The sequence below is a fragment of the Psittacula echo genome (assembly GCF_963264785.1).
Source record: "Psittacula echo genome assembly, chromosome: 1".
NCBI classification, from domain to species: Eukaryota; Metazoa; Chordata; class Aves; order Psittaciformes; family Psittacidae; genus Psittacula; species Psittacula echo.
Genome location: NC_137735.1, coordinates 72844916 through 73072974, shown reverse-complemented (window position 1 = coordinate 73072974; position 228059 = coordinate 72844916). Strand labels below are relative to the sequence as shown.

The following is a 228059-nucleotide window of genomic DNA, read 5'->3' as shown; positions in this document are numbered from 1 at the left end:
CTAGCAGGACCATGGGTTTGGGGTGTCAGACTCTGGTGTGAAGCTCACAGCCTGGCCCCGACCAGGCTGGAGTTCTCACTTTTGCTTACAGCACCAAATTGGTTTTGGTCCTGGGTTTGCAAAACGCTTATTTACACTGCCTAGACTCTGGGCACTGGCTGTGGCTGCATCACTTTTTAATCCTAGCAGGTTAAGGATAAGCCCGCTTTTAAAAATGCAGCTGATTGAGGTCCAGCCTCCAGCAAGAATCCTCAGAGAGCACCTGGCCATGGCAGAGGGTGGCAGTTGGGGAGCCCTGAGCAGAGGAGGGTGCAGCACTCCCACCCCGTTTCTCAGCCCACTATACCCACCAGCCCTTGCAGAAAGGAATGCAGGGCACCACCACAGCCCTGCTGCTCCCCATGACTGCCCGGCAGCACCGATACCTGCACCTCCAGTCCTCTTCCTCCCACTGCAGGCCTAGGAAGTGGTACCTGTCTAGTGGCTAGAGCCTATTCCCACGCCTGGGGATGGAAAGTGTTGCTGGAGGAATCTGTGTTGGGCGGAAAAGGAGCTGTGCTCTGGTACAGGTCCCAGGCTTGTAGGGAGAAGGCAGTTTCATAACCAGAGCTGCGTTTCCCCGGAGACCCCAGCCCTTAATTGCCTGTTAGGTGCTTATGTGATGGGAGTGGGTGGGATTGGAATCCAGGTGCAGGGAAGAGATGTCCAGTGCAGTCATTCCTGAGAGTTTACAAATAACAAGCTGGCTTTAGGAATCTCACTGGATTGCGTGGATTCTGTAATGTACTCTGCCTTCTGAATTAGCATAAATGAGCTTTTAAACAGTAAAACAAATACCACAGGTTAATCTTGCACCTAATCTTGCTCTCCAATAGACCCTTTATAGAGGCAGGAAGAGAGCTAAGTACATGAGGCAGGGATGCATCACTGCCTGGGTGACGCTTCTGCTGCTGCGTGACCCCAGCCATAGGACCAGTGGGTGCCAGTGCCTGTTAAACTGGAGCTGCTGGCTCTGCTCCAGCGGGATGCTCTGGGGCACACCAGTGTGGTAGGTGGGACTGCTCATGTATTTGAGGCATGTGCCTGAATGCCTGCAGTTTCGGGGAGGAACGGGAATCAGGGCAGCAGAACCTGACCCTTGCATAACATACTGCTGGGGAATGCCTCGAGTCTTTGATCAGGCACTAATTGAGGTCTCTGCTTTGGCTGGGGTTTGTCTGAGGGAGGAAGTCTTTCCTGCAGAGGGGAAACTACTGTGCCTGACTCTGTGGCCACAACCTTTTCCCAGCCTGGTTCTCTGCTTTCACAGAGGAAAGAGCTTGGTAAACCAGGGCAGTGTCCTATGAATGATCTGAGAGGACAGCACAAGCTTGAACTCATGAGAAATTCAACTCCTATGTAACCTCTGAGCCATTGTCATGGGCACCTGGGGAGCCCTCCAGGATTCCCTCACAGCAGGAGAAATCAATTCTATGTATCTCCCTCCCTCTTAGACCCAGTGACAGGTTATAGCCTAGATCAGCACCAACGTGCAAAGCAGCTGTTGCCTGGTAAAATGCCAAAGTTTTTTCCACCACATTCAGAGCTGTTGCCACAATTCACATCATGCACCAGGCTCCTTTGGGGAAGAGCTCACTACAGCCTTCCTTGAGCCTCGGCTCGGAGCTCTTAAAAGCAACCAGATTACGGGTGTTAGGGATGCCACCAGAGCCTTTGCGAACAGTAAGCTTCAGGGAAGGGACCCCCAATGAAAGAAGTGTGTGAGCTGACTAAAGCTGTCTGATGGGGAACATGCCTTTGCTCCAGAGCTGTCTACAGCTGTCAGGTTTTTCCCTTCCTATCTCTAGCGTTGTTAAGACAAAGACTGAGAAGGACGGTGCTACCTTGTGGGATTCTCATTTTACAGCCTTTCCATGACCTTTCTCCGTGACGCAAATCTAAGTAGTGCTTTTTTCCCTCCCCTTGCATGCTGTTGCAGACCTTGTCTGTCATCTTTTCAGAGCAGTTTTCTCTCCCTTGTAGTCTTCAATTCAGCAGTCTAACAACAAGGTGTGAAAAGATTTTGTTACCACCCTGTGCTCACCTGTTGGGATGACACGGACAAGCTGCTTTCTCCAATTTTTAAATTATAAAGCAGCTCTTAAGAAGTTTGGAACTACAAAAAGACCTTTCCCTACTGGATCCAGCATGCATTCACTCTGGTTTATCACCCTAGGATGACTTAGGAGTTCTTGCACTGCTTGGTAATACTACACAGCTCCTACACCACTCTTTTTAAAAGCAGCCAGTCACTGCTTGTGGGCATAACCACCCTTTTAAGCCACGGAAACCCTCTCTCTCCAAGTTTTCTGCTGAAATAAGCAACGGGCAGGGTGAAACCCATCTCCCAGCCATGGTGGAAGGCAGGGCCAGATCCTTCGTCAGCCATGCCTGGAGGAATCACCCTGCTGTCCTGGAGCATCAGGCAGGCAGAGCAATGCAGGCATTGTAGGTCCAGTCCCCCAGGAATAATCCACCCCTGGATACACACACATGCAGCCTGAGCATCTCTGTTCAAAGCACTCTCTACTTCCTTACTACTTACTCATCAGCCTGCCTGTCCCCATCCACACCCGTGCATGCTGCTGTTTCCTGATTGCAGGTGAACGTGGCTCCTCGCCTCACACCCAGTCCAGGCATCTGATTTAGCACCACCCTGAAACACAGGACGTGCCTTGGATTAACGCACAGCAGGACTCTGGCCTCTCCTGTCATTGCTTGTGAAAACACACCTCCCACCTGATGGCTGCTGATGACAAAAGTCCATCCCCTGCTCTCCAATGCTTATCTCTAACCAACTGCTTTGTGCTCTGAGACACATTCTCCAAAGGGGGTGGGTATTTATTTATGCAGTAGCCTTTGCCCATCTCATAATGTCAAGCTTATGACCTCTGGGCCTTACAAAGCTGTGGTAAAGCTGATCCTGGGAGCACAGTCCTTCTCACCACCTCCCTGCTTCCGGAGCACATCCTTTCCTACCTACTCATTAGATTGCTAAAAGCCGACAGCACAGCAGAGCTGAATGTTGATTCAGATTCATGCAGCTTCGTTAAGGTCTTGATTACATTCCCAAATTGTGTCTCTCATTAGACTCAAGCGACAGCTTTTACTAACAGAAGTTGGTCTGGCACCTGTGGTGATTCCTTAGCTGTTTACCAAGTCTCTTATTAGTCACCAGCTGTCCTTTGACTATAGGGTCCTTTTCACTTAAGCCAAATCAAATGACTTCTTAAACCAAAAGAGTTTGCAAGACCTAGTGCTAAAACCAGCAATCATTTGTGCTGAATAAGGTAAACCCAGCACAGAAGGGGTAGTCCCATTTTCTGACAGAGCTATAGTTTGAGGACATGAAGCTCCTCCCACTCAGCAAATCAAAGCTTTCCATCTGAGAGGAGCTTCCCATATACAAACACACCAGATGTACGCTAAGTATCCCAGTCAGACAGCACCAAGGTGGTAACAAATGGCCATGCCTCAGTTTGGGTTTTTACAAGCCTCTGGGCAAGGACCAGGTGCTAGAGCAACAGTGGGATTCCAGCTTAAACCACCCAAGGGGTTTTCATGCAATTGAAACAGTGCTCTTGGGCAAAGCAGTTGAGCAATACAGAAGAGCATTACTAACATAAGCTAATGGCCAGGACACCCTTTAGATCACAGCACTTTCTGAAGCAGCAAGAACAAGAACTTGTAGAATTAAAAGAACACATCAAAGTCCATCACACAAAATTAACTTTTTCTACAGTGACAGACGCCATTTGGTTTAAACGGTTTATATACAACTCCATAGTGAGAAGAATGTCTTGCACACTTAAGAAGTACTGAGACAATCTCAATTACTACTAACACCTGTTAAAGCTGGAATTTCTCATGACTACATCTTCACCCAGTAGTACTAGATGGCAGGTTAGCAGGGTGCATTTTACAAGAACAAACTCCAATTTACTGTACAATTTTCTCCAGCCCAGGTTTCCCCATTAAAATGAGAATTGCTAGTCCTTCAGGGGAAAAACATAGTCTTTGGGAACTGTGTCACACTGGAAAGCACTAAAAGTTGGATTCTTGGTTTACGTAAATGAACATCCCTAATCCCCAACACGAGGCTATTTAAACAGATGAAACTTGTTTTACTATTAATAAAACAGTGAAAAAGAGACATGAACTTAAAGCTATTCTAGCAAATTCATTTAACGATAATATATCTAAGCAAGCTACTAAACCATTTTTCCCCAACACGTAAAAAAAATTTAAATATTAAATTATCTGCTTTGAAAAAGAAACCAATCAAAATAATTTATTAAAAGAAACTGTAATAGTTGCATCTCAAAGATTTCTAAGAGCACCTAAGAACATTTTTCCTTATCTTCACATCTCCAAACAGATATAACCCCCAAACCTGAAAAAAAATAACAGTACCCATCCCCTTATATAGCCTCAGCACTGGGCAAAACCTGCTTAAAAGGAGCCTGGCAGAGGCTTTATAGTTACCACATGTAGTGGGTCTCTTCTGATGGTAGAGTCTTGTTGGTGTTTCCTTTGAAAGCAGCAGGATGGCAAAATAACAAGTACAAAAACGGAGGTGATTTTGGGGTTTTGTTTTGTGGGTGAGCAGATGCACGGTGTTTCAGTTCTGCTAATTTTGAAGGAAAGAAAAGAAAAAGCTGACAGATTTTTATCTTACTCATAAGGAAAGCTTAAAGCTTAAATGTGAGGGTAGAGAACTTTTAGGACAAAGCATTTAATTGCTGACTTTATGCAATAAAATAGTGGAAAGAAGAGGAAGAATTCAGAAGCCAGAAGGAGAACGAGCCAAGGAAGGTATTATAAAGGACTGAAAAAACCCCAGATGGATAAACCCTAAGTTTTTCTTATGACATGGAGAGAAATTGGTATAGTTCCATATGTAACCTATGGGGTGATTTTGGCTGGCGCTGGGAGAAGTGTCACAGCCTTACACAGGTTAGTCACTTGGTGCACTAAGTACCATGGGTAAGAGGCCTGGTGCTGAGGCATGGCTGTGTGAAATACCTAATCAAGCACAGCACCTTCCAGTGCAAGAGCTTGTCTGTAAAGGCACAGAGGTGTGACCTTGCATGTGTTGTTTCTTTAACTGGAGCAGTTAATTTGACCTAGTAGAGCAAACTTCTCTCTGCATGGTTTAAGTGAGTCTATGGCTCATAGTGTTTCAAATCTGTATTGTACTTTGGCAAAGTCAAAACACTTAAGCTCCTAAGGTCTATCAGGACTTCCCTACTGTACAGCCTGTTAACAAAACCTAAACAAATCAAACTCTGGAATATACTTTCACCCTGCTATTCGTTTTCTTAGCTCTGATGGCACTGAAGGAAAGCACAAAACTGCTTATGGCAGATTGGTCTAAGATTTTCTGATGTGTCTCTATGTGATAGTGTTTCCCAGGCAGAGCTGTTCTATCTGTTTAAAAGCCACAGGCTACTTAAAACGAATTTTTTAAGAAGCCAGTTTCTGTGGGGAAGGAAACACCCATCAAAACTATTCACAAGTTTCTCCATGAGAGCACGTCAGGCTATGGGGACTGGTCTCAGTTTGCATTTCTAATGCTGCCATGGGAAGCAATGACCAAAACCCTTCCAGATGTGTCACAGCAGCTTACTCCTGGCTGCTAGGCCTCCGTCAGAATAGTTACTGGTTTAAACACTTTCTTTCAGCTTTCCTGTGACGCAGCTGTAGACGTGAGGAATGTTCTGATGAATCTGATACCAGAAGAGGTCTTCAGTGTAGCTGAGAATACTCCAGTCAAAGTGGGAATCGAAAGAATTTGCACGAGTGTGTGTCTCAGGCTTGTTGTACTTTAGTAACTCGGGAGGGAACGAACAACTATGCACAGCCAAGCACAGAGCTAGTGTTATCACAGGTTGTCCAAAGTCCAAGCGGGAATTGCATGCCACTGGTAAACAGAAGAGACTGCTTAGGGAAAAGGGAAGATTTTGAGCCTCACTAACATATGACAAGAAATACTGCAAGGCCTTGATGGGGAGTGTTATTGCTACAGGGATACAGAGCTCTGGTCTCTCCAATAACAAGCGTTTCCCCCTCCTTATCTCCCTAGTGTTACTTGAACTGCATGGTGATGGTATCTTAAGTATGAGGATTTGGCCTGTTGTCAAAGGTAAATGAGCGCATGGGGCTTCAGCCATTGTCTAAAGGGCTGACAGCACCCTTGCTGTTTTGGCACCCTAGCCTTGGCTGCCAGGAGCCAGCATTTAGCACTGTGCTTTGTTTCTTCTCTGAGCCCTAGAACAAAATGGGGAGTTCCTAAGGACAAGAGCAGGGATTGTCACTGGAGATAGGCAGTTTGCAAGTGCCTAGGGAAGGCAGCAGGGCTCCAGACCAAAAGCCCAGTGGAAAAGCAAGTGCTCCTGCTCACTTGCAGCCCACAGAGATTTGGTATAGGCTCTGCAGAACTTGGGGGCAGCAACAGTGCCTCTCCGAACCATCACTGGTTCCTGACCTGTGCAACTTCGGTCTCCCTGTGACTTTACCCAAGGGAAAGCCTGTCTGTTTCTGTGGATTGCTTCATTCACCTGTCTGGCTATGCTGGCACCTCTGGTTTAGCCCATACATCCATGTACATAGGCTGGGCAACCAAGATGGGACCCTGTGCTGTGACCCTGACTTGACATCCCAAATTGCGCTACATCCTCTGGTTGAGGCTGTGTCCCTTACCCAGTGCCTGTGGCACCAAATCACCCCAAAGGCTGGAAGACCTCTGCTATGAGCATGCTGAATATTACTGAAGACTTTAAAATACAAATACCGTGAGGGGATTAACTCATATATGAGAAAACATGTATAAAACCGTCCAAATCCATTAACAAATAATCTTGCTCTTTTCCTTCCCAGATTGCTGCTTGTATGAAAACACTTCATCAGCTGAATTTCCAGCTTTGCTTGTGAGTCATGGCATCAGTGACAAAAAAAGTAAAGCCTGAATCTTGCTTTAGCATATTTTGTGCTGGAGGTTTATAAGCCACAAGCCTGTTAACTGGAATTTGTTCTCCCCACATGAGTACTGGTCACCACAGCCCAAGGCAAAGGCAAGGGAAGTACCACAGCATTAGGAGACTGTAGTCCACTGCAAGCACAAGAAGCTGACAAACCCCATCAGAAATCCCTATATGTAAAGCCTCTTTTTCTGGAGATGGGGGGGACACAATGTTGTTTCATGACACATAGGATGTATATATCAAAACACATCTGTTCCCATAAAAAGATGAGCAAAAAGATGGGCACTGTACAAAGCTGAGCATCTCATTGACTAGATATGGATTAAGTGCTTTAGAGTTGGAAAAGAAAGCAGTGAAAATCTCTTGCCACGGCAGGGCAGTGACCAGGGAAGCGGCTTTAATAAATACCAGCTCCAGGAGATCAGTAAGCCTGGCAGTCTTGCCTCCAGGTTAAGACACACAGATGGGCATACTCAAGGGAAGCTGCACATTTTCCTTTGCATAAACAATAAAACTGGTTTAGTCATCCGCTGACTGGTGTGCTCAAGGGAGATGCAGATCTTTGAGTTCAGGAGTTATTTGCATCTGATTTGGATTTTTTTGTCTCTTTGCTTGATAAATACCGAATAAATGATGTAAACAAACATCCATGGTTTCCCATTGCTGCCTCATAACAAGCCCAAGGCTGCTGTTCCTCATAGTGCTTGCCTACTGATTTTGTGTTGGATGGCTGTGTGGTGTGTGCTGGATGGTGTGTGCTAGAGATGACAGCAGTCAGCCATGGATCTGCATGTCCATGCAGACAGACAGAGCATCTGCAAAATCCTGTTCTTCCTGCCTGTGGTTGAAGGGGAGGGCATTTAAGTGGTGCTTCCCTTGGATATTGATCCTTGTGGACTCTGGCAGGTGTGCTGCTTGACAGTCCTTGGGCTGAGATGCCCAAAGGTGTTGGGGGTTATGCGCAGTCAAGCTCTGAGAGGCAGCTGTCTTTTTCCTCTCTGGTGCTGAGCACACCTCACTGTAGACTCTCATTTGCCATGGGAAGGCAATGCCTCAGAGGATGCCTCAGTGGAGTCTGCCACCTTTGGCTGTCTGATGTGGTGGCAGCTGTGTTAAGGTAGCCAGTTGCATTGGCGCTTTCCCATGGGACTTCAGGGCGTGCTGGAGCCCATGTCATGAGTCACGGCTGAGGCCCTTAGCATAAGTCACAGCTCTCCCAGTTTCCGGCTGCTTGTCAGTATGAGAAATCCTATCGGCTTCCTTCTCCCTTCATCCTGCAGTGCCCAGGGCTCCCCAGTGCTGCCTCATTTCTTCATGCTGTGCTCCAATCTTTTCATGGACCCACCCCAGAGCTGCAAGCAAGAGCACCACAGCCTCCGGGGATTTAGGAGCAGGGTTTCTGCTCTGCCCACAGTGCTGCATAATGATGCTCTTGCTTCCAAGCGGAATTTACTACCTGCCACTTGTAAGTGTATTTCTCGGTATCTATATGTGTACTTCTAACTGGCTCTTCTTATTTTATCTGTCAGCTGAGTTGTCACCTTCCAGCCACGTGAGAAACTGCCTGTTGATTGAATGGGAGACAATCAAATGGTGCGCCTGGATTTGACACTATTTTACAGCTGCTGTATTGAAAGGATCCAGTAATGTTAGTGTTAAACCTGAGTGCATTTTATTTTGTTGCACTTTAGCAGCCAGATAGGATCACAGCGTTGTTCCTGAAGCAAGGTAAGCCCTCCTAAACTATTTCAGGTAAACCCTAAATCTGGCTGGTAAGACACAGAGAGAAGGTGGCAGGAAGGGGAAGGAACTTCACCCTTAGAAGCATCATTTTGAAGGCCCTTCCGTATCTTGGGCCTCAGAATGTACAGTGTCGATGTTTATTCAGAGCTAGTTGTTACATATTCCAATTGGCTAGTTCTTTCCAAGGCATTTCTCAAATATTTGCTGACAATTTTCTTTTGCCTAAAATTGAATTTGGGAAATCTGAGCCAGCTTTAATACAATCCCTTCTCACTGTGGGTGGCCCAAAGGAGACAAATTCTGGCACACATATGTTCCTGTGGGAAAGATCTCCAGACAGCTTGAGTCTCTAAACCATCATGGCATGTTATATGTGCTATATGTCAGGTGAGAAGTGAGCTCTGCTAAATCAGTCCAGCTTAAGGTTGCTGGAATGTTTTTGTGGACTCCGGGCTGATGCAGAAGGCTTGGTCCCACCCTATTCAAAGTGATTGTGAGGTGTTTTCTCCCACTGATTTGAGTAAAGATCCAAAACAGGAAACTACAGTCCTTCAGTCTAAGGGAGACCTCTACCTTGCAGGTTTTGTGCAGCGATGTAAGTAAAATCAGGCCTTAAAAAGTCACAAAGAGAAAGCATAAAAGGAGGAACAGATCTTATTTTTGTCAGCTGCTGGGGGGGTACGAATCCACAGCCAGTGCCTTCTCCTGACTTTATCAGGACTAAGTAAGGCATGTCACCCTGGGCAGCACAGTGCTGCCTTTGCCTTCCAGCCCTGCCACTCCTGTGTCAGACAACAGTGGAGGAAGTCATGCTTCCTGATGTGTCTACTGTGACAGTATGGATCCAGGCCCTTGGCCCAGAAAGGGGCACATCTTTCAGAAGAGCATTCTGGCTTTCTTGGTAAAACCTAGGAGCTTTACCTTTATGGATGGCACTAAATGATGAAAGCTGATTTGTGACTATGGCATGAAACAAAGGCTAGACCCCTGACCTGTGTGTTGTCACCATAGTTCAAGACAAAAACTACCCAAAGGCATGCTCTGGTAATGCTCTTTCTCTGTAGACACCACTCCTTTATCTTGAACCAGAACAGGCTCTGTTACTTGCCATCTCTCTCTTCTTGCTCCACTCACCGTAGGGTCCAGATCCAGCTAACCAGCTCCACTGCCTGAGTACCTTGGGAAGGGTAATGCAGATGCATTCTCTTTGAGCTTTCCTCATGTTTTACCATGCAAAGAACTTCAACTCCCACAAGTCCCCATCCAGCTGATCGTACGTTACAAATCAAACCCAGCTTGTCTGGAGATAAACCACAGGAATATAAAAGGCTCGGAAAGTGCTGTTATCCTGTAAGTTTGCAATGTGGTCATAGATGTGAAAGAAACAATGTTGTTAAGAAAAATAAATACTTAGAATTGCCAGAACTGATAGACCTCTGGAAAACATGCACTTGAAGGGTCAGTAACCTGTGATCTCTGCTATGGACTCATACTGTAGTAGTTGCTACAGGTTCCAGCTCCGGACCTTGCTGTTTGGGGCATGGTCTCACAGGAGAACAGGGGTAGGTCTGTCCCAGGTGACACGGGTCTCATACTATGGTAAGATATGGGGAAAGGAGTGGCCTGGCAGTCTAGAGCAGAGGGGCCTCACACTGCTTTTTACTGCACTCTTGCAAGCACGGTGACTTTGGATGAAAGATAAACGTTCCTGCTGTCTGATGAGCTGCACAGAGGAGGAAACAAGGAAAACATGTACCTAAGTTTAGAGAAGTGGGGACCTCCAGTGAGGAACAAATGTGAACAACTCCTTTGAGATGAAGCAATAAACTCAAAGGAGAGGTGTTTGCCACCTGTAAAATTAAAAGGTATGGGGCTGTGTGTGCCAAAGTGAAATGAGTCCAAAATAACAAAGCCCTAGTTCTCCTGGGTAGCTAACAATTTGCTCTAGTTAAACGTAATCCACTGAGAGATGAGAGAAACACAGGGATTGGCAGCTTGGGTCAGTGTTAACGAGGGAAATAAAATGATGAGACATACTTTAAATTCCACTGAGGGCATCAGCAAACTCCTTTCATCACTCTGAGATAGTGCAAGAAGTTCTTTATAATTAACTTAATTGATAATTAACCTGGAATAAAGGTGCTTCCCTTTTAATGTAAGGGAGAGTTGAAATTGGGAAACCCTCTGGGATAAAAATGCTGTGGTAACATGTGGCCACGCAACCCCAGCTGGCATCCGGGGTGGACTGGACTGTCAGCCCTTCTTCCTGGCACAAACCTCCCTCCAAAGCAGTGCTCTGGGAGGCACAGTGCCTGTAGGCTGTGGGAGGGCCTCAGCCTCCTGCCACATTGGACTGTGGCTCCCCAGCCAGCCTTTGTCTTTCAAGTGCAGGGAATCTGGATCTATTCCCATATAGACCAGACCAATTCTAAAGTTTGCCCTGTAGATAGGGCTGGAAGATGCCATGGTGGTAAAAGCATTGTTTTAGAAGGGACCTCTGCAGAGAGGTCCAAGGAAACTGTGCAACAGAAACCTTCAAGGGGCTATGACTGCTCAATCCAAAAGGCAGAAGCTTGCCAGATGAAACAAACTAACATGCTGCACATGAAACAGGAAGAATCAGACACTTCAACAGTGATAGCAGAATATTGTATAAGTTAAAGTCCCCAGATAGTCTAAGAGGTAGAAAACAGTTTTGTGTGTGTATATAGTGTGTATATCTCTTATGCTATAACAGCATAATGTTTAGGTTGCAAGAGTAGCCTGATGCTGAGACCAGGATCCCATCCAGACAGTGCTGACACAAGTATTCCCTAAAGACAGTGCAAGAGAAAGATGCTGTCTTGGCTTGATGAACCGAGAATGGACTTAGAGAGACAAGCCCAAACCTTTCCTAAAGAAAGTGCAAAAATCCCTGAACTTACATCAAACTGCAAGCTTTAGCTCTCACAAAAAAAGAGTGAGGAGTTTTCCTTGTAATTATTTTACCAGTCTGGCTCTTGCATGAGTGTAAATGAATTGGAGAAGTTTTTCTCCTTCCCTCGTCAAAGAGACTGAGGTGCAGTGGTGCCCTCACAGGGAGGCACATGTGCAGCACCGCTGTGCTGGAGCTGGGGCCAGATGCCACCTCCGAAGGAGGAGAAAGTTGCTATCCACTCTTTCAGCCAGAGGTAAGGCCTCTTTCTGAGCTACAGCAACGACTAATGTAGGATATGCAGCACCAACAACTAGCAGTCTGTGTGGGTTTGGTGCAAGACAAACCAGGTGCAGATATTGACAAGCCAGCAGCACTGGCCCCTGCACCCCGTGTCACACAGGCTACAGAATACACCATAGTCCTTGAATTAGCAGAGGTGTGTTCTTAGACCTTCCAAAACCAGGGCTAAGGCATTTCTAATGACAGGAGTGACTAGTCAGGGATATGATTTGCCAAGGGCTAGGGTGTATTTTTATTCACAGACTAAAAAGAGCAACAATCAGCATGCTGCATCCTTTCGGTATTCACATTTTTCTAAAGCAAATTTGGGGCATTTTGAGAGAGTTACAATAAAATCAGACTGGCTGGTTCTCTGTGCAAATCAAGACATGAAATAAGAGTTTGGGCTGCTGGGGCCTGCCCAGTACCAGGTCCCCATGCCCTCAAGCAAGCCTGCAAGGCCAGCAGGTGCTGGCAGGGCACTCCTAATTTTCCCCACAGGGGTGAATTCCTCTGGGCATCACCCTCTGGATGAGTGGGAGATCTCTTCCTGGTTCTGCCAGAGCTGTCTGGTGGGCGCAACGCTTCTCCCCAAAAGTGTGTGAGAGCCATAACTCCTGGAAATGAGAACACATACACTGTGTGCATCCATCTAGTCTCTCTCAGGGCCTGTACATATTGCAGTCCTCACTATAGTCCAGGTGAAACTTGGGCTCTTCTCTGCATTCTGTTTTCTGCCCTAGATTTCTTCTCAGAACATCACCTGCTGGTCCTGGGGTGCAAGAGCAGCTCGCATAGGGCAGCACCTCTCTCTCTTCCCCACCTTTGAAGCACACACTAATCCTCTGCCTGCCTGCTGTGAGCTTTACATTATTCCTTAGGCACAAAACTCCCATCTCAGGAAGCAGAGTGGGGCAGGGCTGAGACCCTTTCCTGTGGGCAGTGCAGGATGTCCTCTCCTTTGTGTCACACAGAGGGGCTGGGGCCACCCTTGATGGGGTGGGGATGGGCAGCATTGCCTCACTTTGTGGCCCATCTCCCTTTACACACCCTCTGAAAGGGAAGGAGACCCTCTAGGGAATTTTAGGATCATAGAACCACAGACTGGTTTGGGTTGGAAGGAACCTTAAAGCTCATCCACTTCCAACCCCCTGCCACAGGCAGGGACACCTTCCACCGGACCAGGTTGCTCCAAGTCCCGTCCAACCTGGCCTTGAACACTGCCAGGGATGGGGCAGCCACAGCTTCTCTGGGCAACCTGTGCCAGGGCCTCAGCACCCTCACAGGGAAGAACTTCTTCCTAATGTCTAATCTAAATCTCCCCTCTGTCAGTTAGATCCATTCCCCCTTGTCCTGTCCCTACAGGCCCTTGTCAAAAGTCCCTCCCCAGATTTCTTGTTGGCCCCCTTTAGGTATTGAAAGACTGTTATAAGGTCTCTCCCTCCAGGAGACTTATTTTCTCCCACTGGAGGCTGAAAAAGGGAAGATCTTTATTCTGCTTTTCCAAAATTGGTATAATCCCAAAGGAAAATGGAGGGAATTGGGCATCTCAGCATTGCAGTTTGAGAGCAAACACTTTACTGATTTCACAGGGCTTAACACCAGGAGTGCTTTAAATCAAAGGCAAGGCCAAAGGCTTTGTTGCTAAACCAACCAGGCTGCCAGTGCAGAGCACTCAAGGAAAACAGTGCAGCCTCCACATATTACTAGAAAGGCATTTCCCTGTCTGAAGGAAAGGGTCAGAGGATGAGACTTCAGGCCAGAAAAGCAGCTCACAAGAAAAGTTCATTTCAGAAGGGGAGTCAGAGTGGCCAACACTGTGGCACTGCACGCTCCAGCAGCACAACTGCCCTCACCAGCAGCTCTTCCACCAGAAACACCACAGCACCGAAAGGCCGAGAGGAGTCTGCAGGGATTTCACAGAGCTCAATGGAAAACAAACACAAAACCCAACCGACCAAACAGAATTTGCTCAACCCCTCACACGTGGCAGTGAACAGGGAACAACTGCATAGAAAGCAAGCGCCCAAAGCCTGCCTAACTCGTGATCCCAGCTAACATCGTGCTAGAGACTGGAGCAAGCTTAAGGTGGAATTATGTGGGCTTTCTCCAAACTATCCGCGGAGAGGGCCTGCTCTCAGTGGCGTTTGCTACTTGCACCAACTCTGCAGTTAACTCCCAACTTCAGTGTGGACCTTGTGTGCGTGCTGGATGGCCAAGGAGTTAGTTGGCGGCAAGAGATACGTGGGATTTCCTCTACTGTACTTTCAGTCAGCATTTTGCCTTCTTTTATACAGCCTAGTCAGAGGGATCCAGTTCAGGCTTGTGACTTTCTAGTTCAAACACAGACTGGCTTTGGCTCACCCAGAGTCATATGGGATGCTGAAATGCCCCATGAATGTTCAGTAATGGGTGTGGGGGATTATCTGGAGCAAGGGATGGTGTCAGGAGTCAGGATGCTGTTGGTGTAAGAACAAACACACTCTAGCGAAGTTCCAGCAGTGTGTCTTCTGCTACCTAGCCATAAATTCCTGCACTGTTTTGCAAGCTGCCCTGTGCAGCCCTTCCAGAAGCTGTCTGCAGATGGGTACCTCCCAGGCTAGGACTGGCTTAACCTCGAGTAGCATCTATATAGCAGCTCTGGCTGAAGTTTTACAAGTGGGATTTTGAAGTTGCACGTTATTAATGTAACTTCACGTATGAGGGAAACCGAGACACGGAGGCCTGAGGACACTGCTAAAGCTGACCCTAAGCTACAAGTGGCATCCAGCTGATTCAGCCACTCAAATCCACAAAGCAGCTGCTCCCACCCTCTTTGCAGGTCTCTTCCCTGCAAAGACCCTCAGGGCAGTCATGCTGTGTGCTTTTAAGGAGCATAGTAAAAGGGGAAAGCAGCCTCCTTTCTTGCTGGCTGCGCTCAGCCCTGCCCGGCGCTTCCTCCGCTAACAAAGCATTTCTCTTTTCTCCTCGGAGTGTTTTGCAGCTGGAATAGAACGAGTGATCACGCTGCTTTTCAAAAGCTGCCGCCTGAATTCTCACGCCTAGCAGTGCCCCACACGAGCACCCTTAACTTACAGGCACTCTTTAAACGCTGGCATAGAAGATAGCAAACCCTTGGGCTTCATTTAACTGCCAGTAGTGATGACTTGTACCCAGGGGCTCCGGTCGATCCAAGCTCCTCACAGGCACGAGGCTGGGTTGGAAGGGTGTGTTTCACATGAATTCTCAGAGGCAGTCACTTTGCAGCAGTAACACGAGGACTCCAACCCCGATTTTAGGCAGGGATCGCTTAACAAAGAGCAGCCACCTCCCCGCAGGCGTGGAGCCACACTCGCGCTCCCGGGATAACGGCCAGCATACGCTGCGCAGCGGCTAGAAGAGCTTACAGTGAGGATTTCTAGGATCACGCAGAAGCAAACAATCCCTAGCTCTTAAAATGACACACATACTGCTTGCAGAGAGCAATATCAAGAGATGTCCCGGCGCTGGGAGCCGGCTGGGAAAGCTCCAGCCCCCCACAGCTGCGATTGATCTCCTTCGTCGCCCCCCCTCCATCATGTGATGGTCCTGCCCCAGTGATTTAAGCCGCGGGAGCTCAACGCTGAGTCACTCCGTTTGTGGAGCGGGGGCGTCCTACTTTGTGGGGCTGGTGTCTGCGGCATGGAGCAAGTGAGTGCCCTCTTCATGCCGGACTCGTGTGCTGAGCAGGGCTAGGGTTTGGCTGCCTGGGGGTTCGGGCTTGGTGCCAGAGGTAGGAGGAGAGAAGGGTTAGCTGAGAGGAAACGCTAGACTGGTACATGGCTGTGGGAGGTATAGGTAGGGCTGATTAGCTGAGTTTTACTCTCCTCCTGTTCTCTAGTGTGTTATCAAAGTGGGGAAGCTGTTCTAGTGCGTGTTTATATCCTTGAGTACTCTAAATGTTTGGGGCCACTTGCAACTCTACAGTTTGAATGCCTTTTTTTTTTTTTTTTTTCCCCCTTGAACTTTCTTTTTATTTCTGGAAAAGTGGCTTTTGGGTAAAGGATGAAGCTACCTCAATGCAACAGCAGAAGAAAACAGTGTATTCTAACCTACCCCTGCCTCCCTAACTTGCCTTTTGCTGTGCCCCTGCACACTGAGGCTGTGTTTCAGGCTGTGCTCCAGTGCTGTGCTAGAAATAGAGCCAGAAGGCAGTGTTGGTGCTGCAATGGTAAGAGGTTTAGTGAGTGGAGGGATTCTGACCCTAGCAGTCTTGTGTGTGTGTAGAGCAGGGAGGAGGCACAAGGACACAGGGCATGGGCCTGCGCAAGTCAGGCAAGAACAACAACATAATTCACTTGAAATTAGTTTCCCTGCCTCATCTGGTATGCAGTTGAGTAGAGCTGAACATTGTGGCACTAGGGCCAAGAGCGCAGGCAGCAAAGCATGATTTGAGTTGCATCTGACCTCCCCAGACAGCATCCCCCATTAGGTGTGGGAGGCTGGCGATGTAAAGTAGTTTTTTGAGGGAGAAGAGGGGATATGTGGCTGGGGGAGTGACTAATCTGGTTCTGAGGCAAGTTTCTCTGCAATTCGGAGATTCCTGGGAGGCTGTTTTAATTTACTGGGCTGCAGCCAGAAGTGGGCTCCACTGACCTCTCTTTCTGTGTGTAGGCTGCTCTAGGTCACAGCAAGAAGCTTTTCTGGTGGCTCCTGTTCCTAGGGAAGGGAGATATCTAGGGTTAAAAAAGCTTCGTAACTAACTTTAATCCTGTGCTAAAGACTCTGGCCCCTGCTGTCTTGAAAGTGCAAGCTTGCTTGCAAGGATATATTCTGTAGCAGCTGGTAAATCAGTGCCTGTACCTTACTCCTGTTACACTGGCTTGAATCACCTCCTTGTCAGCTTGGGTTGCCTAATGGGGTAGGAGATCCCAGTGGGGCGGTGGCTGTGAACTGGGGCTCCTTGGCAGAGGGCTGAGAGGGGCAGCTGACCTGAATCGGCCCCTCTATTCGCGTGAAACCACAAGTATGTCTGGGTCTGCCAGAGCTGGTTGGTGCCATGGCCTGAGCAGGGCTGGTGGGCCTGCCTTAGGACACAGTAATGCCTGAGCTTTGGCCCTGCAGGGACTGGTGGTTACTCAGCTGGACATCCAGCCTGGAGAGTGCATCAAAGTCAAAGGGAAGATCCTGTCTGATGCCAGAGGGTGAGTGAGATGGTGAATGGACTGATATGGCACTGAGGGAAGCCTGAGCTCCTGCAGTGTTCAGCTCATCAGCACTGTGTAGCTGTGCACTACCTCTCTGTTTCCCCAGGTTCGCTGTGAATGTGGGCAAGGACAGCAGCACCCTCCTGCTGCATTTCAACCCTCGCTTTGACTGTCACGGGGATGTCAACACCATTGTGTGCAATTCGAAGCAGGATGGCACGTGGGGTGAGGAGGACAGGAAGGCTGACTTTCCCTTCCAGCATGGGGACAAGACTGAGGTGAGGCCCCAGGGGTGTGTGCAGGGCCCTGGCCCACAGCATTAAAGGGCTAAGGGCACAGTTTTCCAGTGCTGCTTTGTACCTCTGTGGTGGGGAAGGAGCAGGCATGGAAAAGGGAATAAGCAACAGGGGAAGAGTCTCTCAGTAAAACCAACTGTCTAGACCTGCTCTTGTCAAGTCAATGCCCAACAGCTTGGATGTATGTAGTGCTCCACTCTGGCCTTCCTTTGCAAGCCACACAAGTAAGAGCTATTAAGACACAGACCTGAGATTCAGAGTGGGTCTGTCTCATCCCTTTGTTGTAGAAGCTTGGAGCTGACCTTGGGGCAGAGCAAATAAGCCTATGATGGGCAGGCTGGAAGCTGAGCTAGTGGGCATGGCCTTGACACCAGCAGCCACATCTTGTCCTGCACTTGGACTGCAGGTAGTGGGGAATGATGCTTGTGACTGGTGTTGTATTAACCTTCATTCTTGTGGCTCTCTACAGATTTGCATCTCCTTCAACGAAACGGAGGCAACAGTGAAGCTGCCTGATGCTGAGTTCCAGTTTCCTAATCGGCTGGGCATGGAGAAAATCGAATACCTGGCTGTAGAGGGAGACTTTAAAGTCAAAGCCATTAAGTTCAGCGATCAGCTATAGCTTGGTTGGTTTGGTTTTTTTTTTTCTCCCCCGTGCAAAGTGAAATAAACCCAAACTTGCAATGGCTTCTTCCTCTGCTGTTTCTGCTCTAATCTGCTTGCTCCTGTGTGCGCTACAGGGGTGGGCAGTGGGAAGGGGTATGTATCCATCCATGTGCCTACTTATGCTGTGGCCTTGCAGCTGGTGCTGAGGTAGACCACATGCCAGTCAAAGCATGATTTAGTGTGACTAAAGCTACCTTACTAGTAGTTGCTCCCTTGACCCTGTTTGATGCAGTGATGGGTCCCTGGCTGTTTGGTTTCTAAACTCTGACTAGTCCCAAACAGGGGTGGGAAAGCTTGAACAAGTGCATGTTGGACATGCATTGTGCCATGTGTGACCAAGGAGTGCTGCTCACATCCCCTTGCTGGGGTTGGGGGAGTCACAGGGAACAGGGCTTGTGCTCTTGCTAACAGCTTTGCTTTCCAAGAGCATGCCTAGCAGGATGGCACTAGTGTACTTAAGGAGTGGAGAAGAGCAGGCAAGTCAAGCTAACTGCGCTTGCCAGTGGGAAGACGAGAAGTGGAAGGTGAGGCCTCACAGACAGTTTAGGATTAAGGTCTTTAGAGGATCCAGGCTGTCTGTGCTGCCTCATCAAGTGAGGTCTTGACACTGTCAGAGACCCAGTATTGTGTTTTCCCATGAAGTCATTGGCTTAGACCATGTCAGGAGCCTGTGGGACGGTGTCTGTAGCACTTGGCTGCTAAGCTCTAGGTGCAGTTTACTAGAGACACTAAATCCTGAGTGCACCAAGCACAACTAGTTGCAGTTAGGCAGACAAATTAAAAAACTTAGTTGACTGTTTTGTGCTCAAGACCTCTTTGCTGTGTTCATGCAATGCCTTGGAGTGTGTCTGCTGCTGCTATTGCCCAGCTGCCTGCTAGCTGTGTACCCAGGGCTGGAGTTGGGACTGTGTCAGCATTTGAGGACCTGATGAAAGGTAAACTGTGGAGTGCTGGGAGCCTGGGCAGGCTGCCCAGCTCTGGGGCTGGCTCCCTGACCGCTGCAGCTTTGTGGGTGCTGCCCTAGTGCAGCCTGGCTGGTCACTGACTGCTGGTGAGATATTCCATTGCTGAAGAGGTGGAATTTGACTCCTGATTGCTAGTCTGTCTGCAGGGCTGCATTTGCTGCTCCTTTGAACAGCTGAGTGGCAGGGCTGGCTGGCTGGCTTTGTGGGGGCAGTACCAATCTGTAGAGTATTTCAGCCATGTGAAGGCTTTTTATGGAGAGGCTGACAGGCCTGTTGCCTGATTGTCAGCACAACTGCTGCCTGGCAGCAGCACTGCCCTGATCTGTGCTACAGCAGCTGCCCCAGAGTATTGGGGTGGGGGGAAATGGCTTTGGAGGGTGGATTGCCTGCTGATGTACTGATGTCTTATCTCTTCTGCCTGATAACCCTTGTTATGGAGGCCTTCTTGCAGCTCTGCCAGAAGGGCCTGAGTTGTAGCTGTGTCTTGCCAGTCACCCTGTGGGTACAGACATGGTGACTGTGCATAGACAGGGCTTTTCCTCTTTGCTTGCCAGAGCTGATGCAGCTACGGAGAGCAAGGGACTTTGTGCAAATAAGCAGGAGGCTCTGTGGGTAACTGAAGGTAAGCTAAATAATTGTACAAGCATTTAAAAAGTGAAGGCCCTTATGTTGCAGAGGCACAGGGAGAGCTTACAGCTGGGTCTCTGTTCCTAGCTGCCCTGATTAGATGAGGTCTATGTGTCTTTTGGCACTGACAAGAGTAAAGCTGATCTCATTATTTGCCTGTTAAGCTGGTGGCCCTGGTTGCTAGGTAGGTTAGCTACAAGTATTCCTGAATGCTATGCTCAGGATGTGAATCGTGCCTTCATCTGGGGCTGCCCCATCTTGTACTTCACACAAGGGTTAATTAGGCTTATCCTGCTTTCTATCACTGGCAGCAGCCACTAAGGAGACCACAAAACAGGAGAAAGGATAGGAAGGAAGCATGCCTTCGCCAGCACTTCCTGCCTGTTGAGGTTTGTTCTCCCATGTTCCAGTGCTGTAAACAATCCTGTTCCTATAAGTGACACTGCTGAATAGGCAGAGTATGTGCAGAGTGCCCTGGCTGGCTCCTAGGGTAAGGACAAGACTTCACTGCTACAGCCCCAGGAAAGCAAGAATGCTGTGCCCTGCTGCAGGTAGGGAGCTGCAGTAAATGTAAACCTGGGGCTTGTTCCAGCCAAGTGCACTCTCCTTGAAGAGCAGGGTAAACTGAGCTTGTTAAGATCTCTGGGAGAACCTGAGCCTTGCTTGCTTTGGGGAACAGCAGAAGCACCACAGCATGGCCTCAGGGTGGTGGGGTTCTTTTTTTGTGTTTTAACTTAAAACCTGCAGTGTGTAGCAGACTTGCGGTCCAGCAATACATCCCAACAGGAGCCTACAGGAACAATCTGTCGCTTGGTTGCCTGAACACTGAGACTGGGATGTGAGGAAACAACACTGATCCCTGTTAAGAGAGTTGCCTTTGAATCACGCAAGCTTGTACTTGGCCTCCATCCCTGGCTATTCACTGGGAATCAAAGCTGACGTGCTTTATTTCCTTAGACTATAATGGCAATGGAAAACTGGACCTTGAAAACCCTGCGAAATGGCTGTGAGGGTTATAACATGAAGATTTAGATTGGGTATTAGGAATTGGGTCTTCAGGGTTGTCAAACACTGGAACAGGCTGCCCAGGAAAATGGTGGAGTCACTGTCCCTGAAAGTACTGGAAAGATGTGTAGGTGGGACATAGTTTAGTGGTGGACTTGGCAGGATTAGGTTAACTGTTGGACTCTATCTTAAGGATCTTCTCCAACCTAAATAATTCTAGGAATCCAAGTGATATATGATACCACCTCATGTCTAGGAAGAGGATAACAAATACCTAGTGGGAGTAGAGGTTAGATTGGAAACAGATGTGACAGGAATAAAATCTCATGCAAGACTTAAAAAACCAGTGATCGCTAAGATAGACCAGCAGCTTTGTCTTCTTAAAAAGTAATGTGAAGTGCTCAGGGAGAGGTTAACTTCATTTGACAGAAATAGGCCATCCAAGTGACTCTGTCTACACAAGCATACATGTGACACTTCACCGTGGCCTCAAAAAGCAGTCGCAGGACATGGTGCACCCAGAAACTGTGCATGGTATAAGTATGTACTAGGGAAGCTTATGGGCACTCCAGGTTGTAGTGAGATAGGGGAAGTCAGCTGGGTCACTTCCCACTAGAATTTCCAAGCTAGAAAATTTCTTCCAAGCAATAAACATGAGAAATGAACTGACATCTCTTGTACAAAATGAAAAGGTGACCACTGGCCAGCTTTGCAGGAGCATTCAGTGTGCTCACAGTCATGTTCTTTCTTTGACTCTCCTCCTGCTCCCTTGGTCCTAGTTCAAACTGTTACAAACCAGAGAACTTCTGTCACTTAATTTCAGGAAGTCATCCTCAAACCTTAAGCTGCACTACCTCATACCTGGCCCTTGTTCTGGTGTAGAACACAGGAAACATTAACCATGCAATTCCCCTTTCCCATAGTGTGATGGAGGTCTGAGCACAAGGCTGGATGCTGCTGGTGAGGGCTACCAGGCCCTTGGGGTGAGATACGCACAGACGATGCTATGGGGATAGGAGCCAAGGGATCCCACAGGCCATGCTGAGATCCCCTGGATGTGTGCACTATCACCTCCCCACATGCTGAGGCTTTCCTTCTGAGGACACCCCTGTGGAAACTAACTCTCCAATGCACCTACTTTCCAACAAACTGAGATATTTTTCCCCTTAGTCCCAGCCCCTGCTCTGCAGTGAGTGCAAACAGGCACACACAGGCTGCAAAGCCTTCCACAGGAGGAAAAAAATGCGTAAATATATGTAAAAAATATATGTACTCACCTTTTCTTAGCAGGCTTGAGACTGAGGCATGCATCCTACTGCAGTGTCTTGTGTGGGGGCTTGTGGCCAGCTGCCCTCAGCCCTGCTGTCCCTCATTAGCCCTGATTATGCTATGCTAGCTATGGAAACTCATCTAATTTTTAATTGCAATTTTATTTCAGCTCAATAAAACACCTGCGACATGACAAACTGTGCAAAAGCAGGTCCCTAAGTCCTGTCCTCAGTATTTGATCAGGCTTTCTCCAGCCCTTAGTCTCCCCATCTGAATTATGTGGCAATTGGTTGGTTGGTTTTTTGGGGTTTTTTTTTTGCATTTCAGTCCTAAAACTTCATTTAGTGCTAAAATGAAAATTAATTAAAATGCTGCTGGCTTTTCTGGTTTCATTTGAAGGCTATCCTCTCACAGAGCAACCCTAGCAGAAAGCCATGGTCTCGAACTGCAAATCACAGAGGAAAAACCTCCCTGGCTCACATGTACCATATTTTCTTCAAGGTGTATCAGAAAACAAATCCTTTTTCCTAATCCCAAATCCCAACCTGGGCAGAGCCATGCTGACACCCCCCTTCAAGACCAGCTCCCTTCCATTTTACAACAGGCAAGGAGAAAGCAAGTTTTTTGCAAAGACTTTCAGCACCAACATGCAGCAAGCTGCACAAAAGCCAGAGCTGCAGCTGGAAGGGTTGTGTTACTGTACACACACAAGCAACAGTATGAGCAATGTGCGTATAAGTGTCTGGCAAGCACTCTCTGGAGTAATTAACACCCTGAGTTCAGCTTTTTCCACAGTTTATATTGAAAAGGGTCAGCAGAGTCTGGCTAAACCAGGCAGGAGAGGACCATCTCCGAGAGTGAGACCACTCTGGCCACATAAACACATCCAGTTGCATGACACAAACAATGTTTGTTCAGTAACATATGGTTAGAAAACCCCTATAGTATACAAGAGGTTTACAACAGTTTATGTGCAGAAGCATGAGCAAAAGTCCTGCAGGAACACAGCCAAACCATAATGCCATGCCACAGTTAGCATACATCCCCTCTGGAAGGGATATAAGGAAGAAACAGCTCTTAATGTGAATCAAACCCAGATGTAAACACTCCCTTGGTGGATGGTTGAATAACGCATGGAGAAACCATAGAGACTGGGTCTCTAGATATGCCCCTGGTTTGCTCACATGGATTTAAAGCATAGGCTCTCCTAAGGAGAGCTCAGTTTGTTTCCCATTCTGCAAATGACAAATCACTGCTGATGTTAATATTCAGGATTTGTGTGCAGTGACTAAGAAACGCTATCTAGCTTGGTTTGCTTGCTTCTCTTAATTACCAGCCTAAATAATTATGACAGCAGCTGAGTTGTAGAGATGATGGATCAAGCCTGACGCATAAACTGTTTCGGTGCTCTATGTTTAATTGATTTTATAGTTAACCTTCACAATAGATGTTGTGTATAAGCCTACGAGCAGCAGGCCCTAGCATGTAAACACTCTTTACTAGATTTAGTCTTGAGGAAAGAATCTGATGTGAATTCCTTGTTACCATCAACTGCCCAAGGGCTCCAATATAAAACCCCAAATAGTAAGTTGTATCACTAGATTTTCACAGCGCTTGTATCACATGGCGTGGCAGAGCAGACTGTAGGCGCAGCATGTTGCTAAAAGCATGTGAGGACTTACTGAGAGCTAGATATAAAAGACCTGCTTCAAGATCTTGTGCAATACCATCATGGTGCAAGTGCATGCTTTCATCTTTTTCTGTTCCCCTGTGCTAGGTGTGGGTGCTATCACAACAATATAGTTTGATTACTTTCAAAGGCCAGGAAAAGTGCACCCCAGCCCTCTGGTGCTTTAGTGGGAGGCTTTGGAATGATGAGTTATAGCTGCCTTTTTCCTGAGAGTTCCCTCAGACACCGGCTGGAAATCGAAGATAATTGTCTAAAGAATGCCGACTCAGGAAAAATGCTGTGCTCCTAATACACGTGCAAACACAAGGTATTGTAACAGGCAATAAGGAACCCCCTTGCTTTTGTACAACTAGCTTTTACTTTGAACTGGCAATGCATGTCAAAAGTGTAACTACTTTGTTCCTACTAGGAGTTTTCCTCAAGCCAGTGAAGTGAGACTGCACACTTCACCCTGTGCTAGCACTGGACTGTAGCTGGCTGAACGGGCCAGGCAGCTGTCACAGGATCCTTCAACAGCCAATGGACTTCTATGGAGACTGCTCAAGAGAAGGTATTTGATTCAGTTTCTTTGAACTGACTTGGGGAAGAATCTCATCCACTGTCACCTACAGAAGGAAGTAGGCTACACAGGCTGGCCAGCAAACAGCCACTGCTGCTGTCCCTGTGGCAGGGTGGGAGGTTGGGTATGCCATTCCAATATCCCACACACATTTCAATTATAAAAATGAGGCCTGTTTTGGTAAGGGTAGGATGGAAAGGTGGCTGCAAAACAAAAATCTAAATTAAAGCAACTTTTAAATCTAATAAACTAAAGTACTATGTAGGATTTCTTTTTTAGGACAAATGAAATATTTTGATTGGCTTGAAACAGCTCCCCCCACTGTTTTCATGAATCTCCACCCAAACAAATAATTTTTTTTGATTTTCCCTCTAATTTTGTTTTTGATTCAGCTGTTGAGGCCTAAGAATCACTTCTCCTGCATTCTCATGAGATGCTGTATGAGCTCAAACAGCATTCAGTCTCAGAAGTAATGAAAAGGGTATGTCATCACAGGTAATTGCTGCTTCTCAAAGCATTACAAACCCAGGTAAAATTTCTTTTGGGTATTGGAGAGCTGATGCTTGATATGACAGAAGGGCACTTTCTTTAATTTGGCATTTTCTTCAGTTTGCCAAGCTGTCTGTGGAAGAACTATGATATGAGCTATTAAAAAAAATAGAGGGGCTTTAAAACCAGCACTGAAAGCAATGAATGTTGTAATTTTCAGTAACATCCTAAAGTTGACATTCACAGTGACTGGACCTAAAAACTACATAATTAAAATCTCTGCAGTGGTCCTGGTGGCAAGATAGAATAGGATGAAAAATTCAACACCCTGGAGAAAGGAGAAGCCTGAATCGCTTCAAAGTCTCTGCAAGGTTTGGAGCGAGGTGATACATAATCTGGCTCATGAGCCATGGCAATAATCCGTTCATGCAGCTTCTAGGCATTTTGTTTAAATGATGATGTAGCTTGTTAGAGAGGAAAGCACAAAAAGAGGGCCTGCCCCAGTCTACTTTACTGACTGCAAACAGGCAGCAGTCCTCTAGCTGTGATGAAGTTCAGTCAGGCAAATTTGGTTACTCTAGACTGCCCTAACTAGGAAATAATCCAATTATCCTTACAGCAGGCTCTTGCCTATCTAACCAGGGGCACAACATTATCATTACATGTGCATGGCTTCTGTGGGTAGGAAGGGAACATCAGATTTCATGTTAATAAAAAGATTGTGTTCTCCTGGTCAAAAGCTCCTTCACAAGGCCACTTAATTTAGCATGTGTTGAAACAGGTTGAAGCTTCTTCTGGTAGCTCTTTATTACATTAAAAAACAACAACAGCAACAAAACCACAAAGAGATGTTCCAAGCTAATGCATGACTGTCTTTGGGGTTCCCTCTTTTTGTTAAGGTTTTCACAAAATACAAAATTAAATGTCTTTTCTACATACAGAGCAAAGTAGAATCAAGTAACTGATTAGAGTATGTACAAAAACTTACACATTCTGTCTTGTTTTTTTAAAAATATAAATATCAATAATGTTCAGTAGAATGGGTTGGGTGTTATTTTTAAGGCTTCATTCTTTTAGATCCTTCATTGTTTAATGAGGTGCCAGGTAGGCAGGAAAGGAAGAGAGGAGGTCATGTTTTTCATTAATGTATGTCTTCAATTCTCATGAGACTCTTCCCCATCGCTGGCAGGAGGAGAATTCCCTCCACACTGTTTTACGTTTCGAGAAAGCAGAGGTGGAAGAAAAGGAAAATAAAACCTTTATTACTGCTATTTTTTTCCTTCGTTAAAATCTTGTTCTAAACCTGTCTCTGTTCATTGTCCTTGTAGAGAACCATCTGCCAAGTACTTGGATTAAATAGACTTGAGCAGGAGGAGTGTATCCCAGGTCCACCGGGGAAAGGTCAGAATGAGGAGGAGACCGCTGGAGGTGTTTTACCACTGACCCCAGCAGAGGTAGCAAGTGCTGCAGCTAGGGCAGCTGCTGCCTTTGCATCCCTGGGCGTGAAGTCTGTGGGGAGGCTCTCCATCAGGCACTTGAGCTGTTCCTGACCCAGTTTGATTTTATCGTCTAGCTCTCGCTGCTCTATGAGGAGTGCAGACTTCATCTTTACAAAGTGCTGGTAATCCTGGAGCTGTTCCTCAGTGAGATAGTTGCCCAGGATCTCCAAGACCACCCGTTCTCGACGGTCAAGGTTTTCCTTCAGTTCCCGGGCATCTTCATGCTGGCCAGCCAGCAGCTTCCTCTTCTCATTCAGCGAGCTCTGCACATGCCAAAGAAAGCACTTCAGTATCAGCAGCACCAAAATCACTGATCTCCCGTCTCCTTCCTCCCAACACCATATTTGCCACCTCTGGGGAGGTGAGATGGCTGCTAAGCTCCCAGACACTCAGTCAAAAGCCTGGGGGAGGAGGATGATTTCCTCATTACAGATTAAACCTGAATCCCACTGAATCAGGACAATGTTCTAGTCAAACTAGGACAGAAAGTACTCCAAGAAAGTCAATAAAACTTGCTTGAAAGCAACAACTACCAGGAAAACCTGGCTTTGTCTCTCAACCACCCAAAGAATGTTAAAACATAGCTTGAACTGAGGCAGAAGGCAGTGGGTTGTTCCACAATGCACAACACCATACACCCTTTCCTCCAGCCATTGTCACAGACATGCTGTCCCAGCCATGGCCATTCTGTTTTGAGACAAAAGCCACAGGATCTGAGACATTGATACAAACTGGGACCAAGATTCCCAGGGGCAGACCTGCATTTGCTACTGTATCTACATAAGCACTAAGACACCTGTGAGTCTTTGGAGGTCCTCACTTATACAAGCATGTTCTTGTGACTGCTGCTGTCCTGAACCTTGAAAAAGGCCAAGATACATACAAGGCCAAGATGGCTGTGCAGATACATACCCGCTCTTCACTGTTGGTATCTTCCCCCAGACTGCTCAGAACATTCTCTACACGGGCCAGGCGTCCAGAGAGGGAGAGCAAGAGGTTCACCACCTTCTCCAAATCGCCAATGAACATCTTGTACTTGTCAAACTCGTTAGGTTTGCATAGCTCGCTGATCAACAGCTCCACCTCCTCTCCAAGAGCATTATTCATCTTGATGTCTGCAAGCAGGCCCTCCTTGGCTTCCTTCAGGATTTTCAGCTTGTGGGTTAAGCTCCCAATGAGCTCAGCCTGTCAGAAGGGAAACGCATTGCCACATTCATAATTACCATGATCTCCCTGGATCTATGGATGGCGACAACGAAAGGATATGGCTACAGTTCCTGAGGAGCAGGGTCAAGTCAGCAACAGCTGACAAAGAAGACATTAAGGAGGAAACAGAGAAAACTCTGAAATTCCACATCTAGTTGATAACTTGAATACCCGATCAGATTGCATGAAGATATATTTGTTCTGCCATTGAGAGAGACATCTGCTTTGATGCACCCTATTCTGATACCCAGTTTCCTATATGTGAAAGATGTCGGTTCTTTGAAGTCTCCAAGTGAAAAGAGCTACAGCCACATCTCCTGTGTATTCCCCACTCCCTACCCCAGCCTGAAATGTCTTATTTGGATGTTGTATTTTATATGACCCAGAACTGTGCAAAACAACCGGCAAAAAAATGAATTTAAGTTGCATTAATGGCATGACAGGAGGCTGAGCTGACACTTACATATGGCTTAGTAAGAAAAAAGGAACTGCTACATATTTCCTCCTCCTGAAACTACTCACTGTTCCTTACTCAGCTGCCTTAGTGTTGAGGTGTGAGCCTCAAATTCAGCTATGACCAAAGCTTCCTGCTTGTGCAGGCACTGCCTCACAGAAAGAGGAATCAAGCAAGCATTTACACCAAAGATGCTCTGAATTTACTTAGTGACTGAGCAAAGACATGGAGAGCAGACACCCATTTTGTGAAAATGCTGGCAACTGTTTCACTGCCAAAGAAAAGGAGGCCCCCAGAGTTCAGTTACTTCAGAAGCAGGGTGCTGCACATATGCTGGAGATCCTAATTTCTGTCAGGATTTAGGGGAAAGACATATGCAAAAGCAGAAGTGTATGGCCTGGGGCTTGCAATTCTTGCTTCCATTTAACTCAGAACCGAGAGCACAGAGAGCAGGAAAAGCTCTTTGTGCGAGGCTTGGGTATTTTCAGTCTCTTCAGTTTATGCACTGCTGAGACACCATTACACGTATCTTAATTTGCTTTGCATATAAACACTGCAGGATGAAAAAGAAATAAATCACAGGGTTGCCTGAAAATACTCTCGAAGTCTTCTTTCCATCAAAACTGACGGTCATTCCATGTAAGAAGGCAGTCTACTCCAAAGGAGAAAGGATCTTCAAACCCAGGTCAGGCCGGGGTTAGTCTGGATTGGCCCTGATCCCCGGGATGGCCTGTCAAAGCAGGTTTTAACAGGCTGATTTTGCAGCAGGGACATCAGCAGCAGTGCTTAGCCAGACACCACTAGATGGAACACTTGGCGTGCATCCTCTGAGTGCATGGTTTTGCGGCTGCAGTGCAGTCTACTGCCAGCTTCCACATAGATGAAAAGCTGAATAAACCATATTATTCTCTTAAAATAAACATCAGCGACCAAACTTATGCTGGAATGACTGCTAAGTCACACTATTAGTTCAAAGGTAGTTTGGGGAAGAGAATAACAAAGGTGGTACTAAATTCCACCTGCTAGGATAAGGGAAAACAAAACCTTTCCTTGCATTCTCCCTTCAGTAGGACAGGTTGCGACCAACACTTGTCCTTCCCTGTGCCTTTGATCCTAATGCCACCTTCAAAAGAGAGATCCAAGATACTCACCAGTTGATTGCTAGAGCAAAAGAAGTGATCCATTTTCAATGATTACTATATCAGGAGGGAAAACTCCATAGCAGGACTGTATGGGCTGAACAGAGTCCATCATTAACCTCAACAGGTTTTCAGGAGGATGGAGCTGCTCAGATGATAAGTCATTCCTCCCTGCTCCAGGAGCTTTGCTGAAGGTTCAAATCTGCCCTCCAGCCATAGCAGGAGGCTTTAGGACCGCTGGGAGTGACATACCTTTGTTCTAAAGGCATGGGAGCTGTACAGGGCTGTGACACACTTGCTTTGTGTTCATTAATCAGTGACTCTCCTTCGATCCCAAATGCCAACCAATATAGCTCCTTTGCATACTTACAATGGAAATGAGCTTGGTTTATCCAAATGACCTCTGAGAGTATCTGCCTTCTCAGAAAATGCCTATGCAAATGTTCTTTCACACAGACCACGAACAAACATACTAGGCAGATCTTGCTGTCTGGCCTAATCACTCCCATCTATTTCTGTTTCTCCATGCAAATGTAACCTTTGAGCCCTGGGACTCATCCTCCACGGCAGGCTCACATCTACTTGCAAGCCTGTCAGATACTTGCAGCATGTCCACTGACTCCATGGAGTAGCACCTCCTGTTCCACCACTCCCCACCTTTCACGCTGGTTTAAGGAGCCAGCTGGTTTTGAAGCACTCTAAGAGACGATCAGGCTGATTACCTTTGAAGCTGGGTGCTCTACAACCGATGGCTAGGGCCAGATAATTAAAGCAGCATTAATCAGCAACACGTGCATGATCTGTCTGTGTAGACTTGCCACACAGAATCTATGTAGGACCACAGAAGTAAGAGATGGCAGGCACGATGAGTGCCCCTAATCCGTTCCAGTGGCATGGTATGACAGCTCCTGAAGACTTGACTGCACCTCAAATGCTTCACAAAATAGGAAAAGTCTCCTCTCTTAGCACTTCTTATTCATGTTAGCACTTTGATGGAGGTCGCATTCTAGCTGTCACTGTATGAAAGCCTGGTAGGGAGCAGATTGTGCTTAGCAGATAAAAGCTGAGAACAGAAACAGTAAGGCAATATGGAAAAGAGACTAAGCTCCCCAGGTCAGGGCTACAGAGCATCACATCTTCTCTCTGCATTTTTACATGTGGCATGGGGATGAGGACCTGGAGAGAAAATGTGGAGCTGTGCTAGAGATGTGAATTCTCTACACTATGCCAGAGAGGCTGGGTTTGAGAGACTTTCTTTAAATCCATGCCTGATTTCAGTGCAGGGACAATCACAGCATATGGGACTTGCACAGATATATGTATCCTTTAGTATGTTTAAACTTGCTGCTGTACAAATATTGGCTAGACTATGGGCTGCGCCACTCTGTCTGGTGCAATGTAGGATGTTTTAAATTTACAGGCACAGCTGCTTTTGACATGTAGGCATGTGAAAGGAGGAGGCATAGACAGGTAAGTACCTGCCTGTGGCTCTTTGGGACTTGTGGGCTTCACAACACATCTGTAATTACCAGGTAACCAATGTGAGACAACCACAGGTGCAAATTAGAAGGCCCTGCAAAAGCCCTGGAAGACAGAGCACCCAAGTCTGCAGCAAGAACTGCAGGGGCAATTCCTCAGTGAAATGGAGCACAATCAGAGGAAAAGATTTTCTCCTCCCCTGCCCTGCTGTCCTCCCACCCATCATATTTAGGTTGTGCTGACTGAGCTGCTGAGGTGCACATCACTTTCAGCAGGTCAGTGAAACAATAAAGCATGGGGGAAAAGGAGTAGCCAATGTTTCTTTGGAAGCAGTGAGTGCAGATAGCAGCTAAAATGGGTAAATTGGCTTCACCAAAGAAGAAAATCCTAGGGCAAACATCATGCACACAGCGCAGTCACTAGCTGGAATCTGTTCCTGTTTCTAACCTGAGCTGTATGTGCTAAAGTCATTTCACCTCTCCCTTTTCCTTCCTTGCTATGGGACAGGGACTGCCTTTTACAATCTGCACTCAGCATTTGGTACAGTACAGACCTACCTCAGGGTTGTGCAAGATTTGTACTCAAATTTACTATGAGTACTCCGATTATCTCTCTTTGTTCAATTTGGGTCACTGTAACAAAGCTTCACAGGGGGCCTAAACACACCCAGCCCTCATGTAATTTGGGACTGCCAAAACCTGAGCTCAAATAGAAATGCATTTTACTTCAGGGCTTGTTATTGTCTCAGGAAGTTACTAGCAAATGGTGGTGCTGTGCTGAATTTACCTTCTTCTCATTTATGTCCAGCAGCTCCTCTTCCTCACCTACTTCTTCTGGCAAGTCCTTGATTTTATTCAGCAGTTCTGCTTTGGGTGCTGAAACACTGTAATAGGCAGGACAGGTGACCAGGGTTACAGGAGCTTCCTTTTCTTCTCTCCTACACCACAGTGAAGAAAAAGGAGAAGTTCAGTCAGAGCCTGACTTTTTCCCATGCCTAGATAAATGGTTTTCCAGCCTTTCCTCTTTGGTACCTTCCCGGTATTATTATCCACAAAGGAAATGACCGATTCTTGCCATCAGAGGGTGCATGTCAGCTGCTTTCATGCCTATCCTCTCCTTAAAGGTAGACTTGGTTAACAACTCTATACAGGACCAGATCCTTGCTGAAGGTAAATCAGAACACCTCAGCTGGTGATGGCTGCACTGACTATCTCACCTAGCGTGGTGCATTACAACTTATTTCTATATGGTTCTCCAGGTGTCACTTGGGAGTCTCTATCTTACAAAATCCACACTGGAGAACTTGGGCTGAACTTTGCATCTCCCTGTAATAAGCAGGTGCCTCCATCCCTCCTTTCAAAATTTGGCCACTCGTTATCTTTCTGCTTACCACTGTTTTAGTACTGATTTTACTCTCATATCCGTTACTGTGCTTTGGACTGAATTGCTTCAGATTACAAAGGTTAAGAGAGCAAAATCAAGTAACACAAATAACAAGCCCTGTTACCAAGCTCAGCATGGTTTTCCAAAGAGCTCAGAGAGGTGAGCTCAAAGGCCACACGTAGAGCCAAGCTCCTGAGAAAGGGCTTTCAGTCTTCACACCTGGGAACAGAAAAGCTCTCTCTCCACCAGCATGCACCTGAAAAATTCAGCACTGGGTTGTCCTTAAAAGCAGTTAGTGAGTTCTGCAGCAGTGTTAGCCCACCAGGCAAAGAAGCAGTGCTTACGTGTCATCTTCAACCACTGTCCTGTTAGCTTTCTTCTGCGTCATCTTCCTCTTCATGTTGTTCTCCTTCAGCAAGCTGGTTCCACTGGGGAAAAGCCCTTCCATTAAGTCCATGGTTGTTTTCATTTTGGAATCTGGATCCAGGATATCAGCCAGAGACTTGTCTTTATGGACAATTTCTTTTGCTAGAGCTTCTGACTTAATATCCTCTGGGGTTTTTGTCTTCACTGGAGATGCTGCACTGTGTATCCCAGAATCCAGGCTGCCTTTTTCCAGTTCTCTGGTGGTGACTGCTGGCTCACTGTGGTTTCCTTCAGGTTGAGTTATGGGCTGCCTATCAGTACTTTGAGGTGCTTCAGAAGCAGCAGGTAACTGGTGCTGTTTATCCACAGCAGATGGAGAGCTAGTCCTCTTTGATGCAGATGGAGAGACGGGACAGTTATTTTCATGGACACTGGTGCCCCATCCTGTTATCTCCCACTCAGCCAGGGCTTTGGGAAAGCTTTTGAAGCTGCTATGGACAGAAAAATTCTGTGAGATGAACATAAACATACCACACAGGACCATTGTGAACACATGGTGAAGGCCTAAGACAAGTAAGTTTTCCTTCTCTCTCATTTATTTTTGTGTCTTACTCCTCATTTCAACACAAAAGCCCACAGTATGAAACTACTGGCAGCATAAGCATATTGTCCCTTCAACCTGGACACTGCTGTTTTGTCATTACAACACAGAAAGAACTAGTGAATGAGAAGGGCTTTTGACAAGGGCATGTAGGGACAGGACAAGGGGTAATGGCTTTAAACAGAGAGAGGGGAGATTGAGATGAGATCTTAGGAAGGAGTTCTTCCCTATGAGGGTGGTGAGGTGCTGGCACAGGTTGCCCAGAGAAGCTGTGGCTGCCCCATCCCTGGCAGTGCTCAAGACCAGGCTGGATGAGGCTTGGAGCAACCTGGTCTAGTGGAAGATGTTCCTGCCCATGGCAGGGGGTTGGAACTGGGTGAGCTTTAAGGTTCCTTCCAGCCCAAACCAGTCTGGGATTCTATGACAAGTTTGTTTTCTGCTCACAGATTGGGGACATTCCATTTCCCCAGCTGGAGGTACTACCCTGAGCTGTCTATACTCTTTTATCCTTTTCGTGTTGGAAAAGCCAAGCACTATCACACCCCTAGTCAGATTCTTCCCAGATGGAAATCAGAGCAGCTCCTTGGGAGTGAAGGAAGCTGTGCCGATTTAAACCAGCTGGGCACTAAGCCCCAAGTCCTATCCTTCAGGATAAAATCACTATTCAGTGCGACTGTGACGTATTTGTGTTGCTGCTTCTTGGCAGATGGTCACTGTTTCATAACATCATTACTTTGTGCCAGGTCTCAAATGTATTCTGGGAAACTCTAACTGCTTGGAAAAGCCATCATGGATTTTCACAGTTCTCTCTCAAAACCCAGTAACTAGAAGGAGTCAGCAGTCATTTTAACTCTTCATGCTGGAGTAAGAAGCATGAAGGTGCCTGCTCAGCTAGCAGCTGTGGATGGTTCATTGTGGTACACAGATCTCAGTCCCATTTGTCTGGAGCCCCGCATATCATGCTGTATATGGCCCTACAATGCCCAAGATGGTGCGTTCCAGCCCCCCCTGCCCCTACCTCACTTTGACGTCCTCTGTGAGACTGGTGGATTTGTCGCCAGATGCCCCATTCCCCTCAAGGGCCACAGGAGGGGGAGGAGGTGGGAATTCCTCTCTGCTGTTGGCCGAAGTGTAAGAGCTCAGCTCAGGAAGAGGATGGGATGGCAGTGAGGTGGGTGAGAAGGATGGCGCAATGGCCCTGGGCTGGGAAGGCATGACAAACACCTCATCGTCCTCATCATCCTGCAGCAGCGGTGGGGGTGTGAGCTGCAGCCCTGACTCTGAGATCCGGAGATGGGTTGTCCCCTGGGGAGAAGGAGTCTCTGGGTCAGAAGAAGTGCTGCTCTGTGTCGGCAGGGACTGCCACCTCTGGGGGAACTGTGGCCCAGCTGCTGGAGGAGACACCATAGCCCTCAGGTAGCTGTTGTCTTTGACTGAATGAGCCCATACCGTTTTGGGTGGAACAGATCTGTGGAGCAGCCCAGCCTTCCTTCTCCACATCATTTCTTCTGTGGGAGTCTTGGAGGATCTATCCTCGACAGCATCCAAAGACTGTGCCTGAATATTACCGTTGCCTTCAGGGGGAACAGCATCTCGTTTGGTATGGTGCTGTCTCAGAGCCTGGCCATCACCTGCACTTTGGAACTCTGAGGGAGTCGCGGTGGGTGTACTGGGGGAGGACTGGCCAAATCCATGAGTAAGGTTAAGGAACAAGGATTTAAAGCCTTGCTTTTGCTCAGGATAGTGACTCCTTGCCTCTGTTGGGGATGAGACAAATGCAGAAGTCCTGCTATCTGGCCTGGACAGTTCTGAGAGCTTGTGGTTCTCATTCAGTGTGGTGGACCCGGTGACCACCTCACTGCTGTGGTGAGGATGGGGATAATAACTGGTGAACGCCATTTTTTCTGAGTGGCATCTTTCTTTCTTGCTGAAAGACCTAAATGCCAAGAGATATACCATGATAAGATTAATAATTTATCAATGAGCAAGAAAAGCTATTGTGCATCTCCTTAATAAGTAAATTATGCAACCATATAAGAGGTCTAGGCCAATGCCTGCTGATCTAGGTGAAATACAGTTAGGCTTTGAAACTGCTAGTAGAATCCGGTCTACTAATGCTAGGGACACAGAGCTGGATCCAGTCCCACTCTCCATCTTTATTTTCAGTGTATGCCAGATCACACACGTGTGCATACATGTAGCAAGCATCACAGCAATAATTTAATGGAAAGAAAACTAGGGAAACCTAAATGCCTGGCTTCCTTTGCAGCCTTGCTTTGAATTTTGTTCGTTACAGATGGGGCTATTAGTAACTGTAAGATAGATAACTGTAAGCTGTAAGATAGACTGCTTGACATGATCTACCATCAAGCTCTGGTCTCAATTGCTGGTAACTTAAAGAATTTCAGCTTTATGGGCTCTGGCAGTGTTCAAGGCCAGGTTGGACGGGGCTTGGAGCAACCTAGTCTAGTGGAAGGTGTCCATGCCCAAGGCAGGAGGCTGGAACTGGATGAACTTTAAAGGTCCCTTCCAACCCAAACCAGTCTGTGATTCTGTGAGAATTTCTGTAACATTATCTGCTCCTTTTGGAAAGATGCCATCAAAATGATTTGACTGTCTCCGAGAACAAAGTGAGGCTGAAAAATGCACTATTTTGACTGCAGAGAAAAATAAAAAAGCTCCCAACTCTCAAAACCTTGTAATCCTGTTAGGAAAAAGAGCTCTACTCAGGCAGGTGTACAGAACCCAAAGCCAATGCACTTCAACTGCAAATGGATGTTGAGGCTGCAAAGCCAGCAGAGTAAATTATTCCTTCCAGGTCTTTTAAAATGTTTTCATGTGAGTCTGAGAAACAGTGTCTGGCCTTTGAAGTGAGGATCCTGCTCAGAATCCATAGCCAAACCTACTTGCCCGTGTGCCTATTTAGAAACAAAAGAACCAATAATAACAGCGCTAGCAGATGCAAGCGTAGATGGGCTAAAAACATGAGGCCATATCATAAACCGATAAAATAAAATAAAGCTCTACTGCCAGTCTATTTTCTGTTCTTGAGATGCATTGTTCACATAATTCAACACTACCAGTCTGTGATGTTTGAGGCTTGGGCCCCAAATGTGCTCTCAGATGTACTGGTACAAATTAAGAATAACTGCCAAAGACATGGGTTGTTCCGGCTTTATTCCTGTGTAACTGAGAATAGAATTTGGCTGCTTTTGCCTGAGGGTGGGGAAACTTCCCAGACAGACTGCTCTTGGTATTGTTTGTGGTTCCTGGACAGTAGCAATGTGTATTCTTTTCGGATGCTCAGTGTTTGTCAGAAACGCCAGATGGTAATTCTCTAATTGAAAGATCTCTCCTACTGTGGAAGCAATTGTGGATTCTAAAACTGGTGGAACAACAACTGTTCCCAACAGTGCTTATGAGATAGTTATTGTATGACACATGGAGAGGAGCACAGAGTGTAAGTCACAGAGCATGTGTGACCGGAGCAAGTGATGGCTGACCAGGGTTTCCCTAACTTTACCACATGACAGTTTTCCTCCTTGAGCAAGAGAGGTGGTAGGGCTGGTCCCACCTCTTCTCCAGCACATGAAGCAGCTGTGTCCCAAGGAACCCTAAGAGCATAATTTCTACTGCCTGCTATTGTCTTCCCTGAAGAGCCCATGCATGGAGTAGCTGCAGACAGCAACAGGATGATGATGGTTAGATGTGAGAAGGCCAGATAGAAAACAGCAGTTTGGGGCTGACAACCACAGGACAGACAAAGACTGCATCTTGTAAGGGATGGATTGAAGATGCTACAATAATCCCCTAGGAACTAGACTGTGAAATACTCACACTGGGGCAGGGGAACATTCAACAGCATCCTAATAGTTGAACTCCTTCTGTGACACATGGGTAAGGTCTTTGTTTACCTGCCCCTTTCAGTCTGCAGAGGATTCAGGTCTTGTTCTCATTGAGATTTAAGAGTAAAACTTCTACCAGCTTCAGCAGTGCGTGATCAGAGCCCTCTGGCTTCCAAAACTCCCACTCATTCTCTTTCAGGTCATTTCAGTAGCAGTAACATAAGAAAAGTCACTCAGCAGCCAAGGCTCGCAGGGAGTTATTTGCAGCTTGTATAGTGGGACCCTGGGTCCTCAGAGCCAGGGCTTTTTCCTGTCTTCTCCCGTCCTCTCAACCTATCTTTTGGGAAATCCAATACTGATTAGGAAGGGAAAGCAACCTCCCGTCTCCCAGAGGAAATGGGTTTGCAGAGCAAGCAGGATGCCTACGCAGCAGAAACATCATAAAACTGTTAATACAAATAATCTCTGCACAGTGAAGCATGAAAAGGAGAAACCTATGTTTTGTGCCCCATTAAACTTATTTTCAGTTTGGGTGTTCAATCCTGTTACTTGGAAAATAGGTTGGTGGATGGAAAGAAGCCACAAGTAGTTATTGAGAAGCATGATGAAATGCCATCCCTAGAAGAAACTGGGAGGCAGGATGAACTAAAGCAGCGGTATTGTTCTCTTAGGAAAAAAAAAAAAAAGGAAAAAGTTATTCCAAATGAAAGTAAATGGATGTGTTTTAAATAATCATAAAAGGATGAGCCTGAAGGCAGATTGAGTCCCTCTAGAACAACATTTATGTCTTCTTAGCGGTAAAAACAGCCAGCCAGTCAGCAGTAAGATGCAGCTAGACTAGGAGCCTTTCTCTACTTCTTGTGTGGTGAAACCTTTGGAGACAACAGTGTTAACTCCCCCTGTGACAGCCCAGTGGGCTGACATTTACTGAGAGCTTATGAGCAACAGAGCTCCTTTGTGAATAATTCTTTGAGTCCCTCTTGATGGTTTTTACTGTAATATGAGTTAGCTATTTGAGCACTCAGAGCTTAGGGCAAACATCTATTTATTATTTAAATGTAAATACAGCAAGATCAACTTCAGTTCTAGTTAACTTCAAAACAATCCACTGCTAAGTGGATAGTTATGTAAAGTCATCATATTATGAGTTTTATGATTACACTTTTCTATTTTTAAAAACATTTCTCTTTCCCCTCTAGCTGAGCAAAATATCATGCCTGCATAAAAGGAAGCAGCCTAAACACAAGCTCCCAATTCAGTAAGATAAATGAATTCTACTGATTTTAGTCCACGCAAGTGTTCACTGCTTCTGGGGAGGCATCATCCTGGACTGGAGAAAACGAGACAGACTGGGATATTGGGATATTTTTTCCTTTAGAATCCGTCAGTTACGACAGAATCTGAATGCGAGTTCTAACAGCAGATCAAACACATTTTGGAAGTTACACAACTGGAAATTCGTTGTACAAACATGTTCCAAAATGACATGAGGAGGCCATGATAGTGAATTAATGTCTGTAGTGGAAAAACAAAGGCTCTCGGCAACTTACTCCTCCTAACTCTGCTGGATACACAGACCCAGAACTGTGCCTTTGCAGATGTTTTCTCTAGTTTGTTATGACGCATCCATTTACATAGACAACATGTGACAACTGCTGCTGGCAGCAGGATGGCAGGAGCTTATTCTGCACTGAGTGACAAAGGGGACATCAGCATGTACCTACCTGGCTCCTGCGCTGACCACGTAGAATGGATCTTTCACCATGGGCCCAAATTCACTGCTTTCCCTTCTCAGCAGGTCCTGGAGTGCAAAGACAATATTAGCAGTAAGCAGAAGGTGAAACAAAATATGAAAACACTGGTATTTCATAGTAAGAGAACTCTACTCCTGCTTAGAGGACCTGCCTGCCTTTTTCTGAATGGACTGTGGACCAACAGGCAGACTTATTCAGAGACATGTCTTTTTAAAACCCCTCAGCAAGTCCTTGCCTCTTCTAAAAACATGCTCAAGGGTATCAGTGGAACCTGGGTACTCAACTTTGTTCTACATGCAGTCAAGAAGCTGAGACATCACTGAAGCAGCCTTAACTGGAAGGTAAACAGCGAACAATCTGCGCCCAAGCCCAGTGCCAAAACAGAACAGAAACTCTGTAGAGATACCGAATGACACAAAGGCTGGAAACTCCAGCCACATGCAGAGGTGCTGAAAAACTCCACAATGTTCAGCACTTGGTTCTTTGGAAAACCAAAGCACAGGAACTACCTCCTCTTTAGGCATTTGTACCTTCTAAAACCAGATAAATGTTGCAGCTGAAATACCTTTGTGAATCTGACTCTCTCTGCCCTAGAGCTGTCACCAAAGGACATCAGGCTATTATGAGACATGAAAGCAAATGCTAAGCCTGCCTTGGAAGGGGTTGGTATTTTCTCCCATACAATCTTTCCAGCAGAGAGCATTTCAGTGTCTCCTTCCCTGCACCCTCAGTAATTGCTTTTTTTGGTTAGTGTTGCTGCAGAGGGAGGGTAAGTGCAGATCTTGATTTAGGAGTCTGGGAGCTGGGAGATGTACAGGCTGAGACAAACTAAAAAAGCAGAGAGGAAGGAAGGCTGAGAATGTGTTCTGAAGACTGAGAGCTAATAATCCCACATGACTATCAATTTCTTTATATCTTTAAACAAATTCCTACAATGACATTGCAATGTGATTTATATGCAGACTGAAAGGAATGTTAGACATTGTATACTGAAAAATATACAGCAAGGCAGAGGAATCTCCTGCTACACTGGAAATAAGCATTTCCCACCAAAAAATCTGAAAAGACTTCAAAAAAAAAATAATAATAACAAATAAAAAATCACCCTGTTTCTTTGGCTTTGTCCGCCACTTTCATAGCTGTGGTTTTGTATTGGAGACAGATCAGAAGCAAACCTAATGAAATGAGCACTTAAACATATACTTCCCGCTCAAACAGACACTTATGGATTGGTGTGTATATTGGAAGTCAAATATGCTTTCACGAATTAGGATTTAAGAACAGGATTTTCCCAAGTGCCTTGCTGCCTATGAGACTAAATTCTCATTTCAGAAGAGGATACAGCTACATCACTGTCAAACAGCAATAAGGGCTCTCCCCTCCTCCACTCTCCTCCTGTAAGGGGGTCTGCAGGGCTGTTCATCATCTTCCTCAAGTCACCTTCCAACAGGCAGAATCTCTGGTTTGGCTGCAAGGTTAAAAATGAGCCAACAATGGGGAAATAAAGATCTCCAGAACTACCCTGTATGTCCCCTGCCTGAGAGAGTGGGCTGGGTGAAGACAAACTAGGACTGCCTGTCATTCAACCTGTCACTGAAAAGTATGTTTTAGTGATATTTCCCTTTCTGGATGGCTGGTTTTGAGCTGCTCAGGCTGCTTGAGAAGGCAGAGAAAGAGTCATAGCTTGGCCTTCATCCAAACCCTTTCTTAAGGTCTGTCCTCTTACTGAACAAGACTTCATGATTGGCAAGTGTGACAAAATGGCACAGATGAGACTGATGCCTGGCAGGTGCGGAAAAACACTGACAATGGGATAAGACAGGAGTGGTTGTGGAAATGCATTCGGGTCACTTGATATCCACAAGCTGCTTTTTGAATTCTCTCTATTTAAAAATGTAGCGTGGGATCTGAGGTCTGTTGAAGGAGGACATTTAGAATGAAGCACACAGTGAGTTTGGGAGGACGGCTCCTTTGGTTGTTTCCTCCTTCCCTCCATGATGAACCAGCCTGGTGTGGAAACAGGAATGGGGCAGCAGACCTACACTGTTGTAAATCTGTGTGGCTTGACCAGATGCAGCTACCTAAATAGGTCTAAAGAGATTTCAGGCAGTTGAAGAGCTGGCCTGAGCAGTTCTTTAAGAGGTTAGCCTGTTTCTAGTATTTACCATCATCAGAGTCAGTCAAATTCCCTGTTTGTGACATCAGTGCAATGTCTCCAACTGCCAAGCAGGGCACACGGGATGAGCGGCCAGGGTCTCCACTAAGTTTTCTCTGCAATGTTTCCCTCCAGGGCTGGAGGCAAAACATAATGGTTATTGGCAGAGCCTTTGCTGCACATTTCCCAGCACTGTTGGGCACAGTGTGAGCAAGGGAGATTTCAAGCAGTCTTTAGTCCTCTCTACTTTGCACCAGTGAATCTGGATAAGGCAGAAGAGCAGCAGCAGCCTATCACCACCTTAATGGTACAGCCCACCAGAAAGTGCTGAGTGCTTCTTCCGTGATGCTTTTTACCTTGATGATTCCGTAATGTTTTTACCAACAGGTGAAAACAGGACGGGATGGGACATCCAGAGCAGCAAGAAGTGCATCTCAGCATCTCTGAAATCCCTGAAATAGCCCCAGCACTAAGAAAACTGAATAGAAGCAGAACCTCACCAGTGAGCAGTTAAAACAGCACCCTGGTAATTTAAACACAATAAAGTGTCCCTATCTCAGCATGTATTTAACCTCTCTCTAACGAATGGAGTAACAGCCATGACTGAACATCAGCCTGTTAATCCCACATCCTGACATTCCCTGGTTCAGAGCCCTTCTTGTCTGCACGCATGATCCCATTTCCACATACCTGGTGTTTCTTATCTGCTGTGGGAGATGACCTGGAACGTATATGCACAGGGAACGTCTGATTGTCGTACCTATCAAGCAAGTCTTCCACAGACACTGATTTCCCAGATTTCCTGGCAGCAGAGGGTATTTCAAAGACCTGCTCCTGCTTTCTGTAGTGAGGCTGGCCCTGCATGCCCAAAGGGTCTGTCTGCGTGCCTTTGATGAGCTCTGTTTTGGCTCTGTAATCCCAGCACCTCTCTGTTTTCAGTCGGCTTGTGACCGAGCTATCCTGGCACCCTGTCTTCTTCTCATCTCCACTCATGTCAAAGCAGCCCATCAGACCAGGAGGAAGAGTAGAAGATATCTGCCTTGTCCTGGATATCCGCTCTATGGACTCTCTCTGGCGGTAAAGGTTCTGGTCCTGGAGAGAGTTCATGCTGGAGGCAGAGGAAAGACTCTGGCTGTCTGGGCCACATGGCTGTAGATAGGAGCTGTGGGAGTGCTCCCTCAGCAGCCCCACATCTTGTGAGGATGGACGTCTCCCTGTTTTGCGCTCAATGTAGTCAGCAAGGGCATTCTGCTGGAGCTGCTTGAGCTCTGGCTTGGAGAGGCTGGCTGTGGAAGAAGCTTTGCCATCCCCTTCAAAGATCTTACGCCGATCAGCCACCGTATTCTCTGGGAAGACAAAATGTATGCTTTTCTTCTGCAAGGAGAAAGGCGATGGCTCCCCATCAGAGATGCCCACCTCGTTCATCTTCTCTGGCTCCGAGTAAGACCGCTTCTTTTGCTCTGCTGTCAGCCGCTTTCTGCCCCCAATGCGCAAGATGCGCTGTGTCTTGGCGTAGTCCAGGGCAGACAGGCTGCCTTCTGTTGGGGTGATACTGTGCCTCTCCTTCGGGGTGTGTGGAGATGGCACCATGCTCCTCATGCCCACATGGGCTGAAGCAGGCCTCTCTGTCGTCCTCTTGGGTGTGCTCCCAAATGGAGGGCTGATGCGACGGAAGGAAGTTGCCCTCAGGACCCTGGACTGAGCATCTTTAATGCTGTTCCTGTAAGCTCTGTTAAATGGTGTGTCCAGCTGCGATCCATGGGCATCGTGGATGTTATCCTTCCAGAGGACTTCCTTCTCAGGCTCAGCTCCCAGCTGGAATGTGCTTTTACTCCTTGGGAGCTGAGCCACCCTTATTTGTGCTTCATTCTCAGGACACAGGCTGTAGTATTCGCTGGGTCTTGCCTGCTTCACTGAAGTCACCATTTGCAGCTCTACAGGGCGCCAGTCAGCCTCCTCCAGCTTCCCATTCCTGATGGAGGGGCTGGAGACCCTGCCTGGCTCGAAGGGCAGCTGGCTGGACTCACGGAACTTGCTCCGCATGTCCTCCAGGCTGTACAGAGAGCACCTCACGCTGGAGGGCTGGCTGTTCCTGCTCGGCCCGTAGTGCTGGCCAAAGCTGGGAATACCAGCACTCTGAGGCTGGTTAGTGTTTTGCTCTTGCTGCTCAAACTTGCTGACCTTCTCCAGCACTGAGCAGCGGGACTTGCCAGCATCTGGTTTGCCACAGGGAAAGCTTTGGGTGCTGCTAGAGCTGAGCTGGCTTCTCCTGAAATCAGAGGTCTTTGGGTGCTGTGGAGAAGGGGGGTCCTCACACTTTGGCTCAGCAGCATGGAATGGAGTGACACTCCTGCCTCCCTCCTCCTGCCTCACAAAGGTCTGTGGATCCACATCACTCCACTGTTTGTACCCCTGTCCCCTGTGATCCTTCTCTTTGCTGCTGCTGCTCAAGAAGGACAGTTTGGTGTTGGAATAACTCTCACCGGGTTGCACATCTCTGACCTCAGAGTTGCTTTGCCTCCTGGAGCTCTCTGGGATGTTCTGCAGGGAGGAGAAGCCATACTGTTGGGCCTTGCTGTGATACCACTGGTGATGAACAGCAGCGTTTCTCTCATTTATCTGTGCACTGCGATTTTTGTCCTCCTGGGATTCAGCTGTCCAGTCCTCTTTGGGCTGGTAATGGGCTCTTCTCTCACCAGTATCCCTCAGCTGGGGCTGTGGAGCTTGAAAACTGTGTTTGGAGGCCTGTGCAGTACTTGTGCAGGTCTCTCGGTTGCTGTGTACTCCTTTGTAAGGAGGTAACAACTCCTCCCTTCTTGAGGTGGTCAGGCAGACTTCTGTGCCTGCCATGCTAGGAGCTTTTTGCTGAAGAAGTTTTGCTGCAGCATCGTGCTTTGTCTCAGCTGCTAGGGGCTGGTAGAAGACAGTCGATCTGTTTGTAGTGCTTTGGCTTTCATTCTCATCAAGGCCCTGGGTGCTGCTGGCTATGGCCTTGGCATAGGAGGCTGGAATTGGTGGAGAGTACCCACTTTCTTTGGCCAGAGCTGGATAAAGCATCCCATTACTGCTTACAGAAGCCTGGGGCACCTGGGCATAGTGCGGCTCTGGGGAGGGTACTGGGTAGACACCAGTAGGCAGCAGGGGCTGCCCCGGCTGGGAGTAGCTCTGCTTGGGCTTCATGGTGGGGCTGCTCTCTGGGCTCTTCTCCACCACGGTGTGCAGATGTCCTTCTCCAAAGGGGGTTTTCAGCACTGGCCCCTGAGACAGGGTGCTGAGAAGCGGAGGCCAGGTCCCTTTTGGCTGGGTTCGACCAGGCTTGTTCAGATCAAGGCCAGTGCATGAGCTGGACCTCTCGTGCTGTCTGATTGCTGCATAGCTGTCGCTGCGGGTGGGAGGCAAGGGAGGTCCCTTGGGGGGTTGGTTTTCGCTGTCCAAGGAGCCCTGGCTTGGCTTAGCCCAGGAGGGAGCTGTGTTGTGCCGGCTGAAAAGCCTGCTGTGGCCGCAACCGTCCACTGAAGCCTGGGCCTCACAGGTTGGAAGCAAGGCAGAGGACTTCACCTCATATTCCTTGGAGATCCCCTGCTGGGCATCGTAGACTGTCTTGACATACCTGATGTCAGCTTGTTTCATCCTCTCGTGCGGGCCGCCTTGGAGCTGCATGCTGTCTGTGGAGCAGGAGTACTCCTTGCTGAATGGAGGAGCGGGGTACTCGGGGATGCTGGAGTTGGTGGAGAAGGAGCTGTAGGCAGAGTCTCTCTTGTTGTGGAGGTGGGAGAGCTGGTCAGTGCTGTTGGTGGACTTGGCTGGGGACAGGTGACAAGGGTGGTAGCCAGGGGAGGAGTGGTCCAAGCTCTCCATGCTGCCCCGGGAGCTGTATTGGTCAGGACTTCTCCTCAGATAGCCATGCTCATAGCCAGAGAGATCACTGGTGGAGGAGCTGGGGAAGAGCAAGAGGAGAGTAAAAACGTACTGCCAGCAGAGGAGAGGCACAACAACTTATAAGTGAGCTCAGAAGCAAGATGTTTAGTTTTGAGCTGAAAACCCATATTTGGGCCTTACTCAATCCCCTGTTTGCAGTCATCCCAGTTCACGAAGAGGAACTGCTTGACATTGCAACACATGGCCCTTATTTACCACAGAAGGGTGGGAGGGAAATACAGACAGAAAGATGGTATATCACTGGAGCCAGGGAGGATCAACCCCACCCATCAAACCTATCCAAGGCACTTGGAAAGCTGAATAAGCCCCGACGCAACCGAGGAGGAGAAGAGGAGCACGAGAGGCGTTCTGGGGAGAATCTAATCTCTTCCTTTTTTTCCCCATTTCATTTCTTTTTATGGAGAGGGAGGCTATGTCCTGGCAGGCTTCCTGGAAATTCAGCTGTCCGAAGGATAGTTTGTTTGCTGTGAGAAAACTAAACTGACAAGACAGAGAAAAGATGCATGTGGTGGTGCTTGGAGGCAAGTGGGAGGTGCAACAGTAGAAGGGGTTTGAGAATGCCCCAGGAAGTCTTCACAGCCACCTCCTCACATAGAAGGACATACAGGACATCTTGGCACCTGCTCTGAGGTACATATGTGTCAGAAGAGGGCTCACTGCCTTCAAAAAGAAGGATATTCAGAAATCTTTCCATCAGTGAGAAGGGAGCATCTTGTGCCAGCCACAGTCCCTCCTTACAGGGGAGCCAATATCCCCTGGATAATCTCTTTTCTCCCAGATTCAAGCAAATGCATTGAGGATTTGGGATTGTAGCCTGAGGATTTCACTCTTCTTCCCTCTGTTCCCTGCTCCACTCCCTTAGATATTGTTTTTCCCTAGTTCCCTGTGCAACTACGTGCGCTGTGCTAGCAGAGCCACAGGAAAGCACCATGAAAGGAAAGACTCCCATGCAAAGGGTGGCAGAGCAAGGCTTGGAGCTGGAAGCAGGAATGAAGAGGAGCCTGGGTTTGCCAGAATGCAAGCTGGAAAGGCAAGCTCCATTTCTACCTGCTTTGCTCCACTGGAATAACAAACCTAACCCTGCTCCGTGTAGCGGGGGAGCTGGGGATGCACAGCAGCGTGGAAATCAAGGAGACAGCAGGTAAAACCCCACCCATCAAGCATCTGCTGAAAAGCCTAAAGCTTTCTCCAGTTGTATCCCAACCAGCCACCTCCACCTGTAGCTGGATTAATACCTGCAAGCCCAAATGACAGATAGAGAGGGGAAAGCTGCTAAGGGAGGGGAAAGGCAGGAGGAATCCTGCCTGCAAGGGAAAGAAGCAGCAGCTCTGCAGAGGGACACAAAGGAGCACAGGCAGAAAGAGATAAGGCAACTCTCAGGGAAAAGCTGGCCTACTCGTTTAAATGCACCGCTCTATTTCAGTTTCACGTTAAGTATCTCCTTTGCAGTGCTCAGCACAGCCCTGGCCAGCTGGCCACTAGGTGTTCCCCGTGCTCCTCTTCGGAAACTGAGCTGTACTGCCAAAGGCTCTGCCAGGAGCTGCGACTGGGAAGCAAAGCCCCTGGGTGGGAAATGGGGCTGCTACAGCATGATCTGTGCTGAAGGCCAGAGATGAACATACATTCTTCTGCAATCATCTCCTCACTTTTTTTTAAATGCTATTTTCTTTTTTATTCCCTCTGCCAAGGCTCAGTCTTGCCTGTAAAAGAAATGTGTTAATACAGCGGCTATAAGGAGAGTTTCCCATACCTGAAACCCTTCTGCCTTTCCAGGGAAAATCCTCCAAGGGCAGAATTTAAACTTGAACCCCCTCAAGCTGCCCCAGGGTTTACCCCCAATACATTTTGGGACTGCTGATGGTAGCTGAGGGGTCTGTCTCCTCCCCATACTCATCACACTACATGGCCTCACAGAAACAGCCCTATCACTGCTTCCAATCTCCCATGGCCAAAACCAGAGTGGCCTTGTACCACCTTCTTTTAACAGCACTAAGGTTACTAGTTTAGTCTTTCAGGGACTGAACCCTGACAAACCCCTGTGCTAACTTCTTAGAGAAGCAGCCATGGACATACAGCTATGATAGAGCTGACCCCTGCAGAAAGTGATACCCAAAACCAAGAAATCCCTTGCTGAACTTCTCACCCAGGGAATATTGTTGGTGCTGCACTAGTTGGCTGCTCCTGAGAGTGGCTCGGTTATGCTGACAGGCACAGATGCCCTGTACCTACACCCTTTCCTTCTTTTTTTTTTTTCTTTTTTATAGGCTAACTTTTACTTTGGATTTCTTTTCCTTTGCTGGGGAAAATATCGTGCTGTGTTTCTACACAGGGACAGCCTATCGGATGCAGAGCAAGACTCTAGCTCTTGCAACCGGTTCTATAGAAGGATGCATTAACATCCTGACAGTGGGTTCCCATCTTGGTGGGAAGGGGCATTTTAAAAGTAATTAATTTCCTAGCTGTTAATCACCTCATAGAGCACTTAAAGGAGGAAAACACAGCCATTTACTTTATCTGGGTAACCAAACAGGAACCAAAGCCTTCCTAACTCTAATCCTAACTACCTGGCTGTTTGTAAACCTATCAGCTCAGGTCAGACGGCACTTTGAGCAACCTGGTCTAGTGGAAGATGTCCTTACCCATGGCAGGGGGTTGGAACTGGATGAGCTTTAAGGTCCCTTCCAACCCAAACCTTCCTATGATTCTATGATGTGATTCTGCTTTACCTCTCTGCCCAAGAAGCACAGGATCACAGCCATGTAGTGCTTACCTGGAGTGGTAGGACTGATGCCAAGGGATGCCAAGCGTACCCTGAGATATTTGCATCATGCTGGGATCGGGCTGGTTCTCTGCAAGTTTGCTTGAATGCCAGGAATGAGGCCGGCCCGGAGTTTCACTCCTCCTAGGTGAAAGCAGAAGGATTTTGCACATCAGCAACAGGCCAGCTCTTCCATGGAAGATGTAAATGAAATGTAAAGTAACACCAACAGCCACATTTAAAATTGCTCATGCTCACTTCTGTTTCACTGCTATATTCTCACCTCTTTCAGCGAATCAAGCAGTGATCACACACCATTCCTGACATTCACACAACACACTCCCCCAATATTTGCAAGACAAAGAGGCATGGGCACACAAGGCAGACAAAGGAGTTATTGCCAAATGCAGAGGGTCTTCCCCTCTACCTCTCAGCCAGAAGCCTCCTCGCTTGGGACGAGCCTGAGAGCCCATCCACAGGGATGAGTTTACCGGCTGGGCTACATGTGGACTCCCACACGTGACTGTGATGGATGCTGAAGGAGTGCTTTTCTCAAAAGGTTCTCTTAATTTTCAAGTGGCAGCTGGCAAAGTCATCTAAAGGATCCAATACCATGCGGGGGTGGAGCCTACACAGTGCTGTTTTGATCTCTCCTCAGTGCTGATAAAAATGCAGGAAGGGACGTGACTACCAAGTGCCACAATATGCGTCCTCCAGCTGTCTGCCTGCAGCATGTGCTGTCACCAAATCACCAAGGCTCAGGCCAGCCTCCATCAGCTCTTAGCAAGAAAAAAAAGTACCAACAACCTTATTTAAAGCAATAATGGTGCAATGGAAAGTCAAAGCAGGGGATTAGCAATCAAGTACCGTGAACATGCTGCAGACTCTGCTTCCCCCCAGCCTTTGGGCTTGTCCTTAATCTTCTCACTGCTTTCCAGGGGCGATCTCTCCCCCTGCTCTAGCACTCATCTCCACAGCTCCTAATTCTCCCTGTGAGAACAAGGGGCAGCACTGGACCTGTGTATCACTGAAGTCCCAAATGTGACAGCCTGCAGGACAACCTTGACTACTTAGAAAGCATAAATGCAAAAAGAGGATATGACACATCTTTAAAGCCTCTGTCTCACTGAAAATGTCACAGTAAAGCATGTGCTGAATAAGTCAGTAAACAGATTAAAATACCCTCTGCAGATGGATACCAGGTGCCAAAAGAGGACTATTCAGTACTGCCTAAGACTCCTAAAAAAAAATGGTACAGGAAAATGCACAAAGTGAAAAATGATTGTTAGGGTCAGGTCTTCTACAAGTAAATGCCAGCACTGGCTGATGTTCTATGACATGGAAAAGCACTGGCAAAAAGTGAGAGGCAGAACCATTTCACCAGTATTTTTTCCATACAGATTTCAGAAGCACAGGTCACTCTCTTAGCAGCAGCTAAAAGAGGAAAGAAAAAGTGACATTCTTTTCCTTTTAACATTTGTTGTGACAGGTCTGTCTTAAGGAAAGCTGCAATGGAGGCATACATAGGGCAAGCTGAACTGAGCACCGCTTTACCATTACATGTGTAGGTGTTGTTTAAGACAGAGCTCTTTTGTTAAGTTCCTTGCCCAGAGAAATGAGGAAGCTGAACACTGCCGGATGGGAAGTTGACAAACTGTTAAGAATAAGCCACATTCTTGCCTTTTCCGTTGCAGAGATTTAAGGACTTTCTGTACTTTAAAGTAGAACGAGCCCCCAGCATTAATTTTGCTTGTGAAAGCAAACTGAATGATCACAGCAAAGCATCTTATCCTTTGATTTGATCAGCAAAAAGCTGCAGGGAGCTGTGTAGCAAGTCTTCTGAGCCACAGGTATTTTAAACCCTTTTGGTCAATATCCTTTTAATAATACAACATATTGACAGCAAAGCTGTGAATTTCAGTTAGAAGACCTGCCATGCCAGCTCTGGGTGGGATAACCTTGCCTTGTTTCCACACCTACCTGATCCTGGAAACATGGATTAAGGGTAACCGAATCTTAGCCAAGCTTAAGCCAAGAGAAGAAGCACTGCAGTACACATGATCTCCAGCTCATGTTGCAGACTCACGCAGGGCATCTCCAGGATGGAAGTATGGGGGGTGTTTGTGCAAATATGTGCACTGAAAGGCAGAGAACACTGGGTCTGATCCTGTTTCCAGTGAATCAACTGAAAGACTCTCCTTGTAGCTCTGAGGGTATAAAAGCAAGGCACAGCTGATGCTGCCAGTGCCTGTGGGGGGATGTTCATGGAATGCCAAGATGTTCATAGCTTCAGCCTTCTGTAGCACCTGAAAATAGCACCTTGCTTCACCCTACCTCCTTAAGTTTAGCACAGAATCGTAGAATCAGACTGGTTTGGGTTGGAAAGGACCTTAAAGTTTATCCAGTTCCACAGGCAGGGACACCTTCCACTAGACCAGGTTGCTCCAAGCCCCTTCCAACCTGGCCTTGAAAACTGTCAGGGATGGGGCAGGTACAACTTCTCTGGGCAACCTGTGCTAGCACCTCACCACCCTCACAGGGAAGAACTTCTTCCTCATGTCTAATCTAAATCTCCCCTCTTTCTTTATAATTATTATTGCCTAATTAGGGGATAGTACTGGAACTCATGTGCAATAAGACAGTGAGCACCACGGTGCTCACTCCAGTGTTCTCTAAAGAAGAGCCATCTCTTATTACAGATGGAAGGGGAATTGAACATGATTAATCCGCCAATTCTGCAATGGCTTTTGGTTACACTTGGTTTACTGCAGAGCCCAGCTTCGGAAGCAATAAAAACCAGAGCAAGATTAAACTCAAAAGAGTTTAATCAAGTGGGGCAGAACCATTTTTGTAAAGCCCACAACATGAGATCCTGATTTATCCCAGACAAACTGGCTGAGTGATAAAGCTTGCAAATTCCTGACTTGAGTGAAGACAAATAAATCACTAGATCTTTCAGTGGTATAAATTTGGCATGGCTCAGCTGCCTTCAACAAAACCAGGAGCAACAGCTCACACTTTGTTCCAGGCAGTTGTCGGATTTCATAATGCAGAACTGCAGTAATAATAACAATAGTGATAATAATAATAACAACAAAAATAACAAAACTACCTCATCCCGCTATCCTTCACACTAGTTCCTCAAGGGCTGCACCTGCACCATATTTGTAAAAATGTCTGGACAATCTTAGTACCAAAAAAATTCTCCACTTCAGATAAAGGAGAAAGTGATCCCTCTGTTGTAAATGCCAAAGCTGGAAAAGAGACCCCTGTTTCCTCATGGACACCTCCAGTGATCAGATAACCTGGGCATCACAACAAATGCCTTGGAGCAAAGATACCCAGAGAAGGCGGAAGACCTTGGTGCAGTGCTGGCATCTAAATAGGCTCCATGGCAGCTGTAACACTGATTACCCACCAGATATTGCCGAATTCACCACGTAAACTGGAAAAAAGGGAAAAGAATAGTCTTTAATCTTGTCCAGCTGCTGTTATCTGGATGCTCCTTGTTGCTATGCAAGCCACAGCATTTTTAGACAGAAACGTGACCAGCACATTAGCAATCTCCTCTAATGCAGTCTGGCAGAGGCTTGATGCCGTCTGGGCTGCAAGGACCATACTGACATTCCTGAGGCCCTTTACCATTAATAGCTCTGTAGCTAGTGCTTATTGCAAAGAGCTGAGCGTGTTCTTCCCTGTAATCCCTAGATTATTTTAATACTCCGTATGCAAAACAGTGATGGAACTTCATAAAGATACTTTGTTACTAACTCTACAAAAGAATCAGCATCTACAGGACAGCCATCCAAAGCTTTCTTCACAGTGTAACTGAAAGACTGATTTATCTTTTTCTCAAGGTTACAAACTAAAACCATCCAAAGCCATACGTGCTCTGTAGAGTAGACATAGCATAAGAGTATCCAAGGAAGATGCTGAAGGTAGAAGAGAAGGGTTTCACAAGGAAAGCACCTTCCCTTAGGAAACACAGACTGAATTTTATCCTCACAGATAATAACAGGATGTAACTCAGCCTTTTAGAAGGCTAATCAGCGCAAGTCAGGGAGGGGATGTTGTGGCTGATCAATTAGCAACACAGAGTCATCAATGCCCCTGTAAGAAGACCTATTTCTACTGCAACACACCCACAGAGCTTGTGGAGAGTTGAGTTTTCATCAGTCTCATGTCTGTCAAACACGTCATTTGACATGGCTGAATAGAGATCAGTTGTGAACCATTTCTTGAGACCATTTCTTCTGCCACTGACCGGGTGCTCATTTTTTCCTCTGTTCCAGCAAGCTTCAAAAACCTCCTCAGCAAAGATAGGGAACACTGAAGATAAAGCCTTTCAAGAAAAGCATTTCTCCCCAAGGAGCAGAATCTACTTGTGGATCCAGGCAGAAGCAGTGGTCACTGGGACATATTCTCCATGACCTGCAGGGATGAATTTGACTAGCTGCTGCTGTTAACATGACAAAGAAAGATGGGAAAACTTAGAGAACTAAGGCCAAGAGGGTCACTGTGCCATCGCAGACAAATGTGCAGCGTATCCCTGTGAATATGCTTCCCCCTCCCAGCAGCTGTGTGGCCTAGGAGACTATGTGGGAGATAGGTGGGGCTGGAAGTGATGGCCTGGTCCATTCATCTGGGAGGTTGGAAGGAAGGGCATCCTGCAGCAGACACCCTCCTCCTATAGAAGAGGAGAAATACTTGGATGCAAGTGCAACGCTTGTGCATTTTGGATCTGATCCCAGGCATTCAGTAACAAGAAAGCAAGTCAAAAAGGCAGCTGCCCATCCCTATCGCATCATCCTCATGGTGGCAAAGATTTCAAGCTGGTGATATTTTTAAACTAAAACGTTACTAATAAGTAACTAAGCAGTTACACTAATAACAATGTGGCAGAGGTAGCAGGGCCTGAGCTGTACCCTGCCGCATGGCGGAGTAGGTTCTTTCTATACAGAGATCCTGATCATAGCAATTCATGTGTAAGCTCCCAGGGTGATGGTGTACCTGCATCAACACAAAACAGAAATAACAGTCTGGATTTTCACCTGTCTCCAAGATGGACACATCTAAATGAGCACTAGCATAACAGGGGTATGTTCTATAGGCATCCTAATGTGTTGCTGCAGTCCCTGGGCCTGGCTATTAAGCAGGAGATGAAGGGAAAACTAAAGCACTCAGAAGCCTATTAGGATTTCTACAGAGCAAGGCCACAATCTACTCAAAGCAGTGTCGCTCTTAATTAACATTCAGTCATGGTTCTAAAAATAAGCATAACAGATGAGGCCAATTTGAAAGAAGTTGAACCCTAATGGCTTCAGCTTGGTGTGTCTTTCACTGGATCTTTTTTTTTAGGCTCAACTAAGCCCTTCTGGTAAGTCCTGGGGCAGGAGACACCTGGAGTGAGCTCTGTCCCTTCATAATTTTGACTAAAAAAAAGGACTCTTTAGAAAAAACTCCTGAACTATATGAAATGGTATTTCATGTTATACATCTTGGGCATGAGTGTCTTCTCATCCATATAGGACAGGGAGTCTCCTCCCCCAAAACCCTCTTTATGCTCAGACTAAACCCCCCTCACTTCCTAAGATTTAGGTAAAATGCGTGAATGTCCTCATACCAAGAAACAACTTTGTTTTCCACAGTGTGTTAATCTCTGCAACTTCTAAAGGATGACTGCCCACCCAGGAAATCCCTTCAGAGTGTCTCACAGATTTTAGCAGTCTCAGTCTTAAACTAATTAAAAAAAGATAGAAACTTGATAAAAATACCCCAGCCGAGCTCAGGGCTCTACCCAAGGCCCGTCTGGCCTCATTTCTCTCTCCAGCCCCTTTCCCAGTGGCAGAGGCAGATGTCGTGCCTGCATGTTGCTTCCAGCTGATCTGTCAGATGCTATTTATTTTTCCCTTTGAGAAGCATCACTTGGACATCTGTGTTCCATCAGGCCTTGAGTGCCACATCAGAGCTGGGAGACAGGTACCGGGTTCCTTGAAGTCCCTCTGTGGTGAGGAAGCAAAGACTCAGAGGTTTCTGCTCAGATTTCCTACCACCATTGCCAAGTCTTTGAGAGAAACTTCCCACCATACTCCTGGAAAGAAAAGTGCTGTGAGAAAGCAGAGATGACAGCCACATGTCTGGATGTACATATTTTTTCCTACCATTTTTCTCAACTCCACATGCAGGAAACAGCCTATTTCTCATCTTCCTCTCCCTGCTTTCACCAAAAGCAGGCAGAGAGAAATGGTGCGGAAAGATTATTTTGTGGATGGGAGTGACTAAGGCCACAGCAGCATTCATCATGCTGCCTCTGGTATGGGACAAGGTGTGGATGGCTGAGGGCGCATGAAAGCACAAGTGCTGCAGAAAAATTTGCCAGATTTTGCAGAAAAAACAAATTGGCTTTTTTTGAAAGAAATGCTCTCCACCTCAGGCTGCAGAAAGAAATGCTGGGATCACTCAGAGGTGATGGCAGCTATGAGAATGATCGCTCCTTAGTTGAACTTAGGAACAGTCAAACATTGTAATTAATGGTTATTGGTCTTGTATGTCACACTTTCGGGTTATCACATTTCTTTGATTGTCTTATCCAAGAAAAGGGGCATTTATCCTTTTTCCAGGAAAGGAAACAAAGGCCTCGACAGGTGAAGTGACTTACATAAAATCACCCCAAATCACAGGCCTACCGCAGAGTGCAGTGTAGGAGCCAGGCCGGGCGCTGCAGCTTCATTTTCTCTCACCTAAGCATATGTTTGACAGTCAATATTTAGATTGAGAACTTTGCCCTGCACACAGAAAGGGTCCCAGTGACATTCCCTGACACTAACCAGACAACTGGCTTGAATAGGAACAGTGGGGCGTTGGTTATTAGTGTGAGAGACGATGTATACAAGCTTCAGTCTTGTTGATTACTGGATTCACAGACATTGTCCTGCCAGGATCTTCTGACAGCTTTCTTTTTGAAAGAAAACACTCAAAGTATGATTTAAATTGCAAAAGAAAGAGTATTTCAGAGGTCTATTTTGAGAAAGTACTTGCTGCCAGGATCGTCCATCTGTGCTGTTCACACCAGGCTGTGGCTTAGACACGTGGGAGCCAAGACAGGCTCCTGCCTGGTACTTAGAGCACGTGTAGGCTAGAATGAGGAGCTGGTGAGCACTGGATTAGAGAGTCTCTGCAGCTTTCCACTTCCTGCTACAATTTTACTCTGTTTCCTTTGCTGGAAAGGAAAGAGCAGATGTGGAAGAGTCAGCTGACTGACTTAAGAGTCTTTGAGAGAGGACTTCATTATTTCTTGTCTGCTCTAGGCATTCACATCATCTCTCAGAGCATAGGCAGCCAAATCCTACAGTGGTTTCCTCTGCCCATGACTTTGCAGAAGCCACGGAGCTGCATCGATTTACCCGGATTGATGAATTGGCCCAACAGGCTTAATTCAAATAATTTTTCCTCATTCTTCTCCAGCCAGTAAATTTGTTAAAAAGACACAAAACCAAGCATAGCTTGGATTCTTTCTCACCCTGATATCAAACACACAGCAACTTGCAATAGGAGAGACTTTGAAACAATAGAAGGAATGTGGTTTCCTTGTTTTGTTCAGTGCTTAGGAGGAACTTGGTGGCTGGCAGCAGGAACACTGCCCTGTGAGCCCAATTATCCCAACAGAACACGGACAATGAGTCATGGCAGGTAACCAAGGGGATTTTCAGGGCAGCTTTCAGGCCATAGCTGCCTTCTTCTCTGAGTTACAGGGCTACAAATCACAGACAACACTAATAAACTCCACACAAAAGTGCTCATGTAGAAATGACAAATGGGAGAGAAGAGGAAAGTCATTTAGGTGCATGTGTTGAATGCATATACCTATATATACACATATGGGGAGGGGATATGCTCACAGACTGCTTGCTGAGGTACTGCAAGTTAAAAAAGAGCAAACGGTACCAAGGGGAGTTAAAACTTCTAGCTAGTCAGGTAAACTAGCCAGAGTAAATTGTGATTTACTCCTAGCTGGGAATTCCCACCTTCCCACTGCTCCTGCAGGGAGCAGGTGGCCGTCCTTGAGTATATCACTGGGGCTTACACCAGTGGGGTGAGCAGAATAGCAAACCTGCAGTGATCTAACACAACTCAAGCCACTGAGCAGCTAACAAATCTGTCCTCTGCTTCAGGGAAACTTTCAATCAGTTTGGTAACAAACATGTTTTGTTGAAAAACACCCCTGCATGTAGATTTCTAGACTTAATTCTTCCCTCCGTCTCACTTCAGATTGCTCTTTACCAATGGGTAGAGCTGTAGTAACATGGGTGCACTGGTTGGCAATACACCCTGGCCTTGTTTATTTTGCATAGTGGAGGAAACTAGGCAAAGCTTCAGTGAGCAATCGCTGAATGCACACTCGGGAGGGTGAGCTGCAGACTGATGCTGTGCTGCTCTTTTCCACAGATGCTCAATAACACCTGAGGAACCTGAGCTCTGGATTTCACCTCCAATGGAGGACATTCATTCATCACCTCAAATTCCAGAAATTGATCGGACTGCTGACAGCCTGGAGCTTTCATCGCCTGCGGTGAGTCTGCAGAAAGTAAACAGACGAAGGAATTGCACCCAGTCCTGTGGCCAAAGCAAAGGCTGCTGAGTCTGAAACACCCTCTCACACTCAAATTCTTATACATTAAAGCAACTTCCTGTTGGTAACCAAAGCTTCAGCCTGAGTTAAGCTGAGATATGCAGGCACAGCCTCTGACTGCCGGAAAAGTAAAGTAAAACAAGCAGCCAAATTAATCCAACACTAAACTCTGGAGCCTCTGAGAGGATCTGCTATTAGATGGACAGGCAACTGGGATTTACAGACAGCATATGCTGAATAACTCATTGCTATAGGAAGGTGGTAGACGTATGGAAGCTCTTTTCCCAAAGTTGCTGTGGGTCACATACCTCAGGAACTCGAGTCTCACTCTCCACTCAGAGATGAATCCCTCCTGATAAAACTACCTTGAGGGGAGATTTCTGCCTGCAAAATCTGCTCCATCCAAGAGATGGAGGTAAGCAATACATATTTAGTGAGGTTACACACATGAACACAGCGGGAAGAGGTGCGCCTTTTCTCCTCTTTTTGCAGCCACCTAGGCCATGCAGGGTTAGCATCCGTAACTGTCTGCAGTGGCTAAAACCTGGAGCAACACCACTGAGGTAAGTGAGTTTACTCCAAAAGTGCATCCTTTCTTTATGGTGATAAAATCAGAATGTGACTTCCCATGTGTCATTCCCTTCTCAGCTGCTCACTAACAGGTGCCAGGCCACATTTCCTCCAGCTATAGGAAATCAGTGCAGCTTCTTGATGACTTCAAATAAGTCTGGCCTGAATTCAGTGTTGCCAATAAAAGTCACTGCTTTGAATTCATGGTGCAAATCTCAGAAGACTGAGACACAAAAATCTATGAGGTCATCCACATTACCACCTGAGTGACGCAAGAGGCTCTTCTGATTCCAGCAAAAGCTGAGTAAATGCTGGAGGATTTGGTCCTAAGCTATATGGACAAACGAAGGAAGGCGGGCTCTGTCACAACACTAGCCGATACAGACATCCAGTTGATGTTTGACTCAAGGCCCAAAAGGTGAATTTATTTCCCTGGCACCATGCTGAAGGCAAGGAAGCCATGGAAAAATGTGGGCATGAGGTTAAGAAACTGTCCTGGACTTCTTCCACCACCTAACGCAGCAGACGCTGGGGTTTCACAGTGCTCCATTCCAGCAGTAGTGCTGCCTTCACTTCCATGAGAGGGGAGTGGAGTTTGCCAGCTGTTCTCCAAGAGCAGCGGCCACAAAACACAGCAGATACGGACACAGATAGACACATTCTCACCTGGTCTTCAGCTGTAACTTAACTCCTCCCGACCATGTGGTTTTGCTGGGCTGAAACTCAGTGGTCACACAATCTGGACTAAGTGGGCTGGGAGACAGGTCAGTGCATCCCTTTGCTGCATTCGTGTCCCTGTCAGAAGAAACCAAGGCCATGTAAATATCAACACACAAAAACCTCAGCCCTTGTATCCTACATTTGATGAGGATTTTAGGGAAGAATGCAATACACAGACCCAGGGGGCATAGCTTTTAACAAGAGCAAAGAAAACATCAAAGCCACATGTATACCTTCTCGATGTTGTTGCCCAGGCAGGCTGCAAGAGTGAGATTTTGCTCTCCTTTATACCTAGGAAGTGATCATCCCCTGTGAGTGTCCCTCACAGTCATTGTGGAGAAGCTCCACAGTACCACAATGCTGCTTTCCAGCACACAAGAGTTCAACCAGCTGCAGCATACACTGTGCAAACCTCATTATTCTCCATTTGCATTTTAGGATTCTAAATCGCCACGTGTGGAACTCAGAAGTTCCTCTGTGAAATATGCCCTTTCCACATGTAAACACCTTATGAGAGCTCAGGGAATGATCTCAACACACAAGACAAAAGCTAAGAGAAAGGTCAAGACAGTGAGAGCAAGGAATAGAAGCCTACCTCCTCTCTACTGATATTTTAGTTAACCCTGCTTCATCCCAAGCATGCAAAAGTCACAAAAACGTGGTGTACCATCACTTCATCTCCTTCCTTCCCCCAGGCACAGGACAGCCTGAAACGAACCAGTATTCCCACTTGCTCCCATTTTTAGCACCAAAATGTGGGAGAGATTGGAACTTTCTGCTTCCTAAAGGAACCCCCACACTGAATAAAAACAGGCCTAAAAGGATCCCTCACCCACAACAGGCCTGGGCCCGAGGTGAGCTGTAATTGCCTCTTGTGTGCTTGGGCTGCAGGCTGAGCACACATGCCAGCAGCTGGGGCTTTGGATAGCTGAGATGGCTTGAATGCCATTCCGGTGAGAGACCAGCCGTCTTTGTGTTCAGCTCGGTTCTCCCTTCCCCGCTCCCTCCCCAAGCCCCCACGTGCCAGGCAGGAATGTTAAGCCTCACATTGCGGATGAGATATACCAGGGAAGTGCAGCAGCACTTTCACCTAGATCGGAACAGCCTTTTTGCTTGCACTGCTTAGCTTAATCTACGTTTTTCCCCCGAATCCTGCTTTTGCTGCTTTTTCTTTCTGTGTGCCAAATCCTGTTCTGCTTTGTCTCTACTCTGAGATGATCTCAAGCCTCTCATCAAACTGGAGAGATTCCCCTCCCTGCTCCTGTACCAGCCTTGCTGTATACCAGGAGCATGATTTCCTTCTCTGCAGTCCTGCAAAGTGCCAATATCATTATCTGCTTCAGTCCTCTTTGCTTACTGAGTTTACCATGAGAAATTACCGGTTTTTAGAGGAGATTTCACTGTAAGATAGAGAAAGGACAGAAGGCCTGCTACAAATGAGAAGTTAAAAAACTGTACGTAATTTATATCAACAAATATGTATACAATTTTGCAAGCAAAATATATTTACAGCTGTAGTGTTTAAAGGACAAAGTCCTCTGTTCTAGTCTTTGTATGGCAACACTGGAGAGATGGTCCCAGCCGCAAAGAGCTGCATTTCCGCTTCTACAACGCTGCCCTGGAGAGATTCCCATGACAAATTTCTCTCCAGAGCCCTGAGAGAATGTAAGCACAGCTCAAATTTGTGGTGAGGCTGCTGCATATCCTGCTGAAGACTAATGTCTCGCTGGCAGTGTTGTGTTATTTCCAATTCAAGGGGAAAGATTCTCAGCGCAGAGACCCAACAGCACATCTCTCAGGAGAGAGATCATCACAACACCAAAACACTTCCAGAGTCAAGGTGATTTCTTCCAGGTAATTCTCAGACTGCTGTTTCAACCTGTTTAAAAGCAGATACTGACACAGGTAAATGGAGATCTTTGCTATGTCCATAGCAGATGCCTTGTATCAGCAGTGAGCTTTCCTAATGCACCTCTGGCAGCGCTCAGTCTTAACTTCCTTATTCGGTTCCTAAAAAGCAGACTTTGGCTCTCCCAGGCTACACAACAGCTGTACTCCTCCAGTGTGTAAAGCTGCTCATGCCTTTTCTCCAGTCAGCTGCCCCTGAAGTAGCCAGTTACAATACTTAGAACTGGGAAATAGCCCTTGCACAAGTACATTGAAAAGAGTCATCAGTAGCCTGAGAAACTGATGTAGAGGAGTAAGAGCCTATAGCTTCCCAGTCACCACAGCCAAATGATCTCTCAGCACTTACGGTCACAGAATCAGAATCAGAACGGTTTGGGTTGGAAGGGACCTTAAAGCTCATCCAGTTCCAACTCCCTGCCACAGGCAGGGACACTTTCCACCAGACCAGGTTGCTCCAAGCCCTGGCCAACCTGGCCTTGAACACTGCCAGGGATGGGGCAGACACAGCTTCTCCGGGCAACCTGTGCCAGGGCCTCACCACCTTCACAAGGAAGAACTTCTTCCTAACATCTAATCTAAATCTCCCCTCTGTCAGGTTAAAGCCATTCCCTCTGTTCTGTCCCTACAGGCCTTTGTAAAAAGTCACTCTCCAGCTTTCTTATTGGCCCCTTTAGGCACTGGAAGCTGCTCTAGGGTCTCCCTGGAGCCTTCTCTTCTCCAGGCTGAACAAGCCCAGCTCTCTCAGCCTGTCTCCATAGGAGTCTATTTGTTTAAAAAAATCATAAACCAAATCAAAACAGCTCTCAAACCACCTAAAGAAAGCAAGAGACAACGCAGACCTACACTCTGCTGCAAGCAGAGCTTTGTGCATAAGTCACTTCCAAGTGTTCCCATATGGATGAACACGGATCCGACCCTCACTATCAGCAGTGGGAGGTCAAGCAGCTTGGGTGTTCCCCTCACCCAGGGAGAAACCCGTGCTTGCCGGCATGCATAACTTTGGGGTTTACCTCTCAGAGACAAAGAAACCTTAATTAGTGTCTGCATGGGCTCGAGGGTTGTTGTTCAGGGATAAGAAGGAAATGTGATGGAGTTTTTCCTGAGCCTCTTAAAAATCTATAATGACTGAGCTCTGTGTGGAGCAGCAGGCTCAATAAGACATTGAAAACTAATCAGCCAGTCTATAAATAACACCATTAATCAAGCCTAGTGGGGAACACAGAGATGAGGATCCTTCCACCAGTGAAGCATGCATGCCTCTGGGATGGAGCCCAGCAGCTTTTCAGCAGCAGCCTATGTCTATAAAGATAGTTCTTATAGAATCATGGAATCAACCAGGTTGGGAAAGACCTTTAAGATCATCAAGTCCAACTGTTACCCCCAGGACTGTCAAGTCCACCACTAAACTAGGGGCCTCACCTTCATGGTTTTGGAACACTTCCAGGGGTGGCGATTACACCAATTCTCTGGGGAGCCTGTTCCAATTCTTCACTCGTAACACGGAACTAGCTACCCTTGTGCAAAGACCATCCTTGAGGTCCTACCTTGCATCTTGACTGCCACCACTCACACGTTCTCCTCAGGGTGACTGTTCTCATCAAGCTCGGGCTGTCCCTGGGATGGCATGGCATGATGGCTCACTGCACCAACACCCAGCCTGCCAGGATGCTCCTTAAATTCAGGGCTGCATTTTATTTCTGGATATTGCAAAGTGCTTCACAATTGCATAGCTAAAATGTAGTTCCAGCAAGGAGTGGCCTGCAGTTGTTCTTTTTGTTATCATGTTGTTTCTAGAGCTCTCAAGTGGGAGACAGGAAACCTAGCACAGTCTATTTAAAACGCCTTTACCTCCCACCTGAGGCTGGCAGCCGCCTCTGAAATCTTTCCTTTTCTGCAAAGTTCGTGTTTAATTATGAATTGTTATTTATACTTGCTGCTTCCATGGTGCCTTTGGTATTGAATGCCACACATGTTAATGAGTAGCTGTGCAAAGACGCTCTGCTCAGTTTTTCCTATATCTGAAAATATGGCCTGATAGGACTGGTTTGCCTGTTGCTGCCATCCCATGTCTTATGCCCTTCTTGAGCTGCCACAATCCCAGCAGAACTCATCCACTGTTTTAGGGACATCCTTTGCTTCTGACCACATATGACTAACTTCCTCTGGCTGCCTTATCTTCCTCCTGTGCTGACCTCTGGTTACCTGCATACTTGAAACATTTCATGCCATTTATCTTCACCTTTCGGCTCTTCCTTCTCACTTGCCTTATCCTTATTTATACACATTCCAGTACAGATTGGTTTCCTAAATCCAGCCCAGACATTAAGTGGGGGTGCCTGCCTCTGCCTAGCAGATCCCCCAACAATTATGCCTGAACTGGCTGTCCAATTTCAACCAGGATCTACGGAGATATTATTCTCAAGGAATATTCTTAAATTATAATTATTAAATTCCATGTTTCATAAAAAATAGTTCCCTGAGCAATGGCAGTAACAGAAATCATTGCTTTCTTTGAGGAATGGCTGTAGTGTTTGTTGAGCTGCCTGGCTGTAATACTCAAAGAGGAAAGATCTTTTACACAGGGAAGCTGTACAAAATTAAACTTCTGAAGTTTTGACTACTGAGAGCATTTGTGTTCCAGCACATCAACCTTACACTTCTGTCTGCACTACCATCCTGTACTCAGCCTTTCTGCTTAGTCTGCAGTGCCAGGTATGAGACTAGGACACAGTCGCACTCATCCCTACACAGCACCTGGAACTATATTTAAAACTAGTTAAGGTTTTTGTCTTTAAATTTTTCAAAATGGGTGCTTTTCTATGGTTCCAACTCTTGGATTCGTGATTACTTGTTTTAAGCTAACATCAGGTTTTGCTGCCACAGTAATAGGAGACCTAAGACCCAGAGGATCAACCCTCCAAACGTTAATAGTTTTAGTAATTTTTAATGTCTCCTTACCTCTAAGATCAGTGTTACTCCTAGAAGAGAGGATGGAGCTTAACTTCTGATTTTTAAATCATTCAGGAGTGACAGAAGGGTTTATAAACACTACCAGAATTAAAAGCTTTCCTCCAAAAATAACTGCTCACACACTGATACTTCTGAAATTGAGGTTAAAACAAGGAGCAACTCTTCCGAGTTTTACAGTAGGCAACTCCTGATACTTTTTCCTTCGTCTTAAATCAGAACACAAGAGGCAACCCTCCTCAACTACAGAAACAGCCAACAGCACAGACACAGAAAAAAGGAGAAGTAGCAACAAAGCAGAACTCTACTCGGACAGCCCTGTGAGGAGAGAGCTGAAGGAGTTAGGGCTGCCAGTTTATCCTCAGAGCACCCACATTACATAATGTCACAGGGCACCCAAGTGACATAAGGGAGCTGGGTAGCTTCACCTCTGGCTATCCTCATCCTGCAGGCTCCAGGCAAGCTCTCAGCAGCTGATAAGCAGGAATGGATTCTCCTTGTGAATGAAAACTCTGCCTTCACTACAGTCACCCATCTCTTGGCAAACAGCAAGCCTTCTCTTCCTGCATCCTTGGTGCTGTTAAGGAGAGGGCTCCCCTGGGAAGGGTTGCAGAAGAGGAGATTGACTACGCTCACCCCAGGCACCCACCTTGCTCTCACCAGTGGGCACGCTGCTTTGCAGGTCCTCCTGCTCCACCTCAAGTGAAAAGACTGGATTGCTTACGCATTGCTTATTTTGTTACCTCCTGTGGCTGGTCCAGAAATAGCCCATAATCCACATAGCTGTCAGGCTCTCAGAAGCTCCTTTAGCTGAAGTGGAAGTGCCCAGTGCGTCAGAGCAGAGGGCCAGGTCCTCTCCTGGACAGAGCACATGTGGGTCTTAGCTGACGGCTCATGGGGCCACCCAAGCCACACAGAGAGCCAGGACCAGCTGGAAATATGTGGACAAAGGAATTTTTTCATCAGAAGAATTCCTCTAAATTGAACTGAAACTTCTCCCTGCAGAGTTTGGATTAAAGAGTTTGCTGGTAAAAGTCTCTCAGTTCCTGGGTAGAATCTGTAGCCTGCCACTTAAGACACTCACCCGGGCAAGAGCCAGGTTCAAGCCCACAGTCTAATAAGCTGGATAAGGAATTCAAGGCTGCTCCAGGAACAACTCAAAGCACAACAGGCTCCACCTGTGAAAACCCCTGGAAGGACTATTTCATCCTAACGCGGAGCAAGACAGGTTTTGAAATCTCAATAAGGCTTGTTGAGCACATGAATCCTGGGATGGAATTAGGTATTCTTCACAGAATTCTGCCGTGAGATCCAAGTCCCAAGTAGAAACAATAATATCCACATATTGGATTAAGATGGGTCAGTAATGCTCAGAGATAAAAAACACACAACCCAAACCTGCTGCTTCCTCATTGCTTGAAGACAAATTAAAGGCTAAGAAATGACAGAGCTCTCTTGGGATGTCCCATTTTAGATGGATACATCTCACCTTCAAGCACCCATCTCTTTCAGGCTTATGGCTCCCACATGGTCATGTCGAGCACATGGTATATCAGAGCAAAGAAATAGAGAGGCTGAGAAGTCACTTGGAAATAATTGAGACACAGCTTTGCTTTGAGAAGGGCCCTTCACTTAATTCAACTCTGACTTAAACAATGAGCACTGACCTCCAAGTCCACCCAGAAAAAGTCTGGAGACTGCATTTTGACAGTGCTATACTGTCTAGTCCTATCTGATAGTAGTTTTTCTGGCTCTCCATTTTCTCTGCAATTGGATGGGTTTTTATTTGACCTGACCTCAATCCCTCAATCTGGCTGCGCCGTGTTTGCACAGACTCACACACGCAAGCTGCTTCAGCGCTGTACCTGTTTGCAAGCAGAGGTCTGAAAGGACTATTCGCATTCATTTGGGTTCCTCACTTCATTTGGTATTGGCCAAGGGACCTTTGAGAAAATGAACTCCCTCTTTGTTTTTGAGAGAGACCTAATCCTCGTTTTGCCCTGAAGGATTACTGGGCACTTAGAAAGGCCCTCACATGCACATTTTTGGTTTGTGCCAGCTGCACTTGGGTCCACAATAGGGAGTGTTCACTTTGGTCTTTAGGTATGACAATAGGCATTCCAGTGCACCCAGACCTCAACCCCAGAGACTGCCACCCTTTTAAAGACACCCTAAACTGTGGGCCTTCCCCTGCTTTGCATGAGTAGTTCGGTGTGTGAATTCAGTGTGCAGGCCAGCAGCTGGGCACGCAGCCCTGAAGCCCAGAGTCTTTTCTTGTGCTGCCAAGCCGGTGGTCAGAGTGTATGGTTCCCTGCCAAAAAGACCTGAACCCTAGCTGGAAAGAAGAACCTGTAGGGCTGAGAAATTAGCTTTTATCCCTACTTAATTCCTGGCTTTTCGCAATAGAAGTTTACAGTTATACTCAATTATAGCTTATTGTTTGTGCCACGGTACCACCAACAGAGCCTGTTCAGGCACTGGAGCCCACCATTCCTTGGGTGTACACACTGATAAATAACAAAAGGTAATTCCTGAGCCCTCTGCCTGCTCAGGAGAGATCTCACCTTCTCAGGAGGTGGGAACCGAGAAGTTCCAATTGTCTTGGTTTGTACCACTGCACAATAGTGGAGTGCAATCCCTACACCCCAGCTCTACTTGTAAGTGAAATGCTTTCCTGCACCTTGTAGTCACGGAGTTTACTCCCCTTAGAAAACAGAATAATTCTGGGAAAAATACCTTCTGCTTATTGTCTCTCTCTCTCTAAAACCCACTATTTCTTCAGCATGGAGGGCTTGTAGTCATTTTCCATGGAACCATTTTAATTCAAAACAAACGTAAAACCACAGAGAAATGCAATTTTCATTCTATTCCACCCCACAACTAACAGGACTATCTATAGACTTGCTCTGTACTGTTACTGAAAATCTCTTTAATTTTTTTCAGAGATATCAAGTCACATCAGATGCTGTGGGATTTGCTTGGGGAATCAGAGCGTCACACCTGTTCATGGACTGCGCAGGACTGGGAGGCCATGAGGAACAGTCCTTCAGACCTGACTATAAAAGATGGGGATAGACTCTCTCTGAGGTGCAGAAATGCTCAGATCTGTTAGTCAGAGGTACCCAAATTGAAGACAATGTACTGCAGCGCTCATGCAAGCAGAACGATCATTAACACATCTGTGCCTTTAAGGACCATGTCTACCACACACAGGTAAAACAATCACTTTATCTTTACAGGTTCCGGGGTATACCAGTGCTGATCAAAAGTTATTCTGTATAAATTGCAGCATTTATGTACAAAACAAAGCACAAGCCGGCTCTAAAGACAAGCGTAAATAAAACCCAAAATAACTGTAGCTTTTACAAAGAAAGGCAGCCGTAAGAAGGAAGCGAAAGTCATATTCATATAAAATAAGGACTGGTTTCCATCTTAGGATTAGAGAATTCAAATGATTCCATGGGAAAAGACTACAAGCCCTCCATGCTGAAAAAATAGTGATGCTTTTAGAGAGAGATATCCAATAAGTAGAAGGTATTTTTTCCCAGAATTATTCTTTTTACACTCACCCTTCCCAACAGTGACATTATCCAGATAGAAAAGCGCCATCCTAGGGAGAGGTCTGACTGTCAGGCAAGGCACATCTCACCTGGGACCTGGCCAGGGGGTGCAGACTGAAAGGCAAGACAAGCCCTCATCAGGAACCTTTCCCAGCAGCAAGCAGGAGCTGGGGCCAGACTTGATCTGCTAGTACACTGTTTTGCCTGAGCATTTTCTAATATGTTAAAGATAAATCAAACTAAGTTAGTTCAGATCCACAATTTAAATGGTTTAAAGCTAAAAATTAAGGGAGTGCTTACACGAACTGTTTTCCAGTGGCAGATGGATGAGATCTCTGGCACTCATGAGCAAGCAAGGGCATTAATCATTTCCGCCAGCACAACTGGGTCTCTCTTCCTGGCTTGCTCACGTACTTTAAGAAATTGTGTCCTGAAATATTACCCTAGTAGCTCTCCTTTGAAAATATGGACATTACTGACGTGCTGGAAGGGCAGCTCAGCTGTTAGCTGAAATACTCACCCAGATGGTGGGTACTGAGTGAAAATCTGAGCTTCTACTCAGGAAGGGCAGAAGAAAGCCTCATGTTCATATTTGCCAAAGGCGTGGGGGACATTCACCATCAAGTCTGCAGCTGAGCTGTGTCTCTGCTCTCTTACCTGTTTATTTCGCAGTATTTCCTGGTATGTCAGACTTGAACTGCAGTAACATAAGGGGTGGAGTGTTCAGACCTGTATCTCCTTCACGGGTGTAGCAATGCCTAATCCCCAAAAGATGAGCTGCTTCCTGGGAGCTGCTTCTCCATCCCACTCACCCACCTCTTCCTGGACAAATTCCTGAATCCCTTACTCAACACAGCATCCATTTACTTCCTCAGGACTTCAGAGTTGCTGAAGTTAGAAATGAGTACAGGCAGAGTAAGGAGATAAGGAGTTGGTCAGCTGCTTTAGAAAACACAATCTCTGCAGCACATGCAGCATAATTTTGTACAGAGTTCAGAGACCTGTAGCTCTCAGGGACTGTAGCATATTAAAACAAGGAAGAAAATGAGGTTACTATAGCTTTGCAATCCTGCTGATCACCTCCTGGCATATGTATTTTTAAGGAGTACAATGAGTTTGCTGCGGTTATTGTCCCCCTGCAGCAGTGATATCACAGAGTTTTATAACTCCAACCATAAATGCAGCTACAAATCAGTTTGGGCAGTGAAGGCCATGGACCTGGAGCCATCTGAGTTACAAGTGTCGCAAGCAAAGGCTCTGCCCTCTGAGCACTTTGTGACTCTTTGTGCCCAAGGCAAGGTACAGAAATGCTGGCTGCTAAGCTAATAAATCAATATCTGTCGGTCACTCATACAAATTTTATCATCTGCCAGTCTGGCAGAGATGAGAACTATCCAACAATTTGGAACAGGATGAAGACCACAGCCATGTCAAGACCCATCAGATGAGGGATAGGTCCCTCTCACCTGGTGCTATGCTTCAGTGTGAAGGTGGAAAAGACAAGTAGGCTCCAGTCTCATAGTTAGCACTGAAAGGAGACGAATGAGAAACTTACACTGGAGCCACAAAACCCTTCCCAGTGGCCAGCAGCTGGGTCTCTGCTGTCTCTCAGACATTGTCTGCCTTTGCACAGCACAGCTTAGTAAAGATTTAACTCATCTGTCTCTACATGATGAAGTCTCATGCAGCCTTAGAAATGGGATTGGCAACATCATCACCAAATCGTGAACAACCTCTAAGAGTAAAGAAGTCATGAACATTTTTCTTTCAATCATAGGACTGGGGAATGCAAAAATTTCAGGCCGCTCTCTGCCTTTCTCCTGCTCAGAAGATACTACAAGCATCTTTCCTGTACACAGCCCTGTGTGGGAGCTCTTTTATGTGCCCTGCCAACAGGATAACTCTTTCCCATCACCTTGTCTACTGTGCTTTGGTCTGACTATCCTGAGCCTACACCCAAATCATTCTTTGGGTTCAAAGCAAGATCCGAAGTTGAGACTTGGGATGTTCAAATGTGCTGCAGGGCTGGGTTAGCACCTGTGGAGCCTGGGGAAACTTACATACTCACCTGGAGGAGGTCAGGTCAAGGCCAGTGATGCTGCCCTTGAGTACCAATGCACCTCCAGGAACACTGAAGAGAAATTACACCACAGATCAGCATTTGGCTTTGATTTCCAGGGAAATGCCCAATTCCTATTGGGTTCCCAGAACATGAAGATGCTACTCTGTATATATAAAGAACCTTTCATAGCACTTGGGAAACCCAGAAAACCCCACTTAGCCTAAATGCCTATCAGCTTTTAATGGGACTTTCCTCACAGGTCGCTTAAGATGTCTTAAGGAGTCTTTGTGGAGCCAGCCCTAAACACAAATTGTCATTTGAGTTAGAAGTGCCAAACTCTTTCACAGCACAAACAGCAAACCCAAATCCTATTAAATAGCCATCAATGTCAATATTTATTCTTCACAGATCAGGGACAAGTAGCCTAATCAATGGTGTCAGGCTGAGCCTGACAAGATGGAAGAGGATGGGGATAGCCTTGGGGAAAGGACATGACATTAATCAGCATCACCCCAGCGAAACTCTTGACAGAAACAAGGTAGTAAAGTCATTAGCCACTTAGAAACTAAGCTCCGTTTTTGCTTCACACAGTGATAACCAACAGTTTCCAGCCTAAAGATCTGGCATCCTTCAAATAAAGCTAAAAGGCCCCACAAAATCTTCTCCTTTCAATCTGCCTCTCAACACAAACCTCTCTGGTCTGGAGGGGCTTCGCTGGCTTAAGGGCTCTCTTCCCCAGTACAGAGCAGCATTGTCCTAGGGTCTGGACTGCAGCACAGCAAGCACTTGAAATTAGCACAGAGGAAGAGAGCTCCCCGGCAGAAGATGTCAAATAAATAAAATGATAGTTTCACAAGGCAAACTCCTTGGCTGCAACAGCCACTTCAAATATCACAGTTTCTCCTTTCCTTACAGATCATTTTCACCCTTAAGTAGAGGTATACGCTGCCTCCTGGAGTGTGCAGCTGCACTCAAACCGAGGATGGGAACCAGCCCCGTTTAACGTGTGCCAGATGACACTGCTGAAGGTATCTGTGCCAAAGCCTGGAGACAGACTCAGCATTCCGCTGCATCTCGTCACAAAAAGTTCACATTGGGTGAAACAGTTATGGTGCCAGGTCTTCTGACTGATGAAGCTCAGTGAGGATATTTGCATTTACATTTGCCCTCTCTTGAGATACAGGCAAAATTTGGGGTTTGTTTATATGCTGGTGCTAGACCTCATCTTAGCCCTGCATTTTCTTATTTCTCTTTAATGCTTGCTACCCTATTCCTTATCCTCTGCACTTGGGATCGAACAATCTGCCTGGAACAGTCAGGACTAATACATAACCTTAAAAAACAAATTGTTGGGAAATCCACTTAAAAAGTACTTGTGAGCTGTGCAACAAGATGGTTTCCTTCTCCCTGCCTAGATGGGAAAACGTAATATTAAGACAAGTACACTTCAGGCTTGATCTTTCCACCAGGGCTGTAGCTTAATTTTTAGAGCTACGCCTTGCTTTGCTCCCATCTACCCAGGGAAACTCCAGCTGCTGTGGCATGAGGAGAACACAGCCATCTTGCATGGGGGGCCCAGTCCCCACTGTAGCTGTACTGTGCACTGGCCATCAGTTATCATCACGTACTTTACTTAAATTAGTCTGAAATAGAGACTGTCTCCAGCCTGGAGCCTCTTTGTAACTGCAAAGGAATCTGTGCCCTCTGCAACACACGAGACAGGATCAGGTCACTGCTGGAAAGCACTTGGCCTGGCTATTTTTATTGTCTGTCTGAATACTTTTCTTGAAGGCTGTTTTAAGTTGCTGAAAGAATAGTAAAGATGACATTTTTTTTTACAAGGCAGATACATTGATAATCCATTGGAACTGTGTCCTTTTAACATTTGTACAATTCTCAAATCTTTGCCCTTGTTGCCAGGATGCTGAAGGCATTCTGAAGTCCCAACATGATGAAATCTAACCAGGGTGAAGTGAGCTGGTTTCATTTTCATCAGATTCCTCTTTCAAAGGTACAGATTTACCCTTCTGATTCTTCTCCTTACCACCAGAACTAAGCCAATACAGCAGTCACTGCTACATCAAAAATACCCAACCCTCTTCCATCAAGAACAACTCAGATTGAAATTCTCCCTGTTTCTTCAAACCCAAAGGACAGTGCCACTAACTCAAGCACTGGTACAACTAGAATATAAAGGACTAGGGAAGTGACTTTCATCTGAATACAGGCAAGCATGCATCACATCATGAATAGCCAAGCTCTTCAGCCAAGTTAAACTTAATAAAAACCCCCTTAAAACATCACTTTCAAACACATGCAGGGCCTTTTCTTATGTGACTCTTCTTTCCACTTGGGTATCACAAAGGAGTGAATCATCTATTTTCAACACTACACTTGCCAAGAAAAAGGAAATGCTTGTGAAGGTGAGCGTGCAAATGGACAGTTCGCATCCTTCTTGGTCTCCTCCATAGCAAGGATGACCCTTGGGAACATCCCTGTGCATCACAAGAGAGAGATAGCCGAGTGACAGGAGAAGGATGACCCACTCTCTGCTTGATTGCCACTGTCAAGATGAGGCATGGTGTCATCCCAGCAGCTGTTGGGCAGTGGGAAGCTGTGAAATCCTGCTTTTGGAGTGTCTAAAACTGGTACAAGAATTAGGGAAACACTGTCATTGTCTCTGCCTTGGTTTACAGGAGTTAAGCCAGGCCCTCATTCAGGGCAATAGGCTTTATCCTGACTCTGCAACTTGCCCCTAAGCCCGGAGATATAAAGATAGTTCTTGTGTGGCGAGACTCAAGACTACCAGGTCTACTCTTGCAAGAATCCAGAGCATAAATAAGCTTCCACTTGGGGATATTCATGAATAAGTGTTTGTAAAGGGCAATTAGTACATAATTTCAGCTGTCTGACCTGTCACAGATTTGGGGCTAGGTCTGCAGATAGCAAAAACCAGCTTCATTCCATTTCCACGTTGACAACAGGTTTTTCCTTACCAGTGACTCGAGCATATGATACATTGGGTAGTATGGCTACAGTGAGCCTGATGCTGCTGCCCATAAGCTGATCTCTACTCCCACATCCATTAAAGTCAGCTTGCCACTGCAAGCACCAAGAATTCATCAGGGTAGTTCTGCTGAAATCCATGCCAAGGGGCAAGTCAGTCTACCCCATGTTTAAAATCAAGTTTTGTTGAACTGGAGCCCTCAGAAGAGGGGTTCAGCCTTCACCCCTTCTCCTACAATTGTAACACCATTCTAGAAGCAGAGGTACTGCTGTGTTCACCTGGATGTCCAAAGGCCAGCCATGGTTACCAAATACCCAGGGCTGGCCATGAGAACTCTTTGCCTAAACAAGCATTAGCCAAGCTAGAAATTATGGTGAGGATCACACAGGGCTAGGGAAGAGTGGCATTATGAAATCATAGAGCGGTTTGGGTTGGAATGAACCTTAAAGCTCATCCAGTTTCAACCCCCTGCCACAGGCAGGGACACCTTCCACTAGACTGGGTTGCTCCAAGCCGTGTCCAACCTGGCCTTGAACACTGCCAGGGATGGGGCAGCCACAGCTTCTCTGGGCAACCTGTGCCAGGGCCTCACCACACTCACAGGGAAGAACTCCTTTCTAATGTCTAATGTAAATCTACCCTCTGTCAGTTTAAAGCCATATAAAATAACCTATTTGATGTCTTATGCTGCTTATTTATCTACTTATACCTCCACTAAGGTGAAGAAGCCCAGGAATAGATGAGGCCCCACTGTGCCAGGTGCTCTGCAAACACCATGGTGAATAACAACTGGTCAGTGAGAGTGCCTAACATTAAAGTAGGGTCCACCCTAACTAAACAAACACAGGAAGGATGTTTTCCCCACCAGCACCCTTTTCAAGTCCATCTGCTCACTGACTCCAACAGCATCCTTCTACAAGGAGCTCAGCTTTTCTCCTGCTGCTGCCCAGAGCTAGGGAGAAGGACTTTATATCCCACCGCTTCTCATAAAAATATCCAGGGTCTTCTTGTCTGCCATCTGCTGAACATGGGTGCATTGGCCAAGGCTCCTGGCTCCTGCAGAAACGCAGCTTGCCCGTCTCCCAGAGGCAGGACTCACACCTCTTTGCAGGACAGTGTCAAGGAGGCTGGAGCTGATTGTATATGTAGTCATTGGCTTCTCAGCAATGTTTTGTACCTGCTGACCTCTGTAAGAAAAGCCCCTGCGATTATTAAATGACAGCCTGAACTTTCTTACAGAAACTACAGTAATTCTTATTTCAGTCAAAGTGAACTGAAACTTCGATTCAAGAACCACAGGTGCCAAGCACCATTCAGTATAGGCTGACAAGCTCTCAATCCTCTAAAGTCCCATAATACGGACCTGCAGAAGCACCCTTCTCTCTTCCAAGCTGGCCTGGACTTCACCTCTTCTAGTAAAAGGAGGTTTAGGGCATTGATTTTTCCCTAACATTGCTCCTGCTGGAGTCAAAGAAAATCTCTACTCCACTGCTGAGAAAATACACTGAGATGCTGAGGGTTACTCCACTGCTCACTGGGCAAAACAGGGCAAAACACAGCTTGGTTTGGGGTGAAAAATCCACATGTTTCAATGGGTGCAGCTGGTGTCACCTAAAGGGCAGGGAGCACTGAATGGATCAGAGATTTAAGGTTGGATATAGGCAGAAGAACATGCAGAGATCAACCTTTAAAAGGCATTATAGCAAGGGACAAGAAAAAAAAGGCTCAGGACCTTTCAGGCGGAAGACACTAAGGAAAAACCTGGAGTGAAGTCAAATGGGCAAATGAGGTCTGTGGGTCACATTCCTCCTAAATCTACAAAGAACATTTCTGGCTGACAATGCTACATTTGAATATAATTCTGTTCTAAGCCATTTTTAAGGAGCCTGTGTGTCATTCCAATCAGGCGATAACGTTTCTCAGCTTCAGCCCCAGTATCTCATTGCAAGGTGCCTGCCAGCTGAACTACCTCCACGAACACTATACAGCTCACTCAAAAACATGCAATTGCCATCCTGGGTGCAAACACAGGACCTGTGCCAGCTGCCTGGCAATTTCCTCTAGAGAAAGGGCTGCCAACAAACCCTTCAAACACAGCAGCCCTCGAACAGACAGACAGGACGGTTAGGTGATGCGCGTGCAACCGGAGCAAAGATGGGTTTTAAATCGTACCTGGAGGATCAGTCTGAGTACTCACATGTGGAGAGAGGAAAGCTGACCCTACACCCCCTACCTCACCGACGGCTCCCTCCCCGCACCGAGAAGCTCCAAAACAACGAACAAGGCAACAGCACCTGGAACGGGAAGGGGTGGCGGCCCCCAGGCGCTCTTCCCAAGGGACCGTGAGCCGGGATCCGTGGCCGCCGCCTTTGTTAGCCCGTCCCCGGCAGACCGGTCCCCCGCACGCCAGTCTCCGTCCCCCACGCCGCCACCGGCACCCCTCTTCCTCCCGCAGCCCACTTCCCACGCCCCGCGGCAGCCACACATCCCCGGTGCCCCCCACTGCTCCCGGTAGTCCGCCGGCTCTCACCGTGCCTCGCGGCGCCGGCAGCTCCCGCGCTCAGAGCCGCGCCGAGGGAGGGCGCCGGAGCCCGGCGGTGGTGGGTCCCGGCAGGTGCCGCCGCGGGCACCGCCCCCAGCACCGCCCCGCAGGCAGCAGCGGCCTTAGGGAGGGCTGCGCCTTGCAGCCCCTGTGAGCTCGCGGCGCGGGTCTCCCAGCCAAAGGAGGAGAGGGCGCCCTCCAAAGCACGGCTGGACTTTGTCTGGTGTGTCCCGGTAGGAGTCACAGGATCGTGGAATGAGTTGGCCTAGAAGTGGACCTTAAAACTCACCCAGTACCAAACCCCCTGCCACAGGCAGGGACACCTTCCACCAGACCAGGTTGCTCCAAGTCCCCTCCAACCTGGCCTTGAACACTGCCAGGGATGGGGCAGACACAGCTTCTCTGGGCAACCTGTACCAGGGCCCCACCACCCTCACAGGGAAGAACTGGACATTTAATCATCAAATGAGCTATATTAAATTAACTGAAAAGCTAGGTGAAGCTGTACTGCTGTATCTCACAAAGGGAGATGACAGGCAGAGACAAGATAAATCCCTGTAATTTCTCATATTTTCTGTGAATAACTAAAAAAAACCCTTTCAAGACGTGGAATGATTTGTGTTATGCACTGGTAAGGAGCTGAAGTTTAAGGCAGGGATCTGTACCTGTAATGCCTTGTACTTCTGGGGCTGCTGGGAGCACCAGAGAACTGAGCACAAGGGAGACTGGCAAGTCCATGAGGGAGCATGATGCATATTTGCCGAAGGAAAGAAAATACCTTTTGACCCCAAAGAGGTGACTGAAGGAGGTGCTGGAAAAGCTGATCTTCGCAACATGCATAGCTGGACTATAAGGAATTTTTTATCCAGGAATGGCCATCCAAAAGCATCTCTATTTTACAGAAGGAAAAATTATCTGATGGAGGAAAAGGGATATGCCCTTAATTCAAGTGGGAAAGGATCCTACTCCCAGCCTACTGCATGGTCCATTTATGCCAGGGTAGATTATGCTCAAGCAGCTCTACTTTTCATGATGACCGCTCTTCCCCTACCTGCTAACTCCTAACCATCAGCTTCCAATGCTTCATGAAATTATTCCAGATGGGTTTATTTAGATTTTAAACACTTGAAGTGTACTTTGCATCTTGGCCAGCAACTCAAAGATACCGAGTCGTAAACAGCTTCCCAGCAGTTACCAGGCAATGAAACAAAGTCCTTTTTCGGCATGTAATCGTAAAAGCTCATGAACATTTGTCCTTCTGTGATAAAAACAATAAGAGGAAAATTACCACCCGTAGCATAAACCTGAGACTTCCCATAACCTTGGAGTATTTATTTAGGTATTATGTACTTGTGATAGCACAGGTAGCACCCTAAGACAGATGGCAGGCAGCTAGCCCAAGCGGGAATGAACTGTGAGAGATCGTAACAAACACATTCTGCTGACAAAAGGAAAATTGCAACATAACTTCCAGCCATGCCGCCCTGCGATGTGACCACGGCTTGTCTTCTAAAGTGAACAGGTAACAGTGAGTCAGGCCAACACCCATGCTGGAGAGCTGAGGTGCTGCTGATGGACAGCTACATCTAGGAGGAGCTCAGTGTTCACAGCTGACCTTGTGTCTCTCCTGCATCAGTGACACGATATCTATTTTGGATTAGACTGCAATATCTAATTCTCCTGCAGGATACAACCAGGCTGAAGGGTAATGAGCTGACCCTAGGTACCATCATCGAATCAGTGTCCTGCTGAGTGGTGGTGGCAGTGTCCTCACCACCTTACACAGCTGAACACATTCTGCTCACATCCAAAGCCATGTTCACCTCTTGCCAGGTGATCTCCAGTCCTTCCACCAAGCACCAGCTTGGAAAATTGCTCTCTGGCCATGGTACAATTCTCTCCTGATCCTGCTTCAACAGATAAGGGGTTTTTCACTGGTTGGTTGGAGCAGTCACACTGTCCTCTGCGGGCTTAAGTGGCTGCTATGTCACACACGCAGAAGAGGGCCACTGCTCCAGCACAGCTCAGCTCCCACTGAACTACCTCCGTAGGCTTTTTACCAGCATGGACCAGGCCAAGTGCCAAGCCCCTCAGTGCTTATTCTGGGAAGAAAAGCCCTTCCATACAAAGAAATGAAAGAATATATATAACAAAGCATGATTTCACCAGCAGGTGACTCTGGTGACACCAGGATCAAATGATACATCCTGCAAGGAGTAAGGATGAGGGGGAGGACTCAGAGGGCAGTTTTGAACATTTTTTGGCAGGATTTTGTTTTCTTGCTTGCTGATTGTTTCCAATGGCAGTTTAATCCTATTTAAACATAACGGTAGAGTTCCTACAGTCTCCCTCAACAAACTACAGTCATGGATATACTGGGTTTTCTTAGAGCTGCTGGTGTTCTCACTTTGAAAACCTATGTCCTTCGACTTAAAAGAAAAACTGAAGAATCTGAAGCTGGACTCTCCCATGCCTACATGGCTTTCTGACATGTTTCTCTCAACTGTGGCAAGTTGCATTAGAAGCCAAGTGAAACATGGCAGAGATGGATACGAGTATGTGTTCAATGTGTGCGGTGAAGGCCTTGCCCATCTCACTGCCCCTTCCAACCTGGCAATGCTGGAAATCAAACTTAAAGCAGGAAGGCAATTTCATTTCTGTTCCCACGTCACAGCCAACAGCTGAGCTGGAGCAGGGAGAGAGCCTAAGAAGAACTTGTGTACACACCACCTTGACATGCATTGGCTGTGTTTGCCCTTGGGAGTAGATGAAGACGCCCTAGGGCTGTGTTTGCACCATTCTTGCAAGTAACTGTTGGGAATTGGTTGCAGGAGTCATCACAATAGCTTTGGATGGTAAGGGGAGAGTCAATCCATGGTTGTGATGATTTGAGGGTCAGGTTACAGCAGCTCACTTTGTGTGCCATCTATTTGTTCAATGTCAGTGGCCACTTGGAAATAAAATCTGTAATTCTGGTCAGTGTACCACACAACAGGTGCTGCACATCCTGTCAAATCCGGTCTAGGGGCATTACTAAGAGACACAGAGGCTTTCAGGCTATTACCTCCTTCAGTTCATGTCACTGATGGATTTGGTAATGGAGATGAGAATAAACCCAGCAAATTTCTTTGAGCCGAGGTCGCTGCGTATCAGCAGGACTGACGTGTACAGGTGGTAAGTGGGTATAAGCACCCCAGACCTGCAAAGCACTCAAGCACATTTTTCAATTTGATGAATAGCTCCCTCCACATACCTCCCTTCCCCATGTATTCCACAAGAAATGACAGGAATAACTGTGCTGTGGAGAAACAAAGGACTTGGACATTCAACCGGAAGATTTTTCTCTTTTGCTTTTTTCTAGTTGACACAAAACAAACCCCGAAACCCCTAAATAAACAGCAAAAAAATTCCAAGGGAGATAAATACTATGTGACCCAGTGGACCAACAGCAAATTAAGGAAATCTATGGGCTAACTGGCAGAATAAGAAAGCCTAGGTATTACAGAGAACGTGAATGCCAAATACATTTTTCAGAGGCTGTATTCACCCCCATGCACCCAGGCCCTGCATTGTTTAAGCTGCCCAAGCCAACAGCAGCCAGTGCTCCTGTTCTCCACCTCCCTGTCCCCAGGCTCCCTGGATGCCAGGTACTGCCCTGCTCAATGAACAGCATGCTCCTGGGGCACTGGATAACTGAGAAAACTTCCTTCTTCCTGTTCAAATAGAGCTGGGATGTCTCCTGAGAAGCAGGGGAGCACTGCGTGCCCGCGTGCCCTGGTGGTGGCACTGGAAAAGCACATAGCCCCAGATTCCTGTGCTCCCCCTCATCCCATGCCTCCTGACCTCTTATCATAGAATCATAGAATGGTTTGGGTTGGAAAGGACCTGAAGAGCATCCAGTTCCAACCCCTCTGCCATGCATAGGGACACCTCACACTAAACCATGTCACCCAAGGCTGTGTCCCACCTGGCTTTGAACACTGCCAGGGATGAGGCATTCACAACTGCCTTTCCAGTGCCTCACTACCCTCACGGTAAAGACCTGCCTCCTTATATCTAACCTAAACTTCCTCTGTTTTAGTCAGAACTATTACCCCTTGTCCTATTGCTACAGTCCCTGATGAAGAGTCCCTCTCCAGCATCCTTGTAGGCCCCCTCCAGATGAGCTTTCCACATACCCTTCTCTTCTCCAGGCTGAACAACCCCAACTTTCTCAGCCTGTCTTCATACGGGACATGCTCCACCCTCCTGATCATCCTCATGGCCCTCCTCTGGACTTGCTCCAACAGCTCCATGTCTCTTGTTTCTCACAAGACAAGCTGCTGGACACAGAGCCAAGCTACAGCTGGTTCACAGCAATGGCAAAAAGATCTTATTGGAGGATGAAAGCACAATGTCAAATGCTCCAAAAAGAACCTGTCTTGTGCCTGTGATTTATGCCACTGGCTTGCTGGCTAATGCAAATGCCAGGCTACAGTAAATTTGGACGTTTGTGCATTTTCTCAGGCAGCTGGTGTGAAACATGAGACCTGTGTCACGTTTGCTGGTGGAAGAAGGGGAGGCATGGGATGGGCAGAGGAAATTAGATTCTGAAATAAGGCATGGGATGCATTGAAAGAGGATGATTTCCTTTGAGGAGTTGTTTGCAGCGCTGACCTACCCACAGACCATGAAGAAGGAGAGCGAGGAGAGGCTGGAGCCAGGGCCATCAATCAGAGCAGAGCAAAACTCCACCAAGGGAGGTTCAGGTTTTGCAAAACGTGCCCAGTTGCCTTTCAATCTTGCAAATGTGAGCCACGAGCTGTTCAGAGCCAGGATGGTTTGAATTCAAGCCCATAAACCTGGGAGAAATTTAGAGAAACTCCACATCTTGGGTCATCTCCAATTCAAATTGACTCCTGGAAGGTGAGGAGGTGTGCAGAGAAATATCACGAACTGCTCCCTGATGGATCTTTGCCATTTTTCCAGTGAATAAAAGTGACTTTTCTTGGATCTCTCTTACACTGCGTATCTCAGACTTAAGATAGCTGTGAAAAGATTTAAGTGAGGAACCCTGCAGTCATGAGCATAGTCCATTATTGAATTTTCTCATGGATGCTTCTCCCAAGTAAAATCAGTTCAAGACTGAAATGAATTTGAATGTAAGACGTTTGTAAGGAAGTTCACTCTATGTCAAGAACAAATCGGAAAGAAATTACATATTCACATGTGCCAGCTCAGGAAAGGGAATTCTTAATGTTTTTAGCCAAATATCCCATCCTCTGCACAGAAACTTTCTAGATTATGTCCTTAAGCTTTTCCCTGGCTCTTGGAACCGCAGTCACTGTGAGCACCACTCTGTGAGTGGACATATCCCTAAGATATAAATGATGATCATGGTGACAGCATGGAGAGGAAATAGAGGAAGGATTCTTAAACACACTAAGGGGAGGAAAGTGGCAGAAAACAAATGTGGATCTATTTTTCCTCTAGCATCCTGGAGAGGTGAAAGGAAGGCAGACAAAATGGCAGCTCCTTCTTGCTGTGAAAACCTCCTTTTTCCTTCTGAGCTACTGACAAGCAGATTTAGGGAAAAGAAGAGTTAAAAAGGACATTTGTACAGAGAAGAAGAAAAAGGAGGAGGCTTTGAAGACCTAATTTACAGACTCTGTCCCAAGTCACTTCAGTTCAGCTGCATCACAGAAGTCTGACAGAGATCCATGGGCCCACAACAATCTGCCTAAGACACTGCACACAAAACCAGTCACTGCAATCCCCCCATGCCCAAATGCGGGGGGCTGGGAAGAGGAGGAGGCTGCAGCTGAAGGCCTGTCTTCCTGCTCAGTAATAAATTTAGTTTACAGAATCCTTTGTGGGTCCCTTTTAAGGTTGTTTGCTGATTAAAGCGGCAAACAACAAACTTCGCCTTAATTTATGCTTCTTTTAACGTTTCAAGCTTAGGGGTGGTGCTTTTTATAGAAGTTAATGAGGCAGAATAGGTTCTTTATGTGGAAGATATTTTCTCACCAAATTAAAACCTGTATTGAACATAAAATAATGAGATGAAGGTGGCTTTTCTTTCCAAAGTAAATAAATCTCAGAGCAGGAAACTTCTCATGCACTCGGAACTGTCCTTATCGGAGAGATCTGAGAACTGCAGGTTCACAAGATGTTCTCTCTCTGTCTTTTCTTTTTCATTTTGTCTTCCTCCTTTCACCAAGATAGCAATAAAGAATTATTTGCTGAAAACATGCAAACAGCTCATGTGTGTGAGAGCAGGGAAACAGTGGGAGCTCAGCAAAAGAAATCATCCAGTTGCCCTTCACTACAGCAGAGTCATGAAAGCCCACGGCAGGGACTCCATAACCATGGGGGTATCCCGGGCGTGGCAGAGAAATGCGCTTCATCATGCCACCTTAGACACCACACAAGTCCTAAAGTAGCTCTTAGCAGAATCGCATAGAAGAGATCATTTTCTAAGAGGCAGCTTCCTTACTGCCTTAAATCTACTGCATTTCCCCAGTCTGGTGTAGCAGCACAAGGAAAATAAGTACCTGAGTGGGAAGCTGCTGTGTGTCACAGGTAATCAGCACAGGATGTTATTAATTAGGGACAAACAGGCAGAACAAGGTCCCTATGTGACAGGAAAGAATCAGCTGTGAGTCCTCTTAGTACTGTGAATGAAAGCCTTCCTTTCATTACGGTCCACAAGCACACTCAAGAAGGATAACCCTGTTGTCTTCACCAGAAAGACTGAATAAATGCAGATCTCCCAGGTGTAAAAACTGGTTGGTGCAGTCTTTGCCATGTACAGTGCTGTATATCCAGTGGTACTGTTTTTCAGTGAAATGACAATATTTTCTCTAGAAAGACCACCTTTTGGCTTATTCGTTACCAAAAAGCAATTTGATTTTTATTTGTTGCTAAGTCATCCTTATTTTATGGGTAAGAATGGGGCTAAGCCTACTCAGGAGTACAAATACAGTATTTTCATAGAATTACGGAATCCTAGAATGGTTAGAATTGGAAGGAACCTTAAAACTCACCCAGTTCCAACCCCCTGCCACAGGCAGGGACACCTTCCACTAGAGCAGGTTGCTCCAAGCCCCAACCAACCTGGCCTTGAACACTGCCAGGGATGGGGCAGACACAGCTTCTCTGGGCAACCTGTGCCAGTGCCTCAGCATCCTCACAGGGAAGAACTTCTTCCTCAGATCTCATCTAAATCTCCCCTGTGTCAGTTTAAAGCCATTCCCCCTTGTTCTGTCCCTACAGGCCCTTGTCCAAAGCCCCTCTCCAGGTTTCTTGTAGCCCCTTTAGGCACTGGAAGCTGCTGTAAGGTCTCCCCGGAGACTTCTCCAGGCTGAGCAAGCCCAGCTCTCTCAGCCTGTCTCCATAGCAGAGGTGCTCCTTTCCATCCTCTGAAACCTGTGCCCCAGACAGTAGAAGCAGGCTGTAGTTTCCTGCAGGACTCCAGGAGCTTTGCAGCAGTGGCAGGAATGCCGTCCTCATCCTCCCCCTGCTGCAGGCTGATCTGGGACAAGGAAGTGCAGCGCACCTGCAGCCTGCAAAGAGCTCTGGCAATCCTGGTTGCTTTATGTAATTGAGCAACAACCCACCTCAAATTTCAAAGCAGTTGTAAGACCCAGCACTGTCATGGAAGGGTATGAATGGGGCTGTTTTGCTATCTCTTATGCAAATGTATGTTAGCACAACAATGTTATCCCTTGTTATCTGCAAACAGCAGGATTTTGTCCACTGCTTGGTCTTCTTCCCTGATCATAGAAAATGTATACGAAGTATAGTCAGAGAAACTTGAGCCAAGAGCCAGCCACTCCTTGTGAAACCACACACTGCAGGAATGACAAAAGGAACTCAACAGGCATCAGAAAGTCAACACCCAGGGAAATTCCAGTGTTCAGTAATGGCTCAGAAAGATCAGGCCCTGCAAACCCAAATGCTGTATGTGGCTGACTTGCAAAGCAACTCTGTAACAGAAAGGGAAATCAGCCAGAGAAGAGAGAGACCTGAAAAAAAAGAAATTATGTGCTCTTCTTTCAGTCCCTGAAAGCACAGCAACAATGTACTGGCATTTGCTACAGACATGCATCCATGGAGAGGCATAAAAGCACTTCAGAGAGAAGTGGGTAAGCAACGAAACCATTCAGATATCTCTGCAAAGAAGTCCCCAAAGTCCAGCAGGGAGAGAAGACAGAGTATCAGAAGGGGAACAGACTCTCTGGATTGAGCTGTTTAAGATGCATATCTAAAATCTCCAGCAGAAAGATTTGCAAGCTGTGAGACCATACAAAGCAGCAATGCAAGAGACAGGCAAGCAAAGGAGACATACTTTGAGGGCTAAAATCACATCAGATAGACAAAAGCATTTTCCAGCATGTGACAGTTTGGAGTGATTCTAAGATTCTATGACAGGAGGCAAAGATTCTCCATGAGTTTCACTCTTGCTCACTGTCCACTTATCCACAAAGTGCAGTCTGCAATTCTCTGATACACTGAGAATCACTTGGGCTCTCTTGCGGGAGATGATCTAAACAAAGGAAAAATCTCTCTTCTCAGGTGCTGTGGACATGATGCCTGATTCAAGATTACTGAATTGAACAGAAGACCTTAGGCTGAGCACTTCTAGCTCCCCTCCTCACTTATTATTGCTCCAAAGAAGGATGCATAGCACTTACACTTTCCCTTCTAATTAAGAGCTATGAACTAGACTCCAAATCAGACAACATGAATCAGCATAACTTCTTTTCCCCTCTATCTCTGGTGATGCTGGAAGGGAAAACCCTGTGCTGACCTTGCTGGTTAAAGTTCAGGTTGTCTCAGTCACGAGGGAGAAGCTGCACCTCCTTGCAGATACAAACAGCAATAGCTGCACTGTGCCTTGGAGCAACAAAAACGGGCCCACAGGCTTGTGAGTTCAATCCTCCTCAAAGCCATGTTCTTTGACCTTGAAATGGGATTTCAGCTGGTCAAAAATTTACTACAGACACTAGTTCTGCTCAATGGAACATCTGCAGGAAACGTCTACTGATTCACTGACAAGGTTAAAAATATATTGAATTGTTTTGGGTTCTTTGGAATGCAATCAGAATCCTCCACATCTCCCACTCAGAAAAATAATTTGGTTTGATTTGGTTTTAGTCAAGCTGTTTGAGACTTTAAGTCTTTCATTCACTGCTGGGTTTTTCCACAAGGGTCAGTATCTGAAGTGAGGGTTCAAACAGGTTGCTACAGGAGGAATAAGGCTGGTGTTTTGGAAAGCAAGCATCTCCTACTTAAATGAGAAGCTGGAGGCCTCCTGTAAAGCCCTCCACCTTGAGTAAATATCTGTTGTGTGTACAGCACTTATGATTAGCTTAATAAGCCAATGGATGTCAGTGTTGCTCTACATAAAACAAAATGGGAAAGAATAAAAGGTAATTAAAACAAAATGAGCTTCTGGGAGAGAGTTGCCAAGGGTTTACTGTAATAGTGTCTACCCTCGGGTGTGCCAGTTGGGATGAACAGCTTCTTCAGAGTCTTCCTAAGTGCGTGTCTAACATATCATACTGTTAAGTACAGAGATAAGGTCAGGCTAATAGCTATGTGTAAAAAAGGCAGGCTATTACCAAGGCTAACAGAGATGCAGAATGGAAATCAGAGACATCAGTGTACAGATGACAGGGCTTGCATAGCAACTTCTGCTCTGCTCCACACTCCATCATTTCTGCAAACTGCAGGCTAAGTGGGAGGAAACACCGAGAAACTGCCCCAAAGTCTGAAAATCAGGGTAGGCTTTTACGTGGATTTTGCACCTTGAAAGCCTACAGTGCACACTCCTTTGGGATATTTGTGTGATTGGAAAAGCAAACTGCACAATAGCTTTGGGATTCAACAACAGATACTAGGTCGCATTTCCCAAAACATCCAGCAGCTCAGGTGTCTGCAGTTTTAATGTGTTCTGGTTAATTTGGCCTGAGTCTGAAAACTGGGACTTAGTCAGATGAATCGGAAGTTATAAACCTCACAGTTCCTCCCAGTGTACCACTTCATTTGCAACCTCCCCAAATCCTCAGTGAGAAGTTGATTAGTTTACTAGGAAGGATTCATGCTTGTGCAGCGTGATGCCCACTGCTCAGAGAAATTAGGTCACTGAGAAGCTACTTTAGTGATTGCCAGAGATGCAGCTGCTGTATTTCTAGGTCACTGATCACTCCTGCTTTAGTGGGTTTGTAAAGGTTTAAGAAACAAATGGAGTTTTTGCTTGCATTGCTATGTGCAAGTCAGTAGCCTAACATTTAATGAGAGGTGGCTTTCAGTTGTTTCTCCCTGTTTCAGTGAGGGATGATTTACATTGAATTGCTGGCAAAGCTCAGGGAAACTAGCAGAGAAAGACAAAAATCACTCAAGCACAGAAAATATGTCCCATCCTTATGCATTTGCCCTTGATTCATAGGGCAAAAGAAAAGATACAGGTCTGCAAACAGCCTCATCAAACACAGTACGCAGCCTCCAACAGTTCTAAGACACAGCCACTTGTTTGGGACAGCCACTGAGGGAGCTGCTCCCAGGCAAAGCTGCCTCCTATAAACCCTCTGAGAGTCCACAGCCTGTGTCCTGCTGGTGAAAACTTCTGAAACTTTAGTCTATCTAATATGGCCACCTTCTCAACTGCATCATAACCTCTGTGGGCTTAGTTTCATGTTTATTATACGCACTATGTCACGTTCCACATGTAACATTTCCTTTTGGTTTGCTCTGCCTAATTGCTGTTCTACTTCAGAAGTATGTTTTTGCTGCTGCCACCTCTTTCACCCTCTCCATCGAACTCCCTGAGAGGTCTGTAATCTAACGTAACAGCGAGTTAGGAGCGCTGACTCTTATCAGCTAGTAATTAAATACAGCTTGAACAACCCTGATGTAAGCTCATGACAATGATGTCACCACACCATAAGTAGCTTTTGGCAGGATCCCAGCACCCTGACCACCAGGGTCACCATGACATCACCCAGAAACAGAGAGAAAAATTTTGAATGGTGTGAGAGAAAACAAAGAAAAATGCTTGGAAAGGTATCAGGAGTGTGAGGGTTCTGATTCAGATCTAATTCTGGCAAAAGGTAAGAGCTGTGATCTCAGTTGCCCCATGCATGCATGGACCCTACCTCTGTCACAAGAGCTCAAGTCAACTCTAATTTGTTTCCTGAAAGGTATAATATTATTTAATAAATAGGGAAAGACAAGTGCCTGAGGCTTGCTGAATTTAAAAGGTCTGAATGCCAAAATACACTTGGGATCCCTCAAAGTCTTGGTAAGAAGAATAATTTAATTTCTTTCACATGCTGTTTCACAAGTAACCACTATGCAAACCAATAAGAACAAAAAGGGAACCTTGACTGTGAACGATTTAGCAATGGGAGCGCACTGTAGCTACAAGCCACAGAAGTGGAAAACTCTCAGCTAGTAAAGGTGGATTCAGATCCACAAATTATCATTACCAGGTTTGTAGGTCAAGTATGTTGTTATAAGAGCCTTGCCACTGACCAGTGGCATGTAACCACTGAAACACATTACATCAGTCTGCTCTCCAGCAATGAACTTGGTCTAAGATATTTTCAAGATGCTGATGGCATGAACTGATTTGCTGTCCTGTGTGATCCCTTAGGACAGTCCTCTCACTCTGTCTCAGCACAGCCTGAGCTCATATAAGTCTCTCTCAAGAACTAGAATCCTCTGGGTTGCCAATTTGGAATAAACAGGAACAAGCCTGTGGTAAAGTCTGTGTCATGCACTGCTGGGAGTTACTGTTCATACCCACTCTGAGACACGGAGCTTCTTCACAGAACGATGACTCCATCTGCTCTGACCTGTTATTAGTCCTTTATGAGACATCTTACCAATTACTTCCTGAAATGAGAACTACACTTACCATATGTGCACAGACACACTTAAATTAACCTTTACTTTTTTAACTTTCAAAACCTCCAGACTAAAATTCTGAAGTGCCTCCATTTCCTTTTACAGTCAGATAAAGTTCTGCTTCCCCTATATAGATCAAGTCACCATCTGCCAGTCATCAGTCTAAATAAACCTTCCACTCTGCTTACAAAAACAATGCCAGGTACAAATCATTTGGTTGAGTGTTATTGATGAAATTAGGGAGAATAGAATTTGCTCAGCTACTTCTCCAAACTTAGGGACGGAGAATTTGGCAAGTGCCAAGTGTCAAGGGTTTCTTTCTGCTCCCAATTAGGTCAGCATTACTTGGTGAAGCCTGGCTTGAAGGCTTTCTTCCCACCAATACTGTCCCACGCAGTACAATAAGGCATGGCTGGGAACAAATCCTCCTCTTCTTCCCAGGCATCACATGGAAGAGCTGGCCCCATGCTCTGGGCACCACAGAGGTGTTCAGCATTACATGCTTGCCACTGAACAATTACCATTCCTGGGCTGCTCATCTGCAGGTGGGAGGTGTGAGCTCAAGAATGGGAAAGCAAAACAATAAGGATGTGGCTGACTCCTTGTAAAACAAGGCCAAAGCTCAGTACAGTGGAAAGAAACTGTTTCCTTTAGCATCAGTCTCTAAGGAACTGCATCAGCATTGCAACTTTGGTGCCATGATAGCATGATGGCAGTCACTCTGTGCTGTCATGCAATTAAACTCTTGTTAGCTTCCATCACTGAAAGAAATTGTGGTTTATTTACATTGGAAGAGGCCAAGTAGAGGAAGTCACACTTAACACTTCAAGTAAATAAGAAACACCTGAGTCTCTAACTGGTAGGTAACGACTTATTAGTAAAACACATAAAATCTTAGACATCTAAATAAAAATACCTAGGCTCAAGTATGTCTAAGCTACAGCTCACAATGATTTCCTTGGGATTGTCATAGATATTAAATACCTTGCAGTTTTATTTTAATTCCCAATCACTTGGGCCCCAAGAAAAGTAATCACTTGAATGGTGATGTCTTCAGGAATCACAGAGTAATTCAAGACTACATGACAACAGAGCTCTGAAAGAGTGACCATTTTAATACTTGTTCAGCACCACTGAAAACAAGCCCATGCCCTCAATCCACTCTCAAGAAGAGAGAGGCCACCCTCTGAAATACCTCAGAGCAATGTGTATCAAGCATGGTGACACCAGCAGACAGAGTGCCCTGGCAGAAAAAGAAGGTGCCCTGTAATTCCATAAAGTCAAGATTAAATTATAAACTGCTGTTCTTATGAAGCAAGGCTGCTCCATACCTGGTATCATTAGGTCCTGACTCCTGTTGGGTGAAAATACATCACTCCACCACAGTTGTTTCTGTGTCTCTGCAAAGGCAAAGCTGATTGTTTTTTGGAATTGCACCTGGAAGTTTGAAAATTCAGTGTGGAGTTTGGAAAATAGATCTCTCTGAAGTTTCTAGTACTTCAACTACTAGTCCAGGTTAGATGAGGCTTTGAGCAACCTTGTCTACTGGAAAGTGTCCCTGACCATGGTGGGGTGGTGGACCTAGATGAGCTTTAAGGTCACTTCCAACCCAAACCATCCTGTGATTCTATGGTTCAGTTGCATACACAGCACCTGAATAAACAGACCAACAGAAAAGAAGCAAATATCATGTACTTCATATTATTGCTGATCAAACATGCAACCCATATGAGCACACGACTTGCTCTCCTGTAATTAAGCTCCTAGTGTGATATGATGGTATTCTGATCAACTTATCATCTATAACAAGACATTCAATGACAGAAACACACCTTGTCACAATATGGACTGTACAGTCTTTGCAGGGACTGAGCATGAGGCAAAGGAATAAAACAAAGCATCCCATTGACAGCACCATTCACAGGCGGCTGCTGCTAGAGGGCTTGTAGTAGGCTGGGACTGCTGTGCACAGCTGGTTGTATCAGCACAACAGATTCAACTGTGTTGACCTATACAGGTTCATGCTTAGAAGAAGAAGAAGAATCAGAAATGAGAGGTAGCAGCAAAATGTAGCATCCCAGCTCACCAGGTCTGAGAGTGTCCAATCCCTCACAGAACAAGACAGACAAAACAAGATGCAGTGAATTGCCTTCAACTGTCACTAAAGGGAGCAAAAGTTTTCATGACAGATGAGGAAGCCGCAGCAAAAGGCCTGCCAGAGAATGATTCACAAAAGACCTGGTGTGCCCAAGTGGGGAGTAAAATGCCAAACTGACTGTAAAAATTGCACAGGAGCAGCAAAGCCATGGAGCTGGGGTACGCACCGTTGTGATGCAGTCCAGAAGGCCAGGATCTTCTTAAGGGCATGCAGATTTGTTTGCATCGTGTGTTCTGCCAGGAGGCTGTTCTCTGCGAGGAGTGTGAAGTACCTTCACCATCAGTACTGAAGGATGTGATGGCAGGTCAGGGGCAGGGAAAGAGAATAAGCCAGCCTTGCTCACCCTTTTAACAGGCAGGCAGTAATAATGACAGAGCTCCACTTGCCAGCGGTCAGACAGCCACAGCTTGTTAGATGTTCACATTGCAGTAACTCAGGGCTGCAGGCACTGAGCTGATGAGATGAGAGTAAGGGAGAGCAATGTGACTAAAACAGTGAAGGAAAAGCAGAAGGAATGCAAGATGGAAAAGCTGGCTTGTTTGTTACATCTTAGAAAAGCACAGTCATCTGCTATGAAGCTAATGGCAGGCCCTGTGTTTCAGTGATCCTGAGCTGTCAGAGTTTAAACAGATCAGTGCTGCCTCACAGACTTGCACAAAGGAGTGATGATATATTCCAGCCTTATACTGATACTTCCTTCAAAGCCTTAAACGTTCTCTCAAATAACCATGAAAGCTCCTATTTCAGTTTCTCCTTGATGCCACAGCTCCTTTGGAAATGGTAATACAAAGAAACAGAGGAAATACCAGCAGTTCTCACATCTCTGGTTTTGATCAGTTACCCTGTGTGTGATCTCTACTACTCATGAAGAGAGATTGGAAACACATTTTACTGCCAGTTTCACAACCACACCTACAGGTGCTCTCCGCCCAGCCCTTACATTGGGAACTAAAGGCCGTGTGGTTGGGTAATAGCCTGGTCTTTCCTGGCTTAGATACTGCCTCTTCAGATAGTGCCTTTCCTCCTCTAGTCATGAGAACCAGTCCTGGGAAAGTCCTTTGCTTCCCTGGATGGAGTGATATTGCAGGGTTGATGACTGGGAAAAAGCTACTGTCACACAGGTCCCTCTCCTCCTCCCCTGCTGCTGCTTCTCACCCGCCCCTGAGAGGAAGAGAGAGATAAAAAAGCCAGGCAGAATTCGATGAAATGAATAAAGGAGCCCCAACAGAAATGACAGAGAAACCAGAGAGAAGAAGAAACCCAGAGAAAGGCAGACATGGGAATTGTTATGAGAAAAAGTCACCTTGCTGAATCACACATGATAACCTTTCTATGCATATTTTATGCCAGTTTATCAAATCATTAGTTTTCTCATAGAGGGTATTATAAAACATTTATGAAAAGGATTACATTCCTTATTACATTCTGAAAAAGAGAGGCTCAGTTAGGTCCATCATGTACCCATCCACATGAAGTTAAACAAGGTTTTCCTACAAGATAAGGGCATTTCTACTCCACTCCCCCTGTTTGAGACCCTGCAGAAAGAAGGAATCATTTGACCTGTCATACAGATAGGGAAGCTGAAGCACTGCTAATTTATAGATAAAGATCTTTACAAAGAGGTGCCTAAATTCATGGCCTGAGTTTCAAAAGCACAGAGCAGTGCTTTTCAAAAGCACAGTTTGCAGCCACTGCTTACTTCAAAGAGTCCTGCACAGCCATTCACACGGTTGTGGAAAAGACGAAAAAGATAACAATCCCTTCTGATTTGAAAGCTTGTCCTGTAGGTGAGGGTTAGGATGGTTAACAGGGCTCTCTGGGCAGTGAGCTTTGCCCTGCCCTCTTGCTGTCCTGGGACAGTGTGTATTTGCTAAATTTATGGTTCTTTCCCCCTCCTCATGCAAGTGGCCTATGTCTTCTCATTATATCAGTAACAGGAGATCAGTCTACCTTGACCTTCATTAAAGAGGTGCCAAAGTTGATAGTGTTTTCTTTAAAGAGTACACAAGCAGCAGGACAGTGCTTTCCTCTGATCTTAAACCTGCTTACATTGCTTCCTGCTCTGCTCCTTCCCTGATCACTTTTGATACTGAACTCCTCCGGACATCCCAAAGAACATGCCACCATAAAGCCATGAAGATGCTGTGACGGCTGGAGCACCTCTGCTATGGAGACAGGCTGAGAGAGCTGGGCTTGTTCAGCCTGGAGAAGAGAAGGCTCCAGGGAGACATCAGAGCAGCTTCCAGTGCCTAAAGGGGCCAACGAGAAAGCTAGAGAGGGGCTTTTTACAAAGTCCTGTAAGGACAGGACAACGGGGAATGGTTTTAACCTGACAGAGGGGAGATTGAGACGAGCTCTTAGGCAGAAGCTCTTCCCTGTGAGGGTGGTGAGGCTCTCGCACAGGTTGCCCAGAGAAGCTGTGGCTGCCCCATTCCTGGCAGTGTTCAAGGCCAGGTTGGGCAGGGCTTGGAGAAACCTGCTCTCATGGAAGGTGCTCCTGCCCATGGCAGGGAGCTGGAACTGGATGAGCTGTAAGGTCCCTTCGAATCAAAATCAGTCTGTGATTCTATGAAAACAGTAGGACCATAAGCAAGGGAAGTACCCATAGTCTTATTCCAAAACCAATATATCCACTCAGCATCACTAATTACAGACAGCCAAGACAGATTCACAAGCCTTGTGCTGGAGACAGGAATGTTTTTAATTACATTTGTTCACTAGACTGCCAGGCAGACAATTGCTCTGTCAAATTACCAAGTGTGGGCCCTCCCTCCTCATCATATACACCTCTGAACCTGTTAATGCTAAAAGCAGCTACACCCTGGATTAACAATGACCATGGATGCCAACTACAGCCTTGCTACTACTTCACAACAAGCTAGTTTGCTGGGTGAGCTCTCCTCAAACACTGTAGGCATTAGATTTTGCCTTAGAATTTGTCTTGATTGTATTAACATCATCTGTCCACACACACACAGGGGCTTTGTGTAATGTTGCAATTAAACAACAAGACATGACAGGGCAGAAATGGAAGGGTATTGATTCACATCTCTTATCTCAAATGTAAACCCTTGTGAACAGCACTCCTGAAAGGGAAATGAAATGTCCTCTAACTCGTGCTCTGTGGTCAGAATTTGCAAGCTTTCATAAAATGTGGGAGGAAAAGCAAGATCTGTCTCTGCCACTGGCTTCAATTCAGGTAGATGGGCAGGGTGATGCTAATATTGGACATCTCTGAGCACATGCTGTTATTTAAAGTTCATCGAGCAACATTTCTGAAATAGTCAAGAAGCCCTTATGATGTCAAGTAAGAATCATAGAATAGTTTGGGTTGGAAGGGACCTTTAAAGGTCATTTAGTCCAATCCTCCTGCAATAAGCAGGGACATCTTCAACTAGATCAGGTTGTTCAGCACCACATCCAACCTGGTCTTGAATGTCTCTAGGAATGGCACATCTAAGAAGCAGTGGCTAAGCTAACCATGATCCTGAAAATACAGTGTGGATCTTGATACACAAGACATGACCAGAAAAGGCATTGTATGACTTCAAAGAATTAACTAAAGCTAGTTAACAATGATGGAAGTAAAGGCCCTCCAACCACAGAGAACCACGGAGAAAGAGGCAGAACATCTCAAGGCAGTGTAAACATCCTTTTATTGCAAAATAAAAGCTGCATTTAGCTTCTTAATCCAAATTATTCTGCCTGTAGAACACAAGGTCAGGCTTTGATTCAGACACTTCTCATGGTAAGAGAAAGAGACCATGATCTCTTATAAATGCTGTGTCATCTCTTTCAGAAGTGCATTCTACTTAGGCAAACATGTCAGTGAGCACCTTTGTCAGTATTTTACACTCAGCTGAAACCTTTCTGTTACTTAACACAACTCTTCATGCAGTTACCCATCTTGACCAGCACTCAGGACCCTTGTGTAGGGAAGTCCCATTTCTAATTTTGATGCAGCACAGAAGAGGAGCATGATCTTTTCTTATGAACCTCCGTCATCCTGAACATGGAAAGAACTATCAGCTTCTGCTTTTGAACCCTGACTGGGGAAGGTGCTTGAAGCTGGCACTGGCCATGGAGCACATCCCTACATCCTGTGCACATGCTTCATCTGCAGCATGATGTGAAGTCCACTATAATAAGACTTACACACAGGCTTACATGGTCTCCTCAATGCAGGTGGCTGAGGTGTCTGTCCGAAAAGGACAGTGACCCACCTTGCTTTGTACAGGGATCTGCTCAGCAAACTGGGTTTGCAGACTCACAAACCGTAATCAAATGGAAAATGGTATTTTTGCTTCTAAAAGAAAATCAAGTGTTTGCTGAGAGGGCACAAAGATTCCCATCTAACATTCTACCTCCTTCCATCAGTAGCACAGAAAAATCCTGTTTCTTTGGAGGCAAAATGATTTCTCAAGGAGGGCATCTCAGTAGCAAAGAACTTGTTACTTCCAAAGATCAGAACCAGAGTTGCCTTTAGTCACCAGACCTCACATAAATCCTTCTCCTGCAGAGCTATCTACTTGGGTGATTTCTTTGATGGCTGTCTTCAGTCTGCCTTACTGCCACTATGACAAAATTTATGCAGGAGAATTTACCTGTTACAGCCAATTGTATTTTTTTTTTTTATGTTTAAAGCAGGTTTGGGGAAAAATGAAAGCAACTTGGCATTCATCACTTCCAAGACACAACACAGGAAAGCACTTGTACTTACATTAGCCTCAAGTGCATGCCCAAGAGCTTTCCTTGAAGCAGGACCAGGATTCCTTTTGCAAGTACTCATACATAACTGATGTTGCATTAAAACTCTGTCTGTTAATTTGGCATAATATTAGCTTGAACCTTCCTGTTTCCTGATGGCAGAGATGCTGCAGAATGACCTTCAGCCGTGCTGGCAGGAGCTGCCAATGTGCTGGAAAGGTTCATGGAAGGCACAAGTCAATGCGCATGATGGGATTTGGCTCTAAATGAACCTGTTACAAAGTTTTCATGTGTTTCTGAGAGAAAATGACGTTACAAACAAAAAGTAAATGCTTTGTTTTGAGCAAATATGGTGATTATTCTCATGAAGAAAGCCAGTGCCATCCGACTAGGTGGGACTGGAAAATGACACCACACCGTCCTGTGAAGACTGCTATTTAGTTACCAGGTTTGGTTTGGAAACATTTCTCATGCTGGCCTACCTCTTCTCTCTGGGCAGATAACTGTGATGAAATGTGTGACATAGCATCTCATCATGAAACCCAGGCTTCTACTAAAGAGACTAAAAGAGCAAGCCACCTAGGATGGAAGTATTTTGGCTTTTAGTCTCCAAATTTCCATGTGTTTTTCCCCCACTTCCAAAAGGGTTGAGTGGCCAGATCTCTGTCACAAGAGATCCAGCCGCTGTGTCTGGTTTGTCTGGTGGGTTCGGGACTGCCAGGCCCACCCATGGTTACCACTGATAGACTGTTGGTTATAGATAGATAATATTTACAAGAATAAAAAAGTGAAAATGCAAGTTTCAGAGCCTCCTCCAAGTCTGAGGGTTGTCAGAACTAGGGCTTTGGTTCAGTTCCAGTATTTTATTTAAGCCATTAAGGAGGTCTTTTTAATTATTATTATTTTCTTTAAAGATGGGACCTGAGACTGAACATTTCCAAAGTTCAAAACTGAAGCTTTTTAATTTGTACTGGAAGTGATGCTGCTCCCATGAGCAGGGGATGGGAGCAGATGTGCAGCCTGTCACCACTGAAGCCAATACATCAATGCCAGCAGAAGATCCTTCTGCACAAGAAAGGTAGTAAAAAGAATATAAAATGACTGAGAGTATCTGGAGTGACACAAAGATGAGACATTCAAGGCCGTATTATCCCTAGGCAAACAGATATGCAGTGCCCACAGTTATTTCTCATTTACTCCAGAATCAAAGAGAACAGAATCAGACTCCAAAGTAATTGTTTGAGAACTGTTAGTGAACTTGCCCTATAAGTCTCTGTACAGCCACCTCTGACAAGCTACCCATCATGCATACAGTATTAATTTTAAGGGGATAAATAATGCAGAGAAAAACAAACAAACAAACAAACACCAAAAAAACATTCCATGCAATCAACCCACAACTTTCCAGAGTTATTTACTGGGTGGGTATTTTGGGGTCATTTTATAGGCTTTTTTAACAGTTTTAAACACAGTCCTGCTTGATTCATTAGCTTGGTCTCCAGTGGATAACTGGAGGTTTTTACAAGCCTAGCAAACACTTCACTATTATATTATTCTAACCCAAGCTATAATAGCAGGGATCTGTGATAGTTTGACAGCTGCCACACATACAGAGCTGGGGCTTGGAATTTTTTAACTCTCCTCCTTTTTCCCCCCTTTTTGGTGAGGGCTGGGGGAAGGCAGCCACAGGCAATCTTGGAACATGCTAATTTGTTCTGTGCGTGTCTCTTATCCTCCAGCTTTTCAGATGTATTTTTCAGCATCCACTCAAAACCTGATCAACACAATCCCACAGAGTAAAAGGTGCAGGCAGCGACTTCCTGACACTTCACAGGAATTGCCATCCCTGGGAATTCTCATGCCCCACCACCCACCCTGAGTAACCTTCATAACAAAACAGGGCTGAATGCCTTCAGAAATTATCTAGGTCAGAGCAAATGTTGCTCATGTTTTATCACCCAGGAAACTCAGAAACTTTCCAGGAATGAAGTTATGGGAGCTGGGCAAGGCAGGGAGCTCTAATGTACCGTCTCTGGCAGACAACAAGGCTTCAGTGTCAAAGCAACAACGCCAAGGGCAGAGAGAGCTGAGAAGAAAGCTGCCCTGAGAACCTGCAGGACACTGGTTACAAACAGGTGGCTGAATGCTGAAGAAAGAGACACAGAGAGAACAAGCAGCAAGACACAGGCATGAATGGAATATATTTTACAGCCTGGCATGAGGAATTTAAGGAATTAAGATGATCCTTTCTTGTTTCCCAGCTTAGCAGAAATATTCAGGCTTTAATTATCACTCATCTTGTTGATGGAACATAAATCCCCAAGAATCCCCTTCTGGGGCACTCTACAGTCTTTGACTTACCTGACACCCAGAAAGAATTTGGGTTTGTGCCTGACATTGCTGCCAGCAAATAAGAGAAACTGCTGTTAGAGGTTTTAGCCTCCTTTGTTGATGTTGGCTTGCAGAGTTTGAGGACATGAGGAATATTGGCATTAAACTAAAAAGCCCCATGTGCTTCTGCCCTAAATTCCAGGATGCTGCTCTGTGGACAGGAGTGCCACTCTCTCTCTTCCTCCAGTACATGGTCCCTCAAACCAAGGCTTGGTTCTGTGAGGCTGCGAGTGCTGTCCCTGCATGAGCACAGGGGTAATCCACATCATTGCAGTGCACCTACTCACATTCTCAAGCTTTACTGGATCAAACCAGAATATTTGGCAGTGCACAGGACTGAGTCACTTGGGAATCGCTTATTTTGGTAAGCCTTCCTATCTGCTGATCACATTCATGGCAGCACTGTCTGTGAAACGCATTGCTGGAGTGGTTTGCCTACACTTTGCATTGCACTCTAGACTCCCAATTGCAGGCGGCCTGCCCTTTTGCTTGAGCAACCCAGTGAACATCCCCTGTAAGTGACAAAGGCAATGAAATGATGAGCGGAGCAATCTCCAAACTCTGGGACAGATTAGAGCCAAACTGAAGTGTAAATCATGCATTTTGGGCTTGCCTTTAACTGCATACTTGTGAGTAAACTGAGTAAGGAAAACCTGATGGTCTCCAGGCCTTGAGCAGCTCACTAAAATTAGGGGGTCTGAGCCCAAGGTGAGTATTAACATCTTCAAGTCTCTTTAGCCCAGGTTTCAAGGAAAATCTCCCTCTAATTCACCTTCATTTTTGTTAGAGTCCAAACAGGTTTAAAAACACTGTCAGGTGAAAGATCTGCAGGCAGTTAAATCCCCTGTTGCTTGCCAGTCTGACTTTAATCCCCCAGCCATGCAGAACGTGTTTTGCCCTTTGCTCTGAGCTCTCACTATTCTAACCACATTTCATGGGCTGTATTCTGCCCCATTTACTCAGCCTGTTTCCTCCACTGTGGTCACAGGAATGTGGCTGAGAATAAATCTATCAGCTAGAGAGAAACCTCCTTTTTACATCTCTGAGGCCTGCTGTAGTTTATGTAGAAGATTTAAAGCAGCTCATTCCGTTGTTCCTGTGCCCTTTGGCAATCTACATTCAATGCAGGAGTCCGGTTTTATAGCATAAACCAAACAGGTTGCTAAATAATTGAGCTGACAAACTGGTTGGAAAGGTTGTGCTTCCAATCTGGCAAAGAGACAAGCTGGTCCCCAACCTCAGGAACAAATCCTGCCCTCTCTCTTAGGGAACAGACATCACTAATATCCCCTGGACCTACCAATGTGCCTGGTGATAAAGGCATCCATAGGATGTCTCTTAGAGATTAGGCCCTGAGACATCAGGAATTCTGCTTGGCTTAACCTTGAAACGCACAGGCTAGCTATCAAGTAATTGCCTTTTAGGGGTTTTTTTTGAGGCATGGGCATAAGATGTGTGGACAATTCCCAAGGATCCTCTTTCCAGCCTCTACCCCATCCCTCTCTATTGCTCCAGAAGAAGGGAGTAGCAAGATGTTTGATATCTGCTTAAGGAGAAGGAGAAATCACTAGAACCAGTGGCAGAACTCAGGAACAGGGAAGGGCTCCACATCTGCACACCATCACAGTGAAATTTTCCTGAAGGCAATCAGTGAATGCTTCTCCTGGATTACTCTTACAAACTTTACCCATGTCTTACAGAAGCACAGCCATGAAGCACTTCCCTCCAGCATGAATGAAGAGGGCTTTGTTCAGCCAGCAAGCAATCCCAGCAGCTATTATACTGCACTCATCATTTCCCAAGAGGGAAGCTGAAATGGCAGCGAACTGAAAAATAAAAATCTTCTCACAAAGTAAATTTTATCCTTGGTGAATCCATCTTTGAACACTAGCTCTAACAGCAAATGTGAGTAAGGAATCTGAAATGTGACAGCGTGAACTCAGAGCTGGCATAATACTCACACTAGAGTCATTTTCATTAAAAAGATAAGATCATTCAGAGTTCTTAGGCAGCTTATTGTAACTATGAACCCTTATTCATTCTTTAAAGAAGCCATTTGTTACAAACTCTCCTAATTCCCCCCACACAGAGGGGTAAGTCAGATGAAAGATGTCTGCTCATTAAGTTCTATGACAGAAAATATTTTAATGGCTTTGAAATGAAATTAAGATTTTCTTTATGTACACCTTAAGTATCAAAAAATGCTTAAGTCTTTTCTTTAAGAAAAGGTAAAGCACAAACCCAGTGCCACCCTGGAGATGAGTAGCAAAGCTGAGAGCATCTCTTCATATGTCTGTGAATTAGTTCTTTGGAAATGACATGGAAAGTACAATCATCACAAAACCAGTCAAACATCACATTTGTTTCTTATCGTGAAACAGAAACAAGAAGAGTTTTACAGGTGGATGGAAAGCACTTGTTAAGCTCATCTGTTTCACAAGTCTCTTGGGCAGTTCCAGACTGTAGTGGCCTCTTCCAAAGCAGCTCTCAGCGCAGCCACTTGGTGCTTCTCAAACACAAACACTTCGCACCAAATGTACCTAATAAAATAAATACAGTTGAGCCAACTAACTCCAGGCTGTAACTTCACAGGCAATACATTTCTGTCCCATATGAATGTGGCCTGCTGGGTCAGCCCTGAAGGCTGCAGAGCTGCAATGGTATGAGGAGAACCTGATACCACAGGGAGCACCTGATACTACAAGGTGTATGGGTAGATTTCTGCTGCCTGAGGGCCTGACTCTGCCTTTTACTCTGCTTTTATGGCAGCAAGCACTGTTGGTTCCTAATCCAGAAGCAGAGCTCCTATCAGGTACAACCATGTAGATAACAACTAGGAATGATTAGAAACTAGTATCCTGAGTCAAAGGCCAATGCTGTATCCAGCACATCTCACTGCCCGCAGCTCACATGCATGTTTGGTTATTTGAAAAGTGTTTTGTCTTAATCAACTCATTTCAGACTCTTCTTTTCAACAAAGCATTGCAGGGCTAGACCTGATCCAAAGTATCCACTGGCTAGGAACCAGTCTTGAAGTTGACTAAGCCATTTATAAAACAAAGATATAGGACATCTCAAAGGAGTTGCTTCACCTGACCATCTGCTAAAATAGAAATTCAGGATCAGGCATGAATGTCAAGCAAAGCTGACATTGCTGGACTCTTCTTCATTGCCTGGACAGCACATTACCTCCCCAGGCTGTCCATTCCTCAGAGGCTCAGACAAAACTGGAAGGAGAACAAAGCACCTTTCACCCCATAGCATATTGTGGGTCAGAAGGTCGCAAGAGAGCTCAAATTAACCTTGCAACTGCTGTTAAAAAGCTCAGGGCCCTGGAAAATACTCATGTGCACATCTCCCAGAGCGTAGTCAGTGCTGGGAAAAACAAGGGTGAGTGTGAGCAACACTTGGCACTTCAGGCCTGCAAGCTTTTACTCACATGAGTAATCCTTACTGTCTGATTCGTCCCACTGCAGTCATAGGGCAGCCAATGTAAACCTGCAGGAGGAGAAGAGGCCTTAGCACTGGCAACTGCCGAGACAGACATGCTGGTATTTTCACAGCCTCTTCGTCCATTGTGACTTTTCCACATTTGCCAGTCCATCCCTTTGGTTTAGCTTTCTTTTCCTCTAGTTATTTGTCCTTCTCAGTGAAGCAAAAGCCCTTGGGAAGAACTATTGGTGGTTTCCTGGTGGCCCCCACACATTGCAGGCTGGATGAGCTGTGTAAGAATGTCCTTGTTTGGCGTTGCATCATGGGGGATGAAAAGACAAAGAAACACCCTTAGGAGAGGCTGGGAGAAACAAGTGTATTAGAGGAAAACCTGTTTACAAGAGCTGTTCCAACTCAGTGTTACACATCCATTAGCTGCTCAGGCTGTTCTGTCCTGTTCACAGCAACTCACAGGGTCACTCCAGCACTTACTGCTGCCTCCTTAAACAGTATGTGTGGGAGAAGAGGCCCTTGCTTCACTACTTCCATCAATAGACAAGTCTTACCTGCAACCTGTTTTAGCAACTAGCTTTGCTTTATCTGTGTAAACCACGTAATAAACAAAATACCCCAAAAGACTCATGGACAACTTGCAGAGCAAAACCAAACTCTGTGCTGTTCCTCACATCTCCTTTCCCAGCATAGTTCTCTTAAACAAGCGTGCAAAATAAACCTGCTTACTTCTGGTTTACTCTGAAGCAATGCATGTACCCACACCCACCCATTCCTACACCATGAGCTGTAAAATGGCTTCCAGCCCTGTGGCTTATGATTTATCTTCAACTTCAAACAAACAAAGGTAGACATAAGGGAAGGTACAAAGCTGCATTTCCCTAGCTTCTTCCCTGTGGCAGAACTGCTTTACCTCCTATGCCTTGTGGTGTGTTCTTAATTTCTGGTGAATCCCAGAGAAAGCTGAAGCACTGCAGAATGACAGAATCATAGATTCATAGATGCAGAATCCTCAGGGGTCGGGAAATACCAGAATTATAAGTGTAAAAGTGATTTTCAGCAGAGATCCTGGGTTATGGTGCAAGACTTTCAGCCACTATCCCTGCCATCCCAGTAGGCCGAAAGTCTACTGGGATGGCAAGGAGCAGACTGTAGACAGTGTAGGCTTCACTTGGTAAATCCTATAGCTTATAACACTTATGGAGAGCTACAGGTACGTGAGGTGCTCTGTTACTCATAATTTCAGAGATGGCGAAGTGCAAGCCAGGTTTGTAGTGCTCATCCCAAATGGGTCCAAATGGGCCCAGTGGCATACCTTTGCATTGCTAAGCTGCCTGTGCATTGTCTTTTTGCCTCTAGCCAGCACCTGCACAAAGCAAAACACCAAGTTGCACAAAATTGCGCAAGAAGAACCAGTTACCCATCATTATAGCAACTCAAAAGGAGTCTGAAATTGTACACCTACTAATCAGACTTTATACAACATAAATACAGGCCCTTATTTGAATGTTCTATACGAGGAAAGAGGTATATATTGTTTTGGTATATAACCAAAAGATGGTTAATTATTCCTTCCTTAAGCTTCCAAGGGAATTAGAGCTGGGAAAACAGTGAAAAATAACACTAGCTGCCTGACTCCTAAATTTAAATGATGTTAAGTGCAGACAATTTGTATTTTTCTTTGCCCATAAACCTTCACCTGAAGGCTTGCTGTCTCTGCAGAGCACAAGATAAGCCCATGTACTAAGACTGCACAGAGGTCTTATGGAAGGGCTCAATTTCAGACACACCAAAAGGCCTCTTGTCCTCCATAGTGCAGAACAGAACTGCAAAAAGACAATAGATGCTTTCCCCACTCACTTGGTCTATGCTTAACCTTCAAAATCATTAAAAGGCAGTATGGAGGTCCTATCCACACGAGCAGTGCTAGACAGAGACCCAGCCCTTGAAAACCTTTTTCAAAGGGATTGCTCTCTGCAAGGACACTTCCTGACATCTTCTTACACACCTAACTAGTAATCCAGGAAGCAAAATAGGACAAAGTCATGGTCCCCATGTCTCTCCAAGAAGCTGAAGCAGTGGCACACAAAGATCTAAGAGGGTGTGTCCTACTTCACAGCCAAAGCTGAGTTCCTGGGACACGCACCACAGCCAACACTTCTGGCTGTATATGCTCTGCCAGCTGTTCCTGAAAAACAGTTATGGTCTGGAAAAGGTTAGTCCAGAGTATCCATCAAGATCTCTTTAAAAATATATAATTTTAGGAAGTATCAGCATCTGCTTCCATGTTGTTAAAGAATGGGGGCAAGGGATACATTCACTGAGTGCATTTGTTTGCTCTGAAATAATTTATTTGGCTCTGGCAGGGTTTGCTTTTTTCAACTGTACCTCCTTAAAACAGTTCAGGGAATGGTACTTATTCTACACATAACTACATCTGCTTCCTGATGAACTGCTACCTCACTTCAGTTTGTGCTTATGTGTAATAAATATTCAGAGCTGAGTTTGCTGGTATGGAGGGGTAAGGTTAATCACTGCCTTCATTCAAGGTCTGGAGCAACATCACTCACTCTTGTCCTTAATGATACCACAGAGCTTGCACCCTTAAAAGACTTCTTATCAGCATCAGAAAAAAGAAATGCCTAGGAGGTTCCAAAAACTCATGTCTGAAGGCTTAATAGGTTGATTTATGAGTCTGGGTCTCTTCCACTGTGGCTCAAAATAAATGTTTAGTTATGATTTTGTTAAGGGCTGGCTGATCATTTCCTGCTTTGTCTGCTTTACTAGAAGTAGCAGCCTCTGATCCCCTTCCAGAAGTACGGCCTGTCTGACAGGAATAATTTGAAATTCAAATTCCAATAGCACTAATTCATCATTAAGCCCAAACACCTTTTTGTTAGATCATTTTAAAAAGGCCTGTGCCAGGAAAGGAAGATAAGAGTTAAACAACACGGAATGAAAGCATTTGGATCCCTAATGGAACATAAGAAGTGCTGTGCTTGCAGCACAGCAAGGTCAAGGTCAGTTCTTACCTGACTTTAGCAACCACCCAGGCAATCTCCAGGAAGGACAAAGCAAAGGGGACAAATGGCTTGTTATGAATCAGCTAGATGCTTTAGACATTTTGAGGGCACTAACCTGTGGTACTAGATGGCATACCTGAGGTGTGTAATCGAAGCCTAAAGCAATCCAAATCTACCATAATCCAAGGAGTTTTGGTTTGGATATGCTGGATGCACACATGGGTCTTTGGGGGACACCTGAAGTTGACTTTTAAGAAGTACAGAAATGTCCTTGGAAATTGTTATGCTTAGTGCTTATCATAAAGAGATGACCAGGCCAACATGTAGCCTCTAGAAAACAGAAACAAAATTAAGCAAGTATTCCTTTAAGAATCACTGGAAAAGCTGCATCTCCCAACCGATTCAGAAACAAAAAACACAGCTGAAGTGATGCCAATAGAGCATACACAGTACAAAAAGATGGATAAACTGAAGGACAAAAGACTGCAGATAGAAGAGATGTGGAAAAGGCACAAGAAAAGGTACAGAGCAGGCTGGTATGGCTATTGTTAACCTTTCCAAAGAGAAATCCTACAACTAAAATGAAAAGAAACCCACCTCTTTTTCTCTGATGGCCAAGTTTCTGAGAAACAGAACTTGCTGATGCAAGATGATATTACGAAAAAATCCCCCAAAATGCAAGACTGAAAGAAGAATCAGTCTCCAGGGTGTACTCTTGGCCAGGTACATAACTGAAAAGAGCCAGTTCTATGTACTCTGAAGATCCCTTTGTTAATGACACTAGAGACAAAGCACTAAGTTAAAAGGAACACTTTTTTTTTAAGAAAGGGTCATTCATATGTTGCTAAAATACTATTAACCTTCAAAATGTTTTGTATTTTAGATGGTCTCTGTTATGCAGTTTCAGTGAAGACATTTTTCAGGGCCAGGCCCAGCCCGAGGTTGTTTAAGATTAACTAGTTGCTGTGTTGGGAAGAAACAAAGCCAGTAAGGGACTTGGGAAACAAGGTACTGTTATCTGAAGGCGTCCCATGATAACATCCAAGCTATCACAAAACCTGCTATTCACCACCTGGGCTCTTCTATGGAGATAGGTGCAAATGGAGAGCATGCCTTAAGGTGCCACTACCTGGGGTGAGCACACAGGGGGGCCTGTGACAAGTGTTATGTGGCTGCTGCTCTGGAGAGCTGACCGTATAGCAAAGTTTGTCTTGTTCCATGTGGTTAAAGTTGTTAAGGTGAAAAAGATCTCTAACCAATGACATTGTATTGCCATCAACAGCCATTGCAGTATCTGACATAGACTGACAGCTTGAGGAGCAAGGACACATTCCTTCAGCTCCCCTCCAGACAAAGAAGAGATGGTACCTAGGACCACGCTTTATGTATTCACTAGTAACAGACAAGGAACTGTGCCATTTCCTGAGGCTAGGCTCACCTCTTTAATGAAATAATTCCATGAACAAATCTGGAATGTGGCATAATAAAAAGAGAAGATTTACTCTTAGCCTACATCATCCTCAAATGAGATGGGATTTCCGGAGATGCAGTTTTGTGAACTACCTACCTTGTGGCTTGCTCTCTTTTCCAAGTCGCTCTCACTCATATTTGCATATATGCACCATGTTATTTTCCCTCTAGCCCAAATGCGTCTCCTTTGCAGGAGACAACTCTTAGGGTAGAACCCGTAGTGCTTCTTCCTCACAGGATTCTATTGATGCTTGTAGAAAAATATCATAAAGAATGAAATCATGCTAAGGAGAAGGCTGAAAGATGCTACTGCGCAACTCCTGTGTCCCTGAAATGTGAACAGACATTTCCATGAGCAGGTTTTGCCAGCCAGAACTGCCCACTCAGCCTGCAGAAATCTGCAGAGTCAAATGATGGAAAGGGCTTTCCCCCACTTTGAAAAAATTGGACTGCCAAAACTGTCCTATCAAGGAAATACCATAAAAGTTAGAAAGCTGGGGAGGGGGTGGGTAGCTATCTGCCTCTTTTCATGGTATCATGCCTGTGCGTAAGTGAGAGACAAAGGGGAAATCTGTAAGTCCACAACATAAGGAAGAGACACTTTCTTTGCTAAGTCCAGAGCAGAAAAAAAAAAGGCAGAGACCCATGGCTGCTGAGTGCTCAGAGTGCTGATGAACAAAATACACCTTTCCAAAACAGGTTCAAAACGCGATTCCTGCTGAAATGCCAGTCTTTCTCCACATGGATAGCAGCTGCTTTTGCAGCACATTCTCTCTAATGTTTCCTTCTCCTATGGCATGTGGGTGACTCCAAGTGTGGGTCACTAACCCACGTTCAGACAACGGCATTTATTCATCAACATGTTGTCTGATACTGCTGAGGAGTTGTCTATATGCACAGGTAAAGATACTGCACATAATATTCATGAATATCCACACTTCATCCATGGATAAAAATCACTCCACACCACTAAGTTTATGGCAGGTGAGCTGTACAGCTACAAACATAGCTGTATTTGTGTTAGTTCTTTCAGAAACGCTCAAGAAGAATCCAGGCTATCATATGTTATAGTGATGGGTCTGAGCCCACAGAACTTCACATGGGTTTTGATGCTCTCAGGGGACAGCTACGAACATGAGAAAAGACTTTATGAGCTCCAGGACCCTCACCAACACACTGCTTTCTGCAGGATGCTAAAGAGTATGGTGCTCTCTCACACTTCATCCTATGAGACAGGGAATCACAGGCAATCTTCAAAAGCAGGCATTTGAGAAAACATTTTCATCTAAAGAGCACAAATGAATAGGCTCACACATCAAGTAGAGTCCCAGCATCAAGATAAAGCCCCAGCATTACTTGTCTGCTGTGTTTCAAGGCCCATGTTCTACTCTGGAAGCCTTTCTAATGCATGGAGCTGTTAAAATGGCATCATAAATCTGTAAGCAATTATTAAAAGTGCTAGGCCAAAGAACTAGACCAACAGTGAGACAGAGTGAGCTAATAGGTTTGGAGACTAAAGCTCACTCCGGCTCACAGTAGCAATCTAATATTCTTGGAATTCCCTCAATCCCCTCAAGTCTCAAATCATCCTTCACACTTTGGAAGAGCCAAGTTCTCACTTGGACTTCCCTGGCTGCAACTGAAAGTGCAACATCATGCAGCTCTCCCCAAGGCGCTCCAGAGGAACTGGAAAAGCAGCAAAGAAATGGCAACATGAAATCAAAAGATGAGAATTATTCACACTAAATCATCTCCCTCCAGTTGTCACCCCCAACATCCTGCTCCATCAAAGCAGATTCAAAAATTGCACTGGAAACAAAGCCCTTCTTTTGTTCTCTAAAGACTAGAAGTCTTTTTATATTTAAATGAAAATCTGTCAAACTAATTCAGTGAATATGTAATGGTCTCATTTTGTACTCATTAGAGAACATCGTAATGGCCATAAATTCCTCTGACGGAGTGTGTATGTGTGAACATAAATGTCTGGTAACGTCTCATAAACTTCAGGCTGGACTACGTTCTTTGTCTTTAGATTAGACCTTGTAAGACAAACAAAAGCCCCAGTATTGCTTAAATTAGATGCAAAGTGCTATGTCACAGCAATATTATAAGCATGGTTCTTGTGCACACAAACGAAGGGACTCGAGCGATGATTCCCACCGTGAACTTTGTGTCGGTCTGTAATGCCGTCATTGTCTGAGATGATGTACAATTTTCTGCTTGAAGATCTATGGGCAATACAGCTGTTGCTGTAGATTGCTCTGAATATTCTGCCAGTATAACTTCAATGGGATGTGACATTCTCAGCATTTTTTTTGCTTTTGGATATCAAGAGATAAAAGGAAGAAAAAAATAAAATATGGACAAGCAGCACTGAAATAAATGCCTATGTATTTTATCTCATTTATGATTCACATTCTTTTTCACTCGCTTGTCTGTAGCAAAGAAACTTTCCTCATGTACTGCTCATGGATAACCTTTGAAATAAAACTGGATTGGAATTAAAACTGATCACAGTCAGAATTAAACACATGCAGGGGAAAACAAATCAGCATCAAAGACCATTTCATGCTCCATGTTGAGACTGAGGCAGAAAATATTCAGTATCATTAAGGATTCTAGAAACCTGCTGTGGTGTAGGTACAGCAACAACAGTAGATGAATTTTATAGAGGGAAATGGACTCCCGGGCAGAAATATAGACAGAGGATACAGACAGATCATCTTCTCATCCTGAGCTTGAGGCACAGTGTCTGTGTTTAACTATAGATAGCGGCTGAACTCTTGGATGGAACCAGGCTGCTAGAAGAAGACTAACGCAGACCTGGTGATCGTCATTGTCCCCAGCATCTCCAGCTGGATCAGCTAGGAAAGACTTGGAAGTTCTGGCCAGCCTTCACATGGAATCACCATGACCTTTCCTATCACAAGGGGTTTGTCCAGCTAGGTGTGTTAAAGGCGCTGTTTTCTGAACCTCCTCTTCCAGCCACTGGCTGAAGCAAAAACTCCAACTGATGAATCAGTAGGATAGTTCAGTATTACATGATACCTTATGAAGCCAGGAATTGGGAAACATTTCTAGAGAGATCAGATGCAAGGAACAGGCAACTTCCACAGCCTCTTCCTTGAACCACTCAGCAGCTGTTCCTAGAAGTAAGCAGATCAGAGACTTTCAATTTTCTCAAGATTTAACAACTTTTGTGGCCAGCTCCTTGTGGTGTGAAGAAAGACAAGCTGACAATGAATTAGAACTCCCCCTTCAGGAGGGCCTTCAGTAGAGTTACTCTTCTGCAGACATTTCTCCTCTCCAGTCTCAAAACTTCAGTGCTTTTCAGGGTGGAAGAGTGCAATGACACAATGCCAAAGGAAATTATGCATTTTCATTCTCTCCCACACGCACACACATACATCCCATCCCAAAGAAGGTATTATAACACAATGATACATGTTGCTGTACTATTGTGAAAAGATGGATTTCTGCTGGAGCAGCCTCTCCCAAAACTGAGATGGAGGGGTGTTCTTTTGATCCTGTGGGCTGGATTTTCAGGGGTAACATGGCACCAAGAGATCTTTACAGGTAACGTGGCACTGGAGCAAGTGATCTTCACAGGAAGGAAAAACCTCTGCCCTTGCATTATGCTGAGGCATCATGCTCCAACTGTGTGAAAGCATAAACAGGCTCCCAAAATCACATGAGCAGGCTAAAAGCCATTGACTTGTCACAATAAGTACATGCAGAATTTTGTCTTATAGGCTTTGAACCATGAGAGGTAGAAACTTGAAAAGCAGATAGCTTTACAAATCTCCTGGGTCAGAAGCTGCAGCTTTGAAGGAAGAACTGTACATCACATAAATGGCAAGAGCACCCTGCTTCAGTAGAGAATCTAGTCTGCATTTCTGGTTTTATTTTAAAATGTTTTTCAGAATGGTGCAAAGCACAAAACCCTGTAATAAACACTGAAGAGAAAATGAGATTGAACCTTAATAGTGCCCAGTCACCAACAACCTTCCTTTACTGATTCCACTGCCCAAAAATAAACCAACCTAACCTCATTTCTTTTCCTTACATTTGGGTGAGTGTGGGAGCATCTACGCATGGATGAGGGATCTTTATTCTACATTATGACTGCTTTCAAGTAGAGAATACAGCAAACCAAAGAAACCAAAGAAAGGTAGAACTTGATGCTAAGGTACAGTTAAATTAAGTAAGATGTTGTGTCTACTCAGTGCAGCTCGTAATATCCTTCATAGCTTGCTCTTGTTCTTTGGTTTTTCCACCTAGGCCAGATGTACTGACAACCTCATGCCTGTAGCTCAAGCTGGCAAATAACAGTCCATGGTCCCCAGCTGCTGAAAAAGAGCTCCTGGAGAAGAAGAAGAAACTAAAGATGGAGGCAGCATTGTGGAACCCATAAAAATACCCACTCACTGAAGGAATAAGCATGACTGAAGACACCAAGTGCTTGATTTTAAGTGTTGTTTTCTATACCTTACTCCCCTAGCTCTTCTGCAGGTCGTTTACTGAAAGGGAAAGATGTAAGAGCATGGTTATGACTGAGTAAGCTCCTGATTAAAGTTAAAGCCCAAATCTGTTGTTGTTACCATTTTCCCTGAACGATATCAAAAGTAAAAGAAAAACATATCAGGAGGTGAAAGGCTAATGGCTCCTGAAAATGGTTTGGTGGTGATAGGGCTGAGATTATTTCTTTGAACAATGTTTCTCTCATTAAAAGCGGGTAGGTATCAGATTTTAATGACTTGTTTTTTCCCATCTCAAAAAGACAAGAAAGACTTTACTCCCCTGTTCTCCACAGCCACCCTGCAGAAGAGATGCTTTACCTGCCCTCTTATCAGGGTTAAATGATACCTACACTTGAAAGCAGAATTTTTACCTTTTTCTACAAGCTTAGGCAAATACACCTAGTTCTCAGAGAGCTGACAGAAAGGCAAATCACCTACTGCAAACTGACAGCTGTCAAAGGGTAATAAATACCTGAAATAGGGAAAGTTTCATCCCCCCATGTACCTATCAGCTTTCAATGAAATTGTACCCTCCTTCCTGTGATCAAGCCACTAGAGCTGTGCACATAGCTTCAAACAGCCCTTAGTGCTAGTGAGGGGATGTCTCTGCTGTTTTTCATTCCTTCTCTCCTCTTGCAAGACATCTCTTTGCCAAGGGCATGAAACATCTGAGGGATTTGTTTCAGTTCAGCAGCTCCCCAACTCCTTCTTCTCTATGGGGGCTTCTCTGAAGATTTCTGTATTTATCTCAGGCTGTTAGGCATAGAAATACTGAATAAATCAATGTACTCTTTGGAAAAAAAGAGACTTAACTTCTGATTCTCTTGAAACTTGCACATGAAATTACAACATCTAATTCCTTGTATTAAAGGAAATAAAACACTTGCTTAAAAAAATCCACTTTGCTGAGTCAGAGCTAGAGGTTGAGCAAGTTGCAGGAATGAGGCCACAGTCACTTGACAGCAGGAAAAAAGGGTAAGGTGTGGGAAGAACAGAAATCTGCATTTCAGGAGTGAATTTCCGGGGGAAAGACAGACACAGCCAGCCAGGTCCTACCGCTGCTGCCTGAATAAAGGCTCTTTCAGCACTAACTCTTCCCAGCAGCACACTGGCTATACACTGCTGTCTTTAGGAGACAGAGTTCTTCTGTGGCAAAATCTTCACTGGCACTGAAGTTTGCATTGCACCAGTGATGCTGGGCTGTCTGTAGCTGCCGAGAATCTGGTCCCACCACTTCCCTATGCAGCAAAGCCCCTGAGCTAGAAGAGAAGTGCCCGGGGCCTGAGGAAAGTGGCAGGCACAACAAATTAATGCATTTGGGTTATCTACAGCAGTTTTAACCTCGGCTTCTGTTATAATAAGGCAGAAATGGTCTCTGTTTTACCAAGAACGACAAGGGGGTGGCTGCACATCCACTGTAGACTTTACTGAGTGTACCTCATGGCAGATACATATCCACTACTAATTTGAATAGAATTACATGTTAGCAATTCACAATACATTACACACCTCAGCTTATGTTCCTAGAATGTCACAGCTCCAAAAGGAAAATGTCTCCCCAAACCAAATGCAAGCTGAGCTCTAAAAGACCCTTTTATCCTTTAGCGCGCATCGCTCTGCAGCAGGAATCTGAGCCCCTTTCCTACTTATTCATGAGTATGCGTATGCAGAAGCAGGGAAGAGGACAAGGAAGAATTTCTTTATGGAGAAAAAAAAAAGCAGCAGCCCCATTCCTGAAGCGCTGTTGCTATGGGCCTGCGGCGTTCACAACAGATGGCAGGAGAGTCATCCCTGCGCCTGGCTCTGAAGCTGTCCACTCAAGCATACCATTCGCATTCCCCACATACCTCAGGCCCCTCTCTTCAGCACAGGCTGGCTGTTCCCCTCAACACCCCACAGACCTCATCCTGTAACAGCCCCCTAAGGACTGATCCAGACCAGGGCTGAGCGTTGTCCTTCTCCCTGGATGGAGCAGGTAGCAGCCTTCAGGATCATGGCTTGAGGTGAGGAAGGCTGGCCTGAGGCAGAGCCATCCTCTTTGCTTCAGAGGACATTGTCACATTCAAACCATTTGAGGGGAGGACAGCTCAGAGCCAAGGTCACTGCCAGAAAGGATTCACTGTCTAACAAGTATTATTAACAGCTAAAAAGTGTGAGAAAAAGTGTGCAGAGGGAAAACAACATAAAGATGGAGTAAGAGAAGTACCAGCTGGGGAAAAGCATGATTTAAGCAGCTGAGATATCCAGGTGCATAGAAAAGAGACACCAGAAGCAGCAGCAGCAGGCTCCAGGTACAGCATTCTGTCTTGCTGCTCCAGCTAGTCTAGCATAGGACACAATTACCTGGAAGAGCTCCCACATATACAAACCCCTGCTGAGAAGTGCCCATTGCTGTGGAGTTCATGCTCTCAGCCTTCTTCTCTGTGCACTGAAAATTCCTGCCTGAGAGGCAAAGTGCTTCCCAGCTCCCTGGGCACAGCCAGGCTAAAGAAAAGTCAACCCACCATCACTCCTGCATGCACTTTTGACACTTCAATCCTACAGTTCTGGTCTCCTAAATCCAAACAACAGACGTGTTACTTCAGATTCTGAAGGAATTTGAATATGATTTGCCTGTTGCTTGCTGATCCCACGTAAGAGGGCTCTTTGGGGCTCATTTGCATTTGGTTGCTGGAGTCACTGATTTGTTCATCTTTTTTTTTTTTGGGGGGGGGTTACAACAAGGATGGAGACAAAGCAGCAGATGCTGCAGGCTAATGATGATGAGGAGCAGTGCTGGACGTGTGCAGCTGGCCACCTGCATTCCTGAATCTTTGCAAATCATAGATAAGGATTTCCAATCTTCCTGAGGATCATAATAGTCACTAAGTTTGGTAGGAGGAGTTGTTTGAGAAGCATCTAATTGACTTGCAGCAATAGACATCTGATTCAAAGCAATAGTGGTTCCCAGAAACCCCTTTATTAAATCTGAATAAGGATCTCCCCAGAGCACATGAATGTTTCTTGAGTCATTGTTAAAAAAGGAGTCAAGCTGCAGGGCTGCTCCGAGACAGCCTGGGAAATGGCCTTGCTGCTCCGCAGCAGGTTCAACCTAAATCTTTCACCACCCTCCTTTACAGCTCTGACTTGCCTGACTCTCCTAAATGTTGTCCATCCAAAGCTAAAGTTATTTTCTGGTTCATTTTCCTTCTGATGCAGAGAAGGAGCAAGCATCAAGTTTGAGAAAAACAGTGTGACTTCTGCTAAAAGTCAGTTTCTGCCCCTGCATGTGCAGTCTTTTCTGTGCAGGCATGCAGGAAATTTTCCTCCCTCTCACACACACAATGGTTTAGATTTGGTATTTATGAGCTTAAGATAGAATTAAAGGAGGAATGAAGTTTCCAGGTGGCTCTTTCTTTCTTTAATCTTTCCTATGTTTCTCTTTTACAACCCTAACACCCTTCCCCCCTCCCCCCCCCCCCACTTTTCTATCAGTCTTTAATCAAATTCCTGCTGTTACTTTTATTGAACAAAGGAGATGCTGGCATAGCCCTGGAGTGCCTGTGGACATGGGCTGCCCTATAACAGCCAAGTTGCTACCATTTATTGTTAAATGGTCACCGCAGGCTGTCATTTCTAAAAATAAGAAAGAAATGTCCAGGATTTGGCAACCGACATATATGTTAATATCTGGTATTTCTTCAGCCACTTGGGTTTCTATGAAGTATTGCCTTTAACCCTTTGAAGGCTTCAGAAAGACTTGTCTTCAAGAGATAATGAAACAGACCAGAGAAAACAGTAACATCACTTAGATGATTTTTTTCAGTTCACTCAAAGGAGGCAATCACGAAATCTCTTTAATTCAGGCATCCCATCAAATTTCAGATACTGTATACCTCGCCTTTCTTCACATTGAATACTACAGAGCACTGAACCACTCTGCTCAAATTGTTCCCAGGAACAGAGAAGAAATATATGTCTGGCTCATATACAACCTGATATGAAGACCACAGGAGATGTCAAATCACTCAAGCAGGGAGCGGACTAGGACCTAAGTTGATCCCTTGTCTGTACATGACTGTTCACACTATACTGACTGTCCACATTTATAGCTGAATGCTTTGCTGCAATACTGCCTGCCTGCAGTCCCCCTGTCATGAGAAAGGCACATCCTTTGCAGAGCTCCCTGCAGCCTCATGTGTGTGTACAAGGGTCCTCCAGAGAAGGGCAAGAGTTTCTGTACATCTCTGCAGCCTGGGAACATGCCCACCCATGCAGGCTTTAGGCCATGCCTCAGGGTGATGGGATCTGTTCTGTAAAACAGCGTCTTCCCGTGTCCTGTGGATCTGTCAGCTTCACTGCCTCAGGAATCTCCAGGGCTGCTCATATGCTGACTAGTTTCTCTCTTGATGGCAGGTACTTTAGGAAAAGCGGGCTCCTGAGAGAAGGCAGGAAAATGCACACCCTCACCACGCACAGGTCCCCTTCAGATGGGATAGCTGCCTTGTGAGCAGCCAGTGGGGTGCTCCAAGGACTGAAGCTAAGAGTATATGAACAGTCTTTCCCTGGCCAAATGCTTCTTTGAATTTTGTTTTAAAGAGCTGGGTCAGGCAAGGCGAAAGGAGTAAATTTAGGGGCCATTTAAAGTGACTGGGAATTGCCGCTGAAAACAGTTCTAGTTGCATTGTCAAAATAATAGAATCATAGAATCCCAGACTGGTTTGGGTTGGAAGGGACCTTAAAGCTCATCCAGTTCCAAACCCCTGCCATGGGCAGAGACGCCTTCCACTAGACCAGGTTGCTCCAAGTCCCGTCCAGCCTGACCTTGAACACTGCCAGGGATGGGGCAGACACAGCTTCTCTGAGCAACCTGTGCCAGGGCCTCACCACCCTCACAGGGAAGAACTTCTTCTTAAGATCTCATCTCAGTCTCCCCTCTGTCAGTTTAAAGCCATTCCGCCTTGTCCTGTCACTACAGGCCCTTGGTCAAAAGCTCCCGTCGAGCTTTTTTGTTGGCCCTTTAGGCACTGGAAGCTACTTTAAGGTCTTCCCAGAGCCTTCAGAATCTTCCTGCTCTTCAAATATTGGAATGAGTGCATATTGTGCAAGGCAATGTGCCGCACCCACACGTTGTGGCTGCATCTGTACTTCAGAACAGGCTGTTCCAAGTTGCTTTTCTTCAGCAGATAACCTACAGCCAAAACCTACTCCACTTGACAGAGGGACACAGGCCCCCATATTCCAGTAGCACCACTTCAACATGCTTTCACTCACACCGCCAACTTTCACTGAACAACTGGATAACCACACTGTAGAAAAAACAGAGTTTCGGCCCAAGCACACAGCTAAAGGTTTGGCTGATATTCACAAAAAAAAAACCCCAAACAAACAAACAAACCAACAAACCTGAAGTTAAAGATCTCCTAATAGCAATGAAGCAGGTAATGAGTTTAAAGATCATCTAATGGGTTTACTGAAGGAGTTAATGTCTCAGGAAATAATCAAAATCAAAGTTCAATGAACTTAACTCTATGAGTCACAACCAATCTAAAAGGGTGTATAGGTGTGCAGAATATACAGCAGGTCTTTGGTGAATGTAAATTTGTACAGGCCCATACTGGAGCAATACTGATTGCCATCTCCTAGAATCAGCCGCTTTCACATTCTCTTTCTGCTACCTGCAATGTTACTGTATTAATCAAACAAGAATATACCCCAGATGGTATGGCTAGCCCTTTTCTATTAAACATTGACACAAAGCATTGGATTGGTTTGACACTCACTTTAACAATTCTCAACATATAAGGGGTGAAGGCCAAAAAGAGTGCCTTGAGCAGAGACTCTTCCAGACTACAAAACTAAAAATCACTTGCCACATCACAGTGTGTATTTTGAGTCAGACCCTCTGCTTATGAGACTCAGTGTCCCAAGTCCATTATTAGCACCCTTTGAGGGAGGGAATGGCCTTAAACATGCTGTACAGCTAAAGTCCACCACTCCTGTAAGCTTCCAGCACTTAACTTCCAGTCTAAAGCCCAAGAGACTTGCTTACACCACTCAACAGCTTCACAGTGTCAGAGCCCAAGCAGCAGCTCAGGGCTGGCTCCCTGTGTGCTGTGAGCTTGCTTCCAATAGCAGGGGAACCCCAGCCACGGCACTGCCTGAACACTCACTGGCTCTGAAGTTTATGATGCTCATGATGCTCCGGACCAACAGGGTCCTTCAGACTCCTATCTTCCTTCTCCTAGGGAGAGATTTTTCTCCCTGCCACGAGATCCTGCTGCCTCCGCAGGCACAAAACCCTGCCCGGCTTGCTTTGCTGTAGCTGCTGAGAGGCCGCTTACCTTCAGAGGCACCAGGCCAAGGCTCAGGTATTCCCATCCTTGGGACGGAGGCAGCCTGTCATTTAGTGAGTGCAGTCCTCGGGGGAGGGAATGGCACTACTGCCTTGGGAAGTGGAGAATCGGGAGCATAGCAAATGAGGTAACAAGTTGCAGATACAGGTGCTGCACACAGAGGCACCTCAGAACTAATCCCACAGTAAAAAGCAGGAGGTTTGCTCAGCAGAGGCAGCTCAGATTACTGCCCTCCTACCAAGCAGTCGTCAGCAGGCATGATAGACAGGAGCAGAGACCGTGAGGAAAGGGGAAATTTGCTGAGTGAAAGTGCCAGTCAGCTCTGCCCTGACTCCCTGTAGACTGGGGGTTGACCTCCTCTTACAATTAACACTGGGCTTTGGAGGGAGAGAGAGGAAAAGAAACTATATTCAATAAAGCATTGTTTTCCGCCAGCCAGGAATTATACAGCACTTGTCTCAAAATTCACCACTCCAATTTAATTTGAAAATTGTAATTGGAAGTAAGGGTGGGGGATAAAAACCTTCTGCCAACCATCAGCTCTGCGGGTAACACTGTCTCTTCTCCTGCGCCAAAGCACCCAGCCTGAGCTCCAGCAGAGGAGGAGCTGAGGACACATGGCTGTCTATGAAGTCCATGGAAACAGCACAGAAAAGTAGGTGGCCCTCAACACACTGACCCCATCCTGATACAGAGGATGTCAGCCTGATGCAACCAGGGAAGTTCAGTTACTCTCTACCCAGCCAAGCTGTCTTGGCATCCAAGAGAATGCTGAAAACATATATTAAATATATGTTACATAGATTAATATGTTTTCTCTATGAGGAGCAAATTGTTTCATTTCAGGCCAGGAGTAATGCCAAATAAAAACATCTATCAGCAGAAGGAGCCAACGCCAGTGCCCCAGGCCAAGCACAGAAGACTAAGAGGTAGCTCTGAGCTAACTGTCTCTTTTCACCTCTTGAAAGATGTATTTTTAAACCAATAGTTCAGATTTTAATTAGTAGAGGCACTTTTTAGAAGGAAAAAAAAAGTTATTGTGTACTTCTGTAGGTATAAACCATATTAAAATGTTTTACATGCAGATGCTGAAGACCAACCCTATCTTCCTTCCAACACCAAAGTCAAAGCAGGCAGAATGCTGAAGAAATGTGTACTGGAAAAGAAAATAATTCCATATTACACAGCTATTGGCATAGCCAGGGTTCATTGATCAGGTGCATGCAGGTGAACACTCTGCAGTTATGTGAGGGAGTTAGGCTGCCCTTTGTTAAACCAAGAACATTTATGCATATTAAAGGCCGTTTGAAGCCATCTGTGCAGTTTCTGCTTCTTCATTATTCTTTTGACTGAAATATTCCATTTATCCAGCCACAAGGGAGAAGCAGTTCCAAGGGATCTGTATGACCCACACAAGTCCATTCATGAAAAAATGGAAAGTAGTTACAGTGACCACTACACCCTAACATCTGTTCTATGGAAGGAAATCCAGGCAAACTCAATTCATATCATGGAATCACAGACTGGTTTGGATTAGAAGGAACAGACAGGGGCACCTTCCACTAGACCAGGTAATATCAGTAGGATTACATTAAAGTTCATTAGCCTTTCCTGACACCACCTCCCTCCCAGAGAAAACTTTGGATCAAGCAAGAAAAGCATGAAAAGGCTTTTGAGAAATTGGCTTATATTCCTGGGTAACTAGTGTAGCTGAGCAAAATACATATATAACCCAGCTACCACACAACAAATGTCTTATAAATCAATATTTATAATCAGCTTTTGAATTTAAAGCCTGTAAAAGTCCAGGTATTTGCCCTATTGACAAAACATCAGCCTAGAGACAATCACAGGTAGAGAAGTGAGGCACAGATCAGTCAGAGAATACATGCTTGTTTGTTCAAAGCTTCATACTGTCGTGATCTGCTCCAGCTCCAAATTAAATCCTCCGGAAATTCCAAAAGCAGGAGGTTCATACCCTAAGAAGCACTTTGTACAGCACTGTCAGAGATTTCCCAGCTTTCCCAGTGTCACTTTCTGACAAATCAAACCCCAGCTTGATTATTGCCTGAAGAAGGCAAACTAATCCAAATGCACTTGGTGAAAGCAGCAGCTAATGCAGAGTGGCAGTGGCCAGAAATTGCTGTGTTTCTAACACAGCTTCAGGTGAGGGGTCAGTCTCTAATGTCCCATATAGGATAATACAGTATAGAGGCTGTCATTTTTGTTTTTCCATGGCATTTTCTTACTTTCCCCATCAGTGGCCTGAATCTTTTTGTCAAAACTGTATCTAGATCTTCTTCATATTTACTATCTGCTGTGGGAAATTCCCTAAAAGCCTGGCAGTCCTAAGCTGTAGCTAATTAAATCGCAGACTGTAAGGCTGTTGCCACTGATGTCAAAATAAAATTCTGTTCACCTCTTAGCTGTCTGCCCCTTGTGTAGCATTGACCTTTCATAATGAAATAGGAACTGCACAAAAAACTCCTCTAATGAAAATACTGATGCTCGAGATGTTTAGACTTACGAGCTTCACCCAACAAGGACATTTTAAAGCCTTTACCTACCTGGGAACAGGCTGTTCAGACCTCAGGAATACTGTACAAACAATGGGCTAGGACCTGATGGGCTGTGGCTGGTCGTACACTTTTGCATCAGCTGCAATGTCTCCTCATCAACTGAAGGCTGATTTTACTAGTGTTAAAAGATGAACTTTGAAAAACCCTTTCCCAGTCCCAAAATCTCACACAACAGAGATTATTTGCTCCGCTCTGGTGAGAACCCTCCCTGCAGTCCTGTGTCCAGCTCTGGGGTCCCCAACACAAGAAGGATGTGGAGCTATTGGAGTGAACACAGAGGAGGCCATGAAGATGCTCTGAGGGCTGGAGCACTTCTGTTATGGAGACAGAGCTGGGCTTGTTCAGCCTGGAGAAGAGAAGACTCCAGGGAGATCTTAGAGCAACTTCCAGTACCTCATGGGGTTAACAAGAAATCTGAAGGGAGACCTTTTGCAAGGGCATGGAGTAACAGGACGAGGGGGAATGGGTTCAAACAGAAACAGGGGAGTTTGAGATGAGATCTCAGGCAGAAGTTCTTCTCTTTGAGGGTGCTGAGGCCCTGGCACAGGCTGCCCAGAGAAGTGGTGGCTGCCCTGTCCCTGGCAGTATTCAAGGCTTGGTTGGATGGGTCTTGGAGCAACCTGGTCTAGTGGAAGGTGTCCCTGCCCATGGAAGGGGGTTGGAACTGGATGAGCTTTAAGGTTCCTTCCAACCCAAACCAGTCTGTGGTTCTATGATCTGTGATACCTGGCAGCTGGGGATCTGACAAATAAGGTGACATGACTAAAGGCACACTGGAAAGCTGTGGAGGAGTTCACAGCCGAACATACAACAACACCAGGCACAAGCCCACCCTGCCAGCCCTGTACCAGGGTAAGGCCAGCTTTGCCCTCTTCAGCTGTCAATCTGAAAACTTCCATGTGCATGTCCTTTCTCCCATTCCCCAAGTCATCGCCCCTGAGCAAATAATAACTACACTGCAGCACAGCTTTTTGGAATTGTGCTCCTACATGGCTACAGAGTGGGGTGGGAGCAAATGCCTATTCTAATTAACTTCATTAACAAAACTTGGATTTATTCAATGCAATTTTTTGGCATGCCATCAAATTCACCACAAAATTACATTAGTGGCATAAGAGGAAAGGATTAGTCTACAGAGTTCTTTGAAGAATTGTGTTGGCACTTGGCTTTTTGTAAAAATGCCAGCAGCCTCCCCTCTCTCTAGGAATAGTCCATTTTCTCCTGGTCAATGAGGGAAATCATGGCTCAGTGAGGGTCTAAGCCAAAGCTTTTCTGAGTCTGTGGGAATCTTTCCACCAATTTCCATGGGCTTGACTCGGCCCTGAGCCTCAGCTGTCAGTCGTACTGACATCTTCCTCCCACACTTCAACACTTCGATAGGGTCTAAAATCTCAGTTATAGATATCCCTGTGTGAATCCACAGTCTGCTCAGCTCCTGAATTAGCCAGCTCCCCTCTGACACTCCTGGTCTCAGGATTGCAGCATGCTGCTCCTAGCATCTCCCCCAGGTCTCGTTGTTGAGGCAAGGGGGCCCAGGGACAGGGATGTGCCAAGAGAACAATATATGAATAACCCAAGTGACACAGGGAATCTGTAGGGAAGCATGAAAATGAACACACAGATTATGGTTATAGCCAAGGATAAACTTAATCCTTTCTTTTTGTACAGTTTTTAGCACAACAGGAAAAATGAGGATAATGTTTTCTATCCCCACCCTCCTTTATTTGACTTGTATTTTTGCTGAGGTCTCTTTGAGATGAAAAGAACTGAAGGAACTGCTGAGCTTGAGGCAGACACAACCCACCAACCACTAACACTGAAAACAGAAAATCAACTGCTTTGAATACTTTGAATCTTTGTTATGTATGTATCTCTACTTACACCTCACTACAGAGGTGTCCCTGAAAGAGAGAGATGATACAGTCAAATGCCCTTCACTTTACATAAAACATACTATGAGAACTGGGCAAACAGACACCCTTGCGACATGTAAAGGCATTAATAAAGCTTTAGTTCGTAAGTATCAGGAGCAGTGTCAGCCACATAGTTTAATTGCAGTATCTATCTTATCGAAGAATCACAGAATGGTTTGGGACCATCAAAGGTCATCTAGTCCAACCCCACTGCAACGTGGTGATGGCTGGCACCAAGCCCAAAGCATCAGATCTCCATTCAAACTGCTGCTGATGGGCACGAGCAGAGGATTCATACATGTTGTGTGTCTTGGAGGTGTACAGATTTGTGGTAAAGAGCAGCTCCTTTGAGATACATACTTCATGCCACCTCACTGGCTCTGTAAATGCAAGTGTCACCATCAGAGCCCCTCACATCCCAGGTCAGAAACTATGTGCTGGCCTGAACCCTAAGAATAACACCCCAGAAGAGCTCTACAGGACTCCTGCATTTCAGTGTGTGCAAAGCAAGGGTCTAAAACATTGGTAATTCTCTGCAGAAAAGTTTTACTTGTTGTTCCACTAGCAAGTTTTAATAGTGCTTTGCACTCATTAACCAAGACTGATGCTGGATCCAAGAGTTTAAAGAATCAAAGGACCAAATTCTGGCCTGAGGTAACTCATCTGAACTCTATTTGAATCAGTGGAGCTGCTTTACAGCCTCAAGAACAGGGACTAAAGCGCACGTCGGGATCACTTCACAATACCTGTTTTCTCACAAATGACTTTGTGTTTTCACGTCTGCCTTCCCCGCACTAGGCAAAGGTAACTGCCACAGCAACGCTAAGTAATGGTTTGTAGGAGGCCTTAGTTCAAGCAGCGCTTGTGTTAGAAAGGGGGTCTGAGAGTTGTGGTCCCCGTGACTGTAGTTCCCTTCAAGCATGATATTTGCAGAACAGCTACATTTGCCACCATGCCTCAGTGACCTAATTGCTGCTGTTACCAACATATTGAATGTAAAACTATGTAAACAGTGTGACAGTATGACAGCCATTCCTGCTTACTGACCTGTGGAAAAGACTTTTTGGCAACTGCTGGAGGCCACTGTGGTCACTGTAAAGCAGACCAGGCAATGCCCACATTTTGAGCTTTATCCTCAGCTGATACAAGCATGCACAACACAGTTATATTGAAGAGATACCACTGAAAAGGCCTCGGTCTTTTTTTAACTGCACCGAACTCTTCTTAGGTACTGAAGTTGGAGAGGAAGTGACAGAAAAAAAACAAACTAGAAAAAATAACCTGCCTTTCACAATTTAACAACTAAGCCTATTTCTGTGGCTTGTAGCTTTCAAACACTCCAGCTGGTTAAAGATCAACTATCTAAGGTAGTTTGCTGAGGACAGTAGGCAAATTTCCTACTACAAAATTAAATCAGAGAATCACAGAATGGTTTGGGTTGGAAGGGACCTTAAAGCTCATCCAGTTCCAATGCCCTGCCATGGGCAGGGACACCTTCCACTAGACCGGGTTGCTCCAAGCCCTGTCCAACCTGGCCTTGAACACCAGTGAGTGATACTTGCTTGTCCTTCCCTGTTGCCCACTGCTATCTTGTCTCTCTTGTGATCATTTGAAAGGCTGTTCCCCTCAATCATTCTGTTTAATTGTGGCAATTTGATCTGGCTAGCGGGACACTTGAGCAGCAGTGCGCTCTTTGCCTGATTGCTCAGCTATGAAATGTATCAGAAAGAAAAGAATGTGCTTTTTTCTGAGCCAGCAGGGAAAAGTGTTCTGAAAAGCCCTATATGAAAAGGTGAGGAAGGAGAAAACAGGTAACTTTGTTGTACAATTCTAAATGTTTTAATAACCAGATGTTATAAAAAGGATTAGAACAGACCACCAAACTATATTCACCTTGGCCAGCAAAGTATGCAATGCAGGAAATAGTAACTCAGCTTACCAGGGACTGAAAGATGTACCTAAGGTACACTCAGTAAGATTTTCAGTTCCCTGAAATGCAGAGAAGCTTTTATTCTGCCTTATTCTGGCTTCAGCACAATGAAGTGTGAAGTATCCACAAGCTTCTTCATAACACACCAGTTGCAGACCTGAGGTCTACAGGAACGAACACACGTCTGGGTCTGTTGTCCTGGAAATGAATAGGCAAAACAGGCCCAGCGATGTAGCAAGGAATGGCCAGAAAGAGAGGAACTGGCTTTAGGAATAGCCTTTTAAACAACTGGGATATGAGCAGCCCTGTTAAAGAAGCAGATTAAGGTTAATGTTTGAATACTGCCATTGGGGGCCCCTGAGCTGAGGAGGAGACAAACAAAATGCAGGTAGAGAGCATCAATGAAAAATTACCTTTAACAATTGTCTCCCAAACAAGGATTGTCTGAGGGAACAGGCACAGCATTTACTTATCACTACAGTTCATTCAGTCATCCTCTGCCTCTGCCCTACTGTAAATCCATGAGCAAGGAAGCAGAAAATTCACAACTTCACATGTCTCTCCTACTGCAGGTTCCTTCCTGATGTCAGCAGGATGTTTGCCCAGGAGTGAAAGGCAGACTGTGGTCCTTATAATAACTTCTCTGATACTGGTTATTTATTTGTAACCATTAATATCCATTAATATTAATTATCTTTGTCAAATAGGTGATTTTTCTCATCTATTTATTTTAGTGTTTCCTCTTATACTGAATTTCCTCTGATTTTCACTTCCTATTCCCTTCACTGAAACTATTACCTTTTCTTCTGTTAAACTGATCAGCAGGCTGATGAATAACACATCAGTTATTCAGCTTTGCAAATGGCATTCCAAGAGAAATGACACATCATTGCATCAGCCTGTCTACAGACCTAACAAGGTGTTGTAACATCAATTTTTGCTTAGTAACACAAGTAGAGGCTCGCTCTGCTGCCACTGGTACTAAAAGCTTACCTTTGTCCTGAAATAAAAAACAAGATTAAGTAGTAACCTGAGTATGCTACGTGGGCTACACAAGTGTGCAGAGTGGGTTGAATGTATTCTGTTGCTCCTCTGATGGTCTTGCTACAATACATCTGAATAAAACCCATCTGTGCTTTCTGTCCGTCGTCTTGTCTGGTAACACATAACATTGCTACATAGAGCTCCTGGGTTTTAATTTGGAAAAACAAACAACCAAACCTTCAAAAACATGATGACCTTGAATATGCTTTGGAAAGAGCCAAGCCACATCCACCAAGCAGACTTTGCTATTGTTTGCATATGACTTTTAAGGGGTAAAGTCCCTGTCAGTCTGAGTTTGTGTCACTCCCTAAGCAAGAGCTCTCATGATACTGAAATCACAGACTAAAAATTCAAGTCACAAATGACTGGTCCAGGAGTTTTCAGTTGCTGGTATTTGCAGCAAGCAGCCCTAATCCACTTCAACTAAAACTTTACAGACAATTTACAAAAAATTAGCATCTCAAGCACTCCAAAAATTATTTCTTTTCAGATGATATAGTACTGCAAAACATCATCTTCTTGGCTGCACAACAAAAACCAATCTGAAGTGTGAGGCATGCTAGTGCTTCCTTTACCAGTCTTAATGGTTAAACTCATTACGTCTGGGGGAAAGATAATCTGCACATCCTGTAGCTTTACCTCAAGCCTGGTTTGCAAACCTGTGTTTGTTCGCATTTCATCACAGAGGTATGCTGCCTGCCCAGCAGTACCCCCCTAACTGAGATGAAGGTGCCACGTGGACAGGTTCTCACTGAGCTGCTTCTCTTAATTTGTTTCTTTTGCATCTTGCCTCGTTTGATTTCATATTGTTGGAAGCTTTTATTTAATGCAGAAGCTCACTTTCCCCTCGCTGCTTTCCTCTTTCTCACCATTCTTCTCTGGGATCCTTCTTTTATCCCTTCTCATCCACTTTTCCTCTAGCACTGGAGATAAAAATCTTTGTCTTCTACCTTGTCTGGAGGCCACCTTTGGCGGCATGGAGAGAATTCAGAGCAGCTTAAGACCTACTGCCCACAAAGCAGTCAGGACCTCACCTCTCTGTTCTTTTGCTGCTTTCATGCCAGAACTGCGGGGTCAGCTGGGACTGTGTCCAGTTACCTGAACTGAAGGCTGGGCTTTTAGCTCCTAATTGCAATTTTCCAGTTCAAAATTTATGGATTGTCACTGAGCTTTAAACATGCACAAAGGGCTTAAAGTACCTTAGCAAGTATGCTAATGTAACACTTCTTAAAGTTAAGGTGTTTGATCTTTCTAGTAGTGATAAAATGAAATCATGAAAGGCTCTGAACCAAATTTTCCTCAAACTCACTATAGTACTCCAAATGAGCAAAACATCAAATACTTTTGCATACTCATTAAAAAGGAGAAGAAAAGGTGAAAAGGTCTTGGGAACTTCAAAATAGTGGAGACAGAAACTATTACATTACACTATGAAGTGTAATTTTGGAACATAAAAGACTGCTGTCTGTTGATTTTTGCAGAGGTGGATCACCTCCTCTTTCAGTAACTCATCAACCGTAACAAGAACAATGTGATGGATGCCCACTGGGGTTGCTCGGCCGCTCACAGTTCCTTCTGCATGTGAAAAACTAGTCAAGGAAAGTAAAATGTTGCTTGTGTTCTCTTTCAGCTTGAAGAAAGAGGCCTCAAAGATTTCTAAGGTTCTGTTATTCAGGGACCTCCCAAGGAAATATTAGGAAGTGCTGAATTTTGGCCTGGCTATGACACTGCTGAGCTTGAGTATATCATTCCCCTGTGTATAAAGACATCTATGCATATACACATGTATACATATATGTGCATCTGTGCACGTATGTTTATGTGTGTGTGCATACATATCCAGGCAGAGAGAGTGCTTATTGAATCCTGGTGTCTTGTTTAAGACATAAGGAACCAACCTTCCCAATGTACTTTTCTCAGTTTGAAGGCTGCTAAAGGCAGCACGGGCAGGGTTTGGTCTCCACCACAGGAATGTCACTAATGAAAATATCCAAGTGAAATGGAGAGGAGGTCTGGGGTGAAACGCCTGCAACGGGACTCCAGGCTTTGTTTGTCTATCCTTTTCTCTTTCCTTTTCTTTTTACGTTTCAAGTGGGCAGATCAAATGCCAGAAACAATTCTCAATTCACACTAAACAGAACCAGTTATTTTACTAGTTCATTTCAGTAAAAAGGAAACTAAACTGTGGCAAAAGGATTCTATTTTCACAATTTTGCTAAGTTAGTTTGAATTAAGCATTTTGTTCAGTCAATAGAGTTGTACTACAATCTACATAGGTTTACATAAAAAAAATTTACCAATGGCTACACAAAGTATATAACAGTTCTGTATATGAATATTCAGAATTTGTCCTAAGTTCATTGTCAGCTCCTAAAAGTACTTTAGGTAAATAATAGAACACAGCCAGCAAAAGCACGATATACACTCCAGAGAGCAGCAGGGTATCTGAGCTGTTGGTACCTGCCCTATTTGGACAACACTGCCCACATGTTTCTTGTTCCAACTTAGCAACCCAAGCTGACACCTTCTGCTTGGCTAATGACAGCTCCTCAGCAATGCTGATCTTGACCCAAATTCCCTTCTAAGTGTGCAAATTCAGGACAGAGCACTCCATAAAGTGATACCAGCTATCACATAACTGACACAGCAAAAACTGTTGGGACATGCACACAGTAAAAAACATAAAAGAAACATCTCTATAAAAGTCTTTAATGTCCCCAGTTCCAGATTCAGATATCTCTGATTCAAAATGTATATCAAGATTCAGGTTCTATGTCCTGACCCCCAAAAAAACACAGTTATTTTTCATGTTGATGCAGAACATGTGAGGTGTGAGATACAACTCATTCAGTGATATCACAAAGGCTGTGGCTCAAAAGGTGCAGCTGAAATAGCTGCTCTTCCCCTAGATCATATCCTGAGAACAATATTGTTCAGACTACTCTCAGTCAGTGCAGCCACTCTGTCACTCACCTGCATGAAACAACTCCGAATCTTGCAGAGGCCAGTGAAAATCTTCTGCTGTCGCAACAACAGTGATAACATGCAGCAAATGAGGCAAGAGCTAGGTACAGAACTCCCACCCTTTCACAGGGAGCCCCCAGCACTTTGAGGGAAGATGGGACTGCTTGTAAATCACTGAACAGGCATTCCTGGATTGTCATGTGGCAGGGGAGCAGTGGAAGAAAGCTGGGTAAGTGTTTCACATGCTTGGAGGTATCACTGACAAAGGAGTCATAGATATGTTGCCTGAGACAAACAAATATTTGCTTGGGCTCATGCCTGTGTGCTTAAAACAAGGATTTTGCCAAGACCAGGCCAAGTCAGAGGCTTTCAGCTGGAGATGTGAGGGGAATGACTGTGATACCCTGCAAAGGCAGGAGAGAGGGCGGGAAGGAGTGTGGATCTTGCCTACCTGCGGACGACTAGCTTCAGTTTCCTGTAGGACCCTTTCACCAGGGAGATGGCCTCTCTCCTGGAACTGCTCAGTTCCACCTCATTGATGTTCACCACTTCATCACCAGCCTGCAGCTTGGAAGGCAGGGAGTCTGCTTTACCTCCCTCTTCGATCTGCACAGGAAAGTGAGGAGAAAGAAATGGTGAGACATGCCTGCCACAGTTCGACCACATGCACAGCTGAGTCTGTATTTCTATTGAAGGAAATGGATCTATCAGCCCTAGACTCAGCTCTCTGACTAAGAAATATTGTCTCCCTTTGCCAGCCAGCTTCTTCAAAGGTCCATGCTTGCCTCTCCTACGTTTCTTATGGATGGAAGCAGGGGATCAGCAGCCAAATTAATCATGCCAAGAAGCACTGATTTGAATAAGCCTGAAAAGTCTTTGGTATTTGGAAGCAGTAAATGCCAGCACAACCACCATGGAGCATTTCCTGATGAGAGCACCCAGGCACAAGCCCAAGGGCAAAGCTGAGATTAGAAGAGCTTGGATGTGATGGTTTTGTTGAAGCCCCTTTTCATGCTATAGCTGGCTGATCAACAAACATCAGCTTCTTACTTAGTGGCCAGCTACAAGGCAGATGCACATAGGCATATGTAGTCTATGGCATGCAGCACCTCTGTAGGGATTTAAAGGAAGTAGAAAATTACTTTAATTTTAGGACAAAGTAAGCAGGCTGCTCAAAGCTATGTAGTGGCAAAGGTAGAAGGAGAATCCTAGGGCACTTAGTTTTGTTTGCTCCTTCAGAAGGATAATCTCTTCCTTCAGGCCTTCACCTTCCCAGATATCTTATTGAGACACCGAAATGTATCTGAATCGGATTAAGACCCTGAGCCAGCCAGGGGAAGGGCTGTTCTTTGCAGGGATACCATTTCCTGAGCAGTGAAATTGCACACACACTGCTGGAAGTTACTTTATTTGAAGTCATGCCAGGCAACGTGTAATTCAGCCGTAACCCAGACATGCAACTCAGCAGATGTAGATGTTTACCTGAACATTAGTTTCAGTGTTGAATGGTGATTCCTCACAGGCAAAGCCAGTATGTTCTCCTGAACAATAATATTCCAGCCCACACACCTTCTAAAACCCAAAATCTAACTTTCACAAACATTAGTTAACAAATTCTCTGAGTCCCCCCACAAAGGCAGGTAAAAATCTCTGTCACTCATGCTACCAGGAAATCATTCCACTGATGAATGATTTTTTTCTTTTCTTCTTAAGAATGAATAAAACCACAGGAATGAGGCTTCATATAAAGAGCCTTGTATCACAATTACCAGGAAGGGTGAGATGAAACATTAGATCTTGCTGCATCATAAATAAATATCAAACTGAAAATGCAGTATTGCTCCAGGTGGTTGCTCCTGTAGAGGAAAAGAGGTTGGTATTGTTTCCATGGAATACAATAGAGCAGGACACTTTGGGTTAGATTAACTTGTGATACTGTCAATAGCAGGGTTTTTTTGGTTTTGTTTCATTATGTTAGATCACATACAATAGAGAAAAGGCATTCCTGGAAAAATATCTCCTGTAACAAATAGCAACTACTTCAAAGGCTGAGACACCCATCAGAAGCATTTGTATTAACTTCTGTCTTGATGAACCCTGACCTTAAAAAATCAACAAAATCCTGCTTTATCCTCTAGTAATCCATATTGTATTTATATTCTAGTTTCTATTATATTTATAGTCTAGTTTTTTTCACTTCACTGCTTTAAGGTTCTCTTTGCAATCACATGAGCTAGACATTTCTTTTTCTCCTCTCTTTTACTGAAAATTTGGGTTCTTCCATAATCATCTTTATAAGTAATGTGAAATTGAAGACTTTTAGGCAAGACTCAACCCTACAATAGTTCTGATGAGGTTGTTAATATTCTAAGCAGCCCTGAAAGAAATCTTTCTTCAAATCCTGAGGTGTTTCAGATTCTGCCAGTGTCAAAGGCTCTTAAACTGCAGCTTGCAGGGCCACATAGCAGCCATAGAGCCCTAGTAAAGAATGTCTTTAAGGAGAGTTTACTAGCATGAGTACAGAGTCACCTGCAAGTAATTCCAGAGGCCAAGAATGATCTGCTTTGTTCCTGCGTGCTTAAACTATCCACAGAGACCTAAACCAAGACCCACATCTTTGTGCTTAGATTCTTTTGATGGCAGCATCGAAACCATATTACCTACATACCTAGAGAGAATATCAATGGAGATATGGATTGATCTTCCATTCTTTACACAGTTACCTCATCTGTTAATAATCTGTTAGCCTCTCATGTGCCTATTACTTTGGTACAGTTGTGTCATCTATTTGGCTGGAGTTCCCTGGATTCAAATTCCTTAAAGTTCCTGGAGGAAAACATTTACAAGAGGCCTGTGACCTGGCACTGCCATTCAGAGTCCAAAGACTCCCAGGTTTCCAACAAAAGTCCAGAAACAAGGCACTATCTCACATGCTCCACATTCATTTCTTCTCTCTGAATGCCTCAAAAAATATTTGTGTTTAAGGAGTGGTGACATTGCAAGAAAAGGACTGAATGATTCAAACAAAACCAGCTGCACTATAAACACAAAGCTCTATCTCTACCCAGTGCAACAATTACCAACAAAGTAAACAAACCTCAGCATACATGGAACCTATTTACATGAACACCTGCTTCACTGGGCAAGACTGAACAAAGCCAAGGATGGGACTGTGCTGGCTCTGTGATGCACGGAGCAGTTAAGGATGGAAGATCCTGCAAAGCAGACTGCCGTGGTTTAAACCCAGGCCGTAAATTAGAACCACGCAGTCTACTTCCCCCCCCACCTTTCTTCCCTCCGCTCCTGGAGGGACGGGGAGGAGAATCAAAAGAATGCAACTCCCACGGGTTGAGATAAGAACAGTTTAATAACTAAGGTATAACACAAATCACTACTGCTACCACCAATAATAATAATGATAAATTAAATAACAAGGGAAGAGAACACAACACCTCACCAACCGATACCTCGCCTCCACCCCGCAGCGTTCCAATCCTTCCGGGCAACTCTCAGTTCTACCTCCTGGGCATGACGTGCTGTGGTATGGAATACCTCTTTGGCTAGTTTGGGTCAGGTGTCCTGTCCCTGATTCCTCCCGGATTCTCCTCCTCCCTGGCAGAGCATGAGACTCACAAAGTCCTTGGTCAGGGTAAACATTCTGACCAGCAACTGAAAACATCGGCTTTATCAGTATTATTCCCAGGACAAAAGTCAAAAACACAGCGCTGCACCAGCTACTAAGAAGTAGAAAAAATGACTGCTACTGCTAAACCAGGACACAGACAAATAACACAAGAGCAGGCCACTTCTGCATGTGGTTACCATCTCTGAGCAGCCATCTCACGCTGCAGACCAGGTCCCGAGTGAGAGGAAATGAGAAGGCAACTTTTCAGATCTTCCCTGAAGCTCAAGTGGTTCTAAGTGCTGTCATGCAGCAAGGGCAGAGCCAGAAAAACAGCCTATTGTTTTAAGTGTGCAGGTTGTGCTGGAGTAGTTCAAGCAGTCACAGCATTGTCAAAACCACCCTCAACAGTCACTTGCATAAAAAATTTAATCAACAGCCAGTAAGACCTCTTTGGTTTATTTGAGCTGAGAAAAACAAGGTGATATGCAGCCAGCAAACTTTGTGGGTGTAAAAGGAGTCAGTTAGAGCCTGCCAATGACTTAAGTTTTTTTCTTTTGGACTGGACTGAGCCAACTGCTCTGTCAAGTTGAGTAATGAAGGAGTTATGCTGGAGGAATACCTAAAAACTAGGCTGGTTTTGGACTTCATGCACTGGGCTAAATCTTAGGGGGCCAGATTCAATGGCTGGTCTTAAGTGCAGCTGCCCAGACACTGCCACATGTGGAGAACCCCTCTTCTTGAAACCAGCAGGAGCATCTGTACAGCAGAACGTTTGCTCATAGCATAAAGATACTTGGTTTCTGTGGCTCAGCTTCTCACCTGTAAAATGGACACTATCCTTACAGCCTTTCTCTGTCCCGTCAATTTAACGTGTGAGCTCTCTGTGGGTGATGATGATCCACATCTTGGCTCTCATTCCAGGGGCTGCCTCTGCGAATTCCTGTCTCACAGGCCCTGACCTTGGGGAGAGTCCGTGACACATAGAACCATGCAACAGGGAAGTATCCCCTTCCAGATGGTGTCCCACCAACCATCTACATGATGTGAAACCATCTACTTCCTGTGAAATCTCATAAAATTTATGAGACTTCAGCGTCTCCCCGATACACACCACTTTCCTTCTGTTTTCCACAAACATACTTAGCTGGTTCTTTCGGAAGCAGAGACCAAGATCTTCTCTGCCAAGCTGGCCTCTCCTGAAATACACCCACTTCAGAATGCCTCAATAGTCTCCTCAGGCTGACACAAACTCAAGTCCCTTCAGTTGTCTTTGCTGCAGTAAAGCCTTCCATGCCCACTGCACTTTCTTGAAAATCCCAAAGGCCACCCCTGGTCCTACTTTGCATTAACACTCCAGTCCATTTTCTTGCATTAGAGGAGGCTTCTTGTCATTCAATAGATCCTGCAGCAGACTTTGAACCCATCTGTTCTCCTTTTTTTTGGCTTACTGTAAAAGCAAGAAGTTGCTTAAGCAGATCACCAAGGATACATAAGACTTACTACTACTGTCTTTTGTTTGGTTCGCTATGGTTACTGTAGGTTCAGAGAATGCTGTCTAACTGAGACCCCTTCTTGAGTATTTTAAAGACGTTTTCTTTATTTATTCCTTTTTTCCCTTTCTTTGAGGAGCTTTTGTAACAACAAATTCTCTGTAGCTTTTAAGATGGATTATTCCATCTTTGTGTCCTTCATGTTGTGAATGGTGTGATTCCTAAACTGTAAACCTGCTGAAGATTCTTCATAAAAAAAAGCAAGCAAGCAAATATGTATGCACATTGTATGTAGTTGTACAAGGGAAAGCTGTACCACACAGCAACTCCTGAGGGACACCAGGAGGTGCTCTGGAAAAAACACGCATAGCTGGGTGTTCTCAGAAACAGCAGCAATTGCAGTGGCAAATGACTGTCCTTTTCGTGTCAGATATTATAATGATGGGCAGTGAAGCATCACAAATGAACTGCTGGAGATGGCTGTCCAGAATTCCTGAGCTGCCAAAAAAGATTTTATAGGAAGTGACAGGGTGAGAGAGGATGAAGTTTTACTTCATGAAAGAATTGAGAGAGGAGGTTTCCATTACTTGCCCAGAAGCAGCATTACAGAAAGGTGTTCTCTGCTTTAGACCTCTTGTTTTCACATATTTTACTGGAATCACTTTAATTCTTTCCAGTGGAACAATGCATTTCCAGGGAATCTGTGGCTCATCTCTTCCTCACGAGGCCATTAGCACTGGTACAACTTAGGGGAAAGGGTTAAACCAGCTGTGCATCGGAGAGAAAAAATGGGAAAGCTGTGACAGACTCATCAGTCAAGGTTTTAACCACTTCTCGGTGCCCAGGCTGGAGCACCAAACAGGTTAAGACTGGGGTCTTTAATTTACCTGTCCACTATTAGGTGTAACACACACACACAGCAGCATCCAGTAAGAGCAGTGCACACACTTGCTCAGTAAACTCATTGAGTAGCTGTTTGATTCAGGCTTCATGTTGGAAACGCAGATTTTTAAGACCCTGTGGAGTTCAACAAGGGTTCTCAATCCTAAAGCTCAAGTTGCAGAGCTGCTGTATGACTTGAGAATATGCTGCTCTCCTCATTCAGAGTTAAAACTGTGTTGCAACCTGGAGCAGAGAGTGTTTCCCATGCAACAGACAGAAATTCCTCCCCATTGTCCCCAATTCCTTTGTCAGAGAGACAGACCAGTTAAGATAATTCAATCAAAAAATAGTTAAGTCAAAGGTCTCCCCCTGGAGCCATGTCTCTGCTGGATTTCCCCATCCCTGATGCAGACATGCATCTCCAAAGAATTCAGCTATTGACATTTACTCCAAGCAAAAGAAAGTGTTTCCAAATTATTGTTTCATTCTGCGGGGAAGCAAGGAAGGGATTTTTTCTCATGGTGCTCTGGATCGTTCTACAGTAGCATTTCTGCTCCCAGTTACAAAGCAGAGTGATGCAGAGACTAATTTATGCTGGGCAGTCACACAGGATTCACAAGGAATGAATCCACCTTGAGAGGCTGAACTTCATTCAGTAGAAGAACTAGTTAAACTACACAGTTTGAAGGGTTAGCAGGGCTAGGAAATCCTTCTGGAACTTCCAAAAAAATAATTTGTTATCTAACACAGGCCAAATAACATTTTTCTCCAACACTCAGCCTGAAACAGTTAATGAACATACTTACTTAGCTTAGAGCAAGAAACCTAGGAAGAACTCCAGCCCCTACCATTCACAACTTCTGGCATCCCCAGGCTTATTTTCCAGATACTACATCAGAGGAGCACCACTGTAAATCTAGTCACCACATTGGCAGTGACCAGCTCTGATTTTAACGCTGTGGCTGAGAAACTCAGCAGCATTTGAGCCTGTACAGAGAAGATGCATGAACTCAGGCTATTCCAGGCTGTACCAGATAGCTCACAGCCTTTTTTGAAGTGTGTGTGTCTGCAGACAAACAGATTGATTTATTTCCTACCTGTCAGGACAACGTCAGCTCTCCTGCCCCTCCACTGAATTCATCATCTCATGCTCTATGGAAATACATAATACGGTGCCTTGATTTTCAGAACTGCTCATGGCTTTTTTTCAGAGGAGGGATTTCAGGTGAGCAAGTTGTATTTACCCAAACCGGAATCTGTCCAGAATGCTGAGGGAAAATGGTATAAAGCCTCTGATACAAAGGGGACCAGGACCTCACCTTTAATAGGTATTCCCAAAAGCCAAAATGAAGCATATGCAGCAGCAGCAAGGTATTGCCTGCTCCCCACCAAGTGCTATAGATCCAGATGGAAATCTGCTCTCCCTTGATGACTGAGCACCACCCCTTCTCTACAGTCCTTTCTCTCCCTGCCTGCACCTGCACTACCCCAGGACAGCAGCAGTATCCCTGACCCTATGCCTAGCTGCACACTTGGCTGTCTCCTCCTCAGAGGAAAACCCAGGCAGCAGCAGAGGAGTAACCAAACTGCTTTTCTCTAGTCTCCAAACGTGGATGATCTGGAAAGGACAACGATCTTTTCCAGTATAATTTACCGAGGGCAAGCACCAAAGCAAGGTGGCTGTGGGCATCAAAGCAGCAATTCAGCTGCAGAAATGCCACTGTGATCCATGTAGGATGGATGCAAGTTACTGACAAGTGGGGAGGATTCAAGGTCATTCCTAGGACTCCCACGAAGGCTCCAACACTTCCACGCCTTTCCATTTCCTGCATGATTGTTTCCTGTCCTGGGAATAAGGTTAATCTCAGCAGTCAGCCCCTCAGCAAAAAGTGGGAAGAAGCGAATAGAAAACAGATTGCTGGCTTCAGCTACAAGAGATAAGAAGACATGCATGGGTGAATTTGCATCTGACTCCTCTTGGTGACTCTAAATTCCTAAGCCAGTGGAGGAAATAAGGCTTAGCTCTTAAGATAATTTTCCACCTTCTTAAGCACAGAATTGTAAGGCTCCCACAGAGATTTTTACATTTAGAAGTATAAGGGCCAGGGAAAATCAAGCCTTCTTTCAATTAATGCACAAAGAAAGATGGACCTATGCTACGACCTTGATTCAGACCTTCAAGAAGTCTCCAGGATCTTTTCTGTAACAAGAGGCAAAACTAAAAATAAATTTCATCCAATTTTCATCACGGACACTTCCTGCCACAAACCTTACAGTGTATATGGACTGGTGTCGTGGTTTAAGCCCAACTGGTAATCCAGAACCATGCAGCCACTCACTCCTTCCCTTTTCCACCTGCTGCTCTCAGAGAGATGGGGAGGAGAATTGAAAGAATGTAACTCCCATGGGTTGAGATAAGAACAGTTCAGTAACTAAGGTATAACACAAAACCACTACTGCTACCACCAATAAAAATAATGATAAGGGAAATAACAAGGGAAGAGAATACAACCTCTCACCACCAGCCGACCGATACCCAGCCCAACCCGTGCAGTGATCTGGGCCTTCTGGGTACCTGCCCCCAGTTTATATACTGGGCATGAGGTGCTGTGGTGTGGAATACCTCTTTGGCTCCTTTGGATCAGATGTCTCTGCTTCCTCACGGCTTCTTGTGGTCCTCCTCGTTGGCAGAGCATGAGACTGAGAAGTCCTTGATCGGGTAAACACTACTTGGCAACAACTAGAAATATCAACGTGTTATCAAAACTATTCTCAGGCTAAAGTCAAAAACACAGCACTGCACCAAATACTAAGAAGGAGAAAAATACCGGCTACAGCTGAACCCAGGATAACTGGTTAGACAGACAGAAAGACAGGAAACAGATGTGGAAAAGCTGTGACAACAGCAAGCAGAAAGACAGCAGCAAAGCCTGCTATGGTGACATTTGCAACATATGGACTGAACCTAGAACCAAGGAGAAGCAAAAGCACCTGCAGGACAGGAGGGAAATCAGCTTTTTTTCAGCCAGCTATGACATGCCCAGGGACCAATGGCAGAATGACTTTACAGTGGCAGCAGTCCTGATGCTGCAGGGAGACAGGAAAAAGGTGGTGGGAGGACAGGAGATGGCTTCTTCTCTAGTTCTCCCACCACTCAGCTCCCTGCTGCTCTGTGCCAGCGGAGCCAATATTTCAAACATCATTAATGCTTCTTCCTACCTTTCCCTCCTGTTGTTGACAGCACACAGCAATAAGGTAAGACAAGGAAAAAAAGCACTGATGTGCACCTGAGTCACAGCCAGGGCAACTGCAGAAAAGCAATGCCTGTGCAGCTGTGGAGCGATGCTCAGCCCTGTGCAGAGTAAAACCTGAGGGATGGCTTCCTCCTGCTCTTACTCTGTTTTCTGCACAAGGCCAGCTTTTATCCCAGTGGAGTCTTGCCTGAAGAACACACCCTCCCCATGCATGTGGGAATCAGAGAGCTTTACTTCTTTGTTCACTGGTTTTTGCAAACAATCCATTCCATGCATGCCACAAAGGGTATATTACCAGGTGATACAAATACTGGGGCCTGGAGCACATTAACTTGATCCTGTTTGGACTGCAGTGATTATCATGGTGGTTTCAGCTCAAGGGGCTACAAGAACTCATGTCGTGTTACTCTGTTGTATCAGATATAGCTCGCCCCTCTCCAGAGCACACAAAGCCAGCGACTGCACATGTCTGAGAATTAATATTTGCTTTGCAATGTGAGAGTCAAAAATAGCTGTTTGCCAAAGAGTCTGCTGGAAAGGTCTTCTGCTCTGCCCTAAACACACCCAAGGTTTACACACTCGGGGCTTCTTGTTTTCACCCTGCTTTTGCTATCCTGCCCCCAGCTTCACAGTCCTTTCTCACATTTCTCAGAAGTTTTCAATAATTAAAAACCCAGTTCCTATGACATTTAGACAGTACGCCATTACAGCCTAGGCTGGGGGCTACCAAATATGTGGCTACCCAACACATGAGAGAGCTTTGCCTCAAAGCTACTGCAGGGTTATCGAGTCTATCACAGCAGTGAAATTTGGAAGTGCATGGCAGCTGAGGAGCACTGGCAAACCCGGGTCTCCTCGCAAGCCACTATTCCTATCATGCTCCTGGTGTGCAGGGTGCCACTCATCATCCTCATTATCTCTATCGTGACCATTGTAGCAGCAGCCACTGCAGCTTTACCTCCAGAGATGAACTGAATCTAGCGCTTCATGTTTCTCACCCAGTGTCATGCTCCAAAAGAAGCTGGAGATGGGTCTGTGGTAATGGTTGCAACTATTAAACTTGAGGTAAGATACTGTTAAGGGACCACCTGCACCCTAAAAACCCCAGGATTTTTAGTTAATGACATGAACTGCTCCCTAATCCTTTCCACAGGGATCTGTACAGACCCCCTCTACCATCTCCAGCAAGCCCTTTATTGATGGTTGCAGTGCATTCCCCAAACTGGGGGATGTCATGGACTAACAGCTGCTCACAAAACAGAATGTAAAATGTTCAAGGACTGCCCCACCTGAGTGAACGTCACCTTCTGCACTGGGTGCAAACCAATAGGCATAGAAACGTGTTATTATGCTTTTGCTCTTGGCAGTTTCTTTTGCTTTGCATACTCTCTTCTCACAGCATGACCTTATGTACCCTCCTTCCTCCTGTCCTTGCCATCTAGGGAAACAAACCAGTTGGAGATGCATCCACAAAGTTATATTTTCCAAGGACAATTTTTCAAGCCTTGGGAAAGCCAAACCTATCATCACAGGAGCTGCCATAGTAGGAAATGTAGTTATTTCTTTAACCTCCCTCCTGTCTGTTCTAAAAACAAGGAGCAAATGACAACACTGGAAACTTGCCTTTCAATCCTTGTTGCATAGCACTGCCTTGTGCCCTTTTTTACAAGATGCCTCACACATCTTCCCAGACTTTTGTATTGTTTTTCTATACTTGCTGTTATCACCTATATTGCCATAATCCCTGGAGGCTGTAGCTGGATGGGGTGACCTGCTGCCATGAGACTTTCTCTGGACTGTGTCTTTTTGAGGTAACTGGAAAGTATTTCTGAGAAAACAGCTGAGATATACACACCAGTGATCGGTTCAAAGAAGAAAGTAGCCAACCAGCAGGCTCTAAAAGTGGTGAGAATTTTTTTCACTGGATTAGACAGTGAGCTTCCCACCTTGGCATATTGCTGATATGAATTCCAAACAGAAATGCCAAGAAAATCTGCCCTACAATCAGGTAATTCTGTAAATTAGGCAAACCTTTGGGATTTTCTGGCTATCAGGACAGGTAGTACTTATCTCTCCTGGAGACAGATTCTTGGCCCCAGCATGGGCAGTGACTGCTTTTGATGTTTGTCACTTCTCCTTCCCTTATTTCCCTTCCCCAATATTAATAATTCCATTACACCTCTAATAAACAGCAATAATAATAGTATTAGTGATCCTCAAGAACTTTTCTTCCCTTAGCTAATTTGCCCTTCCAACACCATGGGAAGACAGCAGGAAGTATTGTTCTTAAATTAGAGAGAAGCAAAACCAGAAGCAAAGTTGATGTAACTTGTCTAGGGTCACAGAAAGAATCACACATTAGTGCTGCAGTTGCCCTCTCTGCTCTGACTGCCAGGTCACGCTGTACTGATGCCAAATGAGACTCTTCTCTTTAATATTTCTACCATGGCCCCAGCATGAGCCATTTTCTCTCAGGGCAATTTTCCCTTTCCTACAACCAAGAGGAACTGCTCTTGGACATTCTTCCATCTATAATTCTGGTTCTCCATTTACCTCCATAGTTTTCATTCTTACTTGCTGTGGTTTTCCTCTCCTTCATGCTATCATTTCCCATCCTTTCTTTTGCCCTATATTCACTTCTTCATCATGCTCCTCCTTCCTACTAATGCAAGCTAATAACCACTAAATAGTCTATATCTGAAAACAAAACAGACGATGCAGCAGAGCCATGTTTGATGAACTGACTGGAGCTCTTGCCAGGCATTCAACAGCTGCCTAAGGGATTTAGGTATTCACTTCTTGCTCATTTTAATGAGAATGAGACATCAATATTTTTAGGGAGTCTTTGAAGATGAAAGCTTAGAGCTGCTGGCAGCAATTAAAACACAGCTCAACATCAAGAGACATCTCCTTCAGGGCAAGGGAGTTGCGCTGCTGGGTAAGGAAAAGGAAATGGTAACAGGCTCTCCAGAAGCAGCAGGGCCGGTTCATTAAGGCGCAGCAGCACGATGCTCACACACACACCACAATAACACAGCGAGAACTCCCCTCGAACTAGGGAATGGCAGCAGCGCGAGGCTCAGGTCAACAGTGTTGGAACAAAAGAGGAATTTTGTGGTCCAAGCCATTGTCACCACATCACACTTGGCAAACCCTTTCTTTATTCCCCTAGCCTCCTATAATTATTAAAAAGTCTTTTCAAGTAAATTTAGTGCCCATGAAAGATGCCAGGCTCACAGCATTGGAGATTCATTTTCCCTGCCAACAGATCACCCTTCTTCCCTGACCCCTTGTCGCCACTGCACCTCAAGTGTGTTTTAGTACTTTCTTGAAGGACTAGTCTCTTGGAGACAAAAGGAAGACTATTTCTCTGCTCCACAGGTCCAAGTGCAGCACTATTTTTAAAAAATGGGCATTTGTACATCATGAATGTATTGCTTCTGATCCCACATGCACTGGAGCGTGGGAGCACACCATACAAAGGCATGGCTACCTGCAAGACCAGTGCCCATGTGAAGATCACTTCATGGCACCATCTGTAAGAGTCCTCTCATTCCAAATCAATCCCTATGAGAAGAATTCCCTGTCAACATTTTTTGTGACACCAAAATAACCCCCAAATACTAAAGAACCATAATCAAATACTCAAAAATTATTGAAAGCACAGGAGGGAGTGGAACAATCAGTTTCAATTTCATAGAGAAAGAACTAATATCTTAAAGATCCAAGTGTCCATGTAGCTCGAACCACCATCTACATATCGCTGTGCACAACTACTTGCACATGATCCCCTGGCTTTGTGCCAGGACAGGCTGGCTGAGCATTTGAGAACCTGCTCATCACAAACCCTCATGCAAGTGTGCAGTCTTAGATGTGCACAAGCTTTTTCCTAAACAGGGTCCTACCAGGCTATCTACATGGAACAGAAAAGCCTGTTCTTGCTCAGGTCTTGTGGATGTCTTTCAGGACTTCTTGATCTTACTGGGAGCAGGATGGAGATGGAGCAATAAATTCTGTGAGGGAGAACTGCAGGTCTGGTCTGCTCCAATCCCTTGCCCTGCAGTCACTCTCCTTGTCCCCTGCTGCCACACTGCGGCAGTTCGAAATTCAAAGGACAGCTACTTTTCTCTGTACTATCTTCTTTGTAGCTGTGGCACTCAACATTGAGGGATGCTTTTCTAATGATGGCCTGAAACAGCAGCTTGTGGAGTGTTAATGAGAAGAGGAATGAAATCCTGGCAGCTCAATCCTAAATCAGAATTTCACCCTTCAAACCTACGGGTAGTTCTGTTTTCAGAAATATGAGTTATGCACGAGTGGCAAATTAATCTGTTCACACTGTTTGCTGTTGTTGTGAAAATAGAGCAGTTGCAATTTCTGCACTGGAGCCAGAGTGAATGTCTCAAATGTTCAAAGGCAGATACATGAATAAATTTTATGGTGTGGAAAAGCAAGTATAAACTGTTAAACAGAGGCATTAGCCGCATTTCTCAATACAGATATTGAAAACCCAGCCAGACTCACCAGGGAATGCTGCAGGTACTCTGGATAGTTACCAAATGAGAGAAAAGGGATCCTGACCTCTTTAGCCTGGCTGGCTGCTAACTTTCAGTCCTTCCCACTCTACCGGCCATCTTTGTGGTCTCTTTGCTCTCCAACTCTCTAACACCTTTGCAGATAGTATCTTAATCTTGTGGTTCAGAGGATGTTCCCCATCAGTTTGTCCTGAAGACACCTTAAGCAGTAAACACTGGATAACATTCATATTAATAAGCACTGAATTCATTTTATTTGTGCTTTATGTCAATTCTTTAACTAGTGCCCAAGAGGCCTGTGTCAGCCTAAGTGTCTTCAACCTGCACATGGAGGGGGTTTTGCCAGCTAAAGAAAATGCTGGCACAGTTTTGAAAGGAAGATAGTAAGAGCAGGCTTAGCTAGTGATTAGCAAGGCATTTCATATCAATCCAGGAATTTTCTTGTGAATTTTATGCTGTAAATGTGGACACTAATAATGCAAAAACTGCTAGGGTATGTAAGAAAGCACATTTGTTCTCTTCCACCTTAAAAATACTCCTTCAAATATGGGTGACAGAGGAAGGTCACTAAAGCCACTGTTACAATAATAAGAGCAAAGATGCTAGTGCCTGCTCTGTGCTTCTTTTACAGGTATCCTGACAGATGATGGGAAGAGCTCCTAGTCCTTATAAAGTACAATGTCTGTTTTCCTAAGGTCTAACCTTTATTTTTTCAAGAGGGCAGCAGTTTTTCCCCCAGCTCAACAGTTCTCTCAGCAGACACAAGCTTCCCAAACCACTGTAGCTCATACGGATGTGCAGGGGTGACTTTAACCTTAGCTGAATGAGGATCACCAGCAGCAGAGCTGAGCATGGAGCTCAGGTTCCAGAATATGCCCCAGAAAATCAAGCGAACAGCCCAGGCAGTAAGGCTCCTCTCTATTTTGGCCAGTCCCAGCTGTACTAGCAGCAGTGAAGTTCATTAAGATATGTGCACAGCACCCATTCCTCTCCTTGCTTGGATTCTCTGAAGTAGCCACCCACATCTTCCTTGGAACTGTCTTATCAGCCCTCTTAGGGAAGGGGATTTACAGCTGCATTTCCAAGCTTATCCATTTATCAAGCCAAACACTTTTGGCAAAACTATTTTTAGCTGCATTGGACACATAAGTGAATTTAGCTGCAGTTCAGGTTGAGGTAGGTCCAAGATTTCAGCAACAGTGCTGCTGCCAGCATCATGGAGATGGATGAGGTGAGCATACCTGTAAAAGCATTAGGCACATTGCCCACTATCTTCTTCCTTTCTGCATACCAGAGAGCTCCTGCTCTTAAGCTCGTCTATTGAAACTGTTTTCTGTGTGAAGACAAACCTCAATATTCAGTCAGAAAGGCTGCTAACTTTGTGGAAGCTTATATTTACACCTTACTCTACATCAAAAATCAGGACTTACTCCTATTATATGACATGTAAATGCTTTTCTAGATTAAGGTTTCAAAATCATATTATGCTACACGTGCCAGGGAACAGCCCACCAAAAGCATTTCAAATACAAACTGAAAATGTGCATTCTCTTCCTGCCTTCTCCTCCACTTGGTACCATTTCCTAGTTTCTCACAGTTCTCGGATTTATTTTTCTGCTCTTCTGTTTCCAAAAATGTCATTGAAAATAAACTGACAGGACAAACAGCTATGAGATTCCCACTAGTAAGGGCAATGTGAAATGACCTGTTTCGCTATGGGCAGCAAAAGGCCCTTGATCTCAGGAAAGAATTGGATTATAAAGGCATGTTTTCCATGAGTGCTGCTAGGCTTTACTCCAGTTCTATACCTGAACTGGGGCAGCACACAAAAAGTGACCTAACTCCTACATCATTTGACTTGCTGATCTCTTCTTGCATGAAGTGCTGGGTCCCAGAGGTGACTGAAAAATCGTATTCCTGCTTTCTGCATGATGGGAGCAATTACAGAATCACAGACTGGTTTGAGTTGGAAAGGATCTTAAAGCTCATCCAGTTCCAACCCCCTGCCACTAGCAGGGACACCTTCCACTAGAGCAGGCTGCTCCAAGCTCTGTCCAACCTGGCCTTGAACACTGCCAGGGATGGGGCTGTCACAGCTTCTCTGGGCAACCTGTGCCAGTGCCTCACCACCCTCACAGGGAAGAACTTCTTCCTAATGTCTAATCTAAATCTTCCCTGTCAGTTTAAAATCATTCCCCTTTGTCTTGTCCCTACACACCCTTGGTCAAAAGCACCTCTCCAGTTTTCTTGTCAACCCCTTTAGGCACTGCAAGCTGCCCTAAAGTCTCCCTTGAGCCTTCTCGTCTCCAGGCTGTAAAAGCCCAGCTCTCTCAGCCTGTCTCCCTAGCAGAGGTGCTCCAGCACTTGTAGCATCTTTGTGACCTCCTCTGGACTCACTCCGCCAGCTCCATGTCCTCTTGTGCTGGGGGCCCCAGAGCTGGATACAGGACTGCAGGGGAGTTCTCACCAGAGCGGAGTATAGAGGGGGAATCCCCTCCCTTGACCCGCTGGACACCCTGCTGGTGATGCAGTCCAGGTGGTTTCTGGGTTGCAAGTGCACACTGCTGGGTCACGGTGAGCTTCTCTTCAGTCAATACCCCCAAGTCCTTCTCCTCAGGGCTGCTCTCAAGCCATTCTCCACCAGCCTGTAGTTGTGCTTGGGACTGCCCTGACCCTGGTGCAGTCAAGATCATCCATTGTTCCCTGGTGGAAGGTAAGTCAGTCTGACAGCCGGGATCAGGCCTTCTCAGAGGTGGTTTCCCTCCAACACCCACCTGACTGATTTTGCAGAGCACATTTCTGTGTCCATGCAGCTACATGAAGACTACACTCAGAATGCTACATGAACGGGGCACAGGGGCTCATTGCATGTGCTGTTTACACACTGCACTGGAAGCTTTACGCTTGCATCCTGGGGATGGGAGGAAAAAGAAGGGGAGGGGAGCAGAAATAACTAGAAAGGAAGGGAATATGCTGCTAAAGCCAGTCATTAAGCATTGGCTAAAGAGCATTTCTTTAATTGCCACAGCTCCAGGGGCTAAGACAGCAGGCACAAGTTTTTAGAAGCTGAATCATACATTAATGAAAATCCCAGGACATTCCTGTAAGAACAGAGGCATTACTGGTAGCTGGGATGCTGGCCAAATTCCAATGAAAGTAACTATATTCTCTTTCCCTATGGCCTCCCTGCCGCTTCAATGAATATGGACAATTGTTTCGGCTGCAAGTCACTCTGCAGCATCCCTGAGATCAGCTGAGATCAGATGCCACAGCATCCTGTACAGTTCTCTGGGATATCATTCTCACTTCAGGAATCTTAAAAATAGGTCCTGTGAAGGACAGAAATGTCCCTTCTGGCAAACAAATTTGCAACAACAGCTTGGAGTCAAACAAGCTGCAGAAAACTTTAAGATTGCGTAAAAATTCCAAGAGGAAAGAACAAAAAGTACACTCAAAACCTCAAGGCACAAATATTGCAGCAGACACTGCTCAGGCTGTTTGGAATTAGTTGAACTAATATTCTTCTGGGGACTTGACCAAGGATTGCTAAATTCAATATACATCTTTCCCTTGTAGCGGGGTTTGAATGAATCCTATAGAGAAGTATTTTTCAGAGAAAGAGTCCTCCCACTGTCAGAGGGTTTGGAATGGGTATTTCATTCTGCCATGACTAAAGATGGTCAGTAGCTACCAAATCCAAAGCCAACCTACACTTTGAACCCTGAAGTTTGCAGTCTCCCCTCTATTAACAGCCTGATCCACTACCTCAGAAAGCAACTTCTGTTCATGCTAGGCCTGGCTTAATCCAAGATGCAGCGAGCAGTGATTCACCAGACTGTCAGCTGTGCACTGACCCTATGCGTTAAAAACCTGCAGAACCTAAATGATGATCTAAATCTTGGACAAGATCTTTCCCAGCTTTCTTCACACCAAGCACCACCATAGATATCTCACAGAAGGGTAATTTTTAAAGACATCTTCTCTCTGAGAGGGAATGTCTTTAATCTTGTAAATTAAAACCAGGCACTGTCTAGTCTGTATTGAATCAGACTGTGTTCAACATGTGAAAAGCTTGGATGAGCTTTAAAGACTCCAGATCACATTCAAACAGCCTGGCAGGAGAAGAGCAAACCCACAGGGAAATGGGACAACAAAACTTAGGGCTGCCAGTCTGACTTCCCAGCTGTCCCAGCAGAGACTTTTGTGAACACTGATATTGAACTGATGCTGTTTGCTCTCACCCTTGCCAACATAATAACTAAAAATGTACAGTGCTGGCCCTTTGGAAAGCTGCACAGAGCAACAGTTACAGTAAAAATCTCAGCATCTGTTCCTCAGGCTGAGTTAGGATCAGAGCCAACTGACCCTCTTTTTGTTGAATCTCCTTTTTGCTGCCAGGACAGACGCTCAGATTTGAACAGAGCAGTTCAAATTTAGCAGTTTGAACCCAGCAGTTCAAATCTCTCCTGCATTTTCACCCTTACTGGGGCAAGGCTTAATGCCTTAATCCCATGGGTAGCTAAAATAAGGAGTTTCTGCCTACAGTGATGGTAGTGGCCTCTTGACCATTACTGTTGGCAAAATAGTGGATCCTAGAGATCCTGACCAAAATGACAGTTACAACAGGACGTAACAGGCAAAGCATAGACAGGGATGGAGTGCTAAGCTACCCATTTCACAGGAGAAAGTGGGGGCAGGTTGAGGGATTTGCCAGCTGCACGAAACAGCCTGCAACTGACACCCAACTGAAATGACATTCCTAAGGCCTAGTCCCGTGTTTAGCTTTCAAGTTGCCCTTTTGCTTATCTTTCCTTGGCCTTACAAATTCACTCAGGAAGGTGAGTCTTGGTGAATCAGAGGAAGACCTATTTTTCACTCAGCCTGAAACATGTATCATCACTCACTGTCCTGACTGATTAACTAAGTGGGGGCTGAAGGAACAGCATGCAATACTTAGCTAATTACACTGGCCGAGAGCTTTTGTTCTGCTACCTTTGGATCACATCAATTGATTCTTTTTGCTCCTAAACAGCTTTGTGAGCTCTATGCCTGGGCAGAATGAGGTCTTTTATCATACTTTAATGAACAAAAATTATTTAAATTGTCTCCTTTTCCCTCCACTCCAAGTAGCAGTAAGGGTAACTTTGGTACAAGGATAGCTGTATGTGACTGATCAGTGTCCCTCAGCTGCTTACTGGAATGTGACTGCAAGTGCACTTCTCTCCTCACATGAACACACTCCTCATCCTGGGCTGTGGAAGTTTACATGTTTCACAGCAGCAGCTATCTGGTCCATCAGTCTATTGAAGATATCTATTGCCACCTCCATGTCCACAGGCTATAGGGGATTTAACTCTTGAAGATTACTTCTAGAACTCAGATAGACTCTGAGAGTTAAAATCATGTTAAAAGCAATCACAGCTGTTTCTATTGGCCCTCAAACTAGCAATAAGTCTGATATTGGCAAACCAAGAGAACAGTCCAGCTGTGAAATCCTTCAGCAACTTTGTCTAGCCTAGACCCCTGCAGATACATACCTTTTGTAAGAAACTGAATCATCTAGAGGCTAACCCTATGGAACTGGTATCAAATGAGCTTTGTTACAAACCAAACAGCATTTCTTCCTGTGTCTGCTTTTCTCTTTCACCCCTTGGGTTAAGTGATACACTCTTTGTGATCAGGGCTGTCTCTTGCTACGTGCTTTGGTTATCCCTAGAGCAAGGTGCTCCAGAAAGCAAATCATGCTTCTTTCTCCTCTTCTGAGAGCAAAACCTTTCTTAGCACTAATGCAGTCATAGTACTAAATACACCCAGCTTGACACTGCACTGATATTTTTATAAATTAAATGTCAGCAATAAGGGCAAAACACATTCCTTTTCCAAAGTAACGGATTTGGGGATGAAGAGAACACCTTGGGACTAACAAGCAGTTGTTAACTTACCATGATCAGAAAACAAAGGCATACTGCTCCTTTGTTGCTGCTATTTACACTGAATGGTCCCCATGTCAGATTTGCTCCCTTTGAGTTAGGGTATGTTGGATCAAGTGCCTGCTTGCCAGGTCTGAAACACTAGTTGTTTTGTTTCCCCTTCACACGTCATCATCTTAATAGCATTTCTGGAAGTGGAAGGCAAATGCCAGTTGGGCTGATAACGCAGCCTGAAATGCAGCCAGATAACCTGCAGGTTTATTACAACTTCAAAGGTGGCTTTTAGCTGGCCCAATAAAAAACTAAGAAACTGGCAAAGCTGCAAACCTACTGTTTTAGTTTAGACACTGTTGTTTTAAACAACAGCTTTTGCCCAGATGCTCCAAACATGATTAGGTGTCTGCTGCCTTTTGAGATAGTGTAGTATTCTTACAGTCTCAGAAATGTTTCTTGCATTCAGGAGGAACAGAGAACAAATCAGTGCAGAGCAGTATAAACACCCAGGTCCCCAAATGTAAGTGGGAAGTACCAGTTTGGAGTTAGGTACCAAAATACTACCTGTATTTATAATTCCTTGCAGATTTTAAAGTACTATGAAAACAGAACACATTTATAAAATCAGAATGTGACTATCTGGTTGACAAGGAAGAAATAAATGCATCCAGATCACCTAATGTGATAGGAAAAGGCATTAAAACTAGATCAAAGACTATTTCAGAACATCACAGCAGCATTTTACAGCCTTAGTAGCTTGCAATCAGTAAGAAACTCAATGTCAGCCAAGTTGGTATAAAACTAAGAGAAAGAATCAAAAGAGAACTTGCCAGTTCCAGTGATTTTAATCACCCAGCAAACCACCTCCTTCTCCCACCAGAAAGCACAAGTTCCTGCTGGCTTCATTCTCCCCCTTGTATTCTCTGAGCACTGTGAGTTACAAACACCTTTTGTGGAGCCTGTATTGTACTTCTCCCAGATGATATTTACTCAGTAGCTTTCTCAAGTGCTCAAGGACAAAGAAGAAGTGCTAAAGAACATCCTGCAACTGCCATTTCACTCCCATGCTCACCCTCATCCCTGACTATCTGCTCTCTACACATCTCCATCAGGTGCCCTTCCAGCACTTAAAGACCCCAGGGAGAAGGCTTACACATTTGGCAATTCTATCTTTTTGTCTGAAGTGTCAGGCGAAGATGTATGGTAGATACAATCAATGGTAACATTGATACTTGTCAATGCTTGTTCACCTCCTCACAATGAAGAGAAAGAATCACAGAGGAACATTGTCTGCTAATGGAGCAGACCACAAGCAGTTATTACAATCTGGTTTGAAATACTCTATTAAGTAGCCTGCAAGTTTACATATACATAAACCCTGAGAGGAATGACTTAAGACACACAAGCATACATAAATGTGAGATTTATGTTGTCAGGTTGTGCTTTGTTAGATGCAAGCAGAAGCAAGAGGCCAAGAGTCCCTATAAATTATGTAGGCATTCAGAACAGATACAGCAGAAAAGAGCATGGAGTTGAAACATATAACCTATTGTTTTCTACCCTCAACCTTAAGAATAAAAAGATCATTAAACAGCAGGAGTTGAAAAGCACAAACACCAACTTTAGCTTAATCTTCAGGTTTCATTATACACACCAGAATCTCAGCCCTGGATCTTACAAAATACTCTCATTTAACGCCATTCATTACAGAAGCTTTTTGTATTGCAGACATCCCATCCATAGTGCAGTCTAAGAAACTTTCCATTTTGGAACCATTTTCCCAACGCTGTAAGTATCCATGATGTTGCTTAATCAAGTTCTTTTGTGATCCCTTTAAATCTTACAAGTAAACGTGGAACTGGCTGATCTTTAAGCCAAATGTCAGCCAACAGATAGTTCTTCTTTCTCACTTGGGATAATGATGAGAAGCGTTCCTTGCCAAACTGACATTTTCAAAGGGAATACTCTCTGAACAAAAACCTTGTGGCTCTTTATTTGGGTAGGAAAAGAAATCCCTCAGCTGAATGATCTGATGCATTTATTAAGTTTCCCTGCATGTTTTTCCTGTCTCCCCCTCTTTGAAATGGCAGTTCAGAGACTGAATGTAACTGCTGAAGCAGCACGTGAAATTCTGTTACAAGATGGTGTCACTGCTACTCTTGCTTTCCTTCTGCTGAATTTCTATCCCAAAAGCCAGCTTTCTAAGAACAAATAAAACAGGGCACCCTACTCTGGTCTCATTGGCATCCTTCCTCAAAAAGCAGGGCAAGGCAGGAAAATCCCACTGCAACTATTTCAAGTGAATTTTCCAGAAGACCTAGTCTGAAAGGCAGCTGGAAAATTATTTTCTCTCAAAATGTTGCTGAACATTGTGCCTGTGCCTTATGCCCACTGCTGCCTGCCTGAATTCCTGAGTGTTTCCTTATGAGAGAGCAACAGGCATATAATAATTAGTTTTGCACCTCAGGCACACGTTACTCCTTCCAGCTGAGATCTTCGTGTTGTTCCTGTAGGATCAATGCATTGATTTACATCAGCTAAAGCACTGGCCTCTGGAAATTAATCCTATGTGCATGATATCTGATGAATGTGATCAATCAGGTAGCTTTCATGGGAGTGATGGAGGAGGCAAAACTGAACCAGGATCTAAGGAAAAGGACACATCGCTACTCAGCATCATATCTTCAGAACTCAAAGGAAAAGGTCTTCATATATAATTTCTGCAGGAGCAATGGATTCTACTTTATTTACACAATTCCTCCCTCTTTTTTTGTCTTTCCCCAGACAGCGTGATCCTGTGTGTACGTCCTTCCACTGGCTGTGAACAAAACCAGCCCAGCCAAAGAGGTACTCCATAATTTTCCCTGTTTCCAGCCTGATTTTCTTTGCTCAAGTTCCTATCTGCCCATTCAGGGCTCAGTCATTGTCTTCACCTGGGGAAAAAGGAGTCTCAACACACCGAAATAAGCTCAAATCAGCTCCTTTTATCTCAAAGAGGGAGAAGGGTAGTTTAAATTCTATCCTAGAGTGAGACAGACCTTTTCCCAAGGTCTGGCCTCTCTATCTTACAAAAAGGTTATAGCTCAGGCACAGCTCTCACTTTTCTTCCATCACCATGGTTTGGAGAAGAGGAGACTGCGGGGTGACCTTATTAGTGTATATAAATATATAAAGGGGGAGTGTCACGAGGATGGAGCCAGGCTCTTCTCAGTGGCAAACAATGATAGGACAAGGGGTAATGGGTATAAACTGGAACACAAGAGGTTCCACTTAAACTTGAGAAGAAACTTCTTCTCAGTGAGGGTGACGGGACACTGGAACAGGCTGCCCAGGGAGGTTGTGGAGTCTCCTTCTCTGGAGACATTCAAAACCCGCCTGGACACATTCCTGTGTAACCTTATCTAGGTATTCCTGCTCTGGCAGGGGCATTGGACTAGATGATCTTTTGAGGTCCCTTCCAATCTCTAGCATACTGTGATACTGTGATACCAGCTAACTCAAAGTCCAGCCGTGGCCTGGAAAAGACAGAAGAAGCACGAAGCAAAGGTGTATCAGACAGGAAAGAGGTATTTACCCCTCCTGCTTGGAGAGAAGCAGCTCAGATCAAAAAATGCTGTCTTTTGAGGCCATAGAGCAGCTTTGGGATGTTGGCCATCTCCCAAGGGCTGTCCTTGGATGACTTTGCCAGTCTCCTAGTTTCTCCAGGCAGATAATAATGCTCATCCATCACACTTCAATAGCTAGAATCAAATTCTGCCTCAGTTACGTCAGAGCACAGCAGGAGGGGTACTACTGATGTTCCACTGTCTCTTTCCAGGTTTCCCGCAGGACAATTTCAAGAGCAGATTTCCAGCCTGGGGTTCACTGTGCCCCTGACAGATGCACTCAGCAATCTTACTTTTAAAGCCCTTTTTGAAGTGCAACACTTCAAAAAGCCCTCCGTGTCCATTTTAGTCTCGTGGCCCATCACCTACAACCATTACTTTGTCACCTTCTGCCACTGGAAGTGTCTGCTCTTGTCTCCCATGGGTCAGCGAGTAGAGCTCAAGCATGGGTATTTTCCTGCTGCATTTTTGTCTTGAATTGGTAATATACATACTGCTGACCCAAATCCTCAGCCTGAAAACCGTGTGCTGTCCCACAGCAGTAGGTAGTGTAATATTTGGGGAGGGTACAGCAGTGGTTTGCATCACAAAAAATCATTCTATATAAAACACAGGTTACTGAAAACTCCACCTTACTGCTGCAGGCACAGTACAAAGCTGTTGTTAAAGAAAGAAAGCTTTTCATGACCAAGTTAAAAATTGTATTTCACCCTCAACAGCCTCTTCTGGCACCAAATCCAAAGTGAGACAAAAGATGGCATGAGTGGGGGCCAGAGGTGGAATCAGGTTGTAAGCAGAAGCTCCTTGGTCCTCTGCAGGGCCCCTTCTCTTGAATCACTCCTCTTTCCTCACTGCTCAGGAATTAAACTGCACAAAACCCCAGTGAAGAAAGGATCAGGCCTGTAACCTGGTTTCACTTTTGTTATTTGTTCCTAATCTCCCTTCAGTTCCCACACAAGTTTTGAAGTATCGATCACCCCATAGAAAAAGCTTAAAAAGAACAATGGAGTCATGGTTAATGAGTCTTAGTAACTCTGCTCACCTCACTTGAGCCCCTGGGGTAAGAAAGTTAAGTGCTACTGTATGAGCTCAAGTGACTGCTTACAATTTCCTTAATATTTCATCTTTGTATTTTGTCGTTTGCCTTCTTCTGAGCTAATGTTTATTTTTCCAGAGAGCAGTTATTGTGGAAAACTGGTATCAGCCTAGCAGTGTGGGAAGTGAGAGTTCAGCGTGCTCATCGTACTTCAGTACTCCACTCAGGAAGGCAACAGAAAGACAAGACACGGAAGGACAAGAAAGAGCCAGTCTAAGACCTTTATTATCTTTAAGAAGGAAGATGCCTTGCTGCTAGTGCAATGATCGTGTCCCCAGAATTGGGGATTGACTTAACCCCAGTGGCATTTTTGTTTAAACTAAGGAATGGACAGTACTGAGAGGCAATGTGAGTTCTAAGATGCCCTTAAGAAGTAGAAAGAGGTGATGTAGTTGAGGGTGAGCCTCCTGATGTCAGTGAAACGATGTTGATTTTTACTAGCTCCAAATGGACTCAGCCTGTTCATCCCACCTGTGTGGGATGCTAGTCTGAGCAGTTTTGCTTACTGCTTTCTCTTCTTTTTTAGCATCATCCTGACCCCTATTCTCTCTTCATTCCCAGGCCCCATTTCTTTCCATTGTCCCTCCTCGGTGCTTACTGAGTCACTCTTACCAGTGATTTTCTATAGCAGGAATGATTTAGATGCCAGTATTTTTTCCTAATGGAGAGACTACCATATTACTCTGATTTCAGTGTGAGCACCCCTTGGGCACGTCAGCATCTTCTGGTGTTTTCTGGGTATTTGGACACCAAGGTCTCTAGAAACGTGATTCTTTTCTGTCCACTTATCTTATTCACACCGTTAAGCAAGTTTTACTCTAACCACATCAGTAATATCACAGAAAATAATGAGACTTCTGAGCTGAAAATGGACTAGACACCATTCCTCATCCCTGGCAGTGTTCAAGGCCAGGTTGGACCGGGCTTGAAGCAACCTACTCTAGTGGAAGGTGTCGCTTCCCGTGGCAGAGGGGTTGGAACGGGATGAGCTTTAAGGTCCCTTCCAACCCAAACCATTCTGGGATTCTATGACTTGTGTGTTTATAGAACTTTACCACTCAAAACTGTGGAAGAAAAATTACTTTTTACTTCTGCAGTTGTGGAAAGCAAATGGTTCTTTATGATTAATTTAACTGTCTAAGAACATTCTCTGGTCTAATCTTTCTGACTAATCTTTCTTCTTCTGAAGTTTTAATCTTGCTTAAGGAATAAATGTGTGATATTGTGTTAGAAAAGCTACTCTTAGGCTCTAGCTGGGAAGTAATGTGAACTCCCTTTTGTATGAGTTCCTCTCAAATGCAATTGTTTCCCCAGTGTCAGATTCCATGGATTTTAGCTGCTGAATGGGTACAAAATTTGACATGGTCAGAAACGTGTGCTTATGAAAACTTATTATCCTTGAATAGATGGTGCATTCTTGGTGCACTCATGTGCAAATGACACTGAGATAGCTGCCTGGCGTCAACTCTGGTCCTCATTAGCATGCACATGCACAGATCCCAGAAAGGCTGGGATTCCATCCCACCCTCCCCTCAAACACCATTCTGACTGTTCCCATGTTCCACATGGGGAGGAGATGCATGAGGCTGGCACAGAGTGAGCCAGCAACCTGCTTACAATAGCTGTCCTAACTTAACCTTACAGCCGGCTGAGTTGGTTAAACACCATGACTTCTCATCCAGGGCAAGCCCTTGGGAGTTGTGAGGCCCTTGAGGGTGATAACTCACTTGCCAGGAATTACAGCCATCTCAATATTCAACTGAGAACAGAAACACCAAGTCTTGTGGACTTCCAGCTGATGCTGCTGTGAACTGCCAGAGGGTTATGTTGAGCACCAGCACCCAGGTAGCTCCCACTCCTGTAGTGCTCTCCCCCAGGCTGGTGAGTGGGGGTAATGCTCTTCCCAAATCTTCATTTGCGAAGCCAAGCCATCAATCATATTAGGTGCCCAACATGAAGTGCACATCACGGCTAGAGACAAAGCTAAGTGACTGAGGTGTGAGTCATGCAAAACTGAGCAAAGAATGGTGAAACACATGACTCTCAGTTTTCTCACCTTTGGTCTCAGCAGTGGGAGAGCTGTAGGCCTCTCTGGGCTATGGATGTCTGTCACTCTAACACATGCTTACAGCGCCAATGTAAATAGAGCCTACATGGGTGAACATAGAGCAAAGTCAAGAGCTTATACTGGTACAGAACTACTGGACTGGTGCATATATATCAGCTGTAAGAAAAGCTGCTTCATTCTCAAGCTGCTCCACTGATGAGGCCTTCACACTACCAAAACCTCTTTCCCTGTATTAATGCTACTCCTGGATTTAGAGACAAATCTCAGAAGTTATTTGGAGTAGTTGAAATAACAAGGTTTTGGCACCTGGGGCTGGGGGGAAGGTTAAGCACTAATAGTGAGCACACATTGTCTCTTTCTTGCTCAGACTATACAGCACATGGTGATTCCAATCCATTCTTATTGCTCCTATATGCACGAAGAAAAGGAGTAGTAGGCACATTGGTGAATATCATTGCACTCCCCTATAAATGATGTTTTTTGAGGCATCACAATTGCATTAGAAATATGAAATGAACAGGATTAATATCCAGGGTTATTACTGCATCTATTCCTTCATGGAAATTTTACCTCACTACCTAAATTTTGCTAAGAGCTTAGTATATCACTTGTACTCTAAAGAAAAGGTCTTAAAGGAGAATTCTGGTGAGTTTCAGCTCTATTTCACCAGAAGACAAAAGGTCAAAATCAGACACAAAGATAATGAGGAATGTCATTCAAGAGTTGTATGAAATCTAAATTGCTCCACATTCAAGCAGAGCTTTATTTTGAAAGAAGTATTTTGACAGAAGCAGGGCACCATTATTTAGCTATAGTGTGATTCTGAGTGGCAGGAACAAGACTGCTCCCACATGTGGGTTACATGCAGTAAATACTGTTGATCCCAAAGAGGCAGGGAAGAAAGAATAACTTAAAAGGGTTGAAACTTCTAACTTTGACAGTTTTAAAGCAGAATATTTTGGGTTTGGGTTTGGTTATTATTTTCACTTCAAAGTTATGCTACAGGGTCAAACAACACTTCTCTGTTCAACACAAACCCCTATTTTTTTCTATTCCTTTTATTTTGCCACAGTTTTGGTTCAGGGTCCCCAAGAGCTAGTCTCTTGGTACAGGACAAACCAAGAACATTTCATTGTTCTATGTTCTTTAAGCTTTACATGTATTAAAAACTAGCTTTCATGCCATGAACAGTATCCTGCAACTAAATAAAACCTGCAAATCCAGTGAACAACCAAAATGACACTGCCTGCTCCAAATGCATGTCTCCTCCCACACTCCCCCCAACCCAGCAACACACAGATATACAGATGTACAAAAAGATAAAAGGAATTTCAAAGTCCCCAGGCCAACAGAATTCTTCCTGTGGTCTCCTCCTGACCAGGGTCTTTGCGTTTCTAGCATATTTCTTCCTGGCTGTTGTTGATTTTGGCAAGAGCAGTAATACCACTGAGAACTTACAGACCCTCTGTTCTATTCCAAAACTGATATAGCTAACTTAAACAGGCAAAAAAAGCACCCCAAAACCCCACTTTCTTGTCAGCTGGAATTTCCACTAGTGCCTGAGGGACAGAGGAAACCAGAGAGCACATTAAAACCCAGGAGGAAAAATATTTCTGACTATGATTAATGCAACAGTATCTTTGCAGATCTTTTTGTGGATCCTTGGAAGAGCTCAATTTACTACTCTCCAGGCCATATTTTGCTGTGAAAACTTTATCACATAACAGGAGAATTAACCGATTCAGAGTAAAATAAGAAAAGATGTATTACCCTAAAGATTCAGAGAGTGGGGGAGGGGAAGTTAAGAAAGGCACACACGGTTTTCCTTTCATTCCATGTGATTATGCTGTGATAATGCCCTCTTCAGACCTGTCCATCACTTGCAGACTCAGGTCAGAGAAGCTCTCTGACCCGACCAGCTGGGTGACACAAGCCATACAATGACAAATTCAGCTTCAGTTGATCTTGCCAGAAGGTGCCTGGTGAGCAGCTATGAGATAACCACACTTGCCTTTTGTCCATCTTTTTTTTTTTTCTTCCCTGTTTTGGGGGATTTGGGTGTTTTTGAATATAGAGTTTGCAGGAACATATGTGGAATTTGGAAAGGAACAGTCTCTCATGTGCAGAGAGGTTTCTGACTATGGCTTCCTTACCTATCTCCTACATTACCGACTTGTAGAACGTGTATTCTTTCATACCTTGAACTACTTTGTTAGGAAATACTTTAAGCCTTTACTGTGCACAACACACTTGCCTTGCAGATTTTTAGGTATTGCTGAAGATGGCCAATGTAATTGCACAGCTGCAGGGAGCCTCACAACACTGGCACTCAGATTCAATCGCCACAGAGTCATTTGTGCCCTTTATGTCACTTGGGAATGCCACATACACAACGGGAGATAATGCTTTTATTGGAAATGGCGGGATAGTATCACCATTTTCTAATTGCTCTAAAGAAAAGCAGACTCACTTTTGAGTGCTGAAGACTCTGCAACTAAGCAAAGACTTTTTGACTGGGTATTCTGCCTGGTCTACAACTGTTCAGAAAAAGTACAAGGGCAGACTGCAACTCCCTGTGAACTATAAAGAGAGCTTAAAAGTCAGATGACTGGATGCATAGACCAGACTTCTTAACTAGCACCAGTTGTATGTTGTCACCATCAAAATGACATAAGTGTATTACGCAAGCATTGCATGTTTGCATTCACTCATTTCCCACTAATGCATTTATCTCCATTTTCTGTGGTAATGGCTAGTTTTCTCCCACTATCTACAGAACACAAATTTAAGCCGAGAGAAGAGTATGTAACTTGTGCTCAGCGACCCCTCCAAATCCAGTTCTGTATTACGTTTCAGTTCTATATTCCATCAAATATTTCAACTCTGTTCAAAAGCATGGGTTTTTTTTCATCCTGGTACTTTATGGGATTACAATTATACATACGCTCAGTTCACACACACACACACATATATGTATACATATTTAAAAAACCAACTGTCTCAGTGCAGCGCTGCAATCTGCTACCAAGGCATCTCACAACAGCTACCTGCAACCTTTAGCTGCTCTAGAACAAGAAAAATTTAAGATGATAGTGCTGGTGTTCATATGTAACTCATCCCAAACAGAATTTGCCTCATGAGATCACTTTTTTTTCTATTATAATATGCCACCAACTGACCTTCTGTAATATCTCATCACCAAAGCCAGAATATTTCACAAAGCAGGTGCAATCAGACCTTCTCCACCCCAAACTCTGATGGGTCAATGGTTCAGCATTGATTCAGTGGAGGCAGGGCTACAGACTGAACCACTTGGTGTTATTTCTCATCATGTCATTTCTCATCATGTTTCAAAGTCTCCCATCCACAGAGTGACACAGCACAACCTGTTAAGCTAATGAGAACAGACAAGATCAGAGCCCAGGAACAATAAAATATATAGAACAATAGACGCTCACCCTGGCTCTCTTCAGCTCCAACCAGCAGAGGAATCTTTTGTTTTAGCAACTGACGAGATAAACAAGAAGTCACAGAGACAGAGAGTCACTCAAGTGCACTTACTTTTGTTTCTGCTTACTCCTTTCTCCTAATTTCCAGCTTCCATTGATGTGCAAGAGGCTCACTCTCTATCAATCTCTTTAAACACTGATATGAGCCATGGTAAGATCATTACATTGTTAGACAGGGAAACCTCTAAATGCAGTTTGTTATAAACATCTGATGATTGATTAAATAGCAGCTAGTCTTAAGGAAAGCACAGGTTGTCCTGAGACATTTTTCCTGTATACCCCCAGTTTCTTAGAAAAACATTAGACTGACACGTTTCTCAACTCATGAAGTAGTATAGTTTCCCCACAGTCTTGCTGCATTTCAACACTGGCCACATTGAAACAGAGTCTGAAGCACTTCCAGTTCTTGTGTCTGATATTTACGCTTTGCTATCCCAAAGAACTGGACTGCATCTTGAGTCTTAGTCTTCATGTAGGTCATGAACAGAGGTCAGACTCTGGCTGACTCCCTAGCTTTACTGAAAACACTCTAGGAAAACAAAATTATGATGTGCTAGGGAAGAGCATAAAACAGTAAAGTAGAAGGAACTGCTAATATATTGAAAATAGGAAGTTCTCTGGCAAGCAGGACTGGGGAGGTGTATTGCTGTGAGGTGCTTGGGCTCTAGGCCAAACCCAACTGCCATTGACTATAGCAGGAATGGGAAGTGGGCCTTGGTCTGGAGAAAGTGGCTGCTTTGCACTTTTGGGCAAGGATAGGTGGGGATACACCGCTACTCCCCTCCCCGTGTCTGTGGCTGTCTTTCTGGCCTGATAAAAAGGGTAGGTTGCCCTCGATGAAGCTGTGATGAAAACCTAATCTTCTACAACAGCTCAGTGCTAAGAAACATCCATGGCTGCAGGCATGAAAGAAAGCAAGGACCCTTCTAAAGGCATTTTTTTCTACATCAGTCTTTTGTTGTGTCTTTCCCCCTCACCCACTTCCTCCCCTGCTTGGTTATTCCTGCATTAGTTTGCATGGGCTGTTTGCTGAAACAGAACAACAGAGGTCTGCTTGGAAAGCCAGCAGGAACTTCTTAGCTTGAAATCAGAAATGTGCAGAATCCCAAAAGAACCAAAATGTTTGAACTTGCTTTCCCAAAAGTATTGTATCCATTGACTTGCAAGCAGGAGGAACAGTAGTAGTAATTTAACCTAGGGAAGAGTGCCAACAACTTATTTAACTCTGGAGTTTGTGCCAAAAACACCACAATACAACTATTAATACAAGCCTGCAGTACAAGACTAATTCTACTAACCTTTTGCTGTTGCCTCATAGTCAGGTCAGTGGCTACATCCCTTCTCTGCTGACACTATTCAACAAACACTGGCAAGTGCTTTTAAACAAACGTGAAATTGAACAGAGCAGGAGGGAGAGGAGTAGGATCATTGATGAAACGAAGACTCCCCCCAAGACCTCACCCATCTCTATCCAAATGTTTTGCAATTCTTTCTCCATTTCAAGCCTCTCTCTTGAAACTGGAAATGCGTCTTGTTACATATTTGCTCCTGGAAAACAGCCAGCTCTTTTGTCTGAATTCCATCAGCTCATTTCCCATTTTCTATGAGAATACATTTAAGAAATGTGACTCTCTCTCAGTCCACTGGCAAGACTGGTCATCTATCAATGTGTAAAATCATGAAGTCTGACACTAGGGACTAATCCATTTTTCTAAATGAAGTGTTCATTTAAATAATGCACATTTTTACAGAAAAAAAAAAAAAGTAATAACAGATCCAGCAGTACTGCAAGTTTTCAAGAACATTCTGGTGATTATATGCCATTGTAAACAGTTTAAAATCCAACAGTAAATAATGCATAAACTCCAAGCAACATCCTTAGTAAAAGAGGTAGTAAATTCACTGATGCATTTGCACTCACCTTGTTTCAGTCTTCACCCACTGCTGTATTTGTTTCTCTATATTTACATCATGTGACTGTATCACAACTATAAATTTTGAACAGGCAGAAACTGATTTATTTATTTATTACACTCATAAGCAGCATAAAGGGGTTGTAGTTTTCAACTGAGACCTGCTGGCACTTCCACGATAGAAAAGATAAACACTGATTACAAGCTGAACAGAAAACCAAGAAAAATATTCCCATATGACTCATACATGTGACTAGTAAACACTTGTCAGGAAATCAGTAGTTCTCTATAGGTGTTAGGAAATTTTCTGCAACACATAGTGGACTGTGTGCTCTTTCAGTTCTTCTGAAATAAACAGCTTTTTCTACAGCATGTGTCTTCTTCAGGGATCCTGAGACCCTTCTGGCCTTCTTCTGCCCATGAAATAGTTTCCACTTTTTGAAATAGATCTGTCAATTGCTTTGGCAAATATTTCGTAACACTTTATCTCTGCTTTTCTCTGAATTAACATTTGACATTTATCCATGCCTTCAAAAGGAGAAAAGTAATGATACCTCTTGTAAGTAATGACAAATGTGAAGATTTGGCATATAACTTGCCTTCAATAAAAGAGTGAAAAAACTCTGACTGCTACTGAAAATAAAAAGACCACTGATAATACGAACCAGTTCCCCAGAGACTTCAGCATCACAACTTGACTTCATTGTATATGTCAAGTCATACTCAGATAATGGCTCACTATTGACAATGGTTATTAAGAACCAGTCTCTCTTCTATCTCCGTTGACTGGTGCTTAAAACATTTTAACTGCTGATATGGACAAGACAAACTGCTTACACCATCACTGCAGAATGTGTGCCTGTATCCCAGTAGAACATAGAGCTATGACATTTGTCAGCCAAACTCATCATTCATCCGTGCATCAGAAAATCCCCATTCTTGAGTGAGAATAGGGCATGGCTTTCAGGCTAGCAGATTATCTGGAGAGGTCTGTGGGAACATTGTACCTGCCTGAAAAATGGCACCAAGTCAGCACAAGACGTTTCCAGAGGGGAAAGCTAATATATGGGAGGAATGCACATAAATCCTGTTATTTCTTAATGGGATTTGGGAGCTTATTTCTCAGCCTGTGCTTTGAAATGTATCCCACAGCCTATTCTATTAATGAATTTAAGCACAGTGATCTTCTTATCAGCAGGAATCATTCTTCACTGGGGCTCGATTTTTTGTGTGTGTGTGTGATATTTAATGCAAGTGTGAAAAACTAATATTATGCTTGTATACCAGTTAGGATGTTAACAAGCTGTGTCTGGATAAGCTGGTCTTGTCCTTTTCATAATTTCAATTGACCAAGAAACCTGGATCCACTCATTTGTCTGGGGTTTTTTAAGTTCATTGCAAAGTAACAGGAAATAGATTTAGGCAGTGTCTGGCTGAAAATGGGGAGACCAGAACTTTATTTCCAGCTCAGGCATTGTACAAGCCCTCCCTCACTTAAAACAAGCAACATTTAGGAAGATATATTTTTCACTCAGAGTTCTAAATGTGATACACAAACTGTATTTCCACAAGGAAAAGATGCTTCCTGGCATTTAACAGCTCCTGACCTGAGCCTCTTTAAAGAGCTGGGTTCTGGCAAGTTCATCTGCAGTATACAGCCCAGATCTCCCCCAGAAACAAGCATCTAGTAAGTGAGCCAAACCTGAGGGTTATAAGTGGACCTACAAAAAAAAAGCAGGAACCCTTTGGGAGAGATACAAACACAGGTATGGAAGCCTATATGATTTAAGGAATATAAGGAAAAGGAGGAACATATTTACTGCACTGGAAATCCACACTTCCTAAATTATATCTGACATACAGCAATGACCTGATCCAGCCAAGGGAAGTTTTTATGGAACCTCCAAACATCTAGAAACCCTTGCTCCATCACTGGTGAGGCACAGTCAGGGCTACTCAAAGGTCTGATTTCCACATCTCACGTGTACGAAGCAGGCTTGATCCTGTTCAGCACACACTCTGGCAGGCATTCATCATGCAGACCATGCTCTCGACTTCACAGATAGAAATCCAGATGTGAGATTGACGTGGCTGGGTGCTAGGTACCTAGAGGATGCCAAATCTCCTGCAGCTAGTCCTGATGCTGAATTGTATTTTTCTATTATTAACTGGATGTTCCCCTTTCCAAGTGTAAGGGCAGGTTTGTGACAGGAAAAGAAAGCCTCTCCTAAGCAGGAGCAGAAACACAGCCTGCAGATGCCAGAATGATGGCAAAAGGCCCATCAGTTTCTGTTGTTCAAGCCCAAAGGCAAAGTCTACTGTCTTTGGGAGAGATTTGCCTCCTGGGCTGAGGGATACTGACAGATTCAGGATTTTCCGACACTGGTCTTGGGTGCTCTCTGCTGCCACCAGATGGCTTTGAAATACAAGAGTAAGTGCACGCGATCTTGTGGTTTCAGGCGATTTTCAAAGGCCTCTAGATATTTTTTCTTTGAGCACTCATGTTTGTTGGCATGCAAATTACAGTTCATCTCATTTTCACTTTCAAAGATCCCTCCCAAAGTCTGAGTGGTTCACACCACACATGCTTGATTCATGCTTCACAGTTTTGAGCTTCATCTAAAGATCCTGAAGGCAAACACTGATGAAATTTGAGATGAGATTAGCTCAGCTTCAGCTCTACTATTGATGACGGTGTTTCCTCCTATGCCTTGGGCTTCCAAGAAGCGTGGGAAAGATTGAATGTAGTACAGTCTTTCACAAGCAATCATGTATTCTGCACAAATACTGATTTAAAAAGTGCATTCCCTGGTTCTCGTTCTAGGTTCAGTGTAAATCTCAACTGGTTATATCTGCTACAGCCAAGCAAACAAGAATACATGGCATTTTTCTCTCTAATCTCCTTCATGTAAGCTAAAGCTAGAGCAGAATTTACCAAGGTTCCATTTATGGACTCTAAGGATTACATGTTGTGCTTAATGACACAAGATTCCTCTCAGTTCAAAAACCTCAGAAGAAAATACTCCTGCTACATCCTTTTGTGACTTTGTAGGACATTACACTGCATATGGTCCTCTGTAATTCATGCAGTTGCAATGCAGTGGTAGAGACCTGATCTTTTAGACCAGCTATGTCAGTGGGTTTGGACCTAAACTTTGCAGCCTAGATTGATCTCTCAGGTAAGGAGGTAACTCTGAAGCATGACTGGTCAGCTGGAGTCAGACACCTGTCAGTCATCATCACCACAGCTTGTCAGCACAGAGATATAACTTTTTTCAAGGATCATTTCCTTCCACATGCATGTTCATTAAAGACACATCACTGAGTTGTCTGTGCACCTTGGGATCCATCTCTGCTGATCTTTGTTAATAAGGACAAGCAAGGTATTCCCAGTAGATGGGCTCATCGTGATGCATAGCAGACAAACTGGCACTACCCCATTGGACAGCCCGTCTGCAGTTTGAAAAGCTGCTACTGACTTTGCTGGTGCAGCAGCAATGCCCAGCAAGCCGCTGCTCACGTCAGTCAGTCAGTTTGTCTGCAATTGCTAATTCAGTGCTGTGGAACTGAACAGAAGTCTTTTTGTGCTAGAGAACTGTCGGCAGCCTAATGGAGGGGCTGACAATAGAAGCCTTTTCATCAAGCAATTCCCTAGCTTTAAGAAAAGGTAGACGAGCCTGTCCCTTGTGCTGGCATCAGCAGTCTTTAGTGAGGCCCTAATCTGAGTCCTGAGAAACAAGGAAGAGTGGTGAGAAATTGCCCCTCTGCTTTCCAAAACAATTACAGCTGTTCCTTTCTGCATCTCTAAAAGCAAAGGTCTGCAGATTTTATTGCTTTCTCGGAACAGGCATCTGCCTTCTGTGTTGCCACAATCCAGCAACAAGAGTCAGTTGCGCAGGCAGATGCACCCCTTAGCTCATCAGCAGACAGAGCATACCTTTTCTCAAGTGCCAAACCTAAAAGAAGTACTGGGGAGCAGGAAGAGGGGAATCAGGAAGAAACGCTTTCTGCTGACCAGATTGGTTTGGTTCTCAATCTTTTTACTACAACCCAGATAGGATGCCTGTTAGTGAAGGTCTGTACTTCTTTTTATTCACAGGTGCACCTTTTCACCTGCCTATGGACTGAGACCAAGAACAAAAAATTACGTTGTGGTATAGTCCTAGGTGAATAACTGTCCTCTTACTGTTCACTTACTGCTTTCCCCAATGAATACAAGTGAAGGAAGAACAAATTTGCCAACCTTCCATGCTCTGTAAGCTGATGTAGTTAAATAGTAAGAGATCAGCACTCAGGTGATTCTTATGTACCATTCCTGTTCTGTTCTTACACAAGAAAAAACACATTTACACGTATTATGCCATATTATACACAACATCCATATCTATGTCCTTAAATGAACAACCAGTGCTCTGAAAGAAGGCATGAGTGTAAAATGGCTTTGAAATGGAAACCTTCATCAGCCCATTCACAGAATACTGGAAGATAAATAGTGAAAAGGGATAGTTTTGTAAACACTAACAACATAGAGGCCCCAAGTTATTCTTCAGCAGTGAGGAGAGAAATAAAGTCCATATCTAACTGAACAAGAACAAGTGTGGAAACTTGCAAAGCAAAAGTAATTTAAAAAAAATAATAATCACAGAACAAGTCATCCTGTCTCTGGCTCAGTTTCATGTCCCTAGGCCCAGGCCAATAAGTCTATAGTGACTCTGCCAACTTCAGACAAGCCCCTAATGTGAGCACTGGTTGTCTTTGTGTTTGCAGACCTACAAAAAGGTTAACAGTTTCTAAATTACCATTTGTCACACAGAGGGATATGGGGAATGGATGCAAAGCAACTTTGCCTGTCAGTGCAAAAGATAATGTAATTGTGTTTATGGGGATCCTGGGCATTTGAGTGAGGAAAGCAGTGGGCTGCTGGTACTAACCTAACAGGAAAACACTGACTCCAAGTGCTTTGATGAGAGGCACAGACAGAGATAAGTGCCTCAGAATGGCCTTTTGGGGCTTGTTTTGTCAACAGTGGTGGAACAATTCTCATTAAATGTCACTAACTGCTCTATGAGCTCACTCAAGTGGGATGAGCAAGGCATCATAACCAAAAATATTAGAGAAGTAGCAGAGGCACAGGAGCCTCGTGGAAGACAGCCTGATCCAGCTCCAGTAAGCACCTGTTGCTGAGGGCTATTCATTTCATCAGAAGCTGTATCAGGCTCCCAAGAAGGTTTAAACACCTTACAAGAATTCGGGATTATTTCTGAGGCTCTGTCTCAAGCTATTCCTATTATTCTTAAACTTCTATTGCCTCCTACATCTGTGCTGACAGGTAAACCTCAGAGTCTGTGCCGCGCTTCTGGCATGAGGTGCCTGTAAATGACCTACCCTTTTGAGTCAAGGGAACCGATGAACTACAGAACAGCATGGGAAAAGTGTTCCCACATAGCCACTACCCAAGAAAGAACGCTTTAGATGCTTTGATTCCAAGGCAAGAGAAATAACTCTTTTGTTTGTATCATCATCATGGAGCTCAAAAAAAAAGGGCATTTCAGAGGCCTACAACAGCTAAAACTATTGCAAAGGTTTGTGTGTAGCAATGAGAAAGAGACTCCAGAAATAGATTGCCTGGCTACAAAAAGGTTGAGACTGATCAACATTCATTATCCCAAATTAAAAATTCCTGAAGGAAACTGAGAGGGAATGAACACTTCTGTTACCAGTTTGTCCTTCCTGCCTAGAACGTTCAGGGCTCTCATTTTGCAAATTTGATCTTACAGCTCAGGAGGAGGCAAAAAAATTGACATGGAAATGGAAATCTGGGTTTCCTTCTGGGATTATCACCTTCAATCCCTTTTGCATTTCTCATGTGATTTCCAGTTCCAAGTAAAGAAACATTTCCACTGTGAGGCAATCTCCCCAAATCTTGGCCAAAGTTACATGGTTCTGAAGACTAAACAGGTAAAATAAAAAAGCAGAAGTTGAACTATATGAACCAAGATCTGAAAACAGAGAAGTGGAGGTCACTACAGGTATGACCTCTACTGTTTCTGAAGTATCAGTGACACATTTATGATACAAAGTTACCTTTTAAACACTAATGAACAGAGAAGAAATGTTTAAAAAAAGTGAAAGAAATTGAAAATTTGAGAACCTTCTGGCCCAAGGAGTATTTGATAACTATGAGTGGCACATTTTCTGCAGATATAGGCTGCATTCTTTGAGGTCTATGAACTTGCAAAATTCTCTCAGCAGGAAAAAATTAGCATAACATGCTTGTTCTTAGAGAAGTGCTTTACTATTGCAACCAGCCTCTTTTCCTTCTTCAAATCTGCAAGACATTTATGTATTTGAAAACATAGGGAGAAACTGTGAACAGTTCCAAGTAAAGAATTTGACTGACAGCTACTCTCTAAGCTCTTATAAATGAGAAATTCTTCCCCAGAAAGAATGTTAAGACTATAGCTCCCTTCCAGACTCCTATCTACCCTCTTCATTGACAACGTCTTATACCAGAGGATCCATACAAAAGGGAAAAAAAAAACCATTTTATTAATTTGCAGCCCATGACTTATCTTTTTTGACACTGTCCCATTGCTAACCATAGACATTCTGGTGCTAATTTAGGTTTTTGGATGTTCCCTTGAGGTGAAGCCCATCTTTTCACTCCTTTCCTTCTGGTACAACAAAAATTAATGTTGGGTAGATTCCACAACACTTATTTCTGAAGCTCCCTCACAAGCTGAGGTGGCAGACCAGGAGTATCATGCACAGTCCTAAGTGCTGTGTCCCAGCAGGCAGCTCCAGAAGACAAAGGGAACGTCCTTATGTCCCCAAGGTGGCTGAGTGCTGCTCTAGGATGGTCAACACCCTGAGTTTCCATTTTGCTGACACACTACTTGCATTTCCAAATTTCTTTTCTTTGAAAATCACTATGTTCTTTTAAATGTCCTATACTGACAGAATCATAACACAAAGTAGTAATCCTACAGTCTTCATGTGATGAGTTACATATAGTCCAGAAATGAGATAGAAACAAATTGACTGGAGGAAATTGTCAAAGTAGCTTCCTACAGGGAGAGGGGGAAAGGTGAGTTGGATGTAATAAATTTGATTATGGTCTGCCCCCATCTCCAGCAAAATACATTATGAAGAGACCTGTGCTGAGGACTTTGAATTAGCTGTTATGAAACTGGTTTGTCTTTCCACAGGTTAAAAAAGAACAGCATTAGCACAAAAAGGTCATCTGCTTTAACTACCTAAATTCATGTTAGCTTCAAAGCCAACATTTCTGACAAGTTGCTTTGATGTTCAGATCATTGAGGCTGATTCAGCAAAGCATTTACTAGTTTAACTGTAAATTTGCCTATCTGTGCACTCAGCTTCACACACACACACCAAGAAACCACCTGTCTTGTTGCACGGAAGCACAGTAATACATCTATACAGCAAATGTTCTTACTTCAAAGGTGATACTAATACTACGCAATTCATATCCCTAAACCAGCACCTTCTATGAGCTGAGAATATAGGTCTCTTTTTTTGCAACTTGCACTCCCACCTGTTGCTCCCATTGCTTCAGGGCAATTTCTTGGCATATTATTGGTGGAAAAATCTGTCAGAGCTTCAAGAACAAGTTTTCATACACCCAAGCCCTTTGTAAATTCACTCATTTTGGGTTTTAACTTTCATCACAGCCTTTGGTCTGAAGCCGAGACAGGCCAACGCTTGTGGATCTCAAATGAGTATCACAGTTCCTGATGGCTAGACAGAACTACTGCATTCACACAGATTTACTATTTGTCTAGTATTCTATACCAATGCATCAATGTTACTTTGATTGTTTTAAGTCATATTTCAGCTTCAATATTTGCTGAAATCTACATTTTTATTTACACTAGGGCTATTTAACACCACTCTGTCAATACAAACAGAAAGTTAAGTGAACATAATGTATTTGCCAAAACGGAATAGGGAGCTGAAACAGAAACAGCAATCTTACACTAATTATGAATAGTCAGAAATTAAAACCTGATATCCACATTTTCTGATATTTATAGGTAATATGATTTAGTACTCTTGTTGGTTCATTCTTAGTGTGTACCTTGTCGTGGGTTCAGCAGTAGCAGTCATGTTTCTCCTTCTTAGTAGCTGGTGCAGTGCTGTGTTTTTGACTTTCAGCCTGGGAACAGCGCTGATAACACCGATGTTTTTAGTTGTTGCTCAGTAATGTTTGCTCTGACCAAGCACCTTCTGAGTCTCATGCTCTGCCAGGGAGGAGGGGAAGCTGGGAGGAAGCAGAGAGAGGACACCTGACCCAAATGAGCCAAAGAGGTATTCCATACCACAGCACGTCATGCCCAGTATATAAACTGGGGGCAGTTACCTGGAAGGGCTAGATCACTGCACGGGTCAGGCTGGGTATCGGTTGGTGAGTGGTGAGTGGTTGTATTCTCTTCCCTTGTTATTTCCCTTACCATTATTATTATTGGTGGTAGCAGTAGTGGTTTTATGTTATACCTTAGTTACTGAACTGTTCTTATCTCAACCCATGGGAGTTACATTCTTTCGATTCTCCTCCCCATCCCTCTGGGAGCAGGGGGAGGAAGAGGGGGGAGTGAGCAAGCAGCTGTATGATTCTGGGTTGCCGGCTGGGTTTAAACCACGTCAACCTGCATGAGTAGTGTGATCTTTAGCGGTCCCTTCCAACCTAAACCTTTCTATGAACGTGTAAGTCCTCTTGTGTGAGTACAGAATTCAACCCGTAACATGATTCAATTTATCATTTCTTCAGTTTCTCAATACGTTGCAGTATAACTAGAAGAATACTAAATTAGCTAAATGACTAATACGCAAATAATTCTGAAGAGTACATAGCGCATTCACACACAAGAGGAATTTCTCAGCTGAAACTGGAAACTGGGAAACAGCCATAGGTACTGCATGAATTCCTGAAAGCACAGCTTTCACATGCTCCAGCTCTGTATCAGCGATGCATGAGGAAAACAACAAAATGCTAACAGTGATAGCACAAACCAAGCAGAAGCTACAAGTGAAGAAAACACCAACCCAACCAAAAAACGTCATCACATTTTTGCAGTGCTGTTTCACAGAAAGCAGGCACAAGTCACACAGCTCCCAGTGGCACTATGCACACTCCAGGCGTGTTTGATATTAAGGGGCCTGGTTGTTGTGGCAACCAAATCCCATAGATGAATTACTGCTCAGCAGCTAGAGCCATCTCTCTCCCTTTCTGCCTCCCTGCCTCCAGTTAAAGTTTTTAAAAAAGGGGTGGCACTTTTTACATCATGGAAGAATGTCATAGCAAAAAGAAACCTTTTCCTTACAAACGCAGAACACTACCAAAAGGAGTGAACAACCCGGCTGAAGTGTTAGTCCCTCAAGTTTACAAAGTGCAAACACACAACACCATTTAAGTGAGGCTACTTTTTCTTTATGTGGCTATGCCAAATACTTCCAAGGAGGTCAAGCAAGACTGAAGATAATGCGAAATTTCTGAAATCCCTTTCTAATGACAGAACTTTTATGGAAGTTCCCCCCATTCTTCCTTTCCACATGTAGATGCACTAACTACAAATGAATTATTTCAGGTGAGCTATTCAAGTGACTTACAGTCTTCATGTGAATGTGTTCGCACAGTGAATTGCAGGCTTTGAATGACATTGATTCTCATTGACTGATTATCACCGCATTCTGTTAGCTGCCATTGGCTCTGACCCTTTAATTCCTCACATACATCCTAGTGTACAGGACAGAGGAAGATGAGACATAATCACATACATGCACCTAGCAGTTTGCTATATAAATGCATGCTGCACAAGCAGAATGCACAGAAGGGAAAAATGGTTAAAAGCCACTACGAGTAAGAATTACCTAAATTGTATTTTCAAAACAGTTTATGGGGCATAGGTCAAACATATGTTAGATATTCATCAATTCAATTTGATACTTTTGAAAATATGTTGCCTTAAGTATCTGCATCTCAAGGTAACTGGGTACTTTTAATAGCTCAGTTCTGATGAGAATGAAGAACTTCTCCCATCTTTTTTCCCACAAAATATCCTTTCAAGCTATGCTACTAGTTGCCTGTTGACAATACTCAACCATGAAAAACTGACATAATGAAAATATTGGAGGCATAGTTATTTAATAAGTAGAGAGTACGTAGGGTGAGAAAACCACTAGCATAATATAATACATAAACATACCAAATAGGTACAAGTATCTATTATTCTGTTTGCACACACACACACACTTCTAATAAGCCAACATCACATCCTGTAACTTAAAGCACTTAGGTTCTCTCTTCAGACGAGGCGGTGATGGATTACTGAACATGCTCAGATATGTTATGACTTCCTGACACACCATCACCTCATAAGAGTCGCCTACTCACTCTCATTTACAGTAGTGAAATAAATAGAACCAATTTCTAGAAGCCAAGATACTTCCTGTGGGACAAAAGTTTGATAGTTAAACAACGATAAGAGCTCTTGAGTTTCTCAAACACGTAGCTCCTGAACAAACCTACTAACTTGAATAGGTGCTCAACAGTTTTCAAAACCAAGCCAAACACAGTGTAAAATATAACATTTCAGTGTTATTTTATAGGTCTTGCCCTTTAAATGGGCACCACTTCTAACTTGCTTGCATTTTCATTTAAAATAAGAAAAATATACCTTTGAGATGATTAAGGGCTCCCCATGCTCCAGTCCGCCTTTCAGTGTGAATCCCCATGGAGCGCCTCCTAGGAGCAGTGCCTCCAGGTAGATATATCTTCCTTTATGGGTAATGCTGCACTCTGAAGATGATATGCTGGTGTTAATATTGTCTAACATCCTCATCTGTTGTATCACGTACTCAGTCAAATACAAAACCCACTCAGGCAATCACAAAACAACAAAGTTGCTGTCCTCGGAAGCCCACAAGCCCTCTTCATCCCTGAAGAGGTGAAACAAAAAGAGTCTGAGACAGAAAATTTTTCTTCAGAGCTGGAGTCCAAGGTGATGAGTTGAAAACATTTCCCATCAACATTTCAGAATGCTGTTTCTCCTTCAGAATTGTGATGTTTTACTGGTGTTTCAGCACTGTGCTTTCCCCGTTTCTAGGTATCCTGGCCATGATAAAGACTTTCTGTTTTCAGTGTATCAAACTTGTGCTTTTAAAGATGCAGGCAAGAAAATAATTTAGAAAAAGTTTACAGATTTAAAAGCCCCTGGCCAGCAAATTGCCAAAATCCAAACGAATGCTTCAGTTGTGATTGATTATCAGTCCTTTCTTCCTTTCTGCATGCGATTTACCATTACAATGGCCTTTTTGCCTCAGCCCAGTGCACTGAAAGAATGGAAGTGTCTTCTACCTCTTCTCTCAGTTACTCTGTCTGCTCACTCCACAATTTTCTGACTTGTCAAAAAAAAAAAAAAAAAAAAAAAGGCTGGGGGAGGAGGCGAGAAAAAGTCCATTCCTAAAACTTTTAAGAGGGGGTTAAAATGTGAAATAACTCCATATTTATTGGATTAAAAAGTGCAAAAAAGTCTGTCGGGAAAACTGGAGAAGCAGGTGAAATTAATCCTTTGGGAAAACAGTTAAGACGATGTCTGAACTCTTTTTATGTTCCGCGCTCCCCCGATGATCTGCCAAAGCTGCAGCAGCTACTGCTGCTCTGAGGGAGGCTGAGGAAGTGAGAGAGAGAGGGGGAGAGAGATGGATTAAGGCAAGCAAGGCAGTGCTGCCCAATTGTGCACATCAAGCATGCAATTATAAAATGCAGTGTGCAAAAGCTGAGGCTCACCCTTTTATTATGCCCCGGAAACCATCATCTATTGTACTTGCCAAGGAATTCTAACAATCCAAACTGACAGTTGCTGACTACAATGGACCTGTTCCAAATCATCACAGTGGAGCACTGCTGATAATTTTGCTCTCATTAAAGTGCTTTTCCTCTGCACGGAGCCTATCAGCTTCCCTAGATATATTTCTTTCCCTCATTTAAATTGTCATAAAAGGTTGGTGCTTTCTCAGTGTATGGAATAAGAAATAACACTAAGAATTTCAGATACTTTTATTAATCTGGGCAGTTACCAATGACTACTGTAGAATTTATCAATGTAGGTGCATCTGCTCTCGCACATATACATTTACACTTAGGGATCTGACTCATCCCTTAAACAGGTGTTGACATCAGCGAAGGTGTTAAAAATATTTTCTGTTTTCTATCAGCCCTTGAAAAGCACGATAGAAGCGGCAGCCCTTTTCTGCTGGCAGAGCTAAGTAGACAAATAGTAGTGCATGTGCCTTCAAGGTGACTCTAACTTTTGATCTTAGTGCCTAGGATGTGAATCATTTCTCCTTCGAGCTTTGGAAGTTGTGAAGAGGGAGAAAAGCTGTGGGGCTGTGATTCCAAACCAGAAATCTTTGCATTTTTTTCATGCCCTGTATGCTGCCCCATTCTCATCCCTTTTAAGATGTTACAGTTTCTCCAGAGTCTTCTACTTGCTCCATGCATCCCAGCTCTCGTTCCTAATAGCCATGGGAAGGAATTCAGAAGAGAGGGCCCCTCCCTTTATTTTTCATAGTAGATGATCCTCAATCCTTGTTTATATTGGGCTTTGTCCCCCCTGCTTCCTTCCCACAGGCTGAGTTTTCATTAGCTTCACATCCTCAGGTCAGGCTCACCCATTCCTTTTATCCAGAACTCACAGTTTTTCCTGATTCAAATTAGATTTCTGTAGTTTTACTCTCCTAGTGTTTCACTGTAAAAATGCTCATTCCAAGTCACCACAAAGAGCAATTAATTTCTGTCCCTCCACAAACCTTCTAGAGCCAGGCTAAGGTTCTGGGAGCTGTCTCTTGGAGCCATACATCCTCCTATCCATAGCCATCAAGACTACTGGAGGCTGTATAAGAACATGCCAGCCTGTTAACAAGCCAAGGTATTTCTTTGGATTCTATCAATTTACAGTACAAAACGTTGGTCACTGCACCTGTCTGCAGACCCCAGAATTTCAGCACAAGCTCTATTTTTCCCAGTGCCTACAGTGGCTGACGGTCAAAAGTTACCAACATGATTTCTGAGGTACAGTTTTTCTTCTCCTCGAGAGCTGCAATTCATTTAAGGTGCTGAATGCAAAACCATTTTATCCAATAATTCTATCAAATTTTTTACACTTTCCTGCACACAATTTTATCCCCCTACTACCTCCAGTTTTACTAGTCCTTTACACTTAATCCAGCTCTAAAAAGGTCACATACAGGTGATTGCATGTATCAGAGACCCATAATCAGCTAAGGAAAAATCAGTCACCCCAAAAGGGCTGTCAGATACTGTGCTGGCTTCTCAGCAGGCTCTTAGTTCACATAGGAGCTAAAAATCAGTCAGGTACTCATAGAATCTAGTTCCTATCTGTGTCACCCATATACTTCTCATGAAGAAACGGGGCCATCCCTCTTGGTGATGCCCCAAGAAACACATGGATTTTTTGAACACTAGAGATAGCAGTAATGATGAAGGAAGTGGAATTTTATCAACACGGAGATGAGCATTGCTGTGCTTTAGCTGAGAACTCATTTTTCTGAGAAATAGATTTCAGTGCTGAATACAAGTAAATCAATATTCACCATTCACCTACATGCAACATTTTAAAATATGAAGTACAAAGTTTTTTTCCTCATCTTGCCTCTGGCAAGAACCTCAAATAGCACAAATAGCTTACCACTGTTTGCTACAAGAAAGAAATTATCCTATGAGGAGTTCCCCTCAGGACAGAGCTGAGATACTGTTGCAGTGAAATGGAAAAGACCAGAAAGTTCAGAAAAGTGCTGTCCATGCAGAACAATATAATTGAATTAAAATTTTGCATGGTTCCAGTGTAAGAGAAAATAAATTTGAAATAGACTCGTCATAACCCTTCTCCTCAACTGTCAAGTACTGCACTGCTAAAACAGAAGGAATTCCCATTGATTTCACTTTTCAGTGTTCATGATCAAACCCTACATTTATCATTAACAAAGGCACTGCCTCCTTCCTGGTGCCTGCTCTGGCTTTTCCTCAATTCCTTCAAGTATTCCAAGTTTCTTTCCAAATTAAGTTCATCAGAGCAATGCTGCCCCCTATCTGCTGGCACTAAAAGTTGTCACAATTTCTAGTTTACTTGTTGATTTAAATGCAAACATTTAACAGTTTAGTTAGCAGCCATTTACTATGGTTTTCCCTTTCAGAAAGGAAGCAGAATCTTATTCAGAGTGGTGTTATTGATCTTACCTGCGTCCCTGAGCTGGCACATCATTAGGTCACATTAAAGGTAAACCTAGAAATCGAACAAAGGAAATTCAGCTCCTAAAATTTGTATGCTTTTGTTACTGCCTTTTTGGCTGGGGCAATTAAAAATTATGCTTAGTTCAAATGTACCTGCTGTTTAATTATATCCCATACATTCAGAGGAAGCAAATTTATCTCAACTTATCTCTAAAGAGAAGTTCTACAAAATAAAGCAGCCCTCATCTGTACTGAAGGGACTTCTGAGGAGGATTAACATGCTAAAATAGCTCAGAGTTGGACATCAGAAGAGCAGAAGTATAACTGATGACCCAATGTATCATATTTGGCAGAAAACTGTCATTACGAGCAGGCTGACAAAAAGTTCAAGATGAAGGGAGGGACACCGATCGTCTTGCATTCGCTCCTGCTTTTGGAGTGTTCTCTATTTCTAGTTGTGCACAAACTCCTGCTGAGCGAGGAAAAGGCTTGCAACAGCCTTGTCTGAGAGAATTTATATTTAGTCTTCTCAAGGTGGACAAAAGGGGATAGAAATGTGGGTCTTTGTACCTTTCAAGATACAGAGGGAATGGGTGACTTACTTTTGCTCATACATGAAGCATGAAAAGGCTGAAAAATGAAAGCAGTGCTTCTTCCTAGCTCACTGGTTTTATCACAGAACCACTTCTTTTTTTTTCTTCCAGAAAGGGCTCTGTATAAGCTGAAGAGCTTCAGGAATTTTAAATAAGTCAGCCTTCAAGCTCCAGTGGCCCCAGATTCTTCGTCTCCCCTGAAACCTGAAGCCATTCACCTAAATCTGCAGTAGGATGGAACAAAACATGAATGCCAAAAGACCTAATGCCCCTGAATCAGCCCAGGATCCCTTAAGAAGAGAATAATTTCTTCTTGGGATAACAATTCTCCTGAAGATTTATTATGTAAAAAATCAGAAGCAGATAAATAGAAAATATGGCTTTTCTATCTTACCTCCAATCCGCTTGAGCTGACTGTAATATATCCATCCAATCAATTCCGTAAAATCTTAGAATCATAAAATGTTTCAGTTTGGAACGGACATTAAAGATAATCTAGATCAAACCCCCCTGCCATGGGCAGGGAATGTCAGTCTTGCATCTTAGAGAAGAAATTAGAGTAAGGAACACACTTTATGACTTCATATAGTCCCAAAGGGATTGCTATCAGTTACCAGTGTTCAAAATTTGTTGCTAGAGAAAAACATTCCTAGGGTTAAAAAGAGAAGCTCTGTTCAGATTCCAAGTTGGATTTGAGTTTGTCTTCATTCCAGGCCACAGAATAAGCCTGCTTTTCTGGATAGGCCTGAGGTGACATATGAAAAATAAGACAGAAAGGAAAAGACAAGAGATCTGAGAGTGAAAGAAAAGAACAACGATGAGAAACAGAAGTAAGCTGCAAAATCCATGAATCTGCATCCCTTTTGTGCTGGAAAAGGCCCTTGTCTTTAAAGGCTGAAAATAAAGAATTTTCTTTGGGGAACATAAGAAAGTCTCTCCATATAGTATTGCCTCTGGCACAAAATAGCCCTGTGTTCCTCAGTTATTCAAAGCAAACTGAAAAGCAACAGGTCAATGTGAGGAATAGCTCCTTTCCTCCAAGGAGAGTACAAGTGCTGTCACAACTCAAAGAGGTGAATTCAGGGCATCTGAATTGCGGAATTGCAGATTTTCTCTCTGAGTATGAATTTTCATCTACCTGATGTAATACAAAGATAATCGCCCTACTGAACCAAGAGTTTGAATCAGAAACCAGGAATCAAAAAAGAGACAACACTGTACAACACTGAAACCTTGCAACATATAGGTTGTTGTTGTTACACAAGCGTTATACCTGTAACAACATTGAGGACACTTCAGCAATAACAATCCCTGATTTTCAATATATTACTGTAAGCCTTTCCAGAGAAACAGGCCATTTTGCACTCTGAATGGACTAAATAAGATGCACAAAAGCAGGGACATCAAAGTCCTCATTCTAACATTAAATTAATAAAAGATTCCATGATCACATGGAATTATCCAGTATTCTATATTAATATCCAATATTCTAAGGGCTTTCCTTTGTTGAGACTCAGTTACACACTTCAGAAAAAGAAACCAGCACAAAATGCTCAGGGCAGCCATCACCTCATTTAATTGAGCAGCTGTGTAGTAGTTGTCTTTACCCTAGCAGGCTGGGTACACAATTGGTCACGGTTTGAATGCACTTATCTGCTTAGATCAGAGGTTTCTGTGCCAAGCTATTTCTTGCAATTTTTACTTGCAAAATGGACTACAGCTAAAGTCACCTGAGGCACCATAGCCAGATGCTCCTATTTAAGGCCAAACACTGCAGCAAGCTCTGATGATGTGTTTGAACTCATCCTGTAAAGAGAGGGGTAAGTTCTGTATATCTTTATGTTTAACATGTGGCATATGAAGAAACATGGAAGGGTCAACAGATTAATTTTTTTGGGGGGATCCCCAAAATAAGATGATTATTTAACAGTTAAAGCCATTATTAATGCCTTTAACCAAATCTGAAATAGCAGGTGGGCATGACGAAAGCATTTTTGATGTAGGGCCTCTACTGTCATAAATTACTCCATTACCTTCCTCTCAAGCTATATCCCCCCTGCACACTTCATAGTCCTCTCTGTGGAAGAAATGGATTATTTTAAACACAAGACACTTGTATTTGTATCTTGCTGGTAAGCTTACGGTGATACTTAGATGTTTGTTCTCACAGATATCCCTAAAATAGAAAAAAAGTTATTTGGGAATTACATCCTGAAAGAGTTACTCTGTCCCCAGGTTATAACTGCTGTTTCAGGAGGGGCAGGGAGAGCTGCAAAAAGGCTGGAATGCTCAAGAGACCTGGACTCCCATGAAACACTAGACAACAAAAGGCACTTGCTGCTAGGAGAGGTAACGTTTCCCAGAAATCCCGCCACCAGGGCCTTGATGGGGAAAAGCTATCGAATTTCCCACTGAAGCAGGCCTTTGAATGTCACTTTGCAGAGAAATCAGACACTGGGAGCAGCGTTTATTGGCTCCCCCTCATGCACATGATCAGCTACAGAGGGAGGAGTTTGTTTCTACGGCTACCGAGTCGGGCGAAGGGGTTAGAGGCAGGTGGCTCCCTTGGAGCTTTTGGGTTTGGGAGCCAGATGTGCAGTCTGCAGCACGGCAAAAGCAGGAGTGAATGCGAGATGATAAGTGCCCCCCTCCCTCCCAGCCCCACGGCAAGAAGCAAGTCTCAGTGAATCATCCAAAAAACAGGAGAAACAAACCTCACCTGTGTCTGTCAGAGGTAGGTGCAGGCTGCCTCCCAGATGAGTTTGCATGCTTTGTTAACACCCATGGCTGTTGCAGCGCTGAAATCTGGCTTCAGGATATTGTATAGCATATTTACCTATAAACCCCTTTGCCTCTTTTCTGTGGGGGTAGAAATAAGATATATATTTTCAGTGCTGCCTCTTTTTGTGGGGTTGCAATAAGACTTTGTTCCTCAAGCTGTTTGCCACCCTCTGCATGTGTTTTTTGCTGCTGATGCACTGAAAACTGGGGTGCAGTTCAGTGAGGAGAGTGGAGACCAAAGGTCTGTTTTCATCTGGTTAATTCTTAGTTTTCTTTGCTCAGTTTAAAGTAGCCCATGTAAAAGCACTTTTCATCTTTAGGTTTGTCCTCTAGCACTAGGTGAATGGTTTTCTTCCCTTTTAAATTATAATGATGTGTTGTTGATACGGAAATGTTATGTGGTTTTCTTCTTAGTTATTTAAGTATATAAGCATACATCTTTGTCTCCTGAGTTTGCGCAGACTTCAGTTCTCTACCTCTGATAATTTTTTTTTGGGCCTAGTTTATACACCTGTTCCTGCAAGCTTGTAACATGTTGTGTCTGGTATAAGCTGTTGGCTTTTATTCTGAATAACTTGAAAAGACAGACAGACTATTGACGCCTGCATGTACACTCCACAAACCAAGATCCAAAATGGGGAAGACACCCAAATCATTTTCTTTCCTGAGGTAAAGTGATAGTCTCTTGACTCTGCACTCAGTCTCTGACCAAGAATTGAGAATGCCTACCAGGCAACCACTTTTGGGAATTCAAAACCATTTCATCTCTGAAGATATTGGTGTGAAAATCAATTTTTTTTTTAATATTGCTTTCTGAAATGGGCTTTTGGGGAAGATGCCTTTGGCCCTCTGGCCTTTTCTCTGGCAGGAGGAAGCCTCCTCACCCCAACTGGGGTCATGGTCACCCCCCAGTATGTGATACTTTGCTGGCTAAATACCATGAGAAGGATGATGCATGTCCCCTCCTACCCCTTATGAGAGGATTTTTATCTCCGTTCTCAAGCACGGCATCATTAAACCATCTGCGATCACCATCCAGCGGCGGTGAGGGCGCTTTAACTCTGGTGCCCATCGCCTGATGGGGGGCACATGTGAGCAGGCATGTTGGGGTCGACGGGAAAGGTGAAGGGGTGCATCCCACGGCGGCTCGGCCCCGGTATCCCCGCCACAGCTTACCCGGGTCTACGGCGGGATGAAGCGGGCGGCTCCCTTCGGATCGGCTAGCAGCCGCGGGAGGCTGCTTCCTGGGGAGGAGACTGGAGAAGGAGCAAGGCACTTTTCCTCAGTGTGAGAGAGCAGCCCCTCTGGGGATGGGATAGCGAGTGCCTGCCCTCATGAGGTACAAAGCCCTTTGGAGTGGCGATGTGAAGGGTTGATAGAGGTTTAAAGGAGTTTGGAACAGACCTGTGTAGGCGGGCAAGGCCAGTCAGGGACACTCGGGTATCCTTCGTTTCCCGCCACGGAAAGGCAGGTGGCTGCATGCAGCGGACATTTTGTCAGCTCTTGGCTGCGTCCGTACCACTATCGCCGCTGGGGAGATCCATAACCAGCCTTGTCTTCCTTTTCCTCATGGAAAACACAGCCAGGGAGGGGAAGTGGCAAGGCAGACGTTGTTTAGAAAGAGTGCCTGTCATCGTGGTAGAGCTGAACTTTCCAGGGGTGGTTATGCGGGGGTTGGATGCAGTGTTTTCCCATTAAGGAAGTATTTCTGGTACTTAGAATTGGGGTCTGGAATTCCCAGAATTCTGCTTTCTCCATTATGTGCCCTTAGGAAGCACCTACGGAGGTCTTTTTCAGTCTAGTGGGTTTATAGAAGGTATTAAATTGGCCGTGGTGTGGAAACAGTTACTACAGCTACCTCTTGATTTGCAGTATAGTCCTATGTCTTCTAGGGCACCAGTCACCCAGGAAAATTCAAATAACGCAAATAAAACCTCATCAAATACCATCTGGCTCAAAGCTACCCCTGAGTAATAATTTTCTTTTTCATTTTTCCTTTTCTGCCCCTGAGGTTTACAGAGTTCTCCCCCAACACATAAATTAATTGTGTAATTTGGGACTGTTAATAGCAATCACATTCCCAAAACTAGAGATGTACAAGCCTAGACTTCCCCTAGACCTCAAATTTTTCTTTTCTTTTGGACATCCCTCCAAAAGCACATTGTTGAGGAAAAGGTCTGTTTGGCTTTAATCGAGCAGGTTTGCATAGACAACATTTGTAGCCAAGGTTAAGGCAGATGTTTACTGAAATCTCATCTTTGGTTTTTTGTAGAAAAAATCTGGATCTGGAAACATCGTAGGAAAGTGGTCATGGATACAATTTGCCACTAATTATTGCAAAACTTAGCAGGCAAGTACTTAGAAAAGCCTGCATCTGTGTTCATTCTGGAAAACAAAGCATAAGACTTTAAAAAAAGAGAGAAACTGTCTCCCTGAATATCCTTTAATTCCTCCTGCAGTGTTAAAATTAGATGGGAAAATTAATTTTTGTTACATAAAGTTGATTTTTAATATGTTAGAAAATAAAGAGACATCTCTTTCTCCACAGGTGCTGTTACAATGAGCGAGAATATCCAGGAATTAAGGTAGTACACAGATTTTAATTGTTATTAGATAAATTCCTGTACCTGCTGTTGTCATTATAGTAAATAGCACACTTACTGAAAATGGAAGCCGGAAGATTCCTAAGATGTAGTCTGCTATAATAATGTGACAGGGAAGCTGTGAGCACAAAACTTGAGGATATGGTAGCTCAAGGCACTCTGCAGTGAAGGATGAACTACACTGCTTGATGTAATTTGTGTGCGAGGGTAATAGCTGAATTTGTATCCACGGCGGAATGAGTTCTTCACTGGCAAAGGGATTTCTGCACAAAGAGCAGTATATAGTACTGCCCTTTGGAATGAATTTGCAGGGGTCTGTGATTATCCCTACTCTTAGATTCAGAATTATTCAGCATAGGAGAAGTGATATGTGTAAGATTCAGTGATTTTTACTGTTTTGAGTGTTTGGGGTTTTTTTTCCCCAGAAGGTAGTGCTCGGATTTAGTGATTTTTTGTGTACAGTTATGTATATAATATTCTGTGATTCTACATAATATTTGAAAGTGTCTCCCAAAGAAGGATAAGTAATGATTTGAAAATTAATTGCCAGCAGGGAAGAATTGAGATTGTATTTTTCTCCCCAAAGCTTTGATTTACTGATTCGCTCAGACTCTGATGGATCAGGCTGAAGTGTAATCTCACCAGTGCACTCATTTCAACAGCGTCTAGTGGCAGATGTCAGAAGAAAAATGGTGAGGAAAAAGCGGCATTTTTGCATAGTACATTGCAGTGTCCAGGGAATTAGAATGTAAAGACTTACTGGATCTAAATATCTGTCCCAGCTGTCAAATTTATTAGTCTTTGATATTTGTATAGTCATTCTTTTAACCTGTTTACACATTTAGGTTATACTCCACAATAACAGAGCAGTGTTGATAGAACCTCTGCCCTTGCCTCTTCTTCCCAGTTCCAGAGTTACAAACCTAGGATGGTTTTCCCTATGCTGTGCAGTTCTGTTTGCTTCAGTGTCTTCTGATCTTGTTTCATCATTAATGTCACAGAAAGAAAATCAAGGTTTATCGGGATGCCTTAACACAACTGCATAGAGGCAGCATAACAAGTGCAGTGCACAGACATAGCAACTTGTTGCACTGTGAAAAAGAAGTGCTGTGTGGGCAGAAATCAACTGTGCGTGTTGTAATTGGGTCATTTGTGAATGTCACAGTCCTGGTATGTACACACAAGAGCACTGATGCTCAATGACAGGCAGCTGCTCTCCTTGCTTATCTCATTGTCTTCCCTCAACTGTAGACTTGCCAATTAAACTGTTTTTCCACAATTTCAGATTCCAGTTTGTCACTAAACTATTTTTTTCTTCATGTTTCCTCTTAGTTTTCTTCTCTTTAATGCTTAGAGCTGAACTGCCAAAACTTGTCTATTATTCTCACTTAGATGGATTTCTTTCTCTTTTGGTCAGAAAAACTCATTTTGCCTTTTTTTAACTTATCTGCCTGCTTTCTTTGCACACACACCCCACCCCGACCCCCACCCCCCAACTCCCCCTCAGGAATGTAGAAAATTATCTGATGCCTGATCAAGTCCAATAAAATCAGATGGTGTGTATTGGCACAGATTTCCTTTCTTCTGTGCTCAAGGTTTTATACAACCAAGCAGGTCTTTTGATTCTGAGTTCTCTTAGATGTGTCTTATTGTCGTGGTTTAAGCCCAGACCATAAATTAGAACCACGCAGTCTACTTCTCCGCCCCCCCCCTTTTCTTCCCCCCGCTCCTGGAGGGACAGGGAGGAGAATCGAAAGAATGCAACTCCCACGGGTTGAGATAAGAACAGTTCAGTAACTAAGGTATAACACAAATCACTACTGCTACCACCAATAATAATAATGATAAAGGAAATAACAAGGGAAGAGAATACAACACCTCACGGACCGATACCTCACCCCCCACCCAGCAGTGATCTAGCCCTTCCGGGAACTCTCAGTTCTACATCCTGGGCATGACGTGCTGTGGTATGGAATACCTCTTTGGCTAGTTTGGGTCATGTGTCCTGTCCCTGCTTCCTCCTGGCTTCCCCTCCTCCCTGGCAGAGCATGAGACTCCCAAAGTCCTTGCTCAGACCAAACATCGGTGTTATCAGCTCTGTTCCCAGGCCAAAAGTCAAAAACACAGCGCTGCACCAGCTACTAAGAAGGAGAAAAAAATGACTGCTATTGCTAAACCAGGACACTTATCACAGCTGCAAATGAAGTATTTGATAGATTTCTGTGGGTTTGATGGAACATGCAGTTCCAGCTTTGTCTCAGTAACATAGTACTTTACTGGGCAGCTAGGAGAAAAAATGTGGAAATAAAGGGAAATCCCTTTTCAGAAGGTAAGCCAACTTAATTTTCTTTCTTTGATGAAATGCTGCTTTACTTCTTTGGACTTTAATAGATTATGCCTGCTAGTGGCAAAAGACGATAGTTCTGTTGACTACAGTGGAGCTGCAGCAGTTGACGATGTGTCACTGTTTTGCCAAATACACATGCAAACCAGGGAAGTACAACAGTGTTGCCAAATAAATTCTCTGGTTTCACTTTTTTTTCTGTTAGTCCTTTCAGATTTCATTTGTGATGGAATGCAGTCGGATACTCTTCTGTATTCAGTCCTGCCTTTTCAGCAAATGTTTTTATGTGCTTTTCTGCAGGGAGAGACCGGAAAAACAGCCAAAAGAATCTCTGAAACTCCAAAAAGAAACCATCAAATGCATGGTGGAATCAATGATACATTCTTTGAGTCATGAGGAATCTTTACCAAGTGGCAATATGCCTAGTGTGGGAAAGTATTAAATAGATTTCAGAAGATTTGGGAGTAAATTACTATAAACATTGCAGACTGTTATGTGATTTAGAAGTTCATGTTACATATTTCAAGTTGAATCGTCTTTAGGCCCTGTGTCTTGAACAGCTCTTGTCAGCACAAGCCCAAGGTAAAGGCAGAGCAGCTCTGAAGTGTTCTCTGAACACCCAGTTTCACACAACCAGTGAGGGATCCTGGAATTGGCTGAATTTGTTCTACTTAGAAAAGATGATTCCTAGGTTGTACTGTTGGTAGGCACTAAGAGGCACAAATGCCCAGTTGTACAGATGATGGATTATTCTCATGTATGACTTCTGCTTCAGCAGCTAAATTTATCTGCCTTTCAGGAGCTGCTAGTCCATTTCTCAGCAACCAGAATGTTTTAGCTTCTTCCATTCTCAGCACAGTGATGAAAAGCTCAGCCTGTTCTAGCACCACTAGCAGTCCTCCCAACAATGTCTTCTGTTCCAAATATGAAATACATACTGATTCTGAGAAAGAAAACGCGAGTGGTGCTGGCAAAGAACACATGGAAAACATTCTAGAAGAATACTCGCAGAAAGGTAGAGATGCGCAGAAGAGGCTGAATGAAGTGAGTTCCAAATTTGGGGCAGCTTCTTAAAATATAGACAAGCTTTTGCTGGTTTTGTCATTGCCGAGTCTTTGGACAGTTTCACCAGCACTGTTTTGAGCATCCACTTGGCTGCTGTAAATTGTACTTGGCCATCAAGATTCCCACATGCCGTTTGACAGAAATAGACAATAGGTAGTAATGTTGGCATGATCCTTGTAACAGTGTTCCGTGCATAGTCAGTCCATGACAGCACAGTGTGACTAGCAAGTTAACTAAGAAATATTTAAAAACCCCTTAATTCCCATACCCTTGCTGCTCTCAGCCTTTTCTTTTTCGAGTTTGGTTGGTTGGTTTTTTTTTGGGGGGGGTGGGGTGGAGTGGCAGATATTATTTACTATTTTGGTTGGTTTAGCGTCTTTATTTGGGTTTTTTTTCCTCCTTTAGACTACTGAGCTATATGAGCAACAGAAAAGCAATTTAAGGTTGATCATTGCTGATTTGCAGACCAAACTGATGAAAGTGCAATTGGAAAGAGATGCGCTTCAGGATGCTAGGTATGAAGGCCAGGACAGATGTGTTGTGAGGAGTGTATATATGGGCTTTGAGAGGCACACCACATCTCCTAAATGAGAAACTTGCCCTCGGGAATGAAGGCGATGAGACTGTGGCACCTTGGTTTAGAAAATGGTTTATTATGTAGCTGTAAAAAAAATGGCAGTTGATCAGCATCAGTATTATACCTGTTATTCAGGATAAAAATCCATGTTGTGAATTCTGTTTTCTAAATTATTTCTTCATTTTCCCAATTCAGACAAAAGGAATCCCAGAGCCAAGAGAATATCAAAATACAGCTAAAAACTACTATTCAAAAACTGGAAGCTGCCAGCCACCTGCAGGAGGAGATGCTAAGGGAGGCTGACAGCCAAACTGAACATCTGGAAAAGATGGTCCACAGCCACGAGGAAGTACTGCTGGAACTCCATGGCATCCTCATGGACTACGAACACAGCACAGACAGGAAACTCTGTGACGATGAGAATATTACTAGCCAACACATGCACAGCCTGAGCACAGGACTTGCTGACATACTGCAAGATTTAGACTCAGAGGTGTCATACCTCAAAGAAAAAGTTGTCCTGGTATGTGAAGAAAGTTATACTTTTCCTTCCAAGACTTTTATGTTCTGTATTTTTAGAAGGTATTTTTCATAACTCAATGACCTCCCATCTAAAGCAGCTGAAGGAAATGGTTATGGCATAAAGGCATACAAATGCTACTTCGCAGTTAAGATGGCAGGTGCTGGTTTGCCAGCCTTCTACACTACCCTGAATTTGAGGTTAGATTTATTGCCAGAATTTAACCACGTGCAAATGGTTTCACAGTTTAAGGTGGCAGCAAAAGGAAGGAAATTACACTTTGAAATCTACAGTTTCGAGTGTCTCTTCTGTAGGCATTAGCATTGTCATCTGTTTGCAATAGGTAGAAGAAGAACTTGGGTCACTGAAAAAAGATTCACAAGCCCAAAACCAACTGCTTCAGCAACACCGAAATAGGTACCTGTTCTCCATTTATTTGTTCGTATAACATAAATGGATGTTTTCTCACATGTTCCACAGATAGTTCTTCTGATGATGATATTGGGGGGGTTGGGGGAAGTGGCTGGGTGGGCAGCAAGCAATGTTTTTGAGGACTTAATAATTCTTCCACTCCAGATGTTTCTTTGCTCTTGACTTTCTGTTGCTTTTTCTTTCCAGCTGAAAATTTTCTGTTTTATTCACTGCATCAAAACCTACTATTTTGAAAGAATCTGTACACCTTAATTTTCTAAGTGTGATTACTTAAGAGGACATCTAGAATTTGTTGGGAGACTAGTTCCACCATTGAAAGAAAAGATTGAAAGCAATCACTTTGGTAGTTGCATCAACTTTTTCTCATTAATTTCACTAATTGCTTTATCCTTTCCTCTTCCGAAAGTCCTAATTTCCCCAGCTGTCCACCTGAATTATATGGTAACCTGTTCAAAATAAAAGGGTCAGTAACTCAATACATAACATTTCATTCATAATAGAACATCAAAATGGTTACATTTCTGAATACTGGAAAATATCGTTGTTTTCAGTGCACAAGTTACAACTTGCCAAGACTAAAATTGTAACCAGTATTTTCTTTTTGAAACAGGATTGAGCAACTGGTAAGTGAGCATGAACAGGAGGTGGCAGCACTGACTGATAAAGCACAGTGCACATAGCTGTGCAAATAGTATGGAAAGCCAGATGGAGATCATTCAGTATGTTTTGTGATTATAGTATAGAAAATGTTAAGAGTAACCTTAACTTTAGAGAAAGCTTATGCTGCTTATAAACTCTGCTCTCTGCCCTGCACTTTTGGTTTCTTATTTCATTGCACTGTGACCTTTGTCTTTTTAAAGTTCTATGGATTCAGATATAAAATTAATTTCCAGCAGCATTTTCAGTTGACTCACAAATAAGGATGGGTAAACAGTTGGGTTCTTTGCATACATGTACAAATAGTGGTGAATAATAATTTTAAAGAAAGGGTAGTTTCGTTTGGGATAAATAGATGTTTTGGTTCTGTTGACTTTGGTAACAATTGAGTGAGAATAAAAAGACACTAATTCTCATCAGCCACTTGACAACTCAGAAATCAGTCCCCAATATATCAGTTAAAAAAATGAGGACATGCTACGCAGTGTTGCAAGCCTAAAATGAGATTAAAATGTGAGTATGCATTAATATCTGATTTGCATGGTTGAGACCATGCAAAAGCTTCTCGTTTCTGCTTGTAGAATAGTTTGGGTGCATTTGAAAGCAGACTTGCCTTTCTTAGAACTTGCTTGGGAATAAATGAGTTATTATCAGGAACAAAAAGCAGCAGCATTTCAATTATGTAATTTTATGTGAGATGGATATCAGAGAGCAAACCTAACCAGTAAGGGAGTGTAATATTTATGTGATCCCACTGCGAGTGATAGTCCTACTGCAAAGCAGTGAGTTTCAGTGGTCATAATGATTGCAGTGAAAACCACAAGATGTTTCATGCTTCCATTGTTCTTACAGTTTCTAATTTCTCCACCTAAAAATTTTCTTAGAGAACAAACGAGAAATCAGAATTCAGTGCATGCATATCAAGTTAGTCACTTGGAATCTACAGTTTCTCAGCTGCATTCTGAATTACAAGAAGCTAAGAGGATATATGAAGACAAGGTGTGTATGGATTTCTGTGTTAGCATTACTGCCAATGAAACTGTATATATGCCCGGAATGTTCCAGGTATATAAGAAAAGTATTTTTATAAGGACTTGCTTCAGAAAAACTGTGTGGACAATAAGATAAATTACATCATCCTTGACTTGATTTGTTTGTATTAGTTTCAAGAACACGTTATCATTTTAGCACAAAATATCTCTGCAAAACTCACTGAACAAAACAGTTTTGCTGAGTGTATTGAGAGCATACCATAATGATGTCTTCTGGAAATAAAATTATTTTGCACTGCAGACATCAATTGTACATGGAGGACAAGAACATTGTTGTACTGTACTGCAAGAAAATATGTCAGCAAAAACAGGCAGTAAAAATAGCTTCTTATTTATGTTGTACTTCCCAGAAAAAATGTTTTGGTAACTTTTTGTCTTGGTAAGTGGAAGGATGGGAGGACATTGAGATTACAACAGTGCTTGAGAAGCATTCAGGTGCCCGGAGATGCCCCATTTGTGAGTTAAGAATCTTTAACATTTATTGAAATCCAAAGGCTTCTTACGAGCAGGATACAATACAGGCAAAAAACAGGGTCTGGGCAGCACCTGTGTATTCAAACTATTTCTTAATCCCATTAGAAAACATTAATCTTGACAAATTTTTTTTAACCCTGCTGCTCACTGAAGCCCAACTCGTTTCCAGGTAGTACAGCATGGAGTTACTGCCAGCAGATAGAGAGAGCTTCTTACAGTTCCACACAAAATCTCTGCCATGTCTTGAACTGCAGCATTTTGCATCCCATTTCTATATCACACCCACTGCATCTTTCAGTTATTTCACTGCTTTTGATTCCAGTTTTATAAACAATTTGAATATCTTTAAATTCCTTCTTATTTGTGGTGAAAGATAATTCATGTTTTCTTTGGAAAATTATCTGAAAACAGTTACTGTCCACTCTCTTTAAAAATCAGTGGAGCTGATCCATGCAGAAATGCTTGATGGATCCAGATCCATCTTAGATTACAAGTCATGAGGATTTAGGCATCCTTCTCCAACATACTGTTGAAAAGGGAAAGTTCAGGTCACAGGAGTTCCATGAAGTTTGGCAGAGCTCATGGTCTCTGATCCAAAAAGGTCTGAGAATGGAATGGCAGGGATGTGCTGGTCAAGCCAGTAAAGCAATGGTGCGTGTGTACTTGCAGTATAAAACAGCAGGAAGGGACATGGTGGTTTATCATTTCCCTAGCTTTCCACTTCTGTCAATCCCATTGATTGACATGCATTAAAACTCACATTAGTCAGTTCCAAAAGTAACTTTTCACAGTATCATAACTGACCTGTAGAGAATTTGTAAATAAATGTCCATTACTGTATCTCATCCACAAAGAGGGTACAACAGATGGTACGTTTTCATGTTGGCTTTACCTGAATTCTTTTGATTCAAATCATGCAGTGCACAGCATAAGGTCGTATCAGATTTATAGCTCTAACTATAGTGTATACTCCATAGGCATGTTCCCTTCCAGAATGCTTACCTTGTAACAGATGTAAAATTGGAAACTGGGAATCAATTTAAGTCTCTTTTTCCACAGTCTACCAACTCCAGAAAATGTTTGGGTTGTATATCTATGAAAGAATATGCTACTTTATCCAATAAAAACTGCTTTTCAAAAGGAAGTGTAATAAACTGAATTGCTAATGGAGACTTTAGTGAGAGATGAGTTGATAGCTGGAGATAATTTGATCTTAGGCTGTTATGAGGAGTCATTCCTGGGAAGATGTGAGAGAGAATCTAAATAAAGGTTTTATAAATGTATGTCATGCTTTTACAACATGGCTTCCTCCAGGGCTTCTCTGGTGGGGTAAAAACCTTAGCAACTAAAATTTTCAAGAGAGTAGGTGAAAACTAAAGCTGAAGATGAAGTTAAGTGTCGGTTTCAGTATGAGGAATGACTCAGCTCACTAGGACTCTTCAGCCTGGAAACAGGATGTTACATAAATGAGGTTTGCAAGATCAGAACCAGTGTGAAAAGGATGACTGAGGATGAAAGGATGGAAAGGGTGACACCTCATGGTCTCTTCCAGCATAAAATCTTGGGATCATTAAAAGTAAGGTCTGAAAAATCAGAAAAGCGTGTTGGTTCATGTAACAGGCAGTAGACATGGGGAAGGTCCTGCCAAAGTACATTGAAGTTGCAGCAACTTGCAGAATTGGGCAGGGCTAAGAATAATGCTCCATCCCTGGTGGTGTTCAAGACCTGGTTGGACAGAGCCTTGAGTGACATGGTTTAATGTGAGGTGCCCCTGCCCATGGCAGGGGCATTTGGAACTAGATGATCTCAAGGTCCTTTCCAGCCCTAACTATGATTCTATGATTCTATGGTATAAGCTGTTGATACGAGACAGTTTCAGCAGTCAGAAAAATGTGGTACTTTACTGGATATAAATCTAAATATCTAAGTGATCTGTTTGCATGTGCTATATATATGCTTGGGATGAACTTCTCCCTAAATTAACTTAATTTTATAGGAAGGGCCCTGTGTGAGAACAGCTCTTTCTGTCACTGTCAGAGAAAGCCCTGTTGATAGTGTTGTACACAGTTGTTTAGCTCTGTAGAGGGTGTACTTCAAGTTTAAATTTTCTGTGGAAATATGGAGTAGTTGTGTAAGGAGGGATTCAGGGAGAAGTAACCTGGGATTTATTGAGATTTCTCCTATTGGAGGGGTCCACAAGATGAGAGGAACCCCTTTCAGAAAGGACCTAATCCCATTACAGGAAGAAGAGGCCCTCAAAATGTCCTTCCGCTGTTTAGGCATTGGAGCTGTAGGAGGAGAACCAGTCCAGTTTTGGGGAAGAAAAACTTCATAAGAAGATCTTCAGAATTTTTCCTTGACAACATGTTTTCATCATAATGTGTCCAACCTCCATTTGGTGAAAGACCTGAGGTTTTGGCACTAACCCTGCATAAATGGTCCATTAGTAATTAAAAACAATTATGTCTTCATTATAATCAGATGCATGAAAGAGGGGGGCAGAAGAGGAAGGAAAGAGATGAATGGTTTTGTCACTAGCTGAAGAAACATTTTTAAGGAAGTAGAAAGGAAATGCCCAGATTTTGGTGGTAGCCAAAAGAGAGATTGCAGATCGTGAAGTGCTTGTTAGAAGAGCGCTGTAGGAGATTTCATATATTCTTATTGAATGATTCCATATAGGTTGTGTTTTAGTCATACTTGCATTATGTTGGCTTTTCTAACTAGTAGTATTGCAAATCAAGCAAGGAGCTTGAACTTTTTTTCTTAAGTGGCTGTTTTCCTGTTCCATTTAATGTTTACAGTGCAGGTAATGAATTCTTAAAGAGCTGTGGACCAGGGTGGAAGCCAGTTCATTCTCAGGAGCCTCCGTTAACTCTGCAATGAAATTGATCTTAATTGCTGAAAAACAGCACAGTTCTGAATACACCTAGGGAATAACTGCTGAGCTAAAAGATGATGTTTGGTCGTCTTTTGAGTAGAACCTAGAAGGACAGTAGAAAAAATCCCATGTAGTATTTAAAATAGAATATGTTAAGGTAATTATTAATAAATAGTTTTCTTTATTCTAGGTCAAAGATCTTGAGAAGCAGTTGCACCTAGCTCGTTCTGAGGTGGCAGAAGCTCAGACAGAACAGGATCAAAGCAGCCAAGAATCTGGATATCTGAATAATCAGACTCATCAGTTACTGGTAAAAACAAGTGATCATATTGAAAAGAATCTTGCTTTCTAAAAGCCTCTCTCTACTGAAGGTGTTGAGATTTGCTCATTGCTTGTTTATGAAGTGCTGCAGCCCCCTTATAATTAAGTATGAGGATTTTTTATTATTTTTTTTTCATTTTATGAGGATTATTTAGAAAATTGAATTGGCCATCAAGAAAATTTCCCAAGGGTCTTTGCCATTAGCAGTGCAGGACATCCTGTATTAAGATTAACTTTGTCAAAACCACAAAACCCTTGAATCCTATGCAAATCATATTAAAGATGCTGAGCCACCTTCACTTTAACCTCACAGTTTAGGTCCCTCTGTTCAAGAACCTGAACTCAGTTCAATAATATGTATTTTGCAAGACATATCTGGGATTTTCCTAATGGCACTAAACATTCCTTTATAACTGAGAATATTCACAAATTGAATATGTACAGTATAAAAAAACTTTGCCACATAGAGTTGATTTCATCACAACTGTCTTCATGTACTATATTTAGCCTTGCTTTTCTTCTTACACAAGATTATTCCTTAATGACTGAATTTTGGGATATTATTTTGTGTGGTTTCATTAAGTTTGTTTGCCTAGTTATTGTCACAGTGCTCTGAAAGAGATGTTGAAATAATTTCATTCCATACTACATTCTCCTACTCAAGGATATGTTAGTGTAAAACTTTTCCTACAGACTGTACATAGCTATTGAGAAGACTGGAGTCAGAAAAATCGTTGTATAATTGAGGGTTAGGAAACTCATTTTAGGATTACTTTTGTTTCTGTCTTCAGCTCATGTTTTTATTCCACCATTCTCTGAGCTTCCTAGTTGTTTTCTATTTCCACTTTTACAATATGCAGATGGTTACAACAGCAAAAGTTATGATTAGCAGAAATGCCTATTGATAATTCAGTTTATGTACATTTTAAATTTATATTTTCAAAATGAATAGCTCTGAAATGTGTATGTCAGGATTTTTTAATAGTATTTTCATTTTAAATTATCATTTATAATCTCAATTATGTACTGTTACATCTGAGGTAGAAAAGATTAAAGCTATGGGGAACATGTGGCAAATTGCTTTATGAGATGAAATAAGCGATTCTTATTAGTGGTAAAGATGGATATTTATCAAGAGCAGCCTTCCTTGGAATGCAATGTGCTTCACTGTTTTTCATTTGATACTGGCACAGCACAAGCTTTTTTAATTTTGTAGTGTAAACTGATTTTGGAATAGATAAAAATTACATGAAAGACTTCAGTGCTGAGGTGTTACATGCTTCAAAATAACTATAGCAGCAGTATATGAAGTTGAAACTTACTGCGTTGTTGGAAGAAAACGTGCAAGAGATGTCAGACTAGTTTAGCCAATATTCCTGTCTTCTGCTAAGTATAAATCCATACAGTAGTCCCTATTCAGTTATCAAATTGATCAAATTGTGTAATTGAATGTTGCTGATGTTAAGGGAAAGAAGAAAATCCTAAATGTGATTTAAAGAGGGAGGTGACTCTAATTTCCTGTAGCTTGAACTTCCTAAAAAAGAGATAGATAGAACTAAGTCTGGAAAAAGAGCAGAACAAGGGAATTTGGGGTCGGAACACAGACAGCAGCATCACCATTGACCATCTAAGGAGACAATTAGACAGCAAAACCAAGCAACCGCAGTGTATGGAAAGCACAGCAAAGGAAATGAGGACTGAATGTCAGAGACAAATGGAGTACCAAGTTGGTGAGCAGCTGCAATGTGATAGTGTTCAGGATAGAAAGAGCACCAAATACGGCTTTACTTCAGCATTGTAACTGGTTACCATGGGATGGGGAGCCTCTGGGGCTAACGTGACAAAATTTTGCTTCCAAAGATGCAGATACATGGTGCTCAAATCTGCATTTTTTTCCCTATTTTTTCCTCAGTTTTTTTCCCTTTTCTGACCTGTCCAGCCCTCACTTCTCGTTACTTATGAGGATGTAGAACTATTATTTAAATTTTGATTTTTGACATACAAAGCTTAGGAGAAAATGAATGTTCTGCTGATCGTGTGCTTGATTTTGACTATAAACCTCTGAAACAACCTTGTGTAAATTTCCAGAAAGTTTGATGTTGGCAGATGTAACAAACAAACTATTGAAGGTAGTATTTTCTGTAAAAGTAATTGGTAAATGAAAGGCCTTCATAATGCTTTCATTTATGTAGTGCTTAATGAAAACATAATGAAGTTTATATTTATAAACCTAAGCTGAATGCAGTGCTATGTCAGAAAGAATTAATTCTGACAAAGTGGATTCCTAGACACTGACTTGTAGTACATTCCTCTTTCTTCAAGACTTCAGCCTCTCAGAAATGGGCTGTAATTAGGTAACCCTCTTTGCATTATGGGTAAAGATCAAGCTAATTACTTTGTATTTCAACCAAACCACAGGCTTGTGCTACCTCACATAGCCTTCTACGTTTTCTCAATCCATTATTTTTCCTTTAAAATCCTCCCACCAGGAAGTTCATTCTTTTCTCCTGTTCCTATTTTGTACTATTAGCATATCCTGAGTCACAGTACTTGATGCTTTAAATCGTGCACATTGCTGCCTGCAGGAATAAAATCAGTATAAATTATTCATTTACATACTTTTTTTCCCTCCACCTTACAGTGCTGTCAGTCAAGTTCTAACACTTAAAGTTCTTTTGCCTCAGCTGCTCTAAATTTCATACTAACATTGCAGGTTTGTGGTTTTGTTGGTTTTGGTTTTTTCCCCTTAGTTTAACCTTTTCCATTTTCTATCATAAACCCCCAATATTCTAAGCAATACTTTACTTATTAAGATGGGGAAAGGAAAGAAAACAAGAAGAATCAGTCAGTCATTGTAGACTAGATCGTGCTGACCTAATTTTCCTGTAAAGCCCAGATGTTTTAAGGTGAAATCTAGAAAAACAGAAATGTGACAGGAAGTTTTAAAGGTAGAAATAAACATTTCTCTTGGTTGATCTTTATATTTCTGTTATTCAGATGGCTGCAATGAAGGAAAAAAATGAAAGCATTGGAAGAATCTCCTCTTTGACTGTCCAACTGGAGTCAACCAAGGCAACACTCCTTAAAGTTAAAGAAGATCTTACAGCCAAACAGATCGATTTGGAGATTGCTGAGAAAACAGTGTCAAATCTGACAGCTGGTCTGCAGGAGAAAAAGAGAGCCCTTGAGGTTACCAGTGAGGAAATCGAGAAGCTGCATTCACAACTTAGCAGTAGGATGCAGGAGTTCCAGCATCTCAAGAATGAAGAGGACCATTTACATTATGTGCAGTCAGAGTGTGAAACACTGAAACTGCAGATATCAGAGAAGGAAAGGATTATTGAGATCTTCCAAAAGCAAATTGATAACATGACCCAGATTGTGGGCCAGCACAGTCGAGCTGCTGGAGCAATAGAAGTTGAGAAATCCCAGCTTATAAAAGAAATAGATGACTGGAAACTCAAAGCAGAAGAACTTAAGGTGTACAAACAATGCTTTATTTATGTCTTTGTAATACAGTAAATATTTTCTAGTTTTAAATGTCTGTCTTAATGTGCTAATACTGTGGTTTTAATGCACATCAGACAATGCACCTTGAATCCTAGCAGCAATAAAAGAGTTAGTGGGCAGAGAGAATATTGCCACCAAAAATGAGTAATTCACTGATAAAAAGCAGTAGCCAAAAGGCTTCTGAAAGCTGGAATATAAGATGCTGTCCTCAGTGGTACAGTTGTCCACACCAGCAACAGAACCAGCAATACAATACAAAGTGTCACTGAAAAATAATACACAGTAAGCGCTCAGAATTCCAAACTCAAGGCACTGTTTAGAACTGCTTATCACTTTGACAAGAATTACAGGATAGGGCAGTCTTACGCAGGTTCAGAACAAATTGACTCCAGGTGGGGAATCTCATTCTCTTCTGTGAGAATTAGGGGTAAATATGGAGGTGCTGCTAGTAAAGGATGGAAATAATTTTCATATAATATACCTGCTAAGGTTAAACATGTAAACCATCAGATCAGATTCTGTTGCACCCTTTTTGCCTGGGTTAGCAATTTTCACAGAACTAATCTGTCTGCTTTACTCTGATTTTCTTTCTTGCCCCAAACTCTTCACTGACAACCAAGATTTAAAGTAATGGGGATGTTTGCATGTCTTTGTGCTTATTTTATATAATTATGTGTATTGCACATAGTTAACATTGTCTTTTATGTAAGTAGATTGCAAACGATGAGAAAGAAACCAGAATACATGAAATGGAAGCCAGACTGAGTAAACTGGAACTGGAGAAGGTTAAACTGGTTGACACCTGCACTGAGAGGCTCCATGCACTTAATGCTACGAAACTGGAAAAAGACCAGCTAATGAATGAACTTGAAGCCAGTCAGAGTGAGCTAGCTGGCCTTGCAGGTAGGGAGCCTCAACTTGGCTCAGCTCTGAGAGCTGCTAAATTGGGCTGGTGTTAAAAATAAAAAAAGCAGCTTGCTTGCTGAATCCAAATATGGCTGCTGGTACAGCAGAAGGTTCCCTGCCAGCAAGGGATGGTCAGGTCACTTGAGAGAGCTATGTTTGATTTGGGATTCTGGCACACAATGGTGAGAATACAATCTTTATGCAGTCTCTCACTACCCTGAACAAAAATACTTAAACTGCCTGGCTCTGGAGACCAAAGAAGCAGACGTAGTAAATCACAGAACAGATACTTGACTGCTTTTTAAAGAGTACTAGGGGATCCTATTAACAGTCTGTGGTCAAATTACAGTGGAACTTTGTTTCTGTTTTGTTGTAGCTTTGCTACAATTTTAATTTTGAAATTTTTATGTCATAACTCCACTGTTTTCAGAAGCAATATGAGGGAAAGCAGATCAAGATAATATTAAAAAAAAAAAAAAAAAAGAAAATCAAAAGTAGGGTCTGGAACTAAGCCAACCACCAAAATTCAGGGGGATCCTCTGCTAAATCTGCACTGCAGCCAGCCAGATGATACTGTTCACATGTTTTGCCCTCTACATACCCCTCTACTCTCATAAAATTCCCATTGGGAACTTGGATGTCCTCACCTCTAAACTTACTAAGTTTTGTAAGAATTAAACAGAGCCTGTGTGTCTGCCTTAACTTTGTACAGTACTATCAGGGCAAATGAGCTTTAAGAAAGGCTTATTGGAGTGAATGACCGCAGAGAAATTAAGGCCAAGCTGTTGATAGAGTCTGAGCTCACAGCTGACTGGCTTGTAGTGGTGTGGATGACATAAGAAGAGCTGCAGAGAGATAAAAGGAGCAGAGATGAGAAGCAGAATTACAGAGGAATGTTTGACAAATTAGATCAGTTCAGCCCTTAGTTGGTTATAAGTGTGGCTGGAGAAAAGAATGACCAGGGTAAAATGCTGTCTCTTACCAATACCCTTAACTTTCACAGTATGCAGTTGGGTCTAGCAACAGAACTCAGAAACATGGGTTTATATCACTTACTTGAGCTGTTGCTTTGGTGAGCAACCAAAGAACATATTTGTTACTGGTGAAAAAGAAGCTTTTGGTGACATGCAGGACAATGAATTGCTAGTTGTGCATTTGTTAGTTATTTGCTTTATGTCTTAGCTATCTGCATGTCTCATACTCCTTTTAAGAGAGTAGGTGAGAGATCAGTAATCATGGCTAGAAGAATGATAATTTTTTGTCACTATAATTTCAATCTTACTCTCACCAGAGGGATTTGAAGATTTGAAGAGGGACTACCAGGATAAAATCAAGGAGATGGAAAATACAGCAAATAGACTGAAAACGCAGTTGAAATCTGCCCAAGCTGAATTGGAACAGACCAGGACTGCTCTAAAGGCTATGGAAGGATCTGATGGCAATGGTAATTATGGGTTGAACTTCCCCAGAATCACATACATTTATATTTTTAATGAAGGGATTTTTCTAAGTATTGATCCCTCAATAGATACTATAATAATATTCTAGATGTTTTGTGAAATAATCAGTACTGCAGATAACAGCATATTTTTATTTAACCTTTTACTACATACTGTAAAACTTAAATAAGAAGTTGAGTTTTCTCAGGTGATCTTTATGCCTATTTCCAGGGAATGTTCTCTTTTCATCTTGTGAGTGTGATGGGTCTGGTGCCACTACCATGGACAAACTCCAGCTAATGCTAATGGGTGGTTTGCACACATAAGTGACTATGGAATCCTGGTTCGACTTACTTATTCTAACATATTGCTGATAACCAACTTCCAGAGTCTTTTGACAGATTACTTAATCAATGTTGTTCATTGAGAATGAACTTTGTCTTTTGTAGCTATGAAAGTTGCAATGGGAATGCAGAAGCAGATCACAGCCAAGAGAGGACAGATGGATGCGTTACAGAGCAAGATTAAATTCTTGGAAGAAGCAATGACAAATGCAGCTAAGGTCAGAGGAGCTTCCTGTAAAAGTATTTAACTGTATTTAGAGAAATGCATGGCCCAAAGCACAATTGTCCCAAGAAAGACCAAAGAGAATTTTACTTGGTGTAGTGGTCACCTTCCCTGTCTTCCCCCTAACATATATGGGCGAATATCTCCACTACATAAATAAGTCTTCTGCATAAAAACAGGGTTTAATTTATAGTTACTCTCTGTGAAAGAACAGTACTTGTTTCAGTAAGTAGCAGGCTTTTACATATCCATTCTTTTTTAAAATGTCAACTAATGCATTCTGTATCCTTCTGAATGGATCTAAAATCCGAGATGTTATCTCATTGTGACCAGTCCAATTGTATTTTTCTTTATAAGAGTTATCTTCTTGCTGCAGAAACCTCATCTTTCTGTAAAATGCAATAGCTAAGCTTCTGAAAGGGTTAATTCAGATCTGTCAAAGAGGAAAAAAATGCAGAAAACAAATATGTATAATGTAGATAGTTACAAAATTTTGACTCATACTTTTTATCCTCATCTTAAATTCAGGAGAAACATTACCTCAAAGAAAAAAATAGTAAACTAGGTCAAGAATTGAGCTATATTACAGCAGAAAACACCAGGATTGCTGGGGAACTGGAGATCCTGCGATCACAAGACAAACTTCTAAAAGAAAAAATATCCAAGATGAGGACAGCCCTTGATAAGGTAATTTAAGGTGCCTTCAGTGAGACCTTCCTTTACAGTCATTTGGGAAGAGAATGTCTGATCTCTTACCTAGGTTGTGTTTAAGTATGTCCTTTTCACAGGTACTGTAAGATTCTTACCTGAAGAAAGATCTGTAGTTAAGACCGTCTTTTGGGATTTCTAATGGTAACAGTCTTCTGTTTTCATTAAGAGAATTCTTGATTTACTCCTTACTATTTTAGGGAAATAAAAGCTGCGGGGAGTTTAAAGCAGATTAGGCTGACCTTAGACCTGCCTCTGGCTCTTTGGCACAAAGAAACTCTTCTGTGGAGAGAGGGACAATTATTTAGTATAACAGAGGCTCCACTGAAATCAAGCATTGGCACACCCAGACTCAGCACACTTGTTCATGCTCCTTCTCTCTCTCTTTTTGTGCTTTGGCCTAGAGCTTCCACTCTTCTTTCTATTGTGATAAGCCCCCAGTGAAAAATAGCTCCATAATAAGATTTTTTTCACACCTTTTCAGGGCAAACTTGTAAAGAAGAAAGAGTATATAACAACGAGACAGGTCAACAAAGTTATCAGCCACCCATTTTAAAACCTTGAGTTCTGCCGCACTAGCACAGTTGAATTTTCTAATCCCAGAGGTGTTGAATAGGTCTAGGACTGTCCCTGAAAGGATTAGCTCCCTTCTGTGATATCATGGTGTGCATATTATGACTACTAGGATCATATAACAGGTGAGTTGCTTTTGTAAGTCTCTCAAGAAAGGCATCTGGTCATATTGCAGTATTTCTATACTGATAACAGTAGATAAATACAGCATCTCTCTTTGTACCTTGTTTCTTTATCAGAAAGAAAATAGAAAAGACTGTAATCGACAGAAAGTTAGCAAAATTGATGCCTCTTTTTTCCTGTCTTACAGGCATCACTGCGATTTGCAGAATGTCAGTGCATAATCCAGTGTCAGGAACAAGAAGCAATGCGCTTCAGACTGCAGCATACTTTAGATGTAAAAGTAAGTATGTTATTGAGAAGCACGGGTATAAACTTAGATGCATTTGCTTTGTGTCCTGACTTCATGCTTAACCCTATTTATTGCCAAGTACTCTAAAAAGCTTGTGTTTTGAAACCTCTTTTTACATGTTCTCCATCAGGGACTGTAGCGATAAGACAAGGGGTAATGGTTTAAACTTAAACAGGGGAAGTTCAGGTTAGATATAAGGAAGAAGTTCTTTACTGTGAGGGGTGAGGCACTGCAATGGGTTGCCCAAAGTGGTAAATGTTCCATCCCTGGCAGTGTTCAACGCCAGGTTGGACAGAGCCTTGGGCAATGTGGTCTAGAGTGAGGCATCCCTGCCCATGGCAGGGGGTTGGAGCTGGATGATCTTAAGGTCCTTTCCAACCCAAGCCATTCTGTGATTCTGTGATTCTATGATTTTTGCACAAGTAATGTCCATAATTTCAGTTACTTTGAAGTGCTATGTACAGTAAGGGCAATAAAAAAAATCAATAGCTACAGGAATACTGGATCATATGCTTCAGCTGCTGGGCTTTGGTTTCAGTGACACTTCATCATTTTCTTGCAGCCGTAGACAAATAAAAGCTAGAAATGTTAATGCCATTATGATGAAAAATGAATTGGAGAGGTCTGAAGGGATGTCTTTTACTAGTGTGAACTGTTAGAGCTAGAAAGCACTAACAATCTTTGGGGCACCCACATCCTTCTTCAGGCCTGAAGTAAAACCAGCAACCTTAAAGCTACATAAAGGCTGGAAACAAGGACTCTGATAGTTTGATTATGCTAATTAAGTTAGGCAGCACCAAAGAAAATCATGTTTAAGAAGCCAGGAGAGATGTTAGCAGGGAGAAAGGAAATACAGTCATGAGACATCTGGGACAGAAAAAGAAAAACTTGTAATTGACATCTCTCAAGCTATAGAGCAGTAGTGAAAGATGGGGTATAGGGAAAATCATGCAGTAATGAAAAGCCAGTATCTCTCTCATAGAGCCTGGAAATTTTGTTGCCCAATAGATTCAGTCCAATCTCTACCTTTACTAATGAGTTTAATAGAGAATATTATGTACCTTTGCTTTACTTGTTAACCATAGACTATTAAGGCTGCAATGAAACTACTGCTATAAATGAATGGTACACTTGGAATGGAATTACTATTAATTTTAGTGACCCACCCCAATTGCTAGTTTTGAGTGGGAAACAAAAGTTATTTTCAAAATACCACTCTACATCAGAGTGATATCTACATCAGTGATCCAGTAAGTACTTCGTATCAACAATGGCAAAGGCAGGAAATCTCTTACTCAAATGAAAGAAATTCTCACGCAAGTGAGAAAAAAGAGGTGCAGGAACTGTGAGACAGTTTAATTTTGTGACAGCCCTGAGATCTCCTCCATTTGAATGGTTTCAGAGCATATGTTAAAATTCTGACAAGAAATGACAAGTGCCAGTCCTGCACCTGATTCAGTCACTAGAAGGTTTATGTCTGAGCACACCTAATAAACACTAGGAAGTGTTTGAGAAATGAATGGTGCATATTATAAGGTATTTGGCTAAGAGATGCCCTGTTACAGAGGGCATGATGTCTATACCCGTTTATTCTGCTTAGCTGTACTCGCTTATTCTGCCTGGCTCATGTTTTTCCACAGGAGCTGCAGGGCCGAGGCTACTTGGCACCTTTTCCTTCAGGCAAGCTGCGGCACATAGTGCCCCTTTCCCATCTGCACTCAGCTGTCATGCCACCTTCCCCAGACTTGGCCAGCTGTGTCACTCCAGTGAGTATCTGTCTCAAAATGGGAGACTGCACAGGAAACAGGGATGTTCCAAAGAGTAAAAATAATGTGGGATTGATAAATGGGAGAGCATCCAGTAGGACTATCTAAGAGTGAATTCTTAACACCAAAGACGAAAAAATTTTCTGTAGCTTCTTGTATGCTAGGGCTTTTCAGATTTTCTTTGGTTTTATAAAAAACAACCGGACAATAAAAAAATCTATGGATTGCAATAGGAGTTTTTCTTACCTCTATCACCAATGACATTTATAATCTGTTAAAATTGAAGGTACTGATCTGTAAGCAGTTTGGTCTTCACATTTTCTTTTTTTTTTTTGCTAGTACTCTGCTTGCTGTAAATCACTTACATTTGGCAGTGAAAATAGACTGGTACATAATTTGTGATAAATTTCATCATCTGATTCACCTGTAGTAGCTTTTAATATTTAAATCTTCCTCCAAGCTGACTTTCACTATGACCAATTTTATCCTAAAAGACACACCACTGTCCTTCCTTTCTTTTGTTTTTGTGCATCTTTAGGTGATAGTGTTCTGGTTTTTCATTACAGAATAGATCAACTCAAATCTCTCATAAAAAAATATAATCTTTTGGTATTTTCTGTGTAGATTTTATCTCATTCTCCAAAAGTGACCTGATGTATCTCCCATAGAAATTGGTAGAGGTTTTTTCATTAATTTTTACCTCAAAATCTGTAGGAGACTACAAGCTACTGCAGATATTTTTCAATACTATTTTCTGTTTTACTTTCTGATGTGGTGACAAACATTTACATCGAGAAACAAAGGAGAGTTAAGTCTGTAAACTCCCTGCAGTATCAGGTACTCCCCTTCTCTTTAATCAATGTATACTTCTGATGATAAAGTAGGATTTTTAATGTAGTACCATGGCAATGACCTAACAGGTCATAACAGAACTTGATTCAAGGTCTACGTGAATCTTCTTGGTTCCTGCATGATTAGTTATTGTACAAAATGAAGCAGCTCGGTCATGTGAAACAGAGACCCTACCTGGTCAATAGCCTGGTTTCTTAGCCAGAGTTTGGGAAAGATGGATTTGGTCTAAGTATCTAAGTGACCCCTTAGGAAGCTGAGGACTTGTTCTCCATAGAACCTCTGCTGAAACTAGTGTGTTCACCTTGGAAGTAACTTTTTCAATGAAAACATGCTAGCAAAATGTTTCTAGCCAGTTCTTTCCACAGATGAAGCATAACTCAGTAGGAGCAGTGCTTTGAACATGAGAAGTGCTTGAGTAGTCTGAAAAATCCAGTTCTTTCTGTCAAGAGAGGATTCTTTAAACCAGGCCTTTGCCTCGAGTCCCGATTAGTAAAATGAGAATAATATTGCACTTCATCTCAGAGCATAGCTGTGACAATGAAGTGGTTTATATTTGTAGACAGCTCAGCTGTGATAGAAATGAGTGCCTAGACAACACCCTGATACAACTAGTATTTCAATCTTCAGAGCTGTGTTTGTGTACTGGACAGTGATACCTGGGGTCACAGGTCAGAAAGGAGAAAACAGAGTTGTCACATAAGCAATGATTACTGGTGCTGCGTACTGAAAAGGTAATGGTTGTAGAGGGGGGGGGGGAAAACGTTCATAATGAAAGGCTTATTTTAATGTTTTTGACCTTGAAACAGTAGTCATAACCTTTTTACAACATTGTTGAAAATGCAGATGTTAGCCATACCCTTCCTCAGTTGTATTTAGTTGCTTTACACATTGCTGTCAGATAACTTCCAGATAAGAGTGCAGTCATATTCAGAGAGTATTTTGACAGTTTTCCCATAATCAAGTCTAGCCTCCAACACTTGTGAACTAAAATGACAAAAAATCTCCCTTGTTTCTAACTGGGAAGACAAGGGGCGGGGGGGGGGGGAAATATGTGACTTTGGGTAAGTATAGGAAGGAACTGAAAAAGAGAGTACCTTTATAAATACTTTGTAACTGAATTTTATTTCAGATGTCTTCCAAGCCAGGCATTTTGAAGGACAAACCATTGCAGGATCTAAAGAGGATTCTTCAAGAATTAACAAGCTCAGGCAATGATATTCCCTCTGCAGATCTTGGCAAGGATGGCAGCAATGGTGGGACAAAATCACCTTTAGCAACCATGTAAGAGTGTTACTTCTGTTGCGTGCTGTGTACTTGTCTTGCCTTTTTAAACTGGGATCTGGCTATTTGTGTGCCTCAGGAGCCAACTTTTTTGCAAGAAAATAGGGTTTACAAGTTAGCTTGAGTTAACCTGAAAGCTTCCAAAGATTCTGTTGTTTTCAAGGTTCCTCAGATGCTTTAGGTGGTAGCGTAATAGAATTTTACTACACCATTTATTGCTTTTTTGCTTTATTTATTATAATATATATATAATTATAATATATTATTATATATTATATATTATTATTAATATAATTATTAATATAATATATTATTATATTATTTATATTCTAATATATTATATTATATATATTTTATATATTATATATATTATTAATATATTTGATTTATTTATTGCTTTTTGCTTTATTGCTTGCTTTTTGATGTTTCTGCTTTTGTTTTCGTGTAGAACTCTCTTCGTCCTTTGCCTTGTGCAAATATCCTTCCTCTCGTTGTAGCAGTTAATTACTAAACATCTGATAATGACCTGAAGTTGAGAAATCGATACAGCATAAATTCTGGTGTTTCTAAGCCAGAACATAAAGATACTCCATAAAGGAAAATATAATTAATGGACTTCTATTAGAATCATATTTTTTTAAATGATTACACTTCTCCCATCATACACACTGTTGGAACAAAATCCTATTGGTCAATATCCTATGTATTCCAGGTTTGATGCTGTGTTTGGTGCTGTGTTCTACTGAAGACTAGAAGTTACTTGTAGATCAAAACTCTGAGATAGCTTAGTGGAGTAATGATGTGTTAAGATTCATTGGTAAGGCTTGTGTCCATAATCTCCAAAGCTTGTGGTTTTATATACTACAGAATGGGTGTTAAACAAGTGGGAAGGATTACCAAAAGGCATTCATTACCTTGGCATTTTCTGGAAAGAAAAATATTGTGGTGACATCCACAAGACATTGGTGAAGTCTGTAGAAGTTAAGAAGCTTCCTTTTAAATAGATAATTTAATAATTAAATAGAGGACCTTTACAAAAGTATACACAAGTGGTATATGGAAAACTGGAACAATGTGCTTCTAGGTAGCTTTAGCAGAGACAAGATTTTGTTGATTGTCTCCTATGAAGACTGAGATGAAGCTCATTTGCTACTTTTTTTCTCCTGTTCCTAGTGCCTTAGTTAGAAGTTGTGCTGTATCCAAAATTACAATATCAGAATATAAGATGGCAAATACCAGATGCCATTTGCTGTAAAATCTTACTTGATTTATTCTTTTTTTGTCTATTCCAAAGCTGAGGTTGTCACAAAAAGCCTGACATAGAGCAAGAAGTCTTAGTATGATAAACAAAGATAGCACTTGGTGTGCTTCAAGCATGCTTAGCAGGCATGATGGCGTAGATAGAGACGGAATAGCGGAGATGCTGGTGAAAATGGAGCAGTTCTACAAAAAGTCAACATTAAATTCAGCAAGATTTTACTTGTCTGGAACACTACCAAGTGTCTCTCAATGCTGAAAATTAGTCTAGCTGTTTGGGGTTTTTTAATTTAATTAATTATCCGTTTCCATTCTCTTATCAAATACCACTGTACTCTAAAAATTTACAGTGCCTGAGGAAAGACATAGGTCCAAACCCGGAAAAGGCAAGAGTTTATGTTATGGTGAAATATAGGCTAAAAAGAGGCTGGTCTGAAGAAGCTAATTAGAAGCATTGTTGTGTGAGTAACCAGAAGGAATCATAGAATCATAGAATAGTTAGAGTTGGAAAGGACCTTAAGATCATCTAGTTCCAACCCCTCACACTAAACCATGCCACCCAAGGCCTCATCCAACCTGGCCTTGAACACCGCCAAGGATGGAGCATTCACAACCTCCCTGGGCAACCCATTCCAGTGCCTCACCACCTTCACAGTAAAGAATTTCTTCCTTATATCCAGTCTAAACTTCCCCTGTTTAAGTTTTAACGCCTTACACCTTGTCCTGTCACTACAGTCCCTGATGAATAGTCCATCCCCAGCATCCTTGTAGGCCCCCTTCAGATACTTTGGAAGGCTGCTATGAGGTCTCCACGCAGCCTTCTCTTCTCCAGGCTGAACAGCCCCAACTTTCTCAGCCTATCTTCATACGGGAGGTGCTCCAGTCCCCTGATCATCCTTGTGGCCCTCCTCTGGACTTGTTCCAACAGTTCCATGTCCTTTTTATGTTGAGGACACCAGAACTGCACACAATACTCCAAGTGAGGTCTCACGAGAGCAGAGTAGAGGGGCAGGATCACCTCCTTCGACCTGCTGGTCACGCTCCTTTTGATGCAGCCCAGGATACAGTTGGCTTTCTGGGCTGCGAGCGCACACTGCCGGCTCCTGTTCATTTTCTTATCAACCAGCACCCCCAAGTCCTTCTCTGCAGGGCTGTTCTGAATCTCTTCTCTGCCCAACTTGTAGCTGTGCCTGGGATTGCTCTGACCCAGGTGCAGGACCTTGCATTTGGCATGGTTAAACTTCATAAGGTTGGCTTCAGCCCACCTCACAAGCGTGTCGAGGTCCCTCTGGATGGCATCCCTTCCCTCCGGCGTATCAACCGAACCACACAGCTTGGTGTCATCGGCAAACTTGCTGAGGGCGCACTCAATCCCACTGTCCATGTCACCGACAAAGATGTTGAACAAGACCGGTCCCAACACTGATCCCTGAGGGACACCACTCGTTACCGGTCTCCAGCTGGACATTGAGCCATTGACCACAACTCTTTGTGTGCAGCCATCCAGCCAGTTCTTTATCCACTGAGTGGTCCACCCATCAAATTGATGTCTCTCCAATTTAGAGACAAGGATGTCATGTGGGACAGTGTCAAAGGCTTTGCACAAGTCCAGGTAGATGACATCAACTGCTCTGCCCCTGTCCATCAGTTTCGTAGCCCCATCATAGAAGGCCACCAAATTGGTCAGGCAGGATTTCCCCTTAGTGAAGCCACGCTGGCTGTCACCAACCACCTCCTTGTTTTTCATGTGCCTTAGCATGCCTTCCAGGAGAATCTGCTCCAAGATTTTGCCAGGCACAGAGGTGAGACTGACTGGTCTGTAATTCCCCGGGTCATCCATGTTCCCCTTCTTGAAAATGGGGGTTATATTTCCCTTTTTCCAGTCATCGGGAACTTCACCTGACTGCCATGATTTTTCAAATATGATGGCCAGTGGCTTAACAAATTCATTCACCAGCTCCTTCAGGACCCGCGGATGGATTTCGTCAGGTCCCATGGACTTGTGTACGTTCAGGTTTTTAAGATAGTCTCGAACCAGATCCTCTCCTACAGTGGGCCTAGGATCTTCATTCTTACAGTCCCTGCGTTCGCCTTCCAAGACTTGGGTGGTGCGGTCAGAGCCTTTGCCAGTGAAGACCGAGGCAAAGAAGTCATTAAGAATCTCAGCCTTCTCCAAATCCTGGGTAGCCAGTTCTCCCAATATCTTCTGGAGGGGGCCTACTTTTTCCCTAGTCTGTCTTTTATTCACTATGTACCTATAGAATCCCTTCCTGTTATCCTTAACATCCCTAGACAAGTTTAATTCTAACTGGGCCTTAGCTTTCCTAACCTGGTCCCTAGCTTCCCGGACTATATCCCTGTATTTTTCCCAGGCCGCCTGTCCCTGCTTCCACCTTCTATAAGCCTCTTTTTTCCTTGGAATTTTCCTGAGCAGCTCCTTATCCGTCCAAGGAGGTCTCCTGGCCCTCCTGCTGCACTTCCTTCTAGTTGGGATGCAACACTCCTGAGCTTGTAGCAGGCGATCCTTGAATAACAACCAACAGTATTGGGCCCCCCTGCCCTCTAGGGCTATATCCCATGGAACCTTACTAAGCAGGTTCCTGAAGAGACCAAAATCTGCTCTCTGGAAGTCCAGGGCAGTGAGCTTGCTGCACGCTCTTCTCACTGTCCTGAGGATCTCTAATTCGACCATCTAGTTGTCTAAAGCAGTTATTGGGTTTTTTCCCATCTTTATGACTGTGAATCTAGTAATTTCTTTCCCAGAGAAATAGTCTAAATTCCCTCTAACACTAATAGACTTCTTTTAGTGAACTCATATAACAATTTTATGATGCCTTTTCTTCACCTTTACAATGTGGCTGCCATTGTACTCTGCTTAAGAAACAAGCTTATCTTCTAAAAATGTGAATGTAGTGATCCTACTGTGGCATGGCCTGTGCTGGGTTTTTGACAGTGATGTGTGTTTCTGTACAGGGAGACTGCAGCTAAAGACTCTGCTACTGAAAACAGCATGGAAAAGTATACTTGTGGATGGTGAGAAGTGCTTTCATTCAGCTGAGTAACCTACTTCTTAAAATACTCATTTAAGAATAAGTTCCTAAAGCTTCTTTAATACAGTGTCAGCCCTGAGCTTGTTTATGTTGGTTTATTCATAATGGTAAAGCTTCCTGGGAATTACAAAACAAAGCTGTGATGTTACTTTCATCCTTCTAAGAAAGAACTCTGGAGTTTCTTTACATCGTTAGCTTTTAATTTACGTGTATAAAATCTGGAGATTACATAGGAGAGCTTCACATTCTCACTGTATTGGCTAGCTAGTATTACCAAAACTTAGTATAATACTTTCAGAATGCCAGTTTTGCCATCATTTTGCTTGCAGGGATCCTTTATCCTTTCATGCAGCAGATCTTCAGTCCCAAGACGTTACCCTGCCCTTTACATCCCTTGGTAAGTTTTCACTGGCTGCAGTTGAGGATGAATGTGCCATATCAATGTCAAACTGGAACATTAAATAATATTACAAAAAATATAGTCCAAATACAGTATATTTTCTTAGGTCATTACCCAAATACCTCCTATCAGGTTCTGCTACAAAGTCCTTACTGAACTTGCTGTAAATGTTTTTTGTTGCAAACCAGGTCCATGCAGGTTGATACCACTGTACCTAAAGTGGTTATCTTCCATGGTAGTTATTAGTCTATTAGGCAATAGTCTTGTGTACTGTGGATAATATTGTCACTTTTTTGGTGCCTAAATTTAGACTCTTGAGTTCTATATTCAGATATACAAATATGGATGTGCTTTTGAGAGGAATCAGTTCATTGCAAATTCTGTTGATTTCTTTCCGAGTACTGGGTGGTCAGTACCTCTTAAAATGTGGTGACATGAGTTTAGTAACCTAACCAGAGATAGAAAGATACAGCTTTGAGCATTAGGGTTTGAAGGTATCAGACTTTGCCACTGTCTCTTTTTTTTTGCCCATTGATTATCCATTCTGTGAATTTTCTCTGAGATTTGCCTGCAGATGCTCATGTATTTAATTGTTCTCTATTATTATTTGAGCCACTGTGCTCCAGGAATAGGCTAGAACTCCTCTGTTTGTCCTGAGGAGCAACTACTATAGGTCCTCTTTCTAGATTTTTGAGTATTAAAGAAAATCTCCTGGGTAGCTACCGTCAGCCTTCTAGCAAACCTACTCAACATCCAGGGATTTTTCCTAGCTCTCAAAGCAGCTGCCAGGAGTTTTTTTACATAGAAGACTTGAGATGTAGTTCAGCAAGAGGAGTTTCTTAGAAACCCCCCAAATTATTTTCAAGACGTCCCAGGAGAGAGGTGTTAAGAGTAAGGAAAGCAGACTATGGGAAGAAAAAGGGAAAACCTGTAGTAAATGTTCCACTTATTAGTTGCGTGCAACCTCTTCTTTATTTTTACATGCACACAGTGTGCCAGCATATGAAAATATGTCGATTGTGTATTTCTGTGCATGTCTCTTTTCTTTATGACTCCATTTCTGCCAGGAATTCAAAGCATATCAGTCACTTGTTGGAAAGAAGGGAAATGGCAGACGTGTGTAAGCAACATTATTTTTTCTGCTGCTTATACCTAAGTTATGAGATCGAAGTCAGCGGTAACATATGGGGACCGTTGGGGTTTAGCACCTAGGATACTCCCTACAGACACAGCAGAAAAAGCAGGCCCTGCTTTCTCCTAGGCAGTTTTACTGGCTATTCTTCACATGAGAATCACTTTAAGAGAAACAAGCATTTTGCAAAGAGGCTATAGTCTCCTGCAGCCTTGGCTACTAACAAGGAATGGAAAGGATGAAATAATGCAGTGATGAAGGGACCTCAACCCCGTAACTGTTACAGATATAACATCAAAGCTTGAGTAGAGGTTTCTTTTGAGGTATGTGCCCACTGCTTTTTGCTTGGATATCTCCTAGGAGGTGCATCCATCTTCTTACCAGCTTCTGACTATACATCTGCCCCCAAGAAGGTGTCTCAGGAGCGGAGACACAGAGAAAAGTCTCCAGTACACTTGTTGTTAACTGCTCCACTGGATGACCTTGCAGCTGGCTTCAGTGCCTCACCACAGCACAGGCCATCCGCACAGAAGGTCTGCTCTCCAGAGGATGCAGCCACAGTACCCCATATAAGTAAGTACAGTCCCATTCCCTGATCCAGAGAGCTTGGCTAGGTCCCTTCCCAGCCAGTACAGTGTGTGAGTTACAAACTGTATGTTAGATCCAGCCATTCTGTAGAAACCAGGGGAATCCCACTATCAGTCACTGGTCTCTTACACTTTATGACGAAGCCTTGGGTGGCATGGTTTAGTGTGAGGTGTCCCTGCCCATGGCAGGGGGGTTGGAACTAGATGATCTTAAGGTCCTTTCCAACCCCAACTATTCTATGATTCTATGATTGTAGTATCTGTACTTCACACTGCATTTATTTTTTCATGTACCTTTGTAATACATCATTTACAGAATCCATCCATGTTGCTGAATGTGAAGATGAATGATTCTCAAGTGTACAGGGCTGACATGGGGTCAGTCTTCCATTTATGGTTCCAACAAGTGCAATTACAGTATGCAAATTTATTGAAACATAATGTACTGAGGGTTTATTTTAAAGCAGTGCTTTAGCAGCTGTGGCCCACTTACCTAAAAGTGACCTGTTCTTGCATTTATAAGACTGCCTGTTCTATTCAAGCAGAAAGTTTCTTCTGTGATAAATTAATTGCGAGTAAAATGTAGCAGCTAATGAATGTACTATACAAAGAGAAGAGGAGAAATTCCATGCAGTACTGGTAAATTGCTTTATTTGGATAAATAATGTAGGGATGCTTAACATCAATATTTGCAGTAACAGGCATAACAGTTGCCTAATACTAAATATTGTCATAGTTGTTGTGGTTCCTGTAACACAATATTGACATAAAGCTGTGTTTGTGTAGCTCTTAAGTGATAAAAATAAGCATTCCTGCATCACAGAATAGGTGTGAGGGTGAAGAACATTTTCAGGGTCTATTAATGTGTATTAATGACTTGCCAGGGAGCCAGGCTGTCAGGACTGCTTTAGTACATTGAAGTGGCAGGAACACCCCAAAATGAATAGATGCAGTAGGAAAAACTAGATTTTCATATAATACTTACTGAATATCGTGTTGAAACACTACATTTCTCTGTTTTTCAAGGTCTGAAAATACAGACACATAAGCACAGCAGGTAGGAAGGTAATAGAGATGCTGTGCACCCAGCCCTAAGCTAGTGCTATTACAGGCAGAAATCTAACCGTAGCTCCAAGGAACATTTCCTTCTTCTCAGGTGGCATTTTTTTTTGTAGTTCCAACCTAACTTCAGCATGTCTGTATTGTATTGTTATCTTATTAATGCGGACTTCTCAGTCACTTTATCTTTTGCATTCTTGGAACATCAGAAGCTTGTCTCTAAAACAGCTGGGCTGAGCAGTCACCCTGACTAGAACATTAATATTGCTGCTCATTGGCCTTTGCTTTCCCCAGCTGCTTGGCTGTGCAAAGATGAAGTGCATGTTTGTTAGCTAATCTATATTTTATTAATGCATGTTTCACAACTAAGAAATGTCTGTTGATAAACAGAACACAAAAGTGTGTGGCATTTCCCCATCAAAGCGCTGAATTGGCAACATGAGTGAGGTTCTTTTGTCTTGTTTGTTAATCTGGTCAGCCAGTTGCCACCATCTCTGGCTCATTTTGGGTTTGGTTTGGTTTTTTCCCCTCTTTTTATTTGAGAATTTGGTGACAGTAGCAAAAACGAAACAGTTCAAGTTCTGTTCAGAAAAGTCTGCAAGGGTGGGAAGCTGTAGTTGTTCGCATGGTGTGGGTGTCACCTTGTCAGTCTGTAGGTGTTAGTGCTCAGTCAGACAGGCACAGTGCCTTTTGAATTTTGCACCGGTCTGAATCCTCAAAGGGTTAGCTTTTCTGGTTTTATTTTTGGCTTCAGTATGTTACATCTTCCCATACCTTCGTTTTCCATCTGTAAAATGCAACTGACACTACTGCTCTCCTTTGCACAACCCTTGCAGTTTTACTGGCAAAGAGGGACTTAGAAGTTATGAGCATAATACTCCTTTCGTAACAGTTGCTCTCCATTCCCCAAATGGAGACATTTATATGCAAAATAGAAATGTGTTTGCATTGTCACTTAAACAGAAATCCCACTAAGTACAAATCTCTGTTAATAGCCTTCACTTCTTACTCATTTTTCTTTGCTACTGGAATTTTTATTGTTTGCAATTTTATTTTCTAAGAACATCAGATGGAATGTTTAAATAATTTATAATGACTTTTTTTTATCTGTGATAACATATTGATGAATAATTTCTCACTAGCTTCGCAGCCCATGAAAAATAGTAAGGATCCACATAGGAGGCCACAGAACAAGATGGAAAGCCTGCAGAACCTGATGGGACTGTTAAAGATAAAAAACCAAGGTACAAGGATTTACTAAAAGTATTCCTATTTTATTTAAAATACACACTCTGCAGAGACGGTTCTTGTTACCTGCCAAAGCACTACCTGTGTTTTTTCTTTATCTAAAATGAGGTAATTTTAGATGTGCCTGGTTTAGTAGCAGTACCCACTTCTACATTACCCTGCTCCTAGGAGAAAAATTGGATTAACTCTATGATGCACTGTTGTTCAGCCCCTTTAATAAGCTTCAAGATCCTTAAGATTTCAAACATGGCAGCTGGTGAGAGGTGCTGTTATGTCCAATTAAGAGAAATTTTTAACAAGCTGATGACTCTTTCATGGAAACTGAAGGATACTCTGACAGCAGTCGACTCCAAAAATAGAGTTTCCCAGCAGTGGCCTCAGAAGCATACCCTTTATTTCCCAGTTTTTAAAATCTGAGATGACCACAATGACAATGGAGAACTTTCCAGGTTTTCTTCTTGCTCCCTTGGAAGTCACTGGTAAAGTGCTCATGAGCTCCTTTGATGGTAGAAGGCTAAGTGAGATGGAATTTCTCTTTTCTGCACTTCTTTTTATTGCGCATTCCAGTTGCTTCCCCTTTGGCCCTTTAAGTCTCACTGCATAGACTTGTGAAATTATTATTTCTCACATCATACAGGGCACATGTGTCAGGGACATACAAGTGACCTGATTTAGGGAAAACTGATCAAGTTGTTTATTTAAAGTATAAGGTAAACGTTCTCATTTTTATTTTTTGCCATCCATTAACATCTTCAGTTTGCCTGGTTTTATATCCACATAATAGTGTATGTTCCTATCTGTAATGTATTAAGAGTTACCATATAAAAGTAAACTTGTTTCCATGAACTGTTAATTTAATTAAATTATTTAATTCTATAATTGTTGCTGATAATTAATAATTTGATTTAATAATTTAATTAAGTATTAATTTCACACGATCCAATAAGAGAGATTCTGAAATCAATGGTACTTCACCTCTACTCCAACATTTGCTGCTTTGGCTTCACAAAGCAGATAAGGTGGTGCCTGTTTAGAACCAGCTTTACCTTTTCTATTAAGGCTCTGCATATAAATATTTACAAACTAAAGCTGCATTTGTGAGGGCTTGATAAGTACAGCGTAACATGTATACTGGAAAGCTTGAGGTGTCTGCACCTGAGGCCTCAATCATTTTAACATAAGGTGGTGGTCAGATAATCCATTCTTGCTGCTGTTTTCAGACACATCACCAGTGATCAGAACTCATGAAGTGAAGAGAGAGAAAGCAAAGGAAAAGGAGAAAAAGCTATCAAAAGGAAGACGCCTTGTACATTAAGGATTACTTTCATGAATGTACCTCATGTTTAAGTTATATTTTTAAAGATTAATAGTAAAAGGTCTTACAGTTTTGTCATTCTTGCCTGGAACCATGACACTCTTTACAGTTTTTAACTTTTAAATGAGTGGGACATACAGAGTAGAAACACATGTAAATACGGACTCGTTCACTGGCACACATTTTCAATAGCTGCATGCTGTGAGGGACACTGGCCACAAGCTGATTGCTTTAAGCTGAAGTAGCTCTTCCATGGATTCTGGATCTTGCACACCATTTCAGGTCTTGTTGTTTACAAAGTTAGTTTTAAAATGGTTTGTTAGGCTGCTTCTTTTCATTCTAAAATGAACAGGTTTCCCTTCCCTCCATACTTCTTGTTATTACTTCAAAAACCTCCAATTCATCTGGATACCCCAGAACTGCCAAGTATTTCCACTAAAAGCAGGAAATCTCCCTGTGGCATCTGTTAACATCAAGGTAAAATGTTGAATCACATACCTGCAACTGCAAGACTGCACAGATTTCATTCTATACCATGACTTCTTTAAGCAGAATGGATTCCTCAAGTGTAGTACAAATGAAGGGTCCACAGTCTACCTTGGGCTTAGCTTTGTAAGCACTTTATTTTTACTTAGAGCTGAGAGAATGTATGTTCCTAGTTTGGGACTTTTTGTCCTTCCTCAATTTGTGTCCCTCTATAAAAACTAAAATAGGTGAAGTTCAGGCATTAAAAAATGCATTTTGAACCTATACTGAATTATTGATTTTAATAACAGCCTAGTATGACATATACCATGCTCCACCACCCTTATTAAGAAGTTTACTAAAATAGTGGGCATATTACTTTCCGTTGGTCTCCAAAATGCTCTTCACTCACCAATACAGAAAACCTTCCCTTAATAATATGAGTGCCTAAGAATAACGTATTCAAAGGCCATTCCTAGTGTGAGATTAGTAATAAACAGGAGGGCATGTTGAGAGCACATGGCATATGTGAATTGATTTTAAAACCTGCTATGTGTTTGACATTTGAGGATTTTGTAGCAGTGGGCAAATGATTTACTGCACTTAAAAGACTATCCAATGCTAAAAACAATTCCAAAGTAAGAAGATGAACAGAATCACTAAGTATCGGATTGATGTTTAAAGCCTCATTAGTGTTTGACAGTATCTCCGGGAACAAAATAGTTGTTTAAAAATAGGCAGGGGAGGAAGAACTTTGAACAAGAACCCAAACTGAGTACTTTTCCAGGATTTGCCATTGGATTTTTGTCTGGGGACTGGTTGTGAAAAGCAGATTAATAGTACTGCCCCTTCAGACTCCAGCAAGGCTGTCTGAGAAGTTGGTCACAGAAGCTGCTGACCAGGTAGCAGAAGAGTCCTTGCTATATACAGTAATAACAAAACAAAGGGCAAGATGTCCTGCGTTAAATCTGTACCCCAGCAAATCATCCCCAGGGTCAGCAGGAGGTGCCAGTGGCACAGCTTTACTAGCGTTAGTGTTTTTCCTTATTATCTGCTTTCTGAAAAGCAGTTATTGCCTTGGATTTGTGGCAGCATGGAATGCCATGCTTGATTTCAAGGGGCTTACCCAGTGATTTTGTCCAAACCAAATGTTCTGTAGCTATGGATCAGCAAATGTAGCTTCACGAACACAAGCCATGCAAATACAAGCTTGGGTTTGCTGGCTTTAAAGCTACAGAACTGTATTCAGAACATCTCCGATGTTTTTTTCAATTTAGGGTCTTCTTGTGCCAGAAGAAGAGATCAGCGAGTTGGTCCTAAGCTATTCTCAGTTACTGTCAGCAGTATTTTGTTTTAATTCAGATAATTTGCTTTATTTTTTATTCAGTGATTCTGTCATTTTTTGCAACACTATTGCAAACTTAGTCAAAATGTTAATTAAGTTACCTCTCCTTTCCTAGGAACTGATTGTATTGAAAATGAAAGGATCATTTTAGTTGGCTTGTATATTACAATTTGGACTTGCTATACATATTTGACAGATCTACCAAAGTTTTCATAAGAGTGAGGTATAGAGGATGGGAACATACATTCACCCTGTAGTCCTGCAAGTTGGAAAAGGTCAGTGAAAAGTGCACTCTCATTTGTGTTTAAGGAGCCAGGCTAAAGAGTTCCAAAAGACTGCAGCTCTGTGAGAACAGAAAGGAGCAGGTGGATCAGCACAAATAGCCAGAGAGAAGGGAGATCTGTCAAGTGAAAAGGCAGCTTAACATCCTTGTGCTGTAATCCAGTGAAGTTGAGAACATGTCTGGGCTTCCCTGCCACCAGCACCAGACCTGAGGAGGCAAGAGGGTCAGAAACTCATGTGCTGCAGAGCAGCTGTAGGCGTCCTGGACTTCAATAGCAGCATGAATAGCACTTTGTTATTCCATGCCATACAGGTGGATGACACAGGAAGACCATTAGGCAAATCTTGACCACAGCAGAACACCACAGATGGCAACCACCCCCCTAGAGAGAAAACCTAATATCAGGCTAATATTTTTGAATGGATCATGTGAAAGGCTCCAAACAGTAAGTCTAACTCCCAGAGAGAATGTGGGGTGGAAACGGTTTTTGCAGAGGCACCTGCAAAATTAATAGGAAGCAAACAAGCTGCATTGCAAGATTTCTGTGGGTGACTTGAAACTGGTTTATGCCCAGTAGTTGCAGACTCAGGTCATCAGCTCAAGCTTATCATCCACATACAGCATTTAGCATTTGTACACGAAACTACTTCATAAGTAGGAGCAGATTGCATTTTACCTAGAAGTAATCAAATGTCCAATTTGTCAGAAGTTTATTATCAGCAATATGAGCAGGTGAACTTAAAAGGTAACTCCTTGCTTACAGAGTTTCTGGCTTTGTCAAACTGTGAAAGAGACAGTTTGTTATTTGCTCTTTGATATCCTGAGCCACTGGCTGCTAGGCTGTTACATCCACATAGGAATGTCAACAAGAACTTGTTTCTCAGTTGTAGCTTCACTAGTCTCACAGCCAGGAAATAGGATTAGCCAGACAGCAGCCCCATCTAGCAGAATCATTTTTATGCAGCAAGGCAACTTTATTTAAATCTAGCTTCACACTTAAGTGAACAGATTCTCCAATAAGGAGAAATCAGCTCTGTGCACTTAGAGAAAATACTAATCAACTCCTCCAATAATACAGAATAACATTTACTTTTTAGTAAATGCCCCTGCTGGGCCAGCAATGATGTGAATGGCATAGTAATTCAGAGGTTAGAGCAAAAGCACAGTGCAAGTCTTTGCAGAAACCTTGCTCAACCATTCAGCAAGGTGATGCAATCATGCCTTGTCTGTGGGATCAAAGTGCAGGGTGTTTAACTGAAAACAAAAATAAAAATAAAAGTTTTCAGTTTGGGAGACCTCTCAGGGTTAGTCTGTTTGAAGCATGTTCATCATTGCATCAGAGAATCTATTCTAGTGCAGGTTAAGTGGCTTTCTAGTTGTCCTGGGTTCAGCTGTGAAAATCTAATTCCACAGCTAATCTCCTCCGACAAGCCTCCAATGTATGTATAAATACACTCAAATGGCCATGGCTGCTGGACAAATGCCTATTAAGTTAACAGTATCTCACTATCTGAACAGCTTGCGCTAATGGGAAAAGGAATTGTGAACAGCTTAAAACAACCTTTTGCTTTGACTTGAAAAATCATCTTCTATTACAGCTATTTCAGCTCTACCTCCCAGAAAGTTGGGGCTGTTCAGCCTGGAGAAAAGGAGGTGCGTGGAGACCTTATAGCAGCTTTCCTGTATCTGAAGGGGGCCTACAAGGATGCTGTAGAGGGACTCTTCATCAGGGTCTGTAGTGACAGGACAAGGGGCAACGCGATCTAACTTAAACAGGGGAAGTTCAGGTTAGATGTAAAAGTTCTTTACTGTGAGGGTGGTGAGGCACTGGCACAGGTTGCCCAAGGAAAGTTGTGAATGCTCCATCCCTGGCAGTGTTCAAGGCCAGGCTGGACAGAGCCTTGGCTGATATGGTCTAGTGTGAGGCATCCCTACCCATGGCCAGGGGGGTTGGAACCTTTCCAACCCAAACCAGTCTATGATTCTATGAATCTGAAGTATATTGCTCATTTAAATTTATTGTTATAAAAAAATGCAATTGCCATTATAGGCATTAGGTCAAGCACAATTTTACCTGTTCAGTTACAGCTGTAAGTTACTGTCTGAAACCCACACAGACATTCTGTGTGCTTTTTGGTGGTGCATATGGATAGGATTTAAGAGCTTTCTGTTTATACACAGTAAGCAGAGTCATAATTAAACAGTACAAATATCTCTTACAGTGAAACAGTAGTCCCTAAAAATAAGCCTCATCTTAATATCTATTTTTTAATCCAGGGTGTGCTAACTATGTCCTATTTTCCTTTTAAGTTTATAAAGTAGCTGAAGTCCCCTATTAGTTTCCAGTTGAGAGAGTTGAGGACTGGTATATGCACATGCTGATATGTTTAAAACCACTGAAGCAACATCAACCATCTACTGAATTGTCAGCTGCATCCTCTCCCTTTTGAGTTAGCGGACAGAAATGATACCACCTTCCTCTCAGACCTGCAGTATTTCTCCCACAGTAGTTACAGGGCTACTTCTCATCCTGGACAACCAGTTAACAGAAAGCTTACAGTCAGTCTTGAGGTCAGCTCCCACCCACAATTCCTAACCTGTTCTCTTCTATAAAAGACCCCTTGAAGGAAATAAGATTTATTCTCCCAAATCTTCAGGTTGCTCGAGGCAACCAGAGAGCAGAAGTTATTTCAGCAGATGTAACTGAGCTACAGAATAACTTGCTCTGTCATGTAGCAACAGCTGGGAGGAGTTTGTTTTACATGACAGCACAAAAACTCCAACTTGTCAGTGCAGTTGTTCACTTGCCTTGGTCTCTTTCCCTTTCACCCTCCCTTCAATGCCTGATCCAGATTTTCTTCAGCTAGACCTGGAACTAGATGAGCTTAAGGTGCTTTCCAACCCGAACCATTATATGATTTTGTGACTATGCCTGTGTGAGCAGGCAGCCTAGCCTGCTCCCAGTGGATATGTTCAATGAAATAGCTGGTGCTGAAGTCCCAGTAACAGCATTCCAGACAACTGTTCTTCACAGCAGCTCTGGTATTATCCCACCAGCTGGGTGCCCATTAACCCTTAGATGCAGGAGGTAAGCTGCTGAAGCTTGTCTTCTAGTCCATCACCAAAACATTTTCCATTTCACATGTTCAGACTGCTCTACCATGCAAAGCAGGAAAGACTTAGCGGAGGCAATTGGATCAGCAACGTGCTTTTGGATTAAATGTTCCAAACCAGCATACCAATTTATGCATTTCCAGAACTCCTACAGAACTATGTTCTTCAGGCCAAGTTCACTCCAAAGAAGTGGAGTGCAAGCTAGACCTAGGTTCCTCATTATGGAAAGAAGAGCTTGCTTAAATGGCAGCATATGTTTGTAACAAAAAATACAAACAACTGGCAAGTACAGCAGCTTTCTGCCCTATAAAAATATCACCTGATAGAAGCTGGAAGTATTCTACATTATCTGTCATACTAAAAGGCCACAACTTAAAATAAACTTTTGTTGAAAAACCTTACCTTGGAAAAAAAAACAGTACGAATTTAAGCTAGGTAGTTGCTAACAATACCGTGGTATTGTCCTAGGTATGCCGAATATGCCATCTAACTCTTTTGTCAGAAACAATCCTATTCCCTAGCCATCAGCGCAGTCCAGGTTTTTTAAAAGCCTGCTCCCACCCTGACAAAGTAATACATTAAGCCGAGGACAGTCCTCCCTGACCTTTGCTCTTCTCCCAGCAAGATAATCTGACTAAAAGGGACCCACTTGCCAAGCATCTGAGCAGAGGTGCTTCCTGGAGAGTAGGGAGTAGAGACTAAGGTACTCTAGGCTTAAACCTTTGTGGCCTCCAGCCACTCTTCAGGAATTCTTTAGCAGTAAGATTTCAGGTCAAGTAACTCACTTCTATCAAAGTTAATAAATTGAGTCAGTTCACTGGTCAAGTTGTAACAGACCATCAGTCTTAAAGCATTTATTGTTTACTTAATACATTACATAAGTTAAAACACCTAAGTTCCTATTACACTGTAGGTAACCACACTTCCTAGTATGCCTCAAAAGCTGTAAGCAGTCGGTGCAGAGATGCATTCATCCCATAGCCCTACGCAAAGCAACACCAGCTCCAGTCCAGGGGCCAGATTTACCTAGAAAGGCAGCTGCTTGGAACACTGCTCATGCCTTTGTAGCCTACCTTGCACATCTTCAAAACACACTTGAGGTTCATTTTTCAGGTTGCCAAACCATTTCCTAAAGGGGCTGGCAGAGATCTGCTGCTCGTGCAGCTGAACCAGGTTTGAGACAGGATTTACAGAGCTCTGCACTTGAGAAGGTCTCCTACTGCAGACAGGGTGAAGTTTAGGGGTTCTATAATTCATCTAAGCAGGTCTGCCGTTAGATAAGTGGCTTCCAAAATCCCATTAATGGTGTCCCCACCACTGATGAACAACTCTATCCTCATGTTCAGTCACCAGGGTTCTGTTACCACATTCTTCCCAGCGTCTCACCTTCCCATTCTCCACCAAGATAAATTTCCACTCAACTCTGGTGTCTACTGGCAGACTAACAGATTCAGACCAGAAGTCATCCTTGTCATGCTTGAGAGGAACATAGCTGTGCCACTGGCCAAGACACTCGTGGTCACCAGTAACACCAATGAGCTGAGCAGCCGAGTGGGTGATGTAGTGCACACGAAAAGTCACGTGGATGTTCTGAAACATGGGGGGCACGGCTGCAACTCGCTTGGCCCTCAAATCCCCATCAGGGCAGTCTCCTTGTTCCCATTCCTTGCTGTCTGCGTCTTCCATTCTGCCATTCTTGCCGGACTCCTCCCAAGCCAGATGCTCGGAAACAACTTCCCAGTCTTCATGGTCCAAGTCCCTACTCTCCTGACCTTGCTGTTCCTCACTTCTACCCTTACAAACACCATCAGGGGCTCCTGCCGAGTTCATCACACACCATCCATCACTTTCCTGTCCCATCTGTGGTCTTGGTTCACCGGCCTGGCTTCCATGGATATCAGCTGGATGCTCCCTGGAGCCAGTGGCACCCTGCTTCAGCAGCAGCTGCTCCATTTCCAGAGGTTCACTGGAAACTCCACCACCTTGAACATGGTTAAGCTCTTCTCTTGGCCCAGCCAACAGACCCTCTCCTGGCTTCCGAGCACTGGTCAGGGCAGCAGCCTTGGTCTCTGTAAGATCCTCTAGAAACAGAACAGGAATGGTTTTAGCAGCGCAGTTAAGCTTTACAGCAGCAAACCAAGTCCTCGCTTGCGCTTGGGCAGACCGGCACACCCCGGCCCCCAGCCGCTCCCCCGCCCGGTACCTGTGGCCGCCGCCGCTGCCTCACCGGCCACCTCCTCGCCTCGCCCATCACCTCCGCCGTACCAGAACCAGGCGACGAGCGCGGCCAGCAGCCCCACCACCAGCGCCGGCCACAGCCCTGGCCATAGCCAGCCCCAGCCACGGGCCTCGGCGGGCAAAGCGGCCGCGGGGAAGCGCGGAGGACTGGAGGGCTGCCGCAGGACGGGCGGGCCGCGGTCACGGGCCATGGCCGGGCGCTTGCAGTGGCGCCGCCACCGCCCACCCGGCGCCGCTTTAAGCCGGGACCCGGCCCCGGGGAGGAGCCGGCCCTGAGGCGGGAGGCGGGAGGCGGGAGGCGGGAGGCGGGAGGCGGCTCGCGGCTCTTGTCGGACGGGCGGGGGGGGCGGAGGGAGGGAAAGGGCAGGTCAGGATAAAAAAGGCGAGAGTTAGGTGAGAAAAGTTGAGTCTCTTCCTCTCACCTGCTCCCTTTTCTATCATCTCCCCGTTTTTCCCCTTCTCTTTCCTCATTTTGGTTCTGTGGTTAGGCAGTCCACACAAGGTAGCCACACATAATGCAAAAAATGAGAGCAGAGGACGCACGGAAGTTAAGGACTGGATGAGTGAGGTTCTTCCCTATTTCTGCTATAGGTGCCGCAGAAGTTTATGGAGCTTAATTCTAGCAGTACTGGTGACCTTAGATTTATAGGCTGTAGCTGGGGTAACTGATTTGCTTTGTACTTTTAATGCCTGACCTGATGAAAATCCGATTTTTTTTTTTCTGGTATCTCTAAGCAAGTGAGATTGAATTCACTACTAATTTCATCACTTCTGCATCTAAAGACTACAATTGGATTTCTTAACACTGTTCTGCTCTCCTATCTCCTTCTACTCAGGAAGCTTTTCTGGTCTACCAAGACTTCAGAGTCCATTAGTGCAGAGGATAATTGATGTTTCTTTTAATTTGCCTTTGTTTTACTACTCAGGTTTCCTCTTCAAGTGATGATGTCAAATCGTATTTCAAAACTAAGAGGTTATACAGATAAATCTCACTAGGAACCCAAGAAATCTAGTAAATGCAATTTTATGACTTTGTGTTTGGGTAGTTTCTAGAGTGACAAAGTGTAAAAATGTTTATGGGTGTACATTATTAACACCAAAGATTAAGCCCAGAGGAGAAGTTAGGGGGGGCAGTTCTGTGCAATCTGACTGCTGCCTTTCTGAAACCCATTCTCTTTCTCTGAACAAAGGAGTTGTCGTTACGTGATTTCTAAAGCCCACTGATGAGATTTTATCGGCTATCTCATTAGAAAAGTCTATTTCCAGTGTGTGAACTTCTTAATCTTTCCGCGTCATTTGGAGCAGTGCTACCTCAGCTTAACAGGACAGTAAATGTCATTTGAATTTATAGAAGCACAAGTGTGCAGCCTTCACAGCGAAGTTCCCTGGCTGATATGGAATATGGTGGCCTGTGCCAAGGCACAGAATTCATGATCTACGTATTTTCCCTTTCTTTGCTTAGCACAGTAGCTAAGACACCTTCTCTGAAGCATTCCTCCAGCAGAGTGCTGAGCTTGTGTAAAGTAAAATATCTACTTTGGTACTTTAATGTCTGGATGTGTTCAGGCATGTGCTGAGCATGCACTGCTCAGATCTTCTGCTCAATAATACAGTGAAAGAAAAGAACTGAGAAGCCAGGACCTGCCTGGGCACTTTCTCAGGGAATGTGGTTTTGGGTGCACTCTTTTACCACTGCCGATGCTTCAAGGCCAGCTTAGCCTTGCTACTTAGACACTTGACTGTAATGAGTTGTGCTAACTACTGAAGCTCTTTGCATAGTCAATGATATTTTCCCAGTTTCCTTACATTTCTTTTTTCTAGCCTTCAAAGCGGAGACAGTCCCATTGTACACCACCTTGCTCAGCTGCGATTATTAGTTAGGGCACCTACTGTTTGTGAGGTAGTATGTGTGTACTGGAAGTTAAACCTCCTAGTCGTCTCCCTGAAGCAGAGCAGACAAAAATCCTTAACTATTGTGTTATGAGACTAAAAGGGCATCTTTCTGCCACCCCTCAGCACAGATGAAGAGGTAGTGTTTGGAGCTGCTGACCACGTTTCTTTTCTTAGATATATTTGAGAAAACAGCTTAGGAAGGAAGAGACACCAAAGTGACACAGCTTAGAAGTGACTACTACAAAAATCCTTAAGGAACAGTTTATTTCAGAAGACACAAAAATGCACGTGATGAAAGGCAGGGTGCTGCTTTAATGAGCAAGGAAAGAGCAAAGGTCTCCTCAGTTCTATTCATCTTCCATGTTCATACATGTTCTTCTGTTGCCAGACTGTTTTTCACCCATTATCTCCAGGAGAAACTAAAGCAAAGCACACAGATTACTTTGAGTGCTCAGAGAGTAGCTGTTACTAGAAATGCATTTGACTGCATAACTAGATATATATACCATATGTATAGGGTGTAACTAGTTTTAGGTTGCTCTGTCATGGTTGAAACAGTGATACTCTTTCCAGATAGCAGTGCATTTGTGCTTTGGAACTCTTCTTAGGATGTCTGTAATTTATTTTGTGTTCCCTTTTTTTTTTTTTTTTTAGAACAAGGTTCTTGGAGAACACTAAGGCTGAAATTCCTGAGTCACTGATCACTCACTGAATGTTAGAAGCAGAGATGCTGTACAGAATTGTCATGGCCTAAGAGCTCACAGGATGCTGAGGTTCCTCTTCTGAAGCAAACACACAGGTTTACCTTAGGTAACATACCCCTAGGTTTTGGTAGCCTTTCCTCTCTAGGGATTCTTGAAATGCTCACATCCCATAGAACATGGAGACCTCTGCCTCCTCTGGGAATTTCCAAAGCAGATTAACAGAAATGCTCCAAAATGTGTCTTGTGTTTTTCTTAGAGCTGTCATTGGAACAACATGAAGGGACAGTACAATAAAGGTGTAAGGAGATAGTTTCTCCAAGCGTCAGGGGCACAATTCTGTTTCTAATTAAATCAAGATTTTAGTTTGTTCATGCAGCCATTTCTGATGTGGTGTTAGTTTGGAAGTTAGTGTTCTCTGAACACTGAGGCTCCATCCCGCCGTTGTTCATTCAGTAAAATGGGATAGCAGTTGCTGGACCACATTTTGAAAAGCTACGTGTGACTTTGCAGAATTACCAGCCTAGGATTAATTACTGGCCTGAGATCAGGAGCCTCAAACCTGCCACTTCACATTTCAAAACCAAGTCAGAGAGCAGATATTTGCTATTACAGTTCTATAAACAACTCTACAGGCATAGGTGTTACTGGGAAGGTCTAGCTCACATCTACTGTCTCAGAAGAAGTTTCTGAATTTTAGTCTGTACAATGTGCCATCTAGTGTGGTGACAGGGAATCTCAGCTGCAGCTTAACAGCCCTGCTGAATCAGAATTCCACTTCTGGCAGCCAGGGATGCTATTTGGGGAGCTCTTTTGAGCCTGGCCAGTGTCTGATCCCGTGGTATCCACAGTTGCTGTACTAAAGATTTTGGAGAGCACTGCTCTTAAACAAGCCTTGTGTGTGTGCAGTGCTTCTTCCAGTTTTACTTTTATAATAGAACAAAAAGGAAATATGAATACCTGCAAAAGAAATACAAATAAGGGAGCCCTGTGGCTGTACTATCAGGACATCTGCAAGATCCAGAGACAATTCAAGAATGAGTTTGGCAGGGAAGGCTTTACGGACGTTTGCAGGGAACTCTTTCTGAGGATAAGGACAGCACATGTAAAAATCCCAGTGGTGCTTTTACAAAACTGAATTGAGGAGGGAAAGGAGAACAGGTCACATACCAGCCATTTGCTAGTGAGTTGGGGTTTTTTTGCAGCCAAAGGAGTAAATAGTTTAACTGGGAACAGTCAGATTTGTTTGGGTATACACCTCTGTAGTAAAAGAGAAGGCACAGCAGAGTAGAGGAAGGCACGTAGGGGATATAGGGAGAAGGGAGAAGCACAGATGGAGCTGTGGATGCAAGTACAGAGGTAGGGTATTTTGTTCATCTCTTCCTCCTATCCCCAGTGAGAAGATGTGCCCAAAGGCAGAGCTAAATAGAGATGGGCAAACGAACAACATCATTTCATAGATATCTTAACCATAGCTCACAAAGCCTAAAGTAGCTTTCCCTAGAAGCCAGGTTAAAATCCAAAATTGAAGACACTGCTGCCATGGAGGTTTTCCTGGCAGCAGTGTCTTCACACTTGGTGTGCTGGGTCCTCACCCAGCCAGGCAGCAAAATGGTATGGGCAAAGTATTCACCTACTTTGAACCAGCATCAGACTCGGGAAGAAACCACAACCCTGTGCCATCGTTTTCCCATGTCGATTGCGAGCACCCCGGCTATGAGCACCGGGCGCTCTTCTCGGTGCAGCATTTCCCAGAAGCCAGCAGGTGGCACATGAGGACCTTCCGTCCCAGATTGCTGACCAGCAAGTTGCTTTCTGCGGTGAGGGACTGAAGAAAGGGAGAGCAGAGAAGGAGGCAGGTTAGAACCGGTGGGAGTGGTGCCCTCAGAACTGGCCTTCAGGGTAGTTAGTAATGAGGATACCCACAGATCCAGACCTGCTTTATATTACCAGCCATTAAAATCTGGAAGGCAGCCAGGGATGAGCTGTTTCTCATAATGAATCAGCACAAGTGTCTGTATGTCTTACAGTGAAGGAAAGCCAGGCACCATAAGGGCCTTTCCTTATGTCCAAAGAATCAAAGCAATAGGCTGAAAGGAACCTCCAGGGTCCAGTTTGCCGGTCACCTGGAGGTCGTCCATAAATGTATTTATTGTTAAACTCTTCCCCTCCAGCGTGCACGTGGATGGGAAATATGTTTCTGCCTGTCAGCAGGCACAGGTTCCCAACCACTGCCAGTTAGAGTTGAACGTTTATCATTCTTATTGTGAAATCCAAGCATTGTAAGACAGTAAGGCTTAGCTATATCTTAAGGACTTTGTTCTTCATAGCCACCAAAATAATTGTAAGAGGGTCCATATGTTCTCTACAAAAAAACAACTTCTAACAGTCAAGAAGTGCTGGTCTCTTTTACCTTTCTGCCACAAGACAGCATCAACCTACTGATGATTATGTAGCTGATCTTGAAAGAGCAATAAACCAGAGCCTTCAAGATGATGTATTAAATATTTAACTGTCCTTTCTGTTAGAAAATCATTGTTAGTTTGTAACCTAAACCTGTCCCAAAGAAATATGGGAAGCAAAGTAGTTCCAGTGTCTTTTTATCCCCCTTGTACTTAATTGGATCTTCTGATGCATGCCCTCGGTTATCTCTTAACTGTATTAGAAAGTCTGCTTGCTCTATCTTGGCATGCTGGTCACAGGTATGTAACTAGTCCTGTAGCTCTCCCCATTTTCTTTAGAATTTGTTTCCATCTTTCCTGAAGAACAGTAACCAAAGCAGGATGCAGACATCAACCCCAGAGGTGGTCCCACCCAAGATGAGAAGCACAGAGTTATCTCCTGCTTGTCTTGGTTCTCACAACAGGATGGTTCCTTTTTTTGCACAACGAGGATGTGGCTGACATTTACAATCTACTAGAATCCCCATATCCTTCCCTTGCTGAACTCCTACCTCGTCAGTTGTTCCTCATTCAGTGTTTGCACAGCTGAGAAGTTCTGCTTCAGAGAAGTCATTTGGCCCTGGTTTTGCACTCCCTTATTTTTCAGGTTTTGTCCAACATGTCAAGATCACTTTGAATCCATTTGAAGCCCTTCAGCCTCTTTGTAGTGTTTTCTAACTGGGTGCCATCTGCACATTGAATAGATTCTTTGGAAGTGCACCAGGTTTCCATGAATTTTCAAAGAAACAGCTTGTGATTCTGAATTTCTTCTACTATTTTTTCCATACTATAATGCATTTCACCCTTGCTTAGCTTACTCAAAGCATCGAATGGGTCTAATACCATTCTTTACTACTTACCCATAGTAACCTGACTTGTAATTACTTCTTGGGTTTGAGGAAGAGCTTATGGCTTGCCAAGGCCAGACTCTTGTTGTATTTCCTTTATTTTCTCTGAACTTGTATACTGTGCTAGTAGTATCAAGGAATGACAGCTTTCCATAAATCCTCTTTCCTCATAGATTTCTTCCCAATGAGCCATTATTTGACAGCTTTTTCAGTTTATTAGTCACCCTCTTTGCAAGTCATGCTTTCTATTTTGTTGTTCTCCATTCTTTTTTGTCCTAGCTGGTACAGTTGTATTTCATGATTGGTGCGTGATGTTTTTTCCCTCCCCCCAGGTTAGAATCAAATCCTTTATCAGGATGTTACATATTTCTCCTCCCCGAAATAAGCAGCCAGGGATATATCCTTATTTATAAATAAGGCAGTAACAGCAGTCTTTCATGTGCCTTGAAATACAGTTTTGCTGACATCAAATCTGCATGCCCTATTCTGAAACTGTTCCTGCAAGTTCCTCTTCCCCAGTCAAATTTTTGAAGGATGATGACATTGGTCACTTAGTCATGTGCTGCATTGGTCTGACGACAGGAGAAAGCATGAAGTCCTTTCCCACCCAGTCATGTTAGAGGAAAAGGCAAGACATTAGCCAGTAATTTGGCTTAACAAGCTAACACCTGATGTAGTGACTCCATCCTGAGACCCAGGTCACATGCTACAACCAACCAGGAGTGTGATTTTCTTTCTGCTTCTCCAAAGTGCCTTCTGCTTTGCCCTGACTGTGGTGTCAGGGGATACAGCTAACCTATACAAGATACTGCAGACTGTGCAGAAGCTCTAGTTTAACGGTTCCCACCCTAGGGACCAACACTGCTTTTGGCCACAAGATAGTAAAGACTCAAAATTGATGCTGGCAGGCACAGCTAGTTCCAACTCACTTGCCATGGGCAGGAGCACCTTCCACTAGACCAGGCTGCTCAAAGGTCTTAAGGAAGGAGATGCCATAGGCTTTGTACCAGGGTTAGGCCCCTAGAAGCCCTCTCGTTTCTTTAACTCCCCAGTCTGGGCTATTAGAACATAGTTTCCTCCATCATTCTCCTGCAGTGGTCACTTTAAGACCTCAGCTGTGTGCCACATTTCCAGGGAAGCTAGTGCCTATCATGCCTTTAGCTAGCATTTCCCTGCTCCAGGACAGAAGCTGTGGGCTGTCACACACAGAGCCTCATTGTACAAGCCGGTAGACACAAGCTATTTGTATCAAGGCTGACACACAAAACATTTGTTTACTGATGGCTGCCACTGACTAGCTGGGAGTAGGGCTAGGGAGTAAGAATGACTCATTCTGGCCTTAGTTCTGGGCCTACCAAATGTGCATTTATGTGGAACAGACACTGGGGATCAGGAAGAGATTCCCAGTATGAGCCCTTCTAGTCTCTTTCCTCATCTGTGTCAGTAAGTTGCACTTAATATTAGAGTCAGAGAATCATAGAACGGTTTGGGACCTTAAAGCTCACCCAGTTCCAACCCCCTGCCACAGGCAGGGACACCTTCCACCAGACCAAGTTGCTCCAAGCCCCATCCAGCCTGGCCTTGAACACTGCCAGGGATGGGGCAGCCACAGCTTCTCTGGGCAACCTGTGCCAGGGCCTCACCACCCTCACAGGGAAGAACTTCCTAAGGTCTAATCTAAATTCCCCTCTGTCAGTGTAAAGCCATTCCCCCTTGTCCTGTCCCTACAGGCCCTTGTCAGAAGCCCCTCTCCAGATTTTTTGTCAGCCCCTTTAGGCACTGGAAGCTGCTCTAATGTCTTCCCGGAGCCTTCTCTTCTCCAGGCTGTACAAGCCCAGCTCTCTCAGGAGGGACAGTCTGCAGGATTTGTGCATAGTAAGACTCCAGAGAGCTCAGCTGTGCTGTTATTGCTCCGTGGTGATACTGCCTGCTAAAATATACTTGCATTTTAGAATTTCAATTACAGTTAGTTGATTGCCTGAGTAAATAAGAATGTAATGCAGGCTAGAAAACCATCTAATTGCAGCCTTCAATCCTATGTTTATTTCAGGAACAAGGGAAGATATCAGCCTTGACTTAAGGCACAAAGCAGATATTGATTAGAGGTCTGTAGTCTTGCTCAAATGCACAGGCACAGTCAATTGCAGTTAGCAGAGAACTCTTTCTGTCAGCACAGCCAGATTATCCTTTGCTCTATTGCTGTGAACAGCATGGGCACATCTCAGCTGTGCTCTCAGCTCCTCCCTGGGTGCTCCTGCACTTCTGCTCGTCCCTTGATGTAAAGAGGGTGTTCCCAGCAGTCCAGGGCTGTTTGCAGTGCTCATCAACAACAGATCAAGCAAACCTCTTTGATTCTGGAGCTGTTTCAGGACTGTATTGCTCTGTCAGTCTCCTTGGGCTCTACCAGTCTAACCTATAACGGCTCCCCCCCCCCCGTGCCCTCAGCTGCCCTAAGGGAAGAAACCGGGTGGAGAGCAGGACTAAATGAGCAAGTGCGTAAGATCAGGCACTTGAAAAGATATTGTTCTTGGCTGTTGCAATCTGCAATGAAGCACTATGCAGTCTAGCAGCTATAACTTGATTTAAGGTAGTAAAACTCTGACAGTAGGAGATTTACCGATTAGATGGGGGTGGCACTGCAAGCCAGGTCCTCACCAAACTTGGTACACTGTTTATGTTATCCAGACGGTGCCACTTGCCAGAGTCTCCCATACATCAGAGTGCAGATTCTTCTCCTTTCATAGAAAAATCTCTGTTTCACAGCTTAATGCAGATCATAAACCACTAGTGCATTCTCCCACTCCACAGCATATTTCATAGAATCACAGCTTGGTTTGGGTTGGAAAGAAGCTTAAAGCTCATACAGTTCCTACCACCTGCCACAGGCAGGGACACCTTCCACTAGACCAGATTGCTCCAAGCCCTGTCCAACCTGGCCTTGAACACTGCCAGGGATGGGGCAGCCACAGCTTCTCTGGGCAACCTGTGCCAGGGCCTCACCACCCTCACAGGGAAGAACTTCTTCCTCGTGTCTAAATCTCCCCTCTGTCAGGTTAAAGCCATTCCCCCTTGTCCTGTCCCTACAGGCCCTTGTCAAAAGGCCCTCTCCAGCTTTCTCATTGGCCCCTTTAGGCACTGGAAGTTGCTCTAAGGCCTTCCTGGATCCTACCCTTCTCCAGGCTGAACAAGCCCAGCTCTCTCAGCCTGTCTCCAGAGCAGAGGTGCTCCAGCCCTTGGAGCATCTCCATGGGCTCTGGACTTGCTCCAACAGGTCCATGTCCTTCTTGTGCTGGGGTCCCCAGAGCTGGATGCAGGACTCACCAGAGCAGAGCAGAGGGAGAGCGTTGCCTCCCTTGACCTGCTGGCCATGCTTCTTTTGATGCAGCCCAGGACATGGTTGCTTTCTGCGCTGCAAGCACACAAACTATTTTCTCCATCTCCCATCCCCTTGCATGGTTTCTTGGCCACATTCATCTTGAAAATGCCCAAGATGAGCAGTGAGGGTTCTGTCATTGCTCTGCAGCAGTGGTGAAAACAAGATGTTCAGCTGAGTAAAGCAGACATACTGCGGGTCAGCAGGCAATGCCGTGGGGAGAAGAGGATGGAACAGAGCAGAGTTGAGTAAGGAGAGAAATGTGGGTGAAAAGAACAGCAAGGAAAAGGTGGCCTGAAGCAAAACTGCCCTCCCACAGAGGTGGCACAGTTGGCCACCCCCAAGTCACAAGGCTCTATGTGTAGAAGCAGCCGATGAGTCAGGGAAGCAGCAGACCAACCCAGAAGTAGCTGATGGGTGTGAGCTGCTGCAATAGCTAACCTCGGTAGAGCTCCGATTATGAGGAATATACCTGTGTATGTGTAATGTTAAAATGTACTGCATGACCTATATCACAGTTATGACAAGAATGAAGAGGTATGCGTGGCTTACAGTTCATGAGGACTAGGGTTACTCAGCTGGAGAGTGTCAAAGAGTCAAGCAGGACCAGATTTCAGAAGGAAAAACATTTTTGTTAAAAGTATTAATTTCCTCAGAAGCAAAGCTGTATACAAATGTCTCATCTCCTAAAAAGTCATTGTCCCAGTTGTAGAAGTCAGACAGTGTTCTAAACACAAATCCCTGTCCAGTGCACACACTTTGTGTGCATCCCTGGGCAGCTAAGCCAGGAGCAAAGGCTGCTGTTGCACAAGCAGCAGCTTTGCTCACAAACATTTCTGAGGTCGCTGTTGAACCTGGTAATTGCATGGGAGCTCTGCCCTATAGTGAACTACTTCCCTCCCAGCAGTTAATTTGTACTGTGTGGGCAGAAAGCTTGAGTGCAGTGAAATTGTTTGCTACCCACTTACAAACCTTTCAAGAGTTTCTCAACTGTCAGATGAAATCAGTATAATTAGATTATTATTTTAGTAATTATGCATACAGCAATAGAAACATACATAATATGTGTAATTTCATTGATGACAAGTATGTGTATTAGCTGCACATGAAAGGGCAAAGTCTCTGAAAACATCTTCCTTGGGTGTTTCCCAAGAGCTGCTCCTCTAAGACTGGGAAACATCCAGCCAGCAGAGGCTCTTTGGGGTGAGCTGTCAGGAAACTTGAGATGTTAAGGACCTGCAGCTCACCTGTCATACGTTTTATGTTCTGTTGGTGAGCTGGGCTGAGCTAAATGGCACCCAGGAGTTAAATTCCTGACACTATGCCAAAGAGAGAGATGCTCCACCTCATAAAAGCACCACTCTTGATAACTAGAAGGTGTCAGTCCCTGTAATACTTATCTCTGAATTTCTTCTGTTGTGTATTCCAGAGGAAAATATAGCTAGGATTCAGAAACACAATGATGGAGATGGAAGTAAAGAGCACCACAGATACATAGATGAAAGCAGACTGCAAACACCATGCAGCAGAAGCAGATGAGTGGACAAGTCTACCAAAATGTTAGAGAAACTGATAATTTAATAAGTAAAACACATTCCTAGTTACAATTGCATTCTCACTGTTGGGATGAAACTACACTTGGTTCTGGAAAGGCTGGTTCACGTCTCTATATGCCCTCAGGTCACAGCTCCTGAAGGAAGCAATGTAAGACTGGTATCCGGTTAGACCTGGTGTAAACAGGTCTGTCAGCAGTGAGAGACAATTGTAGCACCAAAATCAGAAGTAAGGACAAGCGCGATTCCTGTCTTGGGTGGCAAGGACCAGAAATATGTGAGGTGACATGGATATGAACAAACAGACAAAGAAAAACATCCTACTTCTCCTGTCTGCTGTTCGCACCCCAACATAAAACATTCCCTAAAGAAAGGTCACTAATAGTTACTAAATTAGAGGAGTAGGATGAAGGATTTCTGGAATCTGTTCTGATTTGGCTAACACCATGCTATCTGATTTCCAAATTCCTTCCTTGACAAGCCTTTTCCTTCCTTACACAGACCCCAGGGAGCCAAGAAACTCATGTTAAACTGGAGAAGCCACGTTGACAACCTCAGTAAGTAATGGCCTTTTATATTTATTAAACATTTTCCCAGTGCATAGGGCAGGACTGCTTCATCCATGGTTTAGTTTTCGAACGGGGTTTTCAAATAATTTTAATAGGTGGAAATCATCAGGAGAGACCCGGGCTAAAGCCCTGGGAGCATGAAGCCTGCCCATTTCATAACAAGACAGAATCTGGGGCAGCCCAGCAGTGTGGGTGGGTGATGGGTGCAGAATAAGAGGCAGCAGCTTTCTGGGGCAGCTTCCACAACTGCCTGCTTGGTGTGTTCTTCTACTATTTTCACCATATTTACGGTGTTGGTGCAAGACACCCACCATGCCTGGGATCCCAGTTGTGATGGTTCTGTACAGTAACAGAAAAACAAGCTGTGCCCAGAATTTACAATGGAGATACGACAATGGTGTAGACCGTGAGCAGAGTAACTATCGTGAACATCATAGAATCACAGAATGGTTTGGGTTGGAAGGGACCTTAAAGCTCCTCCAGTTCCAACCCCCTGCCATGGGTGGGGACACCTTCTACTATACCAGGCACCTTGCATTAGAACAGGAATAAATACTGTCATTTTAAGTGGTGGCCATTCTTGGGAATGGCAAATTAAATAGGGAAAAAGTGAAAGGAGTGGGGAGAGGGAAGGCTAATGGAAGAGGGTAAGAAAGGAAAAAGGAATGAGGACACAAAGTCTTCTTTCACTAAGCACATATTTTCCTGAATGTGGGCCTTATCTCCCTCTTCCTCTTGTAATATCATCTGGTATGAGAAGATGTGCCTCTGCTTGCTTCAGGGATTTATAATTACAGCACAGTATAGTGCCCTGAGCCAGCAGTGCACCCACGGCATTCCCATGCTGCACTTCAGAGGTGGAGTCACCCTTCATGGGAATGTTTTAAGTGTGTCAGTGCTAGTAAGCACTTCTCCATTTCCAAAGGCAAAATAATTTGCCAAAAAAGAAAACAATTCACAACTGACAATCTGGAAAATCTGTATGGAGAAATGATGGGGTTCTGTGCATCACAGGGGTAGTTTTCTATGAAAAGAACAAGAAAAACCCCAAACAAAACCCCCACTGAATAAAGCAAACCCAGAAATTCAAGAAATCACC

General features: G+C 43.9%; 4 protein-coding genes across 4 annotated transcripts; 2 read left to right on the top strand and 2 right to left on the bottom strand.

Moving 5' to 3' along the window:
• Window positions 1-11885: 11885 nt before the first annotated feature.
• Window positions 11886-18044, top strand: LOC308232852 (16 kDa beta-galactoside-binding lectin; the record flags this gene model as incomplete). The annotated part of the gene is made up of 6 exons (XM_080639042.1): window positions 11886-11935; window positions 15538-15630; window positions 16093-16150; window positions 17044-17123; window positions 17233-17404; window positions 17892-18044. The coding sequence occupies 6 exons, from the start codon at window positions 11886-11888 to the stop codon at window positions 18042-18044; spliced, it is 606 nt and encodes a 201-aa protein (XP_080495168.1).
• Window positions 18045-26094: 8050 nt separating this feature from the next.
• On the bottom strand, window positions 26095-166368 carry SHROOM3 (shroom family member 3; the record flags this gene model as incomplete). The annotated part of the gene is made up of 11 exons (XM_080638933.1): window positions 26095-26454; window positions 27104-27376; window positions 31256-31406; window positions 32197-32709; window positions 33838-34755; window positions 38389-38465; window positions 41264-44510; window positions 47283-47414; window positions 57136-57264; window positions 124057-124211; window positions 166204-166368. 11 exons carry the CDS (start codon window positions 166366-166368, stop codon window positions 26095-26097), a joined length of 6120 nt encoding a protein of 2039 aa, XP_080495059.1.
• A 7739-nt stretch (window positions 166369-174107) lies between these two features.
• On the top strand, window positions 174108-198093 carry CCDC158 (coiled-coil domain containing 158; the record flags this gene model as incomplete). Its single annotated transcript, XM_080639038.1, is given in 20 exon segments — window positions 174108-174196; window positions 178400-178524; window positions 178899-179143; window positions 179570-179679; window positions 179937-180264; window positions 180605-180678; window positions 181304-181357; window positions 181359-181412; window positions 182235-182349; window positions 185945-186064; window positions 187600-187623; window positions 187625-187801; window positions 189073-189555; window positions 190299-190488; window positions 191783-191935; window positions 192380-192492; window positions 193026-193184; window positions 194089-194181; window positions 195831-195956; window positions 197938-198093. Coding segments are annotated over 20 exon segments (2988 nt in total).
• A 16550-nt stretch (window positions 198094-214643) lies between these two features.
• STBD1 (starch binding domain 1) lies at window positions 214644-215773 on the bottom strand (the record flags this gene model as incomplete). Its single annotated transcript, XM_080638980.1, is given in 2 exon segments — window positions 214644-215479; window positions 215482-215773. Coding segments are annotated over 2 exon segments (1128 nt in total).
• Between the last annotated feature and the right edge of the window lie 12286 nt (window positions 215774-228059).